Genomic DNA, 230,999 nt, shown 5'->3' with positions numbered 1-230,999 from the left:
GGGTTGCTGGAGCCTATCTCAGCCACTGACAAGTCACCAATCTCTAGAGCCACATAACCACACATACATTTTCATTCACACCTAGGCACAATTTGAAATGACTACTTAACCTATGATGCATATTTTTGGAGTGTGGGAAGAAGCTGGAGTGCCTGTAGAAAACTCACACATGCATGCAAACTCCACACAGAAAGGTTCCAGCATGGATTTGAGTTTAATTGAAACAATTTAAACAAAATAGGAAAATGAAAAAGGTGAGATATTTTACAATTTACAACTGTAATTAATTTGTCCTGGATTAATGTTCCTTCTTTTCCCACCTTAAGACAATAGCAGTTATGAATTAGCACTTCATAAATAAACCCTAAACTGATATAAACTGAACTGAATTGTTGTGTTTCGCTTGTCCAGTCTGGCATGTTTCAGAATTCCAACCGAGCGGAAAACCTTAACACAATAATCAGAAACAGAAAAACAAAGAGCTGCAAATGCTGCGTAACCAAAATCTAAATTGACACAAAACTAAAGCAAGATCAAACGCTTTACATTTGGTAGAAGGGGTGCACATCGAAATGGCACATGACAAAAATATGCCTGATGGTAAAATGAGAATAAACCAAAACAAATTATGATAGCAAAACAAATAATTTTTTCTTGATTCATGAGATAAATATTTTTTTAAACTTAGAAAAGGTTCTTGGTCATCCAGGTCTGTCATACTTTGCAGTTATGGAAGCTTTGGTAAGGTTTTTGCCCCCTGAATAGCTTCATAAACATCCATCATCTGCTAACTATAACAGAAGACTATACTATTTTGTCAGAAAAAGTTCTAAATGGCTCGTTTGTTTCTTTATATGTAGACATCTTACCAACTTCTGCAGGATTGCTCTTTCTCAATAAAGCATTTAGAATAAACACCGTTAAAACATATACATATTTAATACTTGACATTAACCTAATGGAGTTAGCATCTATCAGCGGTCGGAAAACTTCCACAATTAAAACAAATCTTTTGAGAAGTATGCTCTATCCTTGATCATAAAAAGTACAATGTTAGACATCCATCCATTTTCCAAACTTGCTTAAATCCTCTTGAGGCCATGGGGATGTTGGAGCCAATCCCAGCCATTTTCAGGGTGCACCCTGGAGGGTTTGTCAGTCCATTGCAGGACAACACAAAGAGAGACAACCTAGGGTAAAATTAGAGACACTATTCTATTAAAGACCCAATCTGATCATCTTTTGATCTTTTGTATAACTTTGATTATGCTGTTTTTAGCCAAATTTAAAAAAAAAAACGGTATTTTTTTCTTAAACATACCGGTAGTTTCTGCAGAGTGGCAGTGGTTCACTGGAAATTCGCCTCTTAGTTCTGGGTGGGACTGATGCAGATAAATCACATCCTGTCATCTATCTGTTTACACTCTCTCTTACTAGTTTACAGCCCCTCAAACCACCAACCTAACATTACCAGTGCAACAAAAATGGCGAGCAATATTGGAGCTGTCCAGCCGTACAGTTTTGAGCCAGATGCCAGCTCAGTAATTGTAACATTGGGCTGTATAAATACAACTGAATTGAAATACATATTAGCAGGAGGCTAATATACAAGTCCCACACTTTTGCTTGCAGATGAAACCAAATGCTTTTCCACCTAATTGTTTAATTATTCTTAATTATTCTTAAAAGTGTGGTCAGGCAGTGCAAGCTTTAGATAGTGTTTTCAATTGTGAACACAGCCTAATTTGAGTTTGTGTGCTGTAGTTAGGAGCTCTGGTGGTGAAAAGTATTACTTTTAAATGGTGGAATCAGGATGGTCAGAAGAGAGAAGCACAACGTATTTGTAAAACTGAAGTTCATCATTAGAATACGCAGACAGTCACAGCTTTTAGAACAATCATTGGAAATGAAGGTGAATGAAAATCTTGGTTTATTTAAGTTTATGCCACAACCTAATCAACCAATCAGCTTCACCCCATATTTTATTAAACTAGCTCCAGTGAGCCCATGAACTGTCTTTTCAAATTAAACATTTTACGTTAAAATTTTTTAACCAAAAAAGCACACAATAAATTGGTTCAAAGGATCAATAAATTCTGTTTAATGACAACTTATGAACTCCACCATGTCTGGACTCCGATAAATGTTTTCTTGACATTTAAATGTCATACATGCAATTCAAATGGGAAAACCACAGAAACAAAAAGTAAGTTCATTTATCACAACTAAATACAAAACAACCAAGCAGATAAACTGCAGTGACACTTATAATTCAACTTCCAAATCTAAAATATAAGGACAGAGCAATATAAGCCACAACTCTGTGTTGTTTTTTGAGGTTCACATTTCCACTTGGGTTAATTAAACGAATCATGTAAAATGGCTTCCAGCTATGTCACTGTCAATTTTTGCCAGCTTTCAAGACAGATTACAAAGTTTGTGGCTCTCATTCATTTAGCTTACAACTCTGTAATTTTCTAAAAGTTTTGTGGCTTTTTTCAACCTTGTTGTCATGTTGTTGTATGTTGAAACAAAATGACAGAGACATTCAAAATTACAACAAAGGTGTAATTTTGGACAAGGTCTCTTCGGTTTTCAAACAGCAAGAAGAAGAAATTCCCCCCCCCCAAAAAAAAAGAAAAAACAAACAACTAAAGGTGACCATCTCCACCTATCTGTAAGACGAATCAAATGTGGTCAAGCAGCCATTTAAACACTCCTGCATAAAAAAATGTTCATTTTTATTTTATGCACCTGTACGAAGTGTTGACCTGAACAGGTGCTAATGGTTCTTGGGTTGTCCTGGCGTCTTGAAAGGAACGCCTGCATCATAACCCTTGTGCTATCTTAGATGACCCCACCCTTACATTGACGTGTTCTCCCTATCCTGACAAAGGTGGATGATACCATTCCCAATGGTAACCCTTGTGCTATCCTTTTTTCTTCAGTGATTTGTGATCTTCACTGGTGTCCATGGATTACATGAAATCTTTCCACCTTTATCCACCTTTGTCATGATAGGGAGAACACGTCAATGTAAGGGTGGGGGTCATCTAGGATAGCACAAGGGTTAAGGGGAGCCCAGGAGTGTCTTGAAGTTTTCTTGAGGCTTGTGTAGCCACCTTAATGGACGTCATAAAAATGTAACATACCATTGTCGCATGTGTGGTAAATGTAAATTTCACACACTCATGATGTTTGGAGGATGCTGCATTCTAGTCAGGGGTAGAAAAAAAAAAAATCTGGACGACATGTCTGCGTCTTACCTACTTTACCCTTACGAGTTGTTGACGTGTTTGCTATGACCTCTTGCCTGCAGCATGCCCATGGAAAAATATGTACGTGAACACTTTTGCCCTGCAGATTCACAAAGTAGTCTACGATCTTGATATTTTGTGTTGACTATCTGCATGTCCTGTACAAATATGCCTTTTTTCCCATAGACACCCAGTATTCACCAATAAGGGTAATTGTGACTAAGGCGTTAGTCACATACATTGTCCTGTATTAAAATAACTTAAGGTTTCATTGTAACTTGCAGCCATTACCACCATGACGTGGTCATTTGTTTCATAAACGGATGTGATTGACACAGTTGTTTTGTGTCAGTCTGTTCTCTGGAAGTCTTTCATACTAAAATTGATGAGAATTTCACAGAGACAAATGTGAGTGGAGGCATCATGACACATTTCAATTGCTCCCTGTTTGCATGAGCCTACACCATGAAAAAAAATAGGTTTTCACTGACTCAAAGTTGATGGAGAACATTTTCTGACATAACAGTCTTGATGCACATTATCCTCAGAAAGTAAGTGAGAGATATGACTTATGGCTTGGCATGCATGAGGTAAAGTGACTGTTTGCACAAAGTAAATTCTACTTTTGTATTTTTTTTGCATAGCTATATGATAAACGCTAAGATGTTTGGTCTAAGCAGGAGCTCCCAAGACCCTGAAGTAGCCTAGATAAAAAATGTTTCTTTGTTCTTTGTCAAAAACTCAGCAAATTCATCCATATTCCCTTCGCTGCTCTTGCGTGAACTGTAACTACATTGTCTCCGGTGGAATAAGGTTTTAGTTTAGTGCCTCTTCCCAGGTACATTGCGGTTGTTGCTCAAGATTGGAAACATAAAAAAAAAAAAAAAAAACTTGACAAGAAAATGTTGTCCATCTTAATTAGTAAATATCTGAAATAACATTTGAATCCCTGGTAATCAGACAGACATGCATGTTCACACATCGACACGACAGAACAAACATTTTCCGAAGCCCAGTGATGTCAGCTTTTTATTGCTGAGGCTTTTTCCAATTGCCTGAGGCTTTGGAATATTTTCCAGTTTAGCTGCATAAACTCTGCTGTGTTCCTTTTTACAACTGCCTGAAATATTCGCCCCCATCACAGCGTGTTAAATTGACTATTTTCTAAATCCCCACCTGACAGACTTGCATTTGTGTCAAAGGGTAGCGCACAGCTCTGCTTCTTGATAAAGACACTTTTAGCGTGTTACCTAGACTATTGTTTCATGTTGGTAAAGAGTGTGTACTGGCAGTGCAGTAATTACAACAAACAAAATGACAGCCAAAGGCTTCTTCACTGCCAGTACTGATGAGCTGTAATCTTTTCAAATGAGTTGTTCTTTTGTAGTCATAAAAAGGGGAAAAAGAGGTCCCATTTTAAAAATTGAGTTTTATGAAGGTGAAAAGCCAAACAATGACTCAGACACCAGGGGGAAAACTCTCTTTAATGTTTCATTGTTAGACTTGATTATTTTGTAGAAATATTGGATTATCAGTATTCTTTTTTCCCCCCTGCAGGATAAATTGCTTTTATTTATTTATTTAGATTAAAGTTACTCCTTTTTCACTTTATAGCATGATGCACAAAACAAAAACTCTGGCCAGCCCTTTAACATCAACTTTGAAACCTGGAATGAACGCAGTAACTTGGTGATGTGGCACTATGGCGGATTCTCCTTCCATGATCAAATAGGACTCAGACGGAACGGCTGATTTTACATGCTGCACTCTATTACACTTAAACAACACACAATGGATATGTAATGTTCCAATCTCTTTTCTTATAGTTTGGAAAATATTTCCATGTTGAAAAACATTCATGACAATCCTCCTTGAGTTGGAAAACGTGATAGTATCAGTCCAGAATAGATTTGTAACGATTAACAGATTTATTTTTTCTATAATCCAACCAGATCGATCTGTCTGTAGCAAGATGTTAAACAACTCGACCTATACCATTATAAAATAGTTTTAAATTAAAATAAAATCAATTAAATCGATCCCGGAAAATACCACTTGGACTGGGGTACAGTAGGTTTATTTCACTTTAACGTAAAAACGACCAAGTGCATCAGATCTGACAGCACGCGTGATGACACCAAAAACTGATCAGTCAATCATTCCAGTTCATAGTGTGGAAACACTTTGAATTTTTCAAAGTCATGGCACCATACATTGTGCTAGAAAGTTCTAATAATGTTCCCTTTTGATTCTTTGGATGTGGAAAAACAACAGTGGGCTGAACTATAGGAAACTAAAATGTGAATAGATTTGACATTTATTCTTGTTTGCTTGTTTGTTTGTGCGCATATTAAATTTACACTTGATTATCTTGAAGAAATACAAGGAATCTGGAAAACTTCACCTGCACTGTTCAGTACCAGGTCTTTATCTCTGAGTCACACTAGTTGAATGCTTGTCCTGGATCCATTTTAGGTCAGTGAATCGGATCAATTCAGATTGTTCAAAATTAACCAATATTGATTAGGAATAAGATCAACAACCACAAATTAGGATATGAATCAAATCATTGTTACAATGAATCATTGCACCCCTTGTCCAGAAATATCTCAAATGAGCACAATTCTCATATGTAATATGGATAAAATTCAATAAAAATTTCTGTGACCGAAATGCTTGAAGCCAAAATGCTTTTCAGCACTCCCTAAATCAAACATTCCCATAAAGATCTATGTGATGATAATACAGCATTTATTTTTGATTTATCGCACCAGTATCAACACTGAAAACGTTTGTAGCTGTACAGACAGCATATGTGCCCTCCAGCCACCAGGTTACATAAATGAGGAATTTTGATGAGCAGAGAGCATCCTGCAGGAATGCTTTAACACACATAAGCTGCAAGTTGAGGAATGTGAATGGTTACAGTAACCAGCAGACATTTGATTGATTCATAGCAGATTGAGCCTCAACTATATCATTCTTATTGTTGGAACCACAGAGGTTTCATAATGCTTAAATTGAAATATTGATTTAACTTTAAAATACGTTTTTGTTTGTGAAATTTAATAAACAGAGTCACAACATTTCTAAGAAGTACATCTTAATCTGTCAGTGCCTCTTAATTTGAAATTGATCAAAAAAGATTATAGGATTTATTGCACAAGACCACAAACCACAACAAGATAGAACAGCAAAGCAATTCAACTCCTCAAGGCTTAGAGGACATTTGCCCAATTATACTATCTACTATTATCTAAGTTTTATGTTCAATAACATTTGGAATTCCTAACATCAGTCAGGAATTCAGCAATGAGGCAGATATGACGTACCTACACCCAGACAAAGCAAATAACGTCAGCCTCAGTTCTTCCCATTTTTTATATCATCAGCAACTTTATGTGTCATCTGGTTGGTGCTTAGAGTAAAGTTGCTGTTTGCAAAATTGAGGGACAATCAATGTGGATATGAATTAGAGTATGTATAAACGAAAAATGGGAAATATCTTGTTCAAAACTATGCTTTTCTCTGTTTTTGAGCTCTATATGTAACTTGGTGACAACGGCCTGGTGGTTCAGACTCAATGTCTGAAGGGAGAACCTTGATTTCAAGGTCTTAACTTTCACATCCTGGGAGGTTACTTCTCTGGAATCAGGGAGCTCTAAAGCTTGTGTGGGATTGAATATGATCTTTCTACTAGATTTATAACATAAATACCCCAAAAAGCAATTAACATTTTTGCTTATTTTGATGTATTATTTATGCTCTGACAACTACCAGAGCAGTTTTGTTATTAAAAACAGTCAACAGCCGTCTTCTCAGGAGAGACTTTTGCTTTCCTTGAGTCACCCACAGTGGGGAGCAACCATTGCATCAGGTCTTTTTCTACATGTTTAGTAACCAGATGCAGAATTTGGAGTTTTCCTACTTGGGTGAGAAGATGGTACAGCTACAATTACACAGAACAAGTGGTTGGACGTCTGCCCATCATTGCAGCTGTAATGACTTACTGCTGAGGATAAGTTGCTGAAAATGAATGAACGGTTGACTTTTGGACAGCATCATCTTTTACATAAATAATTCACAGAATGAAAAAAGGGAGCAACCATTACATTTTTCTTTGAAGCAGTGAGAAAGTGTAAACTGTAGAAGACATTTTGGGGCTTACAGTAGGGGTCACCAAAGCTCTCTGAATGGTGGGGAGGGTTCATGGCTAAGGGGCTTCTAGCTGGTGGTGATATCATTTTCCATCAGTGCCTCTACCTCCTTGAACACTCAGAAGCAGCCTCAGAGACGGAGAAGATGAGGAGAAGGAGGAGGAGGAGATTTTTTCCACTAGCACATTTCACCTCCAGGCGACCACGTCTGGAAAGACAATATCTCTAGAAAAGAGGTAACCGTCAGAGAGTAGAGCATGAAGCTCAGTGATTCCTGTCTGGAGAGCAGCTCATAACTTGCTGCAGGGTAAAGCTTGTGAGTTACAGAATTACCCGAACCCCCCCCCCAATGCCTCCTCCAAACCTGTCAGTGACTTGGACCGACAAGTTATCACATTAACACACATGGCTGGTGAATGATGTCCCAACAAAATAAAACACAAAACCCCACTCTTTATGGATCCATCTTTTTATTCTGCTCCTTAGAAAAAGAGCATCACCGCTTTGCATATCAGAGATTAAAGTGACCAAACGGGCAGATTATGGCAGAGTTTCATGCTGCTGTAACACAATACAACACAAGCTGTTTTATATGAACTCAGCCTTCACTTTTCTGCTGGTTTCTAAACACATCCCAGTTTAACAGACCAACATTGTACTACAACACTGCTAATGCCAGAAAGACTGTTATTCTTTGCAAAATGCAATGCTCAATATTTATGGGTTGAAACACAGATCGCAGATGTTTTATTGGAAACTTTCTTATTGAATAAAAGTATAAACAGTCCAAAATGTTTTGTAATGCAAATGTTAGTCAAATGTTAAAAGCTTAATTTGTCATGAAAATATTTTTAAATGTGAACTTTTTATTAATCTATTGACCCAAAAAAACGCATTAATTTTTTTTTATTTTTTTTTTTATTCTGGTTGCTGACGGCTACCTAGCTTCTGGGGCGGCGGAAAAATCCAGCATTTGCTTAGTGCAACATTCCTATGAAAAGATCATCACCTTCATTCTAACGTTACTTCTCCTCGTGATTTCTTCCACACAAGGAAAAAAGTTGTAGAAAGGATTAATCTGCAGAGAAAACTAGCAGGGTGAGGAGTGGGAGGGTCCTATTTCTGTTAAAACTGAACAGTTTTGTTTCACAGCCAAAGTGAGAGATCCATGTTGTCAGGATCCTTTTAAACAAACCTTTTCCATAAATATGCTGAAAAGAGCTCATTGCTAATTAAGTGAGCTAAACTAAAAGCTATTGCTGATAAGAAACGAAACAAATTAATTTACCTAAATTAAAAAATGATAAAGAACCCACATTTTTTTGGGATAAATTTTTATGAATATTTTTAAAAAAAAGTTTCATACATTTCGTGATCTTTATTTAACTGAAACTGATTTGAAGAAACCTGGCATCTTTTAAATTAGACTAAAATATTTTAATAGTGTAGCAAAGTTTTACATTCAAGAAGGAGTTTAAAAAAAACCTTAAACCTCAGGATTATGTGGAAGAAAGAAAAAATAAAAAAGTTATTAACTATTAAATTCAAATTGAATAGTTTACATTAATTTATTTCCTGAATTGAAATTAAAGCAATTGATTCTGAATTAAACTGACATTTTTTAACTGATGCTAATTTAATACCACAAGTTCTTGTGATCATTGTATCAGAATAATCAGAGATGTATTATCTTTAGCTTTTTTACATGTTAAAAATGTTTCTTTTCAGTTACTATAGTTCTCTTTTACTCTTTGTTCGTTGGTTTAGGCTCAAAATCTGCTGAAAACTCTTACTGGTGAAAGTTGGCCCTCTTAACAACTCATTATAAATCTTTTCTCTGGCTTGCCCTGTAGAGATTCACGCTCCGTAAGCAAAGCAAACACAAGTGGTGCAGACAGACAAGAAACCTCCTTCTGAAGCAATACATCACTTTGAAGGTTGGGCTGGTTTTCACCAAAGCTATGTTTGTTTCTGTTTCGAGTTCCCCAGAAAATACCCATTAACCTCAATGATACATGTCTGGTCTCTGCTAAAATTTATTGAAGTTTCCTAGTTTCCAAAAAACGAAAAAAGGTGAGGTTTGTGTGCTTTTATTGTTTAAAAACTTGAAAATTTGATACAAAACTCTACAAGATATTCATGTTTTTTGTGTTTTTTATTTAATATTTAGCCTTTTTTTTTTAATAAAATCAAAGCATGAAATATAAAAAATACATATTCTCCTAGCCTTTAGGCTTGAAACGGCCCTGAAGACTCGCGTTGAATGTTCCTCCAGGAGTGTACAGTAGAGAAATCCTAATACTATGAGTTACACTGTGGTCTTATTGCATCATTTAATGATGGGAGTTTAGTATTTAACATATTATGACTCTTTAACCACATGTCTTCCTTGGACTGTTTTTCATTAGTGGTGTCATTTGTAACATGTCATTAACTGTATTACTGACTTAAGGAATGCGGCAAGGGAGGCACACAGATGTTGGAGTAGATTGTTCTTTTTAATTAACAATGCCAACAGATGTTGAAACATTAGTTGTAGTCAATGGCTCTATCAAGATCTTCCAGCTTCAGGAGGGCGGTGCAGTTCCAGACGGCTAACATTACCCAAACTGTCTTTTGCTTTAATTCCAAGAAATGAATCAGCTAGTGTCAGTGAGTTCGAAGTGTGAAAGTGTAACCCTGAGCATGTGCGAACATATTCTTTAAATTAGCATTGTAGTTTGTTGATCATTCGTTGCTAACTTTGTCACTTTTTTACCTTATTTGTCGCAGTAAGCAACAAAGCTGACTGACGCAAAACTCATTATTTTTATTCTTTTGAGGAGTGTTAGTAGTAGTGTTAGCCATCAACTGTAAATGAGAACTGGACTGAGTGAGTGTCACGTCAGAAAATCCTTTACGTCAGTCGCCATTTTTTCGTGTCGCAGGCGCTGCCACGTCGGAGCCAGATGGCATTGGTAAGTTATGATTGGTCCGAGTCGGTCTGAGTCATCTTTTCTATGGCAACCACTTTCACCAATTAAGAGTGAGCTTGTTGGAAGTCCACAGCCTTACCACTTCAAAATGTGCTCAGGAAAATCTGTCAAATTAAATGTTTCGAACATTCGACGCCATGCTATGCACACACCGAGCATGTAATGCACGTCCAAGAATGTGCTAAACAGGCATTCTTGAACGAGCTTTTAGCATATGGTGTTTACACTGGACTGTTGCTACCTGATACTAATGCATGTACAGTCAGAAGAGGCTTGGTGTGAAATGGTCACCCTGTTGTTAGAAGAAACAAAACTTTAACAGTTTAGTGGGAAATATCAAAATGGTGCAAAATCTTGTGAATTTTGCTCCAGACATTTTTTTTCACAGCTCTATTCCAATTTATGAAAGACTTGGTGTCATAGAATTCCACCCATGCACAAACTATAATATATGATTTCTCCCCCATGATCAATTTTCAAATGGAATGAAAGAGACGCTGTCCATACATCACTACAATGACTGGTCAAACAGCCGTGGTACAGTGGTAGGGCAGTCGACCCATGATAGTAATATTGCAGGTCCGCCTTGCACGCCCATGTGTCGAAGTGTCCTTGGGCAAGACACTGAACTCCACCTTGCCTCTGGTGGAAGGTTGGCACCAGTGTTCAGCAGCAGAGCCGCCACCTGTGTGTGAATTGGTTTGTGACCTTCAGGCAAGGTAGAAAAGCGCCATACAAGTATATGCCATTTTCCAAGGTGCGTTTAATGGCTGAACGTTTTGTGCGCAGAGCCAGAAAATGGACTTAGAAGCCTGCATAGTGACACGTGAAAGCAAGGGTTTTCATTGAAAAAGGGTATTTGAATGCATGTTTCTGACCCTGGTGTAAATGTAGCACAAGACCACTTAATTGTATTGAAACCTCTGACTGACCAGTTAAGAACTTGAATAACTTACACTACAGAAAAAAGACCATGAAGAAAAATGTATATTATCAAGAACATGTAAAAAAAAACAAAAAAGGTAGCACAGCAAGAATGGTTATTCTGAGTAACAGCTTTTTATTTCTCAATAGAAGTTTATGGGATTTTGGCTTCTTGGAGCCAGCATTTACTTCCTGTATGGAACGTGAGGGGGAGGAGTCACTCAGTCCAACTCTCATATACAGTCAATGGTCCTCCCTCGTCAATGGCTCAAGAATGGCATAACCACAATGCCACTGCCACTCAAAGATGTCAAGTTTTCCTGAAAGTGACGTCAAAAAAATAATACGCCTCTTAAGTGGTTCAGTTTTTGACAGAGAACATAGATGAAGCAGATTTTAAAAAAGCAGATGTGCCGAGTAAATATAATTAAAAAATGTCCTTGCTAAGGAGAAAGATTGGAAGTTGGACCATGAAACCAAATAATAGCCTTTGGCAAAAGTCTTTACTAAGGATTTGGCAACACTTGTATCTGTTGGATAAAAAACTACAGATATTTAATACTAACAATTACTGAAGTGGTCTTTTGACACCAGTTTCATGTTTATCTTGGACACAATAAAATATACTAGTCTTTCTATGTGCGATTCTGACAGAGGACCACCCAAAACTTCAAAGAGAAGAAACACAATGTATGTTTTTTGGTTTTGGATATTAAAAGTTGAACTTGATTTCCCAAAGGATGCCTAAAAAAGGTCAACATTGCCCAGGAACATGTATTATTTTCAAAAGAGGCCAAAGACGTCTTCCTGTGTCATAGGCTGTTTTTAGTGTGCTGCAGCTGTGCAAATCAAGGTTAAATTGAAAAGACATCCGGCTATTTTTACCATCGACTCGCTGTTTGCTGTCTCAATCTAATTAGCCATTTATGTTTGCAGATGTGCGAGGGTATGCTGTTATCTCTCAAAGCACCTGTGTGTTTATAAAACATTCTTTTGACCGATAAAAAAATGGTCATCCTGTTGTGGGAAGAAATAAAACTTTTACAGTTTTCCAACATCTGCAGCCTTGATTGTGGCACGCATTGTCTCATCCAGAAGAACAACAAAAGAGCAACACGCACGCCAGTTATTCTTTGGTTGGAAAAATATTCCTTGGCTTGGGAAAAATTATGAATTTGTCCTAATAAACAAAAATAAGACCTGCCTGATTAAAAAAAGTTTCCTAGGACAGCAGGCTCTTCAAATGTGACCATTTTATAGACAGATGTTGCAGAAGTTGCATGAAAATTGCATAACCTGTTATTGTTTTTCAACACATGAGATTTATGAACTTGTGTTTTAACCTGAAAACCTAAGTGTTTGTGTGCTGTTGATTCTAAAGACTACAAGACAGAGAAGAAGACTTGGAACACGGACCTGGACTTGAGTTACACTTTACCATTTTGTCTCACATGAAGAGACTGGACATGAGACTAAAGCTTAACCCTTGTGCTATCCTAGGTACTTTAACATTGGGAGTTGGGTCATCTAGACCAGTGTTTTTCAACCTTTTTTGAGCCACGGCACAATTCAACCTTGACAAAAATCCCGCGGCACACCAGCATCCAAAAAAAAAAAAAAAAACAGAAATTCATGGTCTGTATTGATCGACAGCCCCCCCCCCCCCCCCCCCCCGCCCGCAATCTCACGTGCATTTTTGTGATAATTGTGGCCGGAAAAGCAGGAAGTTGCGGCTGTTTTTTCTAAGAAATGAAATGAAAGTTAAATTAGAAAATTTAGAAACTGTTTGTTTGTTGTGGTTTCAAGGCGTTTCACAAGGACAACTCATTGTGCGCTGGGACACTGGCCCTTTAAGCCAATGCATCATGGGAGATGTAGTGTGAAAACTGCCGAAAACTTGCAGAAAGACTCGCGTCTCTGAGCTTCATTGTATTGTCCACTTGTTTCACGGTCTGACACCGGACTCTGTGGAAAGCTACACCGCTAAAGACGAGCTTTAGCTGGTATTTTTGTTAGAACTGAGCGACTTTATCAGCAGAATTAAGAACAAGGAAGTGAAGACTTTAAGCACTTCTGATTGGTCAGACTGATGACATGTGATTAAGCCTTCAAGAATGATTGGTGGAGACAGTTAAAGGGACGGGACTTTTCCGCATACTGTCATAGCTGCAGGTAAATCGCGGTAACGTCATTCTTATCAAAATGTCTTTAATAGAATTAAATAAATACAAAGAAAAAGTAATTTTAAGATCTTTTATATTCCTAACTACTCAGTGTTTTATCAGGGCCTGTTTGGATGAACAAAGAGCTGATCTCCTGGAGATGGAAAATGTTTTTAGATCAGTTAATTATTAATGAGGACAATTTCCCACGGCACACTTGACAATCTCCCACGGCACGCTAGTGTGCCGCGGCACACTGAAAAACACTGATCTAGACCCACTAGACAGTGCGTTCAACCTTTTATCTACAATGTTTTGTGAACCTCACTGGTGTCCATGGATTACATGAAATTTTTCCACCTTTATCCACCTTTGTCATGGTAGGGAGAACACATCAATGTAAGGGTGGGGTCATCTAAGATAACACAAGGGTTAAAGACCCATGACTCATGACCCTTGACTCGAATTTGAGGTATGGGACTTAAAAGCAATGTTCGTATGTTTATTCCTATTACTAAGCTTGTTGTCAGGTCTAAAAATAAAAGCTCCAAGTTTTTGCATTAAACATGTTACAACATTGATGCCGTGTTTTTGGGTTCCCACAAGCTGTTTAACACTTGAGCTATCTTAGATGAACCAATCCTTACTTTGATGTGTTCTCCCTACCATGACAAAGGTGGATAAAGGTGGAAAGATTTCATGTAATCCATGGACACCAGTGAAGATCACAAATCATTGAAGAAAAAAGGTTCAGAGCACTGTCTAGTGGGTCTAGATGACCCAGCTCCCAATGTTAAAGTACCTAGGATTGCACAAGGGTTAAAAATATTTAAGTGACAAATAGTGACAGTGAAATGTTAATTTTAAGTATAAGTTTAAGACTTCAGACTTGACTTTTAAAATCCAAGAAATATCCTTCTGACTCAGCTGAAATGAACCATCCATCCATCCATTTTTAAATTTCTTACTTTTTAAATTTCTTTCTATTGAATGTATTGCGTATTTTGTGGAGCAATACATGAATATGCAAGTTCCCTCGGGATTAATAAAGTACTCCGTCGGTCCGTCCATCTTCCAAACTGGCTGAATCCCTTTTAGGGTCAAGGGGTTGCTGGGGCCTATCCCAGCCTACAGTTGGACAAAGACAGTGCACACCCTGGACAGGTCACCAGTATGCCATAGGGTCTCACAATCACAGACACTCACCTAGGGAAATTTTGAACAGTTAACTTATAAAGTATGTTTCTGGACTGTGGGAGGGAGCCAGAGCGCCAGGAGAAAACCTACACATGCACCAGAAGAACACACAAAAAGGAACCAGCTAGGATTTGAACCAAGCTCTTCTTGTACCAATCACTACCCCACTATGCAGCTGTGAAATTCCTACATAAAAATGCTAAATAGCTAACATTACCCCACCTTCTCTTTTTAGTAGTGGGAATAGGCTCCAGCATCCCTTCACCTTGCACGGGAGTAAACAGATACATGTATAATGACGGATAGACTGTGTCACACAATTATACACAGACTCACATGCACACTTACACCAATTTGAAAACACCAATTAATTAACCGGGGGGGGGGGGGCGACGCTTTCTGGCTCCTCTCTCTCTGTGTGGGGTGGGTGGTGCCGGGCCTGGGGTGTCGGCGCCTCCGGGGGTGGGCCCCTGGGCTGGGTGGCCCTGGCCCCTTTGCTGGGGGTGGGCTGGGGGACGGCTGTTTGACCACCGGGGGACAGTCTACCAGCTGTCCCCAACTTACCCCCTTCCTTATATAACCTCATATTAGGGTGAGGGGGTGGGGGGTCTAGCCTGCGATGCGCCTTGGGGGGGGGCTACTTGGGAGTGGCCCCCCTCCTATGGTTGCCGTATGGAGTGGGCCCCCCCTCTTTCGGTTTTATTTGCACCTTAGACATGTAGGGTCCTTGGTAGGGGGGGTGCTTGGACATCACTGCAAGCAAGCAGCAGATGTCCTCCTGGCACCCTACCCGCCAATTTTAACCGCACCTTAGACATTTAGGGCCCCTTGGTGTGGAGGGTGAGGGGACATCACTGTGAGTAATCAGGAGATGTCCCCTTAGTGCCCTACTCGCCAATTTTAACTGCACCCCCCTTAGTACACACACCCCTCCCCCTTCAATATATACATTCAAACATAAACACACACACATGCACACAAACACCCTCTCAAACACCCATACACGCACACACATTTTACAAGGAAGGTGGGACCTGGGTCCATCTGTCCCCTACCCCTTCCCTGGTGGGGGGTGCGGGCCCCTTGGCGATGGCGGCCGTGTCCCTTGGGTGCCGGCTCCCTGGGCCCGGCGGTGCTCTCTCCGCACGGTGGGGGGGTTCATATTACACCTGAGCCGGGGGTGTTCGTGTCCCTGGGGGGTGGGTCCTGGTCCTTGCCCCTGGGCGCTGGGCCCCGCCAAACTTCCAACATGGCCGAGCCTGGTCGGGCCATATTTATAACATCCCTTGTGGGCCGCCCTTTTTTCCCCGGGGTTCCCCCCTCCTGGGCGGGGGCGGCGGGCCCCTGCCTTGCTCCTACCTGGACCAACCGTGGGCCGGGTGGGTGGCTGCCTGGAGTGCGGAGCGGGTCTCCCTTGGGGGGTCCTGGCTCGTACCTGGGGTCGGGGCGGGGGGATGCCCGGAACTCCTGGGTGGTGGTGGGGTGCTCGTCTGGGGCTGTGGGCGTCCCTCTCCGGTGGGGCCCTGCGTTGGTCTCTTCCGGCGCGGCGGGGGGCTGCTTTCCTGGCTGGGCTGGGGCGGCGCTCTCTTTCCCTCTGCGCCTCCCTGCTCTCTGGCTCTGGGGGCCTCGCGGCGGTCCGGCTGGCCCTGGCCTGGGTGGCGGTCTTGGTCGCCCGGGGGGCGGTTGTTCCCTGCCTGTTCCCGTGTGGCGTTGGGGGAATTCCGGCTGCCGCTGCTGCTGCGGCGGGGGTATGGGTGTGGGGGTGGCTGGGCGCTCCTCCTCCTTCTTTTCACATTCCACCATCCATTTTAGAAGAACATAAACACTCACCTGAGCACAGGTGTTAGCTCACCTTTGCACTAATAGTTTGCATGATTGAATGAATGAAAGATTTCACACTAGTTGGTTTAAAGGCATAGGTATGCGTTCGTGAACACTATCTGTTTTGTGTGCATGTTGACATGTGGACATTTTTGCGGCTAGCAGGTGTGTTGATAATATTTGAGTGTGTGTGAACAGGCCCCGCCCTTTTTGTACTACATTTGAACCGTACCGTAACGATAAACAACCAGTAAACCTGTCTGCTCTATGCTGCTTCATGGTCTTACCCCCCTTCCCCTCCTATTATCACCCTCCTACCCCCCCCTCTCTCTAACGTCCCTCTCTCTTCTTCCCCTCTTTCCTTTTCCGTCCGGTCCAACACCAAAGATTTTCAAACATGATTGAAATTAATAAATTTTGGCCTCAATTACAAAAGGGGTTTATTCAGACATACCTTTGGTTTGTCTGAAGATGAATAACCCCTCTTGTTAAAATAAAATATGTCCAACACAAGAGGCCCTCAGCTCTCATCTGTTTGCCTAGCTGTTGGACAGGACAAGTTAAAAAAAAAAAAAAAAAAAAAAAAAAAAATGAAAACACCAATTAACATAAGAAGCCTGTTTTTGGACTGTGGGAGGAAACCAGAACTCCTGGAGAAAAACCGAAAAAACATGGAGAACATGCAAACTCCACACAGAAAGGTCCCTGCTGGGATTTGAACCAGAGCATTCTTGCTGTGGGGGTCTTGGTGGTGGTGCTAACCCCACTGTGCCAGTGATGCAGCCCTCATCATCATTTTAAAATAGTTAGACATCCATCAGTCATCTGCAGGGGATCTGTGTCCAACAACTTTTGTTAACTGTAAAGGCTGTTTATTTGTTTCTCCTGCTACCACAGAAGACAATTTAAAACTGGATCTTCAATTTATGTGTCTTTATGCCTAAAACATCACAGCGTTTGGCAACAGGTGGTGTGGCGGCAGCAGAAGCTCGTAGTCCCATGTTGAGAAGGAAATTTGAGAACATGTGTGATGAAATCTCAGTCATTGAACATCTCCTGCAATCTTTATTAAGCACCCCGTCTGTGTCTTGATCAGCGAATCATAAATTTATAATTCTGTTAATCCGAGCAGTACTTACAATGCTAAATTTTCATGACTTCTGTGCAACAGCTGCCATCCTGCAGTGAAACTTTTATTTAAGCACCAATCAATGTGAGTGAGGGTTCTGGTTTTGTGGAGACGCCATGCTGTTACAGCACACTTAAGTAGTAGCATTTTTAGTGAGGATTGAGGTGGTTATTGATGCATAAATGTCAAGTTGACATTGTGCAGGATCTGGTGAAAACTTTAGTAACCTGACTTTTTTCTAACAGGAGATTTTGGGTAAACATTAAGTGAACCATGTCTTAAAGTTTAAATCAGATTGGACAAATCTTAATCTTGAAAATCATTTTAAGCTTTTTGCACTTCACCAAAGCCTCAGTAGCAATTTTAGGTTAGTTGCCATTACATTGAGTGTCGTTTTGCATTACTTTCTCACAGGAAGGGTCAGAAGTGGCGTACCTTCCTATGGGTACAAACTCCATCTGGATTGCCTTTTTTTGGCCGGCAATCTTGCAAAAATCTAAGTTAACTTTTGCAAAGATTAATATATGTAAATACCTTATGATTACATTTTTTTAGTACCACGAAGCAGTGAAGCACTTAGGATTAATATTTCTTAAAGATATTTGATAATTTTGGTTTGGTGTGACTGCAGGGTACAAACAATGTGGCCCTGTATTTTACACGGCGTTCAACACTCTGTATTTTGTTTAGAAACTGCTCTTCCACAGATTATTGTCATTTTAGTATTTCAGTCAGACAACTCATGCAGTAAAGAAAATATGTTCCATATTTCTTTTAGTTTGGCAGAAGATTTATTCCATATTTCTTTTAGTCTGGCATAAGGCTCCGTTCAGATACATAAAACGAAGATCTCCATAGAAAACTTTGGGTATAAACTACCCTTAACAGAGCTCACAGGTGGAAGCCGGGGAGGAGGGTGGGGCGACGAACACAGGGCTTGCGGAAATGGATGAAGATGATTTGAAGCACACACGTGGAACTTAAGTATGATGCTGAACAGGTGAATAAATTAGGCTGAACTGCCCGCAGGAAGGAGTTACCAGGTAAACGCAATGCTCGAGTTGCCTGCAGAGTTTCAGGTTTTGTTTGTGATCTTTATAAATGTAACTGTGTAAGCACATTGGACAGATGAAAATGCTGCTCTTTCTCTAAAAAGACTTTTTTTTTCTAAACTAGGTGACGAAATCAGAAGTGATGAAGACTCTGATGAGACGCATCATGTACATTATAACCCACTAATGCTGAAGCTGCAAGAAGGAAACCAGCAGCTCCGCCTATCTGTTGAAAATCAGTTTAGGAGGAAGAACCGCTGAGATGCCGCCAAGGTCATTCCTGCACAGGAAGTCCACTCAGATGCTGAGGGACACAAACCAGTAGAGGTAAATGAGCGTCAACGCGGAAGATTTTCCCAATGAAATAGTGGAGAGTGCAACATTCATCTGTGTCCACACAACAGCAATTGCTTTACTGCTTTTCACAGTTAGACTAAATTAATGCACACTTTCTGCATTGAAAGGACGTTTACACTGAGTTTTCGTTTTTTAGTTCATGGTTTATTAGTTTCGTCAGTCATTAGGGGTAAAAATAGAAATAAATGTGTTGCATTAATGAAACTCTCTTTATGCTGGTGTGTTTAATCATCCAGTAGATGCTTGTTTGCAGATTAGCGACAAACCTAAAATTATGTCTATTTCAGTCAGACAACTCATGCAATAAAGAAGATTTATTCCATATTTCTGTTAGTTTGGTATAAGGGTCCGTTTAGATACATAAAACGAAAATCTCCATAGAAAACTTTGGGTATAAAGTACCCTTAACAGAGCTCACAGGTGGAAGCCGTGGTGGAGGGTGGGGCGACGAACGCAGAGCTCGCGGAAAAGGATGAAGAGGGTTTTGACCGCCCATGTGGAACTTAAGTAGGAGGCTGAACAGGTGAATTAATTAGGCTGAACCGCCGGCAGGAAGGAGTAACCAGGTAAACGCAATGCTCGAGCTGCCTGCCTGTAATACTCCCAGGGTCGTTCATTTTTTGTGCTCTTGTCAAATTGACAATTTTACTGAAGACAAAAACTTTTTTTTCACAATATGAATTAAATTCAGGTGTCAAGGGGTTAAGAAATCATCAATACAAGCATCTTTAAGCATTCGAAAGAGCACCTTATCTAAAAGACCTGTTTTCTTATTAATGACGATAATAAAACTGTTTCAAATACGTGTTTTAGATCCTCTAATTCGTTATGGCCTTCCACTCTGATGTTTTCATTTGCCACCCCTCCAAAGGTTTCTGCCCCCCTCCCACCACCCCATATAAAATGTTCTAGCTCCGCCACTGAGTGCATTAGAGGCAAGAAGAGAGGCAGTGGTGTAGATTTTCAGTAGTTTTATTGAAAAATGCCTCTTCTGTTTTCAGAAATAAATAAGAAAATCAAGCCGTGGAATTCACAATCTGCAGTTCAAACAAAAGCACAGCAATACCACTCTTATAGTGTTGCACACAGGTTTTAACTGCATATGAGACTGAGAAGAAAGAGAAGAGTAAATGTAGCAAAAAAAAAAGTACTAAATTACACCATAGACATGCAATTCCACCTTTGGGAAAACTAGCTGGGACAGAATACAGGAAAACTGATAAATATCATGAGTAGAGATACACGATCAAAGCAGTTTTATAATGAATGTGAACCTCCTTAAGATAACAAGACTGAATAGAAAAAGTTACGATCTGATTGAAATAGATAAAAAGAAAAAAGACGTATCAATCCTTTTTTGATGTCCTGACACCAAACCTAAACTGCCCCATGCTACATTTGCTAAGTTTCTCATAAGGAGTGCATTGTTCCACAGATTTAGTCAAACACTTTAGAGGCAAATATGTTGAAGGCAAAGACCAAAAGTAGAAAAGTGTAAATCCCACAGTTTTTTTTTTTATTTTATTTTATGGATTCTTTTTTTCTCTCCCCATTTTCTACATTTTATCCCAACATTTCTTCCCTCCCACTGTGCATCCAAACCATTCACCTACAATTAATAGGAATATTCACATGTGCTTTGAGGCATTTAACAGGTTTTTTCAAACATTGTAAAAACTGTAATTCGTATAGTGTATAATTCCAACAACAAATGGATAAAAAAAGAGGCTTGTCCTATGATGCTAGCGTGTTTGATGTCTTTCTTGGTAGCGACCTCTTGCGGCGTTGGTTTTGCAGCAGCTGGTCTTGCTCGCTGGCTGGGACCACCCTGGTGCCTGCTCAGAGATAGTGTTTGGGCCATTTGAGAGCAAAGTGGCAAAAGTCCCGTCAGACTGTCTCAGCATGAATCAGAAGGGGTTAGCTAATAATTTGCCACTGACTGACACAAAGCATTGACACAGGTATTAGTATACTGCAGGGGTGTGGCCATGGAAACCGCAGTAAGAGGACAAAGATGATTGGATATAACAACTTCCTTTTTAATTTACGTTGAGTACACCTCCTCACCATACCTGCATTAAAATGTATGACAAACTAACACATTTTTGCCTTTAACTAAAATTAGCTTCCATATTGAAGCTTATTTAAAAATGGCACAAATGTTTAATGCAGTTCGTCAATTGACCACTGGGGGCTTTCTGCAATTGAAATCAAATGTTTATCATTTTAACTTTAAAGCTGATCAAACTTGTTCAAATTCTGCATTAAAACAGCTTTTTTTGATGTTTCAGACATGGTTGTTTTTATTTTATTTTTTTAATAATTTGTGAAATCCTGCTACTCAGGCAGAGGGAATATGTACTTCACTTAAGATCTAATACGATTGTTTCTTGTCCAGGTATTCCCAACATGTTAGAAAGTCACTAGTGCACACTGTAGTGTCACCTGGTCCGTCTTCAGACAGTCAAATGTGGATCTGTTGCACATTTATTTAAGTGAATCCATTTTTTTAAACGTATTTAGTTGCATGCATGCAACCTTCTTCAAGTTTAGTTCAAAAAAATCACTCATTCTTTCTTCTAAATGAACAATGTCTGTCTTTCTCATTTGTGTTTTTTTAATCCCATTCTGAGACATAATTTACGACCCAATCAGCTGTCATATCCAGTGAAACATGTTACATCTGGTAATTTAGGGCCTCCAATGGACACACCCCTTGATAGATATGCCAGTACATAGTCATATTCCTTTTTTTTGGCATTGGAAGTTCAGGTATTAGTCTGACAACAAAGTGAGGTGACGTCACCTCGCAAAAATTACCAACACTGTAATTTTTCACAGACACAATCACAAAATACAACAAGAGCACATTTCTGCATGAATGTATAGAGCTCGGCTGCTGGACTGGAGGCTTTTAGTACTTTAAAGCAAGCACATGCAGTTCAGAGGAAAGATGTCACACATGATGCTCTTGCGGTCAGAAGACACACGGTCGAACCAGGATTAGAATTTAAAAAGTGTCGTTTTTGTCAGCATTCATCAAGCAGCAGGTGTTACTTGCACAGCCTGAGCTTCAAAGCTAAAGATATTAATAAGTGCATATAGACTTGATTGACACAACAGGGCACACATTAGTTTATCTACATGTCCTTGGAGACCTGTTGTTGTTGTAGTACCACACTTTTTCTGTTAATCCACCTTGTGTTAGTATTTGTGTGGGCTATTTGTTGTTTGGCTCATCCTCCTTTGCTCGGTCTCTTGCTTCAAGATGCAAACACTGAACACGTCCGTGCTATCACAGCTGCTAATGTTGTGTTGCAGTGGTTGTGAGAAGTTGTTAGTACCAGTTCCCCCTGTTTTGTTGTTGTGTTGGTTTTCAGCACAGTTTGTTAATTGTTTCCTCTGGCAGTTATCCTTTATAACAGCTCTAAAGCATGTGAGCAGTGGTTTCAGTTATAGGCCCTTTTGTTTTTCAGGAAGTCAGTGAAAGCAGCACAGGCGGCATTAAAAGTCTACTATGGTCAACCTGAAACAGCCCAAACAAGATGGGAGTCAGTCAGGTCAAAGCATGACAAAGAATCAATAACTTCTACCATTTTCAGATAAATGAATTTCTGTAGGGTTCATACATGCATTATCACCCCCCTTATGGTTCTGTGCAGACATTTGGGAAATGCATTCATTCCTGTGTCAACCAGAGTCAGATGAGGTCTTTCTGAGGGTTTTGGGGATGGTTACCTACATATAAATATCCTCTGTCTGTTCAATGATCAAGTCATGGTGAAATTAAAGTGTTGACATGTTAAAATGACCTCTATGAGGTCAAATCAGGTCAGGATCAGCTTAAAGTGAACGAAAGACCATATTATTGTAAATTTGAGAGAAGTTTTCATCTCAAAAGTACACATTGTAAACTGAAAGATAATACTGAAAATGTAAAGAAAAAAATTTGAACAATGACATATAAAAGCTTTAAACCCAAAACTGTTACCAATTAAATAAATAGAAAATTGTAACATCTGCTCTTTTTTCTTTTCAACTTTCATTTTTTTGTTTCTCTCCTCAATTTACAGTTTCAATTCAGACTTTTTTGCTTTCACTACTGAGCCTAATTTTATTTTGGGGGGGCTTTGAAACACATTGGACATGATTGACATTGGGGGCTAGAGGTTATGGTAACATCATTTCTGCTTCAAAACAGCGTCTGTGTCATCACTCTTCTCATGTACAGTAGGGATAAAGCTTTCCCAAAGTTTTTTAAGTTCAAATTTGTCATCTGGTTTTTCATTTACTTTAAAATGATCCAAATTCGACCCGATAGACCTCCTCCTGTCTGAAGGTCATTTTTGATGCAGATGTAACTCTTTTTCCACCTGTAGCACAGATTTGCACTAAACTAATTTGAACTTAGTCATGGAGGAAGAGTCGATCACAGCAGCACACGCACATACAGGGACTTCGTCCCTTAGTGCTTTTGCATGCGTCCACTTTTTTTCCGTCTTAAAGTTTTGGCATTTGGCTTAATATTTTTAAACTAATTTAACAATCTGATGAACAACAGATTACAAACAGATACATGAACCACAAGTTAATAATTTTCTAACAAGTGACTATACGACACAAATGTTTCTAATCTTTGCTGACACCAATGCAGCATTTTTAATATATATGTGTATATATATATATATATATATATATATATATATATATATATATATATACATATATATACATATATTTATGCAATTATTAATTATTAACTTCTTCAATTATAATTGTTAACTTTTGGTTCATGTATCTGTTGGTAAAGTTCATAAAACTTGTGGATATCTTTAATTTGACCCTGATTTAACTCAATCAAGCTGATAAACAGTGTCTAAAACTCTGTTCAGGTGCCAACATGTGTTCTGGGTGATCTGATTACACTGAATCTCCTTCAGAAGAGTGTCAGACTTTTCAGCTGTGTTCCCCCCCCCCCACTTTGCAGAAATTGTACATCTTGTAAAAATCAGTATCCAAATTCACAGGATGCGTCAGTTACAGGAAACCTCCTGCTTGTCTTTTAAGTCTGTTGTTGCCACAACAGAAAGCTAAGCAGATGTTAGGTTAAAGATAAACTTCAAATCAGTCCTGAAAGACACCCTTTTAAGGAGTCTTTCTCCAGACGTTCAGTGTTCCATATCTCAGCTCCTTAATTCTGGGGATTTTAAATACCATAACAGAACTGAATTTAAATGTTTTAAAAAAGCAGGGAACTTTTTGTCGTAAAGTGCAAGAAACATGCACTGCATTGATACATTACATGCAGTACCATTTACTAAGTTGAAAACAAAGTCTTTCTCAACAGGCAGATATTTGAAAAAAACTTTGAAAACCTGAGTTTGCAGCATCACTAGTATTCACTGATGCTAAACAAGGATTTTTTGTCTGACTCCAGCGACGACAGAAAACATGCGCTTCCTTAAATGTCTGACTTGTAAGTATGAGTTTATCTCAGAAACAGTTGTGTTCGGAAGCTCTTTTACACACCTATGTAGCCCTGCCCGTTGTAAGGAATGCCAACACACTGAGAGGAGTCGCAGTATCCTGGGGGTCCTGGAGGCCCACGGACCCCAGCATAGCCTGGACGTCCAGGGGGTCCACGGGCTCCAGAAGAGCCTGGAGGTCCTGGAGGTCCCGTCCTGCTCTCTCCTGGGGGACCTGTGAAAGAAAACATGTTAACATTTGCAGTGTATTTTGTGTTTGAGTGAGGGGAAATTATCCTAGATTCATATATAACTTTAGATTTAAGCACATTTGAAATCCTATCCTTCTTTTCTAAAGACTCAAACTGTAAAATGTCCTTTTAAAAATTGATGTTAAAGGTTTATAGTTCGCTTTTATTAACTTTTCTTAAACTATATTCATTTTATTGTTCTTCATTGCTTGATATTTGAGGCAATAAAGGGTTTTCACTTTACTAATGTTTGTTTTTACATCTAATGAAGCTTAGTGATCCTCTTTATGGTTTGCTTTTTCCAGCTACAGAAAACTGCTAAGCCATTTTTCTTTCCTTGTGCAATTTGATGAATTTGTACAAATTTATTATAGAATGGTGCCTGAAGTACCAAAAAAAGGTCCAGACAGTGTTTTATGGTCTTTCAACTGAGATGATAATTATAGCTCTGTTATCATTACAGCTGCAGCTGGAAACATTCGTTTTTTAAAAGTCTTCTTGGTTGCTACTGACGATTTTGGGCATAATATTTGGAACACTGACATAAAAAAAAAGACTCTGAGGGGGGGGGGGGGGGGGGGGGGGGGGGAAGTAGGATTTCGCCTCCTCCGCACACCCTCATCCAACAACTCATTCTGTCTAGACTTGGTAAGAGCCAGCTTGATACTTTTTCTGGCCAACTGTCTTCCTCCTCGCTGTCACCATGTGTTGTGAATGAACCCCCCCCTTGACTGAGTCTTCACTTCCTTTGTTTCCAAAGTGACCTTTTACTTTCTCAGAGATTTGCGTGCATATTGGCTAAGGTTCACACAGCATCCTAATGTTTCAGCCCAAGACACTATAAATTGGTCACCGCAGTGAGAGCCAACACGGATACAGCTGCCAATATAAGAGATTTTAAATGGGATCTGATTGGACAGCTAAATGTTGAAATAACATTTTAAAAGATCTTTGATCCCCATGGATGGAGAGAACCCCTATATTATGTATGGATGTGGTTGTTTTCTCTCATGACAGTAGCAACCATCTGTAAAGACACCAAGTGCTTTCAGAAAAAGTTGAAGAATAAACCTTTTGGCCGATGAAAAAAGATGATGTGATGATCAATAGACCTGCACCATTAGGTGTGGAATAAATAATAAAAAAATTACCTGAGTTAGGCACGTTCATTTTTATGTTTGTCTTTTTTTTTTAAATCACCAAAATGGGATCTTCAGCATTAGAATACAATGATCTTTGAGTTCGTTTCAGATTTTAGACACACCTGGAGGCCCCCTCGATCCTTTCTGACCAACTCCTGAAAGTCCTCGTTCACCCTTCTCCCCAGAAGGTCCTAAAGGTTTGCAGAATGGGAATGATGTCATTGACAGAAACAAACATTTTTTTTCTTTTTTACAATGCATAAAAAATCTTGTTTTCTACCTGAACAACCCAAAGCTTTAAAGTGAGACATGGATCATCAGAGTTTGTTTGTGCTCTCAGTCAATTTCCCAACGTGCAGTAATTTATTAAGATTATATAAATACTTAAAAAATGTGTTTTATGTGTGTTTTTTTATAACATCAGCTTCTTTCTAAACTCAGAGACATGTTAGGATTGTACCTCTCTCTCCTTGCCGACCAGGTAAACCTGGGCTTCCTGGGAACCCGTTTCTTCCTGCTGAGCCTGGTTCTCCAGGGGCTCCTTGCCTTCCAGGAGGTCCAGCAGGCCCTGGGGGTCCTGGGTTGTTGCTGCGGTACGCTCCGTTGGGAATCTGGTTCAGTAACGTGTTGACACGACCCATTTGATCTAAAACAGCAGCGGAGAACATAAAACATCTACTAAAGGACACGTATGTAAATAGCAGGTAGAAGCAAAACGAAGCTGAGAAACATCCAGCTCTTACCACTGACAAGCTGTGAGCAAACTTGTCTGGCGATGGATCTCATCATGTTTTGAGGAGCAAAGTCGCCCTATGTGCAACAGGAAAATGTTAATCTTTGTTTCTGGACGTTTCTGAAAGAATGAGAGCGAACAGTTTCATATAATAAAGACAGTCAAATTTGGCGTTTAGGATTATTTTTTTCCTGCATTTTTTTATTTTAGACTTTCATCTCCTGGTTTGGAAGAAACTATTCTTCTATTCTTTATTGACACTAGCAACTCAACAGCAGCCATTAGCGTCTCATCGTTATGTGTCAGTACACTCAAGGCCACATCAGTGTGATATTTTGATTTATAGATCACAATTGGACATATACATCTTATAGTTCTGTGGCGTTTTGTTTTCCCCTCATAAATTTTAGACCCACTAAGATCATAGTTAGTTATATTTTCAAGTTAGTTAAGTAAGTTATTCAAGTTATATTTTATCGGTTTTGATCTTAAATAAATAATTACATCACTATGCTTTGAACAGCCAGTGGATAATCTTTAAACAAATCATCTGTGGATCAAAATTTGTGTTCAGGATCACTCACTCGCTCCCCTCTATCTCCCTTTTGACCAACGAGACCCTGAAACCAGAAAGAAACACAAAGTTCATAAATATCGCACAGGTCATGTCACCGCGTGGACATGCAAAGCTGCAAAGATGGCAATTACACTTACAGGAGGACCGGTGTCGCCTGGATTTCCAGGGTTTCCTGCTGGGCCTGGTATTCCTGGAGATCCTGGAGGTCCCTGTAATGAAACAAAAAAGGTAATTTCCAAGGATCCATGACTGTTTGATATTTACTGAAATATGAAAATGTTACCCTAAATCAACTAATTTAAAAGCTATGGTGCTTGGTTAAGTCTCTCTCCCTTCCAACTCCTTCATGATTCAGACCATGAAAGCCTTACCATGGGCCCCATGGGTCCTCTGGGTCCAGAAGGTCCTTCCTTTCCTGGGGGACCCTAGAAATACAAAATCAGATCTGAAGACACAGGATTGACGGTGTTCATGTTTAAAAGTCCAGGCTGCCTGGTTGTCATTAAAAGCAGCCTGTCTGCGCTTACCCTGACTCCAGGTGCTCCGACAGGGCCGACAGCACCGGGAGGGCCTTGAGGACCCTGCAAGTTTGAAAGAAAACACCTGAAGTCACCTCATGTGTAGCAGACTTAATTCTTTTTACAATAACAAACTTGAAATGCTTTCTTTAGTGCAGAATTTGCGCACACTGAACAACCAATCCCCCTTTTTTGTGCTCATTTGCACAGAATGTCTGCTCAGTCCTTTTTATTGTCAGTCCTTGTGGTCTTTGAAGCCTTGGCACAAGATTTACAAGGAAAATAATATATTCCAGATCTGTTTTATTGGCCATTACAAACCATGGTCTGCAAGTCATTAAATGCATGTTGCTATAGCATCTGCTTCAACATAGTCACCTGCATGTCCTGTAGTCCACATGGAGCTTTACTCAGCGGGTTTGTTTTCCCAAAATGAAGAGCTGATTAATCAGCCTTGTTATGAATGAGCAGCAGTGTGACACTGCGTGGATCCCGACGTCATGTCGGAGGAAAAACACTATAGTGAGGAGGGAGGTAAAATGTTCCAGGCTGTTAACGGACTGGTGTTTAACTCAAACATTTCCCGGAGATTAGATGAGTAAAATCTCAGTAGGTGGCATCGCTTTACTTTTATTTTTCCAGACAGCCTAACTGCTCTTCAGGAAGTTCTTCAAAAAACTGTTGAAATGACCTAGGGTTGTACTTTATCACTAGGCCAGGGTGAAACTCACTCAGGTTGCCTTGTTAAAGTGTGCAGCTGAGAGGGTCATAACAGCATTATTAGGCCCAAATAAATACATCAATAAAAACAATTTTAATCCACATTTTCTCTTTGTTTTGTGGAAACAATAATACGGTTTTTCCACACAGAAAAAAGGCAGATGTTGCGCACTATGTTAGAGATTAAGTTAGAATATTAAAAAATGGTGCAATTCTTTTTCGTTTTTTTCTGACATTCAGATTCAGCTGAAATGTGTGTTATTTTAGCACCCTCGTTAAAGTAATGTAAAAGTAATAACAAAATAGTTCCCCTAGAAAATCTGCCTTATAATGTAATGTGCCTTAATTCTGGTTCTGCTTACTGACCTCCAATTAATTTTCTGAGGAACATGGCACACAAAAATCGGTCAAAATTTTATAGTTTATCTTGTCATTCACTTTTTGCAAATGAGTTAAATATTCAATTTTAAAAATAAAACCCTTTTATTTTCCTTTAACCAGAGTAAAAGGGCGACATGTGGCTGCAGAGTCTCAGAAAAAGAAGAGGACTTCAAACATTGGATGCTACCATTCATCCTTCTGTCAGGTAATTTAAGTTTAAGTGCTCACCACACACTTAATTCATAAACTATCCAACTATTTGGTAATTAAATAGATAAGGCCGGTGCCATGTTGCGTAACGTTCAACAAACACAGTTCATGAATGTTTCCTTAGTATCTTCTTTTTTTTCCACTGTCTTTGCCATCCAGCTAATGAATCAGCACAAAATGTTTTCTTCCACCCAGACAGCAAAGCTTCTGTAAACAGATAAAATTCTGGCTGCCTGTCATTTCCACCTCTTATTTTACAGATAGACACTTGATTCCAGAGAAAAATATAAACACCACAGAATAATCACAACTCAATATTTCCTTCTGTTCCAGAAGGCACTCAGACTCTTCTTTCTTTTGTGCCAACAGAGTTAAGGTGTCACTCATTTCCTCAAGCTCCTCATATATTAAAAGATGGAAAAAAAGATTTCAACTAGGGGATTTACTATTGGCTGTTATTTGGAGAGTGCTGTTAATCAAAATGACTTATTCTTGGCTTTTTCTGCACAGAAATTTAAAAGAACTATTCAGAGGGTTGAGGCAGAGATAGATTGGGCTCTTTTTTTCTGAATTCTTTTGAGCATGAAAAGCATCTGGTTGATCTGGTGTTGTGGACAGAAGCCAGAATGGTAGTTGTGATTTGGACTATCCTCATTTCCTGCTTTAAATATGAATTTAGGATTTACCTTTTGTCCTGGCATACCGGAATCACCAGGGTCTCCTTTTGGTCCGGGACGCCCCTATAGGTGGAAACATAGCTTAGTTATACACATAACTAAGGGTGGAACGGAGTATAAAAAAAAAAACAACAACAAAAAAGACAAATGATAGTACAATTACATCTCAATAGATATTGGATCAAACAAACAAATAAGTAATTAGATACATGAATTATTGTGCATAATAATAATAATCGGCTCTTCATGCACCAGACTGAGGAGGGGAGTGGAAGAGTCTCTAACATTTGCAGATGATTTAATAACTATTGTTATTATAACTATGTAAAAAAAAAAGATTGAGTAAAGCTTAATAGGGGTGGGATTAGTTCACTTGTTTCCAATCCTTTTCAAGAAATTAATTAAACAGTTTGATAACCTTCACATTTAATGGATTCAAAGTGTCATATATTGTATCTATAAGGATAATATGTTTATTTTTAAATAAAGAGTAATTATAATGGCATCATTTACATGTGATCGAATATACTTGGATGTGCAGCTTTCTTTTATTTTGTCTTTTGTTCTGATCAAATCATGACTAATTATCCCATGTTTGATATATCTATGTATGTATGTGTGTGTGTATATATATATATATATATATATATATATATATATATATATATATATATATATATATATATATATATATATATATATATATATATATATATATATATATATATATATATATATATCTTTTGTCTTCTATTGTGTTTTTGTTTTGAATGCTTGAAATTCAGATGGCTAACACTAAAGTTTTAACACTGAATGTAGTCGCCATTATCATGTTTGTTTGTAATTCCCTTTTTTGGTCACGTGATTAGTTAAGACGTCATTTAGGCGCACCTTTCACCTTTGTAAGTTTTGTTTGTTTGTTTGATACAGAGAGGGTGCACAGGGCCCAGTATTTTTTACTGGACCGCTTCTATACATGATTATGAACTCTGCTTTGATGGATCGTATCATAAGTGTCATCTGTGGCAACGATGAAGCGGAATAAATCACGACACACAAACAAAGTGGATTTCTTGGTCATAGTTTTTTGTGGAGCGCGTCGCAAACAGGACCTGCCGCAGCCTCTGTAGCGGCTCATAAGCCCAGAGCCGCTACACTGAAGTTTTACTATTGATGTCTAAAGGATTTCCTCCTTGATAAGACCCTTATGTGGTCCAGGCTGGTGGGAGGCTGTGGTAGTTATATAACTTTAGACTAGCACGTTCACATTTACAGCAGCAGTAAATGCTTTCTGGTACTTTTACATATCACTTAGCACTTCTTTGCTTGTCCCACTGAAACATTATTCAGAGGACATGGCCCCTTCACTTGCCTATAGTGCTGCCTTTTGTTCTACATGAAGTAAAAGTCAGGCTTTGGAGGTGTGAGTTAAAAATATTCATCCACATATTTATTTTTTCAGGTTGTTGTTCTGATCGCTTTTAAAAAGATGAGAAACTTTGGATTTTTGGAACCAAAGTAAAGTAATGAGAGCAGTTTCAATCTCTTCTCATACTTGTATTAAAACTTAATATACATTTATCAGGTAATAGTAGCAGAAAAAACATTCATTTGCTCAAGCTGTGATTGGTTTGAAAAACCTTTCAGCTCCAGTTCAAGTCAGTGATTAATGGCAGCCAGTAAAAGTAAGCTTTCAGGTCTTTGTGCTGTTATTTTTTTTCTTCCACTCGTACTTGAAAGAATGTGAGTCTCTGCCGGAATCACTCCCCAGTCTGTAAAATTCATCCATGATGAATTGCAAAATAATCCCCACTATGGTGTGTGGGTGTGTGTGTGTGTGTCTGTGTATGTTTACAGACGTACAGCCTCTCCTGGAATTGACATGCCGATGGGTCCTTGAGGCCCAGGCAGACCCATGGGCCCGGGTGGTCCGTTATCTCCCCGAGGACCTGTCGGCCCCTGTGAATCATTGACAGAATGTAAAATAAGGAGTATTTTTAGACATTGGGAGGTTGTTACTAATCTAAACTGTCTTGGCTTCTGCTACTGTAGCAATCTTGGAAAACAGAAAGAAAGGAGATGAGAACAATTTACATTAGGAAGATCAGATGTACCTTTTACAATCAAGTTCTTTAAATGATTATTATCAGGGGAAGATTTCACTGGTCTTTACACAGTAGTAGCAGATTTTAGAATGATAGATGGATAAATAGGCTTTCCTTAAAGCACTTACAGCAGTACCGGGCTCTCCTCTTTCCCCTCGGGGACCTTTGTTGCCAGGGGCGCCCTGAGGAGGGACCGATAGTTATATTAAAACAGGAAAAATGATAAATGTAAATACATATTAAAAAGAAAACATGAAATATATACAGCTAAAATCTCTAATGCCAGGTTTTTGTTTTCATATGAAACAGAAGGGGGGCACCATTTGTTATGGCTGTCATATGCGAGACAGACAGTTCCTTCCAGTAAGTAGCAGTTTTCTGGAAAGTAGGCATCACTGCCACACCACAGCAGAACACTTCAGTGACTGTGAGCATGACTATTGTGGAAATCGACAACTTCTGGACACTGTCTCTTGAACTTCAAAAGTCTAGGCATATCTCCCACCACTACAGACTGTGACGCTGAGACAGTGACTGGAAGACATTTGGCTTGTTAAAGCAGCTTTTCTGAGTTGTGTAATGCACTTTTGTTACCAATGAACAACTTTTCCATTGTGTCATCACTATCAATTGATGAGCTGACGCTTCCCTTCTCTCTCTGGGGTTATTTATACGCTCTGTGCTTCACAAGGTAGAGGTTTGCACAGGGAAGCACATTCACCTCATGAAACCTTTTCACAGGGCTTCATAAAAAACTCTAGCATAGAGAGGGGGGGGGGGGGGTGACTGTGGTACCAAAATGACAGCTGATGGATGAACCCACAGCCTCTCTGTGACCTTCTGACTGCACTGATGTTCTTTAGAGATAAGATGACATACTCCGTTGTTTATGCTTCTAAACTTTCTTCTATGAAGGTCTCAACTTCTAACTGTCCATCAAGACAAATTAACGTCCATACTGCTCAAAAAGAACACCAAGTACACAGTGTTCAGACTTTGCTTCCAGGAATTACTGAGGCCATTTGACTTAAAGGAAAAAACATAAGTATTAGGTATGAATGTTAAAGCCAATAATCCATGAGAGAGAAAATAACAGATTTAGCTTATTGTGCAGGGAAAGTCTATTAATTTTATGGGTTAATTGTGGTTGTGCTTACAGTTGTCGAAGCGATTTTGAGAGTTACACTGCACTCTGTCAAAATGTTTCCTTGGGTCTTATTGTGAATATGCTAACACGGATAACTTGCAGCAGTGTCGGAGTGCGTTTTTTTAAGTGTTACTAAAAAGGTTGGGAGTCAGTGTTGTCACATTAACGTTTGCTTTAGTGGTATCGGTCTGTTTTTTGTGTTACAGACAAGGTTGGGAGTTACAGGTTTTGTAGAGCTAACACTTTCAACATGCAGCGTGTTACAAAAAAGTTCTACAGTTAATGTGAATGCAGGAAAGTCTTGATAACTGATGGACTTTTGTTTTACTTTATGCGGCGTCTTATAGTTTGGTGCACCTCATATACAGCATGATATAAGTTGGAAAATTAATCATTCATTGACTGTTCGCCTTATAATCCAGTGCGCCCTATAGTGTAGAAAATACAGTACTCACATTTTCAATGAGTCTCCTGAAGAAGGAAAGACAATTAACGCTCAAATTAGATGTAGGCTATATAACTCACTACTCCCTTTTGGGGAAACTACATCCGTTGCTGGTCTGACTATTCGGTCAAATTTTAGAACCTTTTGAGGCCCACAAGCCAAAAAGTTTGCCACAAGAGTCATGCCCTAAAATACTGGAGTATCCAATACCCTGGATTTTACTGCAACTCCGACATTACGCTCACAATTTTGTTTTTTAGCAACAAATACGACATCAACCATTTGCCAAAGTAAAACTTGAATACATTTGAACCTTTTACCAAGACTATTTATGAATCCACCGTGTCCCTGTGATGAAAACTGGAATGATTTATAAAAAAGTACATTTAAAGAACTATTTTTTTAAATGTAAATTGTTCAAATGCAATGCATTTTGGTCTATTTTTTTTTGTGAAATTATAGATTCAGACTTTCCAATAGAAAATGGCGAACTCCATAGGGAACTAAGTAGTGAGAGAATTTGGACACGACCATACACAAAAATACTGAAGTGTTGTTGCATTGTATGGACTCTACACATAATATTCACCAAAAATTAGCCAATTTTTACAGTATAAGAAGCATCCGAAGTACAGTTTTGACTTTTCGACTTACCACTGGTCCCTGAGGACCCGGTTCCCCTTTAGCCTCAGAGGTGCAGGTGCAGGCATTGGGAAGGGAAGGACACTTTAGCTCATCCCTCTGCCAAAGAAAGAAGCATAAAGCTTGATCAAGGAAAAGACAGTGTGAACAAATCCAAAGGGTGGATGCTGAAATGGAAATAAAGTCATTTGAGGTAATTGAATCTCCCAAAGTTGTTTGCCACTGGACATTGCATACTGGTACAACTTTATTTGGGAGACAAAGAACAGAGTCCGGACCTGGAATTCCTTCAACTGACATTGACTGGAAACACTCCACCAACAGAGAGAACAATAAGAAACATGTGGACAGACTTACAACATCTACACTTACTTTATTGTGAGAGAAAGACTCCTTTATGCTTCCCTAATGTCTTCTAGCTTTTGTTCTTTTTTTATGTTTGTTTTTTTCCTTTTTTTCTTTTTAAATCGTGAAGAGTAAACTATAATCTGCCATATAGGTCTTTATAAAAAAAAATAAAAAGAAGATTTTAAACCTAAAACCTAAAGTTGAAAGCTGAGAGTTTCAAACCTGAACTTTTGTTGCCAAGTTTTCAAATATCATCTATGGAGCTGTAGTGTGCAGCACGCTTTTTTATTTCAATAACTTATGTGAGGAAAGCCTTGATATGTTTTTTATGCAGGATATGAGATAGTAATCCTCTGGAGCCAAACATTTTTCCACTGTGTTTCTTCATGCGTGCTCCGTGTAGCCTTAATTTGTTCTGCAGATTCTGTTAACAGGAAGTGAAAAACCTTCATACTGAAGCATGCCAGAATCCATGCTACCTTGTGTTTAAATGTTTGAAACTGATAAGCTGTGAGTAGTTTTAACATGATTCTAAGGATTTTTTAATACATAAATTAAAGGTTAATAAAACTTCACTAGTCTTCTATCAATGATCTGGTAATATGAACAGTTGCAGATTTCTAAGTTGGTCAAAAACACTCCCATATAGTTTACATAACAAAGTAAAGGTTTAAAGTCCTACTAACAGAATTTCTGACAAACTCCATCTCCTGCACTTCCTACTGTTGATTCTGTGAGGCACAGCAGAGACAAAGTCACAGATTAAAAACAGCTTTTAAAAAATATAAATGTCTATTAAATAGGACAGAAACTGCAGATAGTGAGTTCTGATTGTCACCTGTGCTTTGCATTATTACACTCTCTTCCTCTCTAACACTCTCTTCCTATCTGGCTCATTTTCAGGTCGAACACAATCTAAACTGTGTGTATTTTCTCTGCTTTGACACTGATTACAAATGCTGACTTTGATCTTCTGCTAGGGCTGAAAGTCGAGGACATACTGACAGAGAAAAACACACATCTGTGTTAGTATAGTTGGAGGATTACTTTTAAATGAAGCTATATGCTGTCAGTGGATATAATGTTTGCATCTTCACCTCATCTGATTTACCGTCTGTAGTTCAAACCCCAGATGAAAGTAATAGGCTTTTGGATCCCTATGAACAGATGAACGCTCATGCAGTATATATTGAAAGCACATTTCTAATCAGAGAAATCAAACTTATCCTGACTTTCTTCATTAGGACTCTTTGAACTCTTTTCAAGCTACAGATACGTTTTCCGTTTGTCATCTGTGCTGCTGTGAGCTGAGATCTACAAATGGTAAAGAGGATTTCGCAGTTTTGCGTTCAGTGGATTATGGAAACTAAGTGCCTCCCTACCATGGATGGGAGGTCACAACATCTGTCCCTGCTGGTCCAGGCTAAGCTGCATACAATGTCGAACATCTGAAGCTGGAACTGTGGAGGAGGGGAAAAGGAAAGCATGAAGACATGTTGGACAAATGTCTGTGATGTACTTCCTACTATTCCCAAAGCACAAACAGGAACCGCAGAAGAATTCAGCCCAGAAGACTGGAGTGGGAGGGAAAACAAAGCAGATGACAACCTCTCTACATGCAGACATAAATGACAAAGCATTGCTGATAACTTCAGTTATTTTAAACCTGCAAAGTCTCCTTGACTGTGTTTAGACTTAAATATTAATGCACAGCAGAGAAAAAAACAGCCACATCCACAAAACAAACAAAAAAAGACCTTAGCTGGCTCTTTAAAATGAACTAAACTTAATTCAAAGAGCATTTCCCATAGATTGGGAACAACATAAGATCTTAGCAAGTGACTCAAATAAAATAAAAATAAAAACATGCAAATCTAACAGGCTTTTATTGAAATGTAAAGCAAATGTTTCGGAAAAAAACTACCAGCTCTTTCCGAAGGAAAAGAAACCTGAAAGATCTGCTGCCCATTCTCATTATAACAATTCTGGAAACTATTACAAACCAAGCTTGAAGTCCAATAGCTGCAATCTCTTGTGTGGGGAAAAGGAACCATTGACCGTATACTTTCTTTGTATGCCTTACCCCACAAAATGAGTTTAAACAAATAATAATGAGTTGAATGAAAATGACGTTTGGGGGGTCATGGTTGACTTACAGTTGAAGATTCTCCCTTGGATCCAATTGTCTTGGACATTTTCCCCAGAACTTGGTAGCCGTCGCTGGACGTGTTCCCAGCAGCCTTGATCGTCTTCTCTGCCACCTCTTGGCAGTCAACGTTGAGTTTCACGCTTGTAGATGAAACCATGATGTGGAGCTGTGCAGAGGAAATTAAACAAGGAAGCACATCTTTAATTTGTACTTTCTCTGTTCTGAGTCCTGGATCTGTTTTCTGTTTTTTAAAGTCTGCGAATTATGAGTTTATGTTAAAAACACTGAAGGTTTGTTTGGAAAAACTGTAGTTCTGTTTGTTTAAACACTGCAAGAATGCAAGTGAGTTAAAACCAGAACAACTTCTTCATTCATTCTGAGGAGTTTAGTTGCAAAGGCCGTACTGCTGCAAAGAGCAGAGCATAACTGGATCCAACTGTGAACTGTATGGAAATTCTTGCTGCATTGCAAACCTGACACATCTGGAAATACTAAAAAATCTCCAGTCAGTTGGGTAGTATTGTTTCTTAGACATGGTGCATAAGATGAAAATCACAGCGGGGATGATCAGAGGATGTGAAAATGGTTGCTTCCCTGAAATCAGGTCAGATGTTTCAGATAATAAAATGATTAATCAAGGAAAAATTAAAGCAAACTTTATTTCCAATTGGAGTCCATGTTTTATTTCTACATAGAGTCAGCAGTTTGAGCTAGAAATGAATAGTAAAATTCTTATTTCCCTTCTAATGATTGGACATCTTTTGCCTCTTAAGAATAAAACTCTTCAAAATACTACACAGTGTATTACTATTGACTACTATTTTCCACATCGCCTTATGTCATGGTTTTGTGGTGAGGCACACAGAAACTGCCACTGCACACACTCCAAGTTTGAGGCCATGTCTCTCCTCCCGACAGCTGCAGCTCACTACATGGTCAGTCAGAAACACAGACAGATGTTTGACAGACCGCAGAGACACGGAAGCGTCCAGAACTCTGCAGGGAGGGAAGATCCACAGTGTTTCCATTCACACTTCTAAACGAATGCTATGCAGGTTTTATGAAGTCAGCAAGAATTTTTCAGACTGCAGTGTGTGGGTCTCACTTGATCTGAGCAACATGGAATCAGATCCTCTTTTTACTGTGAATGTTAATTATTTAGTTACTTCATTATACTCTTAGAAAACTTTAAAAGTCTTAAAAAAAAGTAAAAGGTTGTCAGTAAAACAGCATATTTAGCTTGTAACACCTAAGGTCTTAGGCACATGCACCCATTCTGAGGTTGACCTGCATGGGTGCTGCAGGTTTTTGGGTTGTCTGGGCCCATGTAGGGCCCATGTAGGACCCAGACAACAGACAGGAGCAGCTGCATCTTAAGGGGAGTGCAGGTGTGTCTTCCACTTCCCTTGAGGCTTGTGCGGCCACCTTAGGGGACACCATGAAAATGGAATGCACCATTGTCAAAAGTGTGGTAGGTTTATCGTTAAGTATTTGTATGGCTAATGTAAGTTACACAGACCCATGACGTATGGGAGGTGCTGTCATACGATGCCCTTATGCCACATTCTAGTCGTTAGTAAGCTACAGACCACACATAAATGCTGCATGCATGGGGTGTGTAGGAGATACTAAGGTGTCCATAGGATGGGCATATCATTCCCACACAAACTACACCGATTTCTTCATTTCTAACAGACAGATTGCACACAAGGAGCCAACACTTATCCCTTGAACAGCACTAAAGCGCTCCTTCCACAGTGCACAGGGTCTAAGGAAAAAATGAAAAATCCAAATGGCGCACCTGTGTTTCACCTATTTCACCTTTACTAGCCCCTCAACTTCAGGCACGAGCTTTCATAGTAACTGCCCTTTTTGCCTCGTAATAAAAAGTGCCCCAGTGCCCTCTGTTTTTTTTGTATTAACATCAATACATTCCTATTAGAGATACAAGAAAAACGCTGGTACAAAATCCCCCATTATTCTATCAAACCCATTTTCTTGTATTACGGGTTTTCTGAACTACCGCATCTGTCCTTGCGGCAAGTCCTAATGAGGACAAAAACCGCGGAGAAACCAAAAGTAGATAAATAGCAGATAAAGCAGATGACCTGACAAGGTAGAACTGAAAACCATACACCTTTACTCACTGAAGACAATTAACAGAAATGAAAACAGCTGTGAAGGATCAACATGAACCTGAAGTGACTGATAGGACAGATCATGACCAAAAACACCACTGAAAAGCTGAAATAGTTAATTTATTACCTATTTATTACTGGTAAAATAAGTTAGACTTTCTAAAATCCTTTCTATAGAACCTTAAAATTAAAAGGAGATTGGACCTGTCTCCTCTTAGACAGGACCTGTAGGGCATCTGATGTTCTACCGACAGCCTTTTGCACAGGAGGGTCAAACATGGCCTCAGCATAGATGGAGGGTTTTAACCCTCCCTGGGTTAGCAGGATACAGTTTTGTGTTTATGGATGGATAACAGAAGCTTAAACTGAACCTTTGCCATGCATACCGACATATGCAGAGAATGTACCTCTTCAAACTTCAAACTTCCTGGTTTAAACATCTGATCACAACTTTTCGTGGAGTTTGATCGATCAACTTTCCAATCCTTTAGCCAGAAAAAGTTAAAAGTCCAGGACTAAATTATAAGGGACAGTGTAAATAAAGAAAACGAATGTCTGAAAATGTCCAATGTCCATTTGCTTTGATCTATTTGCTTGGAATTTTTTTTATTTCATCTCACAGAACACATCTGACTGTTTTACTAAATGTTATATAATTGTGTTCTCTGTGACTTGGTTTAAATTAGTGGTAAAAAGTCTGATTTAAGATACTATTTTTTATTCAGACAAGACCTTTGTATTTTTTTGTTTTGATCAAAGAATGTTCCATCTGTAAGAAAAAAAAAAGGGATTTAAAATTCTTTTTTCTAGTTTTTGATGCTTTGAGTTACAGCTCCTGGCAGCACGGTTAATCCCGCACTCTGAGGCAGATGCAGAACCCTCGAATTAGCCGATTATAGAAGCACATCTTCGCTCACGTAAGCTTTGTTGGGTCCCATTGGACCACGGAGACGTTCCAAACGACTTCAGGTATCTACAGGAGAGCTGGCAGATTGATGTCTGCTGTGAAACTTATCTGTGGAAAAATGTTAGCGATCCAGCCAGAGCTGACGCAGCATAAGTGAGTGGAAAAGACTTGTGATGATAAAATCTACTTCATCCAGCTACTGCTGCTAGCTTTTACCTAACAGGAGCTTTTATTCCCATCTAAACTCATGCTACCATCAAGTCTTTATTCATTTTTAAAGAAAATAGAAGTGAGATGAACTGAGGAACTCTGTGAAGGTCTTCAAAAACTATTGAATTTCAATTATTAGTATTAGATTTTGTATTAAATAAGAAGTAATAAGTTCAGAAATGTACACAAGTTTTTAAATATGTAGCTTAATTGTTGCTGTTTTCTTAAGAACTATCCTCCTGCTGTTAAAAGCAACCATCCACCAGCCATAACATGCAGCTGCTTGGTCCATTTATTTTATCAGGAAAAAAAAGGAAAGAAAATCACACATGTTGACATGTGACAAAAGGGATTTGTATGCAAAGCAGCACACGGTATCAGCAAGTATATGTGGGTAGCTGTCAGTGCTATCTGCTAGTGGGTTCTTTGATGAAAGGGGTGTTAAAGTCCTCCTGGATTTTAAAAGTTAGCCTTTAAAGTCCTTCTCTAATCTTCTTTGGATCTATTTTAAAGCATTCCCTGTGTTCTTTTAATTATGTTTTTTGCCATTTTCAGCCAAAGCCAAGAAATCTATGTCAGACATAGTTTCTGCATAGCAGCAGGATTTCAGTAAACCAAGACCAAGCCCACCCCCACTTCCTATCACCAGATCTGTTTACACCCTCTCCCGCTAGCTTATAGCCTCTTCCATCCCCAACCTAGCACCTAACAAAAATGGCAAGCAATATTGGAGCTATTCAGCTTTTGGAGCCAGATACCAGCTCAGATGAGGAAAATGAAGACAGACATGAATCTAGTCATCTGGAAGTGGATGCATCAGATTGTGGCCTGTCGACTGTGGCCGGTCTCATCTACAAGCTTTTTCAAAAGGCTTTTTATTCGTCTGCTCATGATTCACTGTGATTTCAATCAAGAAATACTCAGAAATCCAGTTTGAGCCTAGTTCTCTTCACAAATGTCCTCCATCATGAGAAAAACAGCCCCTCCCAGGAAGAGTCTGTGCTGCCAGCATCACTCTTAGTTTAACACACACATGCCCACCTTCTCTGCAGAGCTTGAAGTGATTGGCAAAAACGCTTTCCTTTTATGTGCACAATTTGTACATCCATCTTTGCAAAAGTTTGTATGTTGTTTGTTTTCATAGGCTAAACGCTCGGGTGCTGACACCCCAAGCTGATTTTAGGTTGACGTCATGAAATGGGCGGCACCCACCATGAGTAAAAGCCAGTGGCTCTGAGATGGAGTCGTCTTACTAATAATAAAGTAATATATTATCATAAATATGGACATAGTTTACTCTGAAAGGGTTAAGAAAAGAAAATAGGCCCTTTAAAAAAAAGTTCTTAGATTTTAACTTATAAATGTTTGGTTTTCAAATAACTTTAAAATTTACCCGATTATGGGGTTCATCAACGGTCAAAATCTGGGATAAACGTGAAGGTTAAAACTAATTTGAAGATGGAAGCATCTCCATCAACACTGATACTCACATGTCCACCTTTTCTCCTGTCTCAACAGCAAAGCCATTTATCTATGGATTAACTGAGGTGTTTTGGACTGCACATGATCAATAAAAAGCAGTTCTTGTGGTGAGGCCTTTTACAACCTGCACATGACCATCTGTGTGAACTGCCATAACCCAAGCTCTGCCGTTGCATGTGAGATGTTTGGTCTCAAATATAAACCACATTTGGAATCTGAGGCATCTGCAGTGCCTGCATGATCTCAGGGATGTCAAAGAAGAACAAAGAACAGCGGTTTCTTTGATGTTTCACACCTCTGACCAAAAAAGTCAGCTACTAAAGGCACGTTTGATGTCTAACTTTGTTCTTTGTCTTCTCTGATTCTAAGCAGTACCACAGATTGGAGGATTGCGTTTGGAACCTTTCCTGTAGGGAAATCCACCTCTAAGCAAAATGATATATTAAGTCTTTGTGAAAACCCTTGACATTCAAAGTTGGCTTACCTTATGGAAGCTTCCATGGAAGATCATCTTCACTCGCTTATCGTCAAATGTGACCTTCTGGATCTCCCCAGTTTCATCTTTGTTGTAGAAGGACACAGTCTGAGCTGAAGCTGAGTGGAGACAAAATAATGAACATGAGTGTCTTTACCTGCAAAAGCACATGGGTCACGTTTAAAAATCATTTAAGATGTTTCTCTAAATCACAGGACATGGTTACTGCCATCAAGATAACATAGATTAAACAGTCCTTTAGTTATCTGCTGTTCATTTCAGATGAAAAGAGACCCACTCCAATGAAAATTGGGTTTTTGATGTTTTTTACTTGTTGTTGTGGCATTTTTCTTATGATTAGGGATATAAAGATATATAAAGAAAATAAGCTTAAAATTGCATTTCTGAGTATTTCTTTATGCTAATTGTGAATCCGGTGCAGAAGAAAAAAATACAGCATCTGTGTGGTGTAGAAAATACACTGTGAGCCACAAGCTCCCCGCTCTAGGCAAATAAGAGGGGAAGGGGGGTGGGGTTGCTCCACACCGCCCACAACTCAGAAGCAAATTTCTAATGAAGTCCTGCCTCTCGCAGAAACTATGTTCTAGGAAACAACACAGACTTTTTAAATTTTTGGCTAAGAACCATAATTAAGAGACCGCTGGGAACACATTGACAATAGATTATAAGATGAATGGAGTGAGACTTTAAGGCCCGGCATTTGAGTGTATACATAATATGTTTTCTGGACTTTAGATATAGAAAGATGAAAAAAAGAAGATGGATGGATGGATGGATGGATGGATGGATGGATGGATGGATGGATGGATGGATGGATGGATGGATGGAATGTAATGCAATATCTTTCTTTTATGGAGCTGTATTAACACATGCATTTTATATATGTATTGTATTTTCTTGACAAAAAATGTAAATCCATTTAAAGAAACATGTTAGTGACTTAAATAGCTAATTTCTATAACTGACAATTGACCACAAAAGTAACTAAAGTAAAAATAAAATAAGACTACATTTTTGTGAATTCACGTTGATTATTTTTTTTCTAATTCTGCATCTTTATCCAAACAGTGAACATTATTTTGTTTGTGGGTGGGTGGGTGGGGGTGGGGGGTATTACTTTTCTTTGTAAAGATGATATTTTACTTTTATTTCCTTTAAAAGTGGAACACTACAGTGGCCTGAATTTTCCAGCTGTGCCCTTGAGCACACAAATTAACAAAAAGACTAGTTAGATGATAAATTAACTGCTGTTGGATGATGTAACTTCAGCATAAAAATGTTTGAAAAGGATCAAAGTCTTGCTGCTTAAACATTAAAACCCAAAACCTTTTTTTATGGAGATTATCTTACAAGGTGTCGCTTTCCAAATAAATTTTTGAAAAGAAACAGCTTCAGAGCTCCGTAACTATATACTCTCATGAATCATCTGGGTTATCAGCTGAAATAAAAACAGCCGTGGGGCCCAGCCGGTTCCTTCCATCCCACTCGGCTAAGGCTCATGAACACACAGCTGCTCTCCATCACACAAGCTGTGGTGGTATTCTTCAAACCAATTAGGTTGTTTTCACAACACACACATCAGAGGATACAGAGAGGGGATATTTACGGTCAATAGTGACGCCGGTCTCAGGCTTGTGATCTTTGGTCGCCACCTGCCAGATGTCAAAAGCCTCTTTTGGTGTGTCAGGCAACAGGCGGAACATGAGGATGATGGTGTAGGAGGGAGGAAGTCCATCAGGATGGATGTCTCTATCAGGGTTGAATAAAACAAAACAGGAACAACCAGTTACATTTATTCAGTTTTGATGCACTTGTGGATTCTTTTGATTATTACATTTTTATTAGATAACTGTAAAACCAAATTATTCTCATTCATTCATTCATTCATTCATTCATTCATTCATTCATCTAAACCTGTTTTGTCCCTTTTGGGGTCACAGGGAGATCTTAATCATGATGCAATTCTATCACTACAGGTTTATAAGGAATGAATACTAGCTTTGCCTTTTTTACATCAAAGACTTAACAAAGAGAGACTTCTGAGCTTCTAAGTTGTGGAAAAGCTATTATCGTGTATATATATATATATATATATATATATATATATATATATATATATATATATATATATATATATATATATATATATAATGTAGCTTTATACTTAACTAGTCATTAACATGCATACATTTATGTGAGAAATATGTAGCAAGTCAACTTTTGATGTGGACATGAGTAAAAGTATTGATAATGTCTGACTTAAAGGCTCAATCAGTCTGGAACATTTAACCACCAAAACAGACAGTGAAACAGCTTTTGAAAATAACCTTAAATGAGTAAACTCCACAGTAAAGCCATTGTTCATGTTTCTTGTGAAACCGCCTTTCTTTGTCTACTGCCTAGTGGTATGAGATCACAAAACTGTTTCCTTTGTGGCTTATTGTCTTGTGTAAGAGTAGATTTGTGGTGTCATACAACATTTTTGGGAGTCAAAAAAAACTCAGAATCTAATCCCTTTTCTATTCTCGACCGTTCTATGTAACTATCTAGAAATGGCATATTGGTTTTGGTTAGTGTTGAGTCTTTGGTAACAGTTGCATGTTGGGATTTGAACTCGCAGGCTCAATGGAGGCTCTCTATACGTAACATTGTCAGAATCCGCTAAAAAAAAGGATGTTTTAATGGCAGATTGCCCTTCGTTGTGACCTGTGCCTCAGTCCGACTTCACAGAGCCTCATAAATCCACCACAACAGTTGGGAAAAAAAGAGCTGCAACAGCTGGTTTCAAAACTTCACGTTCCTGCCGACAATATTTCACAGTGTCAACTTTCACATGTGAGTGACCTTGACTTAGAATGAATGTTCCAAACTGGGCTCTAAATGCAACTTGCAAATCACTATTTAACATTTTGACTGGGATGTTGTCTGGAAGTGTGACTTTAAGTCAAAGTTGGTTTGGCGCCACATGGACCAGCTGAAGACCCACTCTTTAATTTTTGGAACAAACTGTGGATATCAGACGTATTTAAAGTAATGAAATTGATGGTTTGGCTGGATTACGGTTAGAAACCCCCCCAATTTTATACAGCATTACAATAAACTTGTTGTTGCTGGTTGACAGATTTTCACCAAGCAAGGTCAATACAACAATTTAAGGGGTTTTAACTTTAATAAAATAAATTTTTGTCTGAAATGTATACAATGTGAAACCCATAATTTAAGTTTAAACAAATTAAATTGAAAGACTTTTACAAAAACTATTGGTGTTAGTCTGCTTTTAAATTGAGATTTCATTCATTTGGAGCCCAGAATATTTAATTTTCTACTCTAAGCATCTAAAAGAAATAAAGGATTACACTTATTATGCTCATCTAAACATTTTTGCTTCTTTTTAAAGGCTTTTTGGAACTGTATCACCTATGCAGTAGTTTACATAAGCTGCTACAGTCAATGGGTGGTGCTATTTCATACAAAGATATTGTGATCAAAATGTCGTCACATTCTTTACTCACAGCTTTGAAAAAACAATTTCCAGATATGGATAAAAGAATAGATGGATCACTGTTAACATTTTTGAGAACAGATTCCCGATGGAAATTCATTATAGAGTTAAAATACCCGCAGAGTGCAAAATTTAAGTGATAATTTCACATTTTCTGTTCAGTTCAAACAAGTTACTGTAGTTTTCCATTTTGATATCGATAGGTCAATTGGTTTTTCCCAGAAGACACGCCCCCGGTATCCCAGAGCAACAACTGAGCCTCATTTTCCCACAATTTGAATTATGCCGTTCTGTAACTTTTTTCTTTGCAAAGGATGCAGGATCTTACCCCCCCTCCCCACTGCTGGTTTTAGCCAAAAACAACAGTCCTCACATCCACAGGTCCTGTTTGTGACACTCACGTGCTTGGCTGATTCAGGAAGGCATTCTTGTGCAGCCTGTAGGCAGTGTAGCTGTTAAAGGAGCCTGGCTCCATGGAGACACCCTGAGTGTAACTGTAGGTCTTCTCTGTCAGGTTAAAAGCTTCAAGCATTCTGAAGCCTGCAACAGAAAAAGTCAATAAACTGAAGGTCACAATGAGGCTTTATAATGTACAGCCGGGAGTGGATTCAAGTTTCAACACTCACCAGGTGACGAAAATCCATTGAGGAAAATCAGTGGACATGCTGTGGAACAGAAAAAAAAGGGATTTCTACATTTGTTCTGTTTGCCTCATTTGTCTATGTCTGCCCAGCCAGATTAAGTTTAATCTCACATGAACTTGCGGTTTCACAGATAAAGGTTATGAGGTTTTCCTTAATGGTGTCGAAAGCGTCAAAATCATCCACAACAAAGACGTGTCTGTCTGTGGGTTTGCTGCCGATCACTTGCAGCTCATTGAAGTCCACATCAGCGATGCCAACCGCAAAAACACTATAACCTGCAGACAACATTTTCCAAGACATGGTGATGAGGTCATAGTTTTCAAGCCTTTAATGTTAAAAAACACTGGCATTGTAACCATGATGATTTGTGCTGGTGGAGCATTACCTGCTTGCTGCAGTTTAGCAGCATTCTGCTTCACCTCGTCCTGCGAGCGTCCGTCAGTGATCACCACGACCACTTTGGGGACGTTCCTCCTCATTCCATTTTCAATAGAAAAGGCTTTCTCATACGTGTGTTTTAGAGCCATTCCTATTCATAAAAAGAAATTGGTGTAAAAGAGGCGATTTTATGTAACCATCCTACAGTTTAGCTTGTGCGATCAAACCTGTCTTGGTGTTTCCTCCTCTGTAACCAATGAGAGGCAGTGCAGCCATGGCAATGCCTTTATCTCGGTAAGCATTCAGCTTAAACTCTGTTTTTGCACCATCGCTAAATTGCACAAAAGACACCTATGGGTGCAAACAAAGAAAAAAGTAAAAACATTTGTAAATATCAGATAAAATTCTTGATTTAAAATTGAAACAATGCATGACTTATTTTTGTCCTTGCATGTGTGCAATGTGGAAAAACGTGGGGAAAAAATGAAATATTGATAGACTGGCAGAGCTATAAAGTACTCCTAAGAAAGAACTCTACAGACTGACATTTTCTTCTCTACATATACCCTTTTTTTGTCCACAATTTTGCAGTAGACAGCTACTTGGATGCTGTGTCTGTGCATGCTGTCAAAAGCACATCTGTCTGCACAAACCTGCATTCCTGAGGGTCCAACAACATCAAAAGCGGCGATTACAGCGGAAACAAAGTTCACAACTTTGGTAAAACTATCCTCGCCGATACTCCAGGACCCGTCGATGACGAACACCACATCTGCTTTGGCACCTTTACAAACTGAGGTAAAAAAAAACAAAAGCCTTTGAGACACTTTAACAGCCTTAACTGCAACACCACCAGAGGAATTTGCATTAACACACAACATCATTGTCTTTAGGCTTGACTTTAATAACAGTCAGCTGGGAGTGTATAACAAAATGATGTTTTAGGACCCTGCTCCATTTTAAAAGAATGAACATTTGCTCAAAAGATGCTCCTTCAATGGATAAACACGTTTTAAAAGAAAAGAAACCCAGACAAACAAAAGTTTTCATCTAGCTTGATTGCTGTACTTCAACACCTGAGTAGTAAGTGAATACTGTCTTGTATTTTTGGAGCCCGCTGAGCTGGCATTACATTTGACAATCATTGTTTCCTTCTGGCCGCTTTCGTTTAAAGCTGGCTTTCAATTGGAGGTCTCAGAACAGCGCAACAGCATCACTTCCATACTTCTGTTAAAACTAAATCCCAGGAAATGCTTCATTGGCATTTCACTTTTGTTGTTTTTCAAATGTTACAAATACATTTGCTGATATGGTCTCATCGGAGGCTGATTGGTAAAATATCTATACTGAAGTCCAACTGAAATCTTGCTTTGATGAGCATATCCACCTAAAATACCCTGGGAAAACCTGCTAAAATAAGTTTAAACAAAGCAACATAAAGGGATTGACCTCCGGATAGAAATGTTCAATTTTACATGCACACCCACATAGCAAAAACTTAAATTAAATGTTTGGAAAGGGGTGGTTTACCATTAGTGATCTGAAAACCCCCACAGCTCCAGTTTCAATTCATTAGCTGTGAGGATCTGTACCCATTTGTTTATTTTTCTTTGAATACTTTAGGTTTTGTTCCTTTGGGTTGAGGTTTTAACAGACTGACCTGATTTGTCCAAAACTGTTTACTGGTAATCTATTACCCTCAGTATACTTAATTTTTGGTTATTTAATCAGTTGTTTGTCACTGTTCCAGTTCTCCCAGTGGTTTTAAGCTTTAGTCATGTTAGTCCTGGGGTTCTTTCTTTAATTTACATCACATCTTTTGCATTTGTCTCTTCCACTATCTTTCCTGGCAGTAACATTTTATTCAGTACATCATTTCTGACCCTTTAAGATAGTCAACGTTTCATCACTCCAGAGGAAAACAACCCCGACAAGTACCCATAACAGACTTACCTGCCCATGCAGGGGGGATGGTGGGTGGAGCCGTCGGGGTGGGCGGCATAGTTGGAACTGGAGTTGGCTTCACCACTGTGTGGACAGTTGAAATAGTCAACAAATCACTGGTTTTGATTATTCAGATTATTTTGGTTTGTTTTAAACTAAATTGATCTGTGCTTAAAAGCAGATCTTCAGCCTCAAAAAAATTCACTGATTTATTAATTGTTCATTGTTCATGCCAACTTCACTACGCATACAAGATATTTCAAAATAAAACAAGCTATGAGCAACAGGAGTCACACTGAAGAAAGTCATTACTATATACACTCCTATGTTAGGACATCAACACAACATGACAACAACAACAAATGATGATACATAAGCATAGTTCTTTCCAAAATCCTAACCTCTGTCTGAACCTAATTGCTAATTGCATTCCATTACTGTATAGTATCTATCTAATATTTAAAACAAACTTTTCTTTGTAATTAACTGGGTTTTGCATTGTTTTAATGTTATATCCACTGAGTTAAAAAAAAGTAACACCATAAACTGATCTATCTGCCTGTCTTAAGCTACAATCACACCACCCTCAGCAACACATGTTCTTTCAATGTAAAGTCTAGTAAACGCCTGTGTTTTCACGTTTCAGGCTTCCGCGTTTAGAACTCGTTCATACATAGCTTTGCAGGTTTCTACAGCTCTTTCCGGCTCCATGTACAAAATGCGCGGCCATTTAATGTACGTTGAAAAATAAAACAAATCAAACTCAGGGGCTCAGATTTGGTAGTGGGGTATGGATGATATCCCTTTTTAATTTACGGAAGTACTAAGCATTTGAAAATTGATCATGAAGGAGAAATTAATAATTGTGGTTTGCGCCCGGCTGGAATTCTATGACTCTAAGTCTTTCATATATCAGAATGGAGCTGTGAAAAAAAAAGCCTGAAGCAATATTCATGAGATTTACACCACTTTGACATTGCACCAAGACTTTTCCAACTGTTGGGAGACATGCGCTAGTATCAGGTAGCAACAGTCCAGTGGGAACACCATGGACTAAATGAGCATTTAAGAATGCATGTTTTGTGAGAACATAGCTTCAGAGTTGTACATGCATAAGGAATATGGCAACACTCACAGGTCTTCTCATCGGCGCTAACTCCAGGACCTTCCAGATATGGAGTCTGAACGAAAACAGTGGCGGTGTAAAGAGCATCTGGGGACAAACCCTCAAAGCAGTACTGAGGCAAGCCAGCGGGAATGGTCGTCTCCTGTTGACCTTTGCTGAAGGCTGAAAAGGCAAAAAATGTGTATTTAATCATGTGTATACACAGTTAATAATGAAATGGTGTGTAACTTATACAATCGGAAATCATTAACCTAAAGGTAACATAATCACTGCTTACTTTGTTATAGACAAACATAAGTGAAGCAGTACTACTGAACCTTATATGTTCTAGTGTTTTCTTGTTTCATTGCTAAATGAGGAAAGGTGAGTGACACAACGAGTGGGCCGATAGATGAACGTGTTTACTTCTCTGCATGGCTGAGCAGTGATGTATTACTAATAAGGCTCCATGTTTACACAGAGTGCTGCAGTAAGCAAAAGCAAACAAAATCCGTTTCTTGCAGAAACAGCTGCCAGAGATGACGACTGCGACTTTTCACAGAGACAGACTGAGTGACGTTCGGTAACCATCTCCTTTGTCTCCTCGCAGATCATTCCATATTTTCAGAATGAGATCAACAAGCTGCCACTGCAGTCACTTTGTATAAATCACTCTGTAAGGTTGACTCGGGATCAGTGGCTTCCTTTTGGATCAAAAAGAAACTGCAGCAAAATGTTCTCATCACGTCTCTGGTTGTGTTTTTGTTTGATATAAAGAACTGTTGACTTATCGGTTGAATTGTGTGTTTGTTGGACCCTCCACCGAACAGCTCAACCCAGGAAGCATGTTTCATACCAATATTTGTTCTAGCCAAACATCATAACGATCCAAATGGTTAACCCCAAGCACAAAGATGTTCCAATACCACTGCTTCATCTTCTCTGCCTTTTAACTCCTAACCCATGTAGATGTGTAAATAGAAACCAGATGAATCTCCTAGACCGAGACGTAACGGAGAATGACATAGTCTTTAAAAAAAAAAGAACGATAATTACGGCTTTAAGGTCACATGATTTCAGTTGTAGTCTCAATCTGCACATTTTTGTTTAATTAAAAAAAGAATTCTGTGTAAAATCAAAAACATCAGAAGCTCAAAGATGACCTCATTTGTAGAAACGCCTTCACACATCTGCTCAGAGTATTCCTGCATACATTAAAACATTCAAACAAGTCACCCTTAATTAGAGTCAGACAGAGGAGTTGACCACACCAGCTGCAATTATGGTTCGGATGTCTCAAATACAGTACAGTTTACAGTATGAACACAATTAACTGACAAGCTGATATGGTATATAAAATAAAAAAATGTGATGGATTTCCATCAGATGATATTACTGCTGTCAGTAGTAAACATAATCTTAAGAGCAGGTGACCACAGCAGGAGACCTGAAGAAGACATATCAAATCCAATAAATATGCTAATGCTAAAGCATATTAATTTGGAAAACAAAAAGTAAAAACATTTTGGGGATACTTACAGTCCTTGGGGTTGAGTTTGATGCGGTATGACGTCGCTGCGCGGTGTGGTTTCCACCTGATGCAGAATCTGTCGTGGCCGACGTCGTAAGTCTCGATGTTGGTGACGTTCAAATAGACTTTGGGGGAAAAAAACATGAAGAGATTTTTTTTTTCTTTATGACGTAGCTGCAGTTTTACTATAATCCGGGTGAATACTCGAATCGTATTGGCTGCTTGGTGTGGATTAAAAAGTCATAATCTACAGTGATGATGCACACCTAAAGAAGAAGTTCCGGTCACTTAGCTTAAATGTTCTGTTTCACTGCGCTGGCTTCTTTAAAACAAATTTAGCTTCGTCGTCTGGACAAAAACAAGCAGTAAGAGGGGAAATTTCTCTATGAACTGAGGGTTTATTTAACCCATTGTGAGGCTCAGCAAATATATCGCTTTCTTTTGCCGCTACAGTCAAGGTCGGTACCGGAACAAATAGTCCGCTTTTTGTTTTAAAAACAATCAAAACTGAAAAAGTAACAAGAATGAACAACTAAAAACGTATTGAAAATACGGCTGCAGAGCTCCAATATTGCTTGCCATTTTAATGTCACCGCTAATGTTAGGTATGGCTGTAAGCAAGAAGGAGAGAGTGCAAACAGATGGATGACGGGAAATGGGGCAGGCTTACTCCGAGCCGACAGTGCTGCTCACAATTCAGAGGTAAATTTCTAATGAACTCCTGCCACTCTGCAGAAACTATGTCCCTAGAAAACAGTTTTGGTTCAAAGTGGCATAATCATAATTAGAAGAGCACTAGGAACATTTTTACAATAGATCACAATATGATCAGAGTGGGACTTAGAAGAAGCTAAATAATATGAAACCATCATTTAGTACATTTTTAAAATGTACAATTATGGAGCACAGATATTGGTAACTATTTAAACATAAAAAAACATCAAATTAACCAACAGAACACAATGTTAATTTTGAGACTATAATTTTAAAAAGTAAAATTAGATTTTCTTGATAAATCTTGTTATCACTTTCTGGAATACTGTTAAGAAACTCTGTTAGCCCTTTTGTGGCTAAGAAACATTCAAAACAGATCTGCTTTGGATGATGCAGCTTCCTTAAACGTGCTATTTTCTTTTTCTGTCACCAGTTTCCACTATTTTTCCAGTGTGAATCCGCTCTTGCAGCTCTTCGCTTTGTGAAGATGAATTACCTTTCATACAAATGCCTTTTTTGTCAACAATCTATTTTTTTACAAGATGAATAAGAAAATCCAGGTTGATATATTCATATTCCTTATAAGGTTCGACAATAGGGACATCTTTAAACCTAGCATCATTTATTTACCATGTAAAAAAGTGGATATAGTATATAGTTATCATAAAAACATATCTGAAATCCTCTTTTGTGTTCATACCAACTGTTTTTTGTTACTTTTATCAGTTCATTGTCGGTTAACAGATATTTAAATTAATTTTAAAAGAAATAACTTTTCTTTTCACCTCAGTTTTTTCTATTGGGTTCTTTTTAACATCCTTATTATTTAGACTAACAACTATTCTGTTGAAGTTTTCTGCTTTTTTAATTTAGAGACACAACACAATATCCAGCAAATCAAAAAAAGTTGTCATTTTTTGTGTATTTTTCCTGAAGTTATAGTAAAAAATGTTCTGCATAGCTGAAGACCAAGGTCACACAAACACATTAAAGTTGTCATCTGACAGGTAGGAACAGGCACTGAAACAGGCATCAGCTGGAGGCTATGAGGCATGAATGATGTTTGTCTCCTCAGACAGTTTCAGTGTCGTACGTACGTGTTGTTCCTTGTCCAATGAGAGGCACACTCATGCCGGATGGGTACTGAGCCAGCACTTTGACATCGTAGGTAGTTCCAGGCTGCAGGTTGCTCAGAGAGTATGAAGTCACATCGCCCACAAAGATATCAATGGGTTGATCTTTGCCTTAGAAAAAAGAAATAAATCATTTTAAAACTGATATATTGCTATCCCTGGACATGACATTCCAAAAATAAAACAAAAAAACAAAATGCCAACTTGTTCATGCAAAATACTAATTTGTATTTATGAAATACAAATTTGTGTGCGGAGACTGCTAATCTTTCCAAGCGCTATAGTTTGTTCATACATACCGTAATATTAATTTGTCGCTTAAATTAATCATTTGATGGAACCCTTTTTTTTTTTTACTGGCATGTCCAAGGCTCTGTAATTTCCTCTAGAATTTCTTGAATTAAATGATTTATTTCAGTGAAAAAGAACCAGCACTCACCTGCAGGGCTGTAGATGATTCTGTACCCCTGCACAGGAACGGGGACTGGATCCCAGGCCACCCTAAATCGGGTGTACCACTCATCTGACACCCGAAGGTTTCTGGGACTCAACATGCCAACTGCAGAAAAGTTTAATGTTGTCAAACATGTCCCACTTCAACAAAGTGAAACCAGCATTGTATGGAAACATTTAGCACACTCGTGTCCTATGATTCTCTTAAAACTAGCAGTTCATTTCTGTTCAACCAAACTTTTTGTGCAAAGATCACTGAAACTGAGTAAGTTTAAGGTCGTCTCACGTGTTTTTCCATTTCCATTGAGCGACCCTCCCACCCCATCAGCATAGATGGCCTCCACTGTGACGTTGTATGGGGTGTCTGGGAGCAGATTCTGCAGAACTAAACTGTTCCTGATTCCTGGGACCGTTGTCTGGAAATCATCACAAAGACAAAAAAAGAAAAAATGAAAAAAGAAAATCAAAAAATAAAAGTTGTAAAAGCAGAAATTCAATTATATGGTTCAAGATATTTCTTGTACTTTTGACGATTGGGGCTCAGCTCAGTGGCCTTGTGGAAGAGTGTCCACCTTGAGATTGGAGGATTGTGAGTTTAAATCCAGGGCTGAATCCTATCAAAGACTCTAAAAATGGCGCCCAATGCCTCCCTGGTTGATACTTAGCATTAAAGGGTTGGATTGGGGGTTAAACCGCCAAATGGTTCCGCCTTTGTCTGCAGTTCACCGATGACCCCGGGGGATGGGTCAAATGCGGGGAACAAATTTCACACACCTAGATGCCTGACAGCCAATGGGACTTAATGAAAATAATGAATAATTAGGAGTTAGTAAAAAGTTTGTCAGGAAAAGGTGCATCAGCTACAGGGACAAATTCAGTCTGAGTTGATTGAAAATCAAGTCCTGACTTGTCAGCCGCACAAGTGATGGACTGAGGCTGAAGTCGGTCATCGTGAGGCGCCAAACACTGATATTTAGCGCACAGACTGATTGCCTCCATGCCAAAGTGCATTGACGCAGTACTCAGAGCAAAATGAGGTTTCAGAAACCTGACGTTTGGGGTGAAAAATGACTTACAACTTTAAAAACATGAACCTGAGTGTGAAAATAATAAATGATTTAGAGAAGCTGTTTTTGAAGTGTCTGAATTGCTAAGTTTCAAAGATTTCCCACATTTAACGGGAAATAACACAGAAAACAAAAAGAAATAGTGTGTCAGAGCCACATTATTTTTTTTTTATACAAAGTGATTAGCCACCTGTAAGTCTACGTTTGTGTGGAGGAATCATTACATCCACTGCTGTTTGACAACTCAAAGCAAACATACGCTTAACAAATAAGCAGAGTGGAGCTCTGTTGTGTCCATCTTTCATCGTCATTAACCAATAATATATTAACTACATCATTATTCCCTTATTCAAACAGTTTGTTTAACTGAGTGTGTAATTACTCTCAATAGTTTGTCTTGCACGACCTGAATGAGGTAAGGGAATCCCAGGATATGACATCATGTGAGCCGAGCAATTACTTTGAAAAGTTTCTTCACAACTAAATAAGGTCTACCAAACTGTAAAAAAAAAGAAGAAAGTTGAAGTATTGTTTGTCTCTTTTTAGTGTTTTAAAGTAAAAAGTCAGAACTGCAAATATTTAAATAAAAGAAAAAAATCCACTATTGCTCCCTTTTACAACCGGGATTTGCAGCCCTTTTTTCAACAACGACTGACTTGAACATTTTCAAAAGCTGCACTCACAAACTCTGTGATGGGATCCCCGGTCATTGGAGCGTAGGAGATTTTGTATTGTCTCACAGGTCCCTCAGCGTGGTCCCAGCCAATGGTCAGGGTGCTGGTGGTCGCGTCCAGAACACGCATGTTCCTCGGGCCAGCTCGAGGCACTGTCAACAACAGACAAAACTCCTGCCTCAAAATGCAGAACTTTACTTTCTGCTGTTTCCCAGAATAACACACTTTCAAATAGTTAGAAGTATGCTAGTGACAGCACGTGCGACTCTGGCTTACGAGTTTTTCCGTTGCCCTTCACTTTGGACCCTTCTCCATCGGCATACATGGCGGAGACGGTGACTGAGTAGGGAGTATCCGGGATCAGGTTGTCCAAGAAAGCTGTGTTGATGCTTCCAGAAACTTGAATCTATGAAACCCAGAAGTCAGAACTTCATCCCTACATTTTGTCCAAATGCAAACTGACCCTCTGTTAGTGACAACACTCAAATCAGATTATCACTTATCTGTTTAATGAACAGCCTGGCAAGCTAAGTGTGAAATACATCTATTCATTAAGTAACAGCAGTGGAATTGTACCAGGGTTTTGGCTGGTATGTTCAAGTGTTGCATCAGAAAACATAGTTTGCTTTAAAGCAGGCATGTCTTTGTTTAAAAAAGGGGGAAAAATAAATAAATCGGGAAATGTTGGAGTTTTGGCATGTCAGACCATAACAGATGATGTAGTAGCTGAGAAGCCACAACTGAAGGCTTATATACACCCAGCGGCTTGGGGTTTAATCCCACCAGAAAACTAAACTGTAAAGCCCACAGATCGGCCACTGTCTTTGTTATACATCATGACCTTTACTTGTCTGAACATTAATCATTGAGTCATTTCCTGAATGGAGTTCTACTCTCAGGGGATTACACACTTCTTGTTGGTTGAGCCACTGATGCAGCCAAACAGTCCAGTTGTTCTGAATCCTGCATTCATGTTTCACATGATGTTCTTGCAAAAATGCTCAGTTTTGTTTCTCACTTGGATTTACTAAACACTCAAAAACAGTTAAAAATCGCATTAAGAGAGATTAGTTTGAGCCAAAAACACTAAAGTATCTTAATCTGGATTTAAACAAAGATGAGGTGATTCCTCATTTTGGGGTTTGAATGAACAGCTCTAAAACTTAACGAGATTATTTCTTTTACGTCAATATTCAGGGATCTAAAAGTGTCCCATTTCCGGATGCATGAATTAAAAAGCCATTTAAAGGCAAAGGTAAACCAAAACGTTAAGAATTTAACACTTTTGAGCATTTCTGTGTTGTTTTTCTCCTGTCTCTGACTCAACTCTGACTCTGACTTGTGACTCAGGCTACATCATCATGAAAATAGACAGAATATTGTTCTAAACTCCTTTTAGTTAAAACATGCATTCCCGTTAACATAAAAAATGATCTGAGGTGATCCTTTTAACTGGAACAGCATCATTATATTAGTGCTGCTTCACTAAGTTGAGATACTGCTGCTTTTATTTTGAAGTCAGTCACAGACGTGTCCAGCACGCAGCGCTTCCAAACTCAACTCCGAATTTGTGGTGAGGATGAGGAGAACACAGTGTTCCCCAACTCAGATCCAGAAATTTATACTGGTGCATTCTGTCAGGGATAACAGAGACATGCAAAAGTCTGACAAGTTATTATTTCCATATTTCAGCTCATCAGGATAATCACTGCTGTGCAGCCATCTGTGCAACATCAGTACGAGCAGGGTTGTTTGAGACATAAATGAGCCACCTGCTGTTTTCTTGAAATGGACTGACCCTGAGTTTAGTGACTTTGTTGGATGTGAACATTCTGTTATTGGCTGTCATTTAGTTCGTGTCCAACAAAGAAAAATAGTTTCATAAATATGTCTCAAAGTTAGATTTGACTGTTTTTAGAAAAGTCTAAAAAACACGAGTTTTAAGATTGTTTTTTTTTTTTACAAAAGTTGACTTAATATGTTCTTTTTTTTAGACTATTAGAGGGTTTTTAAAGGCATTCTCTTTTACAAATGCTCATAACAATTGTACAGTTTTAATCACGTTTCATCAGCATTACTGCAGAATTATTTATCTTTTGTACAAGCCAGGGGAAGGAGTGGAGTCCTTAGTTTTTGGGGGGGGTTTTTTGGACAGATTTTGGCTCGGTAATGAATGGCATTAAGGGAAATGTTTAAATTGAGTTGAAAGCGTGCTCTTTTTTTCTATTTAGTTAGATTTACAAACAGTAACCATACTTTATAAACACCACATAAGAGGACAACTTGCTATAAATGAGGCTACAAAAATAAACTGACTAAAGCTGGACTTAAACCAACAGTAAAGTTTCAGCTAAAAAATACATTTCCAAAATTACAGGACAACCCAGAAATGGGAGTCACTTGTTGAAAAAGTCTCACGTTTAGTTTTTAATTAAATTGGTTCCATCAGGTTCCATGATGTCTTTGGTCGTTGTTGAATCAGGATTACCAAAAAAAAAAAAAAAAAAGATATTTGGTGTAGCAGTTTGTAAAGACTCATTTAAATAAAAAATCTTGTTTTTGACATGTTGTTAAAGCATTTCTCTGATAATGGACATATAAAAAGACAATTAAGATTGAAATTGTGTTAGTGAATCCAGCTGTACAGCTGGATGGCTTCTATATAATTTTTTCACTGATAATGTTAGGTTGGGGGTGTGAAGGGGTGTGAGATAGCAGGAGAGAGTGTAAACATATGGGTAATGGGAAGTGGGGGCGGGCTTACGCCATGCTCAAAAATCAGAGGATATATTCGTAGTAAATGTGAACGTCTGTAATAAATAGAAGTAATTTAAAAAGTTATCGGCCCAAACAACAAACAGATCTACGATAACCAAAGTCTTTGTAACAAGTACATTTTAAAACTATATGTATTTTTATTCATACAGTCACTTCAGATTAAAATAATACAAAATAGCAGGAGAACTGCACATCCGTGCTAAGTCAGGAATCTCGGGGGAAATGCCCTCCTGCTCTCCAGGCTAATTTTGCAGTTAATGACACTTCATGCTTTAACAGCCTGTGGGGGACTTACTCACCGACTCTGCTGGCCTGACTCCACTCAAAGGGGCATAGGTCACCTTGTACTGCTGAACCTGACCTGAGGCGTGCTCCCAGCGGACGTTCAGGCTGTTGGGTGTGGGGTTGTGCACCTGGATGTTCCTGGGTGGTGTACGGGGCACTGCAAAAGGCCAGACAGATCAAGAGAGAGTGAGGTGTGGAAGGAGCAGCAATATTTCACAGAGATAAGAAGCATCAAAAAGTATGAAACACGTTGGTGCCCAAAACAGCAGCTAAAGCTGATGGATTTACAAACAAGAGTGATTGCATACCTGAAAAAAAAAAACTATTTCCTGGAAAGCGGTGAAGAAAATAGGAGCACAAGTCAAAACAAGGATGAGACTGATGGATCAAATTGTATGATTTTAAACAGATGCTCATAAAAAAAGAGAAATTTCCTTTAAAATGTATAGAAAAAATGATCAAATATGTCACTGCAATGAAGAAAAACACTTTTTAACTAAATGGTACTACTGGTTTAACATAAATGCTTTGCACTGGAAAAGTTGCAGAGAGTTGTTCCTCAGTGTTTATGCAGGCAGAATTAGCATAGCTTTGGGTTTATGCAAAAGCTTTTTACTTCTGTTTTAAAGCAAACCAGATGTGCAATTCCCCTGGTATCTGCAGCTTTGCTCAATAAAAGCAAACTAAAATATATTAGGTAAAAGAAGCCTTCTTCTCCTCTACTGAAATAAACCTTTAGAGTGAAACCTCGACTCTCACACCACACACATTTACAACTATTTTAATTGTCCATCATAAAACTACAAAATCATTTTCTTTTCCTAAGATTATAATTTGTTAAAAAATGTTTTGTATTAAATTGACAGGAATTTCCCCTTTCTTTTAGCTTTATTCATCATGATGTGTTGAATTGTTTTGTGGAGTCCACTGCAAAGGAGAGGATGGCGTGTTTTTTCTTTCTTTATTCGTTATTGCTGTTGCCATAGCACCAGCCTTTAAACACACATTATAGAGGGGAAGCACAGTTTTCCACTCATAGTCATAACCTTTGGAAGCACTATGTGGAGTGGGAAAAAAAAACTAATGAGCAGTTAAATCCAGATAATCGACAAGTGACTCAATAACTGTCCCACACAGTTTTTAAGCGGCATAAACTGAGACTAAAGTTTTCGTTTCTTATTTTCTTCCTCCTGAGGAAAGATTTCTGGGATTTTGTTGTTTATTTGAGGTTGAGAGACAAATGTTTTCCATACAAAGCTGTGAGTGATGTAAAAAAGACCAAAGATGAGCTGAAGGTGTAGATGTGGAATATTTGTTTAACTTTGGATGACACCTAAGTAACAGAAAGTCTTGACTGCCTGCTGTAAAGCTTGTATCCTTTTATGTAATTGCATGGGGCCGGTTCTGTTGCTTTTACTGTCATTTGGGGATTTTTGGAGACCAAACAAACCTTTTGTTTTCTATCGGTGATTGTGGATTAAATCACATTTTTTGAAGGCTGTCTTTTGGGTGCATCTCGCTAATTCAATGCTATTGACTTGAAGAGCAATTTGTGAAGTTTAGAGAACATTAGAAGTTAAGAATGGCATGGCTCTATTTAAGCATGAGGGAATTACAGAGTGAACAGAAGGAAGAAGAGAACCAGGTGTACAAAGAGCAGGAGCATTGTGTTTGAAAAAGTTTCTGGAACTGTCAGCTGAGGTGTGCAGCGTAGGCTGTAAACTGTGGTGATTAATGCACAAATTCCTCAGAGCCATTTCTGAGAAGGGATTACCACAAAGTTAGCTGCAGTGTTTGCTCTTATCTGTGTCTCATATTCCACAGGCTGAACCTGTCATTTATTTAAGCTATTGATGGGTCCAGAGGCTACTGCATCAAAGCGCTGGTTTCAAAACTTTTAAGCAATTATGTTTTCTGATGGGAAAGATCATTACATCCGTAGAACCAATACTGAAGACTTACGGGTCTTTCCTTTGTCCGACTGACGCAGACCGTCTCCCTCGGGGTAAACTGGAACCACCGTCACAGTGTACGGAGTGTCAGACAGCAGGTTCCTGAGGACAGTTTCAGTGGTGCCACCAGACACCTGCTCCTATTAACACAAACGCACATCCAGGACAGTGATTTTAACAAGTCTATACTGGCAAATAAGCAACATGTATCTTAGTGTGTCGGTATGGTAATAAAATAAGTAGATCCTGTGGAAGCATTTCTGTTGCATAATTAAAAATAAAAGTCAATACCAGAAATGATTTTTCATTTTCAAAATGAGATAAAATGAAAAATCCATCGGCCAAACTGCTTTTTCTTTTTCTTCTTCTACATTGCTCAGTTAATTAAAATGATAAAGAAAATTTTATTTTACATTTGTCATTTTCTAAAAGCTCTCTAGTAAAGGTGTAGCAAAGTTTAATTAGAAACATCTAATTTGACCATTAAAATGGATTAACAGAAATACTTTTTCATTTTCACAATGTAGCTATATCAGTTGACTCGAAAATGAAATTAAAAAAAAAATCAATCCTCTAAAATGCTTTTTTCCAAGCAAAATAAACACTGATTTTTTAGGGGTGGATTACAGACACATTTACTCAAGGTAAACAGAAACATAAACAAGAAGAAAAGGAAGCTCAATTGACTGACATAACCTACTGCCGCTACTCAAAGTATCTGTAAGATGTCTGCCTCACCATGTCCTCGGCTCCTCCAGATGCGGGGACGTAAAAGATGCGATACTGCCGAACGTTGCCGTCTGCCGGCTCCCAGCGCACCTTGAGGGAGCTGGTGGTTGGATCTGACACCTTGAGGTTCTTCACTCCACCCAAAGCCTCTGTAAACACCACATAAATATCAGGTTGTTTCCTCAAAAGTAACAGCCTGGATTAGGTCAATTGTGTTAAATTGGTGAAAGTTTAAAGGCAAACATGATAAATTCTTCACAAATTGAAATTTCCATGACAAAAAAACATTTTATTTTAATGTACAAACGTGTGACACAGAAATGTGAAGTCTAAAGTCTACTCTACAGTGCAAACCCACTTGTTTTTCCATTCTCTGACATGCGTTTCCCTTCTGCATCAATGTAAATGGGCATCACTGTAACTTTGTACTCTGTATCCGGGCGGAGTTCCCCGAGCACAGTGTTAGTCGTCATTCCGGAAACTTGAGTCTGTAAATAGCGTCAACAAATAAAAAAAAAAACATCTCTGTTTACAATTTACTTGCTGTTTTATGTCTATAATTCCCAGAACGTTGCTTGAAATCCGAGAAACAAACCGTGGCCTCAGTTCCTCCAGCAGCGGGTACATAGATGATCTGGTACCGCATGACATCCCCCTCAGCCGGCTCCCAGCTTACTTTCAGAGAGCTGATGGTTGGATCAAAAACCCTGAGGTTCTTCACTCCACTCAATGGCTCTGAAGGCGGAGAGAACATTTTAGGGTTTAGCTGTTGTTCATATTAAAACTCAAAGACATCTTTCTATTGAATTTTTACCTTTTGGAAGTGAATAATATTTTTTCTATGATATGCTCTACAACTTCCTTTGCTTGTCCTTTAACTATTTGTATACAAGTTCAATCAACATGCAAATAAACATTTTTTTGGTGACATTGTTGTATTGTCTAATTGCTTGGACAGGACAAAAAGAAGTATAAAAACTGTATGCACTATTGCACATGCTGAAGGAGATGACAATCTCTTTTGTTTTATTATTGTTATTTAACTGTGACTGTGTTAGGTGCAGTGGGATGAGCTGCAATGGAGATACGAGTCCAATAAAATAAAAAAATTCCATCAAATCGATAAATCCTGCAAACGATGGCATGAGAGGGAAAGCTGATGTTTTATGGTTGCGGGGCTTACAGTGAAACAGATGCTTTTTGGAAAACACATTTTCTTAGCAGTCTAACTGTGGGACCAACTCTTAATAGCTGAACAAACATGAGGAGAGGCTGCATTGTTTGTATACATTTTGGCACAAGTAACATTTTTGAGTGTCAAAAGCTGGTTTGATATTTATCCCAGGGATTGCTGCATTAAAGCTGTTTCATCTTTATAATTACTTTTATAAAGAAAGATAACTTTTTATTTGAATTCAGCCAAAGGAGGTCTTCACCAATACTAGCATTATGTTGCTTGAGTTTTGCTTCCTGGATTGATCCAAATCTTTTCGCATCACCAGGATCATCATTTATTGATTGGTATTTTGGATATTTTGATGTTGTATTTCCTCAATTTTACAGGCTTCATGGCTCTTTCTCACATATGGGGTCACTAAATCTTGTATCATTGCAAAGTCTTTGGCGTAAAAACCTTTTTTTGCTGCTATGTAATAGCTTCTATTTTAGTCAAACTGCTACAAACGTTGTCTAAATCCTCAATTTTTCCTTACTTGTCTTCCCCTTTTCAGCTTGCCGTATGCCTTCCACATCTGGATAGACGGGAACCACGGCGACATTGTAGACTGTGTTGGCGTCCAGGTTCTTCAGGATGGTGGTGGTGGTGCCACCTGACACCTCTTGCTGTTCAACAGAAAATAATGCCCTCTGTTGGAACTTATTGTGTGTGGGTTATGGCAGTTTACATTTCTGTCAAAACAGACTGAGTTAACCACAGAGAACTCATTCTACCATTTGCTCTTCTCCTCCTGGTTGAGCAGCATAGAAGACCTTGTAGCTTCGGACATTTCCCACAGCTGGATCCCAGCGAACCGTCAGCGTGCTAATGGTGGGATCAATCACTTTCAAGTTTTTAACTCCACCCAATGGATCTAAGAAGGAGAATCAGGAATGAATTACAGCTCAGAGGATTAAAGTATTTCAAGTTAGACTGCCATGAAAAAAATAAATTAAAACAGAAATTGAAACCAGAAAGTGTCTTATGTAACTAGACTTGAATGTTTGAAGATGTAAGATAAGCATCAATCAAAAACCTTTTTTTTTCAGCATTCTTTTAACTTTAAATGTAGTTTAAGCCATAATACGTCTCAGACAATGTTTTCTTAATTGTGTGTCAATAATTTGCAATTAATTCTGAAAATGATTGCAAATGTGTTTGTGCAACACTTACTTGTCCGTCCGTTCTCAGACAGCATCTTGCCCTCCATCTCAGGGTAGACAGGCACCACAGACACAGTGTACTCCGTGTCTGGCTCCAAGTTCTTCAGAACAGTGTTGGTTACAGTTCCAGAAACCTGATCCTAATTTTAGGGAAGAAAAAAAAAGTCAAAACATAACATGCAACATTCTGTAAATAATTTCCTGCAGTGCAGTACAGGAACAGTAACTGCTCAGGATAGATGAGGCCACTTTGAACCCCGTAATTTAGTCTTTTGAATGCTTCTGTTTCGAAATGGCAGTTGAAATAACTTTTGTTTACTGCCCATTTTTTGTTACACTTGATTTTACAGTGATGCTATTTAATTTTGGATTTATGGAACAAAACAACATTACATTAATCTTGTTTTGTTCCATAAAAAACTGTTCAAACTCTCCTTCTAAAAACAATAATTTTTCTTACAGTTTTTATATTTCATTACTGAACACTAAAACTTTTAAAAACAAACAGATGAGTTGTCATCACCATCTTTGTTTCACTTATAGCCGGATGCTTTACTTTTGTGCTTAAATGACTAAGAACTGTTGTCACAATTAACATTTGCTCATCTTGTATGTGCTTACACTATAAACTTTACATTTTTATGTTAGTAGGGATTTTATCATGATATGCAAGTAAACACTCTTCTGTTTAAAATATTAAAATGTGGCAGATAAATAGCACATGCAGCATGAAATTAATAATAAAATAGAGATCATCCTAACTTTCCCTTAAGGTCTAAAATGTATTTCATATTTTTGAAACCATGATAAAAAAGTTGCTGTCTAAGTGGTATGTTTTTCTATCTTTTCTATGCTAATTCAGAATATTTTAGCCTATTTCTCAGACTAACAATTATTTACAAAAACACTTTGCTTCTAATTAAAGGTTAATCAATATTTATATATGAATATGTATTTTTTTATGTTCAAATATTAGGATTTTAATATGAGAAAGGATAGTTAGATTTTATGAATTACATTTGGAGTACCACAGGGAAGCTTTTTGGGTCCCCTGTACTTTTTTCCTTTTACAATTTGAGATTGTATTTCGATTTCAGTGTTTCTGCAGTTACATAAGCACAGAAAACAATATTTGTTCCTGTTATCTGTTCTGGTTTTATGAATTATAGCATACAGTAGTATGTGTTTGTTCAGAGAAGAGGATTTCTTAAGTGAGCTTTTAAGACATGTCCAACTTGTATACATAAATGGACCACTGTGCTCTAAAGGAAACACATTTGCACGAGTTTGATAAAATGCAAACACAAATTCTACTTGTGCAAACTGCACAAGAAAGAGAAATACATCAGCTTTTACTGCATGAATCAAGAAAAAATACAACAACTTTTGTTTTATCGGGATTTGGTCCCAATGTGACAAAGAATAGGATCAAACAGTTACTGCAATTATAAAATAATAGTTTTGGCTGAAAATCAAAAATTGCAATGTGTTCCTGACTATTAGATTTTAAATTAAGAACATCTTGTTTTGAAAATATAACACATATGGATACTTTGGTAAATGTGTTGGAATGAAATCTTACCACGTCGCTTTCTCCTCCAGCAGTTGGAACCCATATCACTACATACTCCCGCACATTTCCCTCAGGGGGGTCCCAGCGGACGTTTAAAGTGCTGGTGGTGGGATCTGTAACCTGTAGATTCCTCACGGAGCCAAGCGGCTCTAAACAGACACACACACACACAAATGAGAGATCTGTTATCCCATCTGAACTATAGGTTATTCAGCAACTGTTTGTATAAAAGCTGTATCATGCTTTTTACAAGTCTGAAAAACTACTTATCCACATTGCAAAATACAAAAAGTGATGCTTTTTACGAAACTATCATCTTCTAGTTACTCACTTGTCTTGCCAATGTCAGATGAGCTTGGTCCATCTCCCTCTGCATACATAGGGACCACAGTGATGCGGTAGCGAGTGTCAGGAAGGAGTTTCTCAAGGACAGTTGTGGTTGTGCTCTCAGACACTTGTTCCTGTAAAAGACAATGAGTTAATGAGTTAAACAGTCATCCTAAAAGCTAAAAGCTGGAAGTTGTTATGGAATGCCCTGAAAAAATGTAGGTTTGTTGACAAAATCCAAGGAATCTCTTTAAAGATTCTCTGTCATCTAGATCATGTCATCACAGGAGTCTGTTCTCTATATTTTGGAGGTTATAGTTTGAAAATACTCAAGCTACCAGTGAACATCTCTGATAGGAAGTTATTTTATTTAGTCAGAAAAAAAAGCTATAAGGTCATTTGCAGAAGTACATAATTAGATCCAATACAACATGGTTTTTGAACAACCAACAAAGTAGGTAGGGATGAATTACATTTTTCTTGACAGACATAAGGCAAAATGGTTATGTCATTGTTGGTGTAAATGTTCAAACAGAAACCTAGTTTTTCCTTTGATTCTTTACACAAACGCCCACAAGTTAACCTGCTTCGAGCCTTCGGCAACGGAAAGGGGAAGGGGGGGTGGGGTTGCTCTGCACCAACAGTCCCGCCCACAACTCAGAGGCGAAGTTTTAAAGAACTACTGGTACTTCTGCTCTGCAGAATCTATGTCCTAGAACACAACACAGTTATTAAAATCTTACCAAAAAACGGCGCAATCATAATAAAAAGACCAATGGGAATGGCTGTCCTGTCGTCCGGAGACATTTAGACATCGTCCAATCAGAGCTTTAGCCGGCCGACGATTTGGCAGCCTCCGCCCTGTGGCCACCCAGCTCTTACCCGATTTTGTAAAGGCGCCATTCCTGCCTGACTGACTGCTGCCATCTGCATTCATGACTACGCAAACATCAAGGATAGGGAGCTAATCTTGAAGATTCTACCAATGGCTCCCCATTGTGCGATGGGACTTGTATATTTGACCGTAGCATAAATCATTCAAGACATATTAGTCAACTCATTTCATTTCATAATCAGGAGGATAAAAAAAAACATCAAAACTAACAAAAAGCTAAACTATTTCATATATTTAAAGTTAACTGTAGTTAAAGGTCATTAACTTACTAACAGCTTTACTGAACATAGATAACAGAAGTTTAGCGTCCAGTTTGATATAATAAACCAGAATTCAGCTAAAGTTGTGAAACCTCTTTGAATATCCTTCCAAGCATGCTTTTGATTTTTCAACAGTGTTTAAAGCTGGTTTGATTCCCCTGTCGTGCATTCCTTGCTGATCCAAACATAAGCAGATGGTGCTAAACACAGGACCCAGGACTCAGCAGGGTAGTGTTCAAATGTGATCCCAGAGTCTACAAACAAAGCAGGGATGCAGAGTTGAATGCAAATAGGAGGAAGGAGTGGATCATATCAAAGGGTCACAGTCTGATCTGTTTTGAGTTAACCTAGAGGCTGGTTCAGAGGAAAAAAAATCTAGTTTTTAAGGTTGCATGTCTCTAGTCAGCTGCCAGATCACAAACTTGTAACTTAATGCAACTTTAATTTTCCTCAAAATCCCTGTTTTAACTTTAAGTAGCATTTGAATGAAGGTAGTTTCAAATCCATGCAATTACTGACTTTGGCCTGAAACCCTATTATAGCTGCTGCATTGGAAGAGGATGCTCTCACCACGATCTCTAGTCCTCCATCTACAGGAACGTAGATAATTTTGTACCCCTGAACGTTCCCACCAGCAGGATTCCAGTTCACTGTGAGAGTGGTGATGGTCGGCTTGGTCACTGTCATGCCGCTGACGCCACTCAAAGGCACTGCCGTGAATAATAAACAGTAAAATCATGAATTGTCAAATTTAGTTTCAGATTAAAACGTAAAAATGAAGGAACGAGTGAAACTCACAGGTCTTTCCATTCTCCGACTGGCGTTTTCCTTCACGGGCAGGATACGAAGGCACCACAGACACTGTGTATTGGGTGTCTGACATCAGGTTCCTGAGAACGATGGAGGTGATGCCTGCAGGAACTTGTTCCTTTTGAACAGGAAGAAGAAAGAGGTCTTCAATGTAAACTCACTTGCCTTTATTAAAAACACACCCTGCATTTTTGGTGTTTTTAGCAAGTTCTTGTAGCATTTTTTCTGATGACGGAGGACAAGAAATGTAAGCAGGAAATTGCATTTATCCATGTCAACAGTCCACCTACAACTCAAAAATGAAATTCTAATGAACTCCTGCTGCTCTGCAGAAACAATGTCCTAGATTTTTTTTTTTTTGGGATAAAAGCATAATTAAAAGACCACTGGGAATGGTTTGAAAATAGATCAAAAGATGATCGGAATGGGACTTTAATAACATGCAGGCAATACAGAAAATGTCTTCATCATACCATCTGCTCTGTCCCGCCAGCAGTGGGCACATAGAAAACCTTGTAGAAGCGGACAGCTCCATCAGCCGGTTCCCAGTTGACGTTCAGGGATGTCATAGTGGGGTCTGTCACCCTTAAATTCTTAACTCCTCCCAGAGGCCCTACAAAGGCAGACATTTAAGGTGCTATTGAATTATGGGAAAAGCAACAAAAAATAAAATTCCTAAGACAGAAAGACACCCAAGAAATAGAGGTTCCACTCTGACACAGACTTTAGATCTTCTGCTTTTACATGTTTCTTCTATTTCTATCATGGGTTTTGCTTTTCTTGGTTATTTTTGTTCATAGAAGAAGCCAAATGAGATTACGAGGCTTAAAAATTCAGAGCTGTTTGTTACTAATGGTGGTGCCTGTTTTTTGCTCGTTTTCCAGCTGCCAATCTCTCCTGTGGTCTGTATGATTTACCTGATGCAGTAAATCATGCACGGATAGCTGAACAATAAACGTGGTGCTGAATCTTGAAGGAACCAAATACAGAAAAGTGAGTTCCATCAAGGGAATTCTTACTTGTTTTTCCATTTTCAGTCATAACCTTTCCATCTCCTTCGGGGTAAACTGGCACCAACGAGACAGTGTAGAGGGTGTCAGGCTGCAGCCCTCGCAGGATGGTGGTGATGGTGCCTGCTGACACTGTTTCCTGAATTTAAAAACACCCTAATTAGTTTCCTTTTGACATTAAATTGAGGGGGAAACATGCATAAAGCTGTCAAAGAATTCATAAAGAGCTTGAGATGACATGGAAACTTCGGATAAAGCAGATAGATGACTTCTGCATTTTAGATGTGACTCCCTGAGATGCCACCTGACAGGAAGTGGGTTAGGGTCCTACCAGTCCTACCATGCTCTCGGCTCCTCCAGCAGCAGGAACATAAACGACTTTGTACTCCTTTACTCGTCCTTCAGCGGGCTCCCAGCGCACGTTCAGAGTAGTTATGGTTGGATTCAACACCTGCAGGTTCCTCACTCCGCCTAGAGGCTCTGGAGGAGTGCCAAAACAGGGAAATAGTTAGCAGAATTGAGAAGGAATAAATCTTCTATTATTACTTCCACTTGTTGAATCCTTGCAACATTTACAGCTGTGAATCTCAGTGTAGAACTAATAGTTTCTTTTGGAAAATTACCAAAATTCCTATCATTGCAGCAGCAGATAGCCAACTTCACAAGCTGTCCTGACTACAGCATGGTATAAACGGTATTTTAGGTGTCATCTTACTAGTTTTTCCTTCTCCAGAGATATCTTTTTTGACTCCAGAGGGATAGACAGCAGACACAGTGACGGAGTACGGTGTATCAGGCTGCAGCTTCTGCAGGACCACTGTCGTCTTCTTAGCTCCAACCTCCAGCTGTTTACACACAAGAGTAAGCAGATGTTGACTTCTTACTGACATGAAAATGACTGCCACAAACAATAATTCATACAAAAATGTGAATAGGAAGTTTACCTGCTTTATGAAAATGGGAAATTGTGGATCACCTTCAAGAATTTTTAAACTAAATCTGAATTGTTCATTAGTATCCATTTAAGTGAAGTCAAGACATTTTATACCAATTTCTATTTTTTTCATTTTTTTTATTTCTGTATTTTAAGTAATACACATGTAATTGTCATTTTTCATATAAGTTAACACGAACGTTGAGTTTGTACATTACTATGTTTTTTAACATTTAACCACAAAGTTTTGAAACAGAACATTTTTTAAATATTATGTTGTTTCACTGGAACAGAAAAAAAAAGTGTCAATCAACAGCTTACTAAAATAATGTGTCTAAATTTCAGATTCTTCCCGTATATGTGTGTATGTATCTACTCCAGAAATGCAAATTCCAAGACTAAAATTGTAAACGTTTCAGGTTTAATTTCATACCTTTATGTGATCATTAAAAACACAAAAAATGAATAAAGGCCCCTGAATCTGGGCATTATTTGCTAATGAGAAAATGTTGCCCAAAAGTCAAACACCTAAACACCACATCTGATCCATGTCAGATTTTAACAACATGCCTGCGGACAAATGACAAAATCCCAGATGCTTGAAATTGTCTGGTGAAATAAATCAGCTAAGGTAGAGAGGATGTGCGATCAAAGCAGGCAAAGTCCCCCTGCTGACATGTTTCACCAAGAAGTGTATGACGGTAAAACTGCCAAATCTTCTCAGACACAGAAATTTTTCTGGTGCCTCTAGGTATTTTCTAGTGCTTAGCATTTGTGTGATCACGAAGAAGGAATTTAATCCATGTGGGCCAAACAGAAGCCAATGAGCAGCAGGACGTCATTGTAAACACAAAGAGAGGGGCTTCCAGAAACACGCTCAAACCTTAATTTTTGTATAAAATATTGATATGTATAAAAATGATCTTTGGAACGCCCTTTATGATTTAGAATGAATGCTTTAATTCAGTTTCATAGCAAGAAATCCCACATGTTGCCTCCACATTCTGCCAAATAGTGGTGCAGACTTTAAGGTGTGCAACAAGGTATTTTCTGACCAGGATTGCCCTTTTTCTGTTGCTGACGACAACACAAACCGTTTTAAAATATAGAAACTCACAGTCTGAGGCTCGCCGCCAGCGATGGGCCTGTATGTGACCTGGTAGTTCTTGACAGGGCCAGGGGCTAGATCCCATTTGACTGTCAGTGTGGTAGTAGTGGCGTTAAAAATCCTCAAGTTTCGAGGAGGCCCTGCCGCCACTGGAAGCACAAAGATACAACTAGTAAGATGACCATTAAACAGAGAGAGGACATGAAAAACAACATGAAGAGAGGAAGGATGATGATGATGATGGCACTGATGCTCAAACAGTCCAGTGGGTCATGGAGCTGCAAGGATGACCTTTAGATTGGAAGCAGCAGAGTAATGAAGTTAAAGACCCACTCCGATCATCTTTTGATGTGTTGTTCTTCTAAGAAGTTTCTGCAGAGCAGCAGGAGTTCATTAAAAATGTGCTTCTGAGTTGTGGGCGGGACCTATGGCGCAAAGCCACCCCACCCCCCTTTCCCTACCTGTTGCTGAGAGCTCTCTGTTTAAGCAGGGCAGGGAGCTTTTGGCCAGCCCACTGTAGTTTCTACATCAATCTATTTTTAAAATGCTTTTTTTCATCTGCTCCTGATTCATGATTGGAATAAAGAAATACAATGCAGAATCAATTCAGTCCTCATTAGAAAAATGCCACAAGAACATGTTAAAAACTCCCAAAACACCATTTTGATCAGAGTGGGTCTTTAAAAATAGAAGGAGCAAAGAAGTCAGTGAAGATGATCTCAGTTCAGAGAGGTTTATAACCATTTAGGTTGATCAAGCGTGGATTAACACAAAAAAAATCAATAATAGTTTTTTAAAAAAAAGGTTAATGGAAATGACAAACTTGCTTTGCTGAGTGGGTTCACTGACTTCCAGCTCCCTAATTGCTTAACCAAGCAACAACATGCAACAACATTTACATGATGATGACTCGTGGGAATAAAATGATGTTACACAATGAGATGAATGTGACAACACAAATGAACGCAGCTGTGAAGAGGTCAAACACAAATGAACAAAAACACAACACACTGGAAAGTCACTGCTTGATGTTCACACCCCATCTTAGGTGGCAACTTCTATAAGCTCTAGTGTGATTTATGGGTAATGATAAGGTGTCTTAAGGCAACTAGAGGCTAAAGAAGAAATCTCCTTAAACTATCCCTGATATTTCTGGTGGTGTGAACACAGTGAAACACTCATTTTCATGCGATGAAGACAGAGAGAGTGATTCTAACAACATGATGTGGTCCGTGTTACCATTCCACACACAATCATGATTAACACAATGAAAAGGAGCCAGTCCTTCTCATGTCACATACCATCTGGAGCCTTCAACACTAGAAGGAAACGTCAAGAGAACAACAGTTATTGTACCGCGAAATGACAGCTGAATAATGACTTGATGCTGTTTGGGAAGACAAAGAGACCACCAAGGTCACAGCGGCAAGCTTACATGTACGCTCCGTCCCGATCAAGTCCTCGCTCTCCGACTCATCTGGATAGATGGCTGTGACAGTGACCATGTATTCGGTGTCGGGGTCCAAGTTTTCAGGAACAAAGGTGAGCATGTCATTGGCCAGAATTTCCTGATGGTTCATGAAAACAAAACAAATGGGTGAGTCTGATTCCAAAACAATATGAAAAGAGCATTCACTGCAAAAATGTCAAATTCACAAAAAAGACAGGGTTTTACTTAAAAGCTGGTTTCAAACGGTTTTAAATGGCTAAAAACGGCATAATTATAATTAAAAGGCCACTGGGAAAGCTTTAAAAATGGATCAGAAGATGATCGGAGTTAGACTATAATAAATTTACAGTTTCTCTAAACACCATCACACACAAAAATGCAGGAATACTTGTGAAAAAAAATGTATGAACGCACCAAAAAGCATTTTGACAAAACCTCACTTACGTTATCTCAAGACTAAACTGAAGTGATTAAACAATGTATGTTGATAAGCTATCCTGATCTATGTACGGTATTTGACCTACATATACAAAGTCGTTCTCCCCTTTCTTGGTCCATCCGATGCGGTATAGGGCCACGTCCGGGGCCCCGTGTTCCCAAGTGGCTCTGAACGAGGTCTGCGTCACCTCAGAAAACCTCAGGTTCTTTGGAGCTGGAACAACATCTAGTCAAGGAAAAAAAAAAACTGAATAATGATAAAAACATACTACAGACAACAGATAGAGAAAGGTGACAGATTATGTATAAATACTAGATGAGAATTAAGAGCCAATTTGGTCAAATTAGACTCAAAGACGATTACGTTTATTATGTTAAAGACTTTGATAAAATAGTCCCATAAAATAATGAAATATTACTTATTGAAAATTATTCAAATGTATTATCCTGGATCAGTGGCGGTTTTAGATATGGGCGATATGGGCGGTCGCCCCGGGCGGCACTTCATAGGGGGCGGCATTTGCCGTGCCTGATGCGTGCCTTATTCATATGCGTTACTCATATTGTGCTACGACATTCAAAGAGGAAGCTTGCAGCTTTTAATTTGAAATTGCTTCAACTGCCGACACTTAACACTTTTACATTGACACATCAGACTGTTAAGAATGTCTTCATTCTCTTTGCTCTTCACAGTTATGGTGCAAAAAAAAAAAAAATAAATAAAAAGATGAAATAACTCAGAGTGAAAAAACGTAAAACAGGCACATGAAAAGGAATTGGGCAGAACAAACACCCGTGCTCAACTCAATTTCGACAAAAGCAGGCAATGGGGATTATTTCCCACAATACTTTGCTCTGACACGGCAGACCCGACACGCACGTGACCACCGCCCTCTGCTGCAAGACGCTTGCGGCCACACCTCTTTGCTGTAGTCTTTGGAACATTAGTCAAAAAACTCGAGAGGGGGGCGCAACTCGCCGGTGGCTGGCTGAATTACACTAACAGGCGTGAGGGGAGTCTTTTTCTATCTGACAATCAACTCTGGGCCGCAGCTGCGCCTCCCGTCATAGAGACGGAGCCGCGTGTGTCAGAGGGAAGGGGAGGGGGAGGGGGGATGAGCGCAGACCATTTTTTATGGATTGAGGTTTTTTGGAGGATTTCTGCTGTTGGTGTTGCACAAATTTAGGGAAATGCCAAATATTTTTGGAGTAACCCCACTGACGAGTTCTATGATTTAGTCTTTAATGTTTTATAAGACCTAAACATATTAATCACAATAAGTTTTTTTTTTTAGATCTAATCCCTCTGATATGTTTCACAAAGACACACACAGGGCGTCACACATTAAGAAATTATTGTTAAAAATGAAGCAGGAGTCCGGCTCTAAAAAAAATGCTCTAAAAAATGATAAAAGAGCAAAAAAAATGGAATTATTTGATTTGTAATTTCTTATTAATATTTCCAGGCTTTCTTTGTTTTGTTCTGCAGCATGTTCATATTTGTATAATTTTGACAGAATATATTTCTATGGGGAGCAACATATTATTTAAGGTTTAACTTGTGTTCCTGTTTTTATTCATATTTATGTTCAAAAAGTTCAGTTTAAAAGGTTTAAAAGTTTAGCTTTAGTGTGTTCATTAAATGTTTATCTTCTTCGGCCCAAAACCTTAAGCGTGTTTTTAACTTAGGCCCCCTGTGTGACTTAGTTTGACCCCCCTGTAATATGAGTCTAGAACATTCATGCATTTTTTTTGTGTAAAATAGCTAAATAGAAGATAGGGAACACAACAGGATGTTGTCAAATTTTGTATGTGTGTGTGTGGGGGGGGGGGGGGGGGGGGGGGGGGCGCCTGTGGGGTTACTCGCCCAGGGAGTAAGTCAGTGTAGAACCGCCACTGTCCTGGATACTATTTATTTCTATTTGGAGACTTCTAGGCATCACCTAGGCATCACATTAAAATAAAATTGGAACACCTGAAAAAATGTTTTTTGATTTGTTCTTTCATAAAAATTACATATATATGTATAAAGGATAATTTAAAAAAAAGCATGAACCCACCTGTTATGGCACTTCCAAGCATCGGGGCTCCAGTCCCAGCGTCATATACAGGAACAACAGCAACATCATACTCGGTCTGCGAAATGAGGCTGGACAAATCCAAGGTTGTGATATCCCCATTGACTTCCACCTGCAAATCAGACCTATATTTAGTGGGACTATCATGTGAAAAGTGAAGGGAAAAAGCAGGAGGTAGATGGGGTTAAAATCTCCTATAGAATATTTAAAAAATGTATTTTTAATGATTTTAGTTTTGTTTAACCATAAAAATGCAAAGAAAGTGGAGAAAATCCAATCAAGTTTATTTTTTTGGTTTATTACAGATTTTTTTAATTCATCAACAAAGCATAATGTGGTTTGGGAAAGAATTTTGAGTTTAACTTTTAAAAACAAAAAAACAAAACAAAAAAAAAAAAAAGCTGACTTAAAACACATAAAACAAACCAACCCTTCAGAAAATGTCTGGAAAAAACAAATAAATCACAGGAAAACTTTCATGTTGTAGCAATAATGATTGTTTTTTCTTCTTGTCAGGTTTCCCATTCCAGGGGAAAAGTGGTCGGGCAGCAGCTGTTAAAAAAAACTCTAAGGACGTAAATCTACTGTGAGCTCTTCTTAAATAAACAAAAACACCTTTTAGAAAAATCCTTAAAAGTAGTAAAATGTCATTTATCAGAAATTTCTGCTAATTAAAACCAAAAAGCTTTCCCTTAAACTGACATTTAAGTAAACACAAAACCAAAAAATATATAATAGCAGTTAATCTGAAAAAGTCCAGCCAGCGTGGGCTGAGGGCCTCTGTCGGAGCTCCTCTTCCAGCAAACTGATTTAATGCTGAAGGAGGAGCTAACAGAGAGAAGCTGCTGGAACGCAGTCTTCTTCTTCTGGCACAAAAAAACCCCATCTTTTAAAAAAAAAAAAAAAGTACACCGACGGTTTTCATTAAGACTCTTAAAAATATATCTAGCAGAAAACATAAGCATTTTTGGGAAAGTATTTTGGACACTTGAATCCATATTTTTTAATTCTGCTCCCAAATTCTCTGTCAGGTTCAGACGATCGTCCATGACAGCTACCCTGGATTCTGATGCCTACATATGCAGCAAAAGTTTCGAATCGTTTTTTTTTTACTGGAAGCCCATGTACTATTGGCTTCCTGTTAAACAATCTTCCAACTGTGAATTCCAGTTTACACATGCAGAAATATTTGATGCAAAACTGCTTTATTATTTTACTATTTAGTACTGGTGTGTATGTACACCAATGGAAAATAAACACAACGATTTTCTGAAGGAATTCTACCATAAGTATTAATAATTTTGATGCTTTTTATGCTTTTTTTGTGAATAAATGTACCTTAGGACAAAAAAAACCTGAATCTGACTGAGTTGAACTGATTGTGCCTTAAACAAATCCAATTAGGAAACTTTTGCCCACCACCTGGATATTTTAGTTTTCCATTTGGGAGAGAAGTGGAATCATGGTGCAGAACCGCTGGTGTGCTAGAGTCATGCTCTGAAATCTGGTGAAACGGTACTGAAAGAAACAACAACAAAAAAACAGCAGCTGTACCTCCTTCATGTCTCCTTCATCTGGCTTGTAGGATATGATATATTTGAGAACAGCTCCAGGAGCAGCGTCCCAGTTGAGCCGCATGGTGCTGTGAGTCACATCTGTGATTCTCAACACTCCAGCAGAAGGCATCGGCACTGAGAAGGCAGAAAGAAAGGAAGCTTTATTGGTAAAAAGGATGACCAATGCAAACACTACTTGTACTGCAAAATCCGTATATTTCAAGTACTGATTGTATTAAGTAACTTCTATTTGACAGTTACTTAATAATCAGTTGCCTTGAATTTACCTGTCTTTCTGCTAAATTATCAATTATAACTTACACCTAACCTTTTTCATGCTGGACAAAATTGCTTTACAATCACAACAGCAAGAGTAACAAAGTACTCAAGAGTCCTGATTACTAATCTAAACCATTAACAAATAAGAATATGACTTTATTAAAACTCTCATTCTACGTTCAAACTGGATGCGCATTCTTGAAAGCGCTAAACATGTGTTCTTGAAGCCGTGTTTGGCCCATGGTGTTCACGGCAAGCAGGGAGGGGCCTCTTCATCTTCTTGCTCTTTTTTCTACTGTTTACTAACGCATGTCCTCCACCTACAGTTGGAAAAAGCTTGGTGCGAAATGTCAAATGGTGCAAATCTTTTTCTTTCACTGCTCTATTCTGATCTGAAAGACTTGGTGTCTTATAATTCCAGCAAGACACAAATTGCAGTATTGAATTTCTCCTTAATGATCAATTTTCAAAATGTTGTCACTTCCTTAAATCAAAATCATCACTCCCGATTCCAAATCCCTAATTGGTCAAAGTTTGACCTGGTTTAACCTGCAACGCATGATCAATGGCCGCACATTTTGTTTGTAGAGTCCAAGAATGGTTGTGGAAACTTGGGTAAATGTTTTGAATGCAGAAGCCTGAAACGAGTGTCTACGGCGCGTTGACGTAGTCTTTTCATTGGAGCTTAAACACAGGCGTTACCAAAGGCGATCGGAATGTAACTTCACATCTGAATAAAATCATTTTACTTTAACCTGTCAACTTGAGATGAGACTAAGGATTTGGCACAAGTCCTTCTGTTTGCTGTTTGTTTCAGCTAAATGGTTTAAATGAGTAAAGGACAGGGACACAACAAAGAAGCTCATGGTTATTGCTAAATAAAAAGTGTTTGCTTATGTTTTAATATACATTTAGACTACCATTAATATACCATTTTTTCTTTCCCTAAACCAGTTTACAATGAAGTCTTCATGCTTCATTTGTTTTGTCCTCCACACAGTAGCAGCATAGCATCACATACATGTGACTCCTGGTCCATCCAGAGGGTCACTGACAGCTTCACCATGCAGGGCAAAGATTTTGATGGCGTATTCAGTGTTGGGGATCAACTGCAGCAGCTGCGTGTTGGTCACACCTCCTGCAACACGAACCTTAAGAGGAACAGATAAAGCAGGGGAATCAATGTGTTTATATCAAACCATTTAATAAAACAGAGGACATATTTGTTTGGCTGCTTGCAAGTCCAAATGAACGTTTAATTTTTTCACATACACTATGCCACAGGACTAACGTGTAACAGATGTACGGTTGGAAGGTTGACGGTCCACCTCCTAGATTGCATCTCTTAGCTCTGGCTATGAGCAATCCAATCATGTCTACACAAAGCAATTCTCAACAGCAATTTTCCAAATTTGTGTCAAAGGCTCATGACTTTCATTTGGCTGTTTGAATGTGAGACTTTTCTGATGGCTACAGGAAGGAAGTTTTTTTCTTCTTCCTGTGTTAAACTGGATGCACTGGAACAAAAATGAGCTCAGTAATGAAGTTTAGATGATTCTGATTTGACTAAGTCCCAACAATCAGACTGAATTTACGTTAAAACCCAAGACCCAATGTCTAATGTAGGCACTTGTCTAGTAATCATCTATATTGGTCTGTGTTAGCGTGTTGAGATACACCAATTGGATCTTTTTGTGCTTATTTGTGAAAACAGACATTTTATACAAGTTCTTTTTAATTGTTTTGACTCTTTTGCTGCGTATCTTTCAAGCTCAAACCTATAGACTCCTCAATAATGTCTTCCTTACAATATTAGACATGCAGCGTTAGTACCACATAAGTGTTCAGCTAGATCCATGCAGCATCTGTTCAGTTCATATAATCCTGATGACTTCACAGTGTAATTCTTCCCATTACACTGTGAGTTGAACTGTTTTTTTGTAAGGCTGGAAGGAGCCAGACTGCTGAAGTCTCCTTCCTGCTCATCCTCTGGAATGGATTCCTCATCTGGAAGCAGTAAGCTCATGCAACAAAAGCACAAAATAAAAGTGCACTGTGGAGCACAAATGTTTATATGTGAGAGTGGCTTGTTTGGGTGTGTGATTGCTCTTAAAAAATGGATAAATATCCCATCCCATCATGAATACTTGAGTTCATAATACCAGATTTTTGTAAAACAAACTCAATCAGAATGAAACTCTCTTTTCATTGTCTCTCTGCAGCTGTGTAGCTGTGACCTTTTGACACCATTCTGCTTCCTGTCTTCTGCTCATTTGTCACACTCAGTCTAGATCAGGGGTCTCAAACTTATTTCAAGCTACAGAATAAACATAATGTGGATGGCCTGTACGAGGTTGTCTTATTTTTATACTGTTGTTTTTTTAAAAAAGATATTTTAGCCTCTGCAGTTTCCCTTAACTTATAAGGGTAAAGTTTATCGTCATCCATCCACCCATTCTTTTAAATCGCTACATCCTTTTCAGGGTCACAGGGACGCCGAAGTCTATTTCAGCTACTGTTGGGTGAAGGCAGGGTACACCCTGGACAGGTCGCCAGCCTGTCATAGGGCGAGTTCATCTTCATCCTCTGTAAATTATCCGGAGCTGCTTTAAACTTTATTTGTACTCTAGATTTCGTGTAAAAACCATTCAAATGTGATGTAGATTTTTCCTTAACTAATAACTGTTGAAGTGAAAGATAAAAAACCAGACGCCGACTTTGTCTGACTTTTAAGGTACAACAGATAAATAAAAATAAAAACTCTCCCTAAAACTGGTATTTTCTAAATATAATAATGAAAGTGAATCCATCTGGGAACAGCTGTCACAATAAATCTCTATATCAAGAAAAGGTTTTTGTCTGTCAGATGCAGCTTTCTTTTATTTTAAACTCAAAGGCTCTTCTTCTGTTTCCCCTCTGGCTCTTTTCTGCCAAAGAAAACTTTCCAAATACGTTTGCTTTTGGTTAACTTTGCTAATTTGGGGGTTTCCATTAAGTGGTCGAGAGAGTAGCAGGTGGATTTTTGACATGTGACCGAGCGACTTGACATGCATCACTCAGTCAGATATGATGAAGAGAATCCAATAGTTTAGAAAAAAAAAACTTCCTTCAGAATCAGACTATTAATTAAACAGAAAAAGTGTAGGTTGTGTATTTTTTTTCTTCTATCTGTGGGCCGGTACCGCTCCACGTCCTGGGAGTTGAGGACCCCTGGTTTACTTACCTCTTGCTCCAGTTGAGGCTCAGTGCCGTTTATGGACTTGTACCGCAACATGTAGCCTGTGGCGCCAGCCACACTGTCCCATCTCACCCTCATGCTGCTCATGGTCTCATCAAAAACGTTCATGAATTTCACAGATGGAAGTGGCACTGAGGGGCAAAAGCAGAGAGAACTGTCACTTTTTACCATAAGCTAATAGCTGAGTGCTTTCTGAAAGCTCAAATGCTCAGCAGGTCTGTTCATTTCTGCCAAAAGATTTGTCACAAAACAGTAAATGTATCTACAAAGTAGATTTTATTATCTATATCGCAACAACAGATCTTTATATACTTCAATGATCTCACGAGAAATATATTTGCCAGAATTTTCTCATAAATGAACATTTTTTTATAGATCTTTGTAAAACTATTGCCCTTTTTAAAGCTATTTTTATTGAAGTAAACAGCTTTTTTTGTTCATCAGTAATTTAAAGCAGCTTTAAAATGCAAAAAGAAAAGAAAATCGGAAAAATTATTAAAATCGTATTTTATTTATTAATATAAATATGTATTTTCTGTATTCTAAAGCCAGTATAATTTGTATTTATATTAATTTAGGAAACCTGGCAGCTTATTGGTGTATCTGAAGTGAATCAGCAACAACAACAACTACTCTATCTTTTTATTTCAGTCTCAAATAGCTATTAAGGAAAATTCGGCCACACATTTGACGGCAAATAAAGTCAACCTTTGAGGACAAATTAGCAAATAAAAGCCCTCAAAGCCCCACATTTAACACATTGTTAAATCCTATTGGTTTATGGAAGAGATATACAAAGACCACAGCCCAAATAAACACACTTTTAACTGTAGTCTTTTCGGCTCCTTACAATTCTTCCTTTGTCCACTTTGAAAATAAACATTCACTCAAAGCATTGCATCATGGGGCGTTGTAAAAGGCTGTCTGCCTCAAACGAAGAATAAACAGTGATGACTGGCTCAATATAGTAAAGGCAGATGAAGATGTTCAAATGATGTATGTGATGGAGGAAAATGAGCAAAGCTGTGGAGATGTGCGTCTCATGAAACCAATCAAAAGGCTTCCCACGACAGTAAAGCGACACAGATGGATGATGTTGCCTTCCTAATGTTACTTCAAAGTCTTGAGCCACTGAGGCTGACATCAGAAAGTACAAAACTTATATATAATGGCAAAAAAAGGAAACAGTTCTTAAGATAAATCAATAGAAACTCACATGTGGTCTCGGTGCCCTTCAGAGGCTCGCTGTTAATCCCCCCAGACACAGTGTAGACGAACACCAGGTACTTCGTCAGTGGGGTCAGATTTTCAAGCACCACGGTGGTAACTGATCCACTGACAGTCAGCTGGAGCAATAAAGACATTAGTGTCACTTTGTGCACAGGTTTTAAACCTGAATAGACTATAGTGCTGTGGCCACTACAAGAGTGGAACTTGTCTTTTTTTCTCTCTCTGTAAAGTCTATTTAGTGTACTTGGCAAAAGGTAGTGTGGTAATATCCCTTTAGATTTAGATTTGGTTTGGATGAGTTTATTTTGGACATAATTGTCATGTCTGTTGCTGATGTAGAGATTTCCAAGCTAAAACTGTTTTTTTTTTTTTTGTTTGTTTTCTCCGTTGACAAAAATGTGTTTTCAGTAGGTCATTTCAGAATGACTTATATACTGGTAGTCACTTTATGAATTCAGATAACTTCAAATAAAAATATGATAAAACAAAGCTTTAAAAGTGGAACAACAGAAAAGAATTCACAGAAATTTGAAACATTCCTTTTCTGATTGCACCAACACTTCTTTATTTGCATTGAAGAACCATAAATAAATAATGTGTTTGGCACTGAAATGATGCAGCTGTTTTCTGTTGTATGAAAATATATAAAGCCTATTATTCCATTGAAGAATTTAAGATCATACGATCTTTCTTTTTATGAAAAAAAACGTCTCTTCCACCCACTTTCATTTTAAATTAACACAATTATTGGCAACTTATTTGTTTTATAGAAACATTTAACAGCAAAAAAAATTTTCAGGAAATCTGAAAATAAAATGGATCATTAAAAACTTTCAAAAATAACTTTGAAAACGTATCTTGATCCCCTGATGTTAATTCACACTAATAAATATGTATATATCTAAGTATTTAACTCCAGAGTTAACAGTATGGACTGTAAATGAAAAGCACTGAAAGCAGAGTCACCAGAAAAAACCATCAGACAATCCTTGTCACCAAAGATCTGAAGTCATACTTTTTTCTCTAAATCCGTGACAGTTTAGATCCAAAAAAACTGAAACCTTTAGAAAGGTCTGTCAATTTGAACACTTCTTGATTTTTTCTCCTCATTTTAAAAGTTATAAAGCTTTTTAAAAAAAATAAAAGGGCCTTTTTCTACCCTGAGCATGAACAAATTCCATCCCTTCAGTGTATCGGAGCGATCTGGTTGGATGCTGGTTGGCTGAAATTCAAGATTGCAGTCCAACTTTGATGGTCCTAAATCACAGCACATTAAACTAAATAGCTTTTGTATGGATCCCATGTATCTTGTTCTGTCATATTTATGCAGTCCACACACTGTATGAAGGGCGTGCCATCCGGACCCTGCCATGAACTAAATGGATCCAGTTTCAGAAGGGCTGGAAAATGATCATAGAAACCCCAACTAAAAAGCGCTAATGCAAGTACAAAGATGGAGGAAACACTTTTTTTTGTAGCATTTTTTCAGATGAGGCATTTCTAAATGCAAACTAAGTCCAACTTCACTGAAGGTATGAGCAGCTCTTGGCTAAACCTTAGTCATCTGAAAACAGACCTCAGGGATGAATATTGTGAAGTCTACAGGCGGAATAACTATCTGTCACAAACAGCTGTGGTGGTTTTACAGCCAACTTGCCATCCCATTGGTAATAGGTAAATGAAAAATTCTCTGATTTGGGCAAGAAGGAGATAGCAGGTTGTCTGCCAGTAGGGCTAAACTTAATCTTCAAAACAAACTTGAAATGGACATAACCTACGAATTGATGCAAGAATCTGTAACCATGTAGGAATTCAGAATTCTCAATTTCCATTTACTGTTAAACTGAGAAATGTTTAGAATTTGGCATAACTAAAGCTAATGGATTGTTACGCCCCCTTCTGTGTCTAGGGGTACCTAGGGGGGCATAACATAAAAGTAAATTGTTTTGGCTTCTAAATTGACTGTAACACAAACATCAAGAGAATGTCTTCATTCAAAAGAATATCAAATTTATAATAAATTTATAAATAAATAAACAACCACCAACAAGAACTAAAAGTGAAGCAAAAAGGCTCAAGGGTGAACCCTGAAGTTAGATGCTCCTTTTTCTTCACCTTTACATTTGGGACAATTAACCCTTATTAGTACAGAAATTGGTTTTGACAGCTTTATTAAATTTGTTGGTTTTTGAGGGCTTACTTTTTTGCATTTTGGGTCATTTTCTTATTTTATTCGTCTTTGTGTTATGCCCCACACCCCTAGACCTAGGATGCATAACATAATTGGGGGCTCGTCCGGGATTGGAAGATGAGTGACTGGTGCTGGTGCTCAGGCTTGGAGGGAGGAAGATTTTACATTAAATACCTGGCATCTCCACGGCCCCATGGGGAAAGAGGTCTTTGGCTGGAGTTTCTGTCTGTCCTTCCCCCCATTGATAAAACTTAAGTGTTTGTGTGAGGCCTCTTGGCTGTGTAAACTCCTTTGTGAAGCTTAGCTTCTTGGTGTAACTTGATTTTTGTTGTGTTTGTAGAGCAGTAGGGGTGAACTGCCATTTTGTTTGACTGTTTTCTCCTGTTTTGATTGAGGTTCAGGGAGACAGGTCAGACTCTGTCATTTATTTTTACTTTGGTTTCTGGAAGGTCAGGTAGAGCATTTGACATTTGAGTTAGTTCTGTTTTGTTTATTATTTTGGCCTGGGTTCACCCTGAAGTTAGATGCTCCTTTTTCTTTCCTTTTGTCACCTTTACATTTGGGACAATAAACTCTTATTTGTTAACCAAATAAGGGCCACTACCTGTGAAGTTGGTGCTGTAAGCACATTGCCAGCATTTTGAAGGACAAAAAAACTGTTAACCAAACTTGTGTTGAATTTTGTGCGGTGCAACACATTGTTAACCAATGCCCTGAAGTTTCAGAGCTTCTGTTCTAAATTTATAGTAAAGCACAACTGGATAATGTACAGCAAACTAATACATTAAGTTGAAACAGCAGCTTGCCTCTTCTGAGGGTCCTCCAGATGCCAATGTGTAGACTATGCGATACTGTTCCACTGGGCCATCAGCAGCTGTCCAAGTGGCCCGGAAGGAGCGATGGGTCACCTCGGATGTAACCAAATTGGTGGGTGGCTTCAGTTCAGGTTCAGGTTCAGAGTCTGAAAAGAAACAAGAATGAGAGCATGCGACATGAATTTCATGAGAGCTAATGCCCCCTGTCCTATCTGACACAGTATAGTCACATCTTGAGACTGAAAAGTTTCACCTATACTTTTTGTTTCTCACCTGAACCCTTGACGCTGTTACACAAGTTATCCGAAAGTTCGTCAACAATATCCATCATGAATTTAAAGTCATTGACGTTGTACATGTGGATCTCATCTGGCTCAGAGGCGATGGACCTCAACTCGTTCTCATCAGCGTTCTTCACACCTGTTAGGAGGAGGTACGGTCAAATGAGTCCACAGAAACAGAGACTTAACCCCCAGCCTTTATGTTACCACTTACCAATGGCATAGAGCTCAATCCCACTGTCTTTCAGTCTCTGTGAGTTCACAATGATGTCATCCTGAGACTTTCCGTCAGTGATAAGCACACCAATTTTGCGTGCGTCTTCACGCATCCCCACTTCAGGCTTGAAGTTGCTTTCAAGGATAAAGTTCAGAGCCATTCCTGTTCAAAACACGTTTTTTTTTTTTACGTTGGGCGTAAACTTTTGACAAATCAAAATAAAGAATGTGAACTCTAAGAAAGTACATTCAGATAACCGAAAAAAGAAAATGTGACACAGTCAATATCAAAAACAAGGCGTCTAAATAAAACTAGCTCCTTTTTACCACATTGCAAATCTGCTGGTATGTATGGGGGCCTGTATTATCCCCTTCAATAATACTTTCTGTTGCTTAACTGATTACCAGAGTTAGCATAGATTATGTTTTGAAAAATATTGGACTGCTCATGGGAAATATGTTGCCAGATAACCTGTCATTGTGTTTCCGCCTTTGTAAGGAAGTTTGTCCACAGCTTCCAGCAAAGCCTTTCTGGTAGGATGAGTATTAAGGTGCCATTCTGTCCTCGGGTCTCCGCTGTATTGAGCCAAACCTGCAAAAAACCACAAATACATTTTTAATCAAACATACACAGGTAATATAGCGGTTACTGACTTCATCAGCAAAGACAAAGGCTGAATAAAAAAATGTAAACCATTTTTCTACAGTGTATGAATAAAAAGACTAATTTAGGCTTATTTAAAGCATTGGAATAATATATTATTTCCTGCTTACCAATCTGCACTCTTTCTGGTCCAATATCAAAAACACCGACCATGCGACCGATGAAATTGCGAACGGTTTTGAAGTTGAGTCGGCCAATACTCCAGGAGCCATCAACAAGCAGCACGATGTCAGCTTTTGCTGTGGTCCTGCACTGAGGCTCTGCAAGGAGAAGAAGCAGGAAACAGGAGTTATCAGGGAAGGTTGCACTACAAACAATCAACATAAATGTCAATTTTACTTTGAATGTTTGTGAAAAAGGAGTGAAAAAGGAAACTAAAGGAGAGCATCATGGGAAATATCAACATAAAAAGAAACTGAAAAAATTATTATCACAAGATGTTTATACAGTGAAGTAATTTTTACAGCATTATCCAACTCAAATGATTCACATTCATAAAGTGTTGTGTAATAGCTGTCAGTTCTGTATTAATTGCTCTCTTTAGGCGTGTTTTTTCCCCTCCTCCAGCAGAATAAGTCATTTGGACAACAATTTGCAGCCGTGAATCTGCCTCCCCGTTGCCTCCTTCAGCAGTCGGAGTCTGAAACAGTGAGCAAAACTCTTGTTCCCCAAAGGCATTGCACATTCTTTCTCCAGCCATCTGCAGGGTTGAAAAGTCTCTGCTTGCCTTCCTCCTTAGGAAGACACAACCACTGGACAGCCAGTGACAAGGAGCAGGAAACCTGCGTGTGCAATTACAAAAAAGTTAGGAAACATTTAATTTCCACTACTTGCATGAAGAAACTTCTGTGCTTCAGCAAAGGGCTCATATTCAGTCTCCCCTGGTGAACAACATTCTCAAGCAGCTGTCCAAAATTCAATAACAAAATTTGACTTTCTTAACAAAAACTATTTAGCCCGCCTTTAATATGGAGCAGCCGAGTTGTGCATGGATCCAGGATCTAAGTAGGATCAAAAAATGATCAGGATCTGTCTGACTGCAGGATATAAATCAGTGAAATCTTGCAAAAACTTGTTCTTTTTATGCCTTAAGGCAAGCAGCTGTTGGAGCCTCAAACTCTGATGGTGAACCATCTTTTATTTTGAATTAAAAAAAAGCAATAAAAAGTTAAAAAAAAAAGATAAATAACTCAAGCGTTGTATCAATGCAACTTAAATGCAGAGTTTCTCAGTTTGATCTGTACAGATAAATACCTAATCAGTAAAGGAATTAATGGTAATTTTCAATTTTAACTAGACATTTAAATGCACCCTACACAGGTTTATCTGGTCTTGCAATTATTTTTTTTAAATACTCCTTTTGGCATAGGATATGATGTTTATTAAAAACAATGCCGATTCCTCTAATTTTCGATGGACACTATGCTTTATACAGTATCCACTTGACAAAAGGTGAGACTCACTCGTTAAAAAGAGAATCCTCTATACAGCCGTAAGTCCCAGAAAAGTACAGAAGCACACCAGTAACAGAATTCAAGGAATCCTAGGGATTATGCTTTCTGGGGCAAATGGCTTGTTAGAGTCTCCTGCGGTAGACAGATTCTTTGTGATGAGTCAGGCTAAGATCTGTTCAAATGCCCTAAATGGAAACATTAATATCTAGGGCCGCTACATTGCCTGGAATATCACCAGGCCCCCACTTTGGGACACAGAGTCGTTTAGTTGGGGCTGACATGTCTGTCCCAGGTGGTCTTGCCACAGTGCTCGGCCAGGCTCAACCCAAACAGACTGGTGGGGCTAGCTCTCCGCACATCAACCAATCCCTAGAAGGACCACAGGGAGCTGGTGCTGTGCGAGTTAAGCAGCTGTCAAGGGGAGGTGTACGTAAAGTACAGAGTGCCCAGTCTTCTCGAAGTCTCTAGGAAATGGGATAATTTGCTTCAGTTTAGATCACCCTTGTTCTACTGCAAATACTTTAATGCCCACATGGGCAAGTACAGAGTGATTGGGATCAGGAGAAATGGCTTCCCTGATCTGGATCCAATCGGTGCTCTGTTGCTGGACTTCTGTGACAGTCACAATTAGTCCATATATATACAACAACAACAACAACCTAGGCAAGATATTAAGGTCTTACATTTTAACTGTGCAGTTGACTTGAGACCATATGTCTTTAACACTCTAGTGAAGAGAAGGGTGGAGCTTTCAACTGATTACCATCTTGTGAGTTGTACTCACTGGTGGAAAAGGAAACCAGATAGTCTCAGCAGGTACAAAGGCACATGAGAGTCTGTTGGAAATGTCTGGCACAGCCCACTGTCAATTGGATCTTCAACTTCCATGGCAGTCCAGGTTGGTGCTCCCTTTTTTTAAGAAGGGGAACCAAGAGTGTGCTCAAACCAGATGAGGACTGTATTACTCAGTTTCTTTAAGAAAGTCTACTCCAGGGTTAAAGAAATAGTCAAACCGTCATGTTTGATTGTGTCCATTGCAGTGTCGTGTGGTGCTCTGAAGATAAGAGGACTGGGGTCATCTGCTAGGGGATCGTTCAGTCTCTGTAAAACCAGAGCTGGCGTTTGGTTTGTATTCCCAGCACTAATTTGAAACTGTTCCCAGTGAATATTGTACTACAGCAGGGAAGTGCCCTTTTTACCTATTCCGAAGATCATTTCTAGGAACAGAATTTGTAAGTGCAGCATGGGCCGAAATGATTGTAGTTTAGGAACTCAGGATTTCATTTTTGTTTTTTGCCAATCATATTTTTCTGCTGGCTGATCAAATCAGGTTCTTAACAGGTTTTTCTTATCTTGATAGGTGGAGAACTCCTGCCCAAATAGGAGCAGTTCAAGTATGTTGAGGTCTATGGATGGATGGACCATGAGACTGATAGAGGGATAGACCCAACAACTGCATTGTAGTGAAGAAGAAACAAAAGGCACGCTCTGATGCTCCCACCTACACTTTTGGTCACAAGCCTTGGGTCATGCCCAGAAGGATAAGATATTGGATACAAGCAGCGGAAATAGTTTCCTCTGCAAAGTGGCTTGATGCTCTGGAAAGTGGCCGGATTCTCTGATTCTGATGGGATGAAGAGCTTGGTCAACCTGGGAGGAGCACAGAGTAGAGCTGCTACTCTTCCACATAAAGAGTAGCTGAGTGAGGTGGCTCTGACATCTTTTTCAGGTGCCTCCTGGATAATTCCCTGGAGAGGTATTCTAGGCATATTCCAGAAGGCCACATAAAAGACCCAGGATGCACTGGAGAGACTGTTTTTTCGGCTGGCCTGGGAGCACCTTGGGGTTTCCCTGCATAATTTGAGGCCGTTTCTGTAGTGAGTGAGGTCTGGCTTACTCAACTTAGGCTGCTACCCCTGTAACAGGGCTCCGGATAAGTGCTGATTAACTTTAAAAAAATTTAAAATGCAATAGATTTTTAATTTGGTACAAAGCTGGTTTTCTCTCCAATCTGACTGTCAAGCCCAAGTTCAACATAATTTGCAGATAAACTCTAATTTAGGCAATATAAACCTTTCTTAAAGTCTAACTTTAGGGGTTTTCCAAGCAGGAAGTAAGAGCTATATTTCAGAAAATCTACATCTTGAAGTAAAACTTTACTAAAACATATTAGCTTGTTTGTTTTCTGGTGGTCACTATGTCTGGTCCCCATTACAGCAGGAAACCCTGCCCAGGGTCGGGGTCTCCTTAGGGTCTAGTGAATAGCACAACTTTTTCCTAGCATCATATATCCCCAAGACAAATAAACTTCAGGATAATTAAAATGGTCTCTGATCGGAAACACTGAGAAAATGAATAAGTGTGGAAGAGTTTCGCTTTTACCTCATTTTCAGATGTGTTTAAGAGATTCTCAGTTTCCCACTGAGTGGTAAGATTCTTTTTTTTTTTAGGTGACTTTTTATTATTTTAATGGGTGTCTGATCTTACATCGGCTGTTATGCCAGACAATGAATATTTTTTTCTTCTGCAGTTGTAAATGAGATAACAGGCAAATAAGAAACATGAAACAGACAGTTTAGTGTAATACTGAGACACTTCAGCAAGAAAGTACGATGTAATCTGACTGATCGTTTACTGCATTGATCCATGTTAGAAAATGTCTGGTCTGCAGGCCTTCATTTTGAGGCGGCTGATGGAAAACAATGTGTGGAGCCATGAAGTTTGCAGCTTTTACCAGAAGGATCAAGAGGAGGAGTTTCAGGATCGTCACTGAGAGTAGTTTTTTCCTCTCCCGCAAGAGGCATGCTCACCCCTCCATCAAACATCCCAAATATGGCAACTGAGTACTTTGTTCCTGCCCTGGAAAAAATAAAATTGAAAAAACTGTCATTCTCTTTTAGTAAAATAAAAAGAAAGTTAAAAACTAGAAAATTTAAAGCATCAAAAAAAGTCCGAATTTTCTGAAAAATTGTCTTTCAGCAGTTAAAAAAATTACAATTTGAAAAAATCTGTTTAAAAAAGTTCCTGTTATAAAAAGTTATTATTTAAACATTATTAGAACAAAATCTACAGAATTCATAGGATTCCCTAAGAGCAAATATTTAAACAAAGTGCTGAGAAAGTTAGTTATTCAGAGTTCAAACCACCAACTCTTATGTGCACCAAATAAGTGTAAGAATATACTTAACATAACACAAAAACAATGGTCAACAAAATCATCAATATCATTAATAATTCATATAAAAAATGTAGCCTTAAATTATTTATTACTTCCTGAGAAAATGAAAAACCTCACCTTAGTTCCTCAAGAACGACTGTATTATCATATGGACCAACCATGAGCTCCCCCAGATCAACTTCATTCTCTTTAGGGTGAAAGGTGACTTTGTACCCTCTAACATCCCCAGGAGCCGGATCCCAAGAGACTCTGAAGCTGGTCTTGGTTGGCTCAGAGGTTTGTAGGTTTCTGGGAGGCTTGTAGGGTGAAACTGAAAAAGGACAAATGAAAACAAGGATGTCAGAATGTATTTGTTCAGAATGAACAGCTCACGAACAGAAATGCTCAACTGCACTGCAAACAAACCAGTTTTTCATGAGTTCACAATTCAGTTCTTTTTTTTTTATATGGTGTCAAGAAATCCAGCTTTAAGTTGTGTTTTTAGGCCTTCAAACTTATTTGAACCATGTGTTTAATTTCTATAATCCAGGATGTGATCACTGCCACTTCTGCAGCAGACAAGCATGTGTGGAGTGTATTACAGTTATTAAAATCAGACTGATGAAACAAAGTATGAAACCAAATATAACTTGAAACGCTTTAAAAGATCTATTAAATATGACACCAAGTCTCTAAGTCTTTTGCAACTAGGGTGTAACTTTACAAAAAGAGAAGGAAAAAACTCGGCTAATATTAATTTTAACACATCCTCTGGACTTTTGAGAAAACTCCACTATAAATCAAGTTTAGGTACTCGGGGCAAACAAGATATGTTCTCCATTTTTTACGTCATTTTGTTTTCATCGTTTATTTATTAGCACTGGATAATCAAAAAGGTTCCGACAAAAGCACAGGCAATATTTGGGAAGTGGCTAACCTAATTATTTAGGTATGTGATTCACCACAGCGAGCAAAAGGCTTCAGCAAATGGCAAACAAAGCAAAAGTGGCAAAAGGGAGTTGAGCAAGCTAATAAAATATCATTAATAATATCATTATAAATATCCTTTCATAAACTGCAAGATGAAAAAGTCTTAGGTAAAAAACAAAAGGGGAAAAAAACTATGGTGTTGTGTAACAAAATAAAATTGGAAATGGTCACTATGATGTTTTTTTGGTTTGTTTATATGTTCAAACATTTACAGCAAAGTTTTACTTTTTAGAGTTGTTAGCACTCAAATGTTGTGATATCAAATTTAAAATGATTTCAATATGTTTATATATTTAAAAACACTGAAACGGACCGGGGTCCTGTCCAGGGTGTACCCCATCTATGCCTATCAGTACCTGGGATAGGCTCCAGCAACCGCTTAACCCCAGAAGGGGTCCAGTGGGTTTAAAAGATGGTTGGATGGAAGAATTTGTCTAATTTTACCTACTTCCTAGTTTCTTTGAAAATCCAAATCTTAGTAGAAAATGTGATGAATATTGAAAAGATAAGCAAATACTGATGTTAAAAAAAATAATGCAATGATGCTAAATTCTCTGAGGACAGTTTTAGGTGTGCAGGCTGACATGAAGAGGTTTTTGAGATGTGTTGTCTCTCTGTGGGTTGAATTATGCACCAACGTACGTGTCGTTCCTACTCCTTGCCTTGCTTTTCCTTCCCCGCGCTTGTAGATGGGAAGAACCGTGATGTCATAGGTGGTCATTGGCTGCAGGCGCTTCAAGGTGGAGGACGTGACTTTCCCCGGTATCTTCAACACTACCTCTTTGCCCCCACTGACAGGAATATACTTCAGCCGGTAGTTGACCACGCTGCCAGGCGCTGGGGTCCATGTGACCTTCATGGTGCGCTCAGTCTGATCTGAGACTGCCAATTGTTTAGAGGCAAGAGAAGCTGAAAACAAAGAATGCATTTATGAAGGAGGTGTGGAGTAATGCCATCAGAGTCCTGCCAAAAACTTCACTTCAACTCTGAAGAAATGGTAAACACATTTTCCAGTCACTCCAACAGAACCAAAGAGTAAAAACATCAAGCCATCGTTCCTGTGACTTTTAAAAGGGTTAAAAAGATGTTGGGAGATGTGTTTTGTTTCTTAAAGTAGGAATCTATTAGAAAAAAAAATCTTCATTCAAAGTAGAAACTATAAACCTTTGCCGACTGTGAGCCACTCAAGTAATTTTTTTACAAACTTTTTTTTGACTGTGAATGCTGACTGTTATTATGCAAGATAAGCGGTTTGATTTTTTGGCACGTGCTCTGGTAGTAAGCTGCTCTGGAATCAAAACACATTGTCTTGCAACACTTAAACTAAGAATGATGGGAAAGAAAAGAGAAGCTGAAGACTTTAAGTAGACAAAAGCGAATCAGGGGAGCTTGAATGTAGTTTTTGTGTGTCCTTTGACAATGCTTTATGGGGTTTTTTCCTTAACTATCCAACTAGGCACAGACTGAATGTGCAACAAAGGATCAATCCTCCTTGTTTCTCTTCCTCCCTGCTGTCATTTGATCTGCTTTTTTCTAGGGGGAAAATATAGCAAAACTTTTGAGTCTGATGTTAAGGTGGTTAACTTTGTTTTGTACAATTAGTGAAGCCCTTTGAGACAATTGTGTTGTAATTCAGGGTTGTATTGGGAGAACTATGGGTAGAGGGAGGAATCTGGGGCCTCATTTATAAAACTTTGCGTAGGATTTGCGTCAGAAGTGGCGTACGGATGAAACATAGGACGTGCGTACGCACAGAAATATTCGGATTTATAAAACCGTGCACACGCACATCATACGCATCTTTCTCTTAATAAATCACAACCGTTTCTAAATGCAGCGCAGCATTTGCGGCTACATGACACGCCCATAGTTGCCCATAAATAGTCCGTGAAACGCCCACAAATTAATATTCATGGCTTGCTAAATCTTGGCAAACACAGAGAGGAAATCAAAAAAACGTAACTTCACTCAATGTGAAGTAGAAGTTATCGTTGGCGAGGTGGAAAAGAGGAGAAAAGTGTTGTTTGGAGGGCACAGTGTGGGCATTACTAATGTCAAAATGGCACGTGAGCGGCAAACGGTGGCACACGCCGTAAATGCTGCAGCCTCACAACCTGGGACCGTGGCCGAAATGAAAAAGAAATAAAAGAAATGATCGGACATCAAAGTCGAGGCAAAAAAACGTCTAGTGCTGCATCGGCAGAGTGTGTCCGCCACGTGGGGGGGGGGGGGGGGGGGGGGGCGGAGCTGACCCCTCTTGATGAGAAACTGACCGCTATTATTGGGGAATCCCTATTAAGTCCCCCTTATCGGCGTCCTCCTCCGCCTCAGTCACCTGACTGACGCACCGGGTGACACAGGTAAGAGAAATAATTAAACTGAATGCAGTCAAGTCACATGTATGCAGGCTACACAATTACAGATTATTAATATAGAACAATTTTATTTTAGTTGCTGGGTGTTCCAGCGGGGCCAGTGGTTACGATGCTGCAGCTGAGCAGCCGTCTGGACCCAGCGTCTCCATGACACGCTGCTCTCAACTCTCCAGCAGTGGACGTGTCCTCACCGATGCAGTCCTTGAAATGCAGTCATTAGTTCAATCAGAGAGGTGGCCAAGGAGTTGGGCGAAATCAAGACTGCCCTGACTGAAATAAACTGCACGATGAGGGAATTCTTAAATAAATAATATTTTCCACGCCTTGTGTTGTTCTTTACAAGCGACGCATCACTTCCAAACGCTGGCGCACAGCAGCAGCAAATGGCTCAAATGCGTGGGGATGGGGTTCAGGGTCGGGGCCGACACAGCAATCGGCGCCAGGGGGTAGAGGCACGTTTTTAAGCTGGGCCACATTGTGTAGCACAGCACATGCCAGCACGATTTGGCACACACTGTCACTTTCACGTGTTTCTTCCATCTGCCGACGGTGTCACCGTTTCTCATTTCACCCGTTTTTGTGCGTACGCCTGGGTCAGAGCTTGCGTGAAGGACCGCACATTTTCCCGTCAAGTTTGCTTTTTATAAATCTCAACTATTGCGTAGAGAGTGGCGTACGCCTTCTTTTGTGCGTACGCAACGTTTATAAATGAGGCCCCTGGTGAGGGAGGGGTGGCAACTGTTTGTGATTGTCCTGTGTTTTTTTGTTTCAAAAAATTTTCATATTTTATTACCTTTTATATACAGCTTTGTGTGTTGTCAATTGATATGAAATACACTATACAAATAAATAAAGTTTGAGTTTAATATTGGGCTATATAAATAAAAGTGAAATGAATTCAAATGAAAATACTTAGCAAGGGCTAACACTTTGGTTTTTCCTAAATCTCCTAAACAAGACTTGAGATCCCAGATGAATGGAATACCTGTATGTTCTTCCGTCAAGTTCACATCATTGACTGTATTATGAGAACTGGACTGAGTGAACCCCTCCCCCTCGCGTTCCAAACAGGAAGTACCCGCTGATCCAAAAAAAGTCAAAATCCCATAGATTTAGATATTTATTTCTCTGTAGAAGTCTATAGAGAAATAAACATCTATAATAATCATCCTTGCTCTGATACCTTTAACATTTTCTTACCAATCCTTTTTTTTCCATGGAAAAAATCTGTAGCGCTATTCAAGTTATAAATCAACCAATCAGATGCCTTGATAAAAGTACCAGTATGTGGTACATCTAATGTTAAAAGGGTTTGATTGACAGATTCTCCCAGGCCAGCTTTCAGTGGAAGGGGTTTGGTCTTCTAAGAAGCTCACTCCTGATTGGAAAGAGTGGTTGCCATAGAAATGTTGACTCAGACAGACTCGGACCAATCACTGCTTACTGACAATTTAAAGTAAAGTAAGCCATTTACTATGGCTAACGTCACACTCACTCGGTCCAGTTCTCTTATGCAGTCAATGTTTGACAATTTTGGAAGAAATTTTTCCTATCAAACTGGAAATTCTCAAACCATCAAGTTTGATTCGTAAAAACAACAAGCAGCACTGTTTTTTGCATCTTTTTCCACTTATTCCGTTTCTTACCTTCCGTGGTTTCCAGTCCAGTGAGTGGGTCGCTATCTACATAACCATATAAAGCAACCACTGACACTTGGTAACGTGTCTCTGGAGTCAAACCATCCAGAACAGTGTCAGTCACATCTCCTGCAACCATCTTTTCTCCAGACTCCTCAGAAAACATGGACTTCCAGAAAACCTTATACATCTTCACGACACCAGGCGCTGCCGTCCAGGACACTGAAAAGGCGCTGTCTGTTACATCACTGGTGACTAAGTTCTTTGGAGGACCAGCCTCTGAAAAGAAGATAAAACAAAATATATATGTATTAAAGACAAGCTACTCATCAAGTACGAGTAACTAAAGCAGGTTGCACGTTATCCGTTTTTCCAGGGCTTGGTAGTTCCGAACCAAGTTAGACCACACATTTAGATTTTAAAAAGCTTGTTATTTAAAAGCAGTTAGCTCATTTCACTCCACACTCGTTTTGCTTTTTATTCATTTCTTTTTCCGTTTTTTTTTTCTGCTTTTCCAGGAACTTTTGAAAATCCTTAATATTAAGCTTGACAAATTTTCCATCATCAGTTAAAACTGTTTATATCCTAGAGCAACATCCTTTTGGGCTGATTTGACAACCAGGATGTGCTGGTTTATTTCAACAATCTTCCGAGGGAATATTAAACAGAGGGGTTTTAAATGTCAGAACAAACTTAAAGATTTACAGTGTGATAAAACTTCTCTTTCGGCTTTTGCCATCAGGGGTCGCCACAGCGAAACAACCTCTCTTTCGAGGATGAGTCGCATGGTTGACTTGGCATTGTTTTACGCCGGATGCCCTTCCTGACGCAACCCTCTCAATTTATCCGGGCTTGGGACCGGCACAGTAGCAGAGAAGGGAATAGGGAGCAGCCCGGATTTTAGTCTGACCTCAACATGCTTCACAAATAAAACTACAACCTGCTGGATTTGCAACAAGTACGAGTTTTCCTTTTTTATCGCTCATAAATGGAAACTTCCTGTCCTCAAACGAGGCCTTAGTTAGGATCAACATGAGCTTTGACAGCTTTTAATGTATAGTAAGTCTTTTTGGCAGTAAAAAGAGCCAGAGCACGGGTTTGAAAGTGGGCACAGAAATATAAAAGGGAGTTTTTCACTGAAACCCAGCCAATGAGAAGCCTCCTGCCAACTATAGACGTATAGCTTCACATTCTAATGGGACAGTGACACATCCTACTGTGTCAAATAAACATCATGATGCATCTAGTAACCAAAACAAGTAGCAGGACTAAATGACTGAAATGGGACTGAATGTTAGGAAACCTTACTTTAAAGAAGAAAAAAATTAGGGAAATGTACGGAGCCCCTAAACACGATTGGACATGATGCAAACATGGACAGCAGCAGAAATGAGTCAGACTTCCCTCCTAACCTTCCAGTTTTGCTCTCAGCAGGCCCAAATTCCTGCCCAATCTTGCAGTTTCTCATTTACCTCAAAGAATATCATTCCTTCTGGCCATGTCCACTGCTGGTTTTAAACGTTCACTCTGACAAATCAGACTTTGTTTGAACCCATCCCTTGAATTTTTACACAATTATGTGGCAATATTTTAAAAATAGCACTGAAAGTTAGCATTTATAACAGACTTTCAATTCTGCACCTATTTTTCTGCTTCATAAAAACTTTTCTTGAGTCATAAAATTTAAGAACCTATGACTTTTTTCTTCTGCTGCAAAGAAATCAGCCAAATGAAACACTTTGCTCTTTATCCAGATTTGGTTTCCTTCCAGGTATAAGTCTCAGCAATAACACTAAAACTTATACATAAAAAAGGGCAAAAATCACACCATTGTGAAGGGATTAGCAACTCACAGCTGCTTGTAAACGGCAGAAATGAGATCAAGCTGGAGTCTATTCAACAATCATGTTAGAGCACATGTCAGCTTAGGCAAATCACAATGCTCTTTTAAGTTGGATACTAACCAAATCCTAATGAAATAACATGTCTGTCTCTTCAAATACAAAAACTCAACACCATTTCCAGATGTGTGCCCTTAAAGATTAGATACGGGGGTAGTAGCATCATATGGGAAGTTTTGAACAGTGAAAAAACTAAAGATGAAGGAAAAGGTTTGAGCCACCCAAAGGTAAAAGTGGTCAAATCCATTGGCTTGTTCAATGCTTTTCTATTCAACATATGAACAACCTAAAACAGAAGAAAAAAGGTTTCAGGCTAAGATGTCTGAATGTTGTATATGTGGATCTAAACCAGAGTGGGAATATGTAGGAAAAATTGATGATTGTGACTCTAAGTTGAACCTACATAGAGTGGTGACTTTGAAGCAATTCTCTCCCTAAAAAATTGGAATGGTAATTTTTCTTTCACCATGGTGCGGAAATTGAAAGCCTTGCCAAGGCGACTAGAAAAGTAGTAAATTTCAGACCTGAACACTCACTCAAACAATTTGTACTTGAGAACATACCAGAAAAAGACACTTCTACGACCAATTAAAGCACAAAAAAGCAAAAAAACAACCAACCATAAAACACTCAAAATGCTCCATAAAAAGAACTACTAGATTTTATATAATGATAAGATAATTGCTTCAGTATGTCAGAGTCATATTGTAGCCAGATAATCATCTGTTGTGCCCTTGACTGCAAAAAACTGGATGAAAAGTTGTCTGACTGTGTGTCCAAAAACCTCTGACTAAGACACTCCACTCCAAGTTGTTCCAGTGGAGATGCACAGAAGGAAACTATTTATACTGAGCAGCTACTACAATGGGAATTACTGGAACAGGTTCTTAAAATGAACCGTGTTCCAATATCTCCACTCGGGAAAAAAATCAGATAAAATATGTTTTTTTTTAAATCCTGCGGTCTCTTTCACTGCCCGACTTTATTGTCTTCCATTGATTATTGTTTCTTCTTTGTTTATGCTTGTTTCTCCTGCAGAAGGTTTGTTTTACTGAATGGATACAGGATTAACATTTCCCAGATTCAGCTCAAGTCCAAACAAGATTGTATTTTCCTAATAGAAAAAAATTAGTTAAAGAGTGAATTCATTGCTATCCACCCCGTCATTATGACTCAAAACTAGAGCACAAAAACCTCCGCAACTTAAAGAGAAAAAGCCTTATGGTGAAGTAAAATCAAGCTACAGTAAACAACCTTATTAGAACATTTCAGCAAGACTTATTGTAAGAATAAAAAAAACAAACAAATCAAATCCAGCTGTGGTTTGGCTGGAAGTTTTAAATAATAGAAAGCTGAAATTAGTTATCTGTCATTATAAACCATATTAAAAGAGAAATATAATGGAAGTTAGGATCTTTGCTTGTATAGTGTGCGCTGCTATGAATGTCCTCAAAAAGCCCTAAATTCCCTCCCAAAAAGAAACCACTAGACTCAAAAAAAAAAGTCACACTTTTATCTGTGTCTAAAAAGTTTTCAACTCAGGGGAAAGTTTCTGCATTTTCCTGTCCTCCTTCACTGTTTATCACCTTTTGGAACATCTTGACCCACTTCCATCGGAGAACTTTCCATGCTTCTTGCTAGTTTTCATTCCTCAGACAGATCTGACAGAAAACTCGATGAGTAGCAGGTCGTGCTCACACAGCAGGGTTAAAAGTTCACTTTAAAGCAGGTTCCAACGTGTGTGAACTTCTGGACCTCCCAGGCAATCTCAGGGAAATAGCAAATAAGGGCTTGCCCTTGAGAATGTCAAAATACAGTCTGAGTCATTTTGTGTGTTCCTTATAAGAAACAGGCATTAGAAACCCATAGATGATGCTATTCAAGCATGAAATCACAATTTTCTTTTTTGTTGTTGTTAATTTTATTTTGTTAGCTTAGTTTGTTTGGTTGACAAACGTGTATAACTGCATCACACAGGTGCAGCACATTTTAGGATTGATTCTAAAAATATTAGACCATTTCAATTGCTCAGAAAGTGGATTCAATTCTGCTTGAAGTAGATGAACTTTAAAAGTGTGGAAGGAAACTCTGGATATTCTAATCAATGTGCTTTGACCTGACTAAACTCTCCATCTTTTGCTCCTTTTAAATGTTTTACAAGTCTTTTTGTATTTGACCTTCTGTGCAGCATATTAAGGACCAACTTGTAAAGTTGCCTGAGCTGGATGACTTCAGAATGTGATTCCATTGACACCTTTGGTGTGAAGAGACTGAAAATGACAATGAAAAACTCACCTTGTTTTGTGGTACCGTCAGTCTGAAGTGGCATCCCAGCGCCTGACTGATACATAGGAGTTACTGTGACACGGTAGGTGGTTCGAGGCTGAAGCGATTGCAACACAATTGTTGTCTCAGAGCCAGAAGTGGTTGTCTCCATCTCTGAACTCTCAAACCCAACTGGCTTGTACGTTAGCCTGTAGCGAACGATGGCCCCGGGAGCTCTTTGCCACGTCACCCTGAAGCTGTTTGTTGTCTCTTCAGACACTCTGAGGCTGCGAACAGAACCTTGCTCTAAAAGACAAACGGGAGTTTGATTTTCTAATTGAATCATTCCATTAATTTGATAAATGCATTGAAATGTTGACATTTTTGTCAGGAGTTTGCAGCAAATAATTGACTTCTCTTTTCTGCGACTATGTTAATATTCATATGCAATATATGGTAGACATGTATTACGTTTGTAGCCATACCTGCTTGTAAGACAATAAAAACAGCTCTGTACACTTTGTCCCAGGTTAAGACATATCTACATTTTGTTACATACATATCAATATTTTGTGACATACCTTCTAAAGTTGTCTCATAACCAGTCACTGGCAGGCTTTCCCCCTTTTCGTACTGAGCTATGACATTGACTTCATAGCGGGTGAGAGGGGTGAGGTTGGGAAGCAGGGCAGTCTGGGTGTCCCCGGAGACAGACATTGACACATAATGTCCATCGTCGTCACTTTCTGGTTTGAATCGCAGCAAAAAGGAATCAACGTTGGCGGCATCGATCTGCCAGGAGGCTCTGAAGCTTTTTGGACCAACTTCTGAGAAAGACAAATCCTTCGGCTGGATCAGATCTAGAGAATGTAAAAAAAAAAAAAGGCCAGTTAGTTTTGAGGAGGATTAATTGAGTTTGGTTCAGTTAACAGTTTATTAAGATCTGTGGACACAATGGTAAATTATGGGTAGGCCTACTTATATCGCACTTTTCTATCTTGATTAAGGTCCAACGTGCTTTACAGTCAAAGACCTGTAACCACCAGGAGCATTGTGGAGTTCAGTGTCTTGACCAAGGACACTAGTTCTGCCATAGAACAATTAGGTCATGATTATCACTTCAATTTGACATCTGAGAGGGTCCAGATAACAATTCTAAGGCTGTTTTCAAAAGGGCACTCTGGGGATGTGTTGATACCACTGACTGTTTAAGAGAACTGGAATGATCCAGTGTGATGTCACCCATAGAAAATGACTAACTTCCAGTTCCAATGAAAAGAAGTCAATTTAGTCGCCATTTTTTGCGATACGGACATCACCAAGTTGGGAACAGAAATTGTCAGTAAGCTTTGATTCATCCAAGTCGGTATAAGTCATAATTTTAATGTCAACCACTCTGGCCAACCAGGAGTGAGCTTTTTGGAAGTTCACACCCCTACCACTTGAAAGCGAAGGAAAGGAAATTACCAGCCAATAAACTTTACGAAAAAGTAACTTGTCATTTCAACCAGAAAATGTTATGTTTGTAAATCATACGTGAATGAATCATGTCAATTGGACATAAAAATAATCAATTTAGCAGTTACTAATTTCAATCATTTTGATCCAACATGATACCATTAAATTGGATTACATTAGTAATCCCAAGGAATTATGGGATACCATTTTCTTTGTCTATCTAGGCAGATTGGAGTTTAAGTGTGAGTTTTTGTCCATGGGTTTTGCTTTCTAGCTGTTTTACTCTGTTTTAACTAGTAATTTAAACTGTTATGTTTATTTTTTTCCTGCACCATGAGTTAGAGTTTAGTAAAGGATGATGGCCAACCCCCTTGTGCAGTATATTACTAATGTCCCAATACTAAAGACAGAGTTCAAGGCACATGAGTTCCTGCCTTGTAATGCAAAACATTGCAGGGTAATTCATGTCTTTGATATGGAAATTACATAGTCAAAGTCAAAGTCAGGTTTATTTGTCAATTTCTTCACATGTGCTTGACATACAAAGGAATCGAAATTTCATTTCCCACTGTCCCGTGCGTAGACATAAACAACAGTAAAGTTCAGATGCACTACAAAGAAACAGGCCTAATCTCTAAGTAATGATAAATAATAAAATGTGAAAACAATAAATACGTGAAAACAAGGTGCAGGTTGTTTAAAGCAACGTGAGCCAACTGTGTGCATTTACAGGTAGTGTACTGGGAGGTACACTAGTTGTAGGTAAGGTAGTTGGCAGGAATAAATGTTATTTACATGTGCAGTTGCATATGCAGAGGTAGTTTTTGTCTCAGTTCAGTGTCAAGTGTTTGTCCTTCAAACACTTGGTGGAGGAGGGGTGTTTGTCCTATTCCGGTGGTCCTGCTGGCTGGCGCTGTGAGTGGGGAGGGGAGTGAGTTCAGCAGTCTCACAGCCTGATGGCTAAAGGTGTTGGTGAGTCTGGTAGTGCGGGAGCGGAGGCTCCTATACCTCTTTCCAGAGGGCAGGGGGCTGAACAGACTGTGTGCAGGGTGGCTTGCTTCATTTACGATTGTGATGGCTTTACAGGTGAGCCGGGTGGTTTATATGTCTTGCAGGGAGGGGAGTGATACACCAAATATTTTCTCAGCTGTTCTCACTGTGCGTTGTAGAGCTTTCCTGTTTTTGTCTGTGCAGCTCCCACCCCACACAGTGATGCTGCTTGAAAGGATGCTCTCGATGGTTCTCCTGTAGAATGTTGTCAAGATGGGTGGTGGAGCACTTGCCCGCTTGAGTTTGCGCAGGCAGTAGAGGCGCTGCTGTTCTTTCTTGGCCAGTGATTCAGTGTTGGTTGTCCAGGAGAGGTCCTCGCTGATGTGCACCCCCAGGAACTTGGTGCTGCTCACCCTCTCCACTGCAGCACCTTCGATGGTGAGTGGGGGGTGTTGGGTGTGACCTCTCTGGAAGTTGACAACAATCTCTTTGGTCTTGCCAACGTTAAGCGAGAGGTTGTCTTTGCACCACATGGTCAGGAGCTCCACCTCTTTTCTGTAGTGGGTCTCATCGTTCTTGGTGATGAGACCCATTAGTGTTGTGTCGTCCGCAAACTTCACAAGGTGGTTGGAGCTATAGGTTGGTGTGCAGTCGTGTGTCAGCAGGGTGAACAGCAGGGGACTGAGCACACAGCCTTGAGGGGCCCCTGTGCTCAGGGTGATGCTGTTGGAGATGTTGTCAACAAGAACTGCTTGAGGCCTCTGGCTGAGGAAATCCAACAGCCAGTTGCAGAAGGAGGTGCTGATGCCCAGTCTGTCCAGTTTGCAGATGAGTTGTTGTGGTAATATGGTATTAAATGCTGAACTGAAGTCTCACATATGAGTCTTTCTTGTCCAAGTGAGTGAGAACTGGGTGGAGGGCAGAGCAGATTGCATCTTCTGTGGATCGTTTTGCTCTATATGCAAACTAGTATGGGTCCAGGGTGGGGGGCAGGTTAGATTTGATGTGTGACATGACTAGTCGTTCGAAGCACTTCATGATAATGGTGTCAGTGCCACAGGACGGTAGTCATTGAAGAAGGATGGGGATGATTTCTTTGGCAAGGCACTTTTACAAATCCCAATAGTTGAACTTTAGAAAAGTGTGTCAATTTCAGTTGTTTAAACAAAATTAAAGAAAAAATAACAAAAAGTTAAGTTAGATCAACACATTATATTGAGTTGGGTAGACATACATCTTAATTCAATTACGTGTTACCAATTGAAGTGATTCATTTAAATTGGATCAACTTTTTTCTTTTTAGAGTGAGCAACAATATTAAGTTAAAGTTGGGTCCAACTGTAGTATTTAAATTGAATAAACTTAAATTCATTAGGTTGAACCTAAATACATTAAGTTGACCCAACCTAGGTACATTCAGTCGGACCAATATGATTCATTTTTGTTCAAGTAAAGCCATCTTATAAGGTGAAAATCCTTTCCATAATTTTTTTATGTTCATTCAATGTGAAAGTTATTTGAGTGCGGGGCTCGAGAGAATCTGTCAATCAAACGCATTGAACGTTCAACACGAGACAACTTACTTTTATTGAGGCATCTTATTGGTTAGTTTTTAACTTTAATAACTTAAAATACAGAAAAAAATATTGTGAAAAAAATTAGAATTAAAAAGAACATGTTTAGGGGAAAACAAGGTATCAGAGTAAGAATGGCAATTCTGACAAACAGAATGACTGAGTAATGGCTGTTAATTTCTCTATAGAAGTCTATGGGATTATGAATTCTTGGGTCACTAAATCCAGTTCTCAAATACAGTCAATGGTTAATACACACTCTAAATTGCAAGAGATTTTGGTTGGTGCCCACTGGCCTTTTTTTTCTCGTATCCCATGAAGTCATTCTCCATCCAACCCAGACCTCAGTGAATTGTAACCACTGAGGCCAATTCATCTTGCAACTATTTACTTTTAGGGACAACATTAACATTGCATATTTAAAGTGGGCATTTATGATTAAAGTAAAACCGTCCGTCATCTGTATCTTTTAGGTGAAAAGCATGAAGTGGTTCTATTCATCTTTCTTTTTTAAACCAGCTGCAATGAAATACCCCAACATGAGAGCAGTTCTGTTGGGTGGAAGCTATGACTATGCTGCACATTATGGTTCTTGCAAACTTCTCATGCCGGACATAAGGTCAGCATTATGTAAGAATGACATAACCTGCATCTAAAGTGTCCTCAAGTTGCATTTAACCCTGCCAGCAGTCAATGTAACCATTATGTCTTGCTTTGTTCACTAAGGAAACCAAACCACCAGATGTTGGAGGATTTCTGAGGATTTCGTTACAAAGAGCACATTTTTTAGTCACATAGTGTTTATAAATACACGATCAGCAAACAGACTGGACTATGCCCGTTGCTAATACAGAGTCTGCGGGCTCGCCAGCTAGATTTAAGCAAATACTTTTCCCCAACCAGTTTTTGACCCATTTCTACAACTTCCACATGCAGGAACTCTCCCCGGCCTCGAAAGATCTAAAGGTGGACATGTGTTTTACACATTTGGGCAGAATGAAGGGTTTAGATGAGAAAAAAGGCATGCGTGGAACAGAGACATCAAAGTAATTGTGTGCATATGGATCAGAGCTGGTGTAGTCTTTTTTTATGATGAAAAGATGACAGTTGCTGAAATGTCACATCCATGTTTTGTTTCAATAACTAAAAATGTTCCAAATGATATGAATTTAATAAATGAAAGCATTCATTTTATAATCAGCGAGCCGAGCCATGGCTGATTGAAACCACCTCTGTAGTTGGGAAACTTTGAAAAACTGACGACATGCAAAGTTTGGGGATAAAATGAAAGATGACAATTACATCAAGAATCTTTCAACTGACACGCACAAATAGTGAGGTAGGAAATCCACCTTTTTTTTTTAAATATAATAGATATTCTACCATTTTTCTTCATTTCTGGATTTCTGGGGATTGTGTTTAAAAGTGAAACAAATCAGCTTGGTAAGATGTTTTTACTTTGCATCATTCTATGAGGAGTTTAAGATAAACAGACATGTTGGTTTTGATCAGGGGTCTGCAACCTGAGACTCTGGAGCCACATGTAGCTTGTTTATATCTCCATTGTGGCTCTCTGGTTAAAGAAAATAAAATGTTCAGGGGATAAATTGATTGATTTAGTATATTAGATTTATGAATTTATGGCTAAGATTCTCTAATAACAGTAAGATTAACTTTAAGTTTATCAGCCGCTGTTAATATTACATGAAATCAAAGGCCTTGTGTTCCCTCCAGAAAGCACATTTCCAAAACTAAGCAAAATATTGGTAAAAAGTTTGATTTTCTTTAAGCTCTGTTTAGTATTAGGATAAGTGCAAAACAATGTTCAGTTGCTGTCCAGATGGGAGAAGAGAAAAATATGCAATTGTTTTAAATTTTTTTGTTTTGGAACTTAAACCAATGAAGTCATATTTCTGTTCAGGTTAACATTAGGGAGTAGGAAAAAGGAGGTACAGCCTTCCAAAAGAACAAAAGAAAATGCCTTTGTTGATATGCATTCACATTTTTTCATGGAACTACAACAGTGTCCTTATTTTTAAAGAAACTATTGTCAAAAGTAAAAACCAGTGGTATAATTAGAATAAAATGTTGTCTTCTATTTATATTTCACTGTTTTTATTCATGCCATAAAGCAAAGGCTCAATTATATTAGAGAAAACACCATAAATACAAGGAATCTTGAACTTTTTCAAAGGGTTAAAAAAGACTTTGTGGCTCCTAAGTTTTTTGTTAAGGACAAACCAGCCTGAATGGCTCCTTTAGTGTTGAAGGTGACAGACTCTGCATATAAAGACTCATTTGGGCTTAAATCAGTTTGGAACCTTTAATTAATTTCTCTGCCTAATTACAGTTGAAGGCTATGAGAAAAACTAAAACAGACTGTAATGAGATCACACTTTTTATTCAGAACTAAAAATGAAATGCAATAAAGTGAACAAAAATGGTGTATAGTTTCAAAAGAAAACGGAATAATTTAATCTCTATCACTTCTTTAATCAAACCAGAATGCAAACATTGTGTTGTCTACTTTAGAAATATCTCAATGGGTGTAGGTGAAATAATATGAATTGGTCATCAAAGCCAGGAAACAAAATGGCTGGTTAGTAGCTGGTTTAGAATTCCTGCACACATAATTTTTGGAATGAGATGCCAAATTGAGATCATCCAAAATACTTTTTTAAAAATAATCCCTGATGAGGCAGAAGTGAATATAAAAATAATATTGTATGAATTTGAAATAGACATGATTTGGAAATAAAATATGAAGCCAGAAACAGCGACTAAATGAATAATATAGTCTTTTTTTTTTTTTTTTTACTTCTAATATTTTTTGTTGTTGCACTTGATGTAATGAGCTCAGCTATTTCCCAACAAAATCACTTAACTCTTTCTAACACAGTGGAGTTTGACTTACTTTGCTGGTTGATGATGCGATGCTCCGCCTCAATCCTCAGGCATATGGACTGCGCCAGCTGTTTGGAAATTCTCTGGAAGGAATCAAAGTCTTCCACAGTGTACACGTGGCTCTCTGCGGGTGAGTTGGCAATGGCCTCGAGCTCGGATCGTACTGCGTCTTTAATCCCCACAGCAAAGACCTCCACATCAGCGTTCCTCAGTTTAGCAGCCGCATCTTTGAAGGCGTCGGAAGACTTCCCGTCCGTGATGAGGATAGTCACACGAGGTACATTTTCACGTGCACCCCTGCTGCTCTGGAAGATCTTCTGCCTCACGTAAGTCATGGCTTTGCCAGTGTTAGTGGAGCCACCACGATATGGAAAAGTCCTTACAGCCTTTAGCACCGACTCCAAGTCTTTGTGGGTGTTCAAGAAGAACTCAGTGTGAGGGTCTCTGCTGTACTGGACCAAACTGATCTGAACTTTTCCTGGTCCAACATCAAAAGTGCTCACCAATGTCTCAAGGAAAGCTCTTACTTTGACAAAGTTTGCAGGACCAATGCTGTAGGATCCATCAACCAAGAACACAACATCTGCCATCACATCTGCACCAAGAGAACATTCTGAATGGGGGGGAAGCAGAAAAGCAAAGTTATGATATTTGGATGATGAATGCTTCAGGCTGCAATAAAAAGAAAGTTTATTGACATGTGAAGATGGATTGCAAATGCTTCCCAAAATAATGATAATTGATTCATTTAAATATATTTCAATCACCAGGAACATCTACGGTTTGAATCCATATCTTTAAAAATCGAATGTGTGGTGTCTCCTCACCCATTGAGACCTGAACAGGCAGCGTCTTCTGCATGACACTTATTGGTTCGCTGGGTGTTAGCCCCTTAAAAGCAAACAAATTCACTTGGTACTCCGTATCTGGAGAAAGGTCTTTGACCACCACAGAGGTCTGCGTTGCTCCAATATAGGCATCCTGCTGTTTGCCACCAGCTATCATGGGAATCATCTGGACCCTGTATCCAGAAACATCACTTATGGAGGCATCCCAGGTCATTCGCATGGATTTAGATGCTACCTCCACCACTTGGAGGTTATAGGCAGGTTCAACAACTGTAATAAATCCATAAATTAACCAATTTATGTCACAGTAAATCAAATTACCTTATTTAAAAAATTAAAAGACTTCTTAAATCATTTCCTCACCTTCATCTCCACTGATGATCACATTAAGTTGATTATCCACCGCGGAACAAATCTGGGTAATCAAATCCCTCTGCAAAGTCGGAATCATGTCAAAGTTAGCCACACTAAAGACATGATTGCTGTGAGGAGCAGAGGCCAGTAGCTTCATTTCTGCTTCATCCGCTTGATGAATACCTGAAATGTGAAAAGAAAAACTCAGGTCAAAGTGTTTTTTAAAGTGTTTGCTTCTTTGTGTAGTGGAAGCCCTGGAAACCCAGCTGTGGTTGCAATTATCAACCAAATCTGTGTTCAGAATTTTGAGGCATAGTATTACATTTAGAGCCATTGTGTAAATTCCAGATTTCTGTTTCGCCAAGAGCCTGTAAATACTGGATGAAATTACCAATAAACCAGTTAGAGTTTTTTCTCTCCCCTTTAGCTAATCAGAATTAGTTTTTTTTCCTTTAGTGTCCGGAAAATTTGGCAAAAATGATGTTAAACATTGAAGCAGAAACACGTTTTAAAGCATTTAGTGCAGCCAGAGTGGTTGTCTTAAATGAAGCTGTGTATGGGACAAAGATGGTCTGCATAAAAAAGGAGATTATTTAAAACACATGTTTTATTCCTATAATAATGATAAGTGACAACGTTTAAAGATATTTTTATAAGTTAAATGGATTATAAACACATGATCATGAACTTGGATGAATTGAGATGGACAACTGAAACCACCCAAAGTGAACTCAAACCAAGATGAATTAAATGTTATTTAAGGTCAAAAACATAGTAATGTGATCAACATAAAACAACAAAAATATCTATTAAGACTGAAACTGTCTCTCACAAAAGCTGATCATCCAATGATGATTTCATGAAAACATTTGTCTGCTTTACTGATTACTGCTTGTGTAAATCACCAACATGCGACTGTTCATGTTTGCAATCTATTTATGGCTTAAAAAACACCAGACTTCAGTTTTTTTTGTCACAATCCAAATATAAATAGGACTGGTGGGTTGGCTCCAGCAGCCCTGTGACCCCAAATGGGATTCAGTGAGTTCTGAAGATGGGTGGATGGATGAGACTCATCTGTTGAGGGTCCTGGGTTTTCTTCTGTTGTTGCAAACTGACATCAAAACATCCTCTGCTACTTTTCACACTTACACCCCAACCGCACTGTTCTCACGAGCAGTTTGTGATGATTATGTCTCTTTTAAATCTGCCTTTAAAATACGTTTTTTTTTTATCAATACCTTCCTTAAAAATATACAATGAATCCACATTGACCAAGTATTAGCATGAACTAAATCTCTTGTCTCTGAAAGACGGTAACAACAACCTACAAAAGTCTGTTCTCCTAATGGAAAGTCTGACAGAAACCTACTGTAAACAGTCGGAGAGCTTGTCAACACTTGCTTGTAATGTAATTGATGCAAAAAACTTTCCCTTGTTACTGCATTGCGTCATTACAGGTAGATTCTTTTTTGTTTTGCAGTCTTTCAAATCTTCAACTACAAGTGGAAAATGTGTGATGTGGATTGCCGGCGTACCAAGAACAAAGGTTTCCACCCCCATGCTCTTGATCTGCTTGGTATAGCTGTCCACTGGATCCTCAGATTTGCCATCTGTAATGATCACAAGCACTTTGGGGAAATCTTTTCTTGCGCCGGCTGCCTCAGTGAACGTGTTTTCCAGAAGATAGTTGAGGGCGTTGCCTAGATCGACAAAAAAGATAATTTATATATCCAAAGAGTTCCAGTGAAAAATGACAGTTAAAATATTTTACATTGACCCCTATCTTGTAGTTTGTTAAAAAAAAAAGACATATTTTCTATATTGATGATTCTGTTAAAATAAAAAATACAAGATTTATATGTCACTTTGCAACAAAACCTAGATATACATAAAAAGTAACACGAAAAAGCATTTTTTTCCCCGATTACTATCCCCCCTAAGTGCTTGCAGCAGGAAAGAATTGAACACAATGACCTCATTTCAAACATCTCTGAGCAGCAATTAAAAATTTAGGACAATTTAGATGGTGGTTAACAGAATTTAATGAGGGAAGTCTTCAGAAATGATCATTGTAATTGGTGTCTATTCATGTCCATTAGATTAGTGTCCAAACTATTTACAGTCGATCTTTTTATCCAGCAGGCGTAACTGGATAAGAAGCTGTTAAGACTCAACACAAAGCAGCATTAGCTCATTTCATCTCTGATGAAACCCTGAGGAGCTGCTGCTGAATTCCGGTAGGTAGGAAAATGAACTGGTTTACTGACAGTGTACCCAAACAAAGCGTAACAAGACGTGTGTTGTAACCATTTGGCAACTTTCTTTGGAATGAAAGAGGGTTTGTCTTTTCATTTTTTCCTAAAAACACACTTTATTCATGAGGAAAATGCTTCAGATTCTTATTTTGTGCTTTCTGTTAATACTTTTAAATCTTTTTGTCATGAAAAAAAGGTCAACAACACAGTAAAATCAATAAAACAAATGGTTGAAATTTGTGATGAAACTGTAAAAAAGCTCTTTACCTGTCTTGGTGTTGCCTCCTTTCAAGGACAGTGAGCTGACAGCCTTAAGGAGTGCTGATCGGGTGGTGTGCTGATTGAGGTTAAATTCAGTCCGGGCATCGTTGCTGTACTGGACCACTGCCACGCGTGTTCTGTCCGCATTGATCTGAAAGGCTTCGACTGCGGCTGAGATGAAGCTGCGAATATGTTGGAAGTTTGGCCGGCCCACACTCCAAGAGCCGTCCACCAGAAATACCACATCAGCGACTGCACTGGCAAGGCATTCTGGGAGAAGAACAAGCAGCTTAAGCAATAGTGGACCAAGATACACTTGTTACACGTTATTCCTATTTTAGGTAAATAATCCCTTAGAAAAGAAGATCCTGATTTAAAATATATTTAAGGGTTCCACATTTCAGCATCAAAGCAACTGAAATGACATTTTCCTTTTCCTCTCTGCTATACTTCAACCTGGCTTTCACAAAGACTGTCAAAAAAAACAAACGCTGAACTGAAATTGATCTAGATTGGAAAATGTTTTTCCCTCTTTTTCCTTTTGTTTTTTGTAAACAAATAAAACTGTAGAAGAAACCAGATAAATCTGTGTTTTCTTCTCCTGCACCAGTGTTGGGGCAGTTATGGTTACTATAAAGGAAAAAAAGTATTTTATGTGTTGTGGATTATAAACAAAAACACTGAGTTAAAAAAAACTGATGGTTTGCTTTATTAAAATTGGATTTTAGGTTACAGTAGAGAAGCAAAAGTAACAAACTTTCCTCTTCGATCTTGTGTGGGGAACATATCAGCCTGACTTTCTTCCCATGAATTCATCAGAACAAAGCGTCTCAGTGTGAGAAGAACAATAGCCAGAGCTGCAGCAGCAGCAGTGTTATTAGAAAACTGCTCAGCAATTATTCCCACTTCTCTAAAGTTGAGCCTCTGCTTGAACAGCAGCATCAAGCCCCACCTTGAGCTAATAACCCAAACCAGTGATTTAATACATCAGAGAGTCATTTGCTCTCAGCACAGGGAAGTGTTGTGCTTTGACAGCCTCCCTTTTAATATGCAGTTTTTAAGAGTTGTAATACTTACTGACTGAATCAGAAGGGTTTGGCTTCGAAATGCCTTCTCTCGATCTACCACTTGACTCAACTGAAAGACCAACAAATATGACAGACCATACATTAAAAAAAACAGTTGTTTTAATGTTTTTTCAAACAAATTCCTTGGAAAAAACAATTGTCTTCATAAATGTAACAAAAACGTTGGTGAAATAGAAAACTGAAAGACTGATAACTCAAAGACCCATTCCAATATAAATGGTGTTTTGGGTGTTGTTAACGTGTTCTTATGACATGTTTCTCATGATGGAGGACACATGTCGAGAAAATTAAGCATAAAATTGCATTTCTGAGTATTTCGTAATTTAAATTGTGAATCAGAAGCAGCCGGAAAAATGGTGTTTAAAAAAGATCTTATTTGTAATATAGAAATACACTGGATGGACTACAAGCTCTCTGTTCCACTTGTAGACAAATTATCCATGTACGCCTTTGCTTTTTTGGTTGTGGTTGAGAGGGGCTTTAAGCTAGGAGAGCACTTAAACAAACAACTTTGTTTTGAGTGATGGGAAGTGGGGGCGGGCTTAGTCCGCTTCCAACAGTCCCATCCACATCTCAGAGGCAAATTTCTAATGAACTCCAACCGCACAGCAGAAACTGTTAGAAAATGACTCGATTTTTTTTTTATTTTGACTTAAAACTGCATAATCATAATTAAAAGATCAGTGAAAACCCTTTTAGTTCAGAAGATGATCAAGAGAGTGGGTCTTCAATTTTCTTTTTTTTTTTTAGAAGCTCAGTAAGTGGGTTCCATTCATCTTTTTCCATTTTATCGCTTTCGGGGTCACAGGGCTGCCGGAGCCTATCCCGGCCACTTATGGGCGAAGGCGGGGGACACCCTGAACAGGTTGCCAGTCTGTCGCAGGGTCACAATCACACACCCATTCACACTCACATTCACACCTATGGACAATTTAGAGTTGCCAATTAACGCAATCAAAGCATGTTTTTGGACGGTGGGAGGAAGCCGAAATCCCCGGAGAGAACCCACGCATGCACAGGGAGAACATGCAAACTCCACACAGGAAGGTCCCCCACTGATGTTCTGGTTCAGGTCCTCCAGCCGTGACTTGAACCAGGGGCATTCTTGCTGTGAGGCAAGCGCGCTAACCACTGTGCAACCGTGCAGCCACTTAGTGGGTTCCTGTACTATGAATTTCTTTATATTGCAGATGTATTTCTGTAATTTCTTCATCACAGTCATACATTTTCTTCGACCTCCTGGCAAAAGTGATCAAGCATTCACAAAGGACACTGACTTACGTGTGATCTGGCCGGAGATGGGAAGACTTTCCTCTGATCCAGCATATGCAACTATAGTAACAACATAATCCACATCTGGACTCAGGTCAGAGATGGAGGTGCTAGTCGCAGATGCTGGCAGAGAGACTTCTTTTATGGGTTCATCTACAAAAAAAAAGAAAAAAAATGCACAAAGTCAGAGGGAATCCATCAGGAAACGATTACATTACTTCATTTCTCCCCAAAATTAAAAACAGAGTTGCAGGAAAGCCTGATTCCAACTGTTGACCTGGGGACTGGAATAGCTGCATAAACACTTTAAAGGTATGACTCATTTAAATAAAAACTTTCCGCCTTTAAGCAAAACACATTGTTTTTAACCCTTTAGTGCAGTCAAATGAGCCAAAACTCTTCATCAACGAATTCAAGAAGTCAGTGGCTCAACATTTCAAAAAGAATAAATGAAAACGGACTCATGAAATGAATGAAAATAGACAGCCAGTCACTTTTACTGCAGAGATGACAGCACGGTTTTCAGATCATGTTCACATTTGGCCATTCCTTTGAGTCATGGAACTTTCAGCTAATTTTGCCATCCATGCATTTTGGTTAAAGTTTATAAAACTCTTTCCATTAAAGGTTAAGGTTTTTTAATGTAGAGCTGTGAAAATTTCAGAAAAAACTCAATTTTGGATGGTTGTCCTAACTACAAAGACTCTTCAACAGATTCCTCTGAACCTTTTAAGAACATTTCATATGGTAACTATTGGGATTTATAGTCCCTGTAACAAGTCACTAAAAATCCTTATTTTACCCTTTTTGAACAGACTTCTCCATCCATTAAGAGTAAGCTAAGTTATTTCCTATCATGTCCCAATCATTTATATTAAAATGTGCCACCAGGCATGAAATCACATTTCAAACAAGCTTACTGGTATATTAATTATTGAGACTAAAACTTTGACTGTTTGAACAATTATCTCAACAACAATTATCGTTTAAATGAATTAATATAATGTTCGTTCAGTGCCAGATCTCAAAACCCTTTTCTATAATCTGTTGTCAATTTGAAAATACTGAAATGTAAAGTTTTAAGGCAATTCTGTGTTCACATCTGTCATAGATATAAATGGCAAATTAGAAGTGTTTTTGTGTTGTTTGGATTTTTTTCATGCCAGTTTCACAATTCTTAACTAATTGAATACAAAATGAACATATTGTGCATTATTGCGTTGTAACATTTTTATGATGGCCTCTACTTCTTTGCAGCATAGAAAGTTGTTCATTATAAAAGCAAAAGTGTGCTAATGGCGGTTTGTGTGGCTAATGTTCAATGCTTGTTATCCCTTCACTTAGAAAAGTTCCATTTTTTTTAAATTTTTTTTTTAACTTGTCCTGTCCAACAGCTAGGCAGGCAGATGAGAGCTGAGGGCCTCTTGTGTTGGACATATTTTATTTTAACAAGAGGGGTTATTAATCTTCAAAAAAAAAAAAAAAAAAAAAGTTCCATATTTTGTGACATCATAATTGGTCCTGATAAATATCAAGAGCAGAGCATGTTGGCAGATCTTTAATTGTAGTTTAAAAACTGTAGGTTTCAAAATGGAGCCTTCCCCATTGAATGTCTGTGCTCAAATAAAAAAAAAAGCATTTTAAAAAGATGAGAAGCTTGATAGACATGAGCGCATACATCGCAGTGCTAATCATTGGTAATTTACCTCACCAACATTTGTGAATTGTGAAGGTTTTTTTTTTTTCCTGCCTCCTAGGCCAAACATCTTTCTGCAAAAATCCACACATGTAATTGTGGGTAATGTTGCAGCTTGCCAGGCAGATTGATTTACTCAGAACACTTGTAATGTTACGGCCTCAGCAAGATACGACTTGCATTGTTTTTGGCACCCACCTGTGTTTGAAGTCATTTGTATTCTGTAGCCTTGAATCCTTGACTGCGGCCTTCTCCACAACATTTGTACTGTATTCTCATTTAAAATCTTAAAACTCAAATCACTTGGAGGGTCAACTGCGAAGAGGAAGCATCAGCACAGTTATTTTTTTGATTCACAAGGGATAGAAGTATTGTGATAGTCAGCATTAAGGTTTTCCCAGCAATTCACAAAACTGGAGCGAGTAGTTCATGCAACAATTAGGGAGTAAGGAAAGACACTTTGGACAAAAAAAAATGAAGACAACAATTGAGACAACAACACGTCAACAACAAAAGTGTGACAAAACACAGTTAAGGACATTTAAACGGGGGGGTATGACATGTTGGCATATTTGGATCCAACCAGGAGAAGAAAGTAAAAACTGAATTTCACCAACAACCAAATGAGATTGATTCTGAACATTTTCACTTGTGTTCTTTTTAAACTGAACATTCCCAAGTTTTGCAGCAGCCTTGAATCCATCAAAAAGTGACCACTTTGCCTGTTTTTTAAAATTTCTTAAATGATTATATCACAGAGAATGCAAGCAATGACGCAGTCCCACAGTTTTTCGCAATCACATAAAACAATTCCATCGTTTTTATTGTGATCCAACCCGCTCGTTTATAGAATAAAAATCATCCCCTCCTGGCAAAAAAACAACGTGATTTGAAGCGGTTTGTCCATGACCTCAATCCAACTCAGGCGGACGGATTGAATAAATCTAAATTAGAATGTCCATTGCAAACCTCATAAAAGAATACACAACATCAGGGTAGACGTGTGCATATCTTTTCTCCTTTCCAAACATTCTCCACCACAGATTCTTAATCTATTTTGTCAGCAAGATTTTTAAAAAAAGTAGTATTGAAATATGCAAGTCCAGGTAAAAATAGTTCAAGAAGCAGAGGTTTTCACCATTTAAGTGTTGGTTAAACATGGAAAATCATGCGTTGTGTACATGTAAAGTTGTTTGAAACAACTTGAAGCAACTGACAAAAGTTTCTTCATGTACACATTATTTGAAAATATTTTAGAATGATATTCTTCAGGTTGGGGTTGCAAAACTTGAAGGCTGTCTAAAACCCTAGCTGGCTACAAAACAAAGTCAAATCTAAGATACTTCGGCCCTCACTTTGATGACACCAGGTTAGATTGTGCTTGAGATGAGAAAGTTCCACTGCTGATCCTGTTTTCAATGAGCGTGAAGATAAAAAAGTAAGGCATTCGTTTTGGGGAGTTTGCAGATCGAATAAATTGGCATTCTTACTTCTGACAAAAAGCGGACATTTGTAAAGCAGAAAGTCGAATAACTATGAACCGCTATCGAAGGCGCGCATTAAGGACCAACAGAAACTGAAGGTCTGGTTTATTAAGAAGAAAGACCGGCAGAGCTCTGAGGCAAAGTTCATCAGGAATTTAAAAATTCTCCTCAGTAAACATTTGTGGATGATTCTAGATTATTGTGACATTTCGTAACATTAAGACAGATGTATAGAATGGCCTACAACAGAAATCAACGTCTATTGAGTTTAAGATCCTTCACTTAAAGCTATCAGTGAACTTTGCCTGAAGCAGCTATCAAGGTGACAGCTGATAACGTCTTTTACTTGAAGACACGTAAAAACAAAACGACTCACATTTTTCTTTCCACTAGCTAGAGTTTGAAGAGCAACTAAACCACCAACCAGGTAGCTATGAAAGTGAAGAGTATCACTGTAAAATATTGCCGTGAAGCCAAGACTCAGAGTCCACAGACCTGATCAGGGCTTGACGAAGAGGATTACAGGACATCAAAAATGGGAGGAACTACCAACCTGATAAATAGTTTCATGAGTTGTAGGCTGCTGCTTCTGTTTCCAAGCTGGTGTAAAGCATCCAAAAAAAATACAAGAAAACCTCCATTTCTCACTTCAAACACGCAGAGAACCCCATCCTGCATTTTAGAGCTTGTCTTTAAAGCTTCATCCCGGGTTTTTTCCTTCTTTCATCTCCCCCTCTAATGTCCCTTTAAAACTCTGTCTTTTTCTTTTCCTTTGAGCTTTGGCCCCACTATGTCAAACCACTCCAAGCTTTACAATATATATGGCCCCATTACTGTGCCATGGAAAGTGGAGAGGCAGAAAGTAGAGACATAGAAGTTGAGAATCACAGGTGGTCAGAAACTCCTAAAAGAGAGCAGAGAACCCTTCTTTGACTGCACTTTCCACTTAAATCCATAGCTGCAGAGGAGCCTGTCTTCGCCACTTCAAAGCCTAAACCTCTGGAAAAAAAGTATAACTCATATTTTGTCTGTTCATTCTGTCAGGATAAAAGATGGAGGAAGGAAAGTTGGGCGCCTTCCTACCTTCTTCAGCGCCATCTCCCCCCCCCCCCCCCCCCTCCGTTAAAGAAATGCAGTTTATAACAAGGCAAAGAAGTTGAACAAGAGCGCCTTCTGGTGTGAAAGAAGTTCAAACTACATCTTTTGTAAATGACAATGGAGACATTAACAAAAAGCTAATAAAATAGCCATTTTTACATTTATTTCATTCTTGATGTTTACATAAATGAAAATTTAAAAATGGAAACTTTTTGTTTTTCATAAAATAAATGAATTAGCTACAGTTATGACCTTTAACTTGTCCCCCAAAATCATATATTTTCAGTAAACTTTGAAGACATTTAAGAACTTTTTTCTATTTTAAGAAAAATAACAGAAAAAACAACAACTAAATAATCATTTGTATATTCTCTTACATCATTTTCTGAGCAAAATTTTCATATCTCAAAAATCTGACAGTCATATTTGGAAGGAAATATACATTGATTAAAAAATTAAACCAAAAGCACACATTGTTTCTTTCATAATGTGATATTTTTATTGAGACTTGAATGAAACAAGACATTGCAGGACAGAAAAAGAGCAGGGATGTTGAGCTGAAGGTCAAATATGTTGCTTCAAAGGGAAGAAGAGGAGGATGGGGAGCGACTTTACCTTGTTCCTGCGCTTGGGTGGACAGCAGCAGTGTCAGGAAGGCAGCTGCTGCCAGAGAGAGCCCACACTTCATCTTCAGCTCTTCTGATTCAGAGGCATATGTATAATAGCTATTGGCAGAGAGAAAGACGTTTAAGCAAAACTTGAAGGCTACCAGAAAAAAAAAATAACAGAGCTCAAATATTTTACTAAATTCCCCCTGAATATTGATAAATGTGAACCTCAAAAAAGTTAACATCCCATTTGCCAGAGTAATAAAAAAAAATTCAGTTTAACAGGTAAAGTCTGTTTTCTTAATGTTAATATTCTCTTTGTTGCACTCTCTAAAAAATATTCAGCAAAATTTTATCCTCATAATCGCTCCTAATGGAGACTTTGCGCATTATTAAAGTGGCGCGTAATTACGCAGCGCTGCGCTACGAAATACGTTTGCGCGTTTCTTGAATAGATAGATCTAACCATAAATACAGTCTAAGAAGTCATATTTAGTCGACAACATTATTCTATCAGAATTTTTTCACACAAACGGCTAGGGAAGCAAAGAGAAAACTTGGCACTGACCTATGAAGAAATTCCTTTTACTTTAGTTGGGGGAAAGGGGAAAAGGGTAAATTACCAAATGCGGAAAATGACACAAAAAAAGGGGGATCAAATATGTTTCTTTGCAAAAGTCTGAGGGAAAAAAAAAAAGAGATGTTCCGGGGATGAGGTAGGGAGCTCCGCGCGTGTTAGGTCTCCAGACTCCTCAGCCAGTCTCCAACCAAGTGGGAAGATTCTCCTCACAAACCGCTACTTAACAGGGGGCTGTTCCCAGTTCCTATGCAGACGAGCCAGCCCCCCAAGGAAAACTGAGGCTGCGAGACATACGGAGACGGGAACTCACACTCTCGGAAACTTTAACATACTTTTCTGCATTCCTTTCCGATGATGGACCTTCTGAGCGTCTGTCTCATAACGCGCAGCGCAAAACTGCCTTAGAGAAGCTGCGAATCAGTGGAAGGTCACTGCCAGAGACCTTTAACCTCTTCTTCCTTTCATGGATTAATGGGAAAATATCGCAACGTGATGAAATCTTCACAAGCTTGATCCATTTACGCGCGATGAACGTCAGCTCTGCAAAAGAGACTGCGCTGCAGTAGAAGCCCTAAACGTAGACCCAGGAGCAACAAATCATGTTTTAACACACAGCTGTGGAAAAACCGTTTCTATAACTATTATCTATTAAATAGCATAATGTCACAGAATGAACACAAATGTGTAGCGTTAATACTAATCCAAACTCGGTTAATATAAAACCTTTATAATAGAAAACACCAATTGTAAAATGTTTTAACTTCATAGAAATGTAGGGTTTCAACACAGAGTTTTTTTCAATCACATGTCTGGGTTGACTGTCATTTATAAGTTTTGAAAGATTTAAGAAATCATTAGACCAGTCAAAGTTACATTCTGTTTTAGCAAATAGAACTCCCTGGGTCTCTGATGTATTTCTTTGCAAGTTGTGCCACCTAGTGGTGAGAACTCGTTTTTTTGGTTTCCGTTTTTTTCACTTATGAAAATTTGCATCATCCACACAGAAAAAGATAAGTGGAATTGCTTTTTGTCCTCATATGGGAATCTTAAGGGGCTTTTTTTTTTTATTAAAGCAATGCCTAATGGGCAGAATTATAAAGCAATATAGAAGTAGAGTTAAAAAAATATCTCCAAGATTTGCTGGAACCAATAATGCCCAGTGAAGATCTTCCATTACTTTATTCTTGTGCAGGGTCACAGGGTTTGCTGGAGCCTATCCTTACTGTATTAGGGAAACAGCAATGTTTTATTCTGAACAGTTTGCAAGCCCATCAAAGACATCAAGTCACAGAACTCTGAATAATAACTCAACACCTATAGAAATAAAGTTAATAAACAAATTTAAAGTCAACTTCTTATTTTATTGGACTAATTTAAAAGCAAACAAAGAAAAACTCCAAAAAATGTAAGAGGCACACTATATTTAGCCATCTTACAAACTATTATTCTCTTTTGGGGTCACAGGGTTGCTGGAACCTCTCCTCGACTGTTAAGCAAAGGTTGGGGTACACCCTTGACAGGTCACAAGTTTGCTGCAGGGTCACACCAAGAGACAATTTAGAGTTATCGGCGTGTCTTTGGACTGTGTGAGGAAGCTGGAGTGCTGCGTGAAAATCCAAGCATGCATGAGGAGAACATGCAAACTCCACACAGACAGGGATACAAACGAGGGCCTTCTCACTGCGAGGGGAGAAGGTCAACCGCTACACCGCTATGCCGATCTCCATAAATACAAATTAATATGCATTTTATTTACTTTTTTTAAATTGGAGAATTTAAAAAGAACTATGATACAGAATGCTCAGTTTGCAAAACAGATTGCTTAATTATTTTTGTGAGTTTACTGTGTCGTATGGGATTGCATGGGTGTAACTGAAATCAAATCACCATTTGAATGTTTTTGTCTCAAATAAGCAAAGTCAGATCAGTCGTGATAGATTCCACTGTTTAGGAAATCTTCCACTAAAACCTGACAGCAATTATTTTTCAACGTTCTAAGTAGTAAGCATTGCCATAAATTTATATTAAAAACCTTCTTTCTCAGAAACAGGATTCAGTTCTCAATTATTGAACTAAAAAGAAGGCAAAAGGCTTTTATAGTTAAGTCTCACTTTGAGTCCCAGAACTCTTGAGAGGATCTTAATAGAAACATTGTCTTAATTGAGTTGCAGTGTCCTAATGAATAACAGTAAACTGCATCCTCTAGTGCTTGTTTGTTGCTCTAAAAATATTCTAATAATATTCAGACAAGATGTCCTTTGAGCGCCGAGTTGCTGAGGTGGACACCAACATGTAGCTGAGAGTGAAGGTGACATTTGCTCGTGAGAGAAGTTCAGCCTCCTTCAATCTGATCATTTCAAAAACATTAAAAATATATATTTATGTCTATCATGATTGTACTTAAGAATTGGATGTCACTCACTTCTGATAGTGATCTACTGCAGACATCAGCAGTTTTGTTTCTCCAGAGTTTGAATTCAGGAAGGTCCTTTTCTCCACAGCAACTGTCATGATTCTCCAAGCGGGAGGAACCCAGATGCTGGAACCCAGAGAGCGAGACTGGCAGTAACAGGTGAGAAGAGGTTTATTTTAATTCCTGGGAGAATTGAGGCGTAGACGTTGGTCCAGAGGCAGCTGTGGCTAGCGGCGAAGCTGGAGGTACAAACGCGGTCAGCGTGGATGACGAGGTCCGGTGGGTTGCCGTGAATGGATCCGAGGTTCCAACTGACGTCACTCGTGACAAGGGTTTCCTGGAGCAGGAGATCAGGGTTAGTTTCAAAGTGAGGGTTAAGACAGTAGCGAGACTTAACATGACCAGACTAGTCACCATAGAGGTTAACGAACTGGCGTTGAACTGAGGCGTTGGGTATCCTTTTAAGCAGCAGGTAGATGAGATGAGTGGTGTCAGCTGGAGGTGATTAGAAGGAGCTCGGCTGGCAGTGTTGGAGGGGGAGGAGTCTGACAAGCACCATGACAGCAACGGTTCTTTCAAAAGTTAAGTCTACACACTAGACAGGAAATCACTCCTAACAAGGTCTGGCTCATACAAAGTGTGACAGCGGATTACTGGAGTCTTACTTACATCTAGAAATGGAGGGAACAACAACAACACAAAAATACACACAAGACAAATTGAAACCTTGTTTAACACGTTTTTATAACCTGGAACAATTTTATAGATACAAGTTTAATACCAAGTTGATTTTATTAATATGTACGTCTTTAAATAAATTTTTTTGTAATAACATACGTGGTGTTCTGTTTCTCCAGTTCCTTCAGTGTTTCCCTGTTGGCTTTCTCCGGCAGCATTTCTCAAACGTATGACTGACAGGTTGTTACACTCTCAGGATGGGACTCAGCGACCGCTCGCAGAGAAGCAGATTGTTGGTCCTTGAACAGAATTGTGTCAAGCTGTTCAAATTTTCTGCTTACTCTCCCCCAACACTGATCAATAATCCTGATTAAATCCTTTATTGACACAGTTTGAAGCCCCTTCGCCTCTTTGCGCTCCGGCGGAGGATTATATGGATACTTTGAGGACATGAAAGGATGGCAGTCCTTTTTGTTCCCCTCCGAGCTCACCCTGTGTTTGCGGAGCTGTCATAGAATATCATCAATAAACTGGGGAGGCTTTGGAACAATTTATCCAGCAGGGGGGAGTAGAGTGAAAGAAAAATCATAAAGGTGGAGTGAAGGAAGCAGCAACCAAAGGAATAACCGATAAACATAACAAAAATCAAAATACATTCGATTTTTCTTTCCCTCTGATGTTGAACTTTGGTACATTTGTTTGTTTGAATCATATGACAGTAAAACAGTGGATGTGATCGTATATTTTAAAAGCAGCTTAGGGAAATAAAAGAACAGGTGTGGGCATGAGGCAGCAGAGTGACACAGCTTTTTTTGTTTGTTCCTACTGATGGATAAAAACTGCTCTTCACAGAGCAGCAGGCATATCTCTAGAGTACAGTGTGCGGACAGCATATAATCAAAGTCCTCCTCTGTGAATTCCCACTCCTGCTGCATTAACATTCCTCACAGTGACAGCGTTCCCTGATGGAGTCATACTTCTTCTACCCTCGATTAAAGATCTGATACTTACCTGTCATCGAAGGTGACGGAGCGTCTGCCGTCGCCTTTAGGAAGATGTGTCCATTGGCCTGAAAACTGACAAGGGTCACCGGCTTTCAATTAAAAGTTACAAAACAATAAAAAAAAAAAAAAGGTGCTTCCAAAAAACATCAGAGGGCGTTTATGTCATGTAAATAATGAGCACCGTGTGTCGCATGCTCCCATCTCCACCCACATGCATACCTGTGGGAAAACCTTGCTATGTAGGTGATCACAGCAACGTGTCAAAGTGAAACAACCCACTTCTAAAACTGATTACTTAACAGAAATTGCTTGATTTAGAATGAAAGACATTGACTTTAAGTTGCTTGGCTTTGTCTTTGAGTGATCAAAAAGAGATTCATATGCCTTTTCAAGAGAAAAAAACGTTGTTTTGCCAAATAGGAACATCCAGTGAAGCCGTTAGAAATTAGAAAATGAGAGCAAAAAGCACCATGATAGTCTAATCCCTCCATGAAGATTTTCCATTAATTTTGTAAAATGCATTGATGAGGTTTTGAACATTAAAGATTTCCTGCTCTTTTTACAGGATTCCACATTTTAAATGCTCCTCTGACCCCTGTGATGGGCTGGTGACCTGACCAGACTTTACCGCACTTGTCACTCAGTGACAGCTGGGTTGGACTGCTGCCCCCTTCATGACCTTAAGCAAGATTAAAAGCTTAAGACAATCAACGTATGCAACTTCCCACAGACATTATGTCTTAGTCACAACTGCCCCTATGGGTGGATACTGGCTGTATGCGGGCCAAAATTTGGCAAACCTGACCAGGTAGATCACCCGCACAAAATTTTGAGATTGATGCATGTTCATGCATTTCTTTTCTATGGGCATGCTGTGATAAGTGCACGCTACTTACATGCCTGTTGTACACTTCGTTCTTGCAGCCTGACTGTTAGAAATAAGGAAATTGGAAAATCGGAGCTAAGTTTGTGTGGACATCCATAGGGGTCCTACGGTCACTTATGTATCAAGTACACACCCTGTGAGTGCAGCAATTGTACGTGGTTGGTACAGAGCCAGTATGTCAACATTGCTTGTATGTCATAAGTGCTTGTAACTCACAAACACTTTATGATACATTAACTACACGTACGTTTGGTAAGTTACATTTTCATGACGTCCCTTGAGGCAACTGTACAAGCCACAAAGGAACTGCAAGGCACACCTGTGCTCCCCTAAAACTTTGCAGTACTGGTCTAGGACCCTCTATGACCCCACACAACCCAAACCTGTACCGGTCAACCCCCAGGTTCATGTGACTAAGGCGTTAGACAAAGTACCTGCAAAAAAATTGGGTCATCGAAAACAAATCAAATTTTTTTTAACTGTTATCTATGCAAAGGTTGCTATTTTCTTCCAATTTCCCATATTTGATTAGGAAACTTAGTAACATTGCCCATATTTCAAACTTGCACCACTTTTAAAATCCTTATATATTTTTCCCAACACTGAAAAACTGGATGGCTTTTTCTAAAAAATGTCAAAATCATCTCCAAGTCTCTTCTCCTTAAGGTTGGTGTCCAAAGCGATGGATAGCAGAGCACCAACTAGAGACAAACATGTTATTAACTTACTTAATATGTTTCCTTTTGACATTTTTGTGAAAGCAGCCAGACAGAACTTTTAGCTAAAAACTTCTTTATGGAGAACAACATTTTGTTGTTGCAGCATAAATAACCACTTGAAGTTGTTCACTGCAATTATCCAACACAAAGAGACCTTCTATCCAATTGAAAAACGTTCAATTAGAGTCAAATGTGAATTTCAGACTTTATAGGCCTAACTTTATAACACAGGGAGAATAGATGAATGCATCAATGATTTTTGTGACCAGCGCCAAGGCTGTAGCACAAAAATATCAATTTTCTGATGAAGAGCTTAATGAATGCCTAATAGAGTTGTTATTGCCAGAAGAGCGTTCCCAGGAATGACCATTACAGTAAACCCAAGGGGTATTATGAAGCTGCTGTGCTTACAGAAGGGTGAAAGCATGACGCTCTATTGGCAGACAACAAACAGCTACAGCAATTTACTCTGTCACTTACGGAATAAATCCGTGCTGTGCATCAATGACGGGCATGCCAAAACTTTGGGTTTACATCACAGGCCACATGAATGACGACCACTAAGGGATGAATAATCAGCACGATGCTTTAGACGTGGTGTAAAACGGGAACAGATTGTAAAATTAACTGCAATGCAGCCAAGTTCAAAGACGAAGAGAAAAAAATCCTAACAAATGCATTCATAAATGAACACAGTGCAATGAATCAAATAGCAAAGCCTTAGATGAGATAGAAGCAAATAACTGCATGAAACTTCAGCTTTCAGCTTTCTTTAACCTTGGCATCAAAACTGACACAGGAGCAACTGATGAGAGCACATGATGAGATTTCTTTGTGTTTTCTACACTAAAACTTGGCATTTCCTTAAGACAAGAGAACACAAACATTCTGGTGGTAAATATTTAGAATGATCAGTAGTTTCCTTAAAGATGGTGAAGTGTTTACCCAAAGCAAAAGTATCTAATCCAGGACACAAAAACCTACGCAAAGACCAGACCAAGCTAACACACCTAAAAACGTAAGGGATTATCTAAATAAACTTTTAAACATAATGCTATGAAAATTCTCCTATTTACAAAGTGTAAAATTTACTTTCTTTTTTTCTTTTTGGTGCAAACATGGCACTCTTTACTGTACGAGCACTCATTTATCATGACAACAGATCACTTAGCACCAATCACAGTATTCTCCCCTGAATTCTGCATCATGTCTGCAGTGCATTCTAGCAAGAAACACAAGGTTGTTACAATGAGGTTGCCAGAGCGCCAACAGGGATTTGGCCAATTCATTTGCAATCGCTTATCAGAGTTACGTTGAATAATTGTTTAAAAAAAAAGTTTAAAAAATGGTTGTCTAATGGAGTGTTTTTCAACCTTTTTGAGCTACGGCACACTTTAACCTTTGTCAAAAATCCCCCGGCACACCAGCATCCCAAAAAAAAAAAAAAAAAGGGGAGAAACTCAGTCTGTATTGATCTAAAGCCCCTCCACAATCTCAAATCCTTTTTTGTGATAATTGTGGCAGAAAAAGCTGGAAGTTGCAGCTGTTTTTTCCAAAAGATGTAATAAAAGTTAAGTCAAAAGATTTAAAAACTGTTTGATGTGTGTTCGTTGTGGTTTCAAGATGTTTAACAAGGAATACTCATTGTGCGCTGAGACGCTGTCACTTTAACCCAATGCATCATGGGAGATGTAGTGAAAACAGCTGCATAATGCAGACAGACTTGTGTCTCTGAGCTTCATTGTTTTGTTCACTTGTTCCACGGTCTGACACCAGATTCTGTAGAAAGCTACACAGCTAAAGACGAGCTTTAGCTGGTATTTTTGATGGAACTGAGCGACTTTATGAGCTAAATCGGAACAAGGAAGAGAAGATTTTAACCAATTCTGATTGGTCAGACTGATGACGTGTGATTAAGACTCCAAAAATGATTGGTGGAGACAGTTAAAGGGACGGGACTTTTCCTAAAACAGCTAAAGCTACGGCTAAATGGCGGTAGCGTCATTCTTATCCAAATGTCGTTAATAGAATCAAATAAACACAAAGAAAAAAGTATTTTACGATCTTTCATATTCCTAACTACTCAGTGTTTAATCTGGGCCTGTTTGGATGAGCAAAGAGCTGATATCCTGGAGATGGTTAATGTTTTTGGATCAGTTAATGAGGGGAATTTCCCACGGCACACCTTCATTGGTGTTTATAGTAAAATACAGTAAAGCTTTTTTTACAGCATTTTACTGCTGACATTGCTGTAAGATACTGCCCAGTGTACATAAATCTGTTACAGTGCAGCTGTCCCAAAGAACCGAATCCTGTGATAGCATGACCAGGATGACTGAGAACCATCACAGACTCATTAATCAACGAGTCTTTCAGCATCTTGACCTACCAACGGTCGCAACAGTATTGAGAAGAAGAGGCTGACTTGGCCACCTTCACTGAAACCAGCTGAACCCGGATCAGCGATTCGAGTCTGTGCCGCTCTGATCTGTGATGGGGACGTGCTATGTTTTGCTGAGCGGGTCTGAGGTCACAGCCACTCATGCATCATGGCAGCATTTTGAGCAGCTACTGGGGATTCAAACTGTCCTCAAGGACACCTTAGCAGGGAGGGCACCACAGAGTGCTCATGCACACTAATGACAACTTGTCTTTTGTCTGCTCTGGAATTCACTGTCTCTTTAGCTCCACTGGTGACATGGCTGGAGGACGGTACATGGCTAGCACGTGCAGAGATCTCAAGCTACTCGTTTATAACATGCAGACACCTCAAAGGACCATTTGCACTAGGTTAACTCAACTTTCTGCAGTTTCACTGAACAGCTTGACGGAATATTGCCAATTCATGAAGCCAAAACTTCTTCAACTGTAGACGACTCTTCACCACCTCCGCCCACATGTTGATGTTTGCGTCATCATTTCTTCTCCGGTCATCAGTGTAGATTTCCTGCCAGCGATGAGTCTCGCACAGTGACCACACCGAGGAAGAGGTCTGACGATGAGGCACGAGGGGTAAATCTGTCAGTGTGTCAAAAACCATGGCTTCAGTTTAACTGAGAGGGAGAAGATGTCACGCAAAGACCAAGAAACTGACCCACTTGTGTGCAATCAATTTAAAGACTCACTCCGATGAAAGTCTATTTTTTTGTCGTTTTTTTTACCCTTTTCTTGTGTCATTTTTCTGATTGAGGACAGAAAATTCGACTTAAAATTGCATTTCTGTTTTTTGTTTAAATCCTTATGAATCAAGAGCAAACAAAAAATGCCATTTGAAAAAAGAGCATATTTGTGACACCGGAAGTACACTGGGCTACAAGCTACCTGCTCCTGATGAACTACTGCCACTCTGCAGAAACTATGTCCAAGAAATGTTTTGTCTTTTTATTTAAGCTCAAAACAGCACAACTATAACTAAAAGACCACTGGAAACGCTTTTAAAATAGCTCAAAAGGTGATCGGAGTGGGACTGACATTCAACAAGGCACAAAAATTATCCTAACAAACAAGATGATCAGAAAGAACCCCCACAGAAGCCTGACCTAAAGTAATAAGGAAGTAAAAATGGACAAACCCCTGATCCTGATGGAAAAAGCATCTCTAAAGCCACATTATCCAGGTTTCACCATCCGAGCACGTCCACTGCAGCATAAACCTGTACTGCAGCCATTCATCAGAAGGCAAATTATCAGTGGCACATTACGGCTATACTGATAATCAAAGCTTGCTGTTGTTTTAATGAAGGAACTAATGGACAGCCCTGTAGCAAAATCAGCCACACCAATAAGACATCTTTGCTTACTGTGTAATAAAAATAAATGGTCCACAGCTCTGTAAAAGGCCTATGTGGCCAAAGGACCTTAGCTTTAAACCTTACCTATCACTGTGATGACCAACAATGGTGTGGCTTACATGCAATATTTGTATTTACATGTTGTCTTTTAAAAAAATAAAATAAACTTTAATTAAAGTTGTGTTACTAAAAAGGATAAAAAAAAACTTGTTATTTGATGTCTTGTTTTGTTTTAGCACTTTTTCACATAATTAAATCATATCACTAAAGGCTCCACTAAAGTATTGATATTGCAATAAAGCATATTCGAAAAAGAAAAAAAATAGTTCTATTCAAATATTGTATATCTGTTAAAGCTTTAGAAATCTTCATTAAAGTGTGGCTGCCTCTTAATCCAGATTTCCACAACCTTCATCTTCAATTCGCTGCGACCTTTACATTTGGTTAATTCTGTAATCATAAGTGCAACCTGCTAATCATCTGGCCAATCAAATCAATTACTGGCCCGTCTCTCAGTGGAGAAATGTGTGGATCAGCAATTCTGAAGGGAGAAGATCAAGTGAAACTGGAGGAAAAAAGCAGTTCCAGCTCCCAGACATTCACTGCTCTCAGTAGGACTATGCAGTGTGGAGCTCCACACATTGAGCTCTTATTAATGTGGTTTTCTTCCTGCTCCTTCTGTTCTAAATGACTGCAGCAGGGTTGTATACACCCTGACTAACGCTTGGCATGTTTTATGTGACCAGAGAAGCTAGGCAAAACCAAAATTTAGTTTGGCACAGTGGAACACTTTGACAAAAAAAATGACAACTCGAAGCCCCCCCCCAAAAAAAAAACCTGGGAGGTGCAGATTGCAGCCTCCTGTTTGTCAGCAGCTTAGTTCTCCTTGTATGTCTTCGATTTTTCCAACTTTTTTTGTCCAAGCATTTGTTAGCACATTTTACCAAACTTTCTGAGAACGAACAAGGCTAAAAACGTTGAACCAGTGCTAAAAGAAATCTTCAAAAATGTTGAGTTGTTTTGATTTCTGAGATAAGCTGCTAGCCCTCTATCTTTTATTTTAGCTTTTCGTTACAACAGGATTTCATGAAAGTTGGATCCAAGCAACATTTGGATAATAGGGCTTAATGAGAGAGCCTATAAAGCATCGCTAAGGCGTTCACTGGAGTTCTGTGACGATGACGCAATCCCCCCCCATTGCCTGCGGCTGCCAATCCCACGCATGATGAGACAGACTCTCTTCTCCGCAGAGTCACATTGGCCATCAGCGCACGTAGCAGCGGTCCATTTCTATTCTTTAAAGCGCTCCCCGTCAATACTTTGCTCTCAACAGGATATGAAAGATGAGGAGATGGCAGACAGGGAGGGCAGAAACCCAAAGCCGACACAATAGGAGCGATGGCAATCAGCACAGCCAGGACACATCAGCCTCTGGTAATTCAAGATGCACAAGGGAACTTATTTAGCTGCACTTATTGCGTATACCAAATGAACAGCAGGGAAGGGAAGCAGTGCCGGTGATGGTGCTACTCAGCTTCTGGGGTAGACGGGGAGAAAATGACAGCCTACATCGTTAGGAAACCAACGCAGCCCACACTGAGCGCTGCAGCTGCCACATCGCATGCCAGTGCTACTCAGGAAGCACTCTGCGCCCTGGACTGGAGATGTAAACTTGCAGAAAAATAGATAACACTCTTTGAATCATATTTATAGTTAGTACTTTGCTTTATACATTGTATAGCTAAAAAATGTGGCGTCATTGTGGAAGCGGTTTTTGCCAACATTCAGTAAGAAGTTTCTCAAATCAATTTAACAGCATGAACTTAACTTCAATGAATTTATAACTTTTAGAAAATCTGTAAATGCTTTAGATTTGATTCTCGTTTTGGGTTTTTGCAAACCATCTTATCCTTGGAAAGCTATTTTAGTTTTCCATGTCAGGTTGAAAGCAGGGCTTTTTACTGTCAATAATACCTTAAAAGTGGCAAAGTCTTTGGATCATTTTCTAAAAAACAAAAAACTACTTCAGTATTTCCCTTTCAGTCTACTACAGTAACAAGGAGGAAGGGTGTGAAGTAGAACACGCACATCAGTTTTTATTGAATATTTGCTCCATGTTATCCTTTAAAATGCATTGATTGAGCGATGCTTCAAGTATTCATCATGAGACTTTTCTTGACAAACTTAAATACGTTTTTTTGTTCCTATCTAAACAGAGAAAGCTTTTTTTAGTGTCTAAAAAGCTTTATCGGGTGCTAAAGAGATGAACTGATGCAACAATTCACTTTCCCAATGATTTGTTTCAAACCTAATTATTTAGGTTTTGTTTTGCTTCGTTATATGACTTGTGTGAGAACAAAAAAGCAACAAACTGGTAACGTTAATAAGCAGGTATTAGTGAAGAAAAAGCTTTTATTTAGCGTATGGTAAGTCTGGTGTAATGTAAATGGTTGGTGTATTTCAATAATATACGGTTTGGTTTTAAAACGAGAACTACAGCACCTTTAGTAACTAATGACACATATTTAAATAACACAAAGTTTCAGCTTTAATCCTAAAGTTTTATAAGCCTTATTTCCTCTCCGGGGGTGCTGCTCTCCAAAAACTGATTCAGTCTATTTCCCATGATGCCTCTCTCCCACCTTTGTTCTACTTTTAAAGTTATCCCATCTTCTACGTTTGACTGTTGTTGTTGATGTTGTCAGGCCAACCAGTTGTATCCGGGAGCAAACAATGTGATGACGGAGTTGCCGGGCAACAACAGCACCATTACAAGAAACTGGTTGGAAACGGTCCCTGATCCAGACCTGACGTGAGACAGCTTGAGAGGGTTTCCTGTGATGCTCCCACAAAGGGGGACGATAAAGAAAAGTGAACAATCCGGCTGCAGGATGCCCTAAAAATTGGCAGAATTTTGAAATAAAAGACAAATGTGAATATAAGTAGATATTTTTCCTCTCAATAGAACAGATTTTCATCTTTTTATGAATCTGAAGGAGAATAAATCTTATTATTTATTTCTCTTCTGTTAGGAAACACATTTGAATTTTTTTATAACAGTACAAGCTTTAAAACATTTAAGCCATTTTTTTATGGAAATAAATCAATTTTAGTCTTTGTTGCCAAACAAAAACATACAGATGTAGCTGTAAACTTATTTACAAAGTTTTATAACTCAGCTGTAGGACACATGAGTTTTGAAAGCGACCAGCAGCACATCCATCCACATTTGGTTGTTCTTATTAGTGTTCTTGGCGAAAGGATAGTTGACACAGTACCAAATCAAAACAGTGCGCTCATGTTAATGAAGCAACATGGCAGCCGGAGCAACAGCGCGACTCACTGATGTGTTTTTAATGGCTTCTGGACAGCAAGGGAGCTCTGTGGCACCGAGGGACCGCCAATCTGAAACAAGCTTTGGGCACATTCACTTGCTGCTGGCTCAAGTCTTGGTGGATTTATTTTTGGCCACATATCAGGTTTAAATACCGATATCCTGGTATTAGGAGAATACTTTCACTTGTCTGTTGATCTTGAAATGTCACTCGAGATCTTTTTCAAGTGTGAAGAAGTCCTTTATCCTGTACACGTAGATAGAAAACAAAGGAAATTCGTCTGACAGAAGAAAGACACGCTGTTCCAACTGACCCAAGAGGCTTGTCAGATTGGACCCAGCCTCCACCCGCCGTCCTTCTGCCCTGGACCTCTGCAGAAGATTCTCCACCATCCAGAAGAGCTGACACGAGTTCAGGTAACTGTCCAGAGGAAAGTTGTCAGGCTCTGAGCATTCCTGCACCTACGATGCAAAAACATTTCAGATGATTTACTTACTGCTTACCAAGTCAGAAAAAAAGAACTTCTATGTCCAAAAAAGATCCAATTTCATCTCAGAGAGGACCAATGCACCACTAATCCCACAGGTATTTTTTATAAATAAGAGCTTACACAGCCTTTTTTGCAGTTCATTTTTATAAATGTACTTTTGAATAAAAGAACCCTAAAATCCAAAGCAATTTCTAAAGAACAAAATTTTAATTCCGTACACATTTTCTAGAAATCCTTTTTATGCTAAAGTTTTGTTTACTTGCGCCACAAAAAATTCATTTGAAAAACTTTTCATCTTTTTTTTTAAGCTGCTTATGATTTTCTAATGTTGCATGTATTTATTTCAGAAATGTAACTTATCCCTTATTGAGTATTCATTTCTCAAGGCACATTTGTGTATTTGGGGCAAAATCTTTTAAACTCCACTTCTGTTCCTGCAGAATCTCTCTTTTGTGGCATTCTAATGGGACATTATATGGGGCATCTGCGGTAAAGAGGTAGAGGGGTAAACCCCTGGAGGATCGCCGGTTCAGTTCCTGTCTGGCCTGCCCATGTGTTGAAGGAAAAAACACTGAACCCCACATTCCTTCAGGAGGTTGAAGTCAGTGTTCGGCAGGGAAGCTGCCATCAGTGTGTGAATGTAAAGGACTGTGACTGTAAAGCTCTTTGGTCATTATTTAAGGTAGAGAAGCGCCTATAAGTGAACACTATTAGCTATTTTCTTAAAAACGAAATGCAATAAACTGTGTGCTTGTAGTTGGTTTCCCTTTTGATCAATTAAAAGTTCATCCTGAGTTTTCAGTTAACTGAATTTGTCTACTGATTACTGAAGTGGTATTGTGCATCAGATATTGCGATAAATGCAGCAACACATACGTCCTACACTTACCAAAAGTGACGACAACACAAAAAACAGCATGAATGCTTTCACAAAATGCACCAACACTGCACTCAATAAAGTAAGTGTTAATTATTCAAATAAACAAAACTGCCGCACTTATCCTGCCTTTTTCTGTGTTTAGAAGTGTGAATGTGTGTTTGAATTGTGACATGTCTAAATGTATGTGTGTGTGTGTGTGTGTGTGTGTGTGTGGCCTAGATGTTATGAGGAAAAACAAGCACCAGATGGTTATCAGGTATTTTCTCCAGGCTGCAGCCTTCTGAGAGCTGACAGGATGTGACAACACCACCTCTTTAACCCCTTACAAACACACATATGCACCACATCCACCCATCAGGAATGGGCCTTTTGGCAAAGATGACATGATTTTTTTTCCTCCTCTTACATAAATCCTCAGATACTTGAAAAGTGACTGTATAAGCACATTTTTGAAGACACAGTTCAGTTTACGCTCCACTAAAGTGAAATGTCTTCACTGTGTTCTTTGATTTGTGCACTTATAGGAGTCCTACTATCTTAGTAGGTGCTGTAATTTCCTGCCTTTAAAGTGTGTAAAGGTATTCAGGCTTTAAGCTGGCAGTCGTTTTGCACAGTAGTGAGCACACCCAGGCAGTCATCCTTAAATATGGAGGCAAACGAACCTATTAAGTGATGGATTTTTTCATGTGAATATTCCTACTAATGCGTAATACACAAGTTGTGGTAAAGAGGCCTGGATCCCAACACCTGTAACAGCGTCACAGACCTCTGAGATCAGTTTGAAAACATTAGGAGTGCCACTGTCAGTAGGGGTCATGGCCCTGGTCTAACATACAATAGGAGTCTAAAAATAAATGCATCAGGAAGCAACTTTAGAGAGTTCCAGTCAGTCATATAGTTGCACAGAAACATCATTGGTGAAAAAGCCTAATGATCCTCAGAGACCTTTCACATTTCTTTTTTCTCGGTGTGATCGATCATCTTTTACAAAAGGTGGTAGAGGAAAGTAAGCTGCTTTCATTCATTGGTTGAATGCTGTAAAGCATTCAACCCTTTGTTTTCCTGTTTCTCTTTATTTATTTTTATAGTATCTTCCGCCGTTTTTTGGCGTTTAACTCCTTCTACAATTTTTAACCGATTTTTACCATTCAACTTTTAAAATGTTCAGCTCTTTCAGCTCATTCCTGCTATGACTTTTGGTTTTTCAAATCCTTTTACTTTTTAAGATATTCCATGTTTTCCGGGAATTTTTGCTCCATTGAAATACATGGAGAATTTTTCGTTCAGAAGTTCACAGTTAAACTCCTTCTACAATTTTTCACCTATTTTAACCGTTCGACTATGAAAATGTTCAGCTCTTTCATCTTATTCTAGCTATGACATTTTGGTCCTTCAAATCTTTGAACTTTTCCAGATATTCCCGGATATTCCCAGATTTTCCAATCTTTTTGCTCCATTGGCCACACCTTTGCTTCTTTAAACAATTGTAACTTTAACATTCTTTTGGCTAGAGACACCGTTCAAATATTGAAATGTTCACAAGGTTTAGGACTTCAACATAAGGTTCAAAATTATTATGGGATGGCAACACCACCTACAGTTTGGCGGCCATTTTGTGCCAAAATGTGAGGCAATTTTAAACTTCTTCAAACTTTCACCTATTTTTACCATTCTACTATTACAATGTTCAACCCTTTCATCTTATTCCTTTCAGCTATGACTTTTGATCCTTCAAATCTTTGAACTTTTCCAGATATTCCCGGATATTCCCAGATTTTCCAATGTTTTTGCTCCATTGGCCACACCTTTGCTTCTTTAAACAATTGTAACTTTAACATTCTTTTGGCTAGAGACACCGTTCAAATATTGAAATGTTCACAAGGTTTTGGAATTCAACATAAAGTTCAAAATTATTATGGGATGGCAACACCACCTACAGTTTGGCGGCCATTTTGTGCCAAAATGTGAGGCAATTTTAAACTTCTTCAAACTTTCACGTATTTTAATCCTTCTACTAATACAATGTTCAACCCTTTCAGCTTATTCCTTTCAGCTACGACTTTTAGTCTTTCAAATCTTTGAACTTTTCAAGATATTCCAAGATTTTCCAGGATTTTCCAAGATTTTTGCTTCATTTAAATACATGGAGAATCCTTGAAAACCTTTGTTGCTTTCAAGCATTATAACTTTAACAAGCTTTCAGCTAGAGGCACCGTTCAAACATTGAAATGCTCACAAAGCTTTGGACTTCAACATACGTTTTGAAATTATTATGGGATGGCAACACAACCTACTGTTTGGTGGGCATTTTTTGACAAAATCTGAAGCAAATGTTGCAATAAACTTCATCCATGGCTGGAACTGAACATATTGAAATTCACTGGATCTGGACATATAAGGAATGTGGGCGTGGTTAGCAAACAAACTTCGTTGCTAAGGACGTCCAAAGGTTTACTTTTTCCGATTTGTCCGAAACTGACGTCGATTTGTTCGTCATCCCCAGGCGACCGAAACATAAAATGGTTGCTATGGAGATAAAATCAATAGGAAAGCCGCCATTTTGGAAAAAGTGGATTTTCTGTCAACTTAGAACATGTAGCTTTTAACAATATGATACTCTCAAACAAAGTGTTTTTTTGAGTCAGTTGATGATGCTGATTCCAATGCTAGTACTTTTAACCATTTTAGCAACATCTTCAAATTTTCAACAGTCCAGTCATTTTTGTATCAACTTAAGCTTTCATGCTTAACTCCTTCTACATTTTTTGACCTATTTTAGCCATTCTACTATTACAATGTTCAACTTTTTCAACTTTTTCCTGCTATGATTTTTTTTAAATCTTTTAACTTTTAAAGATATTCCGGGATTTCCCAGGATTTTTGCTTCATTAAAATACATAGGAAATCTTTTTTTTTAACTTCTTTCACAGTTTTTTACCTACTTTAACCATTCTACTTTTAAAATGTTGAGCTCTTTCAGCTCTTTTCAGCCATTTCTTCAGCAAATTCAGCTTTCATTCAGCATTATAGCATTCAACCCTGCATTTTCTTCTGGAAATGCAGCTCCTTCTAGTTTTCATTACATTCATTCAGAACCACATTTTAAATAGGCATTCCACAGGATTCTGTGCTTGGTTTCACACTTATCACCTTTTACATGCTTTGATAAAGGAAACGTGTTAGACAACACTGTTTGACAAATGACCATCATGACTTTAAGCTGTATTTAAACTTAAGCCTGCTTCTGATTTGCCTTCATGTCATCATTTTTCATGTATGTTTACACAGTAATGCAAATACTTACCTTCAAAACAGATGGGAAATAGACTGACAAAGAAAAAGAGATGTGGATAGCATACGTTGACCTGCTGCTAAAATGACAAATTAAAAGATGTAAGGTAATAGAAAAGATAGACCAAAATAGGATAATAAAAAGAAAGACTAAAAGGCATTTTTTCCAGAACAACCCTTCGTCCTTGAGTTGTTCTGGACTTATCGGACCAAAGTACGTTCATCTGGAACGGAGAACCCGGCTCCTTCCTGAGCGAAACGATGGCTGGACCTTCCTACGATGTTTATACTTGCGTATAATTGTCTGAACAGATGAACATGGCACCTCCATGCATCTGGAAATTGCACCCAAGGATGAACAAGACTTGGGCAAATCCACAGTTTTCTTCCTAATAACTTAACTGATATGTATTGATTTTTTTCCATGATGTTTTACAAACAAGCAAGTGTGTTTCAAATGTGCCTAAAATATGTCTACAGGTGTGTTTCTAATAAACTCAAGTGCTGTCAATAGACATATCAAGGGCTTCCAAAGAGATGACATCATCATCTTGGGTTTCCCAAACTGTTCAAAGGCATAGTGATCTTAGCATATGTCAACTTTTTGACTTTGATAAAAGTAATAAAAACGTGTTTAAAAAAACAAAAACAAAAATTATGTTCATTGTAATTGAGCTAAAATTACATGTTTGACAGTGAAAAAAAAGCATCTGTGTGTTTTCATATAGTGAATATAAACGCTTGTTTTCAACTGTAATTAACAAAGAAAATAATTATCTAGGCAGACCAGAATTACAATTTCTGCGTATAGTTAGCGCCAACATGGAATGAATAGTTAAAAACATTAAGAAAATTAAAAAATATAGTTTTTATTTTAGCTAGCTGGATATTTTCCTTAAATTTTAAACTGCTATTCGTGGCGCATAATTTCCTTTAGACGTGAAAATTATTATAGTGCAGAGCCAGAGAACGATGATGTTTCTTTTAAAGTAACATTATCTCCGTTGGTAAAAATGGTTTGTAACCAATTGGATTGTCTGTGGTATCCACCTTTGTTTTTCCCCAAAAACATTGAATTTCTTCTGTGTAGCAGTATGATCAAGTTATTACCAAAACACAAAAACAGAATGATTACTCTTCTCTGGGAGAGCCTCACAGATCTACAGTAGACTTCAAACGAATGAAACCTAACTTTTTACCTTAAATGAATCCCCTGCATAAAGAATATTTGATTAAAATAGAAAATTATCTGACATCTGGACTGCATAGGTAAAAACAGAAAACAAAAATCCAACAGTAAATCTGCATGAGTCTCAGCCCGGGCTGTTGTAAGAATCAGACGGCTAACAGCAGGAAAGACGATTGTTTGTTGGCTTGTTAGCCCTCCTCCGGGAACCAGCTGGCTGCCGGCAGACATGACAGGATTTCAGAGAGGCTTTTAATAACTGTGACCAACTACTCCCTTCGTTCAGACCGAACACATAAGGTCAAAGCTGACTTTATCTTCAACATCGCTGATCTCACTGAGTGACCCCACGACCATGTCAAAGAAAAGGCCATCTAACAATCAGCCTTTCAAAGCATTCTGGGTTCTGTCTCTGAAAATTTCCCTCTGGAAACAAACATTTCGGGTATTCTTGGGGCAAAGTTGCTCTTCATGGTCCTTGCAAAACAATAATGAGTACACGGCTCTTCATTCGTTTTTAAAAAGCAATCACATTTACATGTCAACTTCTATTTCAGCAGCCACGAAAAAAAAAGCAGCTTTCTAACGAAATTACACAAATTACCGTAAGATAATGGAAAATGTCCATTTTCTCTGAAAAGATTTGCATGTTGTTTTTATAAGAGGGACAAAAACAATAAAAAGAATAACTTTGGATTATTGTGACTTTAAAAAAAGAAGATTGTTTGACTCACTTTAAAAATAAATAAATAAATAATTTATCTCACTATTAGATCCTGATTTTTTTTAAATAACTTAAGTGCTTACACTTGCAATACCTATAAAGTTTTATTAAAAACAGATAAAACAAAATCACAAAATAAGCAATGATTTTCCAAAATAAGGAAGTTGGGGTTTTATTCACACTTTTTGTAAACATCTAGAAAAAATCTAGATAGGTAATCTTTAGTCAATTAGAACCAAAACTATTAAAAAAAAGTATTTTCTTAAATTGGGATTTATAATAGTATTCAAACCGGTTTGCTTGCAAACAAAATATGTGCTAGAATGTGTGCCTTAAATCCTGAAAAAGCTTTTCCTTTTTATGCTACTGTGAAACTTTGAAAGTGCCAGACATTATATGACTCTCCTAAATGCTGTCAGCTTGTTTTCAAGCTTTTAGAATCGTGTAAAATTCACTGGAACACAAAAGAACTACAGAGACAAGGCGATGTGACAGTGTGAAACTCTAAAGCACAAACGTCAAGGGAAATAGTAGAAAAAAGTGAAAAATGGATCCACGGATGATGTAAAACATTGAGGAAAAAGACTATCCCAGAGAGACAGTGGGAAATTAGAGGGAGGATGGGCATCAGGTGCAAAACAGCAAATTGAGAGTGGGGTGGTAATGTAGGCAGAGTTAAGGCCAAGCTTACAAATAGCATATAATGAAGCTATGTGCAGCTCAAACTCTGAAGGGCAGTAATTTACCCGTCAAGGACAGAGATGGATTTGTCACTGGAGTAGAAAAGAAAGCCGCCAGAGTGAGAACCTCCAACCTACTCTCAACAACAATGCACCATCCGTATGCAGAGGATTAGATTGTGCAGACGTTGACCTAAGCGAGCAAACACTATACAAAGCTAAATAAAAGTTATTTTGTCTTAGATAAAGCATAACTGAACAAAAGCAAATTTGTCCTGCTACAGAAAGAAGTGGATATTTGTCTGCAATATTAACTTAATTATCACAGGAATGGATGTGAATTTGATTAGCTTTCCAGTGTATGATGCAGGTTGTAGATATGGTTGTTGTTAAAGTGGCTTATATAAAAAATAGGAATAATCTTTAAAAGTTTTACTCATTTTTAGAGCCGAATAAGGAAAACTTTTTACAATAAAGTTTGGTTAGAGCTTGGTTATATAAGAATGTTTTCAGCTGGTTTGGTTTGCTTCCAAACATGTTATTCTCAACTTCTGATTGAAGGATCGCAGGTTTGGTTCCGCCTCTGCACGCCAATGTGTCAAAGTGTCCTTGGGCAAGAAACTCAATCCCACGTTGCTCCTGGTTGAGCTTGGCACCATCATGTATAGCAGTAGAGTCGCCATCGGTTTGTGAATGCTCGTGTTCATGGGTGATTGGGACTGTGACTGTAAAGTGCTATGGGCTTTAATCAAGGTAGAAAAGCTCTATTGAAGTATGTGCCATTTACTATTTACCTAAGGCTTTTCACTTGGAGAAAATATTGCCTGAGGAACAACAAGAAAACCAGCTAGTTCCACCAATCCTCTGATTAACTTCTAACATGCCTTTACCTCCTTCCTGCTCCTCATTTGAGTCCTAAGTCTTGCCACTTCATTTTTGCTCTGTGGGCAGTTTTTTTCCCTCATAAGACACAGTGCTTATGTCAAGCACCCTCTATACTTCTGTACTTTGGTTCAAATTGAAGTCGACAAAAGGCCCTCGATTTCTAAAGAGACCGTGGTTCACTTGTTTAATCCACTTTGAACTTTTATGGCCTCTGCTTTGACCACTGAATTCTCAGATTGTCCACATCAGTCAGGACTTTGTTAGACTTGCTATCTAAGAAATTGAAGCATATACATGATCCCTTGTAGGTCTGTCCTGAAATGAAGTTGAGAGTAGTGTTCTTTAGGTGTTCATGCATCACGAAAACAACTACCTCAAGATCGCCTACAGCTGACAAGAACTTACAGGCATTGATTTTCTTCCTTTTTTTCTGCTTCTGTCCGGCAAAAGCGTCCTTCAACGGTGCGTTATTTGTTCCCCCAAAGCGTCTCCTTCTAGGAGGTCTGCTGACAATCCACTGATCCAACTGATAGAAAATCAATCCAATCTCATCCAAGTCTATTCTTTTGGAGCTTGTCTCTTGACATCTTGACAGCCTGAGGAGGGGTGGAAACACAAAGCTTTGTCTACTACACAGACAAAAACAAAAAAAGGAGTAGTGCATCCTATTGTTTTGGTCCTTCCAATCAGCAACAAGTTAGTTCTACAGGGGAATATTTTTCTTTTTGTTAAACGACGTCATGTGGCTGTAGAAATAACAGACAAGGAGGAAGTTCTGTCTATTTTATGACAGAAGGTGGTTGATTTGTATGCCTAGTGAAAGAAAACCAATATTTTAGTGGTGATTTACTTGGAAAGTCTTGAGCACAAATTTGACCACCCACAAAGACAATTCCACCATAATCTAACAGCTCAGTCTTCTGTCCTCTTTTACTATCAGATAAAGTTTAATTTAGAAAAGGACAGAATGTTAAAATCATCTTTGACCTGTCTAAAATTTTTGCGCAATTTACAAAATTGATATAAAATATAAGTTCAACTAATTTGAATAGGATCCATTATTTTAGTGCAATTTTGATTGCTTTATTTCGTTTTACAGCGCTTTGTGTTCTGCGCTCTGATTGGCTGTAGGCCGCAATCAATTAATCTCACCTGTACAGAACAAAATGTGTTCAAGTTACCAAGTTTATATAAATCTTCGGTCGCTAAATGTACTGTGTGTTTGAAAGTTACCAAAGTTAAACTTTTTAATTCTAATATACTGGATTTATTTTTCTACAAAGATTTGAACTTTGAGAGTTTAAACAAGAGCAAAATGGTTTAAAATGTTCATGTCTTTCAGAGAAAAATGTCTAAAATGTGAAGTGAGGGCTCTTACAGCCTTTAAACATCTAAAATTATCGTAAAAAAAATAAAGCTGTAGTAGAAAAATGTAGTAGAAAAAACAAATGTGCTTCCTAGTCAAGTTCAGGATTTTTTTGGCCTCATCCAGCATAACGTTTTCCAACTTTAAAGGGTAACACAAGCCTCATGACATCACGGTCTCCACTGGATAGACTTAACAGATGTGTCCAATCAAGCGAGGTTTGTATCATTTGTTTCAAGTTAGGCAATTACAGTTTATCCCAAAACATTCCTGTTCATACTGACAGAAGCTCACGCCTGCGTGTTTAGGCCGTGACTTCACAGCAGTGGAACATTCACCTGCTGAGCTCGGTTATTGTACACAACAGAAGGTAGAAGGTTAGGCTTTTTTTAGTTTTATCTTGGATTTAAGGCATCTGCCAAAACAAGTAGTAAATAAGTGTGTTTAATTTTGTTTTGTTTTTTATAAATCTTCTTTTGTTTTAGTAGCTCCAAAGACTCAACAACACAGATTTTTTCCAACGTGTTGATTTTTACTCAAATGTGTAGATGTCTCAATCAAAAACCTAGGATTATTGCTGATTATCTGATAAATTTGTCAATTTGCCAATTAAAATGATTTTACAACATTTGTACACATAATTTATTTAAAAGATATTGTGCTAACATTTATAGATAATTACTTGTTTCTGTAAATTTGCAAAGCATTTTGGACTGTAATGTGAAAAATCTGCACAATATTTAGTACAAAGTGAAGCCATTTTTGCCCCTATTGGCATTTATAGAGTATATTTATTTTTTTTATCAAAGACACCTTCTGTTTTTTGATGGTGCTGTTGTGCAAGTTTGCCTCATATACAAGTTTAATGTCAAAAAGGACAAATTAATCATGTCACCTTGGATGAGCCCAATAAGATTGAAATGATTGGTAATATTTTAACAGAAAAGCATAATGTCAGGGTCAAAAGCTCAGGTTTTCATTTTAAATTCATTGCCTGTTTAGATCCACATCCTCTTTTTCATGCTTGAGTCATGAGGTTGTGTAGTTTTCTGTCTTTTGCTATGTTTTTGATGAGAAACCAGATTGTGAATCCAGATTGACAACAGCTCAGCCAACAGGTAAATTACAGAATCTGTAAAAACAGCTATTCAGTATAATTTCAGATCATTCATTCAATCACATGCTTTGAAAGTGAGATTTAATATAAGGTCATTAAATTCAAAGGAAGCAAACTAACTCAACAACTTCACACAGACTAGGCTCAATATTCCATCTCAGAATACTACGCAGTCAAACTTTGAATCTAATTTTTCAATGTACAGATGCCATCTGAGGTCCTCCGGCGCAATTTGATGAGTCAGTCCTGCAGCAGAACAATTTGAATGTCGCGTCCTGATTTGGGCGTCAGATTTCTTAACCCCCTTAACCAGCTTGACTGTCCTGGCTAGTGATGGGCGAAGCCGGGATTCACCTTCGATAGGTCGCCAGTCTGTCACTGGGGCTACACCGGCCCCTGCTGTGGCTCTCTGTCTGCTGGCCAGCCAGCCGCCCAGGGTCCGGCAGAGCTGGGATACAGCTTCCTTCTGTAGAGTTGATGTAAAGTTGCTACAGCTAACAGTCAAGATCCCTGCATGTCAGCCACCGGTTCTAGGACCACAGACAACCATCAACTGCAAGCGACAAGCTGATTGAACATGTTGGATTCTGAGCTAACCGTTCTGCCCCAGCTGTTCCTTGGACTTGTTTATGGGGAGACTATCAACAAGGACGCAGTCTGGTGCTAACTCTTTCATAGATGTGATGTCGTTGGAGCTTCCGCCTAGAGGCGATTCCATTTCCTTTCTGCTGGTAACAAGGAACCAGGAGCTATGCAAGTAACCAGACATACACAGAAAATAAAGCAGAGAACTTTGTGCTATAAACAGTGGCAAATATATGTTTATGAATGCCTCCAATGAAGAGTCACTTACAGATATTGTTGAAACTTGGGTCTCTGAATTAAAGCACTGATTCTTTTAAAAGAACGAAGAAAAACTTGTAGATCACCAGGAGTAATCATGGGGGGAAAAGTCATCTGTATACTAGAATTTCATGCTTCTCAACATACGTTTTTGTTGTGGTAAGCCCCGGTGTGCTAAGATTTATTTACAGACAGCAGGCCAGTGAATGGATGTCTGGACTACCACTCAAGTAACAATCAAAGGTGCCAGGAGGCGCCTGGAAGAAGCTAAAAGCTGGGTTGCAGCTTTTTTTATTAAGTAACAGCCTGATGATAAAATCAACAATTATTCTTGTTTGAGAAAAAGTCTAAAAGATTAAAAAGCAAATTTTAACAAAAAAATTGTATTTATTTATTTGATTTGAAATGGTTTCTTTCAAGCAATCAAATAAGGATAATACAATACAATCATCAGTTATACATTCATACAATGACATATCAAACTTAGGATAATTAGACATAAAATTTAAAATTGCTTGAAAGGGAGTGGAAGGAAGCGAATTTTTATAATCCCACCGCTGTTCTACTGTAACCATTTTAAAACATGATTTATCATTATCCAGTTCCTAACTTTTTATCAAGACAGAATTAAGGTTAAGGATTATTAATTAATCCTTAGGTATCAATAAAGCACATGACAAAGATGAATTACTTAAATTATTATGTAAAAAATAACTATATCAGAAATCAACATAGCAAATGCAGATCAGTTATCCAAAATATATGCAGATTATGTTACTTAACAAAATCATATATATGCCCACATGCGTCCGTACCGTAACCCGGAACCGGAACTGATGCTTCATCAACATGAAAATGTAAAAGAACAAAGCTGATATAGGATCAGAGAGAAAACAACAAAAAAGGACAAAAGCTGGGAAAGGAGTGAAAGACAGAAGTCGCACTGCAGCAACAAGTGTGGGGAAAGCCGCTCGAGGGTTTACCTGGGCGGCCTGCCAGAGCCGATCAGCCAGAGTGATGATCTCTGAAAGAATGTGACGGATGAGAAAGGACTGTGATAAGCTGCTGCTCCCCAGCACCATCAGGTACTCCATCAGCCTCTCTGCATCCTGCAGCTGAGAAGTTGAAAATAAGATTTAACTGGTAGGATTCCTTCAAATCCCTCCTTCTAAACTCTGTTAGCTGAATCTCATTTAGAAATCAAGCTTCACATTGTGATTGATCATACTTGAGCAAAATATTAGTTAAAGATTCACTGGTTGCGAAAAAAACCAAGGAAAAAGTGCATATATTCAATATTCAGAGCATGTAGTGTGTAGGAGAAACCAAACAGGTTCGTGCTTTAATAACTTTTCCAGCCAAAAGCTGCCAAATAAAGGGACATTTTGTAGAATTATTACAGAACAAAAAGTGCTCGGGAGCGCTCTTCTGTTGGGGTTGAAACGGATGAGCCGAGCAGGATTCAATATACTAGAGTGCAATAAAAAGTTTTTCTATTTCTTTCAATAGACCTGTGGATGACACGGTTGTGATGAAGCAGCTGTGAATCTACACGAGACTATCCAGGCATTCAAATGCTCCCTGATGTAAAAGGTTATTACATGAAATACGCCCACAGCTGAACACCGCAAGAGACTGACATTTGACTGATGCCGCTTGAGATTCTGTATTTGAAATCTAATCGTCCGGGCTCTTCATCGTGTCCAATCTTTTTTGTCAGAGAACATAACAACTCCTTCAGGTGTGTTTGAGCCGGAAAGAAGAGCATCCTTGTGGATTGTGAGCGCCTCTGAAGGCAGCACTTGCGCTGGGTAAATTGCAGCTATTTGTGTTATTGCTCCTCAGGATGGGAAGGCACCCAGACTCCGAGCACTTCCCAGACACTTCAGAGAAGATTTCCATTCAGTCTTATCTCTTGTTTGACTACATTTCTTATGTTTTCAGGAAAAAGGGTAAGAAATACTTCACATACATTTTCCGGTTTCATTCCAGCTTCAAAACATAGAGCCAGGTGACTTAAGCTGGGACAGAAATAACACATTAAAGTAAAGAAACTGAAAAGTATTTATCCAATAACACATTTTTGATAAACTAGGGATTAAGACACTTTTCTTTTGCTTGAAACTACTTCAGTTTTATAAGGCAATATCAAACTTTAGTGCTAAGACTTATTTTACGCCTTAGTCACAACTGCCTTATCGAAGGAAATGGGATGTCTGCAGGCAAAAAATAGGCGTACCTATTGGGGCCACACTGCTTAGTCAGCCCGTAGAAGCTGAGACGTAGTACGTATGGATTGTTAATTTTTTTTTATCTCTCCCCCAAATTCTGTGGATTGCGCAAGGAGCCCTTGAGTGCTGTTAAACATGATGAAATTAGACAGAGTGCAGTTTGTGTTGGCATCTCATGTGCGTTCCATGACCACAAAGGTATCACATGCGCATCACGTATGTGCGGTATTCTTAAGGTCTAGTACTGATCTAGTAAGGGGCTAGTACCTTAACAAAGACTAGTGTGGCGTAAGAGAACCCTAAGACAGCATCACACATATGTCATGAGTGTGCACAACTTACATTAGTCTTATAGATACAGGACACTAGGCCTGCACAATATACCGCAAATTTATCGTTATCGCAATATCCAGCTCTGCAATATGCATATCGCAAAAGACGGCGAATATCGCAATAAATCGCAAACCCAAAATGTGTTAAAACAATCTTCTAGCAGCTTGAAGCATTTAACGAATCAAATAAATCCCTTTATGCTTTGACCAATCAGATGGACGCCTTCCCATTGTTGACCAATCAGATGGAGGCCTATTATGTTAACCCTGGTCCTGAAGAGCCTCAACCCTGCCTGTTTTCCAGCTCTCCTTAACCAGCTTGCTGTTGATTGGCTGACTCAAGTGATTTCACATCCTGATTGACTGAACACACCTGATTTTGGTTATCATTATCGAGCAGTCTAGGGAGAATTGGAAAACAGACAGGGTTGAGGCTCTTGAGGACCAGGGTTAGCCACCCTGACGTTTGTCCCCCATGTCGATGAGGGTCATTTGGAGTATAATTTTTAAACTTTTGCAATGAAATGGGAATGATGTTTTTGTTTATTTTTCTATTTGTTTATTTACCGCAAATTTATCGTTATCGCAATATTGATCACTAATATCGCATATCGCAAGTTTTCCTCATATCGTGCAGCCCTACAGGACACTCATACTACACACACATTAATCAGATAAAAAGTTACGAAATGGATAATGATGAATCATGTAATGAAAATGGTATGGTCGAACAGGAGTGGGATTATTTAAATTCGCTCACCTCCACTCCCTTTCAAGCTATCTTTCATTTAATGTCTAATTATCTTAAATTTGATACGTCTTTAAATGAATGTATCACTGCTGATTGTATTGTTTTGTGAATGATTCTCGTTTTGATTGCCTAAAATAAACCTTTTCAAATCAAATCAAATCAAAAAAATCATACGAGAATCAAGGGAACTGCAAGAAGCACCTGCGCTTATGTATAAAGTGTTTTCAAATCACATTTAACTGTCCATTTTGAGGAGAATGATCCAAACCCAGTTTTCCCGCTTTAGGATTAACATCTCCAGTGGCTGCTCGCTAAGAAACCCATCAGATTCTTTCTCAAATGTCTTGTGGCACTACACAGGCTGAGCCATTTCCTGGCACTTTTATGGATTTTGCATAATTTTTGAAATGTCACAGAAGATGAACTTTTAGGTGTGAGCAAAGGTGACTCTTCTTTTTTTTTTCTCCCTTCTCCAAAGACCAGGTGACTCTGCAAGAAAGGATGCTGTCTGTTTTCCCCGGCGAGCCACAAGAACTACAGCATTAACCTCCAATATGACGTGAAATTTAAAAGTAGCTTATAGCTAAGACTCACAAACCTGAAATATGACCTGTGAATGCAAGTAAAACAAGACAAACCTCCTGTGTTTCAAGAACACTTTGTATTCCAGACAACCTCGCCCAACCAAGATTATTGAATCACTTTTGAGCTGAGTATTTAATAGATAAGTCTGGTGTCAAAATGTTTTAGAATGGTGTCCAAGTGTGCGGTTTCCCTTCGCTAGCAGTCTGATCGTGTCAGTAGCCGCCTCCAGTATCATAATTACCCCCTGCCTTCATTTCTGACCCCTCCAGCATATCTGAACGGTCTGGAATAATCAGTTTGACCGCTACAGTCATCGAGTGCCTCATTGAAAGTCCGAAATATGAAGACTTCATTATCTGCTATTCTCAAAATGATCTGCAAAAGTCCTTACTAAGGTAGCTTAACAAAAAGTTCCTTCAGGAAGAGTTGATGGAAGGTTATCATCAAGTACTTTGAAAAAGTTGAGTGGGGTGCAGAACATCCAGGTCAGAGAACTGGTAGTTATTAACAGCCACAGTGAACTGCTTAAGGTCTGACTTAGACTGTTGTAGAAGAAAAGAAAAAACGCTAAACTAAACCAAACTAAAGAAAATTTGTGTTTGAAAAGAAATAATGAAAGCTTACGGGACACATTTTGAAAAAAACTTACATTTTTAAAGCAGTTTTCATACACTTTTGAAGGGCTTTTCATGTTCTGTTTTTTGCCATTTTCTTGGACACCCATTCTATGTTTTTTAATGGTTTTCATAGAGGTTGTTAGACTTAATTTCATGATAAAGTCTGTTTATGTGAAAGTCTGATTAATGCCCTCTGAGGTGCATGTGTGTTTCCAAAAAAAGGCACAGAAATACTTGTGACAGTACTTTATATATTGTAAGAGTTAGTAAAGATAATACGTCTAAATTGGCTGCTGGAGAAGTAGGTGTTGATCCTCATCTTCAATGAACAATTTTTTAACTCTTCTTGCTCACTTTTTTATTGTTCTGGGAAAAGAAAACTTGTTTCTAGCTGTCGTAACTTTATGGCTTTATGAAGCAGGCCCACAGAATTGCACATATTTTGAGAGGCAGGGTTAAATGATGTTGGACTGCATATATTCCAGTATAGACAGTTTTTATAATGTAGATTATATGTCAGGCCGGGAATCACAGCAAAAGCACAAAAACAATTCAATGTAGATTTACAAGTATATAGTTTGATGACATCAAATTAATTTTTTTTAATGTTTATGTTCCAAGCCATTTTTTTTTATTATTAATTCTTATACAAAAACTATTTTAATGCAGCTTTGTGGCTAAAATAATTACATAAAATGACTTAAAGGAGAATGTAATCATGGTTTGAAAAATTCATTTTGATTTTCAAAGAAAGATTGATTCAATATTGACTATGATTTTTTTTTTTAAACCAGATTGACTATTAGTACTAATATCACAGCAGCTGATAAGCTGTTTGGAATGAAAGTCCTTTCAAAGACCTACAATGTGATATTTCTCGGCAGGTTCCTTAAAATTGCTCTGCAAAGGTCCTCCCCATCCGTTGCCATTTTAGACCGCAGTTCATCCATGTTACAAAAGGCCATCCTTAATAGAAAAAGGCAGAGACCCCAATTTTTCCAGGCAATGCGGCGTCTGAATAGCAAAATACAAGACAGCCACAAGGTGTTGCTTTTAAAGAAACAGCCGCCGCTAAGGTCAGTCACCCATCTCACCCATAGCTGAGCTATCGCAATTTAAAAGCCATTTCTATTCTCATATAAGCCTACATTTAATTCAGAGAAACACTCACTTCCATTCGTAGAGTTCTAGTCCACATATATTTGGAAAAAAAACAAAAAGCCAAATCAATGAAGCAGTGGCCCGCCTGTGGTGTAGCCCACCGCTTTCCCAAATTTAGCAGAGACTGATCATCAATCAATTAAAACGGGAGAATAAAAGAGATGAATTGAAGTTTTTTTGTTGTTGTTTTTTTGCATTACGGATTAAATGTATCAAACAATAATGGAAATCTTCGGCTGACTAGTAGAGGAACGTTTCTTGATATTTTTTGGATGAGATAATGAAAGTCGATTGAGTATATTCCAACTCTATCATGGACTTAATGTCATGTTGTTTTATCACTGTCAGGCTAATGTATGATAGTATTATTTAAAAGTGAATTATTTAATGTTTTATAGGGCCTATATCATGCAAAAATCAACATTTTGAACTTTTAAGTGTATCAGAACGTTCATTCCTCACTATCAACAATCCATTCACGCATTTCTGAGTATTCGTCAAAAAACCTGTGCCCTGAGCACCAGCCCCTCCAATCCAACAAAAACGAGCACGTTCCCACATCGTTGGGTAGATTAGTGGGGAACCGCCCCTTCCAGGAAGAGTCTGCGCTGCCAGAACCGCCCCAAGAGTAACACACACACTTTCTCTGTGGAGCTGGCGGTGATCAGCAATATGGCTCCACAATATGCGCATCCATCTTTGCAAAAGTTCCGATGTCGTTAGAATTCGTAGGTGAAACGCAGACACACTGCCAAGGCCGACATGATGACGTCATGAAATGGGCGGCACCCACGAGGAGTGAAAGGCGGTACCTCAGAGATCAAGTCGTCTTATTTCTAGTAAGAAAATGAACTGTGAAAATAACTCATACTTCATAACAAAATCGCTCTTTAGTGTGCCAAAAGTAATATAGTATCATATACATGGACATAGTTTACTCTAAAAGGCCTAACAAAAGCCCTGAAACCTAGCTTATTTCATAGCTTATTTCCAAATTCACTCACTACTCCTTAACCCTAAAGACTATTCTGTTGTGCAGAACTATCTAGTACCCTTGATTTTAATGCAATTCGGACACATGCTCAATAGAAGTCCAAATTTTGTTAAGACTAACATTTTATTAAGACTATTTCTGAATCCACTCTGTCCTGGTGATGAAAATTTGGATGCTTGAGAAAACATACATTTACACACATTTGTCAATTGTCAAACGGTTTAAACAAAATGCATTGTGGTCTACAGTATATTCCCCAACCCAGTGAGCATCGATGTAAGCCATTTTTTTTTGGAGAGACCCCTGGCAGCGCCAGGGTACTTGATTTTGGAATTGAAAATTCAGACAACCCAACAAAATGGCAAACATCCTTTGTAGTGTATTAATGTAGTACATTTGGACATCGCCGAAGTGTATGATTCACAATGATTTCAGTGTCGCATAAAGAATTATTTTAAATGAAAGAACTGGACTAAATCAAAGTTTCTTCAACCCGAAATGTAAAAAGTAAAAAGAAACTATTCTAAAAAGTTCATCCAAAGTGTTTTGTTATTTTAAATAAAACAGTTCTTTTTTATATCTGTTTAATCCTTTTTGTCTCCTTTTTTAACAGTTTCTATGGACACCAATGCTATTTAAAATGTATCAAAGTCTCAACATGTCAAATGTTTTTCTCTCCCAAATGTCCTCCCTTTATTAACACACTAAAGGATAGCTTTTAAATATTTGATATCTTTTGTCTTTTTGATGAAAAGTCAATCGGGGTGTGTCTTAATTATACTGCCCTAACAGTGGAGATCATTTTCTAGCACAGGTGGTCATTATAGCTACCGTGAAAACTAAATATTTCATGCATGCGAACACGGCACCCTCATGAATCCCATTACTCACTCTGCTGGGCTGTTTGCTGTGAAGCAGCATCTGAGTCAGCTCCCTCAGTGGCTCCTCCATGCGACTTAGGAGCTCCACAGATGGCATCCTTTGTGAACAGAAAAGGTCCAACGCTTGGGCTGCCACCTGGCAGGCCTGCAACACAAGGTCAGTGGGTCCCACGGTGGCGGGGGGTCTGCAGGCTGCCACCACGGAGTCCAGAAGCTGACACATGGTGTCGGCAAACACCGAGCACATCTCCCCGTCATGGCCGAACCACAGAGCCTCCTGACCTCGGCTGTTGCCTTTTAGCTGTTGCAGACCACACAGCGACCTGAGGAACCGCAGATGCGAGTCGTTTGTTTGGCAGAAGGGAAGCAGCTGAGGGGTAGGAATGTTGAGTTTGGGGTCCTGCGTGAGGGGTTCAAAGCTGATGCGGTTTGGTTGAAGATCTGCACCGCCCACGGCACTTCCTGGACTAAACAGATCCTGCGACGTGTCGTCCACTCTGCTGGCATCTACAAAATTTACGGACAAAATGTGATTTGAGGGCTGGAACGTTTTTTGGCAGACTCACAATTGCGAAGACACACAACTAAAAAGTTGTGAGATAAAAAGGAACAAGTGATTCGTGTGTAATCATGTTTCGGGAAATCATTTCTTCATCCATTACAATTATAAGCGATCCACATAAAGGCAAAATGATATGCAGCTGTTTGATACACACACCACGCCGGCTAGGTGTTTGCGCTAATCTGTTATCACAAGGGCCGAAATAAAAAACATTTACTTGCACACAAATGAGAGCTGATGTGAAGCCAGCCGAATGCTCTAAATCGCCTGACTGGCAGGCGTGATGAATGTTTTGCCACTGGTAGAGAGGATTTAGCTTCTCAAAGAGATGAGGAAGCGCTAAGAGAAAACATGGAAAACAATCCCAAACAACAGCCCTTCGTTCTGTTTGGACAAATCTGTACAAAGACAACATTAATGAAAGAATTGGACAGCATAAGGTCCTGGAATTCAAATGACAAACTACCGCTCTCTGACTGCATTAATCCCTTTAATGCGAAAAACTCTGAAACCCCCCCCAGAAAATCCAAAGACTAAAAAATGAGATAAGACCCAGATAGCGACACTTGCTGGTTAAGATGAAGCAGGTGTAAAATTGTGTTGACATTCTAATATGATTGCACAATGACCGATGTGTCAGGCATAACCATCATTTCATGCTTTAGTCAGTGTGCAGCAAAACGGCTTGCTTTTAAGCTAAATGAATAAAAAAAAGCAAGACAGGTTGTTTTTCATGTCGCATATTTTATCGTCTGTAAAGCAAAAGCCTCAATGGAACAAAAAATCTTCACTTTCAAGATGCTGCTTGGCTCCTAATAACACTATATGGCGCTGAAAGGACACACACACTCACACACATACACGAAATCAAGAAATCATTCATGCTTTCAGACAAGCCCATAATGAATAGCAATAATCATGTAGTTATGCAATTTAATCCAAAATGCTTGGTTATTATCTCTACAGTGACTTTCTGCGATATAGAGACATTTAAAGACACAGTTCTCACAATGAACCTCAAAAGAGTCAGAGAACATTATATCCCTTCATTCGATTGGTGTTCTACTAATAAAGCTACATGAATGACAGGAAAAATACACTTCCTTCCCTAAAGGGGATTTATTCTGATTTATACTTTAACAAGTTTAGTGTTCCAAATTATCATGCAAGTGTTCATGTGTCAAGTAGATAAAATTCTTTGTTTTTCAATTAAACTCATCAATGATTTTGTGTCTCGGGGCTCTTTGGCTCAATTACTTCAATCTCATACACCTGTGATAATTAGTTAGCCAGGTGAGTTTAATTAAAGGAAAAAAAACTACTAAAGAAGGACATTCCCCATTATTAAGCAGACCAACATTTTCAAGTAATATGGGAAAGAAAAATAACTTCTCTATGCTGCTGAAAAGCATGAAACAGTTAAAGGCCTTGGACAAGGTAGGAAAACCTTGGATATTTCACAAAATATTTAAGCGTGATCATTGTACTATTAAGAGATTTGTGGCTGATTCAGAGCACACACGGGTTTGTACCGATGAAGGCAGAATGAGGAAAGTTTCTCCCAGACAAATTTATCGGATTAAGAGAGAAGCTGCTAAGATACCATTACAAAGCAGTAAGCACAGAGCTGAAGCTGCTGGTGTTTCTTGAGTTCCACCAACATAAAGGTGTAGGATCCTCCAGAGGCTTGCAGTTCTACGTGAACCATCAATTTGGCCACCCCCTAAACAACACTCACGGCTGCAGTGGGCCCACACGTTTATGAAAGGTCATTCTAGCCCAGTGGTCCCCAACCACCGGGCCGGTACCGTACCGTGGGAAATTTTGGCACCGGGACGCACAGAAAGAAAAAATAATTTCCATTTTATTGGGTTGTTTTTTTCTCGAAAAAAACGTTTTATTTTGAAAAGTGACCAGATTCTCTCTGTTACATCCATCACACTTACCATAGCAACCAGAGTGTGTCGCATTGGGTTGGGGTAGAAACGATGTTGCTCATGTGATGTTCTGTTGTTGGTGTGACGTTACGAGGACACCGCTAATAAAGTTGCACATGATTACACAGTGGATTTACGTTAATTATTATTATTGTTATTATTATTACTAAAGAGAAAATACCACCCACGGTAAACAGTAAATGTGTCTTGCGTTGCACCTCAACCCCACCCCCCACCGGTCCGCGGTAAACCTGTCTTGCGTTGTACCGGTCCGCGGTGACAAAAAGGTTGGGGACCACTGTTCTAGCAAGTCCAGATGGATGGAGTAGTGAGTGGTTTGTGGATGGCCACCATGTCCCAACGAGGCTGCGACGTCAGCAAAGAGGGGGCGGAGTCATGGTTTGGACTGGAATCATGGGGAGAGACCCCTTTAGGGTCCCTGAAGGTGTGAAAATAACCTCTGAAAAGTATGTGGAGTTTCTGACTAGCCGTTTTCTTCTGTGGTAAAAACAGGAGAACTTTCCCTAAAGAAAAAAATCACCTTCGTGAATGACAATGCACAAGGAATACCTCTACATCATTGGCTGCTATGGGCAGAAAAGGAAATAAACTGATGGTGTGGCCCCCATCCTCCCCTGACCTCAATCAACCCTATTGAGAAACTTTTGAGCATCCTCAGGCAAAAGATTTCTGAGGGTGGGAGGTATTTCACATCCAAACAGCAGCTCTGGGAGGCTAATTTGACATCCTGCAGAAAAATTCAAGCAGAGACTCTCCAAAAAGAAAAATCACAATTCTAATGGATGCAAGAATCATGAAGCTGCTAAAAAATGATGGGTCCTATGTTCAAATGTACCTTGACCTATTTAGATGTTTTTAAATGGAATAGCTTTTGATTTCAAACCCCCTAATGCAGCAAATTCAACAAATGACATTTTCAGTTCTTTAAAATCTATGAAAGGTTTTGGAACTCTGCTGTGCAAAATATTGTGTAGCAGTGCATTTGCCTGATTTTATTTAAAGAAATCCTGTTATTTTTAGGAGTTTTGTTCAATAATATTTAATATATACTCTAATGGTTAGTGACTTGAAAGTATGCTGACTTTCATTTGCATTTAGTGTTTAGAAAAATCATAGGAAAATATAATTTGCATAATAATGTGGTCGCGCAGTAAATCTAAGAGATAACAGGACGGCAAAAATGTGGCAACTTTTATAAAAAATGTTTTTGTTTTATTAGACATCCAAATCATTTTTTTTGACAAACACAAAAATGTACATCTTTTTTCAGCACTATAAAAAAGTGCTACTGTTTACATTGGCAATCATTTTGTAAAAAATTAATGGTTTTGACTTTTCCAATAACGGTCAAATACGTGACACTAACAGTTTCTCAAGATTACATTTAAGCAAATTTTAATTCTGATTCGACACAAAAAAGGCTCTGGTGTGATGATGGCCGCATCCCGCGGTGATGACTCATCACTGCACGCTTTTTTTTTTTAATTGAAAGTTTTGCATACGGTGCGTGATTGGAACTATAATAAACACATTAAACACATTCTTCTTTGCTGATAGTTTACTTTTTCTGCTAGTCCTGTGTTCAGACTTCAAGGGCTTCTGGGGGAAACCTTTTATTACTGTTCTCCTTCACTCCCTGCGCCGCGTCTCTCACTCCCTCTTGCGCTGCACATGCTCCCTCTACACCAGGGGTGGGCAATTCCAGGCCTCGAGGGCCGGTGTGTCTGCATGATTTCCAGATAGTCTTGCCCTACTCGTGGCTGATTACCTGGTTCAGGTGTGTCCAGCCAATCAGAACATGCCAGAGCAGGGTATGCTGGAAAACATGCAGGAATGCGGCCCTCAGTGCCCACCTCTGCTCTACACACACACGTGCGCGGTTTCAGAAGCACACACACATTCTCACTGATTCTACAACAGAAGTTTCCGTCTCACGAGGAAATACGACAAATTTACTGCATTCTAATTATTCATTTCCATCGTATTCATTTCAATTACAAGCTGCGTGACACGGCTGCCCGCCGGAGAATTTTGTGTTGGGGGGGTTTATTACTGTTCTCCTTCACTCTGTAACACCAAACATGAACGCGCACTGTTAGATTTCGATGAATATCCCTACATGTTTTGTTTGGGAACTATTTTGTGCAGCGCAAAGTTACGTGTCTGTATAAACAAAGGTGGAGCCTCCTGCCCCGCTTTCTTCATGGGTGTCAGGCTTCATGGCTACCGGAAAGGTGACAAAGTGTCTGCAGTCTGTTTATTACTGGGTAATATATAATATTCTGAGAAGATGTCTGTACCAGTGAGCACAGGTGAAACCTCGCATGCAGCTGGAGAGCGGTCGACTGCAGAAGAATCAACACGCATCCCCAAAACACGTGTGTGCGCACCTTCCTCGTACACACGCAGCGCGCTGACACACAAACATAGTCATTCTACAACACCTTTATAGTTAGTTTATCAGTTAGATATGTAGTAGGTAGTTGTTACTGTTATTTTTTTTTTTTTTTTTTTAACTTGTCCTGTCCAACAGCTGGGCAGACAGATGAGAGCTGAGGGCCTCTTGTGTTGGACATATTTTACTCTAACAAGAGGTGTTATTCATCTTCAGACAAACCAAAGGTATGTCTGGATAAACCCCTTTTGTAATTGAGGCCAAACTTTATTAATTTCAATCATGTCTGAAAATCTTTGGTGTTGGACCGGACGGAAAAGGAAAGAGGGGAAGAAGAGAGAGGGACGATAGAGAGAGGGGGGGTAGGGGGTGATAATAGGAGGGGAAGGGGGATAAGACCATGAAGCAGCATAAAGCAACAAGTTTACTGGTTGTTAATCATTATGGTAAGGTTCAAATGTAGTACAATAAGGGCGGAGCCTGTCCACACACACACACTCAAATGTTATAAACACACCTGCTAGCTGCAAAAAATGTCCACCTGTCGATATGTATACAAAACAGATAGTGTTCACACGCATACTTATGCCTTAAAACCAACTAGTGTGAAATATTTCAGTCATTCAGTGATGCAAACTGTTAGTGCAAAGGTGAGCTAACACCTGTGCTCAGGTGAGTGTTTATGTTCTTCTAAAATGGATGGTGGAACGTGGAAAGAAGGAGGGAGAGTGCCCAGCCATCCCCACCCCAAGACCCCCACCGCAGCAGCAGCGGCAGCCGGAATCCCCCCAACGCCACACGGGAACCGGCAGGGAACAACCGCCGCCCGGGCGACCAAGCCCGCCACCCAGGCCAGGGCCAGCAGGACCGCCGCAAGGCCCCCAGAGCCAGAGAGCAGGGAGGCACGGAGGGAGAGAGAGCGCCGCCCCAGCCCAACCAGGAGAGCAGCCCCCCCGCCGCGCCGGGAGAACCCAACGCAGGGCCCCACCGGAGAAGGACGCCCACAGCCCCAGACGAGCACCCCACCACCACCCAGGAGTTCCGGGCATCCCCCCGCCCCAACCCCAGGTACGAGCCAGGACCCCCCAAGGGAGACCCGCTCCGCACTCCAGGCAGCCATCCGCCCTGCCCACGGTTGGTCCAGGGAGGAGCGAGGCAGGGGCCCGCCGCCCCCGCCCAAGAGGGGGGAACCCCGGGGAAAAAAGAGGGCCCACATGGGGTGTTGTAAATATGGCCCGACCAGGCTCGGCCACAGTTGGAAATTTGGCGGGGCCCAGCGCTCAGGAGCAAGGACCAGAACCCACCCCCCAGGGACACGAACACTCCCGGCTCAGATGTAATGTGAACCCCCCCGCCGCGCGGAGAGAGCACCGCCGGGCCCAGGAAGCCGGCACCCCGGGGACACGGCCGCCGTCGCAAAGGGGCCCGTACCCCCCACCAGGGAAGAGGCAGGGGACAGATGGTCCTAGGTCCCACCTTCCTTGCAAAATGTGTGTGCGTGTATGTGTGTTTGAGAGGGTGTGTGTGTGCATGTGTGTGTGTTTATGTTGGAATGTATATATTGAGGGGGGAGGGGTGTGTGTGCTAAGGGGGGTGCAGTTAAAATTGGCGGGTAGGGCACTGAGGGGACATCTCCTGATTACTCACAGTGACGTCCCCTCACCCTCCCCACCAAGGGACCCTAAATGTCTAAGGTGTGGTTAAAATTGGCGGGTAGGGTGCTAGGAGGACATCCGCTGCTTGCTGGCAGTGATGTCCAAGCACCCCCCCTACCAAGGGCCCTACATGTCTAAGGTGCAAATAAAACCGAAAGAGGAGAGAGAGGAGCCAGAAAGCGTTGCCCCCCCCCCCGGAGCAAGCCCAGGCCCCCACCCCCAAACGCCGGCCCTAGAAGAGCTCTGGTCAGGCCTCGACGGGACCGAGGCAGCCGACCGGCCGGGGAAACCACCGATGGCCTCAGCGGAGACCCCGACCCGTCAACCCCCCCTGCCCCGTACCAATAGTGCCCCCCCCCCTCCCCCAGAATGCCCCCCCACAAGGCAGGGCCGACAAGACCCCCCACCCCACCCACCCACCCCCCCCCCCCCCCCAGACCCCGTAGCCAAAGCGGATGACACCCAGAGCGACCAGGGGCCCCAAGAGGGTTGTCCCGTTACTGTTATTTGTTAATAAAGAATACTGCGTTGTAATTGTGGTCATTTGCGACGCAGCTGCCGGGGGATTTTGTGTTTGGCGGGGGGGGGTGGCGTGCCCAGCCCCAGACTCCTGTCCAGACGCTGCTCCACAGACAGACTGAGGAAATCTGTTGTACCTTGAGCGAAAGTAAAGTACAACTCCTTAACTTAGCATCAAAAGTTGAAGATTTATTTTTGACATTTTAATCCAGTTATTGCAGTAGATTTTAATTTCTGAATATTTTGTGGATTGATGATATTTATGGCTTTATTCTTTTTATTGTTTGTTTTATTGTTTTATTGAATGCAAGCAGCTCGCCCCTTTTTCATTTCCTTTGGGATCAATAAAGCTTCTTCTTCTTCTTCTTCTTCACAAATTTAAGATCATTTTTAAAGACACAAATGGTTTCCTTGGTGCAGAGGTAGAGCAGTCAACCTCTGGTCAGAAGATTCCAGGTTCTATTCCCATCCTATTCCGATTTGATACAAGGCACTGAACCCCACATTGTTCCGGGTGCTTATAGATTGGTGCCAGTGTTCGGCAGTGGTGCTGTGTGTATGATTGGGTGACTGGGACTGTGACTGTAAAGCGCTTTAGACCTTCAAGAAAGGTAGTAATATATGAGTATACACCATCCACACAGGCTTTTTTTATTTTTGACTAAAAACGGCATCATCATATTTAAAAGATCACTTGGAACACTTTTAAAAAACCTGGATGCTCCTTCATGCCTGCAGTAGTAGAGATGCTGCATAAACCACTGTGTAGATGAAATAGTTGAGGCATTGTCAAGAAATCAAACTTTTCTGCTAAACAGTTACTTTTTATTAAAGCGCAGAGTTAGTTTCAGATTTTTTAGAAAAAAGAACTGCATTGACGAATGAAACAAGGCTCATTGGAAGATTTAACAGCTTTCTCCACCAGGAGAACCCTGACATACACACCTCATCTACCTCATCAGCACTAACTGCACCTTCACCACTCCTCCAGGAACTAAACTACAGTCCCTTTATTTTTTTCTCATTTTTACAGTCACGTTATTTTTTTCTACTATTTATAGCCTCTACTATTTATAGTTTGTTTATTTGTTTTATTGTGTATTTTGTAGTTGTGTCCCCGTTTGGACTAGAGTTGAAGAGAAACGGAATTTCATTTTCTATGTATGTGGAAACATTGTAGAGATTGACAATAAAGTTACTTTGACTTGACTTTGACCAAAGGCAGTGTTTTCTCCCAAAACATCCTGACAAATCATTAAATGAGAATCTTTTTCACAGGTAAAGACAAATTCCTAAAAAAAATACACATTTCCTTTTATGTGCTTTTGTCAAAAGCTTTCAGTGAAACAACACAGCTGCAAACCAATGTTTATGCATCTCTGTTTATAGGTGTCCTTTTTTTTAAGAGGGTGGGTTGAGCGACTCATTTCCACTTCATCCCTGTTTATGCGCCTCTGTTATTATGATGGGGTTTCATGCTATTCTTTTCAGAAATCCAGTAAATGCAGCCTTATGTGAAGTTGGGTTCAGAATAAGATGAAGAGGCTGTGTAATTCCACTCTGAGTATGTGATGTAAGAGCACCTTCCACATCTGAACAGCTTACTAAATGACTCAGACTCATGCAGGACCCAGCCAGTAGCATTGTGTAATGTTGGGAGTTTGGAATTTTGTTCTTCTTTAACACCTAAATGTGGATTTTTCTTTATCATGTAAACCTGAAAGCCCCTTTGAAGCTAATATTTACATGTACGCATCATATTATTTGCAGAGTTTTGTGTCATTTCTTTGTCTACATTCTCACCTGTAATGCTCAGCCTACCGATCAAATAGAAGAATGGGTTGAGCTCGCTACAGAACAACACTCCTGGGCATTAAGTAATCGTCAGTGATAACATCAGGACAGTGCAGTGTCTTAACTCCTCTTCAGACCCCTGTCACATTGCACTTGCCTTTGAGATATCCTCCTTCTCACTAAAGGCATCAGCAAAGGCACACTTTTCTGCTTGTATATCTTTGTTACTGTTTGCACTTTTGAGGAAACAAATGGTTTATTCATTACAGTCTGGAATATCAAGGTTAAATCGCATTTCTTTGGGTTTAGATCTATTCACCAATTCTATTTGACAAAATAATAGGATGCAATTTGATGTAAACTAAAAAGTGCCATTTTAGGAATACCCCAGGGATCAATTTGTGGCCCTGTGTTTTTAACGATCCACTCCAGTCATCTTTTTAACAGTTTTTAAAGTGTTCCTGGTGGTCTTTTAATTATGATTATGCCATTTTTAACCAAAATACAAAAACCTATGTTGTGTTGCAGGGCATAGTTTCTGTGGAGCGGCAGTAGTTCATTAGAAATTCACCTAAGAGTTGTCGATGGGACGTTTGGTGCAGAGCAATCCCACCCCCCTTTACTGGGAGCTCTCTGTTTACATGCTGTTCTGCTAGCTTAAAGCCCAAACTACCATGACTGTTGCAACAAAAATGATGAGATTACAGCTATCCAGCCATACAATTTGGATCCAGATTCCAGCTCAGACAAGAAAAAAAGAGACGTACATTTGTTTGCAAATCATCAGAATGAAGCAGAGCAGGTAGCTTGTGGCTGGTTGTATTCGATTCACGCCAATTTGAATAAAGAAAAACTCATTAAGGTAGTTTTAGGCGTATTTTTATTTATTTATGCCCCCCATCATGAGAAAAATGCCACAAGAACATGTTAAAAACATCATTTTTTATCAGAGTGGGTCTGAGCAGACGTGTAACCATATGTCAACCTTGTAAATATTATCTGCTAAGACCCCAAATTATTTATATTTTTATATCAATGAGCTTTCTACTGAGTCACAGCTCCAAAAATTGAAGATTTTTTTTTTTGCTTAAGTGAGAACATGCAGTATTTTTTTTATGTGGTCCTAATTAAAAATATAATCCAAACTTGATAAAAACAAACTCTTGATAAATCTAACCAAAACCCAAAGTATGCTGTTTATTAACAGCGAAAAAAATGCACGTGTGAAAAAGATATTTGATGATGTAATGAAAAGGTAATTGTTCAAAATCTACCTATTAAAACGCCTAAGTTCCATAGTTTCAAACCATTCACTATTGCTCCTGGAGAACCCGATGATGATCTCACAACTTAGGTTTGGATTTCATTTTAGACTTTGAATCACTTTAGAACATGTTAGAACCTGTAAATAACAACGGTGTGCACGCATGACCAATGACTCACCTGCTGCCTCTATGCAGCTGCTGCTGCTGCTAGTTGTGTTTGACGTCATCCTCCTGATCAGACTGTCCTGTCTCAGCCTCAGCAGCTCTCGTTCCAGGCTCTGGGCCCTGTCCCTCCAGCTTTCTTCCTGCCTCCTCAGCCTGATGGCTAGAGCCTGCGCATGCGCCCTGCCGCTCATCCCAGGGGGCTTTGATTTTATGATGGCCACTGCTGCGGCGATTTTGGCTTCCATGAAAAGCCAATCTGTTTAGAAAATGTATATGTGTGTATAACGTCATTCAAAAATAAACAATCAATGCAAAAATGTATCAGACACATAAAGAAAAGACAATGATTACGGTAAATGCTAATTTATGTTGCTAAAAAACGGCTAATTAAGACTAGCATACTAAACCAATAGATTCGATCTACAATCAATGTATCTTCAAGAGTAACTCTTTTAAAACGATTAAACAAACAAGCCGCCAAAGTGTTGGGCTTTTTTAAGCGCAATAGTTAACGTTTTGACAACAACAAGCAACACCATTCAGCGGAACTGTAGGTACAAGTTGCTAACTAAACAACTCCACGGATAACATTTAATTTGATAAAATATTGATGATAAATACCTTTCAAATTGCTCGTATGACTTTCCATTTTTAACTTTTCCTCGCCTCCTTGAATCGACAAAGTTAAAACATTTGAAACTCGTGAAAAGAAAAGGGACTCCAATTCGTCTTTTACAAAAACTTTATTGACAAATATTGCACAAACAGAACATATAACATTGACACGCCACACTATGTGCAAATGACAAAATGTTATTTTTTTGCCAGGAAAAAAAGAAGGTTTTCTACAACAACAATAACGCCATAATTATAGCAAGATAGAACAGGTTAAAAAAAGTTTTTTAAAAAGCACAACAATAAATAAATACAAAAAATGTAAAGGATTCTGTCAAAGTCTCAAATGTCACAATATTTTAACAGATTTATTTTCGAAGTGCAGGATTCAATACTATTTACACACAGAATCATTTCTTTCTGAAAAACACAGTTTTTTGTTTCAAAAATTTTTTTGTGAGGATCCTTTTTTAAATTTAGTTTTTTAAAGAATTTTACAAGGTAGAAATTATGAATAATTTTGAGATTTCTTTATGTTTATTGATGACAAAATCTTTGTCCCATTGAATTCTACAACCAAACTTATTTCAGTAAGAGATAACATGGGGTTTTGTGGCAATATCATTTTGAAACAGTGAACAGATATTTTTGTTTTTCCTGCCAGCTGAAAAACATATTTTTCCACAACAAAATTTTATTAATTTGGGGGGAGAACATATCTGAAGGAGAACTGCAACACAGAGGTCTAGCACCACTTGGGATTGCTCCAATAACCAATGCAAACTCTGCAAACATGCAGGTTATAGGTGGAGAGAAACTCAACGTATGACATCAGATTACCTTAATGTCGATTAATCAGTTTGTGTTACAAACCAAATTTCAAGAAAAATACTCGTGTTTTTCTGAATGTCTGCGTTAATCCAAATATAGTAGCGATGAGGAGAATAATTATGTTTGTAGATCAGAGCCCATGCCTATAAAACCTGCTTATGAAAGTTTTAAAGGAATTTTTTCTTTTTTAAAGCTACATAATGAAGAAATAGCAGACCTCCAAGCTTATCATTTACGTATTTTGGTATGAAATTCCAAATGGAAGTTTCTCTTATTTTAAGGACATGGAGTCGAGAAGTTAAGAAAGTCAAGCCCTCTGTCTTTTGAAGAATTAATTACCACTGATTTTCGTACATAGTGTATTCTATTTCTCCAAAGGAAATTAAAAAATTCCAATAAATCCTATTTGCAGAGATAGTGAGGAAGAAATGTAGACTATTCTAGTATATTCCTTCTGCTTATGCTAAGAGGGCATGACCTTTTAGTAGATCTCTTTGTAGCCAAAGATTAAATTTATTTAGTGCTTTCGCAATCATTGGATTTTAGTTAATCAGTTCTCTTTGTTTTTTTTAGCTTTAGTTATCTGCAATCCCAAATATGTGTAATTTTCTTTGAGTACTATGCTATTTATCAAACTTCTCTATTAATAGCTTCAGCTTTGATGTAGACTTTGGAGGCTGGCCAAGAGGCCATCTATCAACGTTTTGGTCCAATACTACATTAAAGTCACCTCCAATCAGCTCATGTGCGCTTGAGAATTTGGCTTATTAGAAAATTATGAAGTGTCCAGAAGTTGATTGCTGATAAATGATGATAAATACCTTTCAAATTGCTCTTATGACTGTTGATTGTTGATTTCTATTGCTATATCCATTAATATTGATTATGATGCCATGAATATCGCTCACCCTCACTACAAGTCAAATAAAGTGACCATTTGTCTCACAATTAGTGTTCAAGACTTCCCCTTTAAAATGATTTCTTATGCAACCTATCCCTGCAGAGAATTCTGTGCCATGTCAAAACCAATAGTCAGCTTTCCAAAAATTCCAAAGAGCAAGTGAATGAGATTCCTGAAAAAATACAATTATTTTTTTGCTGTTTAGCGAACAATAATAAGGCTTTACGTTATACATTTATCCTTAACCCGCTGGCATTTAATTAGAAAGCAGATGACATACAAAAAAGAAAAAAAATAGAACCTTTTTGACTTGAAAAAAAAACTTTAGTTAAAAAAATACTTAGGTGAACAGCAAATGCACCTTCTTGAATCAAACTAGTGTGAAAACAATATTACTGAGAACATTAAAGCATTAGCTCAACAGCCTCTTTGCATTTGAAAATATGTCAAGAAAAGTAACATACATATGTCCTTTGTGTTAACACTTCAAACTGAACCTTTTATTTCTTCCTTAAGTTGTGGTTACATTATTGATTACCAATGATGATTTCACCTTCTCCTGGGATTAAGGCCCTGGCACCAGCATAGTAAGCCACTTTTCCCGCAGCTTATGCCTTCTGAATCTCTGACCACAGCCGCAGTCTCCTCTCTTTGGAAAAATCCTCCTTGAACTGCAGACCATGTTCCTTCATGTAAGGAGAATCCTTCGCTGCTTCCAGACTGCATCCCTGCCCAGCCAAGAGATGAACTGCAGAAAAGTAGCTCTGGGCTGTGCGTTGCTTGAAGGCCCCCTTTTTTTGCCAAGTTGATGCACAGTGTCTACAGCATCAACCAACTTTTCCTTCAAGGAAGGGAGGACGATCTGACAGATCTTTAACACGACAAGGCGGGTTTCCAAATCATCCCCACCATACCAGCAGCTCACCCGCTTCATCACCCACCCAAGCCACGCGAATTGCAGTCCACCCTCCACCACTACTGTCACTCAATAAACTGTTTTCAACTTACTACAGTCTCTGTCCTGCTTCTGGGTTCTTTTGTGCTTTTTGTACAATAGGTCTCAAAATAGTATTTTCTTGCAGAGGCAAGCTAAAAAAAATGGAAATGGGGGGGAGAAAGTGTCGCCTTTCATCATAATAAAGCAAAAACGTTTCTTTTTCTCTAGGGTTGCCTCCATCTTTGAGTTCTGCTTCAAAACTTGTCTGCATGCTCAAGGACACAGGGTCACTGTAAGGCAGTAACTCTGGAAGAAAGAATCACATTTACAAAGCGACTCAGGAAGAATTGTAATGAAAAGCATTAGTCAAGCAATTATATCATTAAATACCTAATCACTGTGTGTTTTTTTTCAATATTCTGTGGGATCAGGAGACATTGTGAGACAGAAAAAATTTAACTACTGACCTTGAAGGCCAAAACCCCGCCTGTGTCTCATAAACCGCAAATGTTATGGCTGGTTGTCTTAGTCTGTTCTGCCCTTGACATCACTGCTTATATGTCGAACATAAGTATCAACACCCCAAGGAACACCTTCTGCTTCTACAGCTGATTTTCTTCAACTTATACTTGCACATTTTCTACCTCTGATTTTCTGGGAAGAAAATGTCTGTTTTTGCTGTTGCATAACCGCTGAAGATGTATGAAGCACAACAATAAGGCTAGCACAGCAGCGGTAATGTTCTCTCTGAAATCAGCAGCAATTTTCATACAAATATGTTTGGTTTTTTTCAGATTTCAGCTTAAATTTACTTTCAGAGAAGCATGCAAAGATAAAGAAGGATTTCTTCCTCTTTGAGGTGTGGGGGTATTTTTAGTCTGAAAGAACAAAGCATGGACGTCTAAATCAAACTTGCTGGGATTGAAACTCATTATTCTGAGACCAAATTGGCTCATTTTTCACTTTTAGGGCCTTTCCTCCAAAATGTGACTTGCGCCTTTGAGGTTTTATACTTAAGAGCTTTTTCTTTAAGGGAAACAACTTTATTATTTATTGAACATTGAGGTTTTCTATAGAGTCCTATTTTAAAGAATGACGTTTTTTGTCTTTTCTTTTGCCATGCTTCCAAGAATGATGATGACAAGTAAGGAAGAAGAAGAAGAAGATGAAGCCTCTGTTTACTCCCCAAAAGAACTTCAGCTAACACCTGATTTGTTGACTTAAACTTCAGGGTCTATTGTTGTGATACCCACACATTTTAGACATCTGTTCAAGCCTGTCTTAATTCTCAGCCTTCCCGGGGAGAGTCTGAAAAGATTTTTAAAAAAAATCATGCAGGAAACAGGAAAAAGACATTTAGAGGTTTCAGTAAGTTTTCAATAAATGAATTAACCCTTCTGCTATCCTAGGCACTTTAACATTGGGAGTGGGGTCATCTAGACCCACTAGACAGTGCTCTGAACCTTTTTTCTTTAATGATTTGTGATCTTCACTGGTGTTCATGGATTACATGAAATCTTTCCACCTTTATCCACCTTTGTCATGGCAGGAATAACACGTCAATGTAAGGATGGGGTCATCTAAGATAGCACAAGGGTTGCAGCATTTTTTGATGACAATTCTGGCTCTGTCCACTTTTATATCATTAGTTTCATGGATGTATTTGTGGATGCATCAGAATGGAGCAGAGCAGAGAGCTTGTGGCCTGCTGCAGTAGGTCCTACATTACATGTACAAGCTTTTTCAAAAGGTATACTTTTGTTTGTCTCTGATTTAGAACGATCTGAATGAAGAATTACTCAGCAATGCAAATTTTAAGCTTAATTTTCTCTATATACACGTCCATCATTATAAAAGTGCTAAAAGAACATGTGAAAAACACTGAAAAAATGATTTTCACCAGAATTGGTCTTTAACCACACACTGATTATGTCTTTGGCCCTGGAATGAAGCAGCGACCCTTCCATTCTACTGTAGCTGGGATAGGCTCCAGCAACCCCGTCTCCCCAAAAGGATTCAGATGTTTTTGAAAATGGGTGAGTGGATGGACAAACATAAATGATTAGATCAAATTTCTATTCACAATCAATTTTGACTGAATATGAAAATTACCTTTCTTGTAACTAATTAATTGGGCTGCACAGTGTTGCAGTGATTAGTGCTCTTGCCTCACAGCAAGAAGGCCCCTGGTTCAAGTCCCGGGCGGGGGACCTGAAACAGAACATCAATGGGGGACCTTTCTGTGTGGAGTTTGCATGTTCTCCCCGTGTATGCGTGGGTTCTCTCTGGGGTCTCCTCCCACCGTCCCAAAACATGCTTCAAAGGTTTACTGGTCACTCTAAATTGTCCATTGGTGTGAGTGTGCATGGGTGTGGGATATGTGTGACCCCTGCAACAGACTGGTGACCTGTCCAGAGTGTCCTCTGGATTCCCAGAGTGTCCTCTGCCTTCGCCCATAAGTGTCCGGCAGCCCCGTGACGCCCAAAAGGGATAAACGGAAGAAGATGAAAAAAAAAACTTTCTTGTAAGTCTCTGTTTTTCTTGTCTGAGCTGGAATCTGAATCCAAACTGTACGGCTGGATAGCTCCGACACTGTTTGCTTTTTGTGTTGCACCTGTAATGTTAGGTTGGGCTTGTGAGGGGCTGTAAGCTGAAGAGAGTGAAGCCAGGCTTACTCCAGCCCAGGGGTCGGCAACCTGCGGCTCCGGAGCCGCATGCGGCTCTTTCATGCTTGTGTTGCAGCTCTCTGTGTTTTTGTAAAATAACTATCATGTTGTAAGATTTTCGTGGTGCCTTAAACGCCGTCGAGTAGCGCGAGCGGGCAGGAGGAAGAGAGCAGCGTGAACGCGGAGGGGGCGTGTCTGCAGCTGTGAACGCGACCAGAGTCTGTTATGAGATGGAAAGTTCTTCTTAAAAGCCTGCCGGTGGTAATCTGGTAGGGGGCACATGTGCGCCCCCCCAAAAAAGCAATTTTTTCCCCCAGCCTAAAACCATCCATTTCAGCGTGATTAAAATTGATTAAATTTCTATCCTGTCCACTGTCTGCTATGATGACCGTATGTTGCACTGTCTGTGTAGAACACGCTGGAGGGGGGGGGGGGGGGGGGGGGGGGGGGGGGCGTTGCACACGGGGAAAACAACTTGAAGCTGCAGAGGTGTGAACAGGTAGCAAGGCGGGGGCGGGGCTTAGACTCACCGCTAATGATTCCAGACCCCGCTACAAACTAATAGCTGGTTCCCAAGAAAAAATAGTTTTTATCCATTAAATTTATATACTTTATCGGGTTTACTGGATTTAAAGAAAATTAAATAAATAGAAAGGAGTCTGCATCAAAATGAATTTGTTTCCATCATGTCATTCATCTTAACCCCCGGTGTTTGACAGACGGAAAAGTCTATTCAAGGTTGTGTAAAATGGACAAAAGATCAAAGGAAACATAACGCTCATAAATAATTAAAATAAATGATTAAATAAATATCCTGACAGCATTTTGAATCAATACAAGTATCACCAAATGAACCATCGCGATATATTGGTGAAACGATTTTTTTCTAACACCCCTAGTGTTGCAGCTCCCTGTGCTTTCATTTCTGTGGGAAACTGATCCAAATGGCTCTTTGAGAGGTACAGGTTGCAGACCCCTGCTCCAGCCCAACGGTCCCACCCACAAAACTTCTAATGAACCACTGCCACTCTGCAGAAACTATGTTCTAGAAAATGACACAGGTTGTTTCTTTGGCTAAAAACAGCATAAACATAATTAAAAGACCACTAGGAAATCTAACACTTTTAATTTTTACTGGACCTTATCAAGGTTAAAAGTATGTGTAGAAGACCTAATATGTAAAATTATATGATCGTATGATAAGCAGACTGACTTTAAAAACATTAAAAGTGCAAATAAATTAAATAACCACAGTAAAAAAGCACAAATGTTAAAAGAACTCAAAAACAGGTAAAGTATTAGCATTTAGATCATCAATATGAAAGGAGCCACATAAGTCGGCTTACTGTCATATTATTAATAAAAAAATGAGTTCTGCACAAAATTTAGAAAATCCTCGGATGTTTTGAGTTTCTTTCTCAATAATGTGGCTTTGGTAAGATCGCTGCTGTGTGGTTCAAATGGCTGCAAGTTGCTCTTGTGTCAGAAGATTTTTCAGTTTGCTGAATGAAGGATCCGGTGGTTTCAGTCAGCTGCTCCTCTGCATCTGTAGGAGCGGCGGGTCCTACTGGATCACCAAACCTCTCACCTTCTGACTCCAACCCAGAGCGGCCAACCTCATAATGACTCCCCTCTTTGCCTGCAGCATCCATCATGTGAGCCCCTTGTTTCAGTGCAGACTACAGAGGTTCACAGGTGAAGGTCGAGTCAAGGAGCTCAGGTGGATAAAAGAGGAACTCTGCTTGTGTCTCCACTCTTGCGTCAGCAAACAGAAGCAATACATGCCTGGAACTGCTCCACACTGTGTGATATGTGGATGGAGAGGGTTGAATGCTGAAAACCTTCCTTTTACTCTTTGAAGGAAGAGATCTTTAGGGTAAATATTATTTGGAGAGATTCAACAAGATCTTATGGCTTTTAAAGGATATGAAGGAACTTTTTCATGTCTCAAACATTTCAAATGACCAAATTTCAAGTTAAATATATAATTTTGATTTTTATAAGGACACAAGAGTTTTGCTGAGATGAATCCGATATTTTAACCCTTGTGCCATCCTAGGCACATTAACGTTGGGAGTTGGGTCATCTAGACCCACTAGACAGTGCTCTGAACCTTTTTTCTTCAATGATTTGTGATCTTCACTGGTGTCCATGGATTACATGACATCTTTCCACCTTTATCCACCTTTGTCATGGTAGGAATAACACGTCAATGTAAGGGTGGGGTCATCTAAGAAAGCACAAGGGTTACATTAGCCCTGGTGAGAAGCTGTAATGAAACATTTTACTTATATCAATCTACACATATTTGACTTATTTAATTGCACTTACATTCTTCTTAATAATTTTTCCCATCATTTCAATAATGAGCAGCAAATAAGAATGACATTTTTGTGTTGTCATACATCTAAACCTAACAGCACTAATTATGAACATCCAGCAGGTTGTTGCTGTATTATGCTTTATGATCCCCCCCTTCCATAATCACCCTCCAACCCCCCCCTCTCTAACATCCCTCTCTCTCCTTCCCTCCTTTTCTTTTCCATACGGTCCAACAAAAAACTGTTACACATATAATTTATATGAATAAAGCTTAGTATAAATTAAAAAAGGGGTTTATTCAAATATACAGCTGGTGTGTTAGAAGATTCACAACCCCATGTTGAAAAAATGTCCAACACAAGAGGCCTTCAGCTCTCATCTGTTTTCTCAGCTGTTGGACTGGACAAGTTAAGAAAAAGGAGAAAAAAAGATTTCTGAGGATGAATACAAGCATGTTGACAAATTCCTCCATTGAACATTTTTTTTTGAGTCTGTTTTGTCAATTTTCTAATAACATGTAATCAAATCATCTGGCCCACTATGAAGCTAACTTCATTGCAATGCAGCGGACTGCTGCTGGATTTAGAGCAGATGTAGTAAAAAGCAGAGCTAGATGATGCAAAGAAGGGTAATACAAAGCAACGCAGGCAAATCCTATTTCACTTTGATTTTGTAACTGCACCATTAGATCTTAAAGAATTAAGGGAGTTCAAATAAAGACAGACATAATCTCCTGTCTTTCAAAATAACATAAGTATTTTACAATTACGATGATTGTAATAAACAGGAAATGACAATAAAAAAGGAAAAAAACAACTGCTTTTCAGAGCTGTAATGTATTTCTCTTTTCATTTGTTTTTCCTTTTTATAGCAACTGTCTGTCACTGTCTTACCTAGTTACCTTTGTTAATCCTTAACAGTGATTTTCAATTAGATCAGTCTAAAAAAGGGGTATTTTGTATAGTTCTGTCGAGGTATCTGACATCAACTTCTTTTTTTTTCTTCTTTTTTTTAAATATTTTTGTACTGGATTTTTTTGTACATTGTTTTTGTTTTTCACTTTTTTGACATTTTATTTTCTTTTATGAAAATTACTTTTATTTATTTTTTCATTTCTATTTTACTTTACGTTTCTTTTTCTGGAATTTCGTTACAAAATGTAATGCTTTTTTTCTCTTTTATTTGTTTAGCTTTATAAATTTTCTTCGTAATATTTAAAACGTTTTATTTTAATTTGTTTTCTGGAAATTTGTTTTGCTTTCTGAAATGTAATGTTAAGTTTATGTTATTATTTGTTTCACATTTCTAATTGTTTTTGGTCTTTAGAATGTTTTTGGATTAAGTGATTTTTTCATTTGATATGTATTTCACACATCCGGTTCTTGACTCAGCTTTTTGAAAGAACAAAAAGCTCTCATATCTGTTATAGTTTATCACCAGAATTTGTTCTCAATCAACTATGTGACTGCTGAATTTGCTTAAGCATATCAGTTGTATTTATATTCTGCTTTGTTCAAAGATGCACCAGGAAAGAATCACCACTAAGCTCACGCATGAAGACGCCTTTGGTTACCTCACATGCATAATTTAAAACAGACATGAAACAACTGGAAATCCCTCAGTTATTGCCTTTTTTTTATCATACTAGCATAAGTGTATAATATCAGATTACTTGGAAATGAAAAACTAACAATCAAGAAAACAATATTGTAAAATACATATATGTGATAAAGTGAGAAAGAAAGTGAGATCAGAAAAAATAAGGTTCTTTAAAATTAAATTAGTAAAACTTTTTATAGTTGTTTATTACTTCTTACATATTCATATGAAAGTTTTTATTTATCTAGTTTAATGAAAAAAAAGAAATCTGATGCTTCTAATCCAGAAAAGTAACAAGAGGCAGGTGTAAAAAATGCCTAGAGGTGGAGCCTATCAAGCGTGGATTAGAAAATCCAAAAAGGTTATTATGTCTGCAAGCAGAGCACATTAGTGGCAGAAAAAAGAAGATAAATGTAAGACATATTAAAGAAGACCTTGAGGAGCATCACTGATGAAAAGCTTTGACTAAAACAAACGGGGAATGACAGGCAACAACAAACATAAACACCAAAAATATGACAACTAAACCACTAAAATGTAAGATCACAGGGTAATCCAATGAATGTATACTGAAGCTCAAGAAATCTCAAATCGTGTGGGACAAAAAAAACTGTTGGCACAAAAAACATTCATGTATTTTGCAGGAATTTAATAAAAAAGAAAACAAAAAAAACAAATATCAACCAATCAGGTTTGGCATAATGAGACAAACACTCCTGAGGAATTTCCGCAGGGGGGGGGCAATATTCCATGGAGAGACATCAAAAGGAATGCAGAGAACAACATGAAGACGCAGCATGTGAAAGACCAAGTGCATCAAGCTTTTCAAATTATTATGGGGGGTTAAATGGCACTAAATTCCTGCTAATTAAATGCACTTGAAATATTAATTAGGAGTGTGAACACTTCCCTGAAAACACAGGCATCACCACTTTTCAAGCCTTTAAATGGGTTATAAAACAATAGCTAAGGAAGAAAGAGTTAAGAGAAAAAAAACTTGCTGTCAATCAATCTGGAATGAGTTAGAAGATCATTACCAACCAATTTAGACTCATAAAGATTGTTCGCATGGGGAAAACATTAAAGAGGATTGACAGTCTCTGCAGGAATGGACATTATACCAAGTTCACTTTGAGTTCAGACAGCGAGAGACTCAGAGAAAATCTCAAAAAAAGAAACTCATTTCAGATTCTGCAGGCCTCGATATGCAAGTTAAAGTTTATGACAGTGTTTTGAAAAATGACAACATTGAAAAGATTGTAAGAAAGCTTTTTTCTGAAATTTACCAAAGCAAAGTCTAATTCTCAACAAGTCAGAACATTTCTAAAAGATTACAGCTTTTCAACTTCCTAAAGTTCTCAACAGTGTTTAGGAGAACTGTTGCTCATGCTTCAGAAACTTTGACAGCACTTCTTAGAACTACTTACAGTAAAAGCTGTCTAACCACAATGCAGACTGCAGACCTCTAAAAACTGTTTTTTTTTCTTTTATTCAGATGTGTGAGCCTTTCACATTGAAAAGATCAAAAGATGTTTGTTAATAATTCACCCTGCGTTCGCCCAACAATAGCCAGGTTGGGCTCTGGCAGCCCCGTGACCCTGAAGGGATACTGCAGGTTTAAAAAAAATGGACGGATCGGTGTTTAATGAAAACAAACAGCTGCTATTAATTGAGACTAACTGGCTAAATGAGAATTAGTGGGAGTGTAACATGAACTAAATAACAACAACAATATTTAATGTGCAACATAATGGGGAGTGTTTTGTGGGCCACACTGAAATGTTAATGAATTAAATGCTCATTTTGAAATCTTTTTTAGGAAATGGCAAGTTTTCCAACAGTGGGGCTCATAAAATGATTAACAATTCAAGGAAGGAAGGAAGGAAGAAAGGAAGGAATGAAGGAAAGGCGGATGTTTATTTGTGCACTTTTATCGGGTTAGGAAATCCATACCATCTATTTGTTTGAAAGTTTCCAGCTTTTTCCCAACAAATTTGAATCAATTTAAATGGATCTCCACAGCCTCGTACTGAATTTGTGTTTGGGGCTCTATCCATGGTGCTGAATTTATAGAGGAGTGCTGCTGCCTTTTCAGTCTCTGCAAATCAAACCCTGCGGCATTTTGACCCAGCAGTGCATCCAGGAGTGAGGCATGCTTTCTGCGAGGAAGAGAAGATGAGATGTTAGAAGAAGAAAAAAAGGTGCATAGTTATTTGATTTATTGCAATCAACACGTTTAATAATACAAACTAAAGAAAGAAAACAAAAAAAGAGGTTTGTTGTACAGCTAGTAAACCAATCAACAGTTCAAATTAAGGATTCCGCACTTCACTCCTTGCAGTGGCATGGCAATGAATCAGCATTCACACTTTAGTCAGAGAGTGACAGTTCAGCTGTTAACTCCCAACTGGACATTTATTCCTCTGCACGTTTCCTACTACGTTCAAACATGTGCTTTAACACATTCGTTTAGATAGAACTGCACTTTCTTGCCACTTGATCCTCCCCAAAGCTTCACCCTCTTATCGGCGCCAGCTCCCATTAGATTTTCTTACCTGCTTTCTTTGTGAAGGGCCACACCGCTGAGCAGACGACCCAAAGTGTAACAGCTCAAATTTTCAAGCCTTGTCTTTGGTAATGATAAATGAAGCTTAAGTATGAAGTATGAAACTTCCTGGTTGAAAAGAGGAAATGGCAATCAGCTCAGAGCAAAATATGCAATTCAATACAAAAAACAAAACAAGAAAATTGATGAAACAACTACCAAGAAAGTTTAGATCAGGTATTTTAAGAAACCCCTAGGCATAAAGTAGATAAAGAGACTCAATGTCATTGTAACCATTTAAAAAGTAAATCAATTGAAAGTGTTCCATACAAATCAGGGATTGAATCGTGTTGCTACATTTCTGATTATTTGTGACATTCATTAGAGGGCGTGTTGATGAAGAAGGATGGAGCCAGGAGATCAATAATCTCCACATTGATGAGGCATTCAATCCTTCAGCCTTTTTGAACCTTGACATTCACTTTAATTAAACAGGGTTTGAAATTATAGTCATGGGAGGAATGACAATCTAGGTATGTTTTTGCGATTTTTTTTATTCAAAAAGTCTCCAATAGTTCTCAAGTATTAGTGTTGATTTAACCTTTTTTTTCCCTTATTAAGTATGTTTTTCATGTTTGCCATGGCTCTCTCCAGTGAAAAAACTGGACTGGAATTTGTTTCAACTGAAGACTTTAGTCTTTATGACATCACTAAGTCAAAATAACACACAAACAAACTTAAAAACAAAGATTGGACAAAATGAAAACACCTACCTCACTGGCCACATACACCAGAAATAGAGAAAGATAACTTTTTATTACAGCATCATTACTATTCACCTTCACTTTCTAATATTTCTGCCATAAGGAAATCCAATAATTGCGTTAAAACAAAAATGTTTTCTAGGGAATTTAGTCTCAAACAAAGGTTTCACCCCTCAGAAATAAACAAAAACATATTTTTTGTCTGCTCCTAATTTATAATAATTTGAATAAAGAAATACTCAGAACAACTTTTAATCTTAATTTTCTCCTCCATCATGAGAAAAATGCCAAGAACATGTTAAAAAACCAACAAAACATGATTTTCATCACAGGTTGTCCTTAAATATAGATTTACATATAAATTACCATTCAACATTTGATAAAGCATTAAATCACTCTTCTTCTATATTCCTCCTCGTTTTCTCTACTCTTGTCTTAAATGTGTCACAACAAATTATCCTGTTTGAAAATTTCTTTATCTCACTTTTGCAAAGACATTTTTGCTGTAAAGTTCCAAGTGGTCTATTAACTATCATATTAAGTTAAAGTGTCACAAATGGGTCATCCAGACCTAAAAGTGAAACACACAACAAGACAAAAACTTTTACTAAACAGGAGCAAAGGGAGAGACAAAAAATAGTGGCAAACTGATGAACTAAGAAAAGACATGAACTTTACAAAAACAGATACACCTGTGTCGATGAAAACTTGGATCAGATGTGCAGTGAAGGAAAGAGAACAAATCTGAAAACAAGAAAACAGTGAATAAAAACAGCATTAGTCCTCAAGGATGATGTAGTAATATAGCAACACTAGGTATATTAAAAATGCCAACTTTTAAAACTAAAATACTTTTGAAAGGCTAAATAAAATACTTAAACGTGAAAAGAACTAGTTTAAAATCATTTAAAAAAAAGAGATTGCGTTAAAGAGATAGGATTTGCAGCAGGGAAGTGTGCGCCTGTGCGTAAGTGTGTGTTTGTGTGTGTTTCAAACTGTCTGTGTGTGCGTAAAGGAGGGAGGGGGGATATAAAAGCTGGAATGAGATTTGAGCAGCTCTGCTTATGAGAAGAGACTCTCTGAGAGCATCTAACCACCGCTGCTGCTGCGTTTTATTTTTCTTCACTGGATGCTGATTTCTGAGAGGACTTTTTACATCACTGAAAATGATAAGTGGATGATGCAGCAACATGAGATTTTCCAAGTTTGATTTCTTTGGATCTGCCTTGAGGAGGGAGTCAGTAAGATGAAGAGGAAGAAGCAAAAATGTGTTTGACTGTGACCGGTGGACAGCTGCTGGAGATGGAGCCGCTTTTATCCTCATTTTCCGAAACACCGAGATGGACGTTTGAGAGTGACTTCCAAACGATTTCATGTGAGATCAATGACAGAGGGGTCTGACAGAGGAAGGTCCAGGGATGGAGAGCGTCAGCCAGCTCAAACCGACGCCTGCCATCTACGGAGAGCTGTTGAACATCTCCACAAATGACACCCATGCCAATTTCACCTCAAAGGAGGAGGAGAAAGGCACAAACTTGGCTTTTCAGGCGGGGCTTGCGGTGACCTTAGCCCTCATAACTTTTGCCACAACGCTTTCCAACGCGTTCGTCATCGCCACTATTTATCAGTCCCGCAAATTACACACTCCAGCAAACTTTCTGATCGCCTCCCTGGCGGTCACGGATCTGCTGGTTTCCATTTTGGTGATGCCCATCAGCGCGCTCTACACAGTGTGTCAAACGTGGACTCTCGGGCAGGTCGTGTGTGACATCTGGCTCTCATCGGATATAACGTGCTGCACCGCATCCATCCTTCACCTGTGCGTAATTGCGCTGGACCGCTACTGGGCCATCACGGACGCGGTGGAGTATTCCAAAAAGCGCACGCCGGCGCGCGCAGCCGGGATGATCGCCACAGCCTGGGTGATCGCCATCTCCATCTCTCTGCCGCCTTTTTTCTGGCGCCAGGTGAAGGCGGAGGAGGTGACGAGCTGCAATGTGAACACCGATCACATTTTCTACACCATTTACTCCACCTTTGGCGCCTTCTACATCCCCACGCTGCTGCTCATCGCCCTGTACGGCAGGATTTACGTGGAAGCCCGGAAGCGCATCTTGAAGCAGTCACAAAATAAGCCGGGGAAGAGACTCACTTCGGCGCGCCTCATCACTAACTCCCCCGGTTCGGTGGCGTCCACGACCTCCCTCAACTACGGGACGAACGACACCTCCTCATGTGACACTACCTCGTCTGCGAACGTGAGCCAAGTCAAAGTCACTGTGTCCGACGCGCTGCTGGAGAAGAAGCGGATCTCCGCTGCCAGGGAGAAGAAGGCGACCAAAACTTTGGGAATAATCCTGGGAGCTTATATTATATGCTGGCTCCCGTTTTTCATTTACACCCTTCTAGTGCCTCTGTGCGATTCCTGTTTCCATCCGGAGTTATTTGACATTTTCACTTGGCTTGGTTACCTCAACTCACTAATCAACCCCATCATTTACACCATGTCCAATGAGGATTTTAAGCAGGCTTTTCACAAACTGATACGCTTTCGATGTTGCAGAGCGTGAGCCATCACTACTACACCCAAATCCCTGCCCCAGTCATTTGTCAAAATCGATTCAGCCAAATAGGCTCCAATTATACCAGATCACATCCAGATTGCCATGATAATGTGTTTCCAGAATGGGTTTTCCATGACAAATTATGCGCAGGGCCACAAAAATGCATTGATGTGCCATGCAGTGTTTATGGTACTGAATACTCAAAGAGTGCTGTTGTTTACTGATGGGGTAGAGGGGATGGATTAGTTGGTGGAATGATTTAGAAGCATCCTGACTGATTGGTAGTCATCTCTAAGGACATGGAGACGTCCCTTATAGGCCCTGAGGCAGAGGCCACGCCTGCACTGTACATACTCAAGTCTACAGACTCACTTTGCCATAGGAGTTTGACAGCCAACGTCAGTTGGCTCCTAAGCACAAAAAGCTTAGAACTAAGCTATCAAGAGCCCTGCGGGCAAAAAATATTGCTTGTATTTATTTTCCTGTCACAATAAGAGGAAATAATGGTGCCTACTACAAGCTTAGTTTGGTTTGTCAAACATACCTTACCCACTTTAATGTTATTGCGGGTAGGCTATGTAATTTTCTTTGTCCTCACGCAACGTTCATACCGTCTGTGTGATGCGCATTCAAGAACGCAGCAAACACGCATTTTTGGTGATGTGTTCACACTGGACAAGCAGGAAGGGGCTTCCTCTTTTTTTATTGGCCACCATTTAATAGCACATGACCGGCACCTGCAGTTGGAAAAGGCTCGGTTTGAAATGTTAAAATCTCACGAATTTTGCCTCAGGTTTTTTCTTCCACAGCTCTATTCAGAGACATGAAAGATTTGGTGTCTTATAATTCCGGCCGGGCACAAACCGCGATTCTTAATTTCTCCCCCTTGATCAATTTTTAAATGGTTAGCACTGTGCATTACAAAGGACATCCTCCATTTGTCACTATTTTCAACGCGTGTTCAAGGTTTTATTATGTAGATTCCAAAAACGGTCGTAGCCACTTGAGTAGCGACACATGAACATGAGAACTTTGAACGCTATCCCAAAACATGGAGTTTTCATTAGAAGTGGTCCACTGAATGCGCGTAGCAGAGGGCGGTGTGAACGTAGCTTCAGAGTGGCTTCTGTTGCTTTGTTTAATTATTTTTGTAAGATGACAAATTGTGTGCATCAGTGGCGTGTTTTCAGTTTACCAAAAGAGTCTGGATTTTTCCCAGTCGACTGTAAAATAGAATCAACTGCTCAAAGAGGAAAATCAGTATTTTCAAATATCAGTATTAGCTGTGATGTTTCATTTCATTAAAAGATGAAGCAAATCAAAACCCCAAATTCAAGCTCAGAAACCACAGAGTTTGTGGAGTCACAACATACCATTTGCCTCTTCACACAGATCATTTGTGCAGAGAGACTGTTAGTTGTTGAAAAGCTAAGAAATGCCATGGTATTCCGATCCAAATGCCTGATTTTACCTCCTCACATGTCAAGGTCTTGGGAGCATATATTGGGTAAAGAAATTACAATTATCTTGAAAATTTAGTGAACTCCAAGCTTTGTTTTTTACATTCTGGCCTAAGTCAAATCTCTGCATTATTAATTTTGAGAACAGTTTATTCCTAGTACATATGTTTTTGTTCTTTAAGCTCAAGGAAATTGCAATAGATTCCTTTATTTTTGGTATTTTTAGTTTGCTTTTTGCTTTTTTTAAAAGGAAAGAAAGATTTGCAAAAAAACAAATTCTCCTAAAAAAGGAAAATATAAAAGTAACTAGGAAAATACATGTAAATATTAAAAAAAATAACAAAACCTCAAAATTGCCAATAATTATGAATCTTTGGGTAACTTTAGTATATGAAATTAATTATTTTAATACTTTTTTTTGTATTTTCTATAATAACAGTGAGACTGACACCACTCTCATGTCTGTAAATTAATCTTCCAAATAATCACCCCTCTAGTTTAAAAGGAGCTTTAGTGACAAGAGCCATTTCACGCTTCATGCATTCTTTGTCTAAATCAGAGCTTATGAATAAACACAATGGATCTCATGGATCTATGAGTGTAGCATGCATTTCTGCAGGATTGCAGAGAGGAAAAAGCATCAGCAGAGCTCTGGTAAGCTCACATTTTCTATTTTCAAAGTGAATCTTGAGAACAGTTTTTTCCCACATCTAGCTGTAGATAAGTTCTTGCCTTTTTCTTTGTTGGTTTAACACATTTAGGATCTGTTGGGTTTCTTTCAGAGGGTCATTGCGGAAAAGAACTGGAGTCAAGAGAAAAAAAGGTTATCTCAGCATAAGTAGACGAGGCAAAATAAAAGCTGTCTAAAGATCAGATCAGATCTAGTTTGCTACAAGTGTGTAAACACTGTAATGTTAAAGTGGTTGTGCACTGGGACAAGGTTATTGCAGCGCCAGTATGAACAATGTCTGTGCACATAAAATTTAGTTCAGTAAAAGTCACATAACTTGTTTTCTGTGGATGCATTGGTCTGTCTCTAAAGTCTCTTCAAAAGGTGGAAAATATTAAAAATACCTCGACACAGTAAAAATACAATGAATTTGGCTCAATGTAGTTCCAAAAAAAGTTTACATTTATTTTATTATCTAAACCTTTAACTCCTTATCATTTTAGTTTTCAATTATTTAAACCCACATTATAATCTACACAATCGGCTACATTTGCAACATTGTAATTCCTTTTATTTCTTTATTATTTTCCGCCATTGGTGGCCTGATGTATTTATCACCCACCAAGCAACCTTAATGCTTGCATCAATTATGAATGGAGTCTGACAGACAAAAACAGCTAAAATATGGATTACATCAGATGAGAAAAGGAAGTCTCCTACTTTGGCTCAAATACCAGTAAATAAACAAAAAAAATTACTGTTGGGCCACAAAAATTAATTTATCAGAATTTGTTGTATAGTTTAATGCAACAGCATTTGCAAAGAGCCATTGCATAACTACATATTTGCAAACACAAGTTACCTAAGCAAAAATAAATGAATAAAAGGAGCGAGGTGAGCACCTCTTGCCCATCATTGGATCTGCAGCAGTTGTACTCTTTTTAATATCTATTCTCCACTGTGATGCTAGTGAAGTTTAGGCTGTTCACAAATTGGAATAATCTGCCAAACTTTGTTTAATTAGGCTGTAAAGCTTCATATGGTTTGGTCTTGTTTTTCCTATTGCACTTGTGCAAATGACAAGGTTTCAACAGCTGCTTTTTGGGGCGCTGTAGAACCAATTCATAGTTCTGATTCAGCCAGTTCTCTGACTATCATTTGTTCAGTTTTTGATGTTTCTTGATTCTCACACCCTTAAATTTGGAATGTGGATGTTTTCAAATCAAAATACTTCATCTTCAGTCACTTACCCTCTGTGGCTCTTTTCCAGTGTTTGTTCTTTCCCTGTGTTGGCACTTCAGGTGAACAGCAGCAAAGTTCACTTGCAAGCAAATGTAGAGCCTTGAATTGAAGTTAACCTGTTCTTATCTAAGCAGAGTTCTGATAAGGTTTCACAGTTGAAGCAGACAATGGTAGAAAACAATGTCTTTTCCTGACCAAACAGCTCCCTTTAGAATGTGTTTTTACTTTTACTGAAAGACACAGACTAAACAACCGAAAAGTTTTTTTTAATTTTAATTAACATAGAGGATGAGTGCATTATTTCCAAATGAACTAACAATGTTTTAATGTCAAACTCAGTGTTTTGACAGTTTGGTTTCCATGTTGGTTTGTTTGGGTGTTGCTGAAGATCCTGCATCACAGTCTGATGTGTTCCTGCCCTGAAATGTAATTCTAGTATTGGTTGACATAAACCACAACATCGATCCTGATTAGCTTGGCTGTTTATGTTTTTTATATTATAATTGACTAATGTGTATTAATTGTTTCATCATTCAGTTACCATTGTTGTACTTAGTCCACTCATTCAGCAGCTCTTTCATACCGAAGCTACGTACACACAGGACACGTTCTTGACCGCACCTTTAGCCCTAGGTGTTCACACTGGACAAGCAGGGAGGGGCTTCTTCTTCTACTTTTTACTGGCGGATATCCGCCACCTACAGTTGAAAGAGGTTTGGTGGGAAAAGTTGAAGCGGTTTAAACTGCCAAATCTTTTTCCAGGCTTTTGCTTTGAACTCTGATATATCCGGTCACAAACTGCAATTATTAATTTCTCCTCCATGATCAATGTTCTAACAGTTTGCACTTCCATGAAGTAACCTTTGTGCTATCCTAGGCATTTTACCATTGGGAGTTGGGTCATCTAGACCCACTAGACAGTGCTCTGAACCTTTTTTCTTCAATGATTTGTGATCTTCACTGGTGTCCATGGATTACATGAAATCTTTCCACCTTTATCCACCTTTGTCATGGTAGGGAGAACACGTCAATGTAAGGGTGGGGTCATTTAAGATAGCACAAGGGTTAAAAGGGACGACATCCATAAATCACTACCAAATTTGAGTCCCTGATTGGTCAAAGTCTAACCCGGTTTGACTTGCAACGCGCGTTCAGTGGTTGCCTGTTTTGTACCTATAGCCTGAACACGGTCGTAGCAGTGCATGGAAACCAGAAGAACCTGAAACACACGTTTATGCTTGTTGACATAGACTTTTTATTGATGTGGTCATTTGAACGGGCTTTGCCAATAAGGTGGATGTGAACGTAGCTTCGCACACTACAGAGGACTTGATTGTGGACACATGCAGCCAGCTGCTGACACACCTTATGCGTCACATTAAGAAAGCCTCAGATTAAAATGCGCACAAAACTTTGCTGGCCAAAGAAATGCCTCTTCAGAATTCAAAATGTAAGGTGAAAATGTTGCTTTAATTTTTTATTTTTTTTATAAAGTAAATACACAAATTGCTGCACATCCAGAAATTAGAAGTCTTTTAACAGCTGAGTTGCTACCAGTACTCAAACACTCTTGACGTTGGCATCCTAGATTATGTTTCATTAGTTCCACCTACAACAAGAGCACCTCTGATATTCTAGTAGTTTGTCAGAGTGTATTCAGAGTGGTGCTGACAGTAAAGGAAAAATACAAAGTCCAACTATCCATAGATTATGTCAGATCTGGGTGTGATCAGTGGACCAAACTGTTCATAAGAGATGTGAGAAAAACATCACCCATTGTCACTAATAAACAACACTTATGGCTCTGTGGGTGTTCAACTGGTTCAAATCACAAGTAACTTTTTATTCTGTTAAGATACCATCTTAAAACTTGTTCATTTATCCATCATAATATTTGAATCTTTTATTTAGAGCAGTGGAAATCTAAACATTTTTCATTCATATTAATTAGTGCAGCACCTGTGTTGGTTGTTCTGAAGATGCATTTGACCCAAAATTTCCTTTGCTTTCTGCAAACATATTTAAATGAGATCAAATTTAGATATAAAATGTCTTGTATTTTTTATTTTTTTTTGGCCAAGGGCACAAATAAAGTGACCCATAAGAACATAATGAGACTCATAAGTTGTTAATGAGAGTGGCGCCTATCTAAAAAAAAAAAAAAAAAACAGGAAAAAAAACTCCTTTATCAAAATGTGATTTCATACCAAAAACAAAAAAAGAAAAACTTTTAAAAGGATTTGCCTTTGGGTTGATTTAAAGAGAAAAACTGTGAAATGGGTATAAAAAATAACTGGCATAAATTCCAGCCTTATCACTGCACTTTTTCTAAACGCATCAAGGAGGACTGCATCCTACCTTTACTGGGGATAAATAGCAGCCATTTTGGATGTTTGAGTCAAACTGGATGCACTGCAGCCATTCCGCTCTGCTCCAGCTCTGTGATGAATAGACTCCTTGTGTACAGTATCGATCAGCTCAGTGTGAAACTCATACAGTGGTCTGTCAGTCCGGTGAAAGTTGCATTTCATCCAGGTTGGCTTCCTGCTGTACAATGCTTTTGCGCACGTAAGGTAACAGACTGTAATCCCTCTGATCTGAAGGATGAAGTCCGACACAATGTCTTGAAGCACAAGAACCACTGCTGCTGTTGTGAAAACTGAAAATAAATACACAAATAAACACAAAGGTCCATAAGATCACAAGATGTTGATGGGTTTTCAGTATGTGTTCCTTCATACAAATATTTTCATAAAGTTCTATAGTTTAGGGAATAACAACAGAGCCAGCTGTTTTCCCTGACAGTCTGCTGTGGTTTCTGTTTAGTAAGGAACAGGTCTCAGATGTGTGATGACAGTTTTGTTAACGGTTCTATCAGCAGGGAAATTCACAAATGTCTGATGAAAGTGACACTTGCATGTTGCTGCATTTGCAGCCTTTCAAATGTGTTATGGTGGTTGTGTTTCCATACACAGAGTCAAGCTTCATTTATTCAGTCCCACAGTCGAGGCCATGGGGATTCAGAGAATCAGTTTTATTTCATACATGAAGGTGTGCACACGTACACACATTTGTTCACTTATAGGTCAGTGGTGGCACAACAATGTGGCTTTGTTTTTATCTTGAGTCTGTGTGGGCAATACCCTAATTTTCTGAGTATAAGTCACTTTTTTGGCCGCAGGTGGGACTTTCTTTTTCTTTATTATGCATATTTTCGGCTGCTGCAACTTATATTCCACAGCGACTGATAGCCCAAAGAATACACAAGATGGACAACTTGTCAGCCTTTGACAGGAAGGATCAACCCTTTAGGTTGAGGAAACTGGGCCAGAAAAGTGGTGGAAAGTCAAATCTAGAAACTCATTTACTGTTATAAAGCACAACTGTTGACATGAAACATGGGAAAAGGATCCAGAAAAGATGTAAAAACAGCACAAAACTCTGATTTGAGAAGGCCAAAACAAGGATAAATAATTTAAAGGGGGAAGTGCGGAAACAAAACCAGAATCCATAGTGAAATCTGTCATAATAAACACATTTTCAACAACAGTCTGAGTTCTTTTTTTGAAGTAGCCAAACTGATGCAAAAAATTTGAAGTTTCCAATAGATACTGGCAACTTTATAGAGGCTGATACACTACTGTAGGATAATGTTTTGGGGTAAAATTTGGGGTACAATATAAGAAGTATTCCATTCTTGGGTCTTTATAGAGTATTTTATGCACCAGGAAGAAGGAAAGGGTGGTAGTAACTCAGCAAACATTAAATAATTGACTGTACATTGATGAAACTTCTCATGTGGGATTTTTTATTTTGAAATAACTGGACCCCAAAAATAATTAAAACAATGATCCATGTTAAACAAGAATATTAAAAAAGACTAAAATTAATAACAAGAACTTTCAATCATACCTAAAAATAAGGGGAAAGGATTCCCTCTGACATGAGTGGACAGTATTGTAGTTACTGACTCATCATGTTTGGTCAGTTTGGGCTTTACACCACCTGTTGGAGCCACAGTAGGTTTAATTTGTAATTATGTCCAATTTATAAAATTAAGACTGTATTATAATATGAAATAGATCATTTGTATTTGCATATTTGTATTAAAATGAGACTGGATTTGTTGGTTTGTGACTCTTCCCTCTATATCTATGCTCACCTGCAGCCTCAAGTGTAGCTCTGAGGGTGAGACATGCGGGTGTCATCTGAACAACTGTGGAGCTTCATAATTTCTCATATGTGAGAGTAATAGGTAAATAATTGTAAAAAGAAATATGGGTGGAATTGCCTTGTTAATGCCAGAGGTCAGAGGTGAACGAGGAGAACTGGTTCCAGCTGGTAGAAAGACAACAGGAACTGAAAGAACCACTGGTTCCAACTGAGGTCTGCAGAAGAGCATTTCTGAACGCACAACACATCCAACATTGAGGCAGATGAGGAGCAAAAGACCTCATGGAGTGTCACTCCTGTCAGCTAAGAACAGGAAACTGAGGCTACAATTCACACAGACTCACCAAAACTGGACAAAAGAAGATTAGAAAAACGATGGTGGTGGTGTAATGGTGTAGAGGATATTTTCTTGGCACACTTTGGACCTCTTTAGTACCAATTGAGCATGATTCGAACGCCACACAGTATTGTTGCTGACCATGTCCATCCCTTTATGACTACAGTGTACCATCTTCTGATGGTACTTCCAGCAGGACAGTGTTCCATGTCATAAAGTTGGAATCATCTCAGATTGGTTTCTTGAACATGACATTGAGTTCACTGGACTCAGATGACCTCCACAGTCACCAGATCTCAACCCAATAGAGAACCTTTGGGATGTGGTGGAACAGGAGATTGGCATCATGGATGTACAGCCGAAAAATCTGCAGCAACTGTGTGATGCTGTCATGTCAGTATGGACCAAACTCTCTGAGGAATGTTTCCAGTACCTTGCTGAATCAATGCCACCAAGGAGTAAGACAGTTGTGAAGACAAAAGGGGTCCAATCTGGTACTAGCAAGGTGTACCTAATAAAGTGGGCGGTAAGTGTATATGTTTGTGTTAATTTTTTATTGAGAGACAGAAAGACTAGAGGTAACCATTAATATATTTTGAAATGGGCAGTTTAAAACTACAAAACAGTTCAGAAGGATTCGGGACAAGCTGGAATTAGACCTGGGGACTCGTACTTAAGACTTGAACTTTGACTGTACTTGAATCTCAGATGTAGACACACGAGATTTGACTCAAGACTTGACTTCAAAGACCTGAGGCTTGAGATTTTGGACAAGTGAACAGTTTTCAGTTGCTTTGTCCTTGAATTGTTTTTTTTAGCTCCAGGAGATAGGTGTTAACTCAAAAATAGACACTCTTTACAATATTTTTGCATCGGTAACTGCATGTGAATGTGTCCCCATAGGTTTTTTTACTACAATAAATTTTCATTTACTTATAAGTTTTAAGACATGAGAACTGATACAAACTTGCAAAATGCACTTTTGAGCGTGTCTGTCTGAAAGCAGAGCCTGAAACAGTGAAGATAACTTAGTTTGACTTATGGATAACTAAAGCCTTGGACACATGCGCCTGCACAGGTCCTGCAGGTTTTTGGGTTGTTTGGTCCTGCAGCGGGTCACTGAGGGCAGCGGCAGGGGTGTCTTTCAGTTCCTTTGAGGCTCATGCAGTGACCTCAAGGGACGTCATGAAAATGGCATGTACCATCGTCATGCGTGCGGTAAGTGAATGAAATATTTGTAGAGATAATGAAAGTTGCACACACTTATGATGTATGGGTGATGCTGTCATTTGATGCCATAACAGCACACTCTAGTCATTAGTAGGTGCGCATACTGGTTCTTTACTGAACCTGAGCAAAGAGCCTGCATTTATCACGTGAAGAGAACTCAATGGCACCTTGCACTGTCCACAGAATTTGGGAAAACTTGCAAAAATGAAAAATGTGCAGGAGGTGCCTGCGTCTCACCTATTTACCCTTATTTACCCTTGCTTAACCTTTCCCTGTCGGCAATCCCATGGAAACAAATGTACACAAATATTTTTGCTCTAGTCTACTCTATGACCTTTGTGCGGGCCCCTTACACGCCCCCTATACAGGTTTGCCCATTTTTTGCCTGCAGACAGCCCATATTCACCAGCAAGGGCAGTTTTGGCAGTCTTAGTTTTTTTTATAAGGCCTAAGAAAAATAACCTAGGATTTCATTTTTTTCCTAAAAAGTATAAGTGCGTTATAACAAATTTATAGGTGTGTGAAATATTGCCTTCTTCTTGCTTTAAAGTTGGGCCACATTTCCTTTTATTTCGCCTTCAAATGTTTGATGTTGCAGTTTCCAACCTGGCAGCTGCTTAGATTTCTTTGTCCCCTAACAACAAACTGTGAGCCAAGGGCTTTCATTCTTTCAGTCAGAAATTCATATTGTTGGCTCCCTTTGAAATCGATCAGCACACCGTGGCCCGCTGCTTTCTGTTTCCATGGTCTGATGCTCGGCTTAACCATGGCAACACGAACCCTCCTGGAACTGTGCCGTCCTGCAGGAGCCAAATAAACATATTGACTGGAATCTAGATGAAGGCAGGGAGGTGGCTCCACACCGCCGAAACGGCTTCTCAGATAATCCGCGCATTTATTTTACAGCAAGCTGCTACAAGCGTTGCTTTTTCCAAATGAATCACATGAGAAAAAATATAATGTGCAGAATAAAGTCCAGTCTGTACTTTCCTCAGCTCAGCTATGACAAAATACACCTCATTCCCTATTTTTGATTGTATTATTGTATTCCCCCTTTTAAATAAAACTAAAAACTTTTTTAAAAATTCAAAATGATTGAATACTTCTTTTACTCACATTATTGATAAAATCAAACGTCTTTTCTAATTTAAATCACTAGTAAAAAAAAAATATTTGCAAGGTTTCCAATAAAATATTTCTCTCCTGTCTTTGATGTGAAAATATTTTTAACATAATTAAGTAATGGGCAAAAACTAAATATTTCAAACAAATAAATGAAAAACAAAGTTTTAAAAAAGTGAGGTTGTCCTGATGCCAGCAGTTGCAAACCAACTGAAAAGAAAAGAACATTAAAAAAGTTCTGCACACCTCTTTATCCTCACAAAATCTTTTTAGGGAACCAGCATCATTCAAGGGCAAGACAAAATATTCCTCCATACCCATGGGCCTAGTCCCAGTAAAGGATGCCAGAAAAACTTCCACAGAAAGACACTTTGCTTATGTTTTATTTAGATGCCTGCTCACCCCACTATATGTACGAAAAGTGAAAAAAAAAAAACTACAAAAAAAAGAAAGGGAAATGCCTCGGAAGTCTGGAGTTTTATGTGCAAAAAGTCGAAAACCTAGTAAATTGATTCTTTTGAATTTGGGAAATTCCTTTCTTTGGTCATGACCCAAATTTCAAGAGCTAATGTGCAGACAGGAACTTGATTGGTGAAAGGTCTGCCGTTCAAGTCAGTTTTTTTCTTCAACTGCTATTACCGCAAATGCCACAACATCCGTCCTGTTAAACTGAACATGGTTTCTTCATTTATTTACAAACAGGATTTTAAAGCGCACGATTTCCTTCCAGAGAAAACAGCCCACAGCTTTCCCAGTTCTCAGGTACGGACTGTCGCTGTATGAAGCCAAAGTTGTTCAGTTGAAGCTGACACCAGTGAGATGAAAAGCCATTTTAAAAAAGGCTCATGAAGCTAATAAGGAGAGGATAACTTGGTTTTGATCTATGTTACATTTTCATGATCTCATCCTTACCCCAGCATCATAAGTGTCTGAAAAAGGAAGAATGGCTTTGTTCCCTGCAAATTTGCTATTCAAAGTCATTATCTATCAAACAGAATGATATGTTTTTTAAATCTTTATAAAACTATGGGAGCTTTTTCTTGTCTTTTGTGTTTTATTGCCTCAGAAGTACGGTGGCCCTGAAGTGCAAATCACACAAACAAATCACTCTGAGCAAAAATATCCCAGAGATAACGACTACAATTATAAAAAACAAAAATTACATTTGAGAAATTAAAACAAAATTCCAGAAACCGAAATACAATTTAAAAAAAATGAAGCAAATAGAAATGTTCCAAAAAACAAAAGTAATTTCCAGTGATCAAAATGAAATGTGAAAAAGCAAAACAATAAGAAACCGGAACAGGTAGGTACCATGGGACATCTCTGTTTGGAGGGTGGCATTTGAGGTTGTACGTTTTTTTAAATGCATCTTTAATGACTGCATACTATTAAAAGTTAGTTCACTATTGCTTCATTGCCTTTCTCATCGTTTCGATTGAAATGATGGACTAACGCCATCAACCATCAGCAATGTCCCATAATACCTTTATTGCTTCCTCAATTTGTTCAATTTCATTTGGATTTTTGGAAATTACTTTTGTTTTCCAACATTTTTTAATCTGGTTTTGTTACAGAAAATTTAAATTGTGTTTTGGTTTCTGGATTTTTTTTTATATTTCTAAAATGTGATATCGTTTTTTTAACTGTTTTGCTTTATCAATATTTGTTGTGATCTTTAATATGTTTTTGCATTGACTGATTTGTCGATGTGATTTAAACTTTAGGGCCCCCGTACAAATGTTAATATGTTACAGTTATGAGTGCTGGATGTTGTGATTTTTAAAAAAATGTAAAACAACAATAAAGATAATTCTGAAAAAACTATAATTCTGTAAAATAAAGATAGAAGTCTTAAGTCAGTTAAAGTCCTTGAAGGTTTAAACAAGAACCGCTGCAAACATTTACATGCTTGGAAATTAGAAAAAAAAAACACAATTAAAGCTACAAGTAGCATTTAGCGGGCCCGAGCACGTGCGACCGCATGGCACGAGCGACCGCCCCGTGAGCAACGCCCTGCTCGAGCCATTCTCGTCGTTTTTTCTTGTCCATTCTGGAGCTCCAAGCTATTGTTAATACGACAGCAGCCTGGGGGGGGGGGGGGGGGGGGGGGGGGGGGGCTGTAATCTGTTGCCTTAAGGGACAAAGACTTTTGCATATAGCATGAAAAAAATTCAAGCAATGATGATAATTGCTATCACTGTCCCTAAGGATGAGAACAATAGAACTCATTCAATTTCCACTACAATGTCTAGATGAGTGTCAGCTATGTCTGATAACTTGGCCAATTAGCTGGACCGGGATCTTGCAAAGTGCAGGTGGTTAACGTCCAGTGTAATGAGTCTGTGGACGGCAACAGTACAGCATAGCTTTTGGTTTCCACAAGAGAAGAACTCCTGACACATCTGCCCTAACAGACAACTACAAGAGGAGTTGAAATGTATAACACGGTGAAGGAGTTTTTGTGCAGAAAAAGGTACAATTAGAAAAGCTGGTAGCAGTGACTGCAGATGGGACTCCTGCTATGATCAATAGACAAACAGGTTTCATCACTCACTGTAAAGCTGACCCAGACTTTCCAGAATGTCTGCATTACTGCTGCGTCATTCACCAGCAGGCCTTATGTGCAGAAGTGATTGGCTCTGGACATATAATGACTCTTATTCTGAAAATCGTAAACAACCTCAGCTGCAAAGCAAAACAGCACAGGATTTTTAAGGTGCTATTGGAGGAGATGTCTGTTGAATATGGTGAATATGAACATTGTGAATCTGAACTTGCATTCTTGACTGACATTACTGGAAAACTAAACCACTTGATCTGCGAGCTGCAAGACAATGGCAAAACTATTTTTTTTTGACCAGCCTGCCTGAGCCAGTGTTTTTCTTGTGGGGATCTTTTCTGCCAGGGCTTGTCAGCTTGGTCAGTGGATGTTGCTGCAGTTGTCTACCTTGCTGGGACAGCTGGAGTTAAACACAGCAGCTCACGGCTCTGAAGTGGACCCCGTTGCTGTCCCAGTCTGGATGGGCACTGTGGCGATGTTCCAATGGCCAGGCTGGCTCCTGGTATAAAGAGATTCCCAAATACCATTTCCTAACCGCAGAGCCAAGGATGTGTTTACATGTTTAGGTCAAAAATGTGATGGACAGCTTCATGTTGTCTAAACATGCCACCCTGTTATTAATCCAGTTGATATGGTTCTCCATCTGTGTCTAGGTGATAGAAAAGCATTTTTTTTATATTTAGAGCTCTAAGCAAACAAACAGTTGTCTATATAAAAGAGCTTTTACAATTGTGCACTTTTAGCAGGTCTCTGAGTTCATGTGACCAATGTATGGTGGATTTTCACAGACCTTGTTTAAAACTGAAGGTGAGAGAGACTTAGAGAAATGGCTTCATTGTTCTGGAGTTCTTTGTTTCATCCACAGAAGAGTAGAATTGGTGATTGATTTTGAAAAGCTGCTGAAAAAAAGTATCTTTTCAAATTGCAATTTCTAACTTGGGTTTTGTTTTCCATTTTTTGTGCTTTATTTGAGAAGCATTTGTTATTTGTTTGGTGTTTTTAAGGTTCTGCAAATATACACATCATTTTTTAGAGACATTTGTTATCAGTTGTGTTTGTTGATTTGTAGTTTAATTTCATTGGATGTATAGATGTCGTGTGGGGGGGGGAGGCTCGACAGCAGGTAGGACCCAGGCGCAGAGACGGGAGGCAAACGGGTTCAGGGCAAGTGGGTTTATTTAACTAACAAAAAGCGCTGCAGAGCAGGATGACAAAACTAAAAACAAAAACTTACTGTGGCATGGCAAGGGACATGGACGCCAGACAAGAAGACGTGATCAACATGAGCAGAAGTTAATGGACCAGCACAGGAGGAAGGCAGAGACAAGACTTATATACAGACAGGGCAGACAAGACACAGGTGAACACGATTAGGGCAGATGGGGACCAAAGGAAGTAAAACTCAAAAACATGACAAGACAGGAAACCTTTCAAAATAAAACAGGAAACAGAACCAAACAAGACAGAACAAGAACTAAAGCGAAAAAAAAGACAGCAAACTGAAACCATGACAATAGAAAGGAAAAGAAGTTCAAACATTGATTATAAAAAAGGATATAAGAGATAAAAAAAAAGAAAAAGGAAAAGAAAAAAGATAAAATATTGATTTAATTGCATTTTGAATGAATAAAAAACAATGATTAATAGAATCAGAAATCAAAAAAAGTTTTATTGCCAGGTTCAGTAGAGCGCACTTTACAAAACGAGGAATTTGACTTGGTGTATAGTGCAATTAAGAATAAGTTAAAAATTAAGTTAACAACAACAACACACTATATACAGTAGAGTAAGGTGAATTAAAGTGGGAGCACAGATGGGCTGGGATGGTGGGGCCTGTAAGTGGCACCGACAGTCCTTTGGTGGGCGGGGGGGGGAGGGGGGGGGTCACCTGGGGGAGTTGGGGTTCTGTTCAGCAGGCTGACTGCAGTGGGGAAGAAGCTGTTCTTGTGGCGCGAGGTCCTGGTCCTGATGGACCGGAGCCTCTTGCCAGAAGGGAGGGGCCGAAAGAGATTATGTCCTGGATGAGAGGGGTTGGCTACAATCCTGGCTGCCCGCCTCCAGGTCCTGGAGATGTGCAGCTCCTGGAGAGACGGGAGGTGGCAGCCGATCACCTTCTCTGCTGAGTGGATGACGCGTTGCAGCTTGGCCTTGTCTCTGGCCGTGGCCGCAGCGAACCAGACTGTGATGGAGGACGTGAGGGTGGATTCGATGATGGCGGTGTAAAAGTCTACCAGCATCTTTTCAGGGAGGTGAAACTTCTTCAGCTGCCTCAGGAAGTACATCCTCTGCTGGACCTTCTTAGTGATGGAGCTGATGTTCTGCTCCCACTTGAGGTCCTGGCTGATGATGGTTCCCAGGAAGCAGAAGGACTCCACAGAGGTCACCGGGGAGTCACAGAGGATGACAGGGGGGAGGGGGGCTGGGGCCTTCCTGAAGTCCACTGTCATCTCCACTGTCTTCAGAGCATTAAGCTCCAGGTTGTTAGCGCTGCACTATGACACCAGCCTGGCTATTTCACTCCTGTAGGCCGACTCATCTCCGTCAGAGATGAGGCCGATGAGTGTGGTGTCGTCAGCAAACTTCAGGAGTTTGACAGACAGGTGACCAGCTGTGCAGCTGTTTGTGTACAGGGAGAGTAACAGGGGTGAAAGGACACAGCCCTGGGGGGATCCGGTGCTTGTGGTCCGAGTATCTGAGACGAGCTTCCCCAGCCTCACATACTGCTGTCTGTCCGTCAGGAAGTCTGTGATCCACCTGCAGGTGGAGTCAGGCACATTCATCTTGGAGAGTTTTTAATACTAAGTCTAGACAGATTTAACACAGGTTTTTGGATGAAAAAGGATTTTTTATAAATCATCTGTTACACTTTTAAGTCTGAAAAAAATATGGAAGGCAGCAAACACAGATCCCTACCGTTTTTAATTTTTTTGTGCTGATATTTGAAAGATAAGTTATGCAAAAAAATAGGTGTTTGCAATTTTGCCTAAAAAGACGTTTTCGGACCTTTTTGGATCAAATGTTGTCTAAAAGTTCACCTGTAACTTCAATCATTCTGAATTTTTTTAGGAAAACTAAACCACTTCAACTGTGATCTGCAAGGCAATGGTAAAACTATATTTTTTATGGAACAGCCTGCAGTGTTTCTTGTGGGGATCTTTTCTGCCAGGGCTTGCCGGCTTGGTCGGTGGTTGTTGCTGTTACCAATCCAGTTGATATGGTTCTCCATCTGTGTCTAAGTGATATAATCAGAATCAGAATCGTTTATTGTCATTGTACATGGGGATACAATGAAATTGCAGCAGCCTTGGAGTGAAGGAGTTACATAAAATAAAAATAAAAATAGAATAGAAAAAGAAATACTGTATTTACAACTCTTAACAAAAAATGAACAATATGGACAGAAACTGTTAAATATTAAATATTTGTGAATAAAATAGAAAGGAATTACATGAGTTGCTGTGAGCACAGCTTAATAAATATCAAGTTATTGCACAGTGACCCGGTTAGACAGTCAGGATATTGCACGCATTGTAGTAAAATTAGAGTGAGGTGTGGTTGGTGGACGTATGTGCATTCCGTATGATAATTGCCTGTGGAAAAAAGCTGTTTCTTAGTCTGTTTGTCCTGGTTCTGATGGACCTGTACCTCCTTCCAGAGGGCAGCAGTTCAAACAGAGGGAAAGCAGAATGGGTGGAGTTAGTGGTGATGCTAGTCACTCTGCTGAGGCAGCGAGACTGGTAAATGTCCTTCAGTGAGGGGAGGGGGCCGCCGATGATCCTCTGCGCTGTCTTTACCATTCTCTGGAGACTCTGCCGTTCTGCTTCAGTGCAGTGGGAAAACCACACTGTGATGCCATAGGACAGAATGCTCTCAATGGTTGAGCGGTAGAACGTTACCAGCAGCTCCTGGCTGACGTCGTTCCTCCTAAGTTTTCTCAGGAAGTGCAGGCGTTGCTGGGCCTTCCTGATGACAGTCATGGTGTTGTTAGACCATGTGAGGTCAGCAGAGATGGTGGTGCCCAGGAGGGTGAAGCTGTGGACCCTCTCCACACAGTTTCCATCAATGTAGAGTGGGGGTGGATCTGTTCTGTTTTTTTCTGAAGTCCAGGATGATCTCCTTGGTCTTGGTGGTGTTCAGGATGAGGTTATTAGCCTGACACCACCTTGAGAGTTTCAGGACTTCGTCTCTGTAGGCCGTCTCGTCGTCCCCAGAGATCAGCCCCACCACAGTAGTGTCGTCTGCAAACTTCACCACGGTGTTGCTGGTGTGGGCTGGTCTGCAGTCTGCTGTGTACAGTGTATACAGCAGAGGACTCAGCACACATCCCTGTGTGGAGCCTGTGCTCAGCGTCCGGGTGGAGGAGAGGTGGGGGTCAAGTTTGACTGTCTGTGGTCTGTTTGTCAGGAAGTCCTTGATCCACGAGCAGGTGAGTGGGTGGAGTCCTAGTTCAGACAGTTTGTTGACCAGAATGTCAGGAATGATTGTGTTAAAGGCTGAGCTATAGTCCACAAAGAGCATCCTGGCGTAGGTGTCTCTGTGTTCCAGGTGGCTCAGCGCAGTGTGGAGGGTGATGGAAATGGCATCATCCGTTGATCTGTCTGCTTTGTAAGCAAACTGGTGGGGGACGAAGATTGGAGGGAGGGAGTCTTTGATGTGTCCCAGGAGCAGCCGCTCCAGACACTTTGTGATGACAGCAGTGAGTGCAACTGGGCGGAAGTCCGTGAGGAAGGCTGTGGATGAGGACTTTTTGGGTATCGGGATGATAGTGGATGACTTCAGGCAAGCAGGGATGAAAGCCTGAGCTAGCGACAGGTTGAAGATTTTTGTGAAGACCTGGGAGAGTTGATCGGCGCAGGCCCGCAGAACCTTTCCGGGAACTCCATCAGGTCCCGCCGCTTTCCTGGGGTTTACCCTGCTGAACATCCGTGCCATCCGTGCCACGTCCATAAAGGCATTGTTTTTATATTTAGAGCTCTAAGCAACCAAACAGTTGTCTATATAAAAGAGCTTTTACAATTGTGCACTTTTAGCAGGCTGAAAAAATTATCTTTTTAAAATTGCCATTTCAAATTTGGGTTTTAAATTTTGTGTTCCATTTTTCTGTGCTTGTATTGGAAGGATTTGTTATTATTTTGTTTAAAAGTGCTACATATTGTATATACACATAATTTATTTAGAGAAATTTGCTATACGTTGTGTTTTTTGGTTTTGTAGTTTAATTTCATTGGATTTATATTAAGGAAAAGAAGTTGCAGCATTGATTAAAAAAGGATAAAAGAGACATTTACTGTCTAAGTCTTATGTTACATCTGTAGAACTGTACTGAGAGTTGGGTTTTGTTTTGGAGCACATTCATATGTTTTGTTTGTAAAAAAAAAAGATAAAATATTAGGTTAATTGCATTTTACATGACTAGAAAAGCAATGATTATTCATAAAAATCTATGAAAGACATACAAAACAAATGAAAAAGCAGTCTGCCCTCCCTCTTGTGTCTAAACTCTTGTCACCTGACCTCTGGGTTAGTTAGCATATGAACAGGCAGCTGGTGTGTGTGTGTGGGGGGGGGGGTGAAATTTGACTCCAGCAACAGGGCAGATTGAGGAGCAGGCTGCAGCATGAGGAAAAGACTGAAGCATGTAAGAGGAAATGACATCCTACAGTTGACCAGTTCATTTTATATCTGTAAAGAATATTCAAGAAGCATTTAGACATGTTCAGCTATATGCGTGTGAAACTTGGTGTGGATATTTGAAGCATAAGTAATTTTAAAACACACTTGTTTGGAGTCCAGACGGAAAAAGCACAGGTTTTGGGATGAATCAGGATTTTTTTAAAATCATCTGTTTCACCTGGACTTCTGAAAAAAATATGGAAGGCAGCAAACACAGATCCCTACATTTAAAAAAATAAATGGTGTTGATATATGATGATTAAGTTATGAAAAAAAATAGGTGTTTGTAGTTTTGCCTAAAAAGACGTTTTCGGACCTTTTTGGATGTAATGCTCTCTAAGATGTCACCTGTAACTTCAATCATTCTGAATTTTTTTAGGAAGCAGTAGCACATAAATGCCTATGAAAGTTGAATTCTTGGTGCTGATAACCTAAACAGAATTTATGCTAAAAATCTTTGTTCAGTCCAAAATTTCATTAAAAAAATCAAGTGATGAAGTTTCTCGTAGACCCTATAGTGTTACATATCAAAGCTGGAGGTTATTAAAGGCATCTAATTCTGAAATCTCAGCTTCCTGAGACAAACGGCTGATTTATAATAAATTTCTATTATTTGGGTGCACATAATCGACCACTTCCTGTTACGCAGGCACCGTCAGGTGTACACCCATGAAACTTTACATGATGAGAGAGGACCCTTCTGAGTATCTCCAGTTTTAATTTCATGCACATCGGACAAAGCAAAGAGAAAATACAGGGCAGAATGTGCCCAATGCAATAACTAGGTGGCGCTATAGAGCTCGTCCAAGATTGTCATATCCATGGGTTCAGAATAGAAGCTTCATCATATCCACTGAATTTCAGTGAGATTGGACAAGGAATGTGCACGTGAGAGCAACTTTTGTGTGCATAGCGAGATGCCCAACTTTGCCGCTCTGTCACGACCACACCCCCGCATTGAAAGTTATGGTTTTTTGTCAGAGTAAACTTCAATGGCTTTTCAACAGGTGGACGTCATTTTCAGGTGTGTCGGCTCATCCTACTCGGAGTAGTGATGCTCCAAGTAAAACATGTCATTTCCTCTTGCCAGCAGGTGGCGCTACACTTTTTCCAGATTTTTTCACTGCAGATGTGTTCAGAGTCAGACTACAATCATGCACATCAATTTTGGATCAGATTGGATTATGCATGGCTGAGTAATGGCCATTTTTCTTTTCATGGCGTGTTTTCGAAACGACCTCCAATTTTGACGCGCCGCCATGGTCACAAACATCCATAAAAACTTAAAAGCTTCGCAATTTAACATCGGACATGTGTCTAGTTTACAAAACCAAAGTTTGGAGTCATTACTCCAAAATCTCTAGGAGGAGTTCGTTCTAGAGCGAGGCCTGCAAATGTCCAAAATACAGCAAAAATGACATATTGTCATCAAAATATCAGACTTCCTGTGCGACTGACAGGTGGGTCCTTTCAGACTTTTTTGTAGGTCTCCATCTGAAGAACATGCCCTGTAAAAATCAAGCTTGTACGTTAAAGCGTATGCGGGGCGTCGGGACAAAAGTCACTGTAGGTGGCGCTATCGAGCCGTTTTTGTGCGCCCATGCCAATCTCCTATAAAATACGAAATTTTTCGCGACTCCTGATGTGTGTGCCAAATTTGGTGAGTTTTGGGGTATGTTAAAGGCCTCAAAAAGGCGACTCTTCCGGTAGAATAATAATAATAATTAAAGCTACAAGTAGCATTTAGCGGGCCCGAGCACGTGCGACCGCATGGCACGAGCGACCGCCCCGTGAGCAACGCCCTGCTCGAGCCATTCTCGTCGTTTTTTCTTGTCCATTCTGGAGCTCCAAGCTATTGTTAATACGACAGCAGCCTGGGGGGGGGGGGGGGGGGCTGTAATCTGTTGCCTTAAGGGACAAAGACTTTTGCATATAGCATGAAAAAAATTCAAGCAATGATGATAATTGCTATCACTGTCCCTAAGGATGAGAACAATAGAACTCATTCAATTTCCACTACAATGTCTAGATGAGTGTCAGCTATGTCTGATAACTTGGCCAATTAGCTGGACCGGGATCTTGCAAAGTGCAGGTGGTTAACGTCCAGTGTGATGAGTCTGTGGACGGCAACAGTACAGCATAGCTTTTGGTTTCCACAAGAGAAGAACTCCTGACACATCTGCCCTAACAGACAACTACAAGAGGAGTTGAAATGTATAACACGGTGAAGGAGTTTTTGTGCAGAAAAAGGTACCATTAGAAAAGCTGGTAGCCATACCTTCAGACGGGGCTCCTGCTATGATTGACCGACAAACAGGTTTCATCACTCACTGTAAAGCTGACCAAGACTTTCCAAAATGTCTGCATTACTGCTGCTTCTTTCACCAGTAGGCCTTATGTGCAGAAGTGATTGGCTCTGGACATATAATGACTCCTATTGTGAAAATCATAAAAAACCTCAGCTGCAAAGCAAAACAGAACAGGATTTTTAAGGTGCTATTGGTGGAGATATCTGCTGAATATGGTGAATCTGAACTTGTATTCTTGACTGACATTACTGGAAAACTAAACCACTTGATCTGCGAGCTGCAAGACATTGGTAAAACTATATTTTTTTATTGACCAGCCTGCCTGAGCCAGTGTTTTTCTTGTCGGGATCTTTTCTGCCAGGGCTTGCCAGCTTGGTCAGTGGATGTTGCTGCAGTTGTCTCCCTTGCTGGGACAGCTGGAGTTAAACACAGCAGCCTCACGGCTGTGAAGTGGACCCCGTTGCTGTCCCAGTCTGGATGGGCACTGTGGTGATGTTCCAATGTTCAGGCTGGCTCCTGGTATGAAGAGATTCCCAAGTACCATTTCCTAACCGCAGAGCCAAGGATGTGTTTACATGTTTAGGTCAAAAATGTGATGAACAGCTTCATGTTGTCTATTGATGTAAGTTTAAACCTAAACATGTTTCCCTGTTACTAATCCAGTTGATATGGTTCTCCATCTGTGTCTAGGTGATAGAAAAGCATTTTTTTATATTTAGAGCTCCAAGCAAACAAACAGTTGTCTATATAAGAGCTTTTACAATTGTGGACTTTTAGCAGGTCTCTGAATACATGTGACCAATGTATGGTGGATTTTCACAGACTTTGTGTAAAACTGAAGGTGACAGAGACTTTGGAGAAGTGGCTACATTGCTCTGGACTTCTTTGTTTCATCCACAGAAGAGTAAAATATGTGATTGATTTTGAAAAGCTGCTGAAAAATGTATCTTTTTAAAATTGCAATTTCTAATTTGGGTTTTACATTTTGTGTTCCATTTTTTGTGATTGTATTAGAAAGATTTGTTATTTATTTGGTGTTTAAAGGTGGTACATAATGTATATACACAATCTTCTTAGAGACATTTGCTATATGTTGTGTTTGTTGTCATTGTAGTTTAATTTCTTTGGATGTATAGAAAGGAAATGTAGTTGCAGCATTGATTAAAAAAGCATAAAAGAGACATTTACTGTCTGATGTTACATCTGTAGGAGTGTACTGAGACTGGGTTTTGTTTTGGAGCACATTCACATATTTTGTTTGTAAAAAAAAAAAAAAAGATAAAATATAAAGTTAATTGTATTTTGGATGAATAAAAAAGCAATGATTAGTGCTAAGGATGTATAAAAGACAAACAAAACAAAGGAAATTGCTGTATTTTAGTGTTGAACTAGGCTTTCTAACTGTTCTACTTTCTGTCTGCCACTCCTGGCTAATTTACATGTGAGCACACAGCCGGGGGGGGGGGGGGGGGGGGGGGGGGGGGGCTAACTCCACTCCTGCAGCAGGGGAGACTGATGAAAAGCTTGAGGATGTAAGATTGAATAAATAAAATCCTAGAGTTGACCAGTTCATTTTATAAATGTAAATATTTTTTATTTTGGTGCTGATAAACTAAACAGAAGTTATGATAAAAATATTTGCTTGAGTCAAAATGTCCAAAAATTTGCTTTCAGCACAATAGGGTGATTAAGGTGGTTAAATGTTTCTCGTACGTATAGTGCTGCTTTTCAAACGTGGAGCTTTGTAAGACGCATCTAATTCTGAAATCTCAGCTTCCTGAGACAAACGGCTGATTTCCTATGAAGCTTGATTATATGATCATGCTTCATGATCATTTATGAACATATATAGCTCGTCCAAAATTGTCATATCCATGGGTTCAGAATGGAAGTTTCATCAAATCTATTTAATTTCAGTGAGATCAGACAAGGAATGTGAACGTGAGAGCAACATTTGTGCAAAGCGAGAGACCCAACTTCGCCGCTCTGTCACGACCACACCCCCGCGTTGAAAGATTTGTTTTTCATCAGAGTAAACTTCAATGGTTTTTCAACAGGTGGACGTCATTTTGAGGTGTGTTTGCTCATCCTACTTGGAGCAGTGATGCTCCAAGTAAAACATGTCATTTCCTGTTGCCAAAAGGTGGCGCTACACCTGTTTCGGATTTTTCCACTGCAGATGTGTTCAAAGTCAGACTACAATCATGCACAACAAATTTGGATCAGATTAGATTATTTATGGCTGAGTAATGGCCATTTTTCTTTTCATGGCGTGATTTCGAAACGACCTCAAATTTTGACGCGCCGCCACGGTCACAAACAACCGTAAAAACTTAAAAGCTTCGCTATTTAAGATCGGACATGTGTTTAGTTTAAAAAACCAAAGTTTGGAGTCATTGTTCAAAAATCTCTAGGAGGAGTTCGTTCTAGAACGAGGCCTGCAAAGGACCAAAATAGAGCAAAACTGACATATTGACATCAATATAGCAGACTTCCTGTGCGACTGACAGCTTGGTCCCAAGAGACTTTTTTGTAGGTTTCCATCTGATGAACATGTCCTGTAAATATCAAGCTTGTATGTTAAAGAACATGGCGGGGCTCTCAAAAACAAACATGGTAGGTGGCGCTATTGAGCCGTTTTTTGTTCACCCATGCAAGTGCTGTGTATCTAAGTTGGAGATATGTAAGAGGCCTCTCATTCTGAAATCTCAGCCTCGTGATACAAACGGCTGATTTTTTATGAATTTTTAATTATCTGACTGCAACGCAATCAACCACTTCCTGTTTGGCGGTGGCTTGCGCAGGCACCGTCAGGTGTACACCCATGAAACTTTACACAATGAGAGAAAACCCTTGTGAGTATCTCCTGTTGTAATTTTATGAACATCGGACAAAGCACAGAGAAAAGACAGGTCAGAATGTGACATAAAATGTATTTGTCAATATCTAGGTGGCGCTATAGAGCTCGTCCAAGATTGTCATATCCATTGGTTCAGAATGGAAGCTTCATCACCTCCATCGAATTTCAGTGAGATTGGACAAGGAATGTGCACGTGAGAGCAACTTTTGTGTGCACGGCGAGGCGCCCAACTTCGCCGCTCTGTCACGACCACACCCCCGCATTGAAAGTTATGGCTTTTTATCAGAGTAAACTTCAATGGCTTTTCAACAGGTGGACATCATTTTGAGGTTTGTCGGCTCATCCTACTTGGAGCAGTGATGCTCCAAGTCAAACATGTCATTTCCTCTTGCCAGCAGGTGGCGCTACACTTTTTCCAGATTCTTTCACTGCAGATGTGTTCAGAGTCAGACTAAAATCATGCATATGAATTTTGGATCAGATTGGATTATACATGGCTGAGTAATGGCCTTTTTCCGTTTCATGGCGTGTTTTCGAAATGACCTCCAAGTTCGACGCGCCGCCACGGTCACAAACATCCGTAAAAACTTAAAAGCTTCGCAATTTAACATCAGACATGGGTCTAGTTTACAAAACCAAAGTTTGGAGTCATTATTCATAAATCTCTAGGAGGAGTTCGTTCTAGAAGGAGGCCTACAAATGCCCAAAATAGAGCAAAAATGACATATTGACACCAATATAGCAGACTTCCTGTGCGACTGACAGCTTGGTACCAAGAGACTTTTTTGTAGGTTTCCATCTGATGAACATGTCCTGAAAAAATCAAGCTTGTATGTTAAAGCATATGCGGGGGCTCGGGACAAATGTCACTGTAGGTGGCGCTGTCGAGCCGTTTTTGTGCGCCCATGCCAATCTCCTGTAAAATACGAAATTTTTCGCGACTCCTGATGTGTGTGCCAAATTTGGTGAGTTTTGGGGTATGTTAAAGGCCTCAAAAAGGCGACTCTTCCGTCGGAAGAAAAAGAATAATAATAATAATTAAAGCTACAAGTAGCATTTAGCGGGCCCGAGCACGTGCGACCGCCTGGCATGAGCGACCGCCCCGTGAGCAACGCCTTGTTCGAGCCATTCTTTTTGTTCTTCCTTGTTCTTTTCTGGAGCTCCAAGCTAATGTTAACATGACAGCAGCCTATGGGGGGGGGGGGGGGGGGGGGGACTGTAATCTGTTGCTTGTTGTTTTCAGTTTGAGAAACAAGCAATGATGATAATTGCCATCACTGTCCCTAAGGATGAGAACAATTGAACTCTTCTAATTTCTACTACAATATTTAGACAAGTGTCAGCTATGTCTGATAACTTGGTTAATTAGCTGGACTGGGATCTTACAAAGTGCAGGTGGTTTAATGTCCAATGTGATGAGTCTGTGGACAGCAGCAGTACAAACTTTTGGTGTCCACAAGAGAAGAACTCTTGACACAACTGCCCTAACAGACAACTACAAGAGGAGTTGAAATGTATAACATGGTGAAGGAATTTTTGTTCAGAAAAAGGTACCTTTAGAAAAGCTGGTAGCAGTGACTGCAGACAGGGCTCCTGCTATGATCAATAGAAAAACGGGTTTCATCACTCACTGTAAAGCTGACCCAGACTTCCCAAAATGTCTTCATTACTGCTGCGTCATTCACCAGTAGGCCCTATGTGCAGAAGTGATTGGCTCTGGACACATGATGACTCCTATTGTGAAATCAACTTCTGCTGCAAAGCAAAACGGCACAGGATTTTAAAGGTGCTATTGGAGGAGCAGTCTGCTGAATATGGTTAATATGAATATGGTAAATCTGAACTCGCAGTTTGACTGATATTACTGGAAAACTAAATCACTTGAACTGTGATCTGCAAGGCAATGGCAAAACTATATTTTTCATGGAACAGCCTGCAGTGTTCCTTGTGGGGATCTTTTCTGTCAGGGCTTGGTCGGTGGTTGTTGCTGCAGTCACACTTGCTGGGGCAGCTGGAGTTTAACTTTGCAGCCTCACGGCTGTGAAGTGGACCTCGTTGATGTTCCAGTCAGGGTGGGCACTGTAGGGATGTTCCTATGACGAGATTTATAGAAATTTCTCTATGATTAAAAATAGACGAGAGTAATTTAATGAAGACACATATGCACTAACATTAATAAATGTTTATGTGACCTCAGAACATGGACATTGTAGGGAATCGAACCCCATCCCAGTAACTGGGAGTACCATTACCAATGTCTTTTGCTTTTTTTGAGGTCACATGGCAAGGAAAGCAAAACCTGCATCATGAATAACTAGGCCATAGGAATGCAATAGATACATAAATTTCAATTACTTTCTAAAGTACTTTTTAAGTACTTGGAATATGTTTGTACATCAGATGGTTTGAAATTTAGAAATATGCAAAAAAAAAGCATTTTGATTCTTTACTCAATTGCTAACTACAGAAAAAAATGTAAATTTGTAATGCCTAATATGTATTCAAGATGCAGGAAAAGAAACCACATTTCCATAAAGTCAGAGGATTGTGACTTAACAGAGATAAAAATGTCGCAGATGCGTCATTTCTCCCCGCCTCCTTCGCCACAATAACTGACACCAGCATGTATTTAGTTCAACATTTGACGTTTTACATTAAGTCAGATTTTTGTGACTTAACAGAGATAAAAATGTCGCAGATGCGTCATTTCTCCCCGCCTCCTTCGCCACAATAACTGACACCAGCATGTATTTAGTTCAACATTTGACGTTTTACATTAAGTCAGATGTTTGTGACTTAACAGAGATAAAAATGTCGCAGATGCGTCATTTCTCCCCGCCTCCTTCGCCACAATAACTGACACCAGCATGTATTTAGTTCAACATTAGACGTTTTACATTAAGTCAGATGTTTGTGACTTAACAGAGATAAAGATGTCGCAGATGCGTCAACTCTCCCAGTCTCATTCGCCACAACAACTGACACCAGCATGTATTTAGTTCAACATTTGACGTTTTACATTAAGTCAGATGTTTGTGACTTAACAGAGATAAAAATGTCGCAGATGCGTCATTTCTCCCCGCCTCCTTCGCCACAATAACTGACACCAGCATGTATTTAGTTCAACATTTGACGTTTTACATTAAGTCAGATTTTTGTGACTTAAAAGAGATGAAGATGTCCCTTTCTCCTTCGCCACAATCAACAGTCACTTACATGTTTAAAACGACAAAGAATCCCATCATGATCACTAAAGTATGTTTGTACAACTGTACATTCGACTTTATATTTTGTTGTTTTTAAGTACACATGATCGATTATCGTATTTTTTAACGTTGTGTTTTCAGAAACCAGTTGAATAAAACCTTTATGTGCCATGAAATCAGTTATTGTCTTCGAGTTTACTAGATTGTCATTAAAATCACCCATTATAGCAATGGTATCACCCAGGGGCTCCAACAGATCGACTAATTTCTTAAGGTTCTCTCTAAATAATGAAATGGCATATGATGGTGGACGATACAGAACTGCCACGACTATGTTCGATTTAATAAATCTGTGCACTAAACATTCAATATCTACACTTTGTACCTCTACATGTTCAAACAGGATATTTTCAACGGTGTACATTCCAACACCACCATGTTTTAAGCCTTTAATGACATTCAGTCTAGGATCTACTCCACTATAAGACAGTGAGCGTGGCATACTATAAAAATTGTAGCCACTGATGTTCAATGCATCAGTTAAAGGGGCATTTGGAAGCCATGTTTCAGTTACAGCTATGCAGTTAGCATGTAACTGTTTTGTGCACAAAGCTAAGTCCTTTACATGCCACTCTAAATTTTGCACATTCATAAGGAAAATGCTAAAGTCACATGAACTAGAAGTGAGATTTTCTTTATTTATCAGATATTGAGGCATGTTTGCCACATATTCAGAAACTGTTTTGTTACAATAAATGGCCTGTTCCTTAAAATCTTGAATAATTAAACCAGACAAACTTGTTACGCGGCTTAATGCAACATAAGCCTGCCCAGGAGCAAAGGTTTTTTTCAAAGACACAACAACATTATCAATGGTAAGACCCTGAACTTTATGAACAGTACAAGCCCAAGCAAGTTTTAGAGGAAACTGACGTCTCAGACCACCTCTTCCTGTGAGTCGTTCCTCTTCTGGAACAATGGCTACAGAACCTGAGACAAGCCCTGGATGATTTTCATACTGTTTCTTCTGTTGTCTTCCAATGTCTTTATTATCAAAATTCACAAAAACAATTTGTGGAAAGTCAGAGTTTCTATAGACGATATCAGTCACAATTCCACATGCACCATTGACAAGACCATCTGCCACATCAACATTTTTACAGAGCATGACACGTGCATTCTTCCCCAAAAGAAGTCTTTCTGCTAAACAAGTATTGTTAGCGTTTGAATGATTACCACTTAGTAACACTTGTCTACCTGTTTCCTTACAATTTACATAATCTTGAGCTTTAATAGTTACATACTCTGGACAGGATGAATGTAGATGGGTTAAATTATGTTGATTTACTTGACCATTAGTTGGGAAAATATGTAAAGCAGAGCTGCCTTCTCCCGTTTCACGTGACTTCAATTGTTGGATATCACTTTTTAACATTTCAGTACCTTTGCATCGTGTCCTAACTCTGCCGAGTAATTTGGCAAATTCCTGATCTTTTTGGCGTACAATGGTTTCTAGGCAAACAATTTCAAACACACCACACCAAAGATCCATACCCACATTTTCTACATACAATGGTTTTCCTCTCACTGGAGGTAATTGAAAGAAATCCCCAACTGCAATAATACAAACATTTCCAAACAATGCAGAGTTACCAGTTTGCTTTATTTGCCTCAGACGCCCATGAATATATGCTAATAAATTATGATCTACCATGGATATTTCATCAATTATCAAAATCTGTAAACTGCTGTAAATGGCACGTAAAGTATTTAATTTTTCCTCACCCAGTGGTGTGTAAGGTAAGCGGACATCTTTACCAATACAAAAAGTGTTGTGTATAGTACTTGCTTGTACATTAAACGCAGCAATTCCTGTGGGAGCCGTCAACAAAACACAGATGTCATCTACATGACGACAAAGAGGAGACAATAGTCTATTTGATTCATATTGTATTGCTTTGATTAGGTGAGTTTTACCAGTCCCTGCACCTCCTGTTATGAACAGGTGGAATGGTTCTGGCTTTTTTCCCAAAACCTTTTCCACACACCATTTTCTCACTTGGTAAAAAATATCCATCTGAATTTCATTTAAAGAGCGAATTAAAGCCAAGCCATCACTACGGGGCATTTTTGTGTTATTCAGTTGAAAGAAATGGCTATGCTGAGCAGAAACTCTTAAATCAGGAATATCAAATTCCTGTTCATCATCGACACTTTTTTGGTTCTGCAACAACTCTTGACACTCAAGTCTTTCCAATTCTTGCTCAGGGCATAATTCACACCAGGCATCTTCAACTACACCAGCATTATCTATCCCTTGCTGAGCATTAACCAATTTATCACCATCAATTTCAAATTTACTTTTGTTTAATGTTACCACGGACTTTACCAACTGCAGACCTGAGTTACCAAGTCTTATCGTGCCCTTATGAAAAAAGTCTTGATACGTTTCAAAACCTTGAGGTTTCAGCTGGCTATCGCTGTAGTATGGCAAAAACAACTGCAGATTGCTTTGATAAAACAGTTCAGGCTGTTTTGTTTCAGAGAACTTAACGTAACGTACAACAGCAGGTTGTGTGCGGGTTCTTTTCACGACATATCCAGTGTTGTTGTTCAACTTTATTCGCTTAGCAGCACTTTCATTTTTTGACAACACACGAAATTCGGAAGCAAATACTGCTAAACACATTGAAGGAAAATCATCACTCTTAGGTCTGTTCTTATATCTATCCACAATGCTTGTCATCCAGATATCATCTGTACTAACAGAATGCTTTGATGCTTTTTCTTTTAGTACTTTTAACGGTAAACTCATTTTAACAGTATTTTCACCAACAGGAAGAAACACAACTTTCCGAGAGCACTCTTTCAAATGTGCATTTGTCAGTCTATAAACACTTTCTTGAGCAGATACATCTCTGTTGTGCAAATATGTACTGCCTAATGTTTTTAGACTCTCTTTGGCAGAAGCATTTCCATCCCTGCTTGCTTCCTTTTGTGCACACTGCAATAATAAACCCATTTCCTTCTCTGATTTAGAGATGTAAGAAATGATGTACACAACACATGCATATGCGTCGACAACAAACTGTATATCCATATTAGCATTCCAGCATTTTAACAGTGGCTTGCTATATTGATTAATCCAAACTTCTTTAAGTTGACGTTTCAGCACAACATGGGTTTTCCGAGCACAACAGTTATATGCTGTTTCAAATGTACTTTGGTTTAACCCAACAGATTCAAACAAATCGTCAACATTGTCATAAGTTGGCCCATCAGTTGAGAGAGCAGCTTTAATGTGTGCAATCAATGCAGAAGCCTCTTTTTTCTTCAATTGCGGTGTCTGTGCATTTTCTTTACAGTTGCAAGACTCTTTCTGTGATAACACACATTGACAAGACTGTGTCTCTTCAGTACTTGTGCTACGTGATATGAATGTACGCGCAGAAGGTGGTCTAGGAAAATTAAAACGACACACAGTTCCTTTTTTTTTACATGTTTTCGCATGTGTTTCAGAGTGTTTTTGCACAGATGTTACAATTTCCAGTAAGTCAATATTTGATGGTAACTCACAAGTCACATAACGATCAATAAATGCAATCACTTCAGCATCTGTATTTCTGTCAATTACAGGTGCATCCTCTATCCAAAACAGGCAATGAAGATGTGGCGAGCCTCGTTGCTGAAACTCCACCCTATAAAAATAATCCTTAATTTTTCCTATAGGACATGCAGGCGACATAAGAACCTCTTTCAGAAAACAATGCCAACGAAAATCAAACATGCGAGCAGCAGTGACAGGATTCCGACGCAAAAGCTCACATCTGTCTGCCCATTCCAACTGCTCCACAGTTTCAGTTCTACCTTCGTGCTTCAGAATGCAGGAAAGTAAATTCTTCCACCGCATATCAGCTGAAGAAAATGAACAGAACCATGTGGGGATTCCAAGCTGCCTCACACAAGCCATGAGGTCTTTCTGGGCCGCCTGCCAAAAAGCTGGCGTACCTCTAATTGGTTTTAAAAATCGGTACCCATCATCAAATTCCAACATCCTTTTAATAGAATCATCACTATTCAACAACTCTCCAGTAACTACTCGTTTATTTTCAAAATTATACTTACCTTTTCTTACTGCAATCGAAACATTTGAAACGACCTTTTCTAATTCTGTCATATATTGGGCAAAAAAAATATATTCCACATTTTGTGCAAAACGACAATCAGCATTAAGAATCCTGTTGTTAAAATATCGTGATAGAGTTAAAGGATGTTGTCTTCCATCAAGAAATGTTGGTCCACCCTTAGGAAACAACACAGGAAAACATTTAGCCTCATTTGTAATATCGGACAACAACTTCACCGGACTATTGCCTTCAGCGGGAGCTACATTCAAAATGTGATCAAAATATTGATCCAAAGCCTCTTGACCAATGTCTACTGGCATTAGACAAGTGTCCTGGAACATGCAATGCTGCTGTCTATCATGCAGAAGTTCATCTCCTAAAACATTTGAATCGTCAACATTTGCAGTGCATTCAACATCTTTTTCTACCACATCAGATGTTTCTTTACAAAACCCATTAATCCAATCATTATTAAATTTCACGTTGTTATAATAAGAATTATGGCTTTGTAAAAACTGTAAAGCCTGCTTAACACGTTCTGTATCAACATACTGATATTCATAATGTCCTTTATAAGTAAGCTTCCGTTTTAATTTCACAGGCACAAGAGAACCCTCAATAGACATGCGTGGTAACAAATAAGTTGTTTGTTCAGTATTTGCAGGAACACAAGTAATAGGCCCATGCACGCCATTCTGCCCACCTTTGGGCAATGCCAACAGTTTCATAAATGGAATATGTAATGCTATTAAATGTTGTTCTAATTGATTTAAACATGCCAATTCTGCTGGTATAGGTTCAAGTTCTAAGTTATTTTTAACACTTTCAGCTGGTACTTTACCTTTTTTGATTTTAGCATGACACGTGTAACAAATCCACAATTTGCTTCTTGATGTTTTCATCCATTCACAATTTTTTGCGCAGTTTCCTTTACAGATATGCAAATAATCAGAAGTGATACATTGATCAGCGATAAGTCCAAGTCCTGCATTACTGTACGACTCTTTTTTACAATGTAAGACTTGATGTTCAAATAACAACCTATGACATACACAACAAACAAACCCAGGTCCATCTTTAACTTTATCCAAAAATTGTTTCATAACAACATCAAACTCTTCCAACTGTTTTTTATTCAATTGTCGCTTATATTTGATCCCATCCACCACACTTTTCCTAAAGTGAGGATCTTGATGATATTTTCTAGAACTCAGTCCCTTAACATTTTCTCTATGAGTAACATTACTCTGATATTTTCTTTTACTCCTTTCCTTAACATTATGTTTGTGTAACAAATCACATTTATACTTGTTTTTACTCCAATTTTTAACACGAACTCTGTGTAATGCATCAGTTCTATATTTTGCAGAACTACGTTGTTTAACACACATTCTATAGATAGCATTTTCCTTATAATTTATTTTACTCAATTCCAATGCTCTGGATCTATGCAAAGAATCAGATGCATATTTCCTTTTACTTTTATCTTTTTTCTTCTGTTTATGCAGTTCAATTATTTGATACTGCATTTTCTCGTAAAACGATTTCCTTTTTTTTAGATACTTTGAAAAAGAAGATTCAGCAACTGAATCACAAGTAACATATGGTTGAAAAGAACGGCGTCTAAGCAGTGGTTTCTCAGAACAAATACTATTGCTTTTACACCAATTGGCACATCCAGCTTTACCACTACAATGAACACAAACAACAACCTCAAAATATTTATCACATTCACGCAAATAAATTGCTTGATTTCCAAGTATTTTGTTCACAGGATTATACTTTCTCCATATGCTACCATTGTGTACAAAAATTTCTACTCCCAAAAAATTTGAAGTAGCTTGAATATCAATCCCAGATACAAAACTGCCAACATATTTCATACGTGACTTCAGAATGTACTCAGACACTGTGGCATATTCTTGCCAAAGCAACTTCATATGAATGTCAGTATTTTTTAGCATAAACTTAACAACAGCCAGTCGAACTCTTCTATGACACTTTTCAGAACCACTAATGACTCGAGAAATAGCTCGGAAAAAACTATTGCCATCATTAAATAGGACCTCTGTCTTACAAATAGAACCAAGCGTAACATTATTAGTTGGAATGTCTTCATTCTGCTTCACAAAATCCAAATCCAGATGTTTTGACAACAAAACTGCAGACTCGAATGACAATGGATGAAAACTGAAAACACTTTCAACTAAATTATTACTTTGCACAATTTCACTGTTTTGGTGATCATTGTTAACCAATGCACTACACAAAACATCGTTACAATCACCAACTTCAGACCTGCTATGTTTAACACTCTTGCAATCTCCTTCTGAAAGCATTTCTGAGTTCCTTTTACATTGCCTCATATGACCCAAAATATTATTTTCCATAGATTTACACAACCCAAAACAACGCTGCTGCTGAAAAATTTGAACGCAAGTTACAACTTCATAATGACACTCATTTATATTTTGCAAATATATGCCTTGTTTAGATATGGCCTTACGTTGACAGGCATATTTCAACCAACGTTCATTGTGAAATGTATACACACTCACACCCAAGTAGTCAGCTGTAGCTTGAATTTCAACCTCTGTAGCCCAACTACCAGAAAATCTCATTCTAGAAACATTGAGATATTCATCCACAGACATATTTTCAGATCTCAAAAGAGAACTATAATTTCCAACATTCTTTTGTAAATGTGTGACAACTGCACGTCTTAACTTTATGTGATTTTTCTCAGTACCACTAATAACTTTGGACACAGCCCTAAAAAAGCAATTGCCATCAGCTACTATATGATCAGTTTGACATGGAATTCCCAACATGCCAACCTCTAGAGGGTTAGCATATGCAGTGTTTTCACAATGCACATTCAGTTGTTTACACAATGCTTGTGTAACATCAAAATCAACAGGATAAAACTCAAGTTTCTTTGATGAAACTTCACCGATAAACTCAACATCCAAACTAGCTTCATTGGCATCATACCATTTTGTCTTCTTTGATTCACGTTGCCCAGTTAAAAGCTTACGCTTTCTGTTACTTTCATGCAATGGTAAGGGACTAGTTTGAACATCTAAACTGCACCCAAAACCAAACTGTGACTCAGTATTTAATCCAGTTTTACAATCCTTCTCAAGCACACTTTGTTTATTTTTCTCACTATGATCATTTTCACTCACAGCAACGGATGCAATTTCAAAAGCCATTTCTTTCCCTGCAAGTGAAATACTCAAGCAACAAATATAATTGTATAAATCATTAAGACTAGGAAGGTACATGATAATACTTCTTCCATTTACATCTGCCATTCCAGTACCACTGCGTGCATGTGAATCCACCACAGCATAATGGCCGTTTTCTGAAATAACAGCACAAGTACTACTGCCTATGGTCAAAAAACATGTTTTATACTTGACAAGCATGTGCTCCAGTCCCTTTTTAAGAGTTATCACTTCACCACTGTCAAAAAATTTACCATTACTCACATTAACAATCCCAGAAACGTATTCACCATACTCAAACTTAAATAATTTACCATCAATTTCAGAATCCATGGGCAAATCAGGTACTGACAAAAACTTCAAATTTCCAGGGATGATTTTGTTTTCACGCACCGAGGAGTACAGCTGATCACCAAGAAACACAACATGGTCCAAGTCTGTTGCCTCCCACTCAAAAACACTACGATCCGTGTGTTTAGCCAAACTCACCAGGGATATTGCCATGCACTGCACACCTCTGTTTTGAAGCTGCCGATCTCCTTGATGAAAAGATCCCCTTACACAACGTTCTGTGTCAAATCTGTTACAATTGTTTTCATTTAAAATCACTGAAGATGATTTTTTTTTTAAATTACTGCACTTTTTTCCAATTTTCAATGAATTTTTGCATTCCATTAACACTTTACATTGTTCGCCAACCACATTTTTGTCATTTAACTCCTGAACATGTTCTTTTATAAAACCAGTCTGTCTTTTGCCCAAAACTGACTGATTCACACGTGCATCCTCTGCTCCCAAACCAAATGTATTATTACACCCGTCCCAAGAAGCTTCTTTCACAAACATTGAACTAATGCCAAACCATTCTGCATTCAAAGACTTTTTCAAGTTCCAAATGTGCAACATCAAGTCATTAAAGCAACTGTTGAAAACAGCCACAGATGTTCCAATATTAGAAAACATTCCAGATGAATCTCGTGCACCACAATCAACCACAACAAAATACTCTTTATGATGAATGACAGCGCAAACGAAACCCTGCAAATCCAACAAACACAGATCTTCCTCCATCAGTCGCTCCTGCATCATTTCATACAACAGTGAAAAATCTTCACTCTTTGAATCACCAGAATACACAGGCTCATTGATAGCAACATCCCAAATTCTTCCAAACACACTGAGCTTTTCAGAAACCTTGAATAACTTTTCGGAATTATTCACACATCCATCACTTCCATTAAATGAACAAACCAACTGCACACCTTCATTTCTAATATTATCAACATCAGCGTCCCTCCATGTACACACTGGAGCAACAACATGGTTGATTGCAGCCACAACACAACACGTAAGTGATGTTGTACTATCACTTGCATTTGTTAATCTTACTTTCATTCCAGAAATCAAAGGCCTCTGTATTTGCTCCAGACACACACAACCAGAAGTTTTACCTTGTTCCTGAACCTTGCACACTTTGGTGCGACGCATATTAAATCCCTTCTTTCGTGGCATCTAAAAAAAAAAAAAAAAAAAGAGATAAAAATGAAACCACCATTAAAATAAGATTCTCATTCCTATTATGTATACATAAAGCAATACATTTATACCACACAGACCAATAATCAAAAACAAAACAATATATTCAGACTATTAGAAAATAGTTCTACACAAATAAATGTAACATGTGTCCTATAATAGATTATTAAACACTGCAAATTTAACTTACCTTTACCAAACTCTTTATTTAATGGCTTACAAAAAAAAAAGGTGCTCTGGAAAAACCAGCAAACAGCTCCTCTCTCTTTGTTGTCGAGACAAAGGCTCAGTCACTGGTGTGGAAGATCCCTCAGAGGAAAACTCTGGAGTTACAAATAAAATGTAAAAGAAACAATAAAAATTAACATTTATTAAAAAAAAAAAAACAAATAAGTACATAAACTTTAATAGACATAAAATGGTAAATGCTCTCTGGGAGGCTAATCCATAGAGGAGGTCCATTACAACTGAATGAGGCCTTGCCGTGTGGGGATAACCAAAAGGCCTGTATCAGAGGACCTCGGGGTCCACAGGGGCTCATACTTTAAAATCATATCAGATAAATATGAAGGCCCAAGACCATAAACATTTATAAACTACTAAGAACTTTAAAATCAATCCTAAAGCGTACAGCAGGCCAAGCAGCCATTTTAAAATCCGTGTGTGTTCCTGCAAATATATTCATAGTGGCTGCCATACACTAATAGACTATTTGAAAACATTTATACACAAATAAATTTAACATGTGTCCTATATGAGATTATTAAACACTGAAAATTGAACCTAAAACCTAAAAAGTACAAAATAGGTTGGAACTGATCTTCAGTGGAAATACTCACGGGTCAGCAGGCGTTTAAAAGGTATTATGTGTGAACTGACATGTATTTAATCAATTAGAAAGTAGTTTTGCTCGTTAATGTGGTTTAAAAAACGTAAAAACTACGTTCGGATAATTCAAAGAGAACTACAAAGATGGCGGATTGACTACAAAAAAAACGATCTCTGAAACGGATAGAAACTTGTTGTTTGTCGATCAGTATCGATTCTACATGTCATTTTGTACGTTTGTGTCCGTTTAAAAAGAAAATTCGTCGGTTGGTTTGCTTTAAAAAAGTCTTTAAAACTTACGTTCGCATCATATGGACGCGATCACTTCCGGTTCAACGAAGAAAAAGGTCAAATTATTTACGTTCGTCTTGTCGATTTTAAACAACTTTTACGGTTTTTTATTCAATAAAATTGATTATCAGAAGGTGAGTAGTCATTGTGGCCATGTAAAAAAGGTTCGATGGTCGATTTAAAGTAACGGTTCGTTTACAAGTCGCGGGAAAATCCAAAATGGTGGTGACAAACCTTGGTACCGTCCTCGGTGCGTCGCGTCTGGCCAGGTCGAGTTCTTCTCACTGGGGGTCCGGTAGTCTTCCTTACTGGTCAGGAGCGTCGAAGATCGAAGTGTAGAGGAATTGAGGAAGTTCTTAAAAGAACTGATTTGCTCAAATTCGGTAGGCTTCAGCGAAATTCTCTGTGGGGTGTGATTCTCTAGTCGTCCAGCAGGGGTCGAGCAGAGGGAAGATTGAATTGAAAATGCCCTGTCTTGAATGGCTTGACCAGCTGCTTGACTTGTGGTTTCCCATCATGCATTTTATCGTTCGTATTTGATGAAGTAGGTTGATTACATGTTATTGTTTTCATGAAAAATAGAAGTTCTACTTCGTTAAGTTCCGTATGTATGTGTACAACATTTTATAGTAATTATTATATTGATCATTAGTCCGTTAGGGAACATTCTAGCTGTTGGGTTTTTTCCTTATTGGCATGAGTTCTCCCATGGACCAATCAGACAGCTCCGTTTTTAGTTTGATTCCAAAGGGTTAAAATCTAATAAAATTACATTCCAATCCCAAAGTGGTGGTGTGTTGTCTTCTTTGTGTTATGTCTGTGTTAAAAAAATGTTTTGTGGGTTATTCTGTTAGATAATTCTCACACGAAACTTTTCCCAATCAGGGGTTGTGACGTCATACTTCCCATGATGCTTTGCTGGTGGGGGAAGTTTGAAAAAACCTCTCTTTTTAATCCCTTCCAGAGTTTGTTTCCAATAAGCAATAGTTTTGCAGTATTGTTGAGATGTGCTTTGTATGATGTGAAGGGTAGAGTTGGAAAATATTTTGTAACTTACAAACCATAAGTTTGGGTGGTGATGTGAACAATGTAGGTCCACATTACAAGCTGATTCTAATCACAGTCAGTTCACTCTGCTCAGAATCATTATGTTTCAAATGGGTTGATCATCATGTCCCCCTTAGAAGGTTCAGACTTTCTGATATGTCTTGTCTCATAACATCATAAGGGCTTTGTTGAAGATGATGAAAATTATTTTAGCGTAAGCAATTGACAACCTGATTTCCCCCTAGAGGCAGAATCGGAGTCCCTTTGGCGCCCTCTGGTGGACATTTCTTGAAAGTCCATGGGGTTGCCATGATTAATTGAGAACTCTTTACTTCTATAAATATATAGAAAAAGTATAGCAAATCTTTTTAAAACACAACTGCCCTTACAGACAACTAAAAGATGAGTTGAAATGTATAACATCGTGAAGGAGTTTTTGTTCATAAAAAAGTACCATTAGAAAAGCTGGTAGCAGTGACTCCAGACGTTGCTCCTGCTATGATCAATAGACAAACAGGTTTCATCACTCACTGTAAAGCTGACCCAGACTTTCCAAAATGTCTGCATTACTGCTGCTTCATTCACCAGTAGGCCTTAAGTGTAAAAGTGATTGGCTCTGGACACTAAGTTGGAGATATGTAGGAGACATCTCATTCTGAAATCTCAGCCTCGTGATACAAACGGCTGATTTTTTATGAATTTTTAATTATCTGACTACAACGCAATCAACCACTTCCTGTTTGGCACAAACAACCGTAAAAACTTAAAAGCTTCGCAATTTAACATCGGACATGTGTTTAGTTTACAAAACCAAAGTTTGGAGTCATTATTCACAAATCTCTAGGAGGAGTTCGTTCTAGAAGGAGGCCTGCAAGTGACCAAAATACAGCAAAAATGACATATTGACACCAATATAGCAGACTTCCTGTGCGACTGACAGCTTGGTACCAATAGACTTTTTTGTAGGTTTTCATCTGATGAACATGTCGTGTAAAAATCAAGCTTGTATGTTAAAGAACATGGCGGGGCTCGCGAAAACAAACATTGTAGGTGGCGCTATTGAGCCGTTTTTGTGCACCCGTGCGAGTGCTGTATATCTAGGTTGGAGATATGTATGGGGGAATTTCATTCTGAAATCTCAGCCTCGTGATACAAACGGCTGATTTTTTATGAATTTTTAATTATCTGACTACAACGCAATCAACCACTTCCTGTTTGGCAGTGGCTTGCGCAGGCACCGTCAGGTGTACACCCATGAAACTCTAAACGATGAGAGAAGACCCTTGTGAGTATCTCCTGTTGTAATTTTATGAACATCGGACAAAGCACAGAGAAAAAACAGGGCAGAATGTGCCCCATGCAATAACTAGGTGGCGCTATAGACCTCGACCAAAGTTGTCATATCCATGGGTTAAGAATGGAAGCTTCATCATATCCATTGATTTTCAGTGAGATCGGACAAGGAATGTGCACGTGAGAGCAACATTTGTGCATGGCGAGACGCCCAACTTTGCCGCTCTGTCACGACCACACCCCCGCTTTGAAAGTTATGGTTTTTTATCAGAGTAAACTTCACTGGTTTTTCAACAGGTGGACGTCATTTTGAGGTCTGTTTGCTCATCCTACTTGGAGCAGTGATGCTCCAAGCAAAACATGTAATTTCCTGTTGCCAGCAGGTGGCGCTACACCTTTTTCGGATTTTTCCACTGCAGATTTGTTCAAAGTCAGACTACAATCATGCACATCAATTTTTGTTCAGATTAGATTATGCATGGCTGAGTAATGGCCATTTTTCTTTTCATGGCGTGTTTTCGAAACGACCTCCAATTTTGACGTGCCGCCACGGTCACAAACAACCGTAAAAACTTAAAAGCTTCGCAATTTAACATCAGACATGTGTTTAGTTTACAAAACCAAAGTTTGGAGTCATTAATCACAAATCTCTAGGAGGAGTTCGTTCTAGAACGAGGCCTGCAAATGACCAAAATACAGCAAAAACGACATATTGACACCAATATAGCAGACTTCCTGTTCAACTGACAGCTTGGTACCAATAGACTTTTTTGTAGGTTTTCATTTGATGAACATGTCCTGTAAATATCAAGCTTGTATGTTAAAGAACATGGCGGGGCTCGTGAAAACAAACATTGTAGGTGGCGCTATTGAGCCGTTTTTGTGCACCCGTGCGAGTGCTGTATATCTAAGTTGGAGATATGTATGGGGGAATCTAATTCTGAAATCTCAGCCTCGTGATACAAACGGCTGATTTTTTATGAATTTTTAATTATCTGACTGCAACACAATCAACCACTTCCTGTTTGGCGGTGGCTTGCGCAGGCACCATCAGGTGTACACCCATGAAACTTTAAACGATGAGAGAATACCCTTGTGAGTGTCTCCTGTTGTAATTTTATGAACATCGGACAAAGCACAGAGAAAAGATAGGTCAGAATGTGACAAAAAATGTATGTGTCAATATCTAGGTGGCGCTATGGAGCTCGTCCAAGATTGTCATATCCATTGGTTCAGAATGGAAGCCTGATCACCTCCATCGAATTTCAGTGAGATTGGACAAGGAATGTGCATGTGAGAGCAACTTTTGTGTGCACGGCGAGACGCCCAACTTCGCCGCTCTGTCACGACCACACCCCCGCATTGAAAGTTATGGCTTTTTATCAGAGTAAACTTCAATGGCTTTTCAACAGGTGGACATCATTTTGAGGTGTGTCGGCTCATCCTACTTGGAGCAGTGAGGCTCCAAGTCAAACATGTCATATCCTCTTGCCAGCAGGTGGCGCTACACTTTTTCCAGATTCTTTCACTGCAGATGTGTTCAGAGTCAGACTACAATCATGCATATCAATTTTGGATCAGATTGGATTATGCATGGCTGAGTTATGGCCATTTTTCTTTTCATGGCGTGTTTTCGAAACAACGTTGAATTTCTACGCGCCGCCACGGTCACAAACAACCGTAAAAACTTAAAAGCTTCGCAATTTAACATCGGACATGTGTTTACTTTACAAAACCAAAGTTTGGAGTCATTATTCACAAATCTCTAGGAGGAGTTCGTTCTAGAAGGAGGCCTGCAAATGTCCAAAATAGAGCAAAAATGACATATTGACATCAATATAGCAGACTTCCTGTGCGACTCACAGCTTGGTACCTACAGACTTTTTTGTAGGTTTCCATCTGATGAACATGCCCTGAAAAAATCAAGCTTGTACGTTAAAGCGTATGCGGGGCGTCGGGACAAAAGTCAGTGTAGGTGGCGCTGTCGAGCCATTTTTGCGCACCCATGCCAATTTCTCATAAAATACGAAATTTTTCGCGACCCCTGATGTGTGTGCCAAATTTGGTGAGTTTTGGGGTATGTTAAAGGCCTCAAAAATGCGATTCTTCCGGCGGAAGAAAAATAATAATTAAAGCTACAAGTAGCATTTAGCGGGCCCGAGCACGTGCGACCGCATGGCACGAGCGACCGCCCCGTGAGCAACGCCCTGCTCGAGCCATTCTCGTCGTTTTTTCTTGTCCATTCTGGAGCTCCAAGCTAATGTTAATACGACAGCAGCCTGGGGGGGGGGGGGGGGGGGGGGCTGTAATCTGTTGCCTTAAGGGACAAAGACTTTTGCATATAGCATGAAAAAAATTCAAGCAATGATGATAATTGCTATCACTGTCCCTAAGGATGAGAACAATAGAACTCATTCAATTTCCACTACAATGTCTAGATGAGTGTCAGCTATGTCTGATAACTTGGCCAATTAGCTGGACCGGGATCTTGCAAAGTGCAGGTGGTTAACGTCCAGTGTGTTGAGTCTGTGGACGGCAACAGTACAGCATAGCTTTTGGTTTCCACAAGAGAAGAACTCCTGACACATCTGCCCTAACAGACAACTACAAGAGGAGTTGAAATGTATAACACGGTGAAGGAGTTTTTGTGCAGAAAAAGGTACAATTAGAAAAGCTGGTAGCAGTGACTGCAGATGGGACTCCTGCTATGATCAATAGACAAACAGGTTTCATCACTCACTGTAAAGCTGACCCAGACTTTCCAAAATGTCTGCATTACTGCTGCGTCATTCACCAGCAGGCCTTATGTGCAGAAGTGATTGGCTCTGGACATATAATGACTCTTATTCTGAAAATCGTAAACAACCTCAGCTGCAAAGCAAAACAGCACAGGATTTTTAAGGTGCTATTGGAGGAGATGTCTGTTGAATATGGTGAATATGAACATTGTGAATCTGAACTTGCATTCTTGACTGACATTACTGGAAAACTAAACCACTTGATCTGCGAGCTGCAAGACAATGGCAAAACTATTTTTTTTTGACCAGCCTGCCTGAGCCAGTGTTTTTCTTGTGGGGATCTTTTCTGCCAGGGCTTGTCAGCTTGGTCAGTGGATGTTGCTGCAGTTGTTTCCCTTGCTGGGACAGCTGGAGTTAAACACAGCAGCTCACGGCTCTGAAGTGGACCCCGTTGCTGTCCCAGTCTGGATGGGCACTGTGGCGATGTTCCAATGGCCAGGCTGGCTCCTGGTATAAAGAGATTCCCAAATACCATTTCCTAACCGCAGAGCCAAGGATGTGTTTACATGTTTAGGTCAAAAATGTGATGGACAGCTTCATGTTGTCTTTTGATGTAAGTTTAAACCTAAACATGCCACCCTGTTATTAATCCAGTTGATATGGTTCTCCATCTGTGTCTAGGTGATAGAAAAGCATTTTTTTTTATATTTAGAGCTCTAAGCAAACAAACAGTTGTCTATATAAAAGAGCTTTTACAATTGTGCACTTTTAGCAGGTCTCTGAGTTCATGTGACCAATGTATGGTGGATTTTCACAGACCTTGTTTAAAACTGAAGGTGAGAGAGACTTAGAGAAATGGCTTCATTGTTCTGGAGTTCTTTGTTTCATCCACAGAAGAGTAGAATTGGTGATTGATTTTGAAAAGCTGCTGAAAAAAGTATCTTTTTCAAATTGCAATTTCTAACTTGGGTTTTACATTTTGTGTTCCATTTTTTGTGCTTTAATTGGGAAGCATTTGTTATTTGTTTGGTGTTTTTAAGGTTCTGCAAATATACACATCATTTTTTAGAGACATTTGTTATCAGTTGTGTTTGTTGATTTGTAGTTTAATTTCATTGGATGTATAGATGTCGTGTGGGGGGGAGGCTCGAGAGCAGGTAGGACCCAGGCGCAGAGACGGGAGGCAAACGGGTTCAGGGCAAGTGGGTTTATTTAACTAACAAAAAGCGCTGCAGAGCAGGATGACAAAACTAAAAACAAAAACTTACTGTGGCATGGCAAGGGACATGGACGCCAGACAAGAAGACGTGATCAACATGAGCAGAAGTTAATGGACCAGCACAGGAGGAAGGGAGAGACAAGACTTATATACAGACAGGGCAGACAAGACACAGGTGAACACGATTAGGGCAGATGGGGACCAAAGGAAGTAAAACTCAAGAAACATGACAAGACAGGAAACCTTTCAAAATAAAACAGGAAACAGAACCAAACAAGACAGAACAAGAACTAAAGCGAAAAACAAGACAACAAACTGAAACCATGACAATAGAAAGGAAAAGAAGTTCAAACATTGATTATAAAAAAGGATATAAGAGATAAAAAAAAAGAAAAAGGAAAAGAAAAAAGATAAAATATTGATTTAATTGCATTTTGAATGAATAAAAAACAATGATTAATAGAATCAGAATCAGAAATCAGAAAAAGTTTTATTGCCAGGTTCAGTAGAGCGCACTTTACAAAACGAGGAATTTGACTTGGTGTATAGTGCAATTAAGAATAAGTTAAAAATTAAGTTAACAACAACAACACACTATATACAGTAGAGTAAGGTGAATTAAAGTGGGAGCACAGATGGGCTGGGATGGTGGGGCCTGTAAGTGGCACCGACAGTCCTTTGGTGGGCGGGGGGGGAGGGGGGGGTCACCTGGGGGAGTTGGGGTATTGTTCAGCAGGCTGACTGCAGTGGGGAAGAAGCTGTTCTTGTGGCGCGAGGTCCTGGTCCTGATGGACCGGAGCCTCTTGCCAGAAGGGAGGGGCCGAAAGAGATTATGTCCTGGATGAGAGGGGTTGGCTACAATCCTGGCTGCCCGCCTCCAGGTCCTGGAGATGTGCAGCTCCTGGAGAGACGGGAGGTGGCAGCCGATCACCTTCTCTGCTGAGTGGATGACGCGTTGCAGCTTGGCCTTGTCTCTGGCCGTGGCCGCAGCGAACCAGACTGTGATGGAGGACGTGAGGGTGGATTCGATGATGGCATCGTAGAAGTCTACCAGCATCTTTTCAGGGAGGTGAAACTTCTTCAGCTGCCTCAGGAAGTACATCCTCTGCTGGACCTTCTTAGTGATGGAGCTGATGTTCTGCTCCCACTTGAGGTCCTGGCTGATGATGGTTCCCAGGAAGCAGAAGGACTCCACAGAGGTCACCGGGGAGTCACAGAGGATGACAGGGGGGAGGGGGGCTGGGGCCTTCCTGAAGTCCACTGTCATCTCCACTGTCTTCAGAGCATTAAGCTCCAGGTTGTTAGCGCTGCACTATGACACCAGCCTGGCTATTTCACTCCTGTAGGCCAACTCATCTCCGTCAGAGATGAGGCCGATGAGTGTGGTGTCGTCAGCAAACTTCAGGAGTTTGACAGACAGGTGACCAGCTGTGCAGCTGTTTGTGTACAGGGAGAGTAACAGGGGTGAAAGGACACAGCCCTGGGGGGATCCGGTGCTTGTGGTCCGAGTATCTGAGACGAGCTTCCCCAGCCTCACATACTGCTGTCTGTCCGTCAGGAAGTCTGTGATCCACCTGCAGGTGGAGTCAGGCACATTCATCTTGGAGAGTTTTTAATACTAAAGATGTATGAAAGACATACCGAAAAATATGTCTTTCAGTGTTTAACTGGCTGTCTTTGGATTATGCATGCCTGAGTAATGGCCATTCTTACTCCTCATCTCTCTGTTCACTGCTTGCTAATTTACATAGCAGGGGTCCCAGCAGGAGGGGGCGGGGTTGTAACACGACTCCTTCAGCAGAGCCAGGCTGAGAGAGGCTTTGACATGTAAGATGTTAGATGTTAGAATGCTAGATGTTAGAATGACCAGTTCATTTTATATCTATGAAAATATTCAGGGAGCTATGGGACATGTTCAGCTATAGGTGTGTGAAAATTGGTGTCGATTGTTGAAACATAAGTTACCATAAAAAAATGTTTGTTTGGAGTCTAGACAGATTTAACACAGGTTTTTGGATGAAAAAGGATTTTTTATAAATCATCTGTTACACTTTTAAGTCTGAAAAAAATATGGAAGGCAGCAAACACAGATCTCTACCGTTTTTAATTTTTTTGTGCTGATATTTGAAAGATAAGTTATGCAAAAAAATAGGTGTTTGCAGTTTTGCCTAAAAAGACGTTTTCGGACCTTTTTGGATCAAATGTTGTCTAAAAGTTCACCTGTAACTTCAATCATTCTGAATTTTTTTAGGAAAACTAAACCACTTCAACTGTGATCTGCAAGGCAATGGTAAAACTATATTTTTTATGGAACAGCCTGCAGTGTTTCTTGTGGGGATCTTTTCTGCCAGGGCTTGCCGGCTTGGTCGGTGGTTGTTGCTGTTACCAATCCAGTTGATATGGTTCTCCATCTGTGTCTAAGTGATATAATCAGAATCAGAATCGTTTATTGTCATTGTACATGGGGATACAATGAAATTGCAGCAGCCTTGGAGTGAAGGAGTTACATAAAATAAAAATAAAAATAGAATAGAAAAAGAAATACTGTATTTACAACTCTTAACAAAAAATGAACAATATGGACAGAAACTGTTAAATATTAAATATTTGTGAATAAAATAGAAAGGAATTACATGAGTTGCTGTGAGCACAGCTTAATAAATATCAAGTTATTGCACAGTGACCCGGTTAGACAGTCAGGATATTGCACGCATTGTAGTAAAATTAGAGTGAGGTGTGGTTGGTGGACGTATGTGCATTCCGTATGATAATTGCCTATGGAAAAAAGCTGTTTCTTAGTCTGTTTGTCCTGGTTCTGATGGACCTGTACCTCCTTCCAGAGGGCAGCAGTTCAAACAGAGGGAAAGCAGAATGGGTGGAGTTAGTGGTGATGCTAGTCACTCTGCTGATGCAGCGAGACTGGTAAATGTCCTTCAGTGAGGGGAGGGGGCAGCCGATGATCCTCTGCGCTGTCTTTACCACTCTCTGGAGACTCTGCCGTTCTGCTTCAGTGCAGTGGGAAAACCACACTGTGATGCCATAGGACAGAATGCTCTCAATGGTTGAGCGGTAGAACGTTACCAGCAGCTCCTGGCTGACGTCGTTCCTCCTAAGTTTTCTCAGGAAGTGCAGGCGTTGCTGGGCCTTCCTGATGACAGTCATGGTGTTGTTAGACCATGTGAGGTCAGCAGAGATGGTGGTGCCCAGGAGGGTGAAGCTGTGGACCCTCTCCACACAGTTTCCATCGATGTAGAGTGGGGGTGGATCTGTTCTGTTCTGCAAACTGGTGGGGGACGAAGATTGGAGGGAGGGAGTCTTTGATGTGTCCCAGGAGCAGCCGCTCCAGACACTTTGTGATTACAGCAGTGAGTGCAACTGGGCGGAAGTCCGTGAGGAAGGCTGTGGATGAGGACTTTTTGGGTATCGGGATGATAGTGGATGACTTCAGGCAAGCAGGGATGAAAGCCTGAGCTAGCGACAGGTTGAAGATTTTTGTGAAGACCTGGGAGAGTTGATCGGCGCAGGCCCGCAGAACCTTTCCGGGAACTCCATCAGGTCCCGCCGCTTTCCTGGGGTTTACCCTGCTGAACATCCGTGCCATCCGTGCCACGTCCATAAAGGCATTGTTTTTATATTTAGAGCTCTAAGCAACCAAACAGTTGTCTATATAAAAGAGCTTTTACAATTGTGCACTTTTAGCAGGCTGAAAAAATTATCTTTTTAAAATTGCCATTTCAAATTTGGGTTTTAAATTTTGTGTTCCATTTTTCTGTGCTTGTATTGGAAGGATTTGTTATTATTTTGTTTAAAAGTGCTACATATTGTATATACACATAATTTATTTAGAGAAATTTGCTATAGGTTGTGTTTTTTGGTTTTGTAGTTTAATTTCATTGGATTTATATTAAGGAAAAGAAGTTGCAGCATTGATTAAAAAAGGATAAAAGAGACATTTACTGTCTAAGTCTTATGTTACATCTGTAGAACTGTACTGAGAGTTGGGTTTTGTTTTGGAGCACATTCATATGTTTTGTTTGTAAAAAAAAAAAGATAAAATATTAAGTTAATTGCATTTTACATGACTAGAAAAGCAATGATTATTCATAAAAATCTATGAAAGACATACAAAACAAATGAAAAAGCAGTCTGCCCTCCCTCTTGTGTCTAAACTATTGTCACCTCACTTCTGGGTTAGTTAGCATATAAACAGGCAGCTGGTGTGTGTGTGTGTGTGGGGGGGGGGGGGTGAAATTTGACTCCAGCAACAGGAAAGATTGAGGAGCAGGCTGCAGCATGAGGAAAAGACTGAACCATGTAAGAGGAAATGACATCCTACAGTTGACCAGTTCATTTTATATCTGTAAAGAATATTCAAGAAGCATTTAGACATGTTCAGCTATATGCGTGTTAAACTTGGTGTGGATATTTGAAGCATAAGTAATTTTAAAACACACTTGTTTGGAGTCCAGACGGAAAAAGCACAGGTTTTGGGATGAATCAGGATTTTTTTAAAATCATCTGTTTCACCTGGACTTCTGAAAAAAATATGGAAGGCAGCAAACACAGATCCCTACATTTAAAAAAATAAATGGTGTTGATATATGATGATTAAGTTATGAAAAAAAATAGGTGTTTGTAGTTTTGCCTAAAAAGACGTTTTCGGACCTTTTTGGATGAAATGTTCTCTAAAAGTTCACCTGTAACTTCAATCATTCTGAATTTTTTTAGGAAGCAGTAGCACATAAATGGCTATGAAAGTTGAATTCTTGGTGCTGATAACCTAAACAGAATTTATGCTAAAAATCTTTGTTCAGTCCAAAATTTCATTAAAAAAATCAAGTGATGAAGTTTCTCGTAGACCCTATAGTGTTACATATCAAAGCTGGAGGTTATTAAAGGCATCTAATTCTGAAATCTCAGCTTCCTGAGACAAACGGCTGATTTATAATAAATTTCTATTATTTGGGTGCACATAATCGACCACTTCCTGTTACGCAGGCACCGTCAGGTGTACACCCATGAAACTTTACATGATGAGAGAGGACCCTTCTGAGTATCTCCAGTTTTAATTTCATGCACATCGGACAAAGCAAAGAGAAAATACAGGGCAGAATGTGCCCAATGCAATAACTAGGTGGCGCTATAGAGCTCGTCCAAGATTGTCATATCCATGGGTTCAGAATAGAAGCTTCATCATATCCATTGAATTTCAGTGAGATTGGACAAGGAATGTGCACGTGAGAGCAACTTTTGTGTGCATAGCGAGATGCCCAACTTTGCCGCTCTGTCACGACCACACCCCCGCATTGAAAGTTATGGTTTTTTGTCAGAGTAAACTTCAATGGCTTTTCAACAGGTGGACGTCATTTTCAGGTGTGTCGGCTCATCCTACTCGGAGTAGTGATGCTCCAAGTAAAACATGTCATTTCCTCTTGCCAGCAGGTGGCGCTACACTTTTTCCAGGTTTTTTCACTGCAGATGTGTTCAGAGTCAGACTACAATCATGCACATCAATTTTGGATCAGATTGGATTATGCATGGCTGAGTAATGGCCATTTTTCTTTTCATGGCGTGTTTTCGAAACGACCTCCAATTTTGACGCGCCGCCATGGTCACAAACATCCATAAAAACTTAAAAGCTTTGCAATTTAACATCGGACATGTGTATAGTTTACAAAACCAAAGTTTGGAGTCATTACTCTCAAATCTCTAGGAGGAGTTCGTTCTAGAGCGAGGCCTGCGAATGACCAAAATACAGCAAAAATGACATATTGTCATCAAAATATCAGACTTCCTGTGCGACTGACAGCTTGGTCCCAAGAGACTTTTTTGTAGGTTTCTATCCGATGAACATGCCCTGTTAAAATCAGGTTTGTACTATAAAGCATATGGAGGTGCTCGCGAAAACAAATTTTGCAGGTGGCGCTATCGAGCCATTTTTGTTTACCTATGCCGTTCTCCTATAAAATATGAAATTTTTCGCGACTCCTGATGTGTATACAAAATTTGGTGAGTTTTGGGGTATGTTAAAGGCCTCAAAAAGGCGACGGAAAAGTCGGAAGAATAATAATAATAATAATAATAATAATAATAAACCTAACAGATACAATAGGGTCCTTGCACTCCGTGCTCGGGCCCTAATAATAAACCTAACAGATACAATAGGGTCCTTGCACTCCGTGCTCGGGCCCTAATAATAATAATAATAATTAAAGCTACAAGTAGCATTTAGCGGGCCCGAGCACGTGCGACCGCCTGGCACGAGCGACCGCCCCGTGAGCAACGCCCTGCTCGAGCCATTCTCGTCGTTTTTTCTTGTCCATTCTGGAGCTCCAAGCTATTGTTAATACGACAGCAGCCTGGGGGGGGGGGGGGGGGGGGGGGGGGGGCTGTAATCTGTTGCCTTAAGGGACAAAGACTTTTGCATATAGCATGAAAAAAATTCAAGCAATGATGATAATTGCTATCACTGTCCCTAAGGATGAGAACAATAGAACTCATTCAATTTCCACTACAATGTCTAGATGAGTGTCAGCTATGTCTGATAACTTGGCCAATTAGCTGGACCGGGATCTTGCAAAGTGCAGGTGGTTAACGTCCAGTGTGATGAGTCTGTGGACGGCAACAGTACAGCATAGCTTTTGGTTTCCACAAGAGAAGAACTCCTGACACATCTGCCCTAACAGACAACTACAAGAGGAGTTGAAATGTATAACACGGTGAAGGAGTTTTTGTGCAGAAAAAGGTACAATTAGAAAAGCTGGTAGCAGTGACTGCAGATGGGACTCCTGCTATGATCAATAGACAAACAGGTTTCATCACTCACCGTAAAGCTGACCCAGACTTTCCAAAATGTCTGCATTACTGCTGCGTCATTCACCAGCAGGCCTTATGTGCAGAAGTGATTGGCTCTGGACATATAATGACTCTTATTCTGAAAATCGTAAACAACCTCAGCTGCAAAGCAAAACAGCACAGGATTTTTAAGGTGCTATTGGAGGAGATGTCTGTTGAATATGGTGAATATGAACATTGTGAATCTGAACTTGCATTCTTGACTGACATTACTGGAAAACTAAACCACTTGATCTGCGAGCTGCAAGACAATGGCAAAACTATTTTTTTTGACCAGCCTGCCTGAGCCAGTGTTTTTCTTGTGGGGATCTTTTCTGCCAGGGCTTGTCAGCTTGGTCAGTGGATGTTGCTGCAGTTGTCTACCTTGCTGGGACAGCTGGAGTTAAACACAGCAGCTCACGGCTCTGAAGTGGACCCCGTTGCTGTCCCAGTCTGGATGGGCACTGTGGCGATGTTCCAATGGCCAGGCTGGCTCCTGGTATAAAGAGATTCCCAAATACCATTTCCTAACCGCAGAGCCAAGGATGTGTTTACATGTTTAGGTCAAAAATGTGATGGACAGCTTCATGTTGTCTAAACATGCCACCCTGTTATTAATCCAGTTGATATGGTTCTCCATCTGTGTCTAGGTGATAGAAAAGCATTTTTTTTTATATTTAGAGCTCTAAGCAAACAAACAGTTGTCTATATAAAAGAGCTTTTACAATTGTGCACTTTTAGCAGGTCTCTGAGTTCATGTGACCAATGTATGGTGGATTTTCACAGACCTTGTTTAAAACTGAAGGTGAGAGAGACTTAGAGAAATGGCTTCATTGTTCTGGAGTTCTTTGTTTCATCCACAGAAGTGTAGAATTGGTGATTGATTTTGAAAAGCTGCTGAAAAAAGTATCTTTTTCAAATTGCAATTTCTAACTTGGGTTTTACATTTTGTGTTCCATTTTTTGTGCTTTAATTGGGAAGCATTTGTTATTTGTTTGGTGTTTTTAAGGTTCTGCAAATATACACATCATTTTTTAGAGACATTTGTTATCAGTTGTGTTTGTTGATTTGTAGTTTAATTTCATTGGATGTATAGATGTCGTGTGGGGGGGAGGCTCGAGAGCAGGTAGGACCCAGGCGCAGAGACGGGAGGCAAACGGGTTCAGGGCAAGTGGGTTTATTTAACTAACAAAAAGCGCTGCAGAGCAGGATGACAAAACTAAAAACAAAAACTTACTGTGGCATGGCAAGGGACATGGACGCCAGACAAGAAGACGTGATCAACATGAGCAGAAGTTAATGGACCAGCACAGGAGGAAGGCAGAGACAAGACTTATATACAGACAGGGCAGACAAGACACAGGTGAACACGATTAGGGCAGATGGGGACCAAAGGAAGTAAAACTCAAGAAACATGACAAGACAGGAAACCTTTCAAAATAAAACAGGAAACAGAACCAAACAAGACAGAACAAGAACTAAAGCGAAAAAAAAGACAACAAACTGAAACCATGACAATAGAAAGGAAAAGAAGTTCAAACATTGATTATAAAAAAGGATATAAGAGATAAAAAAAAAAGAAAAAGGAAAAGAAAAAAGATAAAATATTGATTTAATTGCATTTTGAATGAATAAAAAACAATGATTAATAGAATCAGAATCAGAATCAGGAATCAGAAAAAGTTTTATTGCCAGGTTCAGTAGAGCGCACTTTACAAAACGAGGAATTTGACTTGGTGTATAGTGCAATTAAGAATAAGTTAAAAATTAAGTTAACAACAACAACACACTATATACAGTAGAGTAAGGTGAATTAAAGTGGGAGCACAGATGGGCTGGGATGGTGGGGCCTGTAAGTGGCACCGACAGTCCTTTGGTGGGCGGGGGGTGGAGGGGGGGTCACCTGGGGGAGTTGGGGTTCTGTTCAGCAGGCTGGCTGCAGTGGGGAAGAAGCTGTTCTTGTGGCGCGAGGTCCTGGTCCTGATGGACCGGAGCCTCTTGCCAGAAGGGAGGGGCCGAAAGAGATTATGTCCTGGATGAGAGGGGTTGGCTACAATCCTGGCTGCCCGCCTCCAGGTCCTGGAGATGTGCAGCTCCTGGAGAGACGGGAGGTGGCAGCCGATCACCTTCTCTGCTGAGTGGATGACGCGTTGCAGCTTGGCCTTGTCTCTGGCCGTGGCCGCAGCGAACCAGACTGTGATGGAGGACGTGAGGGTGGATTCGATGATGGCGGTGTAAAAGTCTACCAGCATCTTTTCAGGGAGGTGAAACTTCTTCAGCTGCCTCAGGAAGTACATCCTCTGCTGGACCTTCTTAGTGATGGAGCTGATGTTCTGCTCCCACTTGAGGTCCTGGCTGATGATGGTTCCCAGGAAGCAGAAGGACTCCACAGAGGTCACCGGGGAGTCACAGAGGATGACAGGGGGGAGGGGGGCTGGGGCCTTCCTGAAGTCCACTGTCATCTCCACTGTCTTCAGAGCATTAAGCTCCAGGTTGTTAGCGCTGCACTATGACACCAGCCTGGCTATTTAACTCCTGTAGGCCGACTCATCTCCGTCAGAGATGAGGCCGATGAGTGTGGTGTCGTCAGCAAACTTCAGGAGTTTGACAGACAGGTGACCAGCTGTGCAGCTGTTTGTGTACAGGGAGAGTAACAGGGGTGAAAGGACACAGCCCTGGGGGGATCCGGTGCTTGTGGTCCGAGTATCTGAGACGAGCTTCCCCAGCCTCACATACTGCTGTCTGTCCGTCAGGAAGTCTGTGATCCACCTGCAGGTGGAGTCAGGCACATTCATCTTGGAGAGTTTTTAATACTAAAGATTTATGAAAGACATACCGAAAAAATATGTCTTTCAGTGTTTAACTGGCTGTCTTTGGATTATGCATGCCTGAGTAATGGCCATTCTTACTTCTCATCTCTCTGTTCACTGCTTGCTAATTTACATAGCAGGGGTCCCAGCAGGAGGGGGCGGGGTTGTAACACGACTCCTTCAGCAGAGCCAGGCTGAGAGAGGCTTTGACATGTAAGATGTTAGATGTTAGAATGCCAGATGTTAGAATGACCAGTTCATTTTATATCTATGAAAATATTCAGGTAGCTATGGGACATGTTTAGCTATAGGTCTGTGAAAATTGGTGTCGATTGTTGAAACATAAGTTACCATAAAAAAATGTTTGTTTGGAGTCTAGACAGATTTAACACAGGTTTTTGGATGAAAAAGGATTTTTTATAAATCATCTGTTACACTTTTAAGTCTGAAAAAAATATGGAAGGCAGCAAACACAGATCCCTACCGTTTTTAATTTTTTTGTGCTGATATTTGAAAGATAAGTTATGCAAAAAAATAGGTGTTTGCAGTTTTGCCTAAAAAGACGTTTTCGGACCTTTTTGGATGAAATGTTGAATAAAAGTTCACCTGTAACTTCAATAATTCTGAATTTTTTTAGGAAGCAGTAGCACATAAATGCCTATGAAAGTTGAATTCTTGGTGCTGATAACCTAAACATAATTTATGCTAAAAATCTTTGTTCAGTCCAAAATTTCATTAAAAAAATCAAGTGATGAAGTTTCTCGTAGACCCTATAGTGTTACATATCAAAGCTGGAGGTTATTAAAGGCATCTAATTCTGAAATCTCAGCTTCCTGAGACAAACGGCTGATTTATAATAAATTTCTATTATTTGGGTGCACATAATCGACCACTTCCTGTTACGCAGGCACCGTCAGGTGTACACCCATGAAACTTTACATGATGAGAGAAGACCCTTCTGAGTATCTCCAGTTTTAATTTCATGCACATCGGACAAAGCAAAGAGAAAATACAGGGCAGAATGTGCCCCATGCAATAACTAGGTGGCGCTATGGAGCTCGTCCAAGATTGTCATATCCATGGGTTCAGAATAGAAGCTTCATCATATCCATTGAATTTCAGTGAGATTGGACAAGGAATGTGCACGTGAGAGCAACTTTTGTGTGCATAGCGAGATGCCCAACTTTGCCGCTCTGTCACGACCACACCCCCGCATTGAAAGTTATGGTTTTTTGTCAGAGTAAACTTCAATGGCTTTTCAACAGGTGGACGTCATTTTCAGGTGTGTCGGCTCATCCTACTCGGAGTAGTGATGCTCCAAGTAAAACATGTCATTTCCTCTTGCCAGCAGGTGGCGCTACACTTTTTCCAGATTCTTTCACTGCAGATGTGTTCAGAGTAAGACTACAATCATGCATATCAATTTTGGATCAGATTGGATTTTGCATGGCTGAGTAATGGCCATTTTTCTTTTCATGGCGTGTTTTCGAAACGACCTCCAATTTTGACGCGCCGCCATGGTCACAAACATCCATAAAAACTTAAAAGCTTCGCAATTTAACATCGGACATGTGTCTAGTTTACACAACCAAAGTTTGAAGTCATTACTCCAAAATCTCTAGGAGGAGTTCGTTCTAGAGCGAGGCCTGCAAATGTCCAAAATGAAGCAAAAATGACATATTGACCTCAATATATCAGACTTCCTGTGCGAGTGACAGGTGGGTCCTTTCAGACTTTTTTGTAAGTCTCCATCTGAAGAACATGCCCTGTAAAAATCAAGCTTGTACGTTAAAGCGTATGCGGGGCGTCGGGACAAAAGTCACTGTAGGTGGCGCTATCGAGCCGTTTTTGTGCGCCCATGCCAATCTCCTATAAAATACGAAATTTTTCGCGACTCCTGATGTGTGTGCCAAATTTGGTGAGTTTTGGGGTATGTTAAAGGCCTCAAAAAGGCGACTCTTCCGGTAGAATAATAATAATAATAATAATAATAATAAACATTCGAATTACAATAGGGTCCTTGCACTCCGTGCTCGGGCCCTAATAACTCTAACAGATACAATAGGGTCCTTGCACTCCGTGCTCGGGCCCTAATAATAATAATAATAAACATTCGAATTACAATAGGGTCCTTGCACTCCGTGCTCGGGCCCTAATTAAATACAACACATGCCCAAGGAATAAAATAAAAGCACAATAGTGAAAAGAAAGAGCAGTGGCTGCATTAGTAGTCAGAGGCAGCGTCACTGCCAGACTAAGTCAAGCAGACAAAAACCTGAACAGAAACTATTCAGCATGAAGCAGAAAACAGCCGAGATGAATTTGCTCCCAGAAAGCGAGTATTGTCATGCTGATGGAGAACAAAGTCTTGTGATAAATAATTTAGCACGAGCGAACACTATCTTCCCGTGGCCACGAGTTCCCTATTGTTCTCATAAGAACTGTAATTCAGACGATCATGCAAGTCTGGAGTTGTTTCTGCGCGTGATCTACATCAAATCCTTTATTGATGGAAACGCATTGATAATCCACTGAATGAACCCGATAAATCATCTGAGTAGGGAGGCTGCAGTAACCATGAGTGCATCTGTCATGATAATTCACTGGAACACTCCTTTCAAGTTCATTTTGGGGCTTCCTCCTCTCATCACATTCAGTGGGATGTTTTTTTTCTTTAACTTATACATTCATAAATTTAAAGAGGCGGACGTTTTAGGGGATGCAGAAAAAATACCTTGAGTTTGGAATTTGCTTGTAAAGAGCTCATACTTTTTTTCCTGAAGTGCTTTCACAAACATTTGCCACATATGTTGCTGGATTTTATAAGAAAAAGCTTTGAAAAGCTTAGTTGAGCACTTAAGAAAAAAAAAACGGGTCCTTCTAAACTGTATAGGCAATACCATTTTCACTTGAGATCAAAGGTTTGACCCTCTTGCATTTACCAAGAACAGTTCACACAATAATGAGTCCTCCTGTGGCACAGAGTCATGACCTATTGCTATGAAATGAAGACGCTGAATTTAAAAAACTACTATAAACGCATTAAAGCACATCTAGAGAGTTTGAAATAACAAACAATGGTCTAGCAATACTGTTCTTTTTCAAGCAAAAACACTTTTCATCCATAATTTTTATTGTACAATTCAGTTCAGTAAAACACCTACAAAGATTATAACATTTTTAAAGGCTGTTGCTTTTTCTGATAAACGTAAAAAAAATCTTCAATCCAATAAAAAAACGGAAATTCTGCAGTTGCTTCGTCAATCTTCCTGATCATAATTTTAGATATGCTAGGGTGTTGTGAAAAAAACATTTGTGAGACTTTATGAATTGGAACAAGTTGTGGTTGTCAACAAAACTTGCTAGAATTTTGCTTGATAGAATAACTACCAATTCTTTCCTGATACTTATAACCCTTGTGCTATCTTAGATGACCCCACCCTTACGTTGACATGTTCTCCCTACCATGACAAAGGTGGATAAAGGTGGAAAGATGTCATGTAATCCATGGACACCAGTGAAGATCACAAATCATTGAAGAAAAAAGGTTCAGAGCACTGTCTAGTGGGTCTAGATGACCCAACTCACAATGTTAAAGTGCCTATGATAGCACTAGGGTTAAGACCCACACCAATGAAAATTGTGTTTTTGCTGTTTT

At 39.2% G+C, this 230,999-nt stretch overlaps 3 protein-coding genes and 1 long non-coding RNA gene across 15 annotated transcripts; 1 reads left to right on the top strand and 3 right to left on the bottom strand.

Annotated features, from left to right (window-relative positions):
* Positions 1-19,987: 19,987 nt before the first annotated feature.
* Positions 19,988-119,183, bottom strand: col12a1b (collagen, type XII, alpha 1b). Of its 11 annotated transcripts, none has more exons than XM_078943050.1 (77): positions 116,636-116,892; positions 116,075-116,184; positions 113,076-113,192; positions 111,191-111,334; positions 109,899-109,958; positions 108,828-109,091; positions 107,841-108,005; positions 106,312-106,485; positions 105,928-106,218; positions 105,111-105,713; positions 98,756-99,034; positions 98,205-98,480; positions 94,018-94,287; positions 90,639-90,905; positions 89,145-89,337; positions 88,584-88,708; positions 84,506-84,655; positions 84,204-84,323; positions 83,730-83,894; positions 83,508-83,654; positions 83,226-83,380; positions 80,215-80,344; positions 78,984-79,129; positions 76,782-76,911; positions 75,480-75,616; positions 73,908-74,037; positions 71,934-72,073; positions 71,395-71,527; positions 71,261-71,278; positions 69,969-70,108; positions 68,633-68,762; positions 68,249-68,397; positions 67,927-68,056; positions 67,381-67,520; positions 66,896-67,025; positions 66,668-66,807; positions 64,947-65,076; positions 64,625-64,764; positions 63,053-63,182; positions 62,614-62,753; positions 62,376-62,505; positions 61,259-61,398; positions 61,022-61,151; positions 60,673-60,812; positions 59,945-60,074; positions 57,997-58,139; positions 55,196-55,325; positions 54,929-55,071; positions 53,465-53,594; positions 53,165-53,284; positions 52,690-52,836; positions 50,887-51,003; positions 49,378-49,530; positions 48,252-48,326; positions 46,952-47,091; positions 46,526-46,649; positions 46,306-46,449; positions 46,031-46,195; positions 45,903-45,941; positions 45,678-45,816; positions 43,381-43,523; positions 41,763-41,872; positions 36,549-36,707; positions 35,775-35,852; positions 34,057-34,143; positions 31,939-31,992; positions 31,569-31,664; positions 29,715-29,768; positions 27,727-27,780; positions 27,571-27,624; positions 27,337-27,408; positions 27,207-27,242; positions 26,633-26,699; positions 26,350-26,535; positions 26,012-26,080; positions 24,561-24,731; positions 19,988-22,557 (listed from the first exon to the last, which is right to left on the bottom strand). In XM_078943050.1, exons 2-77 carry the CDS (start codon positions 116,145-116,147, stop codon positions 22,553-22,555), a joined length of 10,575 nt encoding a protein of 3,524 aa, XP_078799176.1. In that variant the 5' UTR covers positions 116,148-116,184; positions 116,636-116,892; the 3' UTR covers positions 19,988-22,552. The 11 variants fall into 11 exon arrangements, with proteins under 11 accessions (XP_078799176.1, XP_078799174.1, XP_023808482.1 ...); XM_078943048.1 differs by having other exon boundaries at positions 19,988-20,866; XM_023952714.2 differs by having other exon boundaries at positions 19,988-20,866; positions 68,258-68,397.
* A 9,955-nt stretch (positions 119,184-129,138) lies between these two features.
* On the bottom strand, positions 129,139-159,570 carry mei4 (meiosis-specific, MEI4 homolog (S. cerevisiae)). Of its 2 annotated transcripts, XM_011491908.4 has the most exons (5): positions 159,421-159,570; positions 158,813-159,055; positions 148,497-148,993; positions 141,918-142,049; positions 129,139-129,933 (listed from the first exon to the last, which is right to left on the bottom strand). In XM_011491908.4, the coding sequence occupies exons 1-5, from the start codon at positions 159,446-159,448 to the stop codon at positions 129,679-129,681; spliced, it is 1,155 nt and encodes a 384-aa protein (XP_011490210.1). In that variant the 5' UTR covers positions 159,449-159,570; the 3' UTR covers positions 129,139-129,678. The 2 variants fall into 2 exon arrangements, with proteins under 2 accessions (XP_011490210.1, XP_023809028.1); XM_023953260.2 differs by lacking the exon at positions 141,918-142,049.
* Positions 159,571-172,953: 13,383 nt separating this feature from the next.
* Positions 172,954-182,037, top strand: LOC101172866 (5-hydroxytryptamine receptor 1B-like). The gene has a single exon (XM_011491910.4). It carries the CDS (start codon positions 173,398-173,400, stop codon positions 174,547-174,549), a length of 1,152 nt encoding a protein of 383 aa, XP_011490212.1. The 5' UTR covers positions 172,954-173,397; the 3' UTR covers positions 174,550-182,037.
* A 24,958-nt stretch (positions 182,038-206,995) lies between these two features.
* LOC144990016 (uncharacterized) lies at positions 206,996-211,881 on the bottom strand. Its single transcript, XR_013653939.1, has 3 exons — positions 211,635-211,881; positions 210,472-210,604; positions 206,996-210,257 (listed from the first exon to the last, which is right to left on the bottom strand). It is a non-coding gene; the product is annotated as an uncharacterized LOC144990016 (long non-coding RNA).
* Between the last annotated feature and the right edge of the window lie 19,118 nt (positions 211,882-230,999).

Source organism: Oryzias latipes, chromosome 24 (genome assembly GCF_053564925.1).
Source record: "Oryzias latipes strain Hd-rR chromosome 24, Olatipes_Hd-rR_3.1".
Lineage (NCBI taxonomy): Eukaryota > Metazoa > Chordata > Actinopteri > Beloniformes > Adrianichthyidae > Oryzias > Oryzias latipes.
The sequence above is the reverse complement of the archived record's forward strand: the minus strand, read 5'-3'. Positions and strand labels throughout refer to the sequence as shown.

What these genes read in the sequence shown, in the direction of transcription:
- col12a1b (XM_078943048.1), bottom strand. Translation starts at nt 116,147, where the DNA reads ATGAAGTGTGGGCTCTCTCTGGCAGCAGCTGCCTTCCTGACACTGCTG. An exon ending in CATCTCCGGCCAGATCACAC is followed by an intron (nt 109,959 to 111,190) that starts GTAAGTCAGTGT and finishes TTGGTCTTTCAG; the next exon opens with TTGAGTCAAGTGGTAGATCG. An exon ending in GCAAGGAGTAGGAACGACAC is followed by an intron (nt 89,338 to 90,638) that starts GTACGTTGGTGC and finishes GTCCTTTTTCAG; the next exon opens with TTTCACCCTACAAGCCTCCC.
- mei4 (XM_011491908.4), bottom strand. Translation starts at nt 159,448, where the DNA reads ATGGAAAGTCATACGAGCAATTTGAAAG. An exon ending in TCATACGAGCAATTTGAAAG is followed by an intron (nt 159,056 to 159,420) that starts GTATTTATCATC and finishes TTTTCTAAACAG; the next exon opens with ATTGGCTTTTCATGGAAGCC. An exon ending in CAGCTGCATAGAGGCAGCAG is followed by an intron (nt 148,994 to 158,812) that starts GTGAGTCATTGG and finishes TAAATTTTGTAG; the next exon opens with ATGCCAGCAGAGTGGACGAC.
- LOC101172866 (XM_011491910.4), top strand. Translation starts at nt 173,398, where the DNA reads ATGGAGAGCGTCAGCCAGCTCAAACCGACGCCTGCCATCTACGGAGAG.